General features: G+C 43.7%; 1 non-coding gene across 1 annotated transcript; it reads right to left on the reverse strand.

Moving 5' to 3' along the window:
• Positions 1 to 31472: 31472 nt before the first annotated feature.
• Trnas-cga (transfer RNA serine (anticodon CGA)) lies at positions 31473 to 31547 on the reverse strand. Its single transcript has one exon. It is a non-coding gene; the product is annotated as a tRNA-Ser (tRNA).
• Between the last annotated feature and the right edge of the window lie 256811 nt (positions 31548 to 288358).

Raw genomic sequence — 288358 nt, forward strand, 5'->3', positions numbered from 1 at the left:
TTTTCGTTGTTAGGATTTCGTCACCTAAATCGGTAAAAATGGAACCCTCCTAGTCTGACTTTCTTGACCGTCTATCTGTCTACGCAACCCTTAAGACCCGATTACGTCGAGTACGGGTAGACACAATAAGTGGAAATGTATCGCATTTCCTGCAGTATACGGTCTCTTGGTGGTGTAAAAAAGTGAGCTTCTATGTCAACGCGATCTAAAGATATGCAAGGAAAATTTACGCGAAAGGTCAAAAAATGGCTCTAAGAACTATGCGACCAAACTGCTTCGGTCATCAGTCCCCTAGACCTAGAACTACTTAAATCTACCTAGCCTAAGGACATCACACACACCCAAGCCCGAGGTAGGATTCCACCCTGCTACTGAAGCAGCAGCGCTGTTCGTCCTGAACCGCCTAGAACCGCTCGGCCACCGCACACGGCGAAACCCTTTTCACCTAATGTATAATGATAATATATACTGTCTAGTGAGGATAAACTGTATTCGCCAGCAACTCAAATCGTTTGATCACGGAACTTTTACGAAGCTACTTTCAGTCGTCTGCAACATACACTTATAAACCCCAAACACCTTAGGAACGTCGTATGCGAATCCAATTCTGAGCCCGCAGCTCGTGGTCGTGCGGTAGCGTTCTCGCTTCCCACGCACGGGCTCCCGGGTTCGATTCCCGCCGGGGTCAGGGATTTTCTCTGCCTCGTGATGGCTGGGTGTTGTGTGATGTCCTTAGGTTAGTTAGGTTTAAGTAGTTCCAAGTTCTAGGTGACTCATGACCACAGAAAAGCTACTTTTCAAGTTTTAGTTATCGATTATTGAATTATTGGCCGGTTTGGTGCCTTGGACATGAGAAAAATTACAGATTCTAAGTTGCTCTACTATGTAATGACACGAGTACGGGCTTGCGATCTCTCGTTTATGCCATCGATTTCCGTGTTACACATACTTGGCCATTGCGTTGTGGCTGCAGCCGTGGAGGAGGCAGTCTGTTTCCTACTAGCGCTGTTTTCGCAGCAGATATTAAGTGCGACGAATCATTCAGTCAACGCTAAATGGCCCATCTGACTCAGGCAGACAAGGGCGCTATAGTAGCACTCCATGCAGAGGGATTTTCAAATGGCTATATAGCAAGAACTATGGGTCTTCACAAGTCGACGGTAGCCTGATGGATTAGACGAAAGGAAGGGGGTGGTAACCTGAATGGAAGGCCTCATGGCCGTCGCCGCAAAACAACAGCAGCTCAGGATCGGCAGGTACGCCGTTTCAGTGAGAACCACCCATTTGTCAACGCACGACGAATTCAGCAGACTTTGAGACTTTTGGCCTCAATGTTAGCGGTAAGATCGTCACTCGTCGTCGAAGGGAAGGTGGACTGATAGCAAGAAGCGCTGCTATGAAAGAGACATTGACTGTTTCCCACAGAGAAGCCCGCCTTGCTTTTGCTGCTTAAAATGTAGACAAACCTCTCCAGTTTTGCAGGCGAGTGATTTTCACGGACGAAAAAGTCCTGTACGGCATAAACCAGAGAAGTATTTGTTTACTGGCCTAAAGGTGCAAGGTATAATCCAAAATATATTTACAGCTGCCGAAGGAGTGGCAGGGAGTCGGTAACGGTATGGGCATGGATATCGGCCGAAGGGTGTGGGCTCCTGTGGGAAGTGAAAAGAAGACTCGATGCTCGCAATTAGATATCAGTTTTGGAGAACGTGATGTCGCCTTCTGTGCCAGCAAGATTTGGTGATGATCAGATCATGTTCCAACAAGATCGCTCGTCTCTTCATATGACACGTGTGATTAAGAGGTGGTTCGACGACCATAGTAATATTACTGTAATGGAGTGGCCACCTAAAGGAGCTGACACGAACCCCATTGAGAATATATGGGCAGAAATACTCAGAGTAATACGGGAAAAGGGACAGTCACCGTCGACTCGCCGACAGCTTTCTGATGTGATTCATGACACTGTGAATGAGTTACTTAAATCTTCTAGTTATGTTGTTAGAGTTGTGGGCTCAATGCCCAACAGACTTCGAGCCGTTGTGGAAGCCGTAGGAGACTATACGCGATACTAATCAGCATCAGCAGAGGTGTTTTTTTTTTCAGCCCTTAACCAATCAGCTGCAACAGATGTTTCAAGTTATTCATTTTTACAGAGGTATATTTTATATAATTTTACGGAAAGGCAGTAAGTGGAATCTGGACAAACGCATTAATTCACAACAAGATATGTAATATTTAATTTGCTATGAGAGGAAATACTCACGTTATATACTAAGGCAGTCTCTAAAAAATACATGACACACGTGTATATGCAAGAAGGGTAAACAGCAATTCAGCACAAATGAATTATATTGAGGAGAAGCTCGCCGATGAAGGCGTAATTGGAGAGCGAAGGTTGGGCTAGAAGGGGAGGTAAGAAGGCCCGAAAAAGAAGAGAAAAATCAAATACCCAGTAGACTTCGAGTCGTTGACGCAGCAGAGGGTGGCTGGTATATCCTATTTGAAGCAACAGTAGAAGAATAGTTTTATTTACTGATTTTTGGGGCTTTATTTTGTGACGGGTAAACATTGCTTCTTCATGAGACCCACTACTTGTCCAAATGTGGATGAACATCAGAGGTGTAAAAAATTTTGAGAGGTGCCGAAGTTCTCCGGAACAGTAAAGTGTTTTAGACAAGAAGATGATTTTTAGTTCATTTCATTTTGACCATTCACACTATGCTTTGAGATTCTAATCTACGATTTCATTTTATTCTTATGTATGTGAAAGTAAGTTTCAATATATGAAGAATAACTGGAAGTTTTTAATTTGTGGAATAGCGTATTTAACAGTTCATATTTTCAACAAATCTGTAGTTATAGGACATATTAAGAAGCAAGCCAAAAATGACATTGTGGATAGTTCAGGTTTGTCTCTAAAGGGTGACGACGGTCAAATAGCAAATACAAAACTATGGGTAACAACTATTGTTGATGGTGATGAGCCATAATCTATATGCCACTAGTCTGTAATTGTATTTCTGAAGTTTATCGTCGATCCTAGGACTGAAACCGATACTCTGTTTTATATAAAGAATATATAACCTTTAAAATATATGTAGCAGCGCAAAATATTAATATACAGTTTATAGATCAGGAACCTATTGCCACGGCCTTTAATTTTATTCTCACCGATGACTTAGAGACAGTAAATAACAAGAGAAATAACAAAACTCTCAGAATCAATATAGAGAATTCAAGTGTCCAGTGGATTCAAAAGTTTGCTATAATAGCGAATAATTGCTTTCAGTGACTCCTTCATGCATGCGTTTTCTCAGTCAGACAATGTTTTAAACCAGGACTAACAAGTTAAAACATTTTTCCACAAATTGTCAAATTGGAAGTCGAAGAGCAAGTTACATAAATTACGATGACAACAAACGTTTTTCAAGTACACCCACCACTGTAGGCATCCAACGCTTTTATTGTGTGTTACATGCGTAGTATCTAAACTGGCAACGCCACAAACACACATTATCACTAAGCTATGAAACAACAGTTGCAAAACAGAGCGTCCTTGTTGTCCACGTGATGGATAAGACGACTAATTCGCAACATAAATGTAAATGTAAGCACCAATTTCTGTTGGAATGTGATTCTTGGACCAAATAATATACATTTCCTACGTCTTCAGTGCGAATCATGTAGAAAATGTAATTTAAGGGACATAAAATATCGACCCCCCCCCCCCCCCCCATAAACCACAGACCTTGCCGTTGGTGGGGAGGCTGATTAAATGATGATGACGTCCTCTTGGGTAAAATATTCCGGAGGTAAAATAGTCCCCCATTCGGGTCTCCGGGCGGGGTCTACTCAAGAGGACGTCGTTATCAGGAGAAACAAAACTGGCGTTCTACGGATCGGAGCGTGGAATGTCAGATCCCTTAATCGGGCAGGTAGGTTAGAAAATTTAAAAAGGGAAATGGATAGGTTGAAGTTAGATATAGTGGGAATTAGTGAAGTTCGGTGGCAGGAGGAACAAGACTTCTGGTCACTTGAATACAGGGTTATAAATACAAATTCAAATAGGGGTAATGCAGGAGTAGGTTTAATAATGAATAAAAAAAATGAGTGCGGGTAAGCTACTACAAACAGCATAGTGAACGCATTATTGTGGCCAAGATAGACACGAAGCCCACGCCTACTACAGTAGTACAAGTTTATATGCCACCCAGCTCTGCAGGTGACGAAGAAATTGAAGAAATGTATGATGAAATAAAAGAAATTATTCAGATAGTGAAGGGAGACGAAAATTTAATAGTCATGGGTGACTGGAATTCGATAGTAGGAAAAGGAAGAGAAGGAAACGTAGTAGGTGAATATGGATTGGGGGGAAGGAATGAAAGAGGAAGCCGCCTGGTAGAATTTTGCACAGAGCATAACTTAATCATAGCTAACACTTGGTTCAAGAATCATAAAAGAAGGCTGTATACCTGGAAGAATCCTGGAGATACTGTCAGGTTTCAGATAGATAATATAATGGTAAGACAGAGATTTAGGAACCAGGTTTTAAACTGTAAGACATTTCCAGGGGCAGATGTGGACTCTGACCGCAATCTATTGGTTATGAACTGTTGATTAAAACTGAAGAAACTGCAGAAAGGTGGGAATTTAAGGAGATGGGACCTGGATAAACTGAAAGAACCAGAGGTTGTACAGAGTTTCAGGGAGAGCATAAGGGAAAAATTGACAAGTATGGGGGACAGAAATACAGTAGAAGAAGAATGGGTAGCTTTGAGGGATGAAGTAGTGGAGGCAGCAGAGGATCAAGTAGGTAAAAAGACGAGGGCTACTAGAAATCCTTGGGTGACAGAAGAAATATTGAATTTAATTGATGAAAGGAGAAAATATAAAAATGCAGTACATGAAGCAGGCAAAAGGGAATACAAACGTCTCAAAAATGAGATCGACAGGAAGTACAAAATGGCTGAGCATGGATGGTTAGAGGACAAATGTAAGGATGTAGAGGCTCATCTCACGAGGGGTAAGATAGATACTGCTTGCAGGAATATTAAAGAGACCTTTGGAGAAAAGTGAACCACTTGGATGAATATCAAGAGCTCAGACGGAAACCCAGTTCTAAGCAAAGAAGGGAAAGCAGAAAGGTGGAAGGAGTATATAGAGGGTCTATACAAGGGCGATGTACTTGAGGGCAATATTATGTAAACGGAAGAGGATGTAGATGAAGATGAAATGGGAGATATGATACTGCGTGAAGAGTTTGACAGAGCACTGAAAGACCTGAGTCGAAACAAGGCCCCCGGAGTAGACAACATTCCATTAGAGCCCTTGGGAGAGCCAGTCCTGACAAAACTCTACCATCTGGTGAGCAAGATGTATGAGACAGGCCAAATACAGACTTCAAGAAGAATATAATAATTCAAATCCCAAAGAAAGCAGGTGTTGACAGATGTGAAAATTACCGAACTATCAGTTTAGTAAGCCACAGCTGCAAAATACTATCACGAATTCTCTACAGGCGAATGAAAAAACTGGTAGAAGCCGACCTCGGGGAAAATCAGTTTGGATTCTGTAGAAATCTTGGAACACGTGACACAATACTGACCTTACGACTTATCTTAGAAGAAAGATTAAGGAACGGCAAACCTACGTTTCTAGCATTTGTAGATTTAGAGACAGCTTTTGACAATGCTGACTGGAATACGCTCTTTCAAATTCTAAAGGTGGCAGGGGTAAAATACAGGGAGCGAAAGGCTATTTACAATTTGCACAGAAACCAGATGGCAGTTATAAGAGTCGAGGGGCACGAAAGGGAAGCTGTGGTTGGGAAGGGATTGAGACAGGGTTGTAGCCTCTCCCCGATGTTGTTCAATCTGTATATTGAGCAAGCAGTAAAGGAAACAAAAGAAAAATTCAGAGTAGGTATTAAAACCATGGAGAAGAAATAAAAACTCTGAGGTTCGCCGGTGACATTGTAATTCTATCAGAGAAAGAAAAGGACTTGGAAGAGCAGTTGAACGGAAACGACAGTGATTGAAAGGAGGATATAAGATGAACATCAACAAAAACAAAACGAGGATAATGGAATGTAGTCGAATTAAGTCGGGTGATGCTGAGGAATTCCCTCAGGTCAAAAAATGGCTCTAAGAACTATGCGACCAAACTGCTTCGGTCATCAGTCCCCTGGACTTAGAACTACTTAAACCTACCTAACCTAACACACATCCATGCCCGGGGGAGGATTCGAACTGACAGCGCAAGGAGCCGCGCGATCCACGATATGACGCCGTTGAACGCACGGCTAACCTGCGCAGGCGAGCTGTTAATATCATCTGGTGTTGCTAAAAAGTTATTTACTTCTGCTGAATGATTTTCTGCGCAGTTCATTTAAGACAGAATAATTAAAATATATTTGATGTTGCGGAAGAGGAAGGATGCCTAATTCATTTCCCCTAGTCTTTATTTATGATGTTAGATTCGCAAACTGAGGATACGTACTATCCATAACCACACTAGCGCCAAGTCATCGTCACAGATATGCGAATACAACACATTGGCTCATACTTAAGGTATTTCGTTACCACGAAGTGGTGGCAGACGATGCTGTGGCGTCTTCGAAGCGCGAGGTTCGCCAGTGCTAGCTATCTCAGCACATCAGCTGAGGGAACGTTTTCTTCCTGCTGCTAATCTAATGGACAATGGCAGCACCGCAGTATACGTTTGACAAATATATGACCATCGACTTACGTTCTTGAGTGGTTCATAATTATGTTAGTAAATCCACTAGATATTTTGTTGTTGTTGATGTGGTCTTCAGTCCTGAGACTGGTTTGATGCAGGTCTCCATGCTACTCTGTCCTGTGCAAGCTGCTTCATCTCCCAGTACATACTGCAGCCCACATCCTTCTGAATCTGCTTAGTGTATTCCTCTCTTGGTCTCCCTCTACGATTTTTACCCTCCACGCTGCCCTCCAATACTAAATTGGTGATCCCTTGTTGCCTCAGAACAAGTCCTACCATTCGATCCCTTCTTCTAGTCAAGTTGTGCCACAAACTCCTCCACAATTCTATTCAATACCTCCTCATTAGTTATGTGATCTACCCATCTAATCTTCAACATTCTTCTGTAGCACCACATTTCGAAAGCTTCTATTCTCTTCTTGTCCAAACAATTTACCGCCCATTTTTCACTTCCATACATGGCTACACTCTATACAAATTTCTTTTCTTCAGAAACGTTTTCCTTGCCATTGCCAGTCTACATTTTATATCCTCTCTACTTCGACCATCTTCAGGTATTTTGCTCCACAAATAGCAAAAATACTTTACTACTTTAAGTGTCTCATCTCCTAACATATCTTCTTTAGATTGCGTTGACATAGAAGCTCACTTTTTTACACCACCGAGAGACCGTATACTGCAGGAAATGCGATACATTTCCACTTATTGTGTCTACCCGTACTCGACGTAAACGGATCTTAAGGGTTGGGTAGACGGATAGACGGTCAAGAAAGTCAGACTAGGAGGGTTCCATTTTTATCGATTTAGGTGACGAAATCCTAACAACGAAAACAGCTACGACAGTTACTGAAGATGAGGGCTCCATAAATAATTCCCCTGCTCTTTATTCGAATGTTCTAGTTGCAGTCGATACATCAGCATATTAATCGTAGATACGCTTTCGATCCAAATCACGTTTACAGGAATGCAAATAAAATCCATTTGCCTATACACGAGGTAATTCGTATCCCAGTATTAATGCCACCGCGTTTTAGAAGTGCGAGCATTCCCTGTGCTAGCTAGCTGAAGAAACACTTCTGTTAATGAACGTTTTCTGGCTGTGGCGAGTGTAATGGAAAATTCGAAACACTGTAGAATACGTTAAGCACCTATGTCGCCGTTTATTTCCTGGAGTTGTGAAGAATTATCCTACTAAATGTACTCGCTAATAACAGCATTTTGTTATTTCGATGAACATCCCGAATGATTGTCACATAAGCGGTGACATAAAGATAGGAAAATTCATGTTTGTGACTCTAGAAAGCTCTATGCAACATAAACTGCAGTTCATTTTGCCATTTTCATTGCATATTCATGTAATAATAGAGGGCTGTTTGCGTGGGTTGTGTGCTAGCGTAGTGAAAGGTGTTTGCTACTGCAAGGGAGGCCTAGTTTGTTTTAGGTTCTAAAACAATTTAAAGAAATTCTCCCGCCCCCAATACGTTTTATTGCTAGCTTTATTCTGTACCGGCGCCCTGTGGGTGTCAATATGAAACTCTTGTAGAATTTCATACTTATTATTGCCTACTTTTTCCGCTTCTGTCAATAACTGAATTGACTTTAATGTGGCACTGAATGATTTTTAACTAACTGAATTTCGTTATGAATCATCACGCATTCCTAAATTTGCACACTTTCATGGTAGGTCAGCAACAGTAATCCAGTATGACTGGTCTGAACGTTGACACAGACCGTTTCGCGGCCGAATGTGCGTAATATGTTGCTAATTCGTAACAATCTGGTGTACTTTGTCTTACTACACTGGACTCTCATTCGGCAGGACGACGGTTCAATCCCGCGTTTGGCCATCCTGATTTCGGTTTTTCGTGTTTCCTTAAATCACTCCAGGCAAATGCCGGGATGGTTCCTTTGAAAGGGCACGGCCGACTTCCTTCCCTAATTCGATGAGACTGAGGACCTCGCTGTCTGGTCTCCTCCCCCCAAACACAACCAATCAACCAACTTCGTCTTGCTAAAACAATTATGTTATTTCGATAAGCTAAAATTCATTTGTTTAGTACAGTTCGTACTAATTAGCGTGTCTTCCTTCATTTATATCTTATATTCACATGCTGTGTTTAACACACTAATCAACATTACTATAGTCTTACACATGACTGAAAACTGTCTGACAAAGTTCGGATAGTTTTAAAATTTCACGCCTGTGCATAGTATGTTGGTAGCACTTCATCGCCTTGCCTGTTATGCTGTGTAGCAGTCTTTAAGGCTGTTCGGGTCAGCATAACAAAAAGGCGAGGGGTCTCGCTCGTTTTATCCACAACTGTACATAAATGAGCTCAGAATTAAGTATGAAAGGCAAATAAAAGAAAACAACTTATACGAAACTTGATGAAGGGCTGGAAAAAATAGTAGCCTGGATAATATGTGATGGGAGTCTGTTTATCACGAAAAATCCATAGACACAACATTATAACTTCCTATAAGAAACGACGTTTCATGTATGGAGTACCATGATTGATTGTTTGATTTTTTTTTATTTTCTCTCTGACGCGACCACAAAATTTTCGCATACAGCCTGTATCGGCGAACGTCGTCCATCTCCACAAAAAATATAAAAAACATATAATTTAAAAATGGTATCTCTTCTACTTGTCAAAAGCATACTTTAAAATAAACATAAAATAAAGTATGGCTCCTAACTACGGATGGTATGTAAAGTACATAACATGCGCTGTTGTATGTGTGCGAAAATGAAGACGCCCTGTACAAGGGCTGCGCGTATTTAGCGCTAGGTGTGACGTGAGAAGCCGTGTACAACTAATTTCACCTATATTCGTGCTTAACCCTGGTCTTTTAGTTAGTATGACACCGCGTCTTAAATACATTAGATGTACCATATGCTGATCCACAGCTGTGGACCACATTTTGCTTTATGTTTATTTTAAAGTATTCTTTGTGAACTAGAAGTGGTTATATCTTTACATTCTGTGTTTGTAAATTGGTTTTTCTGTTTTCGATTGTAGTCTCTGTAGATATAGTACTAAGTAAAAATCCTCTAACATAAAAATGATGACTTCTCGTAATAAGTAATGTGGCATTACGAATCTTATTCGATCATGACTAGTCCCCTTCACCTGTACACCACTTAAAAGTATGTTTATGTGGACTGTAAAAATTGGCTGGTGCTAATAATATAGGCCGGCAGTGTTGTCTGGCAATATCACGGCCACACATATTACAGCAAAATGTACGGCAACATTGACGGCCACTATTGCCCGGCAATGTTTGCGGCAAAACATTTCCGGGCCAAATGTGTTTACATGAGCCACGCTATGGCGGCGTAATGAACAAAAGCAAGATAGTGGATGCGAGTGGAGCTCTCCTGCATTTGCATTCTATAAAGAAAAAATTAGCAAGAACAAAAGAAACAAGGCCTCATGAATGCGTTCTTTTTTAAAGCAGGCGAACTGTTTCCGAAACTTTAGCTTGTTAACTGATACTGGGGACATTCCTTTTCCAGAATGCTGAATTCCGATTTCATCATTTAAAAGTACTTCGTCCGAGAATTGGTAAAACCAATACCACTATTATCTACTATATACGAGTTGCTACCGTCCAGTTTTCGGCTAGTGATACGGGTAGTTGATAACAGAGGTATGATATTCCTCTTTCAAGGGCTGAAAAAATACGTTTTTAAAAGTTTACACTAGAGCTTCAAGTTATTTAGTGTTGGCTGACAAGTTTCGGATGCCAACTGTTACAGAGAATAAAATTTGTAATGAGTCGATGCGTTGAATGTGGATAACAAATGTAGCCTATCATTAATAGTACGGTTCATATGGCAACTACTTACGTATTTTGTATTTAGGATGTGGTTGGTGTGGACAGTTCTATTTATGTAATAACCCTTACATGTATCTCAGATCTGCGTTAAAATAAGTCACAATTTTAGTTACACCTTATTGAATTATGTTAACGTATCTGTATAATATATATTTTCCTTAATCGTTGTGCCTTCATTGCCCAGTATGATGTGATTCACGTGACAACGGTATTTTACATACAATGGAGAAGTTCCTCAATGAACTACACTGTGCGTCACGCTGGCTTATTTATCGTAAATATCATCGCAATTTTGACAGATGTTGATGTAACGAATTTTATTATGTCTTATATAATCTTTGATGTATTCAATTTACTTAGCGATTGTATTAAGATCAATGACTATATACAGTGTAAGACAGTGTTCCATCACATCACAGTTGTCCAATAAATATTTTATTTTCTTTCGCCACCATTTGAAAGCAACATATTGTTTAATCTGTATTTCAATGAAATCTACATACAAAAGAATTCTGCTGTTATAATTCTCACTATGTAGATTGCAATTCACATGCTGATTAAGTTTCTCTTGAAGGTTTCTATGAATCTTTTGTAGTTGCGTATTGGATGATTAATGCATGGTGGAGTGACTTTCATTTGCTGATTAAGATGCTATGGAAATATCCTATGATTTTTCTGTTGCGCGATTCCCTTTGTTGATTTAATATTTGTTCTGGGAGCTTAGTCGTGTGAATGTAGATTTGTACAGGTATTTCTTCTAGCATGTCCATTAATTGGTCTTTGAAAACATCTGTAAAGTAGTGAAATTTCTCTCTAAATTTTCAATGGAGTGTGTATTATTCTCTGAGATGTTTGCTGAAAATTGAAACATTATTTTCGCTTTTGTTTATGTAGCCTATATATCCCGTTTTAAGGGGAGTTGGAGCTCAACGGGCTGCATATCTACGCCTAGCTTTTATCGCTTGTTACTCTTGATCTACAATTCGAAGGAAGTTGCAGTTCTGTATCAACACTGAATGACATTAACAAAAGCTGTACAAGGAAAGATTTTTATTACCTGCCATAATTTAAGAAATACGACATTCTGTATAATAGACGGTTCACTTTGGAGGAATTTGGTGAACGCAATTCAAATCATTGTGAAGATATATGTGCCTAATGTTCTGAAATTGGAGTTTCGAGAAAAAAAGAAAAGACTATTCTCAGAATGAGATTTTCACTCTGCAGCGGAGTGTGCGCTGATATGAAACTTCCTGGCAGATTAAAACTGTGTGCCGGACCGAGACTCGAACCCGAGACCTTTGCCTTTCGCGGGCAAGTGCTCTACCAACTGAGCTTCCCAAGCACGACTCACGCCCCGTCCTCACAGCTTTACTTCTGCCAGTACCTCGTCTCCTACCTTCCAAATTTTACAGCTCTCCTGCGAACCTTGCAGAACTAGCACTCCTGAAAGAAAGGATATTGCGGAGACATGGCTTAGCCACAGCCTGGGGGATGTTTCCAGAATGAGATTTTCACTTTGCAGCGGAGTGTGCGCTGATATGAAACTTCCTGGCAGATTAAAACTGTGTGCCGGACCGAGACTCGTACTCGGGACCTTTGCCTTTCGAGGGCAAGTGCTCTACCAAAGGTTCACAGGAGAGCTTCTGTAAGTTTGGAAGATAGGAGACGAGGTACTGGCAGAAGTAAAGCTGTGAGGACGGGGCGTGAGTCGTGCTTGGGTAGCTCGGTTGGTAGAGCACTTGCCCGCGAAAGGCAAAGGTCCCGAGTTCGGGTCTCGGTCCGGCACACAGTTTTAATCTGCCAGGAAGTTCCATTAATCTCAGTGTTTTTGACTCACCGCATGCCTCTTTCAGAACATTCCAGCAGCATTATTCTTGCTCACCAGCTGCTTCTTCATCATCTGTAGACTTCTTCAGGAATCCTTTCCTTACTTTGGAGCGTTAGCGCTGAATTTCGCAACCCTTACAGCCTCAACTGCTTGCTGACAATCTTTGGCATTCAACACAGCTATCATATCATTTCATGGTTGGATGCCTAATTTGTTCATTAGTTCCTAATTTGTCCATTAGTTTTGTCTTGCTAATTACACCATCACTGAAACAGATGACATCATCCATTACACCTGAGTACTGTCAATCGAACAAACACTGTTTTTGGTACTCTTTGCCACACGCAGCTGTTTCAACTCTCATTAGGGATTGGTGTATGGCCATGTAGAAATTTGCTAAGTAATTTTGTATCCGCAAGGTCCCTATGTATTGGCTGTATTGTTTCCATGACTGTAACAGGCAAGAAATGTTTATGGTGATATCCCTTGCCTTTCGCATTAGCGTGGCTGCTTGGCAGACATTTGTTCAAACAGCGTTTAAGACCAAATCTTCAATTAAAATGTTGATAAAAAATACATTTTTTAAAACGGGAGAAATTTGTCTTTCATATGGTGACAAAAATATGTTTTCTAAAATTTCTGTCATTTCACGTCCAGGTCCCCTTAATCGTCCGTATATCCAACGTAGGCTTAATCACATTCGTTGCATTCGTTTTTTTAACTGCCAGTGATAGTTATATCGTCATGTTTTGGCTACTTTATAAATGATGTTGGTGTCGTGTTTTTGTCAAAACTGCGATAATGCTTGCAATAAGCGAGCGTAATCCAATAAGAACAAATTCTCCACTGTATATAAATTATCGTTGTCACGTGGATCACATCGTGCTGGGTAATGAAGGTACCACAATTAAATGTATACATGGTGTATCAGAAGTGATGGACAATATTCAAGAATATGACAGGAATAATCATTCGAAACAAAAAAGGTCCAGTAAACATGTGCCCTAAAACGCATAACTTAAGAGCTATGGGCACTTGTTCATCTTCGCTACTTTGGAACACAAGTCTTCTAATGAACAATAATGGAATATTAATTTCATATTAGCGTTTGAGGTCCCTTACTAAATTTCGGTGACGCGTTTCGGAAGGAAGTGGCAACAATCCAAGAATGTCTGTATCCTTTGGGCAGCTAAAATTTTAAGAGCACGCTGTCCAGAAGAAACTCGTTATCATACCGCATTTCCTTCTTGTTTTTAAACTGGAATTTTCTTAACACAGTGTTTCTTTCTGAGCATCTGGAAGCTAGAACGAAACATATGGGCATTTTTTGTTCTCCTTCTTTAAACAGAGTGACTCTCAACAGCACTTTATCAACGCAGCCTTAAATTTTTCAACGTTCACTCAAACTCGCAAAATAAGCATGGACAGTAGCAGCATAAAGCAAAATCACGTAAATTTGAGCCTCAAGCGACAGTGCTGCTCGGAGTTCGCGTGCATGTCATCTGTCCTGTGTCACCTGCTTTAACGTGCGGGGAGGGCACTTACTCCTCTAGTCGCTTTGGCTAAAACGAGAAGTATACGTTAACGGCAGAATTATACCTCTTCCATTTAGGGCCAGAGGCTATTTACCGTACTAGATCTTTGACTAGATACAGTACACGTCATATTAATTTTGGCATGTTTAGCTGTTTTGTATTATAACCTACAGTATGAAGTTTCAAGGCAATGGCTAGAAAGACGTCACCCTTATCACTAAATTACAGGTAAAAATACATCAAAAAATGGTTCAAATGGCTCTGAGCACTATGGGACTCAACATCTGAGGTCATCAGTCCCCTAGAACTTAGAGCCCGCATCTCGTGGTCGTGCGGTAGCGCTCTCGCTTCCCACGCCCGGGTTCCCGGGTTCGATTCCCGGCGGGGTCAGGAATTTTCTCTGCCTCGTGATGGCTGGGTGTTGTGTGACGTCCTTACGTTAGTTCGGTTTAAGTAGTTCTAAGTTCTAGGGGACTGATGACCTCAGATGTTAAGTCCCATAGTGCTCAGAGCCATTTGAACCCTAGACTTAGAACTACTTAAACCTAACTAACCTAAGGACATCACACACATCCATGCCCGAGGCAGGATTCGAACCTGCGACCGTAGCGGTCGCGCGGTTCCGGACTGAAGCGCCTAGAACCGCTCGGCCAAAAAATACATCACCAAGACAGGCCATCATGAGATACCACGACACATTAGACTAAAACTGCAGGATACATTAAATGAATTCGCAATTGCGAATAAGGGCAACCATCAGCTGCAGAATGGATTGATGACAGCGAAAATTTGTGTCGGACGGGCACTAGATCCCAGTTTCCCGCTTATCGCAAGAGGTTTCCTTACTATTAGGCTATCCGTGCACGACTTACAGCACCACCCACACTTCCATATGTCGTCAACCATGCGTCTACGACCTGTACCTTCCATTATGTATATTCCCTTACAGGTCAGACGTTGTAATTGAAAGCCTCTTGCCCGGTGTCGGAAGATAAATACGATATTGCAGTGCCTATGTTGTTCTGATTACGATGCAAAGTAAAATTGTCGGAGTTCGGTGTAGTCTCACCAATTACAGAGTCTAAGGAAGCAGGTTAGCTTTATGCTATATGCAAATTTCTTGTTATTGTTTCAGCGTTGGGGACTTTCTTATGAATGTGATACAAGTATGTTCTGCAGTATTCGATGTTTACATTTCTCTGTGGTTACAAAACGAAGGTAGAAATAAACATTTGCCTATTTATTTCCGAATATGTGGCGACTTCTGGGTGTGTGGTTAGGCAGGAACCTGAGGACAGCTTTAACTGCTGTGAGTGAAATCCGACTACGAATATTCTCGGTTGGTCAAGCCATCCCCATTCGACTGATTCATCGCATTGATGGGCGGCTGACTTGTGTAATACACCGCTATAAAAAGGAATTCGTGGGAATTAAAATCCACGTTGACATATAAGTTAAGTGACCGTTTTCTAAAAAGTCTGAATATTAATGGAATGCCACTTGTTAAGTCAATAATATAAACTGAAAGCAGTAACCTTTGATTATTATTATTACTGTGTTAAATAGCTATAAATGAAGCCGGCTGAGTACGACACGATGAAAACGTTTATTCTACGGAGTATCACTTAAATTAGCGGTTTCTTTTAAGATAATTTTTTGACAAAACTACATAAATTACCAGTGAGCCGACGTAGCTAGCCGGCCGGAGTGGCCGAGCGGTTCTAGGCGCTACAGTCAGGAACCGCGCGTCCGCTACGGTCCCAGGTTCGAATCCTACCTCGGCATGTATGTGAGTGATGTCCTTAGGTTAGTTAGGTTTAAGTAGTTCTAAGTTCTAGGGGACTGATGACCACAGAAGTTAAGTCCCATAGTGCTCAGAGCCATTTGAACCATTTGAACCGACGTAGCTGCTGCGATGAGTGCCCCATTCCTTCTAGCTAAAACACTCAGTAAATGGACTGTACTTACAACAACTTGGCGAAGTTCTTTGTGCTTTCATTGGCAGCTCTGCAACAATTACGAAACGCAGCACCCAGCGAGAGATTTTTTTCCTTGAGAAATCGTAGTGGATGTAGTGAAACTTATACTGAACTTGAATTTCTTGACTCCAACAATTGAACGAACAACGAAATAGTCAGAAGTCAGAATGAGTAGATCGCTAGTCTGTGTCACATGTGCTTGGAATTATGTTATGTCTTCATGCGTTGCGTGTCAGAATCTTTAAAATGGATAAGTATATATTGAAATACAAAAGGAATTCGATTGTGATGGTGACGGCGATATCGTATTGACAGCGTGTAGCAGTAAATAAATACACTACTGGCCATTAAATTTGCTACACCAAGAATAAATGCAGATGATAAACGGGTATTCATTGGACAGATATATTATACTAGAACTGAAATGTGATTACATTTTCACGCAATTTGGGTGCATAGATCCTGAGAAATCAGTACCCAGAACAACCACCTCCCGCCGTAATAAAGGCCTTGATACGTCTGGGCATTGAGTCAAACAGAGCTTGAATGGCGTGTACAGGTACAGCTGCCCATGCAGCTTCAACACGATACCACAGTTCATCAAGAGTAGTGACTGGCGTATTGTGACGAGCCAGTTGCTCGGCCACCATTGACCAGACGTTTTCAATTAGTGAGAGATCTGGAGAATGTGCTGGCCAGGGAAACAGTCGAACATTTTGTGTATCCAGAAAGGCTCGTACAGGACCTGCAACATGCGGTCGTGCATTATCCTGCTGAAATGTAGGGTTTCGCAGGGATCGAATGAAGGGTAGAGCCACAGGTCGTAACACATGTGAAATGTAACGTCCACTGTTCAAAGTGCCGTCAATGCGAACAAGAGGTGACCGAGACGTGGAACCAATAGCACCCCATACCATCACGGCGGGTGATAGGCCAGTATGGCGATGACTAATACACGCTTCCAATGTGCGTTCACCGCGATGTCGCCAAACACGGATGCGACCACCGTGATGCTGTAAACAGTACCTGGATCCATCCGAAAAATGACGTTTTGCCATTCGTGCACCCAGGTTCGTCGTCGAGTACATCATCGCAGGCGCTTCTGTCTGTGATGCAGCATCAAGGGTAACTGCAGCCATGGACTACAAGCTGATTGTCCATGCTGCTACAAACGTCGTCGAACTGTCCGTGCAGATGGTTGTTGTCTTGCAAACGTCCTCATTTGTTGACTCAGGGATCGAGACGTGGCTGCACAATCCGTTACAGTCATGCGGATAAGATGCCTGTCATCTCCACTGCTAGTGATACGATGCCGTTGGGATCCAGCACGGCGTTCCGTATTACCCTCCTGAAACCACCGATTCCATATTCTGCTAACAGTCATTAGATCTTGACGAACGCGAGCAGCAATGTCGTGATACCATAAACCGCAATCGCGATAGGCTACAATCCGACCTTTATGAAAGTCGGAAACGTGATGGTACGCATTTCTCCTCCTTACACGAGGCTTCGCAACAACGTTTCACCAGGCAACGCCGGTCAACTGCTGTGTGTGTATGAGAAATTGGGTGGAAACTTTCCTCATGTCAGCACGTTGTAGGTGTCGCCAACCTTGTGTGAATGCTCTGAAAAGCTAATCATTTGCATATCGCAGCATCTTCTTCTTGTCGGTTAAGTTTTGCGTCTGTAGCACGTCATCTTCGTGGTGTAGCAATTTTAATGGCCAGTAGTGTAAAGGCCTCCCGTCGTGTAGACCGTTTCCCTGGTGCAGGTCTTTCGTGTTGACGCCACTTCGGCGACCTGTGCGTCGATGGGGATGAAATGATGATGGTTAGGACAACACAACACCCAGTCCCTGAGCGGAGAAAATCTCCGACCCAGCCGGGAATCGAACCCGACCCCTTAGGATTGACATTCTGTCGCGCTGACCACTCAGCTACCGGGGGCGGACAGCGTGTAGCAGCAAAAGTGCTCCACCATCGGTAGTTTGTGACAGTGAAATCGCTGTCACTAAGGATTCCTATAATGCATTCGTTAAGTACGGCTATAAGAATGGGTCCGTTACTCTAAAACTACTCAGATCTAATGAAAAAAGTAATCTGCATATGTGTTCAGTTAGTACAAATAGTTCTATGAAAAACTGAGCAAATATTCTGTCGTCATTTAGTCGTTCTAAAACCAAAGAAATGTAGGCTGCTGTTGTCTGTTTAAGAAAATTTTTTACTTCAGTATTGTTCTTGGTTTGCCAAGAATTGGCCTTACGTGGTCATGTTGATGAGTCTTCTAATTTTGTCAGCCTTCTGAAAGTGCATTCCGAGCATGTACCCGAACTGAAACTATGGCTTAAACAGACTACTTACACGTGGGTGTCTCGTGACTTATTAATCAAATTGTAACATTGATAAGCATGGCTCTTCAGAGAATTTTGATTCAACAAATAAAATAATACGATTTATACGAGGGCGAGTCAAATGAAAACCTTAAATATTTTTAAAAAATATTATTTATTGTGCAGAAGTGGTACAAAGCTGTACCACTTTTCAACATAATATCCCCCACGCTCAATACAAGTCCTCCAGCGCTTACAAAGTGCATAAATTCCTTAAGAAAAAAATTCTTTTGGTAGTCCGCGCAACCACATGCAAGGCGTGGCGTACCTCTTCATCAGAACGGAACTTCTTTCCTCCCATTGCGTCATTCAGTGTCACTCGGCGGTTTTCCTTCACTATGGCTTCAACTGCTGCAATGTTCTGTGGAGTACAACTCGTTGTGCCTGACCTTGACAAGGAGCATCTTCCACTGAAGTCATACCATTTTCGAACTTCCTACTCCATTCTTAGACTTGCTGCTGTGACAAACATGCATCACCATACTGAACCTTCATTCGTCGATGAATTTCAATAGGCTTCACACCTTCACTACGCAAAAACCGAATAACAGAACGCTGTTCTTCCCTGGTGCAAGTCGCAAGTGGGGCGGCCATCTTTATACTGATACTGCGACGGTATGTGTGCATCTGCACTATGCTGCCACCTACAGGCCATTCTGCACGCTGTTTGTAGCACGCTTGCCAACTTACAGGATAACGGCGCGAAATTTCGATTTGTTATTACAAATTTAAGGTTTACATTGGACTCACCCTCGTATGAATTAATGTTGGACGAGACATCCAATATAACAATTAAGGTGCGTTGTCCAAGACGCGACAGCGGTTTGCGGCAGCGAGAGACCCCACGGCGAAATGGGCTGCCTGGTAATCATATACGGCGACGCGAGAGTTTCGTCCGCAGCCGCCACTTTTTCCCAAGGAACAGCCCAAGCGCAGCTGCGACACCAGCGCCAACGGGATGGAGAGGTGCGAGGTCGAATTGAATCTGACATGGAACTACTTAGATATTTTACTACAAGAAGAAAATAACACTTTAATATTATCGTGGTTCCTCAACTGGAACAAGAAGAAGAAGAAAAAGAAGAAGAAGATTAATAATATTTTTGCGGCTCATGACAGTGAAAGTTTTCATAACGTTTTGATTAACAGGCACCATGTAAACGACACTAAATTCAGACTTTATTTTGGGTTAGTTTGCGTATATTTTGTACGAGGGCAGTTCAATAAGTAATGCAACACTTTTTTTTCTGAAACAGGGGTTGTTTTATTCAGCATTGAAATACACCAGGTTATTCCCCAATCTTCTAGCTACACAACACTATTTTTCAACGTAATCTCCATTCAATGCTACGGCCTTACGCCACCTTGAAATGAGGGCCTGTATGCCTGCACGGTACCATTCCACTGGTCGATGTCGGAGCCAACGTCGTACTGCATCAATAACTTCTTCATCATCCGCGTGGTGCCTCCCACGGTTTGCGTCCTTCATTGGGCCAAACATATGGAAATCCGACGGTGCGAGATCGGGGCTGTAGGGTGCATGAGGAAGAACAGTCCACTGAAGTTTTGTGAGCTCCTCTCGGGTGCGAAGACTTGTGTGAGGTCTTGCGTTGTCATGAAGAAGGAGAAGTTCGTTCAGATTTTTGTGCCTACGAACACGCTGAAGTCGTTTCTTCAATTTCTGAAGAGTAGCACAATACACTTCAGAGTTGATCGTTTGACCATGGGGAAGGACATCGAACAGAATAACCCCTTCAGAGTCCCAGAAGACTGTAACCATGACTTCACCAGCTGAGGGTATGGCTTCAAACTTTTTCTTGGTAGGGGAGTGGGTGTGGCGCCACTTCATTGATTGCCGTTTTGTTTCAGGTTCGACGTGATGAACCCATGTTTCTTCGCCTGTAACAATCTTTGACAAGAAATTGTCACCCTCAGCCACATGACGAGCAAGCAATTCCGCACAGATGGTTCTCCTTTGGTCTTTATGGTGTTCAGTTAGACAACGAGGGACCCAGCGGGAACAAACCTTTGAATATCCCAACTGGTGAACAATTGTGACAGCACTACCAACAGAGATGTCAAGTTGAGCACTGAGTTGTTTGATGGTGATCCGTCGATCATCTCGAACGAGTGTGTTCGCATGCTCCGCCATTGCAAGAGTCACAGCTGTGCACGGCCGGCCCGCACGCGGGAGATCAGACAGTCTTGCTTGACCTTGCGGCGATGATGACACACGCTTTGCCCAACGACTCACCGTGCTTTTGTCCACTGCCAGATCACCGTAGACATTCTGCAAGCGCCTATGAATATCTGAGATGCCCTGGTTTTCCGCCAAAAGAAACTCGATCACTGCCCGTTGTTTGCAACGCACATCCGTTACAGACGCCATTTTAACAGCTCCGTACAGCGCTGCCACCTGTCGGAAGTCAATGAAACTATACGAGACGAAGCGGGAATGTTTTAAAATATTCCACAAGAAATTTCCGGTTTTTTCAACCAAAATTGGCCGAGAAAAAAAATGTGTTGCATTACTTATTGAACTGCCCTCGTACATTCCAGAGTAAAGGTGCAACCTGTTCAAGAAACCCACCAGTGCGGCTGAAAAACTCGCAGTGACGCTTATTTTCTTCTGTACTACACAAATTTTTGGGTAAAATTATTAAAACAACTTCTCTCTTTGTCACAGTTCTAATAGTTTAAAAACTCGTAACGTTTTAACACATAATTCCTTATTTATTATTAAGAACGAATGTTTTCCGATGAGAATTGAGCCCCTTCCTGCTACATGCTATCACACTTTTCCTTTAAGGTGAAAACAGTGAAACGTTTGGAAAAAAGCTATTAATTAACACTCTTCCGTATCATTTAGGTAATAACTTCTGCATTGTACTGAATCACTATGATAAAAGCCCTTATTTCTCTCCCACCGTCGACAGGTTTACAGCAACGAAGGGAGAGAGAACGTAATATAAACGGTATTCATTAAAATAGCAAGCTGCTGTTAAGAAAGTTACAAAATGTAGCAAAAAATTAAACAACACTTTAATTTTATTTTAAAAAGAAATACATCACGTACCTAAGAACATCATTCTCAAACAATATCAGCTTGTTCTGACATTTTTAAACTTCTCATTTTTAAATTCCATATGTTTTTTTGATTCAATCAAAATAGTGAATCGGGTATTCTCAGTGGAAATAAATTTATACGACGGTTGGAACTTAAATAGTGGCAACTATTCATTCACAAACGGTATAAAAGAGGTACATGTTTGCACCTGCTACTGTCCTTCAAAGTAGTCACCAGCGTTGTGTAGAACCCGTTGCCAGCGATGTGGAAGGCGTAGTATACCTTTAGCAGAATCTGTTCTGTTGATGGTGTGAATGGAGCGGTCTACTGCCTGCAGAATCTCTGGAACAGTTCTGAAGCGAATGCCACGAAGTGGTTCCTTCATCTTCGGAATCAAACCGAAGTCACAAGGACTTAAGTCCAGGGAATATCGTGGATGGTACAGTACTTCTCCCCATTCCCATCTACCGAACAGAGCAGCCACAGCTTGCGCTTATGTGCCCGCCCACTGTCGTGCAAAATGATGGCTGGGTTGCGCAGAAAGTGTCGCCGCTACTTTCGCAAAGCTGGTCGCAGGTCATGCTGCAAAAACGAACACTAATACTGTTCCCTGACGGTCTGCCGTGGAGGAACGTAATGCCTTAGGATAAAACCATCACAGTCGTACACGGGATTCGCCACAACTTTAGATCGCTCCATTCGCACCATCAACTGAACTGGCTCTGCTAACGGTATACTACGCCTTCCACATCGCTGGCAACGGGTTCTCCACAATGCTGGTGACCACTGTGAAGGACGTAACAGGTGCAAACATGTAACTCTTTTGTATCGGTTGTGAATAAACAGTTGCCACTATTTAAGTTCCAACCCTCGTATATTCCTTCGTAGGCGCCTCTAGGTATTTTATTTTCAATTCTGCGGTTGCTTTCTCCTTTTCAGTCTGTCTCTTTTTTTTTTTTTTTTGAACAGAAGATGCGTCTTGTGCTCAATACTCATTTTCTTCCTCTTCCTCTTACGTAAATTTGCGTCACTGGGATCAAGACCTTTGTTTATCTGCACGGAAGTTGACTATCCATCTGAAACAGTTAATGAAGCTTGTGTCTCTCTCTGATGTCAGGCTCTCCCAGGTTAAATGATAGGGATACAACTTCTGAATAGTCTCTGGAATCAGTCACAATGTTTGAAACAATACTGTCGGTCTTTTCTTCCGACTAGAAGAGTCAAATATTGGAGACAGATCTGCAACATAATATTTCTTGTTTTCGTTGGTCAAATGTATCAATACAGTGCTTGCAGAAAGTTTAGGGACACATCTAAATTTCGTTGAATCCACATGTGTCACCTAAGTAACAACATTTCAGTCCAGTGTTGTACATGATGGTATTAGAGATCTGAATTACGAGTTTACAGAAAAATTTCAGTGCTCTAGTTCTAGTACTTGTGGAGATTTAACGTTTTTCCGTTTTGTAAACAGAGCTAAAAAAATCCTATTTTCCTTCTAAACTTTTTTCCTTCTCTAAAATTGCTAGTTATACTGCTATTAAATTTTAAATGCCGCTTCATTACGTCAAAGTAATCACAAGAATAATAATACAACATGGAAAAAAATCCTACTAATGTGGTTACCTCTCAGACAAGATTATTTTTAAACTACGCTGTAAGAAATACTGCCACCAGCTCCAAGCTTTCTTGAAATGATTTTATGGTACCCATACTGGTTTCAGGCCTGACCCGATTGTCATGTGGTAACGTTGACTTCTTTTACAATTGCGTCATCCTGAAAAGCCCTCCTATAACATGTAAAGGAGGACTTTTCAGGATGACACAAATGTAGAAGAAGTCAACGCTACCATCTGACGATGGACTCAGGCCCGAAACTGGTAATGGTATAATAAAATCATTTCAAGAAAACTTGTGGCTGTTGGCAGTATTTCCTACAGCGTAATTTACGAAAACAGCTGCGGTGTTCTCCAATCAAAATGGATAAAATATTAAAATAATTTTCCCCCGGCGAATTCGGTGGCGAAAGTGGTCAGTTTCGTTCCGCGATGACTACCGACTGGCAACACTTAGACGAATGCATTGACCACGCATTTGTTTTCTCCGTGTCTTCTTTATAATGAATAAGCAATCAAAATGCGTCTAATTGTTGCCAATCTGGAGTTATCGTGGAACGAAATTGACTGATTCTGCCACCGAACTTAACGGGGAAAAATTTGTTTGAGAGACGACAAAATGAGTAGCTAATATTTGTATGATTTCTATGCTATAATGAAACAGCAGTAAAATTTTCGTAGGTGTAGAAGTAGCGGCTTTCGAGAAGAGTAGCACTTTATTCAGAAAAATAGGATTTTTTAGTGTTCGTATTTGTATGATTTCTACGCTGTAATAAAACAGCAGTAAAAATTTCATAGCTGCAGGAGTTGCAGTTTTCAAGAAAGAAAACATTTTAGTCAGAAAACAGGACTTATTAGATCGTTACGAAACGGTAAAACATTCCATTATTAGAGCGACAACAGTGAAAATTAACTGAGAACCCGTAATTAACATGTCTAATAACACCATGTAAAGCATTGACTGAAATGCCGTTACTTTAGAGATTCAACGAAATATAGTCCTGTTCTCAAATTTCCTGCAAGCGCTTTAACAGCCCAAATTTACTTTTCTCAAAGCCAAAGAAGCGGAAAGTATTGGCAGAGGGAAGTTCTATGATTAAAACCAAGAAATTTACTTATTGTCTTCCGTGTTGAACTGTACCCAGGAAAACCTAGTGATCATACAGAACCCATTTCTTTGGTTTCACTGAGACATTTGATCCTATTCCAAGCGTTATATCTCTTCTATTTCCACGATATGAGTCCCTAACGTTTCTCCACATGTTCTTGAAAATATCACTTAAATGCCACGAAACATAGACTTATTAAAAATAAGGGCGTACTAGCTTAATTACCATTTTTTCAGGTTTTCAGCTACAGGAGAAACTTTCCCATCTTTAATACACTACTGGCCATTAAAATTGCCACACCAAGAAGAAATGCACATGATAAACGGGTATTTATTGGACAAATATATTATACTAGAACTGACATGTGACTACATTTTCACGCAATTTGGGTGCACTGATCCTGAGAAATCAGTACCCAGAACAACCACCTCTGGGCGTAATAAAGGCCTTGATACGCCTGGGCATTGAGTCAAACAGAGCTTCGATGGCGTGTACAGGTACAGCTGCCCATGCAGCTTCAACACGACACCACAGTTCTTCAAGAGTAGTGACTGGCGTATTGTGACGAGCCAGTTGCTCGGCCACGATTGACCAGACGTTTCCAGTTGGTGAGAGATCTGGAGAATGTGCTGGCCAGGGCAGCAGTCGAACATCTTCTGTATCCAGAAAGGCCCATACAGGATCTGCAACATGCGGTCGTGCACTATCCTGCTGAAATGTAGGGTTTCGCAGGGATCGAATGAAGGGTAGAGCCACGCGTCGTAACACATGTGAAATGTAACGTCCACTGTTCAAAGTGCCGTCAATGTGAACAAGAGGTGACGAAGACGTGTAACCAATGGCACCCCGTACCATCATGCCGGGTGGTACGCCAGTATGACGTTGTCGCCAAACACGGATGCGACCATCATGATGCTGTAAACAGAACCTGGATTCATCCGAAAAAATGACGTTTTGCCATTCGTGCACCCAGGTTCGTCGTTGAGTACACCATCGCAGGCGCTCCTGTCTGTGATGCAGCATCAAGGGTAACCGCAGCCATGGTCTCCGAGCTGATAGTCCATGCTGCTGCAAACGTCGTCGAACTGTTCGTGCAGATGGTTGTAGTCTTGCAAACGTCCCCATCTGTTGACTCAGGGATCGAGGCGTGGCTCCACGATCTGTTACAGCCATGCGGATAAGATGCCTGTCATCTCGACTGCTAGTGATACGAGGCCGTTGGGATCGAGCACGGCGTTCCGTATTACCCTCCTGAAACCACTGATTCCACATTCTGCTAACAGTCATTGGATCTCGACCAACGCGAGCAGCAATGTCGCGATACGATAAACCCCACTCGCGATAGGCTACAATCCGACCTTTATCACAGTCGGAAACGTGATGGTACGCATTTCTCCTCCTTACACAAGGCATCACAACAACGTTTAAACTGCTGTGTGAGTATGAGAAATCGATTGGAAACTGTCCCTTTGCCAGCACGTTGTAGGTGTCACCACCGGCGCCAACCTTGTGTGAATGCTATGAAAAGCTAGTCATTTGCATATCACAGCATCTTCTTCCTGTCGGTTAAATTTCGCGTCTGTGGCACGTCATCTTTGTGGTGTAGCAATTTTAATGGCCAGTATTGTGTTTTGTTTACGAATCTCTACAGAGTACATCAGCAGAAGTATGGAAGAAGTACCGTCCGCATTTGTGTACAAACTTCCTACTACCTATTTCCACTCCCTTGAACAGAAAAACTTTTGGAGCAAGTAAGGGAATTTTCGACCAAAAGGCAGTTTTCCAACTTTGACGGTACTGGAACAAAGCGCCCTTGTGCTTGTGAAGCTTTAAATCTAAAGACACTGATACTGTGAGACTAACTCACAGAACATTACTTTCTGTGAATGTCTCGTTGGAGTTTTCTTTGCGTAGGCATCATACGACAACACTGGGTAGAACACTTCCGTCGCCGCACTGGTCACTGGTGCGGCGCTACGACGGCATCCACACCAGCCGCGCGTTGCAGCCCAAACTCTAACTGCGCATGCACGAACAGTTTGCCCCTTTCGTCGCACCTTGGACATGCACGTTTAGAGAACTAATGTCTGTTTTTTTTCGTACTGTTGACAAAAATTTTGCTGTTCGTGAGTTGTTTTGTGGTTTTTATGAGATACCATTGACGGACTCAGATTCCCTGTTTCAATCTGTGAATGATATATTATTAGGATACTCAATTTCTGTGAAAATTTGTCGCGGTCAATGCTATGGCGGCGCAACAGACGTTAGCGGTTGTCTGCAGGGATTACAGTCACGAGTAAAATAAATTGAACCCAGGACTATTTACGTTCACTGCTTTTCTCATTCCTAAATTTAGTTGTTCAGGACTCATTTAACAGAATTCTAGTATTAAGAGATATTCTGTCAATTCTCAAATATTTGGTTTCATTCGTGGTACCCCCAAGAGGCTAGGAAAATTCGGACATCTTAAACAATTGCTTTCAAATTCTCATGAAAATGAAGCAGGTCAAGTTTTAAGACCGTTCTGTCCAATGAGATGGTGCATTCGTCTTGTGTCTCTGTTGTGAAGTTCTTTTGCCACTTATTAATGATACGAAAGATGAAAGAAATGATGCTGGTGCAAAAGGTAAAGACTGCAAAAATTTGAAACCCTGTTTCACATCAAAATGCTAATTTTTGTAATCGAAAGTATAGAAAAACTTAATGCAGTACTTCAAAAAGTTTCATTGAATTTCCGCCTTGTTCGTAATTCTGTAGATGCTGTTTGTCTTCAATAGCAGGAGCCAGAAATGCAGATACATTTTAATCACTTTTGGAACATGCTAAAGAAAAGTGTGATGCATTGCAGTTAAGAGTGCTCACTGTTTCACGCCCTAGAAAATTGCCATTAAAATTAGGAGGTGGTGACAAGCATATTTCATCAGATTTTCAAGAAAAGTTGTGAATTTTATTTTTTGAGGTGGAAGATCAAAAAGTAAGCAGCTTTAAAAGCAGATATCTGCTGAAACAATGTCACATCTTGTCAAAATATAATAGTTTTAATTAGGCAAAGAAGATAGTAATTACCTTACTTCTTTCTCTCCGTCCGAACATGCAATGGAAGGCCCAACGGTACCGGCCGGCCGCCGTGTCATCCTCATCCACAGGCGTCACTGGATGCGGATATGGAGGGGCATGTGGTCAGTACACTTCTCTCCCGGCCGTATGTCAGTTTACGAGACCGGGGCCGCTACTTTTCATTCAAGTGGCTCCTCAGTTGCCCTCACAAGGGCTGAGTGCACCCCGCTCGGCAGACCGGATGGTCACCCATTCAAGTGCTAGCCCAGCCCGACAGCGCTTAACTTCGGTGATCTGACGGGAACCGGTGTTACCACTGCGGTATGGCCGTTGGCTTACTTATTTCTACGGCGACGATTTCGACTGTGTAATACTGACTCTTCATAGATATAGTTTGTTGGATGTAGTAAAACAGCATAATGTTCACTAGATAACTTAGAAAGTGTAGCGCAATACTTGAGTAGGACAGAGGATGACAAGGGTATAGCTCTGAAGAACAAGATACCAGAATATGTAAAATCATTGCGACTTCTTTTAAAGACAGCTGTACCCACGAGTACTGCAGAACGTTCGTTTACTGCACTTCGAAGACTGAAAATTTACACCAGAGCCACCGTGAACCAAGACCGGTTAAATCATGTAGCATAATTGAACTTCCATTCCGATCTCTCGCTAGGGAACTGAAACTGGAACCTCTAATCAACGAATTCATCAGCAAAACAACTGTCAGAAGCAGCACTTTCCAGTCTCCCTCTGTTCAGATGAGTGATCATGTTTTCTAAATTACTTTTGTAGCATTTACATTTACTATAATTATACGGGGGATAATTATGAGTTTCAGAGTGTAACATAGTGAACATACTCCAAGATTTTCAAAAGTCGACACCTACGCGGGTGGTTATAATTAAAGTTCAGCTACTCACGAAGGTCCATTGTGGGTTGTAATCATTGTATGGCAGTGAAACCTGTTAGATATGCCAATGCGATAATGCAGAACCGGTTTACGCCGGAAAAAAAATAGTCCCAATTTTGGCCAGCAGGTGCAAATCTGGCGTTTTACAGCATTTCGTCAACGTCTCCGGTGCTCAAATTGAACCAACTGTGTAAAATTAGGAGGTTCAAAAATGGTTCAAATGGCTCTGAGCACTATGGGACTCAACATCTGAGGTCCTCAGTCGCCTAGACTTAGAACTACTTAAACATAACTAACCCAAGGACATCACACACATCCATGCCCGAGGCAGGATTCGAACCTGCGACCGTAGCAGTCACGCGGTTCCGTACTGAAGTGCGTAGAACCGCACGGCCACCGTGTCCGGCAAAATTAGGAGGTGGTGACAAGCATAATTCATCAGATATTCAAGAAAAGATGCGAATTTTACTTTTTGAGGCAGAGGATAAAAAAGTAAGTGGCTTTAAAAGCAGATATCTGCCGAAACAATTCACATCTTGTAATAATATAACAGTTTTAATTAGGCAATGAATATAGTAATTACCTCACTTCTTTCTACAGTGACGATTTCAAAAAATGGTACAAATGGCTCTAAGCACTATGGGACGTAACACCTGAGATCATCAGTCCCCTAGATTTAGAACTACTTAAACCTAACAAACCTAAGGACATCTTACACATCCATGCCCGAGGCAGGATTCGAACCTGTGACTGCAGCAGCAGTGCGGTTCCGGACTGAAGCGCCTGGAACCGCTCGGTCACAGTGGCAGGCGGTGACGATTTCGACTGCGGCAATTAATAATAAAACCAGCATTATGCCTTTTTCACTTGTTCAATGTTTTCTGCCCACGTTCCGTTCTTAATTCGTTATATATGGAAACAGTTCAATACGTCATTCTTCAATTCACAGCGCCAGATTTACACTACTGGCCATTAAAATTGTTACACCACGAAGATGACGTGCCACAGACGCGAAATTTAACCGACGGGAAGAAGATGCTGTGATATGCAAATGATTAGCTTTTCAGATCATTCACACAAGGTTGGCGCCGGTGGCGACACCTACAACGTGCTGACTTGAGGAAAGTTTCCAACCGATTTCTCATACACAAGCAGCAGTTGAGCGGCGTTGCCAGGTGAAACGTTGTTGTGATGCCTCGTGTAAGGAGGAGAAATGCGTACCATCACGTTTCCGACTTTGATAAAGGTCGGACTGTAGCCTATCGCGAGTGGGGTTTATCGTATCGCGACATTGCTGCTCGCGTTGGTCGAGATACACTGACTGTGAGCAGAATATGGACTCGGTGGTTTCAGGAGGGTAATACGGAACGCCGTGCTAGATCCCAACAGTCACGTATCACTAGTAGTCGAGATGACAGGCATCTTATCCGCATGGCTGTAACAGATCGTGGAGCCACGCCACGATCCCTGAGTCAACAGATGGGGACGTTTGCAAGACAAGAACCATCTGCATGAACAGTTCGACGACGTTTCAGGAGCATGGACTATCAGCTCGGAGATCATGGCTGCGGTTACCCCTGACGCTGCATCACAGACGGGAGCGCCTACGATGGTGTTCTCAACGACGAAGCTGGGTGCACGAATGGCAAAACGTCATTGTTTCGGATGAATCCAGGTACTGTTGACAGCATCACGGTGGTCGCATCCGTGTTTGGCGACATCGCGGTGAACGCACATTGGAAGCGTGTATTCGTCATCGCCATACTGGCTTATCACCCGGCGTTATGGTATGGGGTGCCATTGGCTACACGTCTCGGTCACCTCTTGTTCGCATTGACGGCACTTTGAACAGTGGACGTTACATTTCAGCTGTGTTACGACCCGTGGCTCTACCCTTCATTCGATCCCTGCGAAACCCTACATTTCAGCAGGATAATGCACGACCGCATGTTGCAGATCCTGTACGGGCCTTTGTGGATACAGAAAATGTTCGGCTGCTGCCCTGGCCAGCACATTCCCCAGATCTCTCACCAACTGAAAACGTCTGGTTAATGGTGGCCGAGCAATTGGCTCGTCACAATACGCTAGTCACTACTCTTGAAGAACTGTGGTATCGTGTTGAAGCTGCATGGGCAGCTGTACCTGTACACGCCATCCAAGCTCTGTTTGACTCAATTCCCAGGCATATCAAGGCCGTTATTAGGGCCAGAGGTGGTAGTTCTGAGTACTGATTTCTCAGGATCTATGCACCAAACTGCGTGACAAAGGTAACCACATGTCAATTCTAGTGTAATATATTTGTCCAATGAATACCCGTTTATCATCTGCATTTCTTCTTGGTCTAGCAGTTTTAATGGCCAGTGGTGTATACATGATATCCAAAACTGGAACTATCTTTTTTCTGCTTAAATCGGTTCCATATTAACGCATTAGAATATCTACTGAGTTACGCTGCCAATAAATAAGTACAGACCTCACTGGACCCCTTTAAGTAGCTGTACTTTAATCATATCCACTCGTATACTGGTATATGGCAGTTTATTTCCTTCCATATGCAAAGATCAGAAAGAGACAGATACTTCACTTGTTACAACGAATGGCACTTGCGGTTTTTATATTTCTGGTACTAACGACATGTAAAGGGAGAAGTCGGGAAACCTGTTACCTCGGTCTCGAGGAGAATAACTCTGAATAACGGTTTCCGGGGAGAGAGAGGGTGGCTTGCCGCACGCTCGGGAGAGGGCCCTGGGAGCGCTGGACACAACAAATTTAACGATATCTCAGAAATGTTTGCCACGGCGTCTTTGCAACCCCTGGAACTATTATTTAACCACAGCAGTCCTGGAAACTCTGAGGCTATTTTGCAAACGCGGAACGGAGGTGTGTCTGCAGCTAACAAACGCCGCACACAGCAAAGTTAAACCGATGTCAGAAACTTTTGTCACGACGCCTACGCGACCCCGGGATTTGTTATGGAACTATAGCGGCTTTTGGAGGTCCGGGGCTATTCTGAAAACACAGATAGAAGTATTTTGGCAGCTGCTGAGTGTTACTTACGAATTAACTGTAAAAGCTGCGGTTGTCAGGCCTCAGTTGTAACAAGGAATACATCTGCGTGGAGCAAGAAGGGGGGGGGGGGCTGGTTAGCACGGAATTGAGTCTCCAATGAGAGCTCGTCGCTGTGGTTGTTTATGAGACAGCCAGTCAAAAGAGAACAGAGCCCAAGATACGTGTAACGGGTACAGGAGCTGCGAAAGCAGCAAAGGCATTCGGTATTGGTCCAGAGTCGGGGCTGCGAATGAAAGTGTGAAATGCTGAATGCTGACTGCAGCATAAGGAGTTTGATGAAGCCGAAATATCCTCGAAACTTCCTGGCAGATTAAAACTGTGTGCTGGACCGAGACTCGAACTCGGGACCTTTGCCTTTCGCGGGCAAGCGCTCTACCAACTGAGCTACCCAAGCAGAACTCACACCCCGTCCTCACAGCTTTACTTCTGCCAGTACCTCGTCTCCTACCTCCCAAACTTCACAGAAGCTCTCTTGCGTACAACAAAATTACGTTTAAATATAAAATGATGTGTTAAAGTGACAACAAAATTCACATTAACATCATTTACTGGCAGATGACAAGCTACCTGTGCCCGATAAAGTACGCAGCGTCCTGCATAACTCTATAATGTAACGCCGGCCGAAGTGGCCGTGCGGTTAAAGGCGCTGCAGTCTGGAACCGCAAGACCGCTACGGTCGCAGGTTCGAATCCTGCCTCGGGCATGGATGTTTGTGATGTCCTTAGGTTAGTTAGGTTTAACTAGTTCTAAGTTCTAGGGGACTGATGACCTCAGCAGTTGAGTCCCATAGTGCTCAGAGCCATTTGAACCATTTCTATAATGTAACATTGTGATAACGTCAACAACAAACAAAAACTGTTTTTTGGGCTAATTTTCGTAGATTAATTATTGCTTAATTTCACATTTTACAGATTTGAGTAAAGAAAACCCAGAAACTGTGGCACGAAGGTGCTGAAACATTTTTGGGTCTACACGAAAAAGCAGTGGTTTTGCATAACAGGGATACCATATATCCAGTAATTTTATCTGCAAACACGGTTAATGCAAGAGCAGCAAAAGCAAATTATGAAAATGGTTTTAGTTTTATCTGTAACAGCAAAAATTACATTTCATATGCGGACACTGTCACGAAACAGCCGTATTTCACCTCCAGAATACGCACTATTCAGTGTAACAACAGAGGAGTAGGATGCCTATTCGCTACCACTTCCACACTTTTTAGGTAACGTTTCTTGAATTCTAACGTATATTTTCTCTTTTGAAGTTTTCTCTTGGCGTAATGTTTGTCGCGTTAACTGCACCTCTTGATCGATACCACATCACTCCTCTTTTCCGAAGTATGCAAAATACCCTCAGCATATTATGAGAGACTAGTGTATGTAGTGTTAGCTCGCTTTGAATTTAATCAGCGACAGAAACTTCCAACTCAATCCTGTCAAGCGTTGCTCACTGATTCGAACGGCGATAGTCGCGACGCTGAAACTGTTCGCTTGAATCCAAAGTTCAAGGGGTCTTATGCTAACTGTAGACTAGAAAGGTCATTATCCTCTACCAGAGAAGGAAGTCAGTTCTGCGACGTTTAACTCTTTAACACGAAACCTGTCAAATGACGAATCTCATGAGACGAAAATAAATTTTTAAGCTACTCGGTATTTCCGACGTAGAGTTATAAAATGTGACCCTGCCAATCGAAGTTCCAGTTCCCTCCTTCTTTTATTTCTTCGTTTTCTGACGCTGTGTTCTGAGTGAAGTAATACCCATGGGCTTCAGAAAGTAAGTTACACGTTGAAATTGATGGAGCACAGCAATCAGTCGTCCTTTTCTTTCGGGTTTTATTAAGCAAATCTAGTTTTAAGCTAGCGCCTAGCCATTATCAATGCTAGAAAATACAAGAACTACATAATCAGTCGATGGTATAAAAAGATACAACTTGTGGCATAACCTACATCACTTATACATAGATTACATACCACTGCATCTCCTAGTACGTCAGTCCACTCTTGTTCGGGCTTCTGTCACAATTCGTTGAAAACTACTCTATATAATGAAGGTAGGCTTTGCGGAGAACACATCGCTTGACTTTTTTGTGGTAGATTGAGGTACAGCGTCACCAGTGTATCACAGTCTTACTGTCTTGGTGTAAGGGTAAATTTGTTCTATCCTGCAATGATGCCATTCCAATGACATAATTGGAGTGCACGTTGAAGGTGTGACGTGGCACTTGAAGTCCATTCGCGCGGAGTGGCCGCTTGTTCTAAGGTATGATGTCACGGATTGTGCGGCCCCTCCCGCTGGAGGTTCGAGTCCTCCCTCGGGCATGGGTGTGTGTGTTGTTCTTACAAGGGAACCTCCCCATCGCACCCCCCTCAGATTTAGTTATAAGTTGGCACAGTGGATAGGCCTTGAAAAACTGAACACAGATCAATCGAGAAAACCGGAAGAAGTTGTGTGGAACTATGAAAAAAATTAGTAAAATATACAAACTGAGTAGTTCAAGCGAAGACAGGCAACATCAAGGACGGTGGGTGTTACGGAGCGCCGTGGTCCCGTGGTTAGCGAGAGCAGCTACCAGACGAGAGGTCCTAGGTTCGAGTCTTCCCTCGAGTGAAAAGTTTAAATTTTTATTTTCAGTTTATGTGACAAACTCTTATGTTTTCATCATTTTTTTCGGAGTGATTATCACATCCACAAGAAAACCTAAATCGGGCAAGGTAGAAGAATCTTTTTACCCATTCCCTAAGTGTACAAGTTAGGTGGGTCGACAACACATTCCTGTCATGTGACGCACATGCCGTCACCAGTGTCGTATAGAATATATCAGATGTTTTCCTGTGGAGGAATCGGTTGAACTATGACCTTGCGATCAAATGTTTTCGGTTCCCATTGGAGAGGCACGTCCTTTCGTCTACTAATCGCACGGTTTTGCGGTGCGGTCGCAAAACACAGATACTAAACTTCTTACAGTGAACAGAGACATCAATGAACGAACGGACAGATCATAACTTTGCGAGAGTTAAGAAAGTAAAATTTTCACTCGAGGCAAGACTTGAACCAAGGACCTTTCGTTCCGCAGCTACTCACGCTAACCACGGGACCACGGCGCTCCTTATGCTGCATACTCCTTGATGTTGCATATGTTGCGCATGGACTACTCAGTTTGTATATTTTACTAATTTTTTTCATAGTTCCACACAACTTCTTCCTGTTTTCTCGATTGATCTGTGTTCAGTTTTTCAAGGCCTATCCATTGTGCCAACTTATAACTAAATCTGAGGGGGGTGCGATGGGGAGGTTCCCTTGTTAGTGTAAGTTAGTTTAAGTAATGTGTAAGTCTAGGGACCGATGAACTCAGCAGTTTGGTCCCTTAGGAATTCACAGACACACTTGAAGTCCCATAACACCCTCCGGCGGTGGAAGTTCAAGGTAGCAGGCAACAGGTATCAAAACTACATAGGTAATGACAGTGGTGGTCGTATGATGGTCAACACATATCGAGTGATCGTATCAAGACTGACATTTCATTAGTGGCCGTAACAGAGCTATCGTTTGCCATGTTCTGAATCTGATTCCTCAAGGACGGTGAAAGGAACAGGATGCTGGTGCCAGAGCCAGGGACTCGTGGTGCCAAAGTTTTGTAAGCCAGTGACCATGTCGCACAGGGCATCCACTTTGTCATAGAGACGCCATGTCTTCTCTCGAATGGACGCCTTCAGAGTTACCATATTTGTTTCCTCGCGGAGGGTAGCTACCCTTGGCAGGGGAGGGGCATGAAGGCTCCACCGAAGCACTTTATTTTGCAGGCGCTAGAGGGTCTGCATCCAGGAAGCACTTATAATGGCCCACGCAGTGGAGCCATATGTGAGGGAAGGATGGACAACCATGCGGTACAGTCGGAGCTTGGTTACTAGGTTCGGTTCCCTGCCGTTGAACATTGATACAACGCTTTTATCAGCTTTGTCGTTTTTGGGTGATGTATTCTACATGTCGATGGAAGAGCAGTTTTTCATCCATCTGAACACCTCGATATTTGGTATCAGGGGACCATGGGACCCAGACGCCTGCAATAGTGATGTTGTGGTGGAGGATTGGTCGCCGTTTGGTGAAGTACACTGCCATAGTTTTGGTGGCATTGAGAGCAATCATGTTTGAACGACACCAGGTCACTGACGTGTCCACCCACTACTGGAGGCAAGCAGTGAGCTGGTCCGTGTTGCAGCCGCTCGTATAGTGCGCTGTATCATCGGCGTAGTGAGCCAGGTGGTGGTGTGGGATGACTGGCATATCATTAACATAAATGTTAAATCGGTTGATTGTATGGTGCCCTCCATATGAACTACATAATATGTAACACTCAAAGAAAAGCAGTTATATTCTCTACTAAAAAGCTTCAAATTTGCATAGGAATAACACAAAATAAAATACAAGTAAATTACTTACGTTGCTGTCTGATTTATCGCTACATTGAACAGTAAACATAGAAGATGTAAAAAATTCCAGATTCACGCCTTGTGAGCTTTTTTTCCCTTTATTGTTAGTTTCAAACCCGTACAAACAGGCAGGCTGTCAGCAGCACGTTACGCCGCTCTTCAGCCATAGAGTAGATAAATAAACAACAGAAAGAATACACAGATGTGACATAACGGTGGGTAATAAAACAGTAGACACATAAAGACAAACACGGAGCCGTTCACACTCGACGATAATCCACACTACAAACTGTTGTCACGATGCACTAACATTGAAGATGACGATGGCACAGGTGAACGATGGAGTGTGACGGTGAACACTGAACACTAAACACGACGGCACACACGAGACACTGATGGCGATGATCTCCGGCGCGCGAATGTCCACTGAGCGTGTGCGAGTCCGGGGACCTGCCAAGAGGGGAAGAAGGGTGAGGTGGGGGAGAGGGGTGAAACAAAGATGCCTTGTGAGCCAATTGTTTTGCTATTCTTTAAAACACATAGGTAACGACAGACTGGTAAAATCTTCTTTAAAAATATTTACAAAACACAAGGAGGCACATGCTGTATGCTGAGAATAATAGTATTTATTTCATTTAAATGTTTTTATCTTTTGTACTATTTTTCTCTTTATTTTATCATTGCGACGAGGTATGTGGTTCCTCTTATCTGCTAGATAGTTCATAGACGCCGCCAAATGTCAGCAAGATGGATAGTTGGTGTGACTTGCCGTTCAGTTACGGATGTAGAGGGTACTAATCCCTGTGCGACTTCAGACAGATCTAAATTGTAAATATAGTAAAAACAATATGCTGAATTGCTGTTATTAACAATGTACATGCATCAAAATTAACGTACCATGGAAAAAGTTCTGTACATTCAATGTTATAACCATTGTACTCGTACAGTATTATGTTACTGGCTGCTTCATATTGGCAAGAGAGGATGAGCTGTTTTGTCACCCTCGACCGTCACCTCACCTGGACCCCACACCTCCTGTCCATCGAGCAGAAAGCCCATTCCCACCTCCTGAAACTCCTGTCTGGCCGGACATGGGGATTACATCCTTCCACCATCCTCCACACCTACAAATCCTCCATCTGTACAATCCTCTGTTGTGCCAGCGTTGCCTGGATCTCCGCCCCCATTCGATTTTACAAGGCCCTCCAAATCCTTGAACGCCATGTGCCTTGCCTTCCATATTCGCCTTCCGTCCCCCACATGGCTCCTGTACGACCTCATCCCCTTCCCCAACCTCCTCCTTTTCCACCAACATCTCCACATCCTTTACACTGTCCACAGGCTTGATCCACCCCACCCCCTGATTTCCTCCTTCCTCTCCACCCCCCCCCCCACCCATTGCCGCGCCTTTATCGCTGTATCCCTCCCTCTCTCCACCTCCACACCCTTCATATCCTTCATCAGGGCAATTTCCAGTACCTCCCCCTCCCGGATGTTGAACTTCGCCATGACATCTACCCTTCCTTCCAGCTGTAACCTGGCATTGTTGCCTCCCCTCCCCTTTTCCTCTCCCCTCCTTCTCCAAGAGCGGATTTTCCTCCTTTCCCCCCTGAGTCCCTGCACCCCCTTCTCAACTGTGTCCCTCCCATGTCCTTCCCTCCCCAGCCCTCTTCGTTGCGCCCCCATCCATCTCCCCCCTCTACCTCCCTCCCTCCCTTCTTCCCTTCTCCCTCATCTCCATACCCCTAGCAGATCCTGTGTTTTGCTCATCGTCATCAGTGTGCTACATCAGTGTTGTGTTTGGTGCTGTTCTCCTGTGTGTCGAGAGCTGTGATTTTAATTGTGTGCTGGACTTGTATACAGTGTTACTGTCAGTGAACATCATGTGCTACGACATCCATCGATAATTTTATGCTGCAGCCATACTTGTGTTCTTTTACTTGTCCCAGCATGTGGTTTTTTGTGCTCAATACTTTTTAAGGTTTTTTCCCCATTTTACAGTCGCCCCCTTTTGGCCTGTTCTTGTCCATTAATTTCCCCCTTTTTTATATTTTTGTCTGCCATATTTTCTCCTTTGTAATTTTAACTGTCTTCTGTTGTATCATTATTGTCTTTTGGCTGAAGAACAGCGCATATGCTGCTGCCAGCCTTCCCCGGATGGGGAACTGAAATTCAATAAAGAAAAAAAAGGAGCTATTTTGTATCCCTTGGGTGAAACCCTTCGCCGCTTACCAGCAAACAATTTGGTATCGTCCTAGAGCTTGGAAATAGATGCAGAACGTTGTCAATAATGGGATATTGTGCGTTTAGAAGGAGGTTTTAATAGGAGATCTGGCGGAGAGTAGGTTATCGCTTCGTGTCAGGTATAGTACATTTGCTGACGTCCCACTAAAGGTATCTTTGAGAAGGAGATTATGACTAGATGTTGCAAGTAGGTTAGCTGCTATTACAAAGAGGATAACCTGTGACTGACAAAATATTAGCCACCTTCTTAAAAAAGTACAGTAGTCGCTTTGGAGCGCTGTAGATGGCGTAAAACTTGTATCAGACGATCATGTTACCCTCCACCATTGACATAAGACATGCAGGAAGTGTTATATTTATGCCAGTTGGCTTAATGGAATCAGCGCTGTAAGATAGGTAGGAGGGAGACTTGGAAGGATGACAGAAAGGAGCTATCGTGTTTGGAGTGCCCCGTGCATGAAGCTGCCTGATTTGTGAGTGAATCAATGCAGACTGTCCAACGCATTGCTCTCGCTACGTTGCGACACACACTTTATTGCAGAAAAAATATGGATACACTGTAATCACTTGATAGTTCATAATTCTAGTCCGTGCTGGGTCGTCGTGAATTGTAGAACACTCCAAGATCGTCCGGGGCCAAGCAAATTCGTCGATAATCCGAAGCATAGCAATCCACAACGTAGACCAGTGGAAATCTTGTAAACAGCCAGGTTATGAAAGTGAAGTGTAAATGCTGTAAAGATTTTAGCGCAGCCCGGTTCGATGTGTCTTTCACCCACCCAGCAGCTGGGTTTTATCTCCAGCTTGACTTCAGCTACCAGGCCCACGCGACAGCCCACTGGCACCTCCTACCGGCTACCGGAGGTGTCTTTGATAATGGACACCGCAGGGTATCGACCTCGATATCAGATGATAGAGAGGTAGCAAAATCCCCACTTTAATCGGCGTGTAGGGACGGAAGCGTTCCTATCGGTTTCGTGATCGCCGTACTGGTAGGGGGCGAAATAGGTGGCCAGGCCAGTTGAAGGTTTGCTGTCCATCTCGATGCTGGTGTCGCTGTGTCGTCTGCTTGCAGCGGAGTTGTGGTGCTGTTTGCTGTTGCTGGAGTCACCTTCAGGGGTGGTAATGACTGCCTCGAGAAGGAAGGCACTAAGTGTGGGTGCAGCTGGTTGGTGTCTCATATCGGCGTGGCGCCATTGGCGTCCACTAGGAACTTTTATCGTCTCCAGGCACATCTGATAACACCAGATATCCACCCTGCAATGTGTCCACCTCGAAGCACAGTGTTTACCAAGAGTCGAATGTGGGATTTGGTCCCATAAGTGGCCTGGGTGGGACATTGGCGTTAGCATGTTGTGCTGTTAGCCAATAGTGAACTGAGTAATTGTAATTCTTGAGGAAGAGGGAACAATGTTGGAGACATTGTTCCGTTTTTTTTCTGGAAGGCGATTCTTAGGACAGGATAAGGAAATAAATGGTGTACGGTCCCTTACGAGGTTAAATTTTGTGTAATAAAGAAATATATCGAATTTTTGGATACCATAGATGATAGCCAGTACTTGTTTTTCGATTTTTACGTAATTGTAATGCGCTGAAGTGAACATTTTTGATGCGTATGTAATGGGTTGTTTGTGCCCATAGTCGCTTTTGTGAGAAAGAACTGCCCGAATGTGCAGATCAGACATGCCAGTTGGCAGAATAAGGCGTTTTGGTGGGTCGTCGGAATTGGAGCTGACTTCAGATAATGTTTTAACTCGTGAAAAGCCTCCTGGCACTATTGTGATCGTTTATATTTTGCATCTTTCTTAGGTTGATTATGAAGGCATCTGGACACGCGGGCGGCATTTGGCGTAAATTTTGTATAATAATTTATGACACAAGATCTTCTAAGCGCATGGATTTTTTTCTATGGCTTCCATGTGTTACTGGATGGGTTGAACTCCTTTATGAATCAATGTGTTCCTTAAGCACTCCAATCTCTTGAAAGAATTCACCCTTTTGTAGGTTGCTCTTTAGACAATTTTGCTGTAGTGTTTTGTTTCTCTATCGTAGCGCCAATTACTAATATATCGTCCATAGAATTGATTGTGTTCGGAATATTTTGAATCAGCTGCTCCAAAGTTATTTTAAATTGCTGGTGCATTAGCTATTTCGAAAGGCAGCCTATTGTATCACTACACTCCAAATCGAGTGGTGGTCACCATGAATTGGCGGGAGTGTTCGTCTAGCGGCAAAAGTAAATAGATTTCGGATAGTCCAGTTTCAGAAAAGTGTGATCCACCTGATAGCCTTGACATGAGTCCATCTGGCCTTGGAATGGGATAGATGTCAATTTCTAATTGTGTGTTTACAGTCGATTCAGGGTCACCACAAACGCCCAGGGATCCATTTGGCTTCCGTAACACAACCAGTGGTGTTGCCCGTTGACTGGATGTAACAACTGTGAGGATGTCTTGTTGTATCAGACAATGTGTTTCGGGCTTGAGGTCATGTCGCAATACTTATGGTGGTGGTCTAGCTGTAAAGTAGTGAGATGCTGAAGAAAACTTGAGCTGAATGTGAGCTACATAATTAGTTGCACACCCTAAGGATGCTGAAAAAAGGTCTGAAAATTCGCTGCATAGTGAATCAAGTCCGTCGAAGAGTACAAGTGTTGACACAATATTAATATTGTCTACAGTTTTAAAACCAAAAGATGAAAAAGCATCTATCCTAAAAAGTTTAATATCTGACGTGATGGCACGATCGAGAAAGTAATCGGACGAGCGACTTTTTGTACTACATCGTTACTGCGCAAAGATATGTGGTGCTTGCTGTAGGCTTGTAACGTTTGTGATATAGGCTGAAGAGACGGAGAACAAATATGATCATAGGTTTCTCACTTTTATTAGCAACTACTGAATCTGCATCAACAATGAATTTGATTAATTGGTTGTTGATAGTCTGCAGGAGCGAAAACGTTTGCGGTTGCACTGTGAAAGGGCTCGGCTGTGGCTGAAACGTGTTTACGCTGCTGCGGTGTTGTCGGTGCAACACGGTACCGCTTTTGCAAACTTCCACCACGTCTCTTTGTTTACAGCACTGAGCACAGCGCGTTAGCCTATATTAGTCGGCCGCGATATTATTGCACCTGGGATTCAGGGCGCTTCGGTCGGCTTAGCGTGAGTTTTTATCGTAATATTTCACGAGAACTCGCTGAACCACTCGGTGGTATGCGTACAATTGTCTTGAAATCATTCACACTGTAATGTGTTTTTCTTCATCTCCAATGTAATGGTTTACTGTAACGTCACCGCGTGTTTCCGATAACGGCCAGAGGAGGCCAAGTGCAATAATATCGTCGTAGGATAGTAAGTGCACTGAATGCGCACATGTTTGGCAAAAGAAGTTGAGCACCGTGGATACCGCTTCCTGCTGTAGAGGAACTACGTAAAGACAGTGAGTCAAATATACGCCGCTGCTAATTTGTTGTTTGTGTTTTGTCCCTTAATGGGCGTCGGGGGTTTGATTCTGAGTCGGGTGGTGAAAACAAACTAGATGTGTTCTGATTCCGATCACGCTTACTTTGGCATAAATGGGAACGCCGTTACTATATAGTATATCGCTTCCATAAAAATTTGCTGTTCTGTTTTTGATATTTTGAGCGGTTTTATAGAAGAAATGCTGTTTCCGTCAACCTAGTGCTGTTGTGAATCTGACATTTCAAAAGGTTTTTAACACTTCTTCGAGAGTGGGATTAGCCTGCCACTGTGACCGAGCGGTTCTAGGCGCTTCAGTTCGGAACCGCGCAGCTGCTACGGTAGCAGGTTCCAATCCTGCCTCGGGCATGGATGTGTGTGACGTCCCGTCCTAAGTTTAGTTAGGTTTAAGTAGTTCTAAGTCTAGGGAACTGATGACCTCAGATGTTAAGTCCCATAGTGCTTAGAGCCATTTGAACCATTTGAGAGTGGGATTTGTTAATTTCAGTACTATGCACAAACTTTTTTATCGAGAGCATATGCAATTATTAGATCACTTACGAACGATGCAGCATAGGATTGTGTACAGTTTTGATTTTAACGCAATAATCGACACTTACTCGCCAGTCTTTTCAGATCAGCTGCTCATGTAGCCTGTGACTGATGCGACTTTTACCGACAAAGAAAAGAAAATGTGTGAGTCTAGTTGCTACAACAAGTGGTTGCTCCTCATAATGCTTACAGAGGAAACTGTGGACTTCAGGCAAATCCAAATACTCAGGTTTATCGGTAAGAAGTAATATTTGTAAAAGACACAGTGTTAAGGGTTTAGTAGACAGAGATATAGAGTCAAACGTCGAAAAAAGGTTTTTAATCGCCAGTTTCGATCAAATTCAACTTGCAGGATGCTTAATGGATATGGAGGTAGTGAATGATTGTGTATATCTCTGATTTGTGATCAGGAACACATCAATGTGTGATAAAGAAATGAAAGACTAATCGTCCGAACTCACTAAAACCTGGCAGAACTGGGAAATATCCAAAACAACGTAGATGCGCTTGGTAGAATCATTGGTGTTCACCTGTGTTCTTGTACGGCTGCGAGACTAGGACCATAAAAGCTAGTGACAAGATCCGGATTGATGCCTTCGAGATGTGTTGGTGGCAGAATATGTTACACTTACAGAGAGAAGAACCATTGCTTCCATTATAGAAGAACTCAGCATCACAAAAAGTTTATTTTCGCATGTCAGCCATAGATACGTACTTCCAATTCATTGGTCACATTTTGAGAAGAGAAGAGGATAATTTAGAAAACACCATCTTGCAAGACAAAATCGAAGACAGAAGACCACGAGGAAGAGCAGTCAATGGATCAAACAAAGAAGATTACCGACTTACCTCTTCACACTATGTTAAGAAGTGCAGAAGATCCCTTTGGATGGAAACGCCTAGTTGAATATTTAATAACTAAGAAATAACTGAAGAAATGAGGTCACGGCAGTCAGTTCAAAATGGCTCTGAGCACTATGGGACTTAATATCTGTGGTCATCAGTCCCCTAGAACTTAGAACTACTTAAACCTAACTAACCTAAGGACATTACACACATCCATGCCCGAGGCAGGATTCGAACCTGCGACCGTAGCAGTCGCGCGGTTTCGGACTGAGCGCCTAGAACCGCTAGACCACCGCGGCCGGCCAACGGCAGTCAGTAATGAGTAAATCGTCTTATGATGATGAGATAGCAGGAAAGCACTCTGTTTAGCAACGTCACTTATACTACGGGCCTGGAAGTGGGGCTGCAGACGTGTGTAATACGCCTCGATCGTCGTCTTCTGGGTGAAAGCGAGCGAATGGTTGTGGTGGACGCTATTCGGGCTTCATGAGCTGATGTAGTACAAGCTGTTGCTTCTGCAGTTGTTCCAGAGTTTCCATTTGAAGTTGCAGCTGTTACTCCCACAGTTTCATGAATTCTGGGTATATGACCCGTGAACTTAGTCTGTTGTCCTTACACAAGCACGAAGTTCGAGTCCTTGTCGCCAATATTACACCTGCTATGGTGCAACACCCTCTTTCTTACACAGAAAACACGAATACACTGTATTCACTTGACAGTTCACAGTTATTCTAGTCCACGTCGCGTCATTGTAAATTGCAGAACGCACCAAGAGAATTATTCATATCGTCCAGAGTCAAGTAAATCCGTCAGTAACCCGAAGCTCAGCGTCCGAAATGTGGTCCAATGGAAAACCATTAAATAGTCAGATCATGAAAGTACACTGTTAATGAGGTACAGACTTTAGCACATCACGAGTCAAAATTTGTTGCAGCCATTCAAATGGCTCTGAGCGCTATGGGTCTTAACTTCTGAGGTCATCAGTCCCCTAGAACTTAAAACTACTTAAACCTAACTAACCTAAGGACATCACAGACATCCATGCCCGAACCTGTGATCGTAGCGGTCGCGCGGTTCCAGACGGTAGCGCTTGCAGCCGTTCAGAGGCCGGGTTTTATCTCCGGCTTGACATAAGCGGCCAGGTCCATGCGACGATCAACTGGCGTCTCTTACTGGCCGCTGGAGGAGTCGCTGATAGTGGCCATCGTAGGATATCAAACTCGTTGTCGGATGATAAAACATAACGTGTTTACAAGGAACGGTATACAACTCACAATCATGTATCATAGCGAAAGAACATTGGTTGTCCTTGAGGCATTCGAAAATGATTGGCACTGCAATTTATTTGGGTTCACAGGAACCATTTCGTGAACAAACAAATACAGATTATATTACAGGTATTCCCCACCAATGTCTATGCACTTTTCCCATCGTTCTGGCAGCAACCGTATTTGCGTAGCAAATCATTCTTTGGGCGGCATCCCGAGGCCACTGGTGGATAACTGTATGATGTTCGTCATTGGTGGTGAACGCCTTGCTCGACATGACCTGTTTCATTGCTTCGAACTGGGGACAGGCGCTAGGAGCCAGATCCGCCGAATATGGAGGGTGTGGGAGCACAGTAAATTCTAGCATCGACAGAGCTGCTGTACCGATCTCTGTTAAGGGTCGTATTGGAGGGGGTCAATCCACCAGCAGTATCCCTTCTACATTTGCTTCTGCACGAATAGTCCCAGCAGTGACTTCTTGGGACGAAGGCTCCCTGCATGCTTCCATTCCACAGACTGGCGTTCCTTTCTGGAGTTTCGTGGAAGAACCATCGCTCATTAACTGAAAAATGGTTCAAATGGCTCTGAGCATTATGGGACTTAACATCTGAGGTCGTCAGTTCCCTAGAACTTAGAACTACTTAAACCTAACTAACCTGAGGACATCACACACATACATGCCAGAGGCAGGATTCGAACCTGCGACCGTAGTGGTCGCGCGGTTCCAGACTGCAGCGCCTAGAGCCGCTCGGCCACACCGGCCGGCTTTTGTGTGGCAAGCATGTATAATGTATCCGGTCACAGCGACTATATTCGATTATCTGTTCACTTTAGGGCCCAAGGTAACATTCAAATTCAGTTTTAGGCTAGGAGATAGCTTTCATCTGTTTGTAAAACATGAATTTGACATCTGATGTATGTATGTACAAATGATTGTAGGTTAAGAGGAATAAGAAGCTGTAATTTTGCTGCGAAGGTTGGCCGTGGTATTAAGACCATATTGTATTTTTTGTTAGAAAGGAAGTTCTGCAGAACGTGTTAAAAACCGTGGAATCTTTCATGTTGCAGTGGCCGGCCGCTGTAGCCGTGCGGTTCTAGGCGCTTCAGTCTGGAACCGCGTGAGCGCTACGGTCGCAGGTTCGAATCTTGCCTTGGGCACGGATGTGTGTGATGTCCTTAGGTTAGTTAAATTTAAGTAGTTCTAAGTTCTAAGGGACTGATGACCTCAGATGTTAAGTCCCATAGTGCTCAGAGCCATTTGAACCATTTTAACCACGTTGCAATAAGTCGACCATCATTTTGGAAAGTTGATGTGTAGTGTACGATTTCCAGAATGAGGTTTTCACTCTGCAGTGGAGTGTGCGCGGAGATGGGACTTCCACCAGATTAAAACTGTGTGCCGGACCCAGACTCGAACTCGTGGCGTTTGCCTTTCGAGGGCAAGCGCTTTACCGTGAGCTCCACAAGCACGACTGATGACCCCTCCATACAGCTGTACTCCATCCAGTATCTCGTCTTCTGCCTTTCAAACTTTTACAGAAGCTCTTCTGCGAAACTTGCAGAACTGGCACTCCTGGAAGAAAGGATAGTTGCGGAGACATGGCTTAGCCACAGCCTAACACTTGCCCGCGAAAAGCAAAGGCCCCGAGTTCGAGTCTCGGTCTGGCACACAGTTTTAATCTGCCACGAAGTTTCTGTGTGTTATTTCTTCGACAATATGAGATGGCCAGAGGCATATGTTAGGGTAGGATATGCCATCAATTTTAAGGCTGTGAGCGCGGCTTCTCAGATACAGGCATTGCTTTCCATTTTCGTGAGTACCACTAAACTCCAGATTTTTTTAAAAAGAAGCGAACTCCCAAGTATAAAAGAGCTTCGTGTGAAACCCAGATCGCTCTGTTCATACTCGAGAGCCAGAAAGCAGTAGATACAGGCGCCCAGGTGGATCCCGTGTTCGTTGATTTCCGGAAGGCATTCGACAGATACAATTCCGCACTGCCACCTAATGAGCAAAATAATGGTGTACGGAATAACAGATCAACTGTAAGACTGGACTGAAGAGTTTCTCGCAGACAAAACACAGCATGTCATTTTCAACAGAGATAAGTATTCAGACGTTAAAGTAACTTCGGAATATCCCAAGGGAGTGTTATATGTCCATGGCATAATGAATAACGTGGAAAGTTCCATGAGACTTTTCGTGGATGATGCTGTTATATTCAGAGAGATCCCGACACTAGAAAATTGTTACGAAATGCAGGAAGATCTGCTGATGATCGAGGCTTGCTGCAAGGAGTGGCAACTGATCCTCAACACAAATAAATGTAACGTACTGCGAATACATAGACAAAAGATCCTTTATTGTATGATTACAAAATTTCGGAACAATCATTGAAAGAAGTTACTGCCATAAAATATCTGGGAGTATGTGTACGGAATGAATTAAAGTGGAACGACCACGTAAAACAAATGGTAGGAAAGGCAGATGACAAACTGAGATTCATTGGAAGAATCCTCGGGAAATGTAGTCCGTCAACAAAGAAGTTAGCTTACAGAACCCTCGTTCGACCATTACTTGAATATTGGTCGTCAGTATCGGATCCATCCCAGATAAGACTGATAAAGGAAATAGAGAAGATCCAAAGAAGAACAGCGAGTTTCGTACAGCTTTATTTAGTAAGCGTCACAGAGATGCCGAGCCAAATACAGTGGCAGACCCTGCGAGAGAGGTGTTCCGCATCACGGTGTGGTTTATTATTAAAGTTCTGAGTGTGTACGTTCAGAGAAGAGTCAACAAATATATTGCTTCCTCCTGCGTATATCTCGTGAAAAGACTGTGAAGATAAAATTAGAGAGATTCGAGTTTACACAAAGGCTCATCCGCAATCGTTATTCCAGCTAACTATTTGCGACGGGAACAAGAAAAGGGGGAAGTGACAGTGGTAAAAAAAGTACCGGAATGTAGAAGTAAACGTAGAAACGTCTGATAACTCACAAATGGGTTAATGTGTAAAATATTTGACATTAAGCATGTGAGCGAGAGAAAGATTAGAAAAGGTTTAAAATTATGTTTGGCAACGGCCTTGCCGCAATGGATACACCGCTTCCCGTGAGATCACCGCAGTTAAGCGCTGTTGGGCGTGGCCGGCTCTTGGATGGGTGACCATCCAGCCGCCATGCGCTGTTGCCATTTTTCGGGGTGCCCTCAGCCTCGTGATGCCAATTGAGGAGCTACTCGACCGAATAGTAGCGGCTTCGGTCAAGAATGAGAGTGGTGTGCTGACCCCACGCCCCTCTTATCCGCATCCTCCTTGAGGATGACACGGCGGTCGGATGGTCCAGGTAGGTCACTCGTGGCCTGAAGACGGAGTGCTTTGAAACTATGTTTAAAGTTTGCTGGAAGTCACTAAGTGCTCTCATTATCAAAATCTGGGTGAGTATAGTTTGGGTAATTTGCGCTCCGTTTTTAGAAAAAGCTAGTTTTTCACGCATCTCAGTATTTATTACGTCTTATCTCCTCAACTGTGTGTCGGGTAATCATATCATTTTGCAGGTATATTCAGTGATGTACCGGGTGATCAAAAAGTCAGCATAAATTTGAAAACTGAATAAATCACGGAATAATGTAGATAGAGAGGTAGAAATTGACACACATGCTTGGAATGACATGGGGTTTTATTAGAACCAAAAAAATACAAACGTTCAAAAAATGTCCGACAGATGGCGCTTCATCTGATCAGAATAGCAATAATTAGCATAACAAAGTAAGACAAATCAAAGATGATGTTCTATGCAGGAAATGCTTAATATGTCCACCATCATTCCTCAACAATAGCTGTAGTCGAGGAATAATGTTGTGAACAGCACTGTAAAACATGTCCGGAGTTATGGTGAGGCACTGGCGTCGGATGTTGTCTTTCAGCATCCCTAGAGATGTCGGTCGATCACGATACATTTGCGACTTCAGGTAACCCCAAAGCCAATAATCGCGCGGACTGAGGTCTGGGAACCTGGGAGGCCAAGCATGACGAAAGTGGTGGCTGAGCACACGATCATCATCAAACGACTCGCGCAAGAGATCTTTCACGCGTCTACCAATACTCTGTTTTTTTTTTTTTGGTTCTAATAAAACCCCATGTCATTCCAAGCATGTGTGTCAATTTTTATCTCTCTATCTACATTGTTCCGTGGTTTATTAAGTTTTCAAATTTATACTGACTTTTTGATCACCCTGTATGTGGATACTGAAACTAAAATGTTTTGCGAATAGAGTTAGTAGTAAAAACGTAATAAATTAAAACATAATGCCTGAAGCTGAAGTTCTGCTGCATTAAGAGCAAATGTAGTAAGCGATAAACGGTTCTCCTTTCATGAGTTTGTGGGGGTGCCGGCGAGAAAAAATTTCGTGAAGGTTTGAAATTATGTGTAAAGTTTGTTGGAAGTCGATAAGTGCTCGTTCTCAAATACTCGATGAACGCATTCTGGGCAAATTGCGCGCGTCAAGGCATACACACAGTTTCTAACTGTAATACTTGTCATACTGTGTTAAACCTTTAAAATAACATTACTCCTTTTACTGCATAGACTGTGACAGCATTTTAAATGTTTAAATACTGTCAATAACCGTATGAAACATTGAAAAACAAATTTTTGTTGCCCCTGGAAACACTTAGATAGGCTACCTGCAACTGCACCGAGCACTGTGTACCGGGTTGGCCGTTTGTAGTAAATATAACTGGGTCGACATTCATCGCTGATATTACGTTTGACAGGATATCTTAAGGGGCTCCGGAAAGGCTCAAAATCTTGAAAAGTTCAATTTTTACTTTTTTGCGTTTTCTGAATCTGCAGACTATTACCTTTTAATAGATATATAATTTATTCAATTCCGAAGACTACAACTATTTTTAAATTTTTTTTGAAATGTGTTCTACATGGGCGTGACCCACTGTGGCGCTGTCAAATGGTGTTATTATTGACGTCCGTGTTCATCAGGTACATTTTAGTGATGTGAGATAAAGTATGTGTTGTGGCTAACCTGTGATGGTTAAATATATATCGCTGGTGTGATTGTCGATTGTTTCATGTTTATTTACTCTGTCGTTATCTCGAAAATATTCGTAATTAATTCTGTTTCTTGAGTCTCTGTTTTGTTGAAGTATAATAATGAGTAAAAGTAAAGTTATTAGAAATCCTCTGAAGGCTTTTAAGAAAAGGAGAAATGTTGGAAAGCCAAAGGTATGTGTTATTACTGTAAACAATAAAGACGATAACCAAGTGAGTGAACCTAACCTCTCAAGTACACCTGCCCATTGCAGTCAAAGTGGGAAAGAAAATACTTCACAGAAGAAGCTTGGTTCAATGAGTGAAAACTATGAATGCTTTATGGGCGAATCGGATGTGAATGAAATATTTGATATGTCGGTTCTCAAAGGAATTTTTTCAAACTGTGTAAGATGTATTCATTGTAGTGAAGTTGGTCTGGAACTCTCCATAATAAAGCACGTAGGACTTGCTAGTGAAATACAACTGAAATGTGATGTGTTCATACATGACCACCTTTTGGAACAGTGTTGCAGTAACTGCAACTGAAGAAAATGGTAGCAAAATCTACGAACACAACAACGAGCGATGCTTGCTTTAGACAAGGAACGCCTTCGGGCTGCAGACAGGGCTGTAAAGAGTCTAGAAATACAAGCAAGAGTAAACAGGAGGAGGAACAAGAGGAAGCTGGAGGAGGAGTTTGCAGAGGATGAAGATAATCCATCCTATGGATCTGGAATGCACTAAAAAGTTAATCCAATCTTTGTCGCTCGATTCCCAAAACTTTTATTTTCTCATACTAATTACATGTTTTCTAAGGATCTTCCAAACATATTTGTTTCAAACTTTCAGTAAATGTTACACAGTACCTTCTGCATAATTTAACACAGCCTTTTTCCAAAAAACTGTATATTTTTGAATATATAAATAAAAAATTGCAAAAAAATGTTGTGAATTTTCATTACAATTGAAAAAAAATCATCTTTAATAACTGAACTAAAATTTTGTAAAATCCCTGTGTTAAGTTTTAGCCCATATTCCAATAAATAATCTGTAAAAAGTTCAACTTCCTACCTCAAATACTTTGTGAGGAAAGATGTAATTTATAAGCCTTATTTTAACATTGCAAGTATAGGGCGTTCCGGAGCCCCTTAATCGAGCTGAAGTGTTTCCGAATCAACTGTTTTGTCAGTAGTTTGCTGACTAGAAACGTGAGATCTAAACTGCGCTCCGCCAGTTTCGATCAAATTCAACTTGCAGGATGCTTAATGGATATGGAGGTAGTGAATGATTGTGTATATCTCTGATTTGTGATCAGGAACACATCAATGTGTGATAAAGAAATGAAAGACTAATCGTCCGAACTCACTAAAACCTGGCAGAACTGGGAAATATCCAAAACAACGTAGATGCGCTTGGTAGAATCATTGGTGTTCACCTGTGTTCTTGTACGGCTGCGAGACTAGGACCATAAAAGCTAGTGACAAGATCCGGATTGATGCCTTCGAGATGTGATGGTGGCAGAATATGTTACACTTACAGAGAGAAGAACCATTGCTTCCATTATAGAAGAACTCAGCATCACAAAAAGTTTATTTTCGCATGTCAGCCATAGATACGTACTTCCAATTCATTGGTCACATTTTGAGAAGAGAAGAGGATAATTTAGAAAACACCATCTTGCAAGACAAAATCGAAGACAGAAGACCACGAGGAAGAGCAGTCAATGGATCAAACAAAGAAGATTACCGACTTACCTCTTCACACTATGTTAAGAAGTGCAGAAGATCCCTTTGGATGGAAACGCCTAGTTGAATAGTTAATAACTAAGAAATAACTGAAGAAATGAGGTCACGGCAGTCAGTTCAAAATGGCTCTGAGCACTATGGGACTTAATATCTGTGGTCATCAGTCCCCTAGAACTTAGAACTACTTAAACCTAACTAACCTAAGGACATTACACACATCCATGCCCGAGGCAGGATTCGAACCTGCGACCGTAGCAGTCGCGCGGTTTCGGACTGAGCGCCTAGAACCGCTAGACCACCGCGGCCGGCCAACGGCAGTCAGTAATGAGTAAATCGTCTTATGATGATGAGATAGCAGGAAAGCACTCTGTTTAGCAACGTCACTTATACTACGGGCCTGGAAGTGGGGCTGCAGACGTGTGTAATACGCCTCGATCGTCGTCTTCTGGGTGAAAGCGAGCGAATGGTTGTGGTGGACGCTATTCGGGCTTCATGAGCTGATGTAGTACAAGCTGTTGCTTCTGCAGTTGTTCCAGAGTTTCCATTTGAAGTTGCAGCTGTTACTCCCACAGTTTCATGAATTCTGGGTATATGACCCGTGAACTTAGTCTGTTGTCCTTACACAAGCACGAAGTTCGAGTCCTTGTCGCCAATATTACACCTGCTATGGTGCAACACCCTCTTTCTTACACAGAAAACACGAATACACTGTATTCACTTGACAGTTCACAGTTATTCTAGTCCACGTCGGGTCATTGTAAATTGCAGAACGCACCAAGAGAATTATTCATATCGTCCAGAGTCAAGTAAATCCGTCAGTAACCCGAAGCTCAGCGTCCGAAATGTGGTCCAATGGAAAACCATTAAATAGTCAGATCATGAAAGTACACTGTTAATGAGGTACAGACTTTAGCACATCACGAGTCAAAATTTGTTGCAGCCATTCAAATGGCTCTGAGCGCTATGGGTCTTAACTTCTGAGGTCATCAGTCCCCTAGAACTTAAAACTACTTCTACATCTACATCTACATTGATACTCCGCAAGCCACCCAACGGTGTGTGGCGGAGGGCACTTTACGTGCCACTGTCATTACCTCCCTTTCCTGTTCCAGTCGCGTATGGTTCGCGGGAAGAACGACTGTCTGAAAGCCTCCGTGCGCGCTCTAATCTCTCTAATTTTACATTCGTGATCTCCTCTGGAGGTATAAGTAGGGGGAAGCAATATATTCGATACCTCATCCAGAAACGCACCCTCTCGAAACCTGGCGAGCAAGCTACACCGCGATGCAGAGCGCCTCTCTTGCAGAGTCTGCCACTTGAGTTTATTAAACATCTCCGTAACGCTATCACGGTTACCAAATAACCCGGTGACAAAACGCGCCGCTCTTCTTTGGATCTTCTCTATCTCCTCCGTCAGCCCGACCTGGTACGGATCCCACACTGATGAGCAATACTCAAGTATAGGTCGAACGAGTGTTTTGTAAGCCACCTCCTTTGTTGATGGACTACATTTTCTAAGCACTCTCCCAATGAATCTCAACCTGGTACCCGCCTTACCAACAATTAATTTTATATGATCATTCCACTTCAAATCGTTCCGTACGCACACTCCCAGATATTTTACAGAAGTAACTGCTACCAGTGTTTGTCCCGCTATCATATAATCATACAATAAAGGATCCTTCTTTCTATGTATTCGCAATACATTACATTTGTCTATGTTAAGGGTCAGTTGCCACTCCCTGCACCAAGTGCCTATCCGCTGCAGATCTTCCTGTATTTCGCTACAATTTTCTAATGCAGCAACTTCTCTGTATACTACAGCATCATCCGCGAAAAGCCGCATGGAACTTCCAACACTATCTACTAGGTCATTTATATATATTGTGAAAAGCAATGGTCCCATAACACTCCCCTGTGGCACTCCAGAGGTTACTTTAACGTCTGTAGACGTCTCTCCATTGATAACAACATGCTGTGTTCTGTTTGCTAAAAACTCTTCAATCCAGCCACACAGCTGGTCTGATATTCCGTAGGCTCTTACTTTGTTTATCAGGCGACAGTGCGGAACTGTATCGAACGCCTTCCGGAAGTCAAGAAAAATAGCATCTACCTGGGAGCCTGTATCTAATATTTTCTGGGTCTCATGAACAAATAAGGCGAGTTGGGTCTCACACGATCGCTGTTTCCGGAATCCATGTTGATTCCTACATAGTAGATTCTGGGTTTCCAGAAATGACATGATACGCGAGCAAAAAACATGTTCTAAAATTCTACAAGAGATCGACGTAAGAGATATAGGTCTATAGTTTTGCGCATCTGCTCGACGACCCTTCTTGAAGACTGGGACTATCTGTGCTCTTTTCCAATCATTTGGAACCCTCCGTTCCTCTAGAGACTTGCGGTACACGGCTGTTAGAAGGGGGGCAAGTTCTTTCGCGTACTCTGTGTAGAATCGAATTGGTATCCCGTCAGGTCCAGTGGACTTTCCTCTATTGAGTGATTCCAGTTGCTTTTCTATTCCTTGGACACTTATTTCGATGTCAGCCATTTTTTCGTTTGTGCGAGGATTTAGAGAAGGAACTGCAGTGCGGTCTTCCTCTGTGAAACAGCTTTGGAAAAAGGTGTTTAGTATTTCAGCTTTACGCGTGTCATCCTCTGTTTCAATGCCATCATCATCCCGTAGTGTCTGGATATGCTGTTTCGAGCCACTTACTGATTTAACGTAAGACCAGAACTTCCTAGGATTTTCTGTCAAGTCGGTACATAGAATTTTACTTTCGAATTCAATGAACACTTCACGCATAGCCCTCCTTACGCTAACTTTGACATCGTTTAGCTTCTGTTTGTCTGAGAGGTTTTGGCTGCGTTTAAACTTGGAGTGGAGCTCTCTTTGCTTTCGCAGTAGTTTCCTAACTTTGTTGTTGTACCACGGTGGATTTTTCCCGTCCCTCACAGTTTTACTCGGCACGTACCTGTCTAAAACGCATTTTACGATTGCCTTGAACTTTTTCCATAAACACTCAACATTGTCAGTGTCGGAACAGAAATTTTCGTTTTGATCTGTTAGGTAGTCTGAAATCTGCCTTCTATTACTCTTGCTAAACAGATAAACCTTCCTCCCTTTTTTTATATTCCTATTAACTTCCATATTCAGGGATGCTGCAACGGCCTTATGATCACTGATTCCCTGTTCTGTACATACAGAGTCGAAAAGTTCGGGTCTGTTTGTTATCAGTAGGTCCAAGATGTTATCTCCACGAGTCGGTTCTCTGTTTAATTGCTCGAGGTAATTTTCGGATAGTGCACTCAGAATAATGTCACTCGATGCTCTGTCCCTACCACCCATCCTAAACATCTGAGTGTCCCAGTCTATATCTGGTAAATTGAAATCTCCACCTAAGACTATAACATGCTGAGAAAATTTATGTGAAATGTATTCCAAATTTTCTCTCAGTTGTTCTGCCACTAATGCTGCTGAGTCGGGAGGTCGGTAAAAGGAGCCAATTATTAACCTAGTTCGGTTGTTTAGTGTAACCTCCACCCATAATAACCTAAGGACATCACAGACATCCATGCCCGAACCTGTGATCGTAGCGGTCGCGCGGTTCCAGACGGTAGCGCTTGCAGCCGTTCAGAGGCCGGGTTTTATCTCCGGCTTGACATAAGCGGCCAGGTCCATGCGACGATCAACTGGCGTCTCTTACTGGCCGCTGGAGGAGTCGCTGATAGTGGCCATCGTAGGATATCAAACTCGTTGTCGGATGATAAAACATAACGTGTTTACAAGGAACGGTATACAACTCACAATCATGTATCATAGCGAAAGAACATTGGTTGTCCTTGAGGCATTCGAAAATGATTGGCACTGCAATTTATTTGGGTTCACAGGAACCATTTCGTGAACAAACAAATACAGATTATATTACAGGTATTCCCCACCAATGTCTATGCACTTTTCCCATCGTTCTGGCAGCAACCATATTTGCGTAGCAAATCATTCTTTGGGCGGCATCCCGAGGCCACTGGTGGATAACTGTATGATGTTCGTCATTGGTGGTGAACGCCTTGCTCGACATGACCTGTTTCATTGCTTCGAACTGGGGACAGGCGCTAGGAGCCAGATCCGCCGAATATGGAGGGTGTGGGAGCACAGTAAATTCTAGCATCGACAGAGCTGCTGTACCGATCTCTGTTAAGGGTCGTATTGGAGGGGGTCAATCCACCAGCAGTATCCCTTCTACATTTGCTTCTGCACGAATAGTCCCAGCAGTGACTTCTTGGGACGAAGGCTCCCTGCATGCTTCCATTCCACAGACTGGCGTTCCTTTCTGGAGTTTCGTGGAAGAACCATCTCTCATTAACTGAAAAATGGTTCAAATGGCTCTGAGCATTATGGGACTTAACATCTGAGGTCGTCAGTTCCCTAGAACTTAGAACTACTTAAACCTAACTAACCTGAGGACATCACACACATACATGCCAGAGGCAGGATTCGAACCTGCGACCGTAGTGGTCGCGCGGTTCCAGACTGCAGCGCCTAGAGCCGCTCGGCCACACCGGCCGGCTTTTGTGTGGCAAGCATGTATAATGTATCCGGTCACAGCGACTATATTCGATTATCTGTTCACTTTAGGGCCCAAGGTAACATTCAAATTCAGTTTTAGGCTAGGAGATAGCTTTCATCTGTTTGTAAAACATGAATTTGACATCTGATGTATGTATGTACAAATGATTGTAGGTTAAGAGGAATAAGAAGCTGTAATTTTGCTGCGAAGGTTGGCCGTGGTATTAAGACCATATTGTATTTTTTGTTAGAAAGGAAGTTCTGCAGAACGTGTTAAAAACCGTGGAATCTTTCATGTTGCAGTGGCCGGCCGCTGTAGCCGTGCGGTTCTAGGCGCTTCAGTCTGGAACCGCGTGAGCGCTACGGTCGCAGGTTCGAATCTTGCCTTGGGCACGGATGTGTGTGATGTCCTTAGGTTAGTTAAATTTAAGTAGTTCTAAGTTCTAAGGGACTGATGACCTCAGATGTTAAGTCCCATAGTGCTCAGAGCCATTTGAACCATTTTAACCACGTTGCAATAAGTCGACCATCATTTTGGAAAGTTGATGTGTAGTGTACGATTTCCAGAATGAGGTTTTCACTCTGCAGTGGAGTGTGCGCGGAGATGGGACTTCCACCAGATTAAAACTGTGTGCCGGACCCAGACTCGAACTCGTGGCGTTTGCCTTTCGAGGGCAAGCGCTTTACCGTGAGCTCCACAAGCACGACTGATGACCCCTCCATACAGCTGTACTCCATCCAGTATCTCGTCTTCTGCCTTTCAAACTTTTACAGAAGCTCTTCTGCGAAACTTGCAGAACTGGCACTCCTGGAAGAAAGGATAGTTGCGGAGACATGGCTTAGCCACAGCCTAACACTTGCCCGCGAAAAGCAAAGGCCCCGAGTTCGAGTCTCGGTCTGGCACACAGTTTTAATCTGCCACGAAGTTTCTGTGTGTTATTTCTTCGACAATATGAGATGGCCAGAGGCATATGTTAGGGTAGGATATGCCATCAATTTTATGGCTGTGAGCGCGGCTTCTCAGATACAGGCATTGCTTTCCATTTTCGTGAGTACCACTAAACTCCAGATTTTTTTAAAAAGAAGCGAACTCCCAAGTATAAAAGAGCTTCGTGTGAAACCCAGATCGCTCTGTTCATACTCGAGAGCCAGAAAGCAGTAGATACAGGCGCCCAGGTGGATCCCGTGTTCGTTGATTTCCGGAAGGCATTCGACAGATACAATTCCGCACTGCCACCTAATGAGCAAAATAATGGTGTACGGAATAACAGATCAACTGTAAGACTGGACTGAAGAGTTTCTCGCAGACAAAACACAGCATGTCATTTTCAACAGAGATAAGTATTCAGACGTTAAAGTAACTTCGGAATATCCCAAGGGAGTGTTATATGTCCATGGCATAATGAATAACGTGGAAAGTTCCATGAGACTTTTCGTGGATGATGCTGTTATATTCAGAGAGATCCCGACACTAGAAAATTGTTACGAAATGCAGGAAGATCTGCTGATGATCGAGGCTTGCTGCAAGGAGTGGCAACTGATCCTCAACACAAATAAATGTAACGTACTGCGAATACATAGACAAAAGATCCTTTATTGTATGATTACAAAATTTCGGAACAATCATTGAAAGAAGTTACTGCCATAAAATATCTGGGAGTATGTGTACGGAATGAATTAAAGTGGAACGACCACGTAAAACAAATGGTAGGAAAGGCAGATGACAAACTGAGATTCATTGGAAGAATCCTCGGGAAATGTAGTCCGTCAACAAAGAAGTTAGCTTACAGAACCCTCGTTCGACCATTACTTGAATATTGGTCGTCAGTATCGGATCCATCCCAGATAAGACTGATAAAGGAAATAGAGAAGATCCAAAGAAGAACAGCGAGTTTCGTACAGCTTTATTTAGTAAGCGTCACAGAGATGCCGAGCCAAATACAGTGGCAGACCCTGCGAGAGAGGTGTTCCGCATCACGGTGTGGTTTATTATTAAAGTTCTGAGTGTGTACGTTCAGAGAAGAGTCAACAAATATATTGCTTCCTCCTGCGTATATCTCGTGAAAAGACTGTGAAGATAAAATTAGAGAGATTCGAGTTTACACAAAGGCTCATCCGCAATCGTTATTCCAGCTAACTATTCGCGACGGGAACAAGAAAAGGGGGAAGTGACAGTGGTAAAAAAAGTACCGGAATGTAGAAGTAGACGTAGAAACGTCTGATAACTCACAAATGGGTTAATGTGTAAAATATTTGACATTAAGCATGTGAGCGAGAGAAAGATTAGAAAAGGTTTAAAATTATGTTTGGCAACGGCCTTGCCGCAATGGATACACCGCTTCCCGTGAGATCACCGCAGTTAAGCGCTGTTGGGCGTGGCCGGCTCTTGGATGGGTGACCATCCAGCCGCCATGCGCTGTTGCCATTTTACGGGGTGCCCTCAGCCTCGTGATGCCAATTGAGGAGCTACTCGACCGAATAGTAGCGGCTTCGGTCAAGAATGAGAGTGGTGTGCTGACCCCACGCCCCTCTTATCCGCATCCTCCTTGAGGATGACACGGCGGTCGGATGGTCCAGGTAGGTCACTCGTGGCCTGAAGACGGAGTGCTTTGAAACTATGTTTAAAGTTTGCTGGAAGTCACTAAGTGCTCTCATTATCAAAATCTGGGTGAGTATAGTTTGGGTAATTTGCGCTCCGTTTTTAGAAAAAGCTAGTTTTTCACGCATCTCAGTATTTATTACGTCTTATCTCCTCAACTGTGTGTCGGGTAATCATATCATTTTGCAGGTATATTCAGTGATGTACCGGGTGATCAAAAAGTCAGCATAAATTTGAAAACTGAATAAATCACGGAATAATGTAGATAGAGAGGTAGAAATTGACACATATGCTTGGAATGACATGGGGTTTTATTAGAACCAAAAAAATACAAACGTTCAAAAAATGTCCGACAGATGGCGCTTCATCTGATCAGAATAGCAATAATTTGCATAACAAAGTAAGACAAATCAAAGATGATGTTCTATGCAGGAAATGCTTAATATGTCCACCATCATTCCTCAACAATAGCTGTAGTCGAGGAATAATGTTGTGAACAGCACTGTAAAACATGTCCGGAGTTATGGTGAGGCACTGGCGTCGGATGTTGTCTTTCAGCATCCCTAGAGATGTCGGTCGATCACGATACATTTGCGACTTCAGGTAACCCCAAAGCCAATAATCGCGCGGACTGAGGTCTGGGAACCTGGGAGGCCAAGCATGACGAAAGTGGTGGCTGAGCACACGATCATCATCAAACGACTCGCGCAAGAGATCTTTCACGCGTCTACCAATACTCTGTTTTTTTTTTTTGGTTCTAATAAAACCCCATGTCATTCCAAGCATGTGTGTCAATTTTTATCTCTCTATCTACATTATTCCGTGGTTTATTAAGTTTTCAAATTTATACTGACTTTTTGATCACCCTGTATGTGGATACTGAAACTAAAATGTTTTGCGAATAGAGTTAGTAGTAAAAACGTAATAAATTAAAACATAATGCCTGAAGCTGAAGTTCTGCTGCATTAAGAGCAAATGTAGTAAGCGATAAACGGTTCTCCTTTCATGAGTTTGTGGGGGTGCCGGCGAGAAAAAATTTCGTGAAGGTTTGAAATTATGTGTAAAGTTTGTTGGAAGTCGATAAGTGCTCGTTCTCAAATACTCGATGAACGCATTCTGGGCAAATTGCGCGCGTCAAGGCATACACACAGTTTCTAACTGTAATACTTGTCATACTGTGTTAAACCTTTAAAATAACATTACTCCTTTTACTGCATAGACTGTGACAGCATTTTAAATGTTTAAATACTGTCAATAACCGTATGAAACATTGAAAAACAAATTTTTGTTGCCCCTGGAAACACTTAGATAGGCTACCTGCAACTGCACCGAGCACTGTGTACCGGGTTGGCCGTTTGTAGTAAATATAACTGGGTCGACATTCATCGCTGATATTACGTTTGACAGGATATCTTAAGGGGCTCCGGAAAGGCTCAAAATCTTGAAAAGTTCAATTTTTACTTTTTTGCGTTTTCTGAATCTGCAGACTATTACCTTTTAATAGATATATAATTTATTCAATTCCGAAGACTACAACTATTTTTAAATTTTTTTTGAAATGTGTTCTACATGGGCGTGACCCACTGTGGCGCTGTCAAATGGTGTTATTATTGACGTCCGTGTTCATCAGGTACATTTTAGTGATGTGAGATAAAGTATGTGTTGTGGCTAACCTGTGATGGTTAAATATATATCGCTGGTGTGATTGTCGATTGTTTCATGTTTATTTACTCTGTCGTTATCTCGAAAATATTCGTAATTAATTCTGTTTCTTGAGTCTCTGTTTTGTTGAAGTATAATAATGAGTAAAAGTAAAGTTATTAGAAATCCTCTGAAGGCTTTTAAGAAAAGGAGAAATGTTGGAAAGCCAAAGGTATGTGTTATTACTGTAAACAATAAAGACGATAACCAAGTGAGTGAACCTAACCTCTCAAGTACACCTGCCCATTGCAGTCAAAGTGGGAAAGAAAATACTTCACAGAAGAAGCTTGGTTCAATGAGTGAAAACTATGAATGCTTTATGGGCGAATCGGATGTGAATGAAATATTTGATATGTCGGTTCTCAAAGGAATTTTTTCAAACTGTGTAAGATGTATTCATTGTAGTGAAGTTGGTCTGGAACTCTCCATAATAAAGCACGTAGGACTTGCTAGTGAAATACAACTGAAATGTGATGTGTTCATACATGACCACCTTTTGGAACAGTGTTGCAGTAACTGCAACTGAAGAAAATGGTAGCAAAATCTACGAACACAACAACGAGCGATGCTTGCTTTAGACAAGGAACGCCTTCGGGCTGCAGACAGGGCTGTAAAGAGTCTAGAAATACAAGCAAGAGTAAACAGGAGGAGGAACAAGAGGAAGCTGGAGGAGGAGTTTGCAGAGGATGAAGATAATCCATCCTATGGATCTGGAATGCACTAAAAAGTTAATCCAATCTTTGTCGCTCGATTCCCAAAACTTTTATTTTCTCATACTAATTACATGTTTTCTAAGGATCTTCCAAACATATTTGTTTCAAACTTTCAGTAAATGTTACACAGTACCTTCTGCATAATTTAACACAGCCTTTTTCCAAAAAACTGTATATTTTTGAATATATAAATAAAAAATTGCAAAAAAATGTTGTGAATTTTCATTACAATTGAAAAAAAATCATCTTTAATAACTGAACTAAAATTTTGTAAAATCCCTGTGTTAAGTTGTAGCCCATATTCCAATAAATAATCTGTAAAAAGTTCAACTTCCTACCTCAAATACTTTGTGAGGAAAGATGTAATTTATAAGCGTTATTTTAACATTGCAAGTATAGGGCGTTCCGGAGCCCCTTAATCGAGCTGAAGTGTTTCCGAATCAACTGTTTTGTCAGTAGTTTGCTGACTAGAAACGTGAGATCTAAACTGCGCTCCGTGGGGCGCGGCGTTTGTAGGTAACGCGTGGAGGCGGTTTTTTGCGGGCCACGCCACGGTTCCGCGCAGCGCGCACGCGCGGACCGCAGCTTCCGGCGGCGCGTGTAGCGAGCGCCGACGACCACGTACCTGCGCCCTCTAAACAGCTGATTTGTATACATCCTTTGTGTTCTTCAAATGAGTACAGAATTAACATCGGCTCGCTGCCATGGCCCCTGTTGCCTCGTCGTACGCTTAGACGAAACGCGTCCCTGTTGTCTTATTACATGAAGCAGAAAATTACTGTTATTAACGTGGCGCTGCTTGTTTTAGCGGCAGTATCAACAAACCGTGATGGGGCGTTGTGGCTTCCTTTGTGCGTGCCCCTCTCGCTGTGTTTCTCAGTTTTACTTCACACGCTGTTATTGCTCCCACACTCAACGAACGTAACGCGAGCATGAAGCGGTAGACGCCGTCTGGTTGATGACTTGAAACAAATAAGAGTTTCACATCAGTTCTTTTACGAATTTAGATTAGAGTCGATACTTTTACTTCCATATACCTATAATAAGAAGACCGAGGATGTAGAATATGTCACAAACGAAAAATACTTATCACATATTTACAATCAAGAGAGAGAAATGTTGATGTCTCTTCTCCAGATCGTAATTGAAATGGTCCTGATAGATGCGGAAAAAGTAAAAAAAATCTTAAGGGGACCACACCGTGGTTCATGTCGAAAAAAATCGATTTTCGTTTTTCATCATATTTCGATATATTATAGTTTTATTTAAGCACTCTGAAAATGATTTTGCTGCAAAAAAATTTTTCGAGCATTTAAATAGCATTTTCCTACCACGTGTGTTTATGTGCCACACCCACTTTTCTGTCACCCATTGTCAACCCACCCACTGTCGACTCTAAGCCATATGGAGATACCATTATTAGAAAAATAGAATGTGTAGGCTATGTTCAAAAACGTTTGGGAAAAGGCTGAGAAATCTAGCTGTTGATATGAGAGGAAAAAAATTAAAAGATGGAAAATTGTTGACCGGACAGGGTCGGTTAACTAAAACTGAAATAGAAAACTTGCAGGTATACTGTGGGCAGGCAATTAGGAGAAATAAAGAAAATCTGGAGGCAATGAAGAGAGTTGTTTGGGCTGTATTCTTCCATAAGTCCTCTGCTGATGGTAATCCATGTCATAGATTGTGTCCATCAGGAGAAAATTCGTGGTGCAAATACAATAGGGCTCAGGCACCTGGAGAATCTTATTCTCAACAGCATTCTCTTCCTGCTGCTGTTATTACAGTAATTAAACCGATTTTCAGAGACTTGGCTTATCTTGACCTTCTAAGGAAATGTCTGCATGAGCAGACACAGAACCCAAATGAATATTTCAACAGCATAATTTGGAACCGCCTTTCTAAAATTGAATTTGTAGGAATACATACAATGAAACTAGGAGTTCATGATGCTGTTATGACATTAAATTGGAACGTGTTGGGTACTGAAAAAGCTTAGTATTAATCCTGGTGAAAATATGATCACTGGGCTGCAACATTGCGATAAAATGAGGATAGCCGATGCAGACAGGTCTGCATCTTAATATGGCCAAGAAAGGAAGACAAACATCCAGAAAGGTGAAAAAGAAGCTGGAAGACCTGCCAGATGCCAAAGAAGGGCCATCATATGCAGCAGGACAGTTTTAATTAACGGTAAGTAACAAATTTCAAAAAGTTGTTTCTTTAAAGTCAATTTCCTGCAAAATAAAATTTTCAGTACATGTGCCCCATTATATCAGAAACTATCATAGATAAATGAATGAAATTTTCAGAGACTCTGCATAACATAAAAAGCCACCGCTGCTACTACATTCATTAATATTCCCCCATTAGGAAGTACACAAAAAATATTCTCTACAGAAAAAACTTAATATTTTTGTTAATAAATTTAAAAAAGTATTTCTTAAAAACTATAAAATGGATAAAGTAGATTTTAGTACAGTTGACTTTATTAGCATCATGTAAAATACAGTAAAAATATTAAGGTCCTGCATCAAGTAGTTTTTTCAGAAATGGATCAAATACTTGCCTAAATTAACATGGGTAAGATAGGTGGGGTGTGGTCCCCTTAAACATACACTGACGGAAAAAGTTGCGAACAAAAGATTAAAGTAGAGTAATGAAATTTCGGGAATACATTTGTCTAGGTAACATATTTAAGTGATTAACACTGCAGGATCACAGGTTAATGTAAGTGCAAGTTAAGCCATGCTGACACATTAATAACCATTGCAACCGCCAGAATGTTGTACAGGTGCCGGATGTCAGGTTGTGCGACGGAGTTCTGTGCCTGTTGCCCTTGGCCAGTCGATACAGGGACGGTTAAAGCTAGTTATGGATAACGTTGGAGTTTTCGTACAGTCATGTTCCATACGTGCTCGATTGGCGACAGATCTGCTGATCGCGCACGTCAAGGCAACATGTTGACACAATGTAGAGCATCTTGGTTTATAACAGCGGTATGTGGGTGAGCGTTATCCTGTTGGTAAACACCCCCTAGAATGCTGTTCATGAATGGCTGTATAACAGGTCGAATCACCAAATCGACGTACAAATTTCCAGTCAGGGTGCGTAGGATAATCACGAGAGTGCTCCTACTGTCATACGGAATCGCAACCCAGACTGTAACTCCAGGTGAAGGCCCAGTGTGTCCAGCACGGAGGCAGGTTGAGTGCAGGCCCTCAACTGGCCACCTTCTAACCAACACACGGCCATAACTGGCCCTGAGGCAGAACCATCTTTCATCGGAAACCACAACAGACCTCCACTGCCGGCCGCTGTGGCCGAGCGGTTCTAGGCGCTACAGTCTGGAACCGCGTGACCGCTACGGTCGCAGGTTCGAATCCTTCCTCGGGCATGGATGTGTGTGATGTCCTTAGGATAGTTCGGTTTAAGTAGTTCTAAGTTCTAGGGGACTGATGACCTCAGAAGTTAAGTCCCATAGTGCTCAGAGCCATTTGAACCATTTTTGAGCTCCACTCCCAAGTCTTCTTCAGCAGTAACGCTGTTTCTGTGTTTATTTTTAATGTACAACTACTCAGAAAACACTATTTCACACATGTAAGTCGTAACAAACGGCTCCAAAATCCGGATTACTTGTTTCAAAAGAGAGGGGTAGAGTATTAGGTTTTTGTTCCCATCCAAAACGAAAGCAGAGGGTATTTTTTTGAAAGTAACTTACATTGAACTGCCACTAGTCATGTCGACGAAAGTTTCTTTCGTAATTACTTCTTCTGGCACATTTCCTGAAAACGGATCTCTTATCCAGTCATATTTTTGGTAATTTTCGGAAAAGTACTTTTCGTAACTTTTTAAAGGACCTGTAAATCTTCCATGCGAGCTAGTTCATTGTCTTCAAAAAATGATGTAAAAGTGGGTAATGCAAAGAAGTTGTTGTTCAGCACTTCTGAAATACAAAGAGTCAACTATCTTTTGAAAGGCGATATTTTGTTATCTGCTATGAAAGCTGTCGGGTCTCCTCCTTATAGGCTCATATTCAAATTATGAAACCTGCCAAAATTATCAGCGAAACAGGCTGGTACTGTCTAGTTGACCACTGATCATCAGCGAAAAAATTCCTCGTGTAACATATCTGTTTTTGTCGTTGAGAAACATAAAATCCTCAGACCTCAGTTCTAATGTTCTGTTTAATGTATTTCCACGAGAGGGCCATGCTACTTCAACATCTAGGAGCCTACTTATAAATTTACCTCCCATATCTTCACACAACAGCTTGAATAGCCGTGACTTTAGATCCCTTGACTTGACGAAGTTTACAATCTTTACAGCGTCTGTCAAAACAGTGTGAAGAGTTTTGGGGCTTCGAGCATATATACTGACGGAAAAAAATCACAACACCAAAAAATAATTAATGTACAGTAATGAAATTTCGGGACTACATTAGTCTAGGTAGGATATATAAGTGATTAACATTGCAAGATCACGCTAGATAAGCCATTACAAATGTGAAATGCTGGTACGGTAATAACCGGTGTAACCACTAGAATGTCGAATGCGAGCATGCAAACGTGCATGCATCGAGTTATACAGGTGCCGGATATCAGTTTTTGGGTTCCACGCCTGTTGCACTTGATTGGTCAATACAGGGACAGTTAATGCTCTTTGTGGATGACGCTGGAGGTGTCGCCAGAAGGTGTCCCATATGCCCTCGATTGCAGACAGATCTGGTGATCGAGCAGACGAAGGTGATAAATCGACACTCCGTAGAGCATGTTGTGTTACAACAGCGGTATGTGGGCGAGCGTTATCCTGTTGGAGAACACCCTCCGGAATGATGTTCATGAATGACAGCATAACAGGTCGAATCACCAAACTGACGTATAAATTTGCAGTCAGGATGTGGGGGATAACCACGAGAGTGCCCCTGCTGTCTCATGAAATCGCGCCCCAGATCGTAACACCAGGTGTAGGTCCAATGTGCCTAGCACGCAGATAGGTTGCTTGTGCACCCTCAACTAACCTCCTTCTATTCAACACACGGCTATCATTGACACTCAGGTAGAGCCAGCTTTCATCAGAAAACACAACAAAGCTCCACCCTGTGTTCCAGTGAGCTCTCGCTTGACACCACCAAATGACGGTGGTTTCCGGTCAGTGAAATACACACTACAGGGCGTCTGGCTCGGAGCTGTCCTTGACATAACCGATCTGTAACAGTTCATTTGTCACTGTGGTGCCAACTGCTGCTGAGATTGCTGCTGCAGATGCAGTACGATGCGCCAGAGTCTTACACCGAACACGATGGTCCTCCCTCTTGGTAGTACTACGTGACCGACGGACCCCGGTCTTCTTGCGACCGTACATTCCCGTGATCACGACTCCCACGAATCATGTACAGTGGCTAAGTTCGTGCCAAGCTTTCTGCAATATCGCAGAAGGAACATATTGCTTGTCATAGCACTACTGTAGGACCCCATTCAATCTCAGTGTGGTGTTGATAACGGCATCTTTATCGCTTTGAAGGAATTCTTGACTAACATCAACTCACCACGTCAAATCTCGAAGGTAACTAACGCTCACGACCGTTACAACGTGTAGCCGACCGTGGTGGCCGTGCGGTTCTAGGCGCTTCAGTCTGGAACCGCGCTTCTGCTACCGTCGCAGGTTCGAATCCTGCCTCGGGCATGGGTGTGTGATGTCCTTAGGTTAGTTAGGTTTAAGTAGTTCTAAGTTCTAGGGGACTGATGACCTCAGTTGTTGAGTCCCATAGTGCTCAGAGCCATTTCGTTACAGCGTGTATTTAAAGCAAACCTGATTTTCTCCCTCATTGTGGCGCAGCTAGCGCCACTCTTATGCGAATGGCGCAAAATATGAATAGACATTATCTTTCAGATGTAGAGACGCGTCTACCAATTTTTGTTGCAAGATCCGGGCAATCGCAGAGGGTGGGATTATTGGTAGTTGGGAGCTCCAACGTTGGGCGCCTTATGGGGGCGCTTAGGGACTTGGCTGACAAAAAGGGTAAGAAATCTAGTGTGCACTCCGTGTGCATACCGGGTGGAGTCATTCCAGATGTGGATAGGGTCGTACCGGATGCCATGAAGAGCACAGGGTGCAGCCAACTGCAGGTGGTGGCTCACGTCGGTACCAATGATGTGTGTCACTTTGGATCAGAAGAGATTCTCCCTGGTTTCGAACAGCTAACAGAAGTGGTAAAGGTTGCCAGTTTTGCTTGCAAGATGAAAGCAGAGCTGACCATTTGTAGCATAGTCGACAGGACCGATTGCGGACCTCTGGTACAGAGCCGAGTGGAGGGTCTGCTTGGTGTGGGACCCTTACCAGATAGGACTGACGGGGTACGTCGAAAAAGTTCAAAGAAAGGCAGCACATTTTGTATTATCGCGAAATATGGGAAAGAGTGTCACAGAAATGATACAGGATTTGGGACGGACATCATTAAAAGAAAGGCGTTTTTCGTTGCGACGGATCTTATCACGAAATTCCAATCACCAACTTTCTCTTCCGAATGCGAAACTATTTTGTTGACACCGACTTACATAGGGAGGAACGATCACCAAGATAAAATAAGGGAAATCAGAGCTCGTACGGAAGGTATAGGTGTTCATTCTTTCCGCGCGCTATACGAGATTGGAATAATAGAGAATTGTGAAGGTGGTTCGATGAACCCTCTGCCAGGCGCTTAAATGTGATTTGCAGAGTATCCATGTAGGTGCAGATGTAGATGTAAATGTTTATGTCCCATAACTCCTTGGTGTTGCGATTTTTTTCCGCCAGTGTATTTTCGTTCCACACATCGTCAAAGAGAAAATCAGTTTATATTGATTACATTACTATACCGAAGATGAACAGAAGTCATATTTTAAGTAACACGCACGTTATTTGATGTTATTAATAACGCATATATAATATATAGCGCTACTAGCGCCGCTCTTATGTGAATGGCGCAGAATCTGAATAGACATCATCTTTCAGATGTAGAAACGCGCCTACCAACTTTTCTTTACGTCGCATGACTCCTTGGTGTTCCGATTTTTTTCCGTCATGTATTTTCATTCCACACACCGTCAAAGAGAAAATAAGTTTGCAACTCTTATTTACATTGATTACATTACTACACGGAAGATGTGCAGAGGTCATGTTTTATGTAACACTCACGTTATTTGAAGTTATTAATAACACATATTCTGGGTGATTCTAAAGTCACTATACAAGTTGTACTTAAACAAATTTTATTAACCAATATGTAATGGCACTGCAACTTGTGTTACAATAGGACATAATTTCAGTACATTTCAATGTGACCACCTTGCATGTCTAGGCACACCCCCCAGCGCTCCACTGTAGACCGAAAAACCTGGCCAAGCATATCTGGTCTAATCTCAGCGGCTGCGGCTAGAATCCGCTGTGTCAAGTATTCAGTGCTGCAGATCTTCACCTGGTATACCTTAGACTTGATAAACCCCCATGCAAAAAAGTCTAAAGGTGTCGATTCAGGAGAGCGGGGTGCCCACATCCGTGGAGAGGCACGATCAATCCATCTGCCGGGAAATGCTTGATTCAGATAATCCCGAACAACGAGGGAAAAATGGGGTGGTGCACCATCCTGTTGAAAAACAACAGTATCCATAATCCCTTCAGATATCAACTGGGGTTCGAAAAACTGTTCCAACATATCTAGGTATGTGGTTCCAGTAACGGTTTGTTCTGCGAAGAAGGGCCCGTACACTGTTGACCTCGTTACCCCTGACAACACATTCACTTCTGCTGTGTCCCGTTGCCACTCCTGCAGCACACTTTGTTGTTCGTCTGCCCAAATCCTGCAGTTGTGTCTGTTCACATGTCCACAGGTATGAAATGTAGCTTCATCTCTGAACAAGACATTTTGCATCAAATTATCATTTTCCACAGCTTGTAGCACGTCATGACACATAGCTTGTCTAGCTGCGTAGTCCTCCGCTTGCTTCAAGCTTATGTACGACCTGGATATGGCACACACGTTTGTGCAGCTTGTAACGAAGAACTCTCCATACAGTGGTTTGAGGAATACCGAGCTCCCTACTTAGTCTCCTGGTAGATGCGGAAGGGCTACGTGTGATCGTATCCTGCACATTTTGCAGGGTGTCTGGCGTTATGGCCGGCCTCCCTGGACGTTCTTCATCTGCAACACTACCAGTACGCTGGCATTTATTGACATGGGTCTTGATAGCAAGCTTGGTGGGGCCTATTTTCCGGAATCGATGGGGCAAGTCTGTCCGCACCTGTTCATTCGTCATTCCACGAAGACGAGCAGAAACAACAGCGATTCGTTCTTCTTCGGTTGGCATTCTGTCGTAGTATCTGCAAGAAACAAATATTCCGGTACTATATCACTGAAATGTATAGTGACTTACTATATCACTGAATGTATAGTGACTTACTTTATCGCTGAAATGTATAGTGACTTACTATATCACTGAAATCTATAGTGACTTTAGACTCACCCTGTATAACGGTCGGTTCTTCTAAGAAATCCATCAGTGGAGTAGAAGTACTTGACTACCAAGAAATCCTTTAGGTTCCTCTTAAACTGAATTTTATTTGTAGTTAAATTTTTATGGCTGCTGGCAAGATATTGAAAATGTGTTCCTGAATATTGGACATTTTCACAACCAAAGTAACTGATTTTAGTTCTCTATAAAGATTTTTCTCATTTCTGGCATGGATTTCATGAACTGCGCTGTTGATTTGAAAAAGAGATAATTACGAGTATTTACAGAAAGTTTCAACGGCGAATGAATGTATCTGGAAGTAGTAGTTAGCACCACAAGTTCTTTGAACAGACACTTGCCTGGCATTCGGATTTCACACATAAAATAATTCCTATTTCACGCGTTTGGACTGGGAAAAAATTTAGCTCGGCTTGATGAGTTACCCCAAATAACGGGTCTGTATGACATTATCGAATGAAAGTAGATGAGGTGTGCTAGCTTTTTTATTTTATACAATCTGTGTTTGGCTACATACGAATTGCAAATAAATATTTGTTTAAGCTGTTCAGCAGTTCAGTGGTATGTAATCCCAAGAATTTAACACAGTCAACCTCTTCTGTCTGCTTGTAGTCATATTGTAGACATAGACCGAGACGAAACCTCTTAAAAGTTCAGAGCTGCATATGGTATGTATCTTCTCAAAGTTTAGTGACAAAGGACTGACTATAAACCGTTTACTAATATCCATGAAAATTTCATTAATCAATCTTTGTAGAACTTTGCTTGATTTGCCATTTATTGAAATGTTTGTGTCATCTGCAAATAAAACAAACTCGTCATCTGGTAATGTTACCAATGAAACATCATTAATATACATGAGAAAAAGTAATGGTCCTAAGATGGAATCTTGTGAGACTCTACATGCAGTTAGATTTAATTCGCAATAATTGCACCTTTGAATAATAAGTATGATAAATGCATATATCAGAACTGGGAGCATCTACTGGCTGCTTGTAAGCAACTGGTGCAGGTGCTGATTCGATTCTGCGACCGACAGCATTCACCGCTGTGTAGGCGTGGCGGATCATGTATCAAACGCTTGAGACAGGGAAACGGATTGCCTTATGTGATTTATAACTGGTTTCTCGTACTTCGACGGCCGAATGCCGTGGTCGTTCGCTGTTTTCATCCGAAACACGTGTCTGACCCAGACGAAATAACAAAACTAGTGCGATGAGCACGAGTTATACGCTATTATTTTGAGCGATCGCGACTATACCTTCATGTTTGTGCTTGTATTGTGCGTGTCTAGTCATTAGTTTCAGTTGTAGCTTTGTAATAGATTTTTATGACCGTTTTTGGGACATAATTATATGCGAGTTGTTTCTTCATTATTGTGCCACGTAATTTACTGCGACAAGTACTTGTCCACCGTAGTGTGGTGTTTCTGTTTTTACGGATAATTTTGAAAATTAAAGAAACGTAGAAGCTTCAACCCGGTGTCAGTACATAGCTTATTCCTCTCGAACACCAGAAAGTGAGCCGTAGAGTTCAATGCTCCATCTCGATTGGTGGATCGCCGTCAACGGTCTCACATCCTACCCAGGCTGATTTACTGCACAAACCCACAAACAGAAAGCACTGAGGAATAATAATAAGACTAAGAGCCATTATATGCACGATTATATCCTAGAAAACTGTTGTACAATACGCCGGCCGAAGTGGCCTAGCGGTTCTAGGCGCTACAGTCTGGAACCGCGCGACACTACGGTCGCAGGTTCGAATCCTGCCTCGGGCATGGATGTGTGTGATGTCCGTAGATTAGTTAGGTTTAAGTAGTTCTAAGTCCTAGGGGACCGATGACTTCAGAAGTTAAGTCCCATAGTGCTCAGAGCCATTTGAACGATTTTTTGTTGTTGTACAATATAGTTTCCTAATAGCTACACGATCCATAAATATCTGTGGAGTGAGCATTCGCATGCCCAGTACAAGAATTCTGTCCGCAACAACTCCTGCAACTCAAGTCAAGTGATTTTCGGACGACGCATTTTAGCCCGTAAAACACTTAGCGTATTTTGAGTGTTATTACTTCGCTGCTACAGGTAGATCACCTTCAGAAGTACCTTGGAAACTTTGTATATGCGTTTTACAGACATCCTGACGATTCGATACCAGAAATTGAGGTTAGCTTAAAGACGTGAAGAGCAACGGTTCAAATGGCTCTAAGCACTATGGGACTTAACATCTGAGGTCATCAGTCCGTCCCCTAGACGTAGAACTACTTAAACCTAACTAACCTAAGGACATCACACACATCCATGCCCGAGGCTGGATTCGAACCTGCGACCGCAGCTGCAGCGCCAGCTGTTCCGGACTGAAGCGCCTAGAACCGCTCGGGCACAGCGGCCGGCGAAGAGCAATGGTATTACATCTTTTCATCACAGTATCTTAGCTCAGATTCCACTTTATTTACGTTTTTTTCAGTAATAGGATAAGAAGTGACAGTCAACAATATTTTTTTTTTGCATTTGCTATTGCACTTATTCGTATTGTCGAATCTCTGTTCTAATTACTTACTCTACAATGACACTGTAGACGGCGCCGAAGTGTCACGAAAAAACAACGCATTTGGAACTATGAAACTGTTACAGTAAATACGGTAAGCAATGTGCACCAACTGCTTGTTCATTATTATTTTCTGTTTTTCCTTATTTACCCTTGTGTTCTTTGTAGGCAAGTAAAATTTCTCTAACTTTTTTCGCCGTCTCATCAGAAAAGGAAAACCATACAATAAATGAAAAAAATAAAAATGCGACATCAGTGCTAGAATTTTGGAGTAATAAAATAAGTGGCAGCCAACAATACTTTTTTACGTTTTTTATTATACTGTTTCATACTGTCGAGTTTGTTCTAATTAATTTCTTTACAATGACATTGTATAGGAAACTGTCTCATGTAGAAATACTTAGATACATACTAGAGTTTGAGAACCTGCATGAACTGGAGGAAATTAATCGGACTGCCATGTATAAATTTTATCTGCATATAAACATGCCACCAATATGTATTTACTGACTGGTAGTTTACTCGGACGCCTTGCAGATTTATCCAACACTTGTCTCCTAAACACATGGCCATAAAACTGCAGAAATTGTCTCTACAGTACAAGACTTCAAAATACCGTGTCTCGATATTTTTCAGCGTATACTATGCCTGACATCAATATATAGTTCTACAGGTATACAACAAAAAACATACCATAAAAAGACCCCATAAATCATAAAATAATACTACTGATAGAAATGCATTAAAAAAAGACCATCTACATACTAATAAGCAACATGGGAAAACTATCCAATAAAATAAACGCCCTACAAAAAATGCAAATCAGCGTTCAGAACGACAAATAATATTAACATGAAACTACGTTCAGGGAAAGCCATACTTTCGGGAACCTGCAAAATTAACTGAAATAACTACACAAAATTATAAGGACAGTCGGGAAGAATTTTATTTTCGTAAATGCAGAAAACACACGTGAGATGCAAATAACAACGAATGCACCTACTTTACATACCTCAAAAATGAATAGCACGAAGTTGACGACATTGCAAACGCACTACAAATCCTGCAAAAAATCCCAAAATGTCCAATCATGAATATTTTGGAGTAATTTGAAGTAAGCATACACGCCAAGGATTATCCCAATGATATACTAAACGAACAAATCAATTTCAAGCACACACAGTTTTTAAATTGTAGCGATAACGGATAACCAAAACATCAGCGATTACAAACACATCAATAACAGTTCCATGGACACACGGCCCACAACAACATTAGTATCTTTGAGTAAACAAGAAGCTGTAAAATTTGAATTTCTACGACTGTCAAATAATAAAAAAACGTATTACAATATACTTACAACAGGAACTTATCGAACAACTTTAAAACGTTACTGAAAAAAAAAAAATATTACGTCCAACAACTACAGACAAAAAATCCCAAAATGTACAATCATGAATATTTTGGAGTAATTGGAAGTAAGCATACACGCCAAGGATTATCCCAATGATATACTAAACGAACAAATCAATTTCTAGAACACACAGTTTTTAAATTGTAGCGATAACGGGTAACCAAAACATAAGCGATTACAAACACATCAATAACAGTTCCATGGACACGCGGCCCACAACAACATTAGTATCTTTGAGTAAAGCTGTATTACAATCTACTTACAACAGGAACTTATCGAACAACTTTAAAACGTTACTGATAAAAAATATTACGTCCAACAACTACAGACAGTAATAAAATTTTCTCGAAGTTGACATATATCCATCTACAACGCCAGGGCGTGAGTACAACATCAAATGTAAAAAAAAAATATAAATTATATATTATATAAATTATAAATAAATGCAGTTGTTTGCAGATGTACTGATGAAGGCAATAAAGCCGAAATAAACTTATGTACCAAAATAAAATATCAAGCAGCACACTATCTACCAATTCTCTGCATAGTTATACATTTGTTATAGATATCTACGAAAAGTAACTGATTCTCCTTTCACATACTTATCTTTACATCCGTAGCAACGACAGTACTGCACCGTAGCTGTTACTAAAACTCAAACAAGCAGAAACGTATAAAAATCAAAGCGAATACTCGTAATATTCAAGTTTCGCTATTACCGCAAAATATAGACAAGCAGCGTCGCCACAAAATCACGTGACTAGCCCGGTTTCGTGTTGAGGACATGCGCACTTAACTACGCTCACTCCATAGATACACATGTTCTATGATATGAGTCTATGATTGTAACGTTATATATTGTACAAGTGGTATAAGAGATGTATGTAAGATGAGTTTTACACATGTGTAATGATCAGTTAATGCTGTAAAAATTTTCATAGTCACAAGTGAATTCAGCACCGACACTAGAGACCAAACGCGGATTTTTCTCTCTCCCCCCTTGTTCTTTTTTTTTTTTTTTTTTCAGAATCCTACAAAGTTCGCACGCTATCATATCCAGTCTAGTGATGAGTGATGGTTAAAAATGGAACGACAATTTCTGCCCAAATCATGTAGTCTAAGATAGCCTTTAGAATCAAATGAGGTCTTGAACTACCTAAAAAAATCCGAAGGGAAATCAAAATACCTGTGTTGTGTGCAGAGCATCCGACAAGTACCGCAACCAGAATAAGAAAGTTAAATAAACAGCAGGCATTAAATGAAAACCCTTTATTCGTGGAAAATTATTTAGTTGCTCTAAAGCTTCCACCTGAACACATGCCAGTTGTCCACTTCTAGAAGAAAAGTTAGTTAAACAAAGGCTGTTAATTTCTGCGTCCGGTAATTGAATTTATACAGTAAAACTGAAAGTACATTTACAATTTTTAACTTTCTGTTTCTTCGATTTGCACTGCTTAAGAATGCGACAGTTACCTGTTGTATATCAAACACTAATTTAACTTCGTTTCGGAGTTGTTTGATGTCTTTATTTCACTGGAGGTTATATTATACTACACGTGAAGCCAGCATCTTAGACTGCGCTCCTCTGGTGCGGAACTAGGAAATTTTGAATACATGCACGCCACTCGAAGCGATATCTATTACTATTCTAGGCTGATTCTCGAACCTGATCACCCAGGACGGCACGAAAAACAGGCTCCGCGCGTTGCGTGTTTTGAGCATATATACGATGACAGGTAATGTGTTAAGTCATAAAGGAACAACTTCTATTGTACTTGAGGGAGCTGTAGAGGATGAACACTATAGGGGAAGACTGAGACTCATATATTCAACAAATAACTGAGGACGTTGGGTGGAAGTGCTGCTCTGAGTTGGAGAGGTTGGCACAAGAGAGGAAATCTGGCGCTCTACTTCAAACTTCTCAGACGAATGATGACTCGTATATACAGGGTATCCCTTCTAAGAGTCGTCAGGCACATTTTCTATGGTTTATCGGAAAAAATTAGCAGCTGTCCTGACCCGTGCTGATTGCTACCGCCATGCACGAACCCTACCCAATCGCTGCTGGGGTACTAGTTATTCTTGGTGTTTTACTGTCCAAGTTGATACATATCGATAGAACAGATGTCGACTAGACTAATTTGGCTCCGTTATATCGAATGCGGAAATAGAATGCGGACATAGAATTCCGCTAGGCGCTTCAGTCTGGAACCGCGCGACTGCTACGGTCGCAGGTTCGAATCCTGCCTCGGGCATGGATGTGTGTGATGTCCTTAGGTTAGTTCGGTTTAAGCAATTCTAAGTCCTAGGGGACTGATGACCTCAGATGTTAAGTCCCATAGTGCTCAGAGCCATTTTGAACAAAGGGCAGATTATTGTTACGCAGAGTCTGTGTACGAGTAACTCAGAAACGGCGAAGCAGGTCCAGTGTTCACGTGCTACCGTCGTGAGCCTCTACGGAAAGAGGTAGCATGGCAATGAAACTACCACTAGGCGCTAAATGGTTCGATCTACACGAGAAAAATGGTTCAGATGGCTCTGAGCACTATGGGACTCAACATCTGAGGTCATAAGTCCCCTAGAACTTAGAACTACTTAAACCTAACTAACCTAAGGACATCACACACATCCATGCCCGAGGCAGGATTCGAACCTGCGACCGTAGCAGTCACGCGGTTCCGGACTGAAGTGCCTAGAACCGCACGGCCACCGCGGCCTGCCGACCTACACGACTCTTCAAAGAAAGTGGGGTGCGAAGGCTTCTCTACTCTGTAAAGTAGGATAGATCTTGACCTGTAGCATTTCTGCCAAAGGAGCACCATGCTGGTGCACACCCAAGTGTTTCGCAGCACACCGGTCAACGTATATTGCTGAACATGGAGCTGTGCAGCAGACAACCCCTACTTGTTCACATGTTAATCCAACGACATCGTCAGTTACGATTGCAGTGGGCAGGGGACTATCGGTATTCGACCGTCGATCAATGGAAAAGTGTCGGCTCTTCGGGTGAAACACATTTTTGTTACACTAGGTCGATGGTCATCTCCACAAACGCAGTTATCGGGGTGAACGACGGCTCGAAACGTGCAGCGCACCACGGACACAGGCTGGTGGGGGACGTATTATGCTACAGGAGACATTTTCCAGCACTTGCATGGGACCTGTGGTAGTAATTGAAGAAACGCTGACAGCTGATGCCTTCCTTGACGGTGATGTCATCATTCAGAAGTATAATTGTCCTTGTCTCGGAGCCAGGACCGTAGTACAGTTGTTTGAGGAGCAATACAGTGACCTCATGTTGATGTCTCGGTGATCAAATTCACCTGGTGTAAATCCTATGGAACCCATTTGGGGCGCTCTCGGGAGCCATCACCATGTACGCAAATCAGCCGCCCGTTATTTCATCTACATCTACATCTCCATCTATATCTACGTGATTACTCTGATATTCACAATAAAGTGCCTGGCAGAGGGTTTAATGAACCACCTTCAAGCTGTCTGTGTACCATTCTACTCTCGAACAGCGCGTGGGAAAAATGAGCACTTAAATTTTTCTGTGCGAGCCCTGATTTCTCTTATTTTATCGTAATGATCATTTCTCTCTATGTAGGTGGGTGCTAGCAGAATGTTATCGCAATCGGAGGAGAAAACTGGTGATTGAAATTTCCCCGTCGCAACGAAAAACGCCTTTGTTTTAATGATTGCCACTCCAATTCACGTATCATGTGTGTATCTCCCCTACTTCTCGATAATACAAAACGAGCTGCCCTTTTTTGTACTTTTTCGATGTCATCCGTCAGTCCCATCTGATGCTAATCCCACGCCGCACAGCAATACTCCAGAATAGGGCGGACAAGCGTGGTGTAAGCAATTTCTTTACTAGACCTGTTGCACCGTCTAAGTGTTCTGCCAATGAATTGCAGTCTTTGGTTGGCTCTATCCGCAACATTATCTATGTGATGGTTCCAATTTAGGGTATTTATAATTGTAATCCTTAAGTATTTAGTTGAATTTTCAGCCTTCAGATTTGTGTGACTTACGGCGTAATCGGAATTTAGCGGATTTCTTTTAGTACGAGGTGCATTCAAGTTCTAAGGCCTCCGATTTTTTTTCTAATTAACTACTCACCCGAAATCGATGAAACTGGCGTTACTTCTCGACGTAATCGCCCTGCAGACGTATACATTTTTCACAACGCTGACGCCATGATTCCATGGCAGCGGCGAAGGCTTCTTTAGGAGTCTGTTTTGACCACTAGAAAATCGCTGAGGCAATAGCAGCACGGCTGGTGAATGTGCGGCCACGGAGAGTGTCTTTCACTGTTGGAAAAAGCGAAAAGTCACTAGGAGCCAGGTCAGGTGAGTAGGGAGCATGAGGAATCACTTCAAAGTTATCACGAAGAAACTGTTGCGTAACGTTAACTCGATGTGCTGGTGCATTGTCTTGGTGAAACAGCACACGCGCAGCCCTTCCCGGACGTTTTTGTTGCAGTGCAGGAAGGAATTTGTTCTTCAAAACATTTTCGTAGGATGCACCTGTTACCGTAGTGCCCTTTGGAACGCAATGGGTAAGGATTACGCCCTTGCTGTCCCAGAACATGGACACCATCATTTTTTCGGCACTGGCGGTTACCCGAAATTTTTTTGGTGGCGGTGAATCTGTGTGCTTCCATTGAGCTGACTGGCGCTTTGTTTCTGGATTGAAAAATGGCATCCACGTTTCATCCATTGTCACAACCGACGAAAAGACAGTCCCATTCATGCTGTCGTTGCGCGTCAACATTGCTTGGCAGCATGCCACAGGGGCAACCATGTGGTCGTCCGTCAGCATTCGTGGCACCCACCTGGATGACACTTTTCGCATTTTCAGGTCGTCATGCAGGATTGTGTGCACAGAACCCACAGAAATGCCAACTCTGGAGGCGATCTGTTCAACAGTCATTCGGCGATCCCTCAAAACAATTCTCTCCACTTTCTCGATCATGTCATCAGACTGGCTTGTGCGAGCCCGAGGTTGTTTTGGTTTGTTGTCACACGATGTTCTGCCTTCATTAAACTGTCGCACCCACGAACGCACTTTCGACACATCCATAACTCCATCACCACATGTCTCCTTCAACTGTTGATGAATTTCAATTGGTTTCACACCACGCAAATTCAGAAAACGAATGATTGCACGCTGTTCAAGTAAGGAAAACGTCGCCGTTTTAAGTATTTAAAACTGTTCTCATTCTCGTCGCTGGCGGTAAAATTCCATCTGCCGTACGGTGCTGCCATCTCTGGGACGTATTGACAATGAACGCGGCCTCATTTTAAAACAATGCGCATGTTTCTATCTCTTTCCAGTCCGGAGAAAAAAAATCGGAGGCCTTAGAACTTGAATGCACCTCGTACTGCACACTTGTCTTTATTCGGGGTCAATTGCCACTTTTCGCACCATACAGATATTTTATCTAAATCATTTTGCAATTCGTTTTGGTCATCTGATGTGTTTACAAGACGGTAAATGACAGCATTATCTGCAAACAATCTAAGACGGCTACTGAGATTGTCTCCTATGTCGTTAATATAGATCAAGAATAATAGAGGGTCTGCAACACTTCCTTGGGGAACACCGGATATTATTTCTGTTTTACTCGACGACTTTCCGTCTATTATTACGAAGTGTGACCTTTCTGACAGGAAATCACGAATCCAGACGCACAACGGAGCGATATTCCATAGGCACGCAGTTTGGTTAGAAGACGCTTGGGAGGAACGGTGTCGAAAGCCTTCTGGAAATCAAAAAATATGGAATCAATTTGACATCCCCTGTCGATAGCACTCATTACTTCATGAGTATAAAGAGCTAGTTGTGTTTCGCAAGAACGATATTTTCTGAATCCGTGCTGACTACGTGTCAATAAATCGTTTTCTTCGAGGTACTTCATAATGTCCGAATATAGTATCTGTTCCAAAACCCTACTGCAAATCGACGTTAGTGATATTTACGCGAATGACATGAAATGAAATGTCGTGTGGCTAGGGCCTACCGTCGGGTAGACCGTTCGCCTGGTGCAGTTCTTTCGAGTTGACGCCACTTCGGCGACCTGCGCGTCGATGGGGATGAAATGATGATGATTAGGACAATACAACACCCAGTCTCTGAGCGGAGAAAATCTCCGACCCAGCCGGGAATCGAACCCGGGCCCTTAGGATTGAAATTATATCACGCTGACCACTCAGCTACCGGGGTCGGACACGCGAATGACATGAGCTGTGCATAGACATCTAAATGCCACATACACTATGTGATCAAAAGTATTCGGACACCCCCCAAAACATTCCTTTTTCATATTAGGTGCATTGCGTTGCCATCTACTACTAGGTACTCCATATCAGTGACCTCAGTAGTCATTAGACATCGCGAGAAAGCAAAATAGGGCGCTACGCGGAACTCACGGATTTCGAACGTGGTCACGTGATTGGGTGTCACTTGTGTCACAAGTCTGTACGCGAGATTTCCACATTCCTAGACATCCCTAGATCCACTGTTTCCAATGTGATAGTGAAATGGAAACGTTAAAGGACACGTACAGCACAAAAGCGTACAGGCCGACCTCGTCTGTTAACTGACAGTGACCGCAGACAGTTGAGGAGGGTCGTAATGTGTAATAGGCAGACATTTATCCAGACCGTCACACAGGAATTCCAAACTGCATCAGGATCCACTGCAAGTACTATGACAGTTAGGCGGGAGGTGAGAAAATTTGGATTTCGTAGTCGAGCGGCTGCTCATAAGCCACACATCACGCCAGTAAATGCCAAACGACGCCTCGCTTGGTGTAAGGAGCGTAAACGTTGGACGATTGAACAGTGGAAAAACGTTGTGTAGAATGACGAATCACGGTACACAATGTGGCGATCCGATGGCAGGGTGTGGGTAGGGTGAATGTCCGGTGAACGTCATCTGTCAACGTGTGTAGTGCAAACAATAAAATTCGGAGGCGGTGGTGTTATGGTGTGGTCGTGTTTTTCATGGACGGGGCTTGCACGCGTTGTTGTTTTGCGTGGCACTATCACAGCAAAGGCCTATATTGATGTTTTGAGCACCTTCTTGCTTCCCACTGTTGAAGAGCAATTCGGGGATTGCGATTGCATCTTTCAACACGATCGAGCAACTGTTCATAATGCACGGCCGGTGGCGGAGTGGTTACACGACAGTAACATCAATAACATCCCTGTAATGGTCTGGCCTGCACAGAGTTCTGACCTGAATCCTATAGAACAACTTTGGGATGTTTTGGAACGCCGACTTCGTGCCAGGCCCCACCGATCGACATCGATACCTCTCCTTAGTGCAGCACTCCGTGAAGAATGGACTGCTATTCCCCAAGAAACCATCCAGCACCTGATTGAAAGTATGGTTAAGGGTCAGCCAACACCATACTGAATTCCAGCATTGCCGATGGAGGGCACCACGAACTCGTAAGCCATTTTCAGCCAGATGTCCGGAGACTTTTGATCACATACTGTACCTCGATAAACCTATCAACAAACTGTCAAATCGCTGAGAAGCAGAATCAGTCATGTATTTCGTTCCTAAGACGGGAACAAGCAAGCTATTTAACAGGCGGTCATAATGTTTTGCCTCATCAATATATATGTGTGTGTGTGTGTGTTTTGTGAACACGGGTTGTTTGAATTGGAAATTTGTGGTAAGGGCTATGGGACCAAGCTGCTGAGGTCAACGGTCTCTAGACTTAAGCACTACTTAATCAAACTTAAACTAACTGATGCTACGGACAACACACACACCCACGCCCGAGGGAGGACTCGAACCTCCGACGGAGGGAGCCGCGCGACCCGTGACAAGACGCCATGGACCACACAGCTACACCGCGCGGCACGGGTGGTTTGGTAAGTCTGGTAAATTTCCATGAAGGAATGAAACATTTTTGTTGCGCCTTCATGGTTGGTGAGCTACATTATTGGAAGGATTGTATAAAGAATTTCAACAATTTACAGCCAACAGTTCACTGTTGACAGCCACTTGAATTGGTCAACATGTCAACTGCGACTATTATTAAACATGTTCATTTGAATGGTTGGACTGCAGCACAAATAAAAACAGAATTAGATGAAGTTCACACGAAATCTGCATAAGCATTGAAAACTACACTCCTGGAAATTGAAATAAGAACACTGTGAATTCATTGTCCCAGGAAGGGGAAACTTTATTGACACATTCCTGGGGTCAGATACATCACATGATCACACTGACAGAACCACAGGCACATAGGCACTGGCAACATAGCATGCACAATGTCGGCACTAGTACAGTGTATATCCACCTTTCGCAGCAATGCAGGCTGCTATTCTCCCATGGAGACGATCGTAGAGATGCTGGATGTAGTCCTGTGGAACGGCTTGCCATGCCATTTCCACCTGGCGCCTCAGTTGGACCAGCGTTCGTGCTGGACGTGCAGACCGCGTGAGACGATGCTTCATCCAGTCCCAAACATGCTCAATGGGGGACAGATCCGGAGATCTTGCTGGCCAGGGTAGTTGACTTACACCTTCTAGAGCACGTTGGGTGGCACGGGATACATGCGGACGTGCATTGTCCTGTTGGAACAGCAAGTTCCCTTGCCGGTCTAGGAATGGTAGAACGATGGGTTCGATGACGGTTTGGATGTATCGTGCACTATTCAGTGTCCCCTCGACGATCACCAGTGGTGTACGGCCAGTGTAGGAGATCGCTCCCCACACCATGATGCCGGGTGTTGGCCCTGTGTGCCTCGGTCGTATGCAGTCCTGATTGTGGCGCTCACCTGCACGGCGCCAAACACGCATACGACCATCATTGGCACCAAGGCAGAAGCGACTCTCATCGCTGAAGACGACACGTCTCCATTCGTCCCTCCATTCACGCCTGTCGCGACACCACTGGAGGCGGGCTGCACGATGTTGGGGCGTGAGCGGAAGACGGCCTAACGGTGTGCGGGACCGTAGCCCAGCTTCATGGAGACGGTTGCGAATGGTCCTCGCCGATACCCCAGGAGCAACAGTGTCCCTAATTTGCTGGAAAGTGGCGGTGCGGTCCCCTACGGCACTGCGTAGGATCCTACGATCTTGGCGTGCATCCGTGCGTCGCTGCGGTCCGGTCCCAGGTCGACGGGCACGTGCACCTTCCGCCGACTACTGGCGACAACATCGATGTACTGTGGAGACCTCACGCCCCACGTGTTGAGCAATTCGGCGGTACGTCCACCCGGCCTCCCGCATGCCCACTATACGCCCTCGCTCAAAGTCCGTCAACTGCACATACGGTTCACGTCCACGCTGTCGCGGCATGCTACCAGTGTTAAAGACTGCGATGGAGCTCCGTATGCCACGGCAAACTGGCTGACACTGACGGCGGCGGTGCACAAATGCTGCGCAGCTAGCGCCATTCGACGGCCAACACCGCGGTTCCTGGTGTGTCCGCTGTGCCGTGCGTGTGATCATTGCTTGTACAGCCCTCTCGCAGTGTCCGGAGCAAGTATGGTGGGTCTGACACACCGGTGTCAATGTGTTCTTTTTTCCATTTCCAGGAGTGTATTAACTTTTGGGTTAATGAATTTAAACGTGGTCGGACAAGCACCGAAGACGAAGCGCGCTCTGGAAGTCCAACTGATGTCGCCACAAAGGAAATCATTGACAAAATCCATAATATGGTAACGCAAGACCGCCGAATACAAATTCGTGAGACTGTGGGACTGTCCACATCTCAGCTGAGTGGGTGCATAATATCCTGCTCGAAAGATTGGCTATGAAGAAACTGTGTGTGATGTAGGTGCCGTGATTGCTTACATTCGACTAAAAGAGCATCCGGCACAACATTTTAACATACGTTTAACAGCAATCCGCAATACTTTTTGCACCGATATGTGACTATTGATGAAACCTGGATCCATCATTACATACCAGAGTCGAAACAGCAATCAAAACAATGGACAAAGGCTGGTGAAAGTGCACTGAAGAAGGGAAAGGCCATTTTGTCAAATGGTGAGATGATGGCCACTGTTTTTGGGATGCCCAAGGAATAATTTTCATAGAGCGCTTGCAAAAAGGTAGAACTATAACGAGACCCTATTATGCTTCATTAATGGATCGTTTGAAACATGTGTTGGCTGAAAAAAGACCAAGGCTGGCACGCAAAAAAAAGGTGTTCTTTCACCAGGATAATGCACCATTCCACACATCAGCGATAGCAATAGCGAAAGTGCATAAACTGGGCATTGAATTGGTTCCTCATACACGCTATTCCACAGACCTAGTCCCAAGTGACTTTTTACTGTTCCTTAACTTGAAACTTAAGTTTGCTGGGAAGAAATTTTCGTCAAATGAGGAAATAGTGGGAGCAGTCTACGAGTATTTTGCAGAGTTTCACAGGAGCTATTTTTCTGATGAGATAAAAAAGCCGAACGATCGCTGGACCAAATGGATATCCCTCATAGGAGACTGTGTCGAGAAGTGAGGTGAGTTGTTAATGAGACAAAAATTTTTTTCTTGATTTTTACCAGACTTATAAAACCACGTGTCCTTCCTAAGAGCGTGAATCTCTCTAGTGTTTCAGCAGATATTTGCAAATCCGTTTTTGCAACGTGTAACTCCAATCAGCCGAAACAAATACTATTCATCATTTCTTTCATGTTATGCCCTCTGTAGACTGAAAGCAGTGGTACATTTCACCATGAAAATTTCATTTCAGTCAGTGGCAGTGTTGAGAATCGATGGACAAAGTTCAAGAGAACTGTACAAGACACCTTCGACAGGTATGCGCCGAGCAAAGCTGTGAAGGATGGGAAAAGCCCACCGTGTTTCGACAGCAGCGTTAGAAAGCTGCTACAAGCGCAATGACAGCTTCATCGCAAATGTAAACGCAGCCAAAGCCACACAGACGAACGAAAACTGATTTAAGTCAAAATTAGATATATGCGTGAAGCGTTCAAGAAATTCGAAAATAAAGTTCTTTATACTGACTTGATAGAAAGCGTAAGAAGTTTTGGTTTCACCTTAACTCAGTAAACGGATCGAAGCCATCTGTCCAGGCATTCTGTGACCGTAATGGCGTCGAAACGGAGGATGACAGAGAGAAGGTCTAAATACTAAACGTCTTTTCCAAAACTGTTTCACTGAGGAATAAAGTACAGTGGTCGTGGTCGCTCCTTTAAATGGATGCAAGAACATTTAAATACCACATATCGAAATATGTGACTGTGGGATAAAAACAACTGTAATTGCTCAACGGAGGAAAAGCCACTGGACCTAATGGGACACCAGTACGATTATACATAGAGCAAGTGAAAGAACCAGCTCCTCTTATAACATCAGCGTACCATAGAAGCAGCGGCGTTTTCTTAGTGACTGGCAAAAAGCGCAGGTCATTCGTCTTTTCAAGAAGGGTTGTTGAACAGACGCACAAAGCTATAGGCCTATATTTAGACGTCGGTTTTTATTTTATTTATTTACACGACAAGTTCCGTAGGACCAAATTGAGGAGCAAATCTCCAAGGTCATGGAACGTGTCAGTACATGACATTACAATGTAAAAGTGGTAACAGATAAAAATAAAATGCTTATGAACCTAAAAAAAATCAAGCCGTAAGTTTAAGTAAACGCAATCAGCAATACAACATAAGAATCAGCTTAATTTTTCAAGGAACTCCTCGACAGAATAGAGGGAGTGACCGATGAGGAAACCCTTCAGTTTAGATTTGAAAGCGCGTGGATTACTACTAAGACTTTTGACTTCTTGTGGTAGCTTATTGAAAATAGATGCAGCAGCATACTGCACACCTTTCTGCACAAGAGTTAAAGAAGTCCGATAAAAATACAGGTTTGACTTCTGCCGAGTATTAACTGATTGAAAGCTGCTTATTCTTGGGAATAAGCTGATATTGTTAATAAGAAATGACAGTAAAGAATATATATATATATATATATATATATATATATATATATATATATATATATATATTGAGAGGCTAACGTCAAAATACCCAGACTAGTGAACAGTGAACAGGGGTCGACAGAAGATTCACGAACTTACGCCACTTATTACCCGAACCGCCCGTTTCTGAACCAAAAATATCCCTTGAGAATGGGAAGAGTTGCCCCAAAATATAATACCATACGACATAAGCTAGTGAAAATAAGCAAAGTAGAGTAATTTTCGTGTCAAACGATCACTTACTTCAGATACTGTTCGAATAGAAAAAATGGCAGCATTAAGTCTTTGAACAAGGTCCAGAACGTGGGCTTTCTACGACAATTTACTATCTATCTGAGCACCTAGAAATTTGAACTATTCAGTTTCACTAATCATAAGCCCATTCTCTGAAATTAAAACGTCGAGTTTTGTTGAATTGTGTGTTAGAAACTGTAAAAAGAGAGTCTTACTGCGATTTAGTGTTAGTTTATTTTCCACAAGCCATAAACTTATGGAATTTTGAAACATGTTATATCCTTGCGTATTATGCCATTTCTGGATACCGGAAATCTCCTTTACAGGAATCAACAACGATTCTAAAAAAAAATGATAGTGTGCAACCCAACTCCGTCCACAAGACCAAGAAAGCAGTAAATGCTGGTGGCGCCAGGTTAATGGTGTGTTCCCTGACTTCCGGAAGACGTTCGATACAGTTCCGTACTGCCGCCTAAAGAACAATATACGGGCGTACTGAATATGAGATCAGCTTTATGACTAGACTGAAGAATTTCCATCAAACTGCACACAGCATGTCACTCTCAATGGAGAGAAATCGTCAGACGTAAAAGTAACTTCTGGGGTAACCCAATGGAGTGTTCTAGGACCATTATTTCTGAATATACAGGGTGCTCAAAGAAGTATCGTATACTTTGAAAGATGTTCACCAAACAAGGAAAATAAGGCCAATAAACATGGGTCCGGAAATTCATACTTTCTGCGATAAACACGTGTTTACAGGAAGTGTTCAACGTGGCGTCCATTCATGACAATGCACCTCTCTGCCCTCCGGCTTAAGGAATGACGCACCTTTTGAAATAAAATCAGTTGTTGTTGTACCTGCTGGCACACATTAAAGACGTGACCCTGTAGTGTCTGCGCATCGCTGATTGGCGTGGCGTAGACCAATTCTTTCAAGTGTCCCCATAACCAAAAGTCTAGGGTATTGAAGCCAAGCAAGGTGTCGCCCCCCCCCCCCCCCCCCCCAAGCCGTGAAATGTCTGTCAGATGCTCGCGCTCATTGCGACGAAAGTGTGCTGGTGGGCCATCATGCATGAACCACATTTGTATTCGTTGCTGCAATGGCACAGCCTCCAGAAAGATATGCAAGACATTAATGAGAAAGTCCAGGTAATGCGCTCCAGTTAACCTTTAGGTCAGAATGTATGGCCCTATTAATCTGTCGCGAAGTACGCCTACCCGTAGGTTGATTGAGAACTGGTGATGATGCCCTCCTTCCTGAATTGCTTGGGGATTTAGATCTGCTAGCTATAGAAATTCACAACACCAACTTTTGTGAACCCTGCCTCATTGGTACATAAAATCTTAAATGTGAACAGAGGACCTGCAGCACACTTCTGCAATAGCCATTGACAGAACCGCCGTCTGCTATAATGATCATGTGGCTTTCGGGCCTGAACACGCTGTAGCTGACATGCGTACACCAAATGTTCACGAAGACCCCCCCCCCCCCCCCCTCCGTCCCCTAGATAACAGAGCGAGAGAGGCCTTCTGCTGCCGCAGTGGTTAGACACTGGACTCGCATTCGGAAGGACGACGGTTCAATCCCGCGTCCGGCCATCCTGATTTAGGTTTTCCGTGATTTCCCTAAATCACTCCAGGCAAATGCCGGGATGGTTCCTCTGAAAGGGCACGGCCGACTTCCTTCCCCATCCTTCCCAAATCCGATGAGACCGATGACCAAGCTGTCTGGTCTTCCCCAAACCAACCAACCAACCAACCTTCTGCTGCTGCTAATCGTCGCACGCTGGTCTCAGGAGTTTCTTCCACCAAACATAGCACACGCTCCTCCATGTGAGGCACGAAGTCTGTGTGGGGCCTTCCACTGTCAGTCTTCCGAGGTGCAAGGCTACCTGTGTCCTTCAGACCCTGGAAAAGTCTGCCGAACAGGTTTTTGGAGGGCACTGTCCGCTGTGGATATGTTTCAGCGTAGAGGACACCGGCTCACAGGCTACGTCAATTTGCTGAATCATAGCAGAATATCATATCCATCATTTCACTTGTCGAATAGTAAGCTTCTATTGCTAACAAGTAGTGAAAGAGAGAAGATGTAAATATGCTACACAATTTGTACGTAAAAACAGCCCAGTAACAGTAAACAAATAAATCCGCGTTCGGAAGAAGGTAAGACACCATGATATGTACCTAGGGTTGACAGTAATGTACAATAAGGCACAAACAGTACGAAAACTAACGTAACCTACAACACGACTCGAACCACACAACTGACTGCTGGCCACCTAATGGAAGGTAGAGTACTGTAAGACATCATAATACCCTGCCGACGCATTTCACGGAGCGGCAGTGCAACGACTGTGCTAATGTGCGCGACCAAGCGGGGCGCAGTTCTTCCTACAAACATGTTAACTGGACTTACTTTTCTAGAAAACAGTGGAAGTTCCATGAGGCTTTCCACGGGTGACGTTGTTATACGAGGTGCAACAATAAAGTAATGAGACTGATGTGAAAAAAATGTTGCTTACCGTTTTAGTCAAGGTTAGTATTGTCTCCTTCAAAGTAATTCCCTTCTGATTGCACACACGTTTTCCAGCGCTTCTGCCATTGATGGTAATATCCTCCAAGACCCTCGTCACAGCTTTTTGGACATCTTGTGTTGTTTCAAAATGGTGTTCCTTGACCGCCGTTTTGAGTCTTGGAAATAGAAAAAAGTCGTACGGAGCGATATCTGGTGAATAAGGTGGCTGTGGTAGTACTGAAATTTGTGTTGAGGTTAAAAATTACTCTACTGACAGAGCAGTATGGGATGGCGCATTATCGCGATGCAGAATCCAATTATCAGCAATGTTGGCACAGACACGAAGAACTCTTTTATGAAGTCTTTATAAAATTTCTTTGTAATAATATTGGTTAACCATTTGTCCAGGAGGCACCCACTCTTTATGAACAATTTCCTTGGAATCAAAGAAGCACACAAGCATGCATTTCACTTCTGACTTTGACATGCGAGCTTTTTTTGGTCTGGGTGATCCCTTTGAGCACCACTGCGAACTTTGGAGTTTTGTCTCTGGATCGTACTGAAAAACCAACTTTCATCACAAGAGATAACATGGCTCAACAATTCTGGGTTGATTTCCGTTGGCTCTAACAGATCGGCTGCCACATTTTTCCGTGTTTTTCGCTGTTGTGGTGTGAGATTTTTGGGGACCATTTTTGCACAAATCTTTCTCATACCAAGATCTTCAGTTATTATTAGACGAACCATTTCTCCATTGATGTTCAGTTCTTCTGCAATAATTTTCATGGATAATCTTCGATTAGATCGTACGAGTTCACGCACCCTGGGCAAGTTGACATCCGTACGTGAGGTTGATGGTCGTCCACTGCGGTCTTCATCTTCGACATTCGTTCTGCCTTCACTAAACGTTTTATGCCGACGAAAAACTTGAGCTCTTGACATAACCTCCTCTCCAAAAGCCTTCTGAAGGTTGCCGTAAGTTGCTGTCACGTTTTCACCCAATTTAACACAAAAAGAAATGGCGTACCGTTGCGCAAAATTATGCGGTTCCATTTCCATGACGAGAGACACAAACATGTGTTAACTTATTACAGCAAAACTCACGACTGAGCAAGTGTATCGTTGTGCCGCTTGGACTAGAAGCAGCTTCTAGATCAAGGTCAAAGATATTGTGCCTACGCAAGCCTGCAGGGTTGCCACATCTTGCAAAGAAAATCAGTCTCATTACTTTATTGTCGCACCTCCATACAGAGAAGTCGCAACGCTACAAAATTGTACTGAAATGCAGGAAGACGTGCAGAAAATCGACGCTTGGCGCAGGGATTGGCAGTTGACACTCAGTATAAACCAATGTACCGCATTGCTCATCTCATAAAGAGGCAGAAAGTTTCATTACTGTATGACTGTGGGATTCCGTAGCTGTGCGGTCTAGGGCGCCTTACCAAGTTTCGTGCGGCTCCCCCCCACCCCCGTGGGATGTTCCGGATGTTCGAGTCATCCCTCCGACATTCCGACATGGATGTGTGTTGTCCTTAGCGTACGTTAGATTAACTAGTGTGTAATTCTAGGGACCGATGACCTCAGCAGTTTGGTCCCATAGGAACTTACCACAAATTTCCCAATTTTTGCGATTGTGTAACAGTTACTGGAAGCAGTCACTCGATCAAATATAAAGGAGTATGCGTATGAAACGATTTAAAGTGGAACGTCCACATAAAACAAGTTACAGATAAGGCAGGCGCGGGACTGAGATTCATTGGCAGAATCCTCTGGGAGTTTATTCCACCTGAGCTTACAAAACCCTCATTCAACCAAAACTTGTATGTTGCTCGTCAGTCTGGGACCCATACTATGTAGGACAGATGTAGGAAATAGAGGAGATCCAAAGAAGAGTTGTGCGTTTCGTTTCAGGTTCATTTAATAAGCCGGAAAGAGACTTGTCCAGACACTCTGTGACCAAAATGATACTGAAACAGAGGATGACAGACTAAAGGCCGAAATACTAAATGTCTTTTTCCAAAGCTGTTTCAAAGAGGAAGACTGCACTGTAGTTCCTTCTCTAGATTGTCGTACAGATGACAAAATGGTAGCTATCGAAATAGACGACAGAGGGATAGAGAAACAATTAAAATCGCTCAAAAGAGGAAATGCCGCTGGACCTGATGGGATACCAGTTCGATTTTACACAGAGTACGCGAAGGAACTTCCCCCCTTCTTGCAGCGGTCTACCGTAGGTCTCTAGAAGAGCGTAGCGTTCCAAAGGATTGGAAAAGGGCACAGGTCATCCCCGTTTTCAAGAAGGGACGTCGAACAGATGTGCAGAACTATAGACCTATATCTCTAACGTCGATCAGTTGTAAAATTTTGGAACACGTATTATGTTCGAGTATAATGACTTTTCTGGAGACTAGAAATCTACTCTGTAGGAATCAGCATGGGTTTCGAAAAAGACGGTCGTGTGAAACCCAGCTCGCGCTATTCGTCCACGAGACTCAAGGGCCATAGACACGGGTTCCCAGGTAGATGCCGTGTTTCTTGACTTCCGCAAGGCGTTCGATACAGTTCCATACAGTCGTTTAATGAACAAAGTAAGAGCATATGGACTACCAGACCAATTGTGTTATTGGATTGAAGAGTTCCTGGATAACAGAGCGCAGCATGTCATTCTCAATGGAGAGAAGTCTTCCGAAGTAAGAGTGATTTCAGGTGTGCCGCAGGGGAGTGTCATGGGACCGTTGCTATTCACAATATACATAAATGACCTTGTGGATGACATCGGAAGTTCACTGAGGCTTTTTGCAGATTATGCTGTGGTGTATCGAGAGGTTGTAACAATGGAAAATTGTACTGAAATGCAGGAGGATCTGCAGCGAATTGACGCATGGTGCAGGGAATGGCAATTGAATCTCAATGTAGACAAGTGTAATGTGCTGCGAATACATAGAAAGATAGATACCTTATCATTTAGCTACAAAATAGCAGGTCAGCAACCATAAATTATCTGGGAGTGCGCATTAGAAGTGATTTAAAATGGAATGATCATATAAAGTTGATCGTCGGTAAAGCAGATGCCAGACTGAGATTCATTGGAAGAATCCTAAGGAAGTGCAATCCGAAAACAACGGAAGTAGGTTACAGTACGCTTGTTCGCCCACTGCTTGAATACTGCTCAGCAGTGGGGGGTTGATAGAAGAGATAGAGAAGATCCAACGGAGAGCAGCGCGCTTCGTTACAGGATCATTTAGTAATCGCGAAAGCGTTACGGAGATGATAATAAACTCCAGTGGAAGACTCTGCAGGAGAGACGCTCAGTAGCTCGGTACGGGCTTTTGTTAAAGTTTCGAGAACATACCTTCACCGAAGAGTCAAGCAGTATATTGCTCCCTCCTACGTATATCTCGCGAAGAGACCATGAGGATAAAATCAGAGAGATTAGAGCCCACACAGAAGCATACCGACAATCCTTCTTTCCACGATCAATACGAGACTGGAATAGAAGGGAGAACCGATAGAGGTACTCAGGGTACCCTCCGCCACACACCGTCAGGTTGCTTGCGGAGTATGGATGTAGATGTAGATGTAGGAAAGCGTGAAGGAAATGTTCAGGTAACTCCAGTCCAGTGGCAGACGCTGCAAGAGAGGCGTTCTGCAACACGATGTAGTTTATTGCTAAAATTCTGAGAGTGTACGTTCCCAGAAGTCAGCTAATTTATTACGCGAAAAGAGTATGGAAATAAAATTAGAGAGATTCACATGGAGGCTTGCCAACTGTCGTTATTCTCGCGAACCGTTCGCGACGGGAAAAGGACAGGGGGAAAGTGATAGTGGTACAAGGAGTGCCCTCCACGGCGCACCGTAAGGTGGCTTGCAGAATATAGATGAGCGGTATTCGAGCATTTAACTGCATTTTAGGGTTCTGCGCCAAGGGACAGACCAAATTAATTGGACGATGTAGCAGATCACAACTATTAACAAGAAGGAAGCCATAAGAACGATAAAATTATGTTTCCACATTGCGTCTATTGAGGGTAGCAATAGTACTTCACTAAATTTGAGTTTTAAAACAAGAGCTTCTAACCCAAGCAACCAGCATAAAAATATTCACTCTGAAAGACAAGGACTTCGGAACCATCGCTCATCTGAAATTCACACGGCTCGTTCGCTTCCCACGGGACGTTCGGCAAGCTGATGATGGATATGCGCAGAGGGAATGTAGGGTACATGGTGAGAAGCCAGCAGTGGCTGTCTTGGCTGCAGGAATAGGCTCGCACACCGTAACACGCAGCACACAGGTTTGCCTGATAAGGTGGTAAGACACAACAGGGTCTAATCCGCCCACCATATTAACTACCGTCGGTCTGGTACTCCGTCGGTATGAGTATAGTTTTCAGATTCCACACCTGACTAAGCGAATGCTGGGTTTCTATGAGGGTGAAAATCAGGTTTGCTTTAAATACAGGGCTACTACAAATGATTGAAGCGATTTCATAAATTCACTGTAGCTCCATTCATTGACATATGGTCACGACACACTACAGATACGTAGAAAAATTCATAAAGTTTTGTTCGGCTGAAGCCGCACATCAGGTTTCTGCCGCCAGAGCGCTCGAGAGCACAGTGAGACAAAATGGCGACAGGAGCCGAGAAAGCGTATGTCGTGCTTGAAATGCACTCACATCAGTCAGTCATAACAGTGCAACGACACTTCAGGACGAAGTTCAACAAAGATCCACCAACTGCTAACTCCATTCGGCGATGGTATGCACAGTTTAAAGCTTCTGGATGCCTCTGTAAGGGGAAATCAACGGGTCGGCCTGCAGTGAGCGAAGAAACGGTTGAACGCGTGCGGGCAAGTTTCACGCGTAGCCCGCGGAAGTCGACGAATAAAGCAAGCAGGGAGCTAAACGTACCACAGCCGACGGTTTGGAAAATCTTACGGAAAAGGCTAAAGCAGAAGCCTTACCGTTTACAATTGCTACAAGCCCTGACACCCGATGACGAAGTCAAACGCTTTGAATTTTCGGCGCGGTTGCAACAGCTCATGGAAGAGGATGCGTTCAGTGCGAAACTTGTTTTCAGTGATGAAGCAACATTTTTTCTTAATGGTGAAGTGAACAGACACAATGTGCGAATCTGGGCGGTAGAGAATCCTCACGCATTCGTGCAGCAAATTCGCAATTCACCAAAAGTTAACGTGTTTTGTGCAATCTCACGGTTTAAAGTTTACGGCCCCTTTTTCTTCTGCGAAAAAAACGTTACAGGACACGTGTATCTGGACATGCTGGAAAATTGGCTCATGCCACAACTGGAGACCGACAGCGCCGACTTCATCTTTCAACAGGATGGTGCTCCACCGCACTTCCATCATGATGTTCGGCATTTCTTAAACAGGAGATTGGAAAACCGATGGATCGGTCGTGGTGGAGATCATGATCAGCAATTCATGTCATGGCCTCCACGCTCTCCCGACTTAACCCCATGCGATTTATTTCTGTGGGGTTATGTGAAAGATTCAGTGTTTAAACCTCCTCTACCAAGAAACGTACCAGAACTGCGAACTCGCATCAACGATGCTTTCGAACTCATTGATGGGCACATGCTGCGCCGAGTGTGGGAGGAACTTGATTATCGGCTTGATGTCTGCTGAATCACTAAAGGGGCACATATCGAACATTTCTGAATGCCTAAAAAAACTTTTTGAGTTTTTGTATGTGTGATATTGTGAAAATATCTCAAATAATAAAGTTATTGTAGAGCTGTGAAATCGCTTCAATCATTTGTAATAACCCTGTACACGCTGTAACGGTCGTGAGCGTTAGTTACCTTAGAGATTCTACGTGGTGAGTTGACGTTAGTCAAAAATGCCTTTAAGGGGACAAAGACGCCATTAGGTCGTACGCATAAAAATGAGAACATTCCCCGGAGAGGATTCTCAGAGCAAAACAACACTCTCAGAGTATGTTCTCAATTTCGTATGAATAAAGAGTTCAAACCATATTCTATGACCAGACAGTACTTCCTCCCTACCACCCCTCCTTCTTGGGTTAACTTCTCAGCAAGGACGTTAAAATCTAACCTCTTTTGTGCTCGTGTTGTTTACATTTGTCCACAGAACAGCCGAAGTGTCCAGCGGTTACGATTGTGAAATCAAAGAGTGTGTGTGCTGTGTTCACAAGATGGAAGAGTCGGAATTTGCGTATGTTAATCTAATGAAAGATTATCCAGCTTCTATCAGCAAATCTCAAACGCCTATCGGCGGAAAAGAGAAAGCTGACGGTTTAAAACAAATTCAGCAACGATACGTGTCTAGTTTTGGAGACGACATTACATGCATTCGGACATTAAAAAAGTGCATAACATGAAGGCAAGATTAAAGTATAAAACGGTTTTAAAGAAGACAAGGAACGTGAAGATAATATTAAAAAGTGGGAGGAACTTCTTTTGAAGTTTGTAGATGGGGATGAGCGCAGCCCTACCGTACATATGCTGTGCCCACTCTCTCCGATTTTTATGTGCTTAATGCTTTTTAGTTATGAATTAGCAAACTATTTGTTTTTATTTTATTCTACGAAAATGAATCTATGTTTGATAAAAGTGGTCTAATATTTCTCAGTAAATCTAATACAGTGGAGCGTGCGTGAAACTGGACAGACCCCTCCCACGTTTCTGAATAACTCTGTTTGCTACATAAGCTATCTTCAAAAAATTGAGTCGTGACACACGCTAGTTTTGTTGTTCTTTCAATTTGGTTTAGGAACTTTGGCAGTAGGGGCTCCAACTTCGACCACTATGCTTTCTTCAGAGAGTTCTGGAATCAACGATTACGACGTTACATACTTAAATCGAGAATCATTTTCGCAAATAACGCCAAATGCAGCTGAAGACTCACCAGATACACTATGTGATCAAAAGTATCCGGACATCTGGCTGAAAATGACTTACATGTTCGTTAATGCTCGAATTCAATATGGTTTTGGCCCACCATTAGCTTTGATGACAACTTCCACTCTCGCAGACATTCTTTCAACCAGGTGCTGGAACGTTTCTTGGGGAATGGAAGCCCATTCTTCACGGAGTGTTGCACTGAGGAGAGGTATCGATGTCGGTCGGTGAGGCCTGGCACGAAGTCGGCGATACAAAACATCCCAAAGGTATTCTGTAGGATTCGGGTTAGGACTCTGTGCAGGCCATTCCATTACAGGGATGTTATTGATGTTATTGTTGTGAAATCACTCCACTACAGGCCGTGCATTATGAACAGGTGCCCTATCGTGTTGAAAGATGCTCTTCAACAGTGGAAAGCAAGAAGGTGCTTAAAACATCAATGTAGTAGGCCTGTGCTGTGACAGTGTCACGCAAAACAATAAGGGGTGCAGGCCCCTCCATAAAAAACACGACCACACCATAACATCACCGCCTTCGAATTTTACTGTTTGCACTACACACGCTGGTAGATGACGTTCACCGAGCAAGAGCCATACTCACACCCTGCCATCGGATCGCCACATTGTGTACCGTGATTCGCCACTCCACACAACGTTTTCCCACTGTTCAATCGTGCAATGTTTACGCTCCTTACACCAAGCGAGGCGTCGTTTGGCATTTACCTGCGTGATGTGTGGCTTATGAGCAGCCGCTCGACCATGTAATCCAAGTTTTCTCACCTCCCGCCTAGTACTTGCAATGGATCCTGATGCAGTTTGGAATTCCTGTGTGATGGTCTGGATAGATGTCTGCCTATTACACATTACGACCCTCCTCAACTGTCGGCGGTCACTGTCAGTCAACAGACGAGGTCGACCTGTACGCTTTTGTGCTGTACGTTTCCCTTCGCGTTTCCAATTCACTATCACATCGGAAACAGTGGACCAAGGAATGTTTAGGAGTGTGGAAATCTCGCGTACAGACGTATGAGACAAGTGACATCCAATCACCTGACCACGTTCGAAGTCCGTGAGTTCCGCGTAGCGTCCCATTCTACTCTCTCACGATGTGTAGTGACTACTGAGAACGGTGATATGGAGTACCTGGCAGTAGGTGGCAGCACAATGCACCTAATATGAAAAACGAATGTTTTTGACGGTGTCCGGATACTTTTGGTTACATAGTGTATAACGCATCCAGAAGTGAAGATAGCTGCATCGTCTCCACTGTCTGCTACAAAATGACTACGATTAACCATGGAGACGGAGGAAACAAAAACTTTAACAAATGCAGAACTGCAGAGACCTGGTTTGCTCTGTCAGCTGGATACTCTAAACCGAAAATGGTAAAAAGTGATGCAAAAGGAAGAGAAATAGTGCTTTACATTTCCCTACATAACGAAGAACCGTTTTATTTTCTTTATTCTTTATTTGTTATGTAATGTTTGTAAAACAAAAATAATTTAAAATTAAGTATTTATTTACATTTTACATCAACACAACTTCATGTCCTCTTAAAACATTTCTTTTTAGTGAAACAATAAGAGTAACATGTTGTTTTGAAATGCTGCTCGTTAAACAATTTGCGCATTTATTTACTGTAGCACCTGGCAAATACTTTGGCATTTTGAAATGTTACAGGTTTAACAATTCGTGCACTTATTTAATGAATTATACGGGAAACGCCTTCACCACATCTTTGAAACACCACAATTCCAACATAAAGAGTAACTTGTTCCAGTTTTAAATGTATAGGTTAAACAGTTTGCACAGTTATTTTCTGTAATATCTGGCAAACACCTTCACCACACCTTCGAAACTTTTTTGGTAAAGTGGAACAATAGAGTAATTTGTATAAGTTTTAAGTGTTTCGGGTTAAATAGTTTGTGTACTCATCTACTGCAAATGCTGTTCCAGCTGCAAATGTTACTGGTTAAAAAATTTTTGATAAAAATAAAATTGATTAGGAAGGAGGAAGGACAACAATAAACAGCATTTTTAATGTGACAACAGAGCAATATTTTTTATTTTTATTAAAATGGTATTTTGTTATATCTGAAGAAGTAAATATTATTTTTGATATAAAAAATACACGAATTAAGTTTGTTTGTACAATGTTTGGAGCAAACGCCCACACACTGCAGTTAACGAATTACATTAACAATTTCCCATCTTCTGTTTGTACCACGTACATGTACGTTTACTGCTTCCTCTTCTCCCAGTACTGCAAGATTTTTGTCATCGTCACTAGGTGCCTGAAAATCCTAGTCCCCTATTTGTTTTGCTACGTTGTGAAAAAAAAGCTATTATCACACGGAGGATTTTTTTTTGGGCAAGCTTTATTTTGTTTTGCAGCACTGGGAAACGCCATTTCAGCTCCCAAAGCACCGTTCGATTATCATCCTTCCCTTAAAGTGAAGTCTGTTGTACACCTGCCGACCGGTGTGGCCGTGCGGTTCTAAGTGCTTCAGTTTGGAACCGCGTTACCCCTACGGTCGCAGGTTCGAATCCTGCCTCGGTCATGGATGTGTGTGATGTCCTTAGGTTAGTTAGGTTTAAGTAGTTCTAAGTTCTAGGGGACTGATGACCTCAGAAGTTAAGTCCCATAGTGCTCAGAGCCATTTGAACCATTTTTTTGTTGTACACCCACTCACCAGGTGTTCCAGGATGTTGGAGCGGTGTCATTAACCACGATGCAATGTCATATCCTTCTTCTCCTAAAGTTAAAGCATTACACTGGTTCTCTCATAATACACGGTATAGATCTGAGTTTCTCCATATCCTAGCATCATGTACAGACCCAGGCCAAGAAGCATCAACGCTGTTAAACAGTTCAGTGTAATCACATGTCCTCTGCACATATATAGAAGTAAAGCCCTTTCGATTAATATATTCGTCTCGATGTGCAGATGGTTTCATTATCAGAATGTGCGTGCAACTGAGGGGCCTCAACGCACATGGAAACTGATATCTAGAGTGCCACTTACCTTTTGCTGTTCCTAGTTCGTTTACGTTTCTCGGAAATCGGATCCACAACGGTGCTTTTCTGTTAACCTGCTGCAGAACATATGAAAATGACAGTGACACAGTTGTCTAGCATATTCTTAAGTCTTCTTCTACACCAGTCTGAAAGACTGTATCCGCTAAGTAGCGCAAAAATGTTCTGTTTCACATTCGTTGGAAAGAGCATCTCAGCTTCTTTCGTGACCTTCAGGAAGAAAGTGATTCGCCAGCCAGGTAGTGTTTTCACTGTTAAATCTATATACACTTCTACATTTTTTTTCTTCTGTCTTCCTTCTTGCTATCTTTTTCTGCCTTTCAAGAATCATAAATTCTACCATTTGCACTAAAATCAGTCGGTAACACTTAACCACAACACAACTTACTCATCTCGAAGTATGCTACAGAGCTCACTTCAAAAAACAGAGAATGTTCATTGTTTGTGAGAAACTTTTCTGTTTTTATTCATACGAAACCGGAGAATATTCTTTGTTTTGAGCAACTACCCCCACTCACTCTGAGAACTTTCGCGGGTGAAGTATAATCTGCGATTCACTTTACTCATACGAACCTGAGAATGTTCTCCGAAATTCCGAGTATAAAGTATATTTGCCGTTTTATTCATACGACCCATTATCAGCACCTCACTGGGTTTGAACGAGGTCGTATAATAGGGCTAAGAGAAGTTGGATGTTCCTGCTGTAATACTGCAGGAAGACTTGTCATGAATGTAGCCACTGTACATAATTGCTCGCCTGCCACGTTTCACGTGGCTACCCCCGTCAGAGGTTCGAGTCCTCCCTGGGGCATGGGTGGGTGTGTTGTCCTTAGCCTAAGCTAGTTTAAGTTAGATTAAGTAGTGTGTAAGTCTAGGGACCGATGACCTTAGCAGTTTGGTCCCATAGGAACTTACCAGAAATTTCCAATTAATTGCTCGCAGCTGTGGTCACGAGAATGTACTGTCGCAAGAAAAAGTGGCTTCGGGCGGCCACGTGTCACTAGAGAGAAGACCATGTGTTGGCGTATGCCTCTGACACATTGTATTGCATCTGCAGCAACAATCTGAGTAGCAGTTGGCACCACAGTGACACAAACAACTGTTACAAATCGGTCATTTCAAGGACAGCTCCAAGTCGGAAGCGCTGACTTCATTGGTGTCAAGCGAGAGAACATTGGGGGGCAGGGTGGGACTCCGTTGTGTTTTCTGAAGAAAGCTGGTTCTGCCTTGGTGCCAGTAATATCCATGTGTCGGTTAGAAGATCCCCAGTTGAGGGCTTGCAGCCAATCTGTCTGGACCTACACCTGGAGTAACAGTTTTCGTATGGCAGCAGGATACCTCTCATGGTTATCCCAGGCTCCCTGACTGCAAATTTGTGTCTGAGTCTGTTGTGCTGCCATTCATTAACAGCATTATAGGGGGTGTTTTCCAACAGGATAACGCTCGCCCATATATCGCTGTCGTAACCCAATACGCTATACAGCGTGTCGACATTTACCTTGGCCTGCGCGATCACCAGATCTGTCAGCAATCGAGCACATATGGGACATCATCGGAAGACAACTCCAGCGTTATCTACACTCATGCTCATAAATTAAGGATAATTGCAGAATGTGTTGCCACACAACGTGGCACTACACAAAACTGGCGCTAATAGTATAGGCACATAGGGAACACACACGGCACAGATCTGTAAGTCCACGGTATGGTGATAAGTTGAGAAAACCGTCACGAAACACATGTCCTACAAAACGCCACTGTTTCCTGCGCATGTACCCCGACATCAATATAGGATATGATCACCATGCACACGTACACAGGCCGCACAACAGGTTGGCATACTCTGGATCAGGTGGTCGAGAAGCTGCTGTGGTATAGCCTCCCATTCTTGCACCAGTGCCTGTCGGAGCTCCTGAAGTGTCGTAGGAGTTTGAAGACGTGCAGCGATACGTCGACCGAGAGCATCCCAGGCGCGCTCGAAGGGGTTTAGGTCTGGAGAACAGGCAGCCCACTCCATTCGCCTGATATCTTCTGTTTCGAGGTACTCCTCCACGATGGCAGCTCGGTGGGGCCGTGCGTTATCATCCACCAGTAGGAAGGTGGGACCCACTGCACCCCTGAAAAGGCGGACATACTGATGCAAAATGACGTCCCGATACACCTGACCTGTAACAGTTACTCTGTCAAAGATATGCGAGGGTGTACGTGCACCAATCATAATCCCACCCCACACCGACAAACCACGACCTCCATAAAGGTCCCTTTCAAGGACATTAAGGGGTTGGTATCTGGTTCCTGGTTCACGCCAGATGAAAACCCGACGAGAATCACTGTTCAGGCTATAACTGGACTCGTCAGTGAATGTAACCTGCGACCACTGTTCCAATGCCAATGTACTGTGTTCTTGACGCCAGGCTTTACGGGATCTCCTGTGACCAAGGGTCAGTGGAATGCACCTTGCATGCCTCCGGGCAAATAAACCAATTTTGTTCATTCATCTGTAGACTGTGTCTCTGGAGACGACTGTTCCAGTGGCTGCGGTAAGATCCCGAGCAAGGCTACCTGCAGTACTCCGTGGCCGTCTGCGGGCACTGATGATGAGATATCGGTCTTCTTGTGGTGCTGTACACTGTGAACGTCCCGTACTGTAGCGCCTGGACACGTTTCCTGTCTGCTGGAATCGTTGCCATAATGTTGAGATCACACTTTGTAGCACAAGGAAGGCCCGTGCTACGACCTGCTGTGTTTGACCAGCCTCCAGTCGCCCTAGTGTTCTACCCCTCATAACGTCATCAATATGTGTTCTTTGAGCCATTTTCAACACACAGTCATCATTAGCACGTCTGACAACGTCTGCACACTTACTCGCTGCATCCTACTCTGACGTACACCAACACATCTCTGCGTATGTGGACTGCTGCCAGCGCCAGCGTGCGACGACCGCAGGTCAAATGCACCGCATGGTCATACCCCGAGGTGATTTAAACCCGAAAACCGTCCACCAGAACGTTATTTCATCATGTATCAGCATTATCCTTAATTTATGAGCATGAGTGTACAAACATCATTAATCGTACCTGTATTGACCGGCTAAGTGCAACAGGCATGGAACTCCATACTACAAACTGACATCCGGCACCTGTACAATACAATTCATGTACGTTTGCATGCTTGCATTCGACATTCTGACGGTTGCACCGTTTATTAATGTACGAGCTTTTCGCATTTGTAATGGCTTATCTCTCGCTTACATTAATCTGTGAGACTGCAATGTTAATCACTTGGATGTGTTACCAAGACAAAAGAATTCCCCAAATTTGATTACTCTACGTTCATTATTTTTTAGCGTTGCGATGTTTTTCCGTGAGTGTAGCTACAATACGAACACAGAAAACAAAGTTCACGCGATTCGCAGACAGATGGTGGAGATGGCCTTCTCTCTCATCGTAACAATCGTTTGTGGCTACCTGGTTTGGCTGTCGATCATCACTTGAAGACCTACTGCAGACTCGACGAGTGACAGAAAAGAAGTATTCGGCGTTGGTAGTGAGTAAATACAAAATAGTACGACAGGTAGAATGAAATATCTACGTTGTAGTTTTCTTCACAAATCCAATAAACGTCGTAAGAGCAAGAAATTTAGCACCGGACAGGGAGATTATTAGGGTATACAGTCCGAGGTTGGGCTTTGGAAGAAAGAAGAAAGGAAGATCTGTTTTTAATATGCCATCGGCAACGAGGTCATTAGAGACGGCGCAAGTTCGGATTACGGAAGGATGGGGGAGGCAATCGGCCATTCCCTGTCAAACGTACCACTCCCGGTATTTGCCTTAAACGATTTAGGGAAATCACGGTAAACGTAAATCAGGATGGTCGGATGCGAATTTGAATAGTCGTCCTCCCGTATGCGAATCCAGCGTGCTAACGACTTTGCTACCGCGCTCGTTAAGGAAAGTAGGTTCGTCTGCTCAGGACATATGTAAAACGGAACACTTCTTTTCCGCAGGAGTGGAGCCCCTCCACGCCTGCACTGGCGCGGTGAACATCTCAATAAGCTCTACAGTCACCTATGTGTAGGAGTTATTATTGCTATCGGGAGTCACAGGTTGCGTGACTGTAATACTATTCGTATGTCTGGCAGCGATCACCCACTGATAACTCCCATCTTGGAGACTGTAGAGAGAAAGCGGTTGAAGAACGGTTTTAAGGCAGAGGAGGCGGGCGGGGGTGGGTGTGGGAGGGGGTGCCATGGCGAGTGTCATGGGAAAGAACTACTCAGACGGCTATTGACGGAGTTATACTGCCAGCAGTGGTAGTTCATGCATGGATGTAAAAATATGTAAGCAGTGGATAAGTCATCGTTGTTGCTGAGTATGAACAATGTCTCCTGGGCCAGCTTCAGAGTCTGCGTACCTGTAACATGCCAATGTCGTCACCAGAGAGGTCAATTCTATCAAAAAATCAGCCGCTCAGTAGAGAATGTCGTGTTGGTTTTGTTTGCGTTAATGTGTGTACCGCTTCCCTGTAGTTGCTGGATTGTTGGCTCTATGAGCGCAGCTGGCAGTAACGCTGGCAGAGCCTCACCAATGCTGTGTTGTCTGTGTGCTTAGTTTAAGACTGCCGGACTGCCATGGGTGGTTAAGTATCCCTGACGAAAAGTGTTTTTGGGCCGTTATGCTTCCACCTGCAGTTACGATTTTTTTTTTGTTTATTGTAATTTCATTCTCCTGCACCATATGGCCACGGGAGGGCTGGCAGTGGTACAGCCCACCACTCTTCAGCCAAATGGCTTTAATAAAAATGCAAGGGGAAATCTTACATAAAATGGGGGTAAAAAGGGGGACATAAAAATACAGTAAATGGAGATGATGGGAATTAAAATAGACAGTAATATGTGGACATTGGGGGACAATTAAAAAGTCGACATAAAGTTAAAAGAACACAGCCGGCAATTCGTTGCATACTTAAAGTCAGTGGAGTCTAACAAGGTAAAAGTTGGTCACAGTATAAAATTCACACAGAGTGAGACACTTAAAAAACAAAATCACTGAAAACGACGAAACACTCACAAAGAATAAAAAACCACTGGTAGGGACCCGCCAAGGGACTGGAGGTCGGGGACAGGAAGGAAAAAGAGGGGAGGGGATGGGGTGGGCGGGAGGAAGAGGAAAAAGGGGGGCAGGGGGTGCACCATGAGGCAGGAGACGGGCAGGATGGGGGATGAAGAGGGAAGGCAAGGCAGGAAAGAGTGCAGAGACACTGAAAGGGAGCACGGGAGAGGGAGGGGATGTATGAGGGCGAAAGCCACTTAGGAGAAGGGAGTGGGAGGAGAGGGAGCCCTGAGGAGGAGGCAGGAGGAAGGTGGGGTTAGGGTTGGTAGGAGCGGTAGATGTCAGGGCGAAGTTCATCATCCGGGAGGCGTAGATGCTGGAAGTTGCATTGGGAAAGGAGGTGGAGGGTGCAGAGGTGGAGAGAGGGTGGCACACTACGGCAAAGACACAGCAACGGGCTGGGGCTGGAGAGGAAGCAGGACACCAGGGGGTGGGAGGGATCGAGTTGGTGGGCAATATACAGGGTGCAGATGTGTTCAAGGAAAAGGAAAAGGTGGGGGACTGGGATGAGGTCATAGAGGATGCACGTGGGGGAAATAGACCACAACGTTGTGGCTATTTTACACCATATTTTAGATCTATATAACGATGTTACGCTGAGTGTATTTATATGTTTTGAAGATGCCATTACAGCTCTGTCGCATTAGGACATGGTGTAGAAGAGATCTGAAGATGGTCATTACTGACTGAAGCAGGTCATTGTCAAAGAAATTTATTTTGTGATCAAAGACTGGAATAAAAAGACATTTGACTTGCCATAGAGGCTCATGCGTTTCTGAAGAAGAGAAATTTGTTAACATCAAGTATAGATTTAAGTGTCAGCAAGTCGTTTCTGAAAGTATTTGTATGAAGTGTAGCTATGTATGGGTGAAACATGGACGATAAATAGTTTGTACAAGAAGAGAATAGAAGCATTCGAAATGTGGTGCTACAGAAGAATGCTGAAGACTAGTTGGGTAGATCACATAACTGATGAGGAGGTATTGAATAGAATTGGGGAGAAGAGAAATTTGTGGCACAACTCGACTAGAAGAAGGGATCAGTTGGTAGGACATGTTCTGAAGTATCAAGGGATCACCAATTTAGTATTGGATGGCGGCGTGGAGAGTAAAAATCGTAGAGGGAGACCAGAGATAAATACACTAAGCAGATTCAGAAGGATGTTGGTTGCAGTAGGTACTGGGAGATGAAGCAGCTTGCACAGGATAGAGTAGCATGGAGAGTTGCATCAAACCAGTCTCTGGACTGAAGACCACAACAACACGAAACAGCATATCCAGACACTGTGGGATGATGATGACATTAAAACAGAGGATGACAAGCGTAAAGCTGAAATACTAAACACCTTTTTTCAAAGCTGTTTCACAGAGGAAGACCGCACTGAAGTTCCTTCTCTAAATCACCGCACGAACGAAAAAATGGCTGACATCGAAATAAGTGTCCAAGGAATAGAAAAGCAACTGAAATCACTCAACAGAGGAAAGTCCACTGGACCTGACGGGATACCAATTCGATTCTACACAGAGTACGCGAAAGAACTTGCCCCCCTTGTAACACCCGTGTACCGCAAGTCTCTAGAGAAACGGAAGGTTCCAAATGATTGGAAAAGAGCACAGGTAGTTCCAGTTTTCAAGAAGGATCGTCGAGCAGATGCGCAAAACTATAGGCCTATATCTCTGACATCGATCTGTTGTAGAATTTTAGAACATGTTTTTTGCTCGCGTATCATGTCATTTCTGGAAACCCAGAATCTACTCTGTAGGAATCAAAATGGATTCCGGAAACAGCGATCTTGTGAGACCCAACTCGCTTTATTTGTTCATGAGACCCAGAAAATATTAGATACAAGCTCCCAGGTAGATGCCATTTTCCTTGACCTCTGGAAGGCGTTCGATACAGTTCCGCATTGCCGCCTGATAAACAAAGTAAGAGCCTACGGAATATCAGACCAGCTGTGTGGCTGGATTGAAGAGTTTTTAGCAAACAGAACACAGCATGTTGTTCTCAATTGAGAGACGTCTACAAACGTTAAAGTAACCTCTGGCGTGGAACAGGTGAGTGTTATGGGACCATTGCTTTTTAAAATATATATAAATAACCTAGTAGATAGTGTCGGAAGTTCCATGCGGCTTTTCGCGGATGATACTGTAGTATACAGAGAAGTTGCAGCATTAGAAAATTGCAGCGAGAAGCAGGAAGATCTGCAGCGGATAGGCACATGGTGCAGGGAGTGGCAACTGACCCTTAACATAGACAAATGTAATGTATTGCGAATACATAGAAAGAAGGATCCTTTATTGTATGATTATATGATAGCGGAACAAACACTGGTAGCAGTTGCTTCTGTAAAATATCTGGGAGTATGCGTACGGAACGATTTGAAGTGGAATGATCATATAAAATTAATTGTTGGTAAGGCGGGTGCCAGGTTGAGATTCATTGGGAGAGTCCTTAGAAAATATAGCCCATCAACAAAGGAGGTGGCTTACAAAACACTCGTTTGACCTATACTTGAGTATTGCTCATCAGTGTGGGATCCGTACCAGGTCGGGTTGACAGAGGAGATAGAGAAGATCCAAAGAAGAGCGGCACGTTTCGTCACAGGGTTATTTGGTAAGCGTGATAGCGTTACGGAGATGTTTAGCAAACTCAAGTGGCAGACTCTGCAAGAGAGGTGCTGTGCATCGCGGTGTAGCTTGCTGTCCAGGTTTCGAGAGGGTGCGTTTCTGAATGAGGTATCGAATATATTGCTTCCCCATACTTATACCTCCCGAGGGGATCACGAATGTAAAATTAGAGAGATTCGAGCGGGCACGGAGGCTTTCTGGCAATCGTTCTTCCCGAGAACCACACGCGACTGGAACAGGAAAGGGAGGTAATGATAGTGGCACGTAAAGTGCCCTCCGCCACACACCGTTGGATGGCTTGTGGAGTATATATGTAGATGTAGATGTAGAACAACAGATGCTCGCGACAGTAGTAGCACTGGAACGGCCTACAAACTTCGTCGGACTGTAACAATGTGGCATTTGTCAAAGTCGCATATGTCAGTGGATTTCCCCATTTACGGCCCGTGTCATAGCTAACATGATTCATAATTCATTTCTCCTCGGCTTGTATGGATTTCCTTATCACGCCACGTGCCGATAACGCCACCAGGTGGCATTCAGTCTCTTGGCGGGCAGTGGTCATAATGCCTTTTCTCATCAGAATAGGTGGACCGCAGTTACTTCCGAGATTAGTAGACCGAGTTCAAGCTTCCATTTTAGGAAGTTATCACCCATGTTCTAGGGATCTTTGCCTGTCCTCTGCGTTACTGAAACCCCTTCTTCGTATGGTAAAGTTGATGTCATCACCATAGATCAATTTGCGAGGTTCGGTTTCTGGAAAGTAGTGAATGTAAAAGTTGAAGAGAAATGGAGCTATCACAGGACACAATGACAATTTGCGATCATAGAAAATAGTAAATGGTCAGTTGTGCTCCAGTCGTGGAGTAGAGAGCAAGTCTCGAGCAACAGCAGTGCTTCGCTCGTACACATGATTTAGTTGAGTAGTTTTCTTATGTTCATTATTCTGTTTTTAGTAACGTTACTTATTTTTGTTGCAACAGTTTGCATATTTTGCTAACGTTAGTGTCACGTGTGCCGACTTTGTAACATAGGATCAGTGTAGCTCAACACTGTATCTACCGCCTGCTTGGGTTCGTAGTGGTTCAAATGACTCTGAGCAGTATGGGACTTAACATCGGAGGTCATCAGTCCCCTAGAACTTAGAACTACTTAAACCTAACCAACCTAAGGACATCACACACATCCATGCCCGAGGCAGGATTCGAACCTGCGACCGTAGCGGTCGCGCGGTTCCAGACAGAAGCGCCTAGAACCGCTCGGCCACTCCGGCCAGCGGGTTCATAGTACATTTCTTGTTGGATATAGCTAAAGATCGATAGGGATTGCACCTGTTGTGTGCGGATGCATTTTGAAATGTCCGCTGTGCGGAAACAGTTGAGGGGAATTTTCTTGGCCACAGGGGGCAGATTTCAGACTGCTGCCTTGGGCTGCGGTGGCCATGAGGTGCTTGCGGCGGAAGCTATCACACTTCCGTTGTCTCTAGTGTTACTTGGGATCCCAGATGTCGCAGAGCCTAGAGATATGTCTGACCTGACATGGCCAGCACACATATACGTGAGTGAATGGCCCACAAGGGGGAGGGAATTGAGGAATTCGGAATGGAGAGGGGGAGGGGGTGCGTAACTCTGTCTAGAAGGCGGAAGTGGGTACACAGCTGTTCCATTATGCCTTAAAATGAGATTAGATGTCTTAGCCATTGCTGTAAGTACATCTGAGTCAGAGCAAGACGCCTCGTCTGTTGCGACTGGAGCCTGTCTCTCTGAAAGATCTGGCAAGCACAGAGAGTGGGTTTGTCGGTCGTTAAGAGCCCCACCGTTAAGAGTGATGGAATCATTTACGGTTTTAGCAAGGAGGTTTGGAAGGGACACTAGACTTCACTCGGTGTGTTTGCTAGGTGGTCTGAGATGTTATGGGTATTTTGCCGGCGACTATTGAGCACATTGGGTACAGTCGAATGATAATCGTGACTTATGTTGGAGCGAAAGACGCCTGCCGCCTGGGTTCAGGGGGCATCCTGGGTTCCTGAAAGTGACTTGTTGAATTAGTGAATATGGCAGGTCTCGTACACTGGGTGTAAGCTGAGGTAATTCCCACAGCTGACCGTAGTCTTCTAGTTTGGTGCCGAGTCGAAGGTTGTCGCCTTTCCGTACGTTTTGTACTGTGTGGTGTGAGTCGACCAGGATTCAGCAGTCATTCCTCAACTGAAAAATGAACAAACAAGCAATTCTATGTAAATTGAGACGCGAATCACTGTCCAAAGTCTGGGAAACTCACAAAAGGCGAATATACTGGATATTAACGACTTTTGATCCCATTATGATAGAGAACTATCAATCAAAAGCAATCACACGGTGCAAAAATGACTCACAAATCGTGAGCTATGCGGTGCAAAGACAATGCAAACGCTACGCTTGACACTTACTCCAAAACAGCTAAAAAAATCCTGAAAGTGAAGCCGGGAACCGAACAGCGACTCTCTAACACGGACCGAGACACGGACGGCCACCGTGTACTCGCACCAAAGCGACTTCTGACTTACGGCCGACTCTGACACACTCCTCAAAATTACCGTAGGAGGGGAGGAAATTGCAGGGTTTGCCACAGTGACAACTGAAAATTGCTCTCTCTCTCTTCCTGCATGCATGGAAAGCCTGCAGAATTTAGTCATCCAGCGCCTGTTCTGTTCTCTTTGAACGAACTAAAGGTTGGCAATTTAGTTGCCTTCACCTTATGATTGACGTAAAGATGTCTGAGGTGAAAATGGAGCTCGCTTCCCATACTGTTTACGGAAACATAGCGGTGGCTCTTTCTCTGCATCCTCTTTTAGGAAAATCTGGGGTGTTTTGTGTAGTTCTCACAGGAACTCACGTGGCTCTCACTGCTTTGAAAGGTGTATTTGAAGGACCTGGCTTCGAAGATGCCCAAAGTGGCAGACTCGCGTGCTCAGTGCCCGTGGGACTTGCGGGTGGGAAACCTCCCAGATTTACGCTATTGTCTGCCAAAGGTTAAAACCCGCAGGTGGCGCTTCTCGCCACATTCCAATAAGTGTGAAAGATACAAGATAAAACACCAGAATTCACAGGTTCTGCAAGCTACGTGGCGATGCAGAGCACCTCTCTCTCAGAAAGTTTACGAGAATACATCATATAATGGTTATGTATGTTACCGCTTAGCGACACATGACAGACTATTGTAATCAAAAGGTTTAAACCAAAGGCTCAGACAGTTCTACGACAATCTTGAATGTAACTATTCTCCTATCGCTGTTGAGTGGAGAATTGTAGTACTCCCCTCCTTAACAGGTCAGGCATGCAATGTATGCAGGATGCGATTTCGGTAGTAGCAAAGTACGAGTGGCAGTGCACATGTGGGATTTTCACGTTGTGCTGGCCCGGGAATAGTCTCATTTATGAACAATAATAATGCCCACGTAGTAGAAGTAGTAGAAAACTGGCTGGAACGAGAACTGAATAGGAACCAAAATTTTAGTTCCGACTGGATTGTGCATAGCGATGATAGACTGAACGCCCGTGGTGGAAACGTGCTTATTCCCGTAAATAGTACAATAATACAGTACAAAGTAATTAGAGTGAAGATAAGGACAAAGAGTCGAGGAAAAGTGGTAACTGGATGCTTCTATAAAACACAGCATGACCTTCTTAACGGAGAGAAATCTTCTGATCGGAAACTATCTTCGGGCGTACCCTAAGGGACTGTTAAAGCACCATTACTGTTCGAAATATACATAAATGAGCTATTAGACACTGTCAGAAGCGCTATGAGGCTGTTCGCGAATGATGCTGCCGCATACAGAGACGTTTAAACCCAAAAAAACAAACAAATTGCAGCGAACCACAGGAAGCGACAATTCTCAGAGAAAACTGCTTGAAAGTTGCACACAAATTCTCTAATCACGTTATATCGTAGAAGGGGATACTTCAACATATCATCTATGGCCTGAGAGAATCTAGGTATTGGGGTTGTAGGTAATGACAGGGATCTGTGGGACATTGTGTTGCCGGCCGCTGTGGCCAAGCCGTTCTAGGCACTTTAGTCCGGAACCGAGCTGCCGCTACGGTCGCAGTGCCGAATCCTGCCTTTGGCATGGATGTGTTTGATGTCCTTAGTTAGGTTCAAGTAGTTCTAAGTCTAGGGGACTGACGACTTCAGATGATAAGCCCCATAGTGCCTAGAGCCATTTCAATCATTTGGCATTGTGTAAATACCTTATCCAAAAATTTCCTTGAACATCTAATCGGAGAAACGACTTGCGAGGCTTACGGCCTAGATCTGATGATTGAAAATAGACCCGAACTTCTCGATTCGGTTAACACAGAGCAGGAAATCAATGGCCATATCGCCGTTATATACACATCAAAAAAGTTTTGCATCATCCCGGTTCCCAGAACTCCTGAAGATTGACGTTGACTGTGGATATTGTATCACAGACAAAGTCCCTTTGACTGTTCAGAGATGTCACTAAACCCGCACAAAGATGTAAACAACCATGCATGAGCAGCTCATATTAGACGGAGGGGGTCCGACAGCTGATCTATTCCAGTAATTCCACCAGGAAGGAGGTACACGGCTCGTGGTGTCTGTAGTTCAACCGTGCCTAGACGGTCAATACCGCTTTCCATCGCGTCCGCATTGTTACTTTTTGCCAGGAAGGGCTCTCATCAAGAGAAGTGTCCAGGCGTCTCGGAGTGAACCAAAGCGATGTTGTTTGGACATGGAGGAGATACAGAGAGACAGGATCTGTTGATGACATGTCTCGCTCAAGCCGCCCAAGGGCTACTACTGCAAGGGATGCCCGCTACCTACGGATTATGGCTCGGAGGAACCCTGACAGCAACGTCACCATGTTGAATAATGGTTTTCGTGCAGCCATTACGATTCAAATTGTGCGCAATAGGCTCCATGATGCACAACTTCACTTCTGACATCCGTGGCGAGGTCCATCTTTGCTATCATGACACCATGCAACGCGGTACAGATGGGCTCAACAACATGCCGAATGGACCGCTCAGGATTGGCATAACGTTCTCTTCACCGATGAGTGTCGCGCATGCCTTCAACCAGACAATCGTCGGAGGCGTGTTTGGAGGCAGCCCGGTCAGGCTGAACGACTTAGACACACTGTCCAGCGAGTGAATCAAGGTGGAGGTTCCTTGCTGTTTTGGGGTGGCATTATGTGGGGTCGACGTACGCCGCTGGTGGACATGTAAGGCGCCGTAACGGCTGTACGATATGTGAATGCCATCCTCCGACCGATAGTGCAACCATATCGGCAACATATTGGCGAGGCATTCGTCTTCATGGACGACAATTCGCGCCCCCATCGTGCACATATTGTGCTGACTTCAGGATAACGACATCGCTCGATTAGAGTGGCCATCATGTTCTCCAGACATGAACCCTATCGAACATGCCTGGGATAGGTTGAAAAGGGCTGTTTCTGGACGACGTGACCCACCAACCACTTTGAGGGATCTACGCCGAATCGTCGTAGAGGAGAGGAACAATCTGGACCAACAGTGCCTTGCTGAATTTGTGGATAGCATGCCACGACGAATACAGGCATGCATTAATGCAAGAGGACGTGCTACTTGGTATTAGAGGTATCGGTATGTACAGCAATCTGGACCACCACCTTTGAAAATCTCACTGTATGGTGGTACAACATGCAATGTGTGGTTTTCATGAGCAATAAAAAGGGCGGAAATGATGTTTATGTTGATTTCTATTCCAATTTTCTGTTGAGGTTCCGTAACTCTAGGAACCGAGGTGATGCAAAACTTTTTTTGTTGTGCGTAGTATCGCTGACTACGGGCGCCAGTAGGAGTATTAACACAGGTAGGGAGATATTTCTTCTTATTGCGTGAGTCAAGATACAAATTTCATATTACCTAAGCAACCAGCATGAAACATATACCTCTGAGATTGAAAACGTTTAGTATAAATGGACGAAATTCAACAGTGTTTTACAATAGGCTTAACAGTTACGTGAAGAACAAGGTTGAGAAGAATGAGGAATGTCCAGCAATCTGGACTACCACCTCTGAAGGTCTCACTGTATGGTGGTACAACATGCAATGTGTGGTTTTCATGAGCAATTGTGCAACCATATCGGCAGCATATTGACGAGGCATTCGTCTTCATGAACGACAATTCGCGCCCCCATGTGTCAATGGCAATGTTACAAAAATTCCCTATGAGCAAACAGAACTTCTCCACACATTTAAAGATAGCCGACGCCTTGTTGACAAAGGAAAACTGAACGAAGCCAAAGTGAGTGTCAGGAAAGCCATGCATGAAACTTTCAAAGAACGTGAAATTAAAATTCTGTCTGTCGATATGACAAAAAAAATTATCTTATGTTAAGTCAATAAACAACCAAACTCCTCAGTCCCGTCACCCTACTGGCATCGAAATGGTGGACGACAAAGAGAGGGCCGAAATACTAAGTTCTGTTTTCCGAAATTGTTTCAGTGAGAAAGATCATGCAAAAATTCCTCCTTTCAATCGTCTCAAGAACATAAAAATGAGACGCCGATATAACTGAGTGCGTGATAGAAAATCCATTAAATTTCCTCAATAGAGGAAAGTCTGCTACACCTGACAGTATACTTATACGGTTCTACGTTGAGTATGTGAATGAAGTGGCTTCTTTTCTGGGAGCCGTGTATCGCAGGTCACTGGAGTAACAAAGCGTTCCAAGTTCGTGGCAAAATGAACAGATCATTCCCATTTTCAAGATGGGTCGTCGAACATATGCAGACAACTACAGATGTTGGATTTTAAAACGCGTCTGATCTTTGCGTATTATGACCTTCCATGAGAATTAATATCTCCACAAATCCGGCAAATCCCAGCTTAGTCTGTTAATCATCGGGACCCTGGAGGCAATAGGTCCAGGCGTCGAGGTTGATGTGTGCCTCGTCTCCAAGAAGGCGTTTGACACAGTCCCGCACACTCACGTAATGTGTAAAATACATGTGTGCGTAATATTAGAACAGATCTGTGGCTGGAGTGAAAAGTATCTCGCAAATAGAACAGAGCATGTCGTTGATAACGGAGATAAATCTTCTGATCAGAAACTATTTTCGGCCGTGCTCTAAGGGACTGTTAATGCATCATTACTGTTCGAAAAATACATAAATGAGCTATCAGATAGTGTCAGAAGCGCTATGAGGCTATTCGCGATTGATACTGCCGCATACAGAGAAGTCGAAACACAAAAAACAAATCTCAGCGAACCACAGGAAGACCTGCGAAGGATCCACGTTTGGTGCATCGAGGGGCAATTGACACTCCACATAGAGAAATATAACGTATTGCACATTAATAGCTGGAAAGACTCGTTAGTGTTTGAGTATACGGTTGACGAACAAATACAGGAAAGAGAAATAACCGAAAAATATGTAAGAGCAATACTCTGGAGCATTTAAAGTGAATGACCATATGTAACGGGTGATCAAAAATTTTCCATTCGAAGGCCGTACTGTGCAGAATCAGTATGCCAATCAGGGAAAATCGCTTTGAGCAGTGAGGCAATCATCCCATCGACGTACCAGGTTGAAGATGCCCGTTTGGTAAAATTCTGTGTGCTGCTACATCAAGAAAGCCGTAATTGCCTGCCTCACATCCTCGTCCGAAAGGAATTGTCTAGGCCATTTTCAAGGGACCGAAGGCGTGGTAATCGCATGGGGAAAGATTAGGACTATAGGACGGCTGCTAGAGTGTCTCCTCCTTGAGTTGGTATAACTTCTGATCTCTCCCAGATCGACTAGCATCCTGTGTCGGATAGCAACTCGCACGGAAACCTGGCGTACAAGTCCACAACGGTGGTTTTCGACAGAGATGCTGCCGCATATATATTCCTCATTCTCCGATGGGTGTCTACCGGCGTTTGTCCTTCGGCAGCCAAGAAAAGAATAACAACACGTTAGTTTTGTTTGAATGCATTTGGTAATGACGTCGCCATAGATCACGTTTCCGCATTTACCGCAAGCACGTTGGGAAGACACGAATCCACCATAATCCCTTGGCTACAAGTCGGCTCTTATGTGCCTGCATCGGAGTACTGCTACGTTGTACATACGCTGCAGCAAAACAACGCACTCAAACGGAAGCTTTTTGATAGCCCCTTACAAAACTAATCGTGGGAAACACAGAGGCCTGATATTCATTGGGAGAACGTCCAGGAAATCTAGTCCGCCAACGAAGGAGAGAGATTAGAAAGCTTCGTTCGATCGCTACTTCAGTATTGTTCCTCAGTCTGATAACCTTACGTGTAGGGTTAACAGAGGAAATTGACGGGACACGAGAAGCGCAGCGCGTTTTGTCGAGCGCTAGTTTAGTAAGTGCGAAAGTGTCGCGCAGATAGCCATTCGGCCCCAGTGGGAGACGCTGCAAAAGAAGCATTGTGCATCATTTTGTGCTTTACAGTTAAAATTCATTGAGCATACGTTCATAGAAGAGTAAACCAACACTTTGCTTCGTGCCACTTATATCTCGCGAAAACTTTTTGGAGGTATGATTAGAGAATCTAACTTATAATGAGGCTTACCAGCAGTCTTACTTCCTTGGCACCATTCACGACTGGAGTAGGAAAGTGGGTAAGCGGAGTTTTAGATGAAGTCCCCTTCGCCACATATCCTAAGACAGTTTGTGGAGTATAGATATAGATGTTGAAGTCTGTTGCATCTACAGCTTCAGGGTGAGTTTGGAAAAAAACTACGAGTACACGCCATGTTTCTTAACACCGTCTCTGGCAGACTGCTCGAACTACCTGATGGGCTAACTTCAACGCTAATTAAATTGAAAATTGGCCAACGTATCGATTTTTTTTCTTAACAAATAATTCTCAACACAACTTACGCCACTCATATTTCTAAACATTTTTTTATCAGTGAGAAGATCTTGTGACATGGTATGATCTTGATGAGTTTCGAGAGACGAGACGTTAAACACAACTCTTTCTTCCTTCTTTCCTTCCGTAGTAAGCTGTCACGTCTAAAGATAAGGGCGCCCGAGTTCCCGTGTTCGATTCCCGGCGGGGTCAGGGATTTTCTCTGCCTCGTGATGACTGGGTGTTGGGTGATGTCCTTAGGTTAGTTACGTTTAAGTAGTTCTACGTTCTAGGGGACTGATGACCATAGATGTTAAGTCCCATAGTGCTCAGAGCCATCTAATGATAAGGGTTTCGTGTAAAGTTATTCATGAATTTTTTTACAGAACAATGACGAAAGCTTTTTCATCGTGAAAAGTCTGTTCTCTCTAACGGCCACATTAACAACTACCACCAATTTCTCTGTCGCGTTTAACGGTCGCCCATTTTGGTCCTTACAGTGAACATTGTCACATACCGAATTGAACGTCCAAATCAACCTAGCACACCCGACTCTCTCTTCGTCTTGGACTAGTAAACATGTGAGATTGGGCGGCGATTTCCCGCTACTATTACGTTTCACTCATACAAGAAATGAACCTTTACATAACGTAGAGTGGCGCATCTCAAGAATGATAGTGCAACCTCAGTGTAATTAGAGGTACTTACCCTCCCAATAATGGTTGCCTAATGTGGTGTAACTCTGTCTGTTTCACGATATCTACACAAACACACGACAAGGAAAAATGTAAAACACTAGGGGCACAGAAAACGAAAACCATGTAACAAAAACATATCAATATTATGAAAACGAAAGTTGCCACTCACCGTATAGCAGAGATGCTGAGTCGCAGATAGGCGCAACAAAAAGACTGTCACAAATAAAACTTTCGGCCCGTAAGACCTCCGTCAAAAATATACGACGGACAGACAGACACACATACATACACACACACACACACACACACACACACACACATACACGCTCAAGCAAACGCAACTCACACACACCTGACTGCAGTCTGATGCAACTGTAGCCACAGTGTGGCAGTTGCCTGAATCTGCAGTCGTGTGTGTGTGAGTTGCGTTTGCGTGTGTGTGTGTGTGTGTGTGTGGTCTATTTTTGACGAAGGTCTTACGGGCCAAAAGCTTTATTTGTGACAGTCTTTTTGTTATGCCTGTCTGCGACTCTGCGTCTCCGCTATATGGTGAGTGACAACTTTCCTTTTCATAATATTGTTACATTCCATCCTAGATTTTCCATTGTTTGATCTTAACAAAAACATATTTCATTTATATTTTCCCTCTTGTGTAGGTTGCGACGAAATCTTCGGTGATTCGGCACTTTGAATATATGCTTCACGTGTGCCCACATAATTTTTGCTCTGTATGCTGCTATCCCGAAATCAGACTTCTACATCTACATCTACGTCCATACTTCGCAAGCCACCTGACGGTGTGTGGTGGAGGGTACTTTGAGTACCTCTATCGGTTCTCCCTTCTGTTCCAGTCTCGTATTGCTCGTGGAAGGAAAGATTGTCGGTATACCTCTGTGTGGGCTCTAATCTCTCTGATTTTATCCTCATGCAGAACTCAGGGCGGACAGTAAAATATCGTAGGCAGGAAGACTTCTAAGGCCACGTGTAGCTGATGTATAAATCAAAGTAACAATCCGTCGCACCTCGGCTCTCAGGTGAAAGTTTAATTCTGTGGCTAAAGAAGGATATGCTAATGATAAAAAAGCAAGGAAGTAGGACATCTTCGTTTATTATTGTCCTTATTTCAGAATGGTGATAACTGCCTCTGCTTCTTCTCAATTTTGTTCTTTCTTAGCAGCATGTTAAGTTCCAATTAACCTCTGCGTAATACGAGGACAGTTCAATAAGTAATGCAACACGTTTTTTTTCTGAAACAGGGGTTGTTTTATTCAGCATTGAAATACACCAGGTTATTCCCCAATATTTTAGCTACACAACACTATTTTTCAACGTAATCTCCATTCAGTGCTACGGCCTTATGCCACCTTGAAATGAGGGCCTGTATGCCTGCACGGTACCATTCCAATGGTCGATGTCGGAGCCTACGTCGTACTGCATCAATAACTTCTTCATCATCCGCGTAGTGCCTCCCACGGATTGCGTCCTTCATTGGGCCAAACATATGGAAATCCGACGGTGCGAGATCGGGGCTGTAGGGTGCATGAGGAAGAACAGTCCACTGAAGTTTTGTGAGCTCCTCTCGGGTGCGAAGACTTGTGTGAGGTCTTGCGTTGTCATGAAGAAGGAGAAGTTCGTTCAGATTTTTGTGCCTACGAACACGCTGAAGTCGTTTCTTCAATTTCTGAAGAGTAGCACAATACACTTCAGAGTTGATCGTTTGACCATGGGGAAGGACATCGAACAGAATAACCCCTTCAGCGTCCCAGAATACTGTAACCATGACTTTACCGGCTGAGGGTATGGCTTTAAACTTTTTCTTGGTAGGGGAGTGGGTGTGGCGCCACTCCATTGATTGCCGTTTTGTTTCAGGTTCGACGTGATGAACCCATGTTTCATCGCCTGTAACAATCTTTGACAAGAAATTGTCACCCTCAGCCACATGACGAGCAAGCAATTCTGCACAGATGGTTCTCCTTTGCTCTTTATGGTGTTCGGTTAGACAACGAGGGACCCAGCGGGAACAAACCTTTGAATATCCCAACTGGTGAACAATTGTGACAGCACTACCAACCGAGATGTCAAGTTGAGCACTGAGTTGTTTGATGGTGATCCGTCGATCATCTCGAACGAGTGTGTTCGCACGCTCCGCCATTGCAGGAGTCACAGCTGTGCACGGCCGGCCCGCACGCGGGAGATCAGACAGTCTTGCTTGACCTTGCGGCGATGATGACACACGCTTTGCCCAACGACTCACCGTGCTTTTGTCCACTGCCAGATCACCGTAGACATTCTGCAAGCGCCTATGAATATCTGAGATGCCCTGGTTTTCCGCCAAAAGAAACTCGATCACTGCCCGTTGTTTGCAACGCACATCCGTTACAGACGCCATTTTAACAGCTCCGTACAGCGCTGCCACCTGTCGGAAGTCAATGTTTGAAAATATTCCACAAGAAATTTCCGGTTTTTTCAACCAAAATTGGCCGAGAAAAAAAATGTGTTGCATTACTTATTGAACTGCCCTCGTAACAGCATTCAGTGACGGCGAAATTAATGTGTACCTGTCCAACAGAGTCGCTTGTCTTGTATTCGAATCGAAATCGTTGCAGTTTAACCGTGCTAGAACTGTCAGTGAAATCGATGGCCATAAACGCCTGTCCTTAACGAGCGATGGCATTAATGAAGAGAGATTGGTGCATGATTAGAGAAATGAATGACAAGTGGTGCTCGACGCGCCGCGCGCAGCGCGCCCCACGCCACCATTACGGAAGCCTCATTTCATTTCAGGCCTCCACTCACTCTCCTCTCCTCACTTTCTCTCCCCTTCATATTCGTAGCGAAATAAAGCTTCTATCCACGAGTAACGGGTATTCAGCTGCCAGTTTTTTGTTGTTAGTCTGTACGAGATGAAAAATTATTCATAACCGTGGGATTCAGGCAGATGTACGAGGGATGGTGCGAGGGGCGTTCAGTAAGAAATGCAACACATTTTTTTTTCTTGGCCAGTTTCGGTTGAAGAAGTGCGGAATTCGCTGTGGAACATCTTTGAGTGTACGATACGATGTTGCAGTGCCTACAGCAATATCGTATTTATCCGTTGACAACGGCCGGCCGCGGTGGTCTAGCGGTTCTAGGCGCTCAGTCCGGAGCCGCGCGACTGCTACGGTCGCAGGTTCGAATCCTGCCTCAGGCATGGATGTGTGTGATGTCCTTAGGTTAGTTAGGTTTAATTAGTTCTAAGTTCTAGGGGACTGATGACCATAGATGTTAAGTCCTATAGTGCTCAGAGCCATTTGAACCTCGTTGACAACGGGCAAGCGACTTTCACGTAAAATGTCTCCTCTGTACGGAAATATATATCATGGAATGTAAGAGTGCTGGCCGTACGTCGTGCTCGAATAGCCTAATGGTAAGCCGACCGCTCGTGATAAGCGGGAAATCCGGTTTCAAGTCTCGGTGAGGAGCAAATTTTCATCATAAAGTTGATGGTTGTCCATATTCACAACTGCGAATACATTTCATGTATTTCATGCTTCGCGGAATATTATAACTTCAGCCCTTATAGTTTCATGAGGTTCCGACAGGTTGTGGCGCTATACGTAGCCTTCAAAATGGCGTCTATAACGAAGGTGCGTTTCAAGCAGATCACTGTCATTGAGCTTCTTTTGGGCGGAAACCAGAGCATCGTAGTTACTCATAGGCGCTTGCAGAATATCTACGGAGACGTGGCAGTGAACAAAAGCGCAACGAGTCTTTGGGCGAGGTGTCTGTCATCATCGCAACAAGGTTGCGCAAACCTCTCCGATCTCCCGAGCGACGGCCGGCCGCACACAGCTTTGACCCCTGAACTGTTGAAACGTGTGGACACTATCATTCGAGGTGACCGACGGATCAGAATCAGACACCTCGCTGCTCAACTGGACGCCTTTGTTGGTAGTGCTAACACACTCGTCCACCAGTTGGGATACTGAAAGGTGTGTGACCGGTGGACTCCTCGCCCCCTAACAGAAGAAAATCTGTGCGGATTTGCTTGCGCGTTACGAGACTGATCGTGACAATTTTTTGTCGAATGTAATATGGGTCCATCACTTCCAATCGGAAACAAAACGGAATCCAAGGAGTGATGCCACACTATCTCTCCTCCGAAGAAAGAGCTCAAAGAGCCATCCGCATCCGGTAAAGTGATGGCGATGGCCTCCTGGGACTCCGAATGGGTGAATCTGTTTGATGGCCTCCCTCATGGTACAACGATCAACTCTCAAGTGTACCGTGCTACACTCATGAAACTGAGGAAGCGACTCCACAAGAACGCACAAGTCTGCGAACGCGAGAGGAGTTCACAAAACTTTACTTGACTGTTCTTCACCGTCCACCCTAATCCCGGATCTCGCACCTTCCGACTTCCATCTGTTTGGCCCAATGAAGGATGCACTCCACGGTAAGCAGTACGTGGATGAAGGAAAGGTTATTGATACAGCAAGACGTTGGCTCTGACGTAGAGTGGTACTACTGTATACGGACATAAAGGCCCTTCCAGTAAGGTGACGTAAAGCAGTCACATTGAACGGAGGCCATGTTGAAAAATATGGTTCTGTAGCGAAAAGAGTGGGGAACAGTATAGTGTATTGGATTCCTGAATAAAATCAACCTGTTTTCAGAAAAAAAATGTTCCATTACTTATTGAAAGCCAATCTTAATAAAGTTTGAGTTATCTTCTCACAAAATTCAAGCTATGACCAGAATACTTGTTATTGTTGTTGTTGTTGTTGTTAGTTCTTTTCTACAAATATCTCCTCGAATGCGATTCATTTTTCCCAGCGATGGATGACTTGGTAGAGATCCTGGTTGTAAAATCCATCATTTTGGCAGCTCAGGAAACGTTCCATGACCTTGTCGTCATTCTGGAAATGCCTGCTACGCAATGGTTTTTTCATCCAGGGAAAGACGAACAAAAAAATCTACCTTGGGCAGTTTTCCGCAACACTTCGTCTTGCCAGACTCCTATAACCTCGTAAGGAGATTTCAGATGTCGGTAGTATGCTCCTTACCCCTTACGCGCATAATCTGTTAGCATCACGTCATGGTAGTCCCAAAAAATCAGTATCACCTTGCCCGATGATGGGTGGCCTTCAGACATTTTAGACAGTGCTAATTCCACACGTTGCCGTACATTTCCAGAATCTCAGCATGGTTTGTTTCCGCCTTGTTATCTTCCAACTACAGAACGCGAATTACGGCACTATATTCCACTATATACTGAGGCGGGATCATTTGCAACCACTAGTGGATTTCATGTTCCCAAACAACGATGGAATTTTTATGGATGACAATACGGCATGTCTCTAGGTCACCATTGTTCGCGATTGGTTTAAAGAACATTCTGGACAGCACGAACGAATGATTTGGCCACCCTGATAGTCGGACATGAATCTCATCGAACCTTTATGGGACCTAATCGAGAGGTCAGTGAGTTCTCAAAATCCTGAACCGGCAACACTTTAGGAATTGTGGACGGCTATAGAGGCAACATGGCTCAATATTTCTGCAGGAGAGTTTCAACGACCAGTTGAGTCATTGCCACGACGAGTTGACGCACTACGCCGGGCGAAAGGGGACCCGTCACCATATAAGGAGGAATGCCATGACTTTTGTCATTTCAATGTATTAATTAGCTGTGCCATTTTGTTTTGACTCCTCGAGCGACGCGCAACGGTACTATTGCGTGGGAACTGTAGTGTGTAGTATGGCTGCAGACATATACATGCAGGCAACAAAAAAGTAATTACGTAATTTTATTTTTTCGACTTGCACATTAAGACTTTATATGAATCTGTTGTATCTTCGAATGTGACAAGGCTGTGTTACATTATTGTTTTCTTTTAAGTACAATAAAAATGGGCAACTTTGTGACTGAGGTATTACTTTGTGACAACTGTGCGCTGCAGCGTTCCATTCTTAAATACTGTACCTCGGGTCAACATTCAACATATAGCTCAACTGCAGTGTGTTCTTCCACAGTGCTGCTATTGGTGATGGAAGTTAAAACTACGAGTGTTTCACATGAAATGGTCACAAAGCCGTTTTGTTAGCAGATGAAAAAACGTGTTTGTAAATTTCTTAGAAACTTTTTGCTACTGTCGGTAACTTTGAAGGACTCAGTAACTGAAGGTAAGTTGATACAAATATATTATATGTGCAGATCATTCTGCTTAAGAGTTACATTTCAGAAACATTTGCTTCATCCAGTAGAAAGCGAAAAAAGTTATTTCCTGAGATTATAGGCGTAACACTGAGACAGCACACATACCTGCAAAAGCAAGTGTAACAACTTAAATTCTACAAAAAAAGTCTCATTAATGAAATTGGGGACATCTGTGAATGGTTCTGTAAAAAAAGACAGAGTTTTGTTTTGCATTATAACATTGTTTCTAGATATAGCACACAGTTACAATATTGTATAAAATGTTTAATGATTTGGTTTTTTATCATACCACAGAACTTGTGTCTTAACAGTTCGACCTAATTACTTTGCTTAGAGGTTCGTGTGTTAAATGTAAGTTTTGTGATGTGTTTGTTTTTTCATACTGCCCCACTGAACAGATGGATAAATACAGGATAGGGGCAAATACAAGTGACCTGGAGAACAGAGTTGCAGGGTACAAAGAAACACAGTAGATGAAAGAAAATGCAGTACTAACCTGATTATAGCAGATGCTGAAAGTGACCACCATTCATCTCGTGACACTTTTGGGCTCTGGTCAGCAAGTTGCTGAAAGCGGATCGAAGCTGGACTGCTGGAATTGCTGCAATCTCACCCAAAATGTTCTGCGGCAGTTCTTGAGTTCTTGAAGACTATGAGGGCTGTTGCGATACATTTTAGCTCAGGGCTTCCCACAGAAAGTAATCGCACACTGACAGATCAGGTGACCTGGGAGGCCAGCTAGGGCTCTGCTAACAGTTCTGTAAGGCGTGAAGATTGTGTAAATGTGCTCCAAGGTTCGGCCAGCTGTATGGACAATTGCTCAATTCTGTTGGAAGTAATTGTAGGTCTTTTCCTCCTTCGTTAATGCTGCCACAAATTCATACATTCACGTCCACTCGTATCCACTCTGTCTGGGCCACTTTTATTTGCCCCACTTGTACTGTGTACAAGCTTTGTTTGATTACCTTGCTTCATGCGGTTTAGCTGCTTCCATTCTTATTTGCTTTCAATGAGAATATAACTACAGTTATTTGAATTTTATGAAAATTAGAAAAATGTATCTCACCAAATTGACAAACTTCATGACAAAAGTTTTCTTTATATGGATAAAACAAAACTCATAAAACTCGACAAATTTTTAACAAAACTACAACTGTATGTCATAAAGAAACACTAACTCAGCCCATTTTTTCTGTCGGACGAAGTGAATTCTATTTTCTTTGTTTTAAACTTCATTCCACAATGTTGTCCTTAACTGCGAGGTACCTTTGTGACAATTAACATCCAGTATTCAATACGTTGCTGCATATAAAAATTTTATTTCTGTCAAAATTAATTGGTAAAGGTTATAAATTCCATATGCAGTATGAAGAATTTGTATAAGGTTATGGTACTTTGCAACTATTCCTAATAAGCATGTTTTGATAACTTGCACTATTTTTGCAGCAAATTTTTATGCTGGGTCAAGTTATTAGCAATTTACTCAGTGTATTGAGTAACGCGCCGTTTACAATTCTGTGAAACTACGATTTTACAGGTGAATTATCGATTGCTATTTCACCTCGTGCGCAATAGTGAGATTATTTGTGACAATTTTAAACCCAGAATTCATGGGCAGAGCTCTTACGAGTACATTGAGGTGACGAAAGTCATGGAATAGAGCATGTACATATATAGATGGCGGTAGTATTGCGTACATAACGTAGCATTTGCGGAGCTGTCATTCGCTATCAGTCCGCAGCTCGTGGTCGTGCGGTAGCGTTCTCGCTTCCCGCGTCCGGATTCCCGGGTTCGATTCCCGGCGGGGTCAGGGATTTTCTCTGCCTCGTGATGACTGGGTGTTGTGTGATGTCCTTAGGTTAGTTAGGTTTAAGTAGTTCTAAGTTCTAGGGGACTGATGACCATAGATGTTAAGTCCCATAGTGCTCAAAATGGTTCAAATGGCTCTGAGCACTATGGGACTCAACTGCTGAGGTTATTAGTCCCCTAGAACTTAGAACCAGTTAAACCTAACTAACCTAAGGACATCACAAACATCCATGCCCGAGGCAGGATTCGAACCTGCGACCGTAGCGGTCTTGCGGTTCCGGACTGCAGCGCCTTTAACCGCACGGCCACTTCGGCCGGCCATAGTGCTCAGAGCCATTTGAACCATTTGCTATCAGGTGAGTCATGTGGAAAGATTTCCGACGTGACTGTTGTCGCACGGCAGGAATTAACAGACTTTAAACGCGCAATGGTAGTTGGAACTAAACGCATTTCGGGAATCGTTAGGGAATTCAGTATTCCGCGATCCACAGTGTCAAGAGTGTGCTGAGACTTACGTCTGGCCACTGACAATGCAGTGGCCAACGGCCTTCACTTAACGACCGAGAGCAGCGGCGTCTGCGTAGTGTTGTCAGAGGTAACAGACAAGCTACGCTGCTTGAAATGACTGCAGAAATCTCGGTGGGACGTACGGCGAACTTACCCGTTCGGACAGTGCTTGGCGTTAATAGGCTATGCAACAGACGATCGACGCGAGTGCCTTTGCTAACACTACACTGCCTCTAGCGCGTCTCCTGAGCTTGTGACCATATCGATTGGACCCTTGACGACTGGAAAACTGTGGCCTCGTCAGATGAGTCCAGCTTTCATTTGTTAAGAGCTGATGGCAGGATTCGAGTGTGGCGTAGACGTCACGAAGCCATGGACCCAAGTCGTCAACAAGACACTGTGCAAACTGGTGGTGGTTCCGTATTGGTGTGGGCTGTGTTTACGTGGAATAGACTGGATCCTCTGCTCCAACTGAACCTATCATTGTCTGGAGACAGTTATGTTCGGCTACTTGGAGACCATTTACAGCCATTCATGGACGTCAGGTTCCCAAACAACTATGGAATGTTTATGGATGGCAACGCGCTGTGTCACTGGACCACAAGTGTTCGAAATTGGCTTGAAGAGCATTATGGGCAATGCGAATCCCATCGAACATTTATGAAGCATAACCGAGAGGTCAGTTCGTGCACAACATCCTGCACTAGCACCACAGCCACAATTTTGTACGGCAATAGACGCAAAATGGCTCATTATTTCTGCAGGGGACTTCCAACGACTTGTTGAGTCCATGCCACGTCGAATTGCTGCACTACGAAGGACAAGAGGAGGTCCGACACGATATTAGGAGATATCGCACGACTTTTGTCGCCTCGATGTACGTCAAACTGAGAGATGAAGACAATATATTGATGTATCAGTAATAGAGATTTTTTGTCGTGTTAATGTAGATTACCTGTCGATGTATCAACAATATCGATAAATTTCTCCGATGTTTCCATAGTTCTATTGTTGCATATATGTTCTATTAGGTGTTGAATGTGTCTTCGTTTTCTCATATCCTGTCAAATTAATTAAGAAGCGAAGGTTCTTTAAGCAATTCTAATAACAATGATATGATATTTCATCTCGTTAACAGTACGTAGTTAATTATTTTTCAATGAATTCGTTTCGAATTTTTGACAGTACAGGTGTTTCATATACAGAAAATACACATATACATGTCTTTTACTGTATAGAGGGAGGATGTTCTCAAACCTTTTGGGTCAGATTGAAACAGTTAATAGTGGGTCCACTATCGATTGTGTTGAAATAGAGAACCAGTGATCGGAAATGCATATTCATTGTATTATGGACATACGCAACGTACACTGCATAACAAAAACGTAGCTCATAGTAACTGTCCTAAGCGACGACCGCTAGTCTCAGTGCATTTATTGCAACGGTGCATGCAGCTTTACTGCGCTCGCAAAGATTCCGTGTGTCTATTCTACGCTGGAACAGGGAGTAGGTCATAAACGGCGTACACCCCGGACCACCATACAGACATACTGTACACAACTTAGCCCATAGCACGTATATCATGTGACGACTGCTTGCATCACACTGGCTCATTAACCTGTGCCTCACGCACACCATCGTCCCTGGTGTCAGCTGTCCACTGCATAAGAAAGTTTGTGATATGTTCATGGTGAGGTGTGTTACTATGTGCACCGCATGACGCTTACTCAAAGATTGAAAGTTAGTCGTCACTAGAGTTCTCAGATACGCATTTAATGAATGGCCATTCGGAGAAGTGGTCAATATGGAGGTCTCTCAATAGATTACTATCAAACACAACGAGATGCAAGACCAATCTGCGGACTTGGGGTTTCTCTTTGGACTCAGTTCTTCGCCAGTGTGGCGTTGAGCAGACTAACAGCCATTTCCTTCAGTGTTCCTCATCACCAACCACCTGCACCATGCAAGACCTTATGAGAGCTACACCAAATGCACTTGAAGTGTCCAATTTTTGGTCTTCTTTTGTGTAAAATTATGTCAACACTTTATATATATATATATATATATATATATATATATATATATATATATATATATATGATGTTTCTGTACTACTTTTGACACGATAAATAATAATGAACGGCGCGGCAGGATGTAATGCCCGTAAAGCCGTCATTACAAACACAGCTACCGTATACCAAGGTCTAAATATTGAGACTGATGACCTAAGAAGTTAAGTCGCATAGTGCTCAGAGCTCTAAATATTGAAGGTCTCGACACCAACGTTCCTCATGCAGGCGCCATAATGGAGCTAGAACAGACGACACAGTTTTATGTCGCGAGGGAAGAGAGCGGTTGCTTTCAGAAATTATTATTGTTCCGAAAACAGTTTGCCTGTCTTTTGTCGGAAATTATATATTTAAGTTTAAAAATAAAATACTGACTATGTGTAAGACCAATATTGCTCATTTAGTTTGAATAAAACTGTATGCCTTCATAAATGTTTGTACCTGCTCAATGTAAACATTTGACAAGGAAATCTGATGCAGCATTATCACAATCAAGCCGTGACAGTCACGTCCGCTACAGAAGTCGCTGGATGAATAGTTACATATGTTATGCATTATTACTGGTGCTATCTTTATGCAGAGAAAGATGTGTAGGCATGTGAATATGAAAACAGCACCATTTGCAAACGATTAGTTTTGAGAATATTAAAAATATAAGAATTTAATTTAGCGTTTATGACTTTATATCTGTTCTGTATTTTGAGTGAAAAAGCGAGTCAGAGAAACTGTGTAATGTATCACGGGAAAATCACCAGTAACTCGCCGGCCGGAGTGGCTGAGCGGTTCTAGGCGCTACAGTCTGGAACCGCGAGACCCCCTATGGTCGCAGGTTCGAACCCTGCCTCGGGCATGGATGTGTTTGTTACTCTTAGGTTAGTTAGGTTTAAGTAATTCTAAGTTCTAGGGGACTGATGACCTCAGAAGTTAAGTCCCATAGTGCTCAGAGCCATTTGAACCATTTTTGAACCAGTAACTCATTACGTGCAAAGTTGACCCGTTTCAGATTAAAAGCAATGCTAGCAGGCGAAACAAATCTGGCCAGAAAAGCTCAGTAGGCATTCCATTCCACCGACAACACCCCTCAGACATTTTTTATTAATAATATTGTGCTTTAGTGATTGGAAGGCAGGGAAAAATTACTGACTATTTAAAGCATATCACACCGATTTATGTTCCCCAGATACCGGTACCTTTGGAGAAAGCAGAATTTTGTTAATGAAAAGGCCTTTTTCCTTCCAATTCAATACAGTTTGCTAATTGTGTCTTTAGCCAAAAGTCATACATACCAGTATTGCAGTGAGAATGAATATGGTCACATTCTGTATAACCAGCATGCTTCATAAAAATTTTGGTTTCACTGCTTCAAACCAAACCAGTATTGCAGCTGGCTGAGGGATCACGATTAAGAAAAGGTTAACAATGAAGAAAATTTCAATAATTTACAAATATTTATTTTGATAAATAGGGGTAATGAGAATGATGTACTTGCTAAAGCTGCAAGATTTTTTTTTGTAAACTCAGATTCACACAGAAGGTTTATTTACACACAATCCCAAATAACACTATGGTATCATATTTACATTTACTGGAAATCAGTAATGTAACTGCTGCTGTGTGACACTTTTAGTTTTAACAGGTGATCAGATAAAAATCCATTAGTTATGGCAAACTAATATGTTGTCTGACAGTGCACATCATTCAAAGTTCACAATAGCCCAAGACTTTCAATTACTAATTACCTGAGCAGTAGTTTCAACAGTGAATAGTTTACCAAGTTCACACAATAGATGAGGAATATAGTTATGTATTGAAAATAATTTTTACATCACTGTGAACACAGTTCCCTTTTACAACAAGTCAGAGACAATTTCAGTGGAAGGACAGAGAAAAGGTAGCAAACATCTAGGATCAAAGTATCTCGTGCCAGGATACTTTGGAACAAAATGTGACAAAAATGGACCATCAAAAGCAGACCCAGTGGATTTTTTTTTTTTTTTTGACAGGCATTATCTAATCCAGCAATAGACATCAGTTTTGTCAACACAACTGTTATAGATTTTGCAAAAATCGTCAGGTCACTGAAAAGCTGTAACTTTTCTGCCTATGTTTCAGCCAGAGCAAGCGTACTAGAAACATACTGACTTCATAGCAGTCTCCTTTAACTTTATGTACCAACGAGCCATGTTTCAAATCTGGAAATAGCCGATCCTCAACGTACTATAATATTCTGTACTGTGACATTGGATTGGACTGGATGGAACTGGGGACATAGAAACGACGGAAAGGCTTCGTCTCCGCCGTAGCCCTCAGCGGTTCATAACCCCACAACAGGCTACGGCAGTCCACTCACCCCACCGCCGCCCCACACCGAACCCAGGGTTATTGTGCGATTCGGCCCCCAGTGGACCTCCTCGGGAATGTCTTACACCAGACGAGGGTATCCCCAATGTTTGCGTGGTAAAGTAATTATGGTGTACGCGTGCGTGGAGACAGTGTTTGTGCAGCAATCGCTGATATAGTGTAACGGAGGCGAAATAAGGGGAACCAGCCCGCTTTCGCCGAGGCAGGTGGAAACTTAAAAACTTTGTGTTCTGCCTTACGGCAGGTCTTGTCGGGGCGGGAGGAGTCAGAGAGGTCCACCGCAAGAGCGTCTAGGGAAGTGATTCCAGTGGCGGTATCCCGTTGCCTTACACTGATGATGATGAAATGATAATGAGGACAGCACAACACCCAGTCCCTGAGCGGAGAAAATCTCCGACCGAGCCGGAAATCGAACCCGGGCCCATTGGTGTGACAGACCGCCGCGCTGACCACTCATCTGGCAGATGGAAAACCGCCTTAAAAACCATCCACTGGCCGGCGGGCGGATTCGTGCCGGGGACCGGAAAGCAGTGCGTTAGACCGCACGGCTAGCCGGGCCGGCACTTTGACATTATTGCCGTATCAGTTACTCAAAAATTATATTTATAACCAAAAGTGTCAACCACAAGAAGAAGAAACAGACAAAACAAATCAACTTTCTGACGGCAACTGCTACAAGAAAAAAAAGTGCAATTGTAAAATAAAAATGAAAGTATCAGATCTGTTGATGGTTTGCTTAGCACAAGAAGGGAAATGATCAGGTAAAACGCAATGCTCTACTTACAGCAGCAAAATATTATTTCTGAACATCAGGACTCGTTTGCACAAACGAACTTTTACTGGGATAGACTTTTGATTGATTAGTGAAACGCAAGTTTAAGTCTTTGGCAAAAATGTGCAGTCTCACAGAGAAAAAGTGTTTAAAAGCAGTTCCACTACATCATGCTCAGGACAAAAAGAACCACTGACACATTCAATACAACTGAGACACATTGTAAGCAAATGGTAAGGCACATTCTCATACTTCAACAGTTCGTAACTACATTTTTGGAAGATCTCACCATGGCGTATAACATTAAATGCAGCCTCTATTGGATGCATCAGTGCCCCTTGATTCACTGTTGATGTCCACTCACAGGGAAGGTTCTCTGATGGTTGTGGAGAATATATTGAGTTAATGCATGTGTCACATGTAACTGACTTTGATGTTCTGCTGAGTTTATGCACCACTCAGATAAGTAATACAGTCCTGCTAGCTGAACAGTGTTAATACTTACAGGGTCTGAGGCTTGAGGCCCTCACTCATTCTCAGCCTCTGGCTCTTTTGATATGGAAAAAAAGTCGAGGTAATACTCATCATCATCCTTTTCATATGATGATGACCGTGGTACATGTGAATACTGTGCAATGTTTATCATCCTGATTACATATCTTAGTTTTACTGGTGTAGGATGAATATCACCAGTTTCACGGACTTTATAAAAGAAATTTTCTACAGAGTTTGTGGACAGCCTACTAGTTAGTAGATAGTCAATTAACTGCTTGTAAAATAGTTCCTCAAACAATTCCAGAGCAGTTGTAGTAGACAGCCGAATTCCAGCTTGTATTGGTTTCCACTGCTTCTTGCTGCTGAAACTCAATGTTGTAAACCACTTCAGCGTCATCCTATCTGCATTGTTCTTACAGAGTGATTATGCTTTATTTCTGCTTACCATTATTTCATACCATACAGTAGCCGGACGACCTCAGACGATGTCTCCCGCAGACGGAAACGAAACGTCAGGTGGAAATTTTATGCATCGACCACGGCCTCTTAGCCCGGAAGTTACAACTGAAGACAACGCCGGCCGTGAAAGCCTACATTGTATGACTTATTAACATTACTAAAAAACCAGCTTGTTGTTAGAGCCTCTTTTGAAAGAAGCCCTGCTAATACAGCAAACTGTAAAGCTGAAGCCACATTATGATTCAACAAGTTTCTAGCCACTGGACCTTTCATGTTTTCAAACGTACTCGGATTAACCACTGTAGCTTGCAAACTTGGAACAAGTGCAGGCCCACCCTCACCTTGAAGTATGACTAAAGATGCTTCAGTGAAACTGTGTTGTGACTAAGAGTTTTTTCTTTTACTGTGGCCACAGACAATATTATGTTTTGTGACAACGAACAATTTCTAATGTGCTTTAAAATGTGGGGCACATCTGTTGCAAAATATAAGTTCTCATCAGGCAAGCACGGGTGCTTAATTTTACAGTTTACGTGGCTACGAATTGAATGAATTCCTAGAATTCCCTCGTGCCAACATTGCTAGCGCCCATGTCACTTGAAATACACTTCACTATTACACCTTGAGTATACAAACATTCAATTGCCTTCTTCAGGGTGTTCCAAAGTTTGTTTGGGTTTGTAGATTTCCTAGTTAAAAAATATGCCACAATCTGCTTCCAGTGCACTGTTAAACCTTGCACCACAAAAACTCAGGCATCGCTGGCAAGCTGCAGCTCTGATGAACTGCTTAACTCTTCACTAACAAACGCTATAAATCTTTTTAAACATTTGTCATATTCAACAAATGGCCTTATGGACATTTCATCCGATGAAAGCACACACAGTTTTCCTTTCACATCTTCAGACTGCAGCTTCACACCTAATCACTGAATAATATCATGCTGAATGCCAGGTGCAAATTTGCAAGCTTCAGTCCGCCTCCTCCTCAGGATCCTTGCTGACGGCAGTGGGTAGTTGGTGCTCCTCAGATATTCAAAACCCTTTGAGCCAACAGCACATTTCACTTTTAGAGCAAATATCATAGTTTTGCTTGACCATTTGTAAGGGTTTGACTCCAAGTACTTTATCTGATCTGGGTGTAAAAATATGTTAAGCTTGCTCTCCATTGCAGCCATATTCTCTTTGCTTGTCTTCATCTGTGAAGAGAGGAGGATATTTTATATGGGCTTACCATCAAAACATACGTAAATGGTAATTATTGTAGCTCATTTCTCGCTAGTGGCTTTTGTTAATGATAAAAGTGACATCACTATAAAAACTCACATCTGCTTTCAGTCTCTTGTTTTGCAAGTGCAAGTTTGCAACAGTATCTTCATCTGTACTACGTGCTTCCTGTTTCTGTCCTAGTGTTTCTTCCTCAAACTTTTCAGTGGCTGGAAATATAATTACGATACTCCATTATTCCATAGTTAAAAATGTTCAAATAAAGACAAAAGTAGAAACTGCATTTCAGTAACCATCTTACCAGCATTGCGCCTTTAAATAAACACTGGCATGCACTCACCTGTGAAAGCAAGTTCCCTAATCCCAACATTGCATTTGCAGCTACAAAAAATGGTTCAAATGGCTCTGAGCACTATGGGACTCAAATTCTGAGGCCATCAGTCCCCTAGAACTTAGAACTACTTAAACCTAACTAACCTAAGGACATCACACACATCCATGCCCGAGGCAGGATTCGAACCTGCTACCGTAGCAGTCACGCGGTTCCGGACTGAAGTGCCTAGAACCGCTCGGCCACAGCGGCCGGCATTTGCAGCTACAGAACTGGCATAACACAATTAGTGTGTCAGGTGCAACAATTGCAGTTTTACGATTTATTCTTAATATGAAAGATTTCACTGACGACATTACACAGTAACAAACTGTAAAAACCCATGTTGTGGACAAAATGCATGCCAGTACAGTACTGAGAATCAACAGAAACTGCAGTAAGCACAAAGCAGATTTTTAAACAGAAATGCTTCATATAAATTTATGTGCGCCTGCAATTTAATTCTGGACACAATTTTCTCACCAATAATTTTGTACCCTCATAAACTAGCATCTTTTTAGGTTACAAAAGTGATTGTAATTGATCATAGATTGGAAGGTTACGTTCACAAATCTAAAATAAAGTAAACAACTGGGTTCTGTTGGAAACATGATTACATACGAAAACTGAAAAACGTTGATGAATATATCACCTTAACTGACATCTGCTTTTGGATGTTTCTGTTTAGAAGAAGCTAGTTTGAGTGAATTTGGGACGTCAAATTTCGTTGGAATGGCATTCCATTTTAGCTGTCTTCTTCCATCAGCTCTCCTTAACTCGAACAGTGAATCGTCAGAGTGAAGCTTAAAAAAATCGTAAACATACACTGTGTGATCAAAAGTATTCTGCAAATGTCTGAAAATGACTTACAATTTCGTGGCGCCCTGCATCGGTAATACTGGAATTCAATCTGGTGTTGGCCAACCCTTAGCCTTGATGACAGCTTCCACTCTCAAAGGCATACGTTCAATCAGGTGCTGGAAGGTTTCTTGGGGCAATGGCAGCCCATTCTTCACGGAGTGCTGCACTGAGTAGATGTATCGATGTCGGTCGGTGGGGCCTGGCAGGGCTTTCCAAAACATCCCAGAGGTGTTCTATACGATTCAGGTTAGGACTCTGTGCATGCCAGTCCATTACAGGGATGTTATTGTCGTGTATCCACTACACCACAGGTCATGCATTATGAACAGGTGCTCGATCGTGTTGAAAGATGCAATCACCCTCCCCGAACTATTCTTCAACAGTGGTAAGCAAGAAGGTGCTTAAAACATCAGTGTAGGCCTGTGTTGTAATAGTGCCACGCAAAACAACACTGAGTGCAAGCACCATCCATGAAAAATACGACCACACCATTACACCACTGCCTCCGAATTTTGCTGTTGGCACTACACATGCTGGCAGATGACGTTCACCGAGAATTCGCCATACGTGCACCCTGCCATCGGATCGCTACATGTTGCACCGTGATTCGTCACTCCACAATGTTTTTCCACTGTTCAATCGTCCCATGTTTACGCTCCTTACACCAAGCAAGGCGTCATGATGTGTGGGCTATGAGCAGCTGCTCGACCATGAAATCCAAGTTTTCTCACCTCCCGCCGAACTGTCAAAGTACTTGCAGAGGATCCTGATGCAGTTTGGAATTCCAGTGTGATGCTCTGGACAGATGTCTGCCTATTGCACATTAGGACCCTCTTCAACTGTCGGCGGTCTCTGTCATCCCTTCACGTTTCCACTTCACTATCACATCTGCAACAGTGGACCTGGGTATGTTTAGGAGTGTGGAAATCTCGCGTACAGACTTATGGCACAAGTGACACCCAATCACCTGACCACGTTCGAAGTCCGTGAGTTCCACGGAGTGCCCCATTCTGCTCTCTCACGATGTCTAATGACTACTGACAACGCTGATATGGAGTACCTGACAGTTGGTGGCAGCACAATGCACCTAATATGAAAAACGTATGGTTTTGGGGTGTCCGGATACTTTTGATTACATAGTGTATAAATTGTATAGAAAACATAAGATATATCATCTGTAATTCTTTTAACCGATAATTTACTTATCTCATACAACTTGGAATGTGTTGTTGGCTTACATTTGTCCGTCCGACAGTTCTGTAATCATTTAGCTTTCCGTTCTTTGTCTGTGGGAAATTTGAATTATCTGATCCCTTAAGAAGAATTGCTACAATTCGTTGCAGCACAGCAACCCATTTCTAAATACACACGCTTTCTAGCGACAAGCACTAATCCCAGTACAGTTGCGTAATAGGCTAGACCCAAAATGCCGCAATCACAAATGATCATGGTAGCGTGACCAGACCTGTCCTATAAAGGGTGTTACAAAAAGATACGGCCAAACTTTCAGGAAACATTCCTCACACACAAATAAAGAAAAGATGTTATGTGGACATGTGTCCGGAGACGTTTAATTTCCATGTTAGAGCTCATTTTAGTTTCGTCAGTATGTACTGTACTTCCTCGATTCACCGCCAGTTGGCCCAATTGAAGGAAGGTGATGTTGACTTCGATGTTTGTGTTGACATGCGACTCATTGCTCTACAGTACTAGCATCAAGCACATCAGTACGTAGTATCAACAGGTTAGTGTTCATCACGAACGTGGTTTTGCAGTCAGTGCAATGTTTACAAATGCGGAGTTGGCAGATGCTCATTTGATGTATGGATTAGCACGGGACAATAGCCGTGGCGCGGTACGTTTGTATCGAGACAGATTTCCAGAATGCAGGTGTCCCGATAGGAAGACGTTCGAAGCAATTGATCGGCGTCTTAGAGATCACGGAACATTCCAGCCTATGACTCGCGACTGGGGAAAACCTAGAACGACGAGGACACCTGCAATGGACGAGGCAATTCTTCGTGCAGTTGACGATAAACCTAATGTCAGCGTCAGAGAAGTTGCTGCTGTACAAGGTAACGTTGACCACGTCACTGTATGGAGAGTGCTACGGGAGAACCAGTTGTTTCCGTACCATGTACAGCGTGTGCAGGCACTATCAGCAGCTGATTGGCCTCCACGGGTACACTTCTGCGAATAGTTCATCCAACAATGTGTCAATCCTCATTTCAATGCAAATGTTCTCTTTACGGATGAGGCTTCATTCCAACGTGATCAAATTGTAAATTTTCACAATCAATATGTGTGGGCTGACGAGAATCCACACGCAATTGTGCAATCACGTGATCAACACAGATTTTCTGTGAGCGTTTGGGCAGGCATTGTTGGTGATGTCTGGACTGGGCCCCATGTTCTTCCACCTACGCTCAATGGAGCACGTTATCATGATTTCATACGGGATACTCTACCTGTGCTGCTAGAACATGTGCCTTTACAAGTACGACACAACATGTGGTTCATGCACGATGGAGCTCCTGCACATTTCAGTCGAAGTGTTCGTACGCTTCTCAACAACAGATTCGGTGACCGATGGATTGGTAAAGGCGGACCAATTCCATGGCCTCCACGCTCTCCTGACTTCAACCCTCTAGACTTTCATTTATGGGGGCATTTGAAAGCTCTTGTCTACGCAGCCCCGGTACCAAATGTAGAGACTCTTCGTGCTCGTATTGTGGACGGCTGTGATAGAATACGCCATTCTCCAGGGCTGCATCAGCGCATCAGGGATTCCATGCGACGGAGGGTGGATGCATGTATCCTCGCTAACGGAGGACATTTTTAACATTTCCTGTAACAAAGTGTTTGAATTAACGCTGGTACGTGCTGTTGCTGTGTGTTTCCATTCCATGATTAACGTGATTTGAAGAGAAATAATAAAATGAGCTCTAACATTGAAAGTAAGCGTTTCCGGACACATGTCCTCATAACATATTTTATTTCTTTGTGTGTGAGGTATGTTTCCTGAATGTTTGGCCGTGCCTTTTTGTAACACCCTGTATAAACCTTGTCGTATTAAAGTCTGCACCAGCGCCCCAAGCGTACAAGTCTGGAAGTGCCAACGATTTTGTTTGACGTGTTACACGATACACCTAACGTGTAGGCATGCACCAACGCCCAGGGGTATATATTCTGAACCGCAGGCTTGTTCATATCGTTGAGTGTGGAAGATGATAGTTTTGTAAGGTTCTTTTTACTTATATTGAAACTTCTGATAGGTCTAGGGTCGAATTTATTTACCAGTTGTTTTTACCTTTCGCAGCTAGAATGAACTTACGTTATGATTATACAGAATTATGGACGAATGAACTCGTTTTGTGTCACGCTGATAAAATCAAATGATTAAGTTTACGTTTCACAGTGTTTTGGACATGGAGGACGCAATTATGTACGCAGCTACCGCCTTAGTCGCTAGAGGGCCAGAACGATGACGTAATGCCAGGAGTAGGAATTAGATTCGACCCTGGCTGGAAAGAAGGGGTGACGGCAGGGACATTTACCCCCAGTTAATGAAGAATTGACGCCCGAAGATACACAGGAACTTAGGAACTTCGTCAGAGTGGATGTGTTTTGTTTTCACAAGCTGCTGTCGACTGTACATGACGGGATTCGCGCAAATGACACAGTAATGAGGGAGCCACTACACACTCGGTTTACGCATTTTCATCAGCCCTGTGCCGCACCTCCCAATTTCTCTTTTTCAGCTCGGCATAATAATGCGACCGCAAAGATGCAAAACGGCACAATGCTCTGGCCCTTGTGGGTAATCACCCAATGCTTTCTTTCTTGGCATGCTGAAACAATACAAAAGATACAATCAAACCGAACACGCGCATTACTTTCACCAATTACGGTGATATGTACAACCATTGGAAGTAAAATAATTATACTCACATTCACATAAAACGTGTAACTCAGAATTAAACATTTTTGGAGATACCTTATTATGGTACGTCGTATCTATGGGATCATGTAGACACCTTTTGCCAGCCGGAGTGGCCGTGCGGTTCTAGGCGCTACAGTCTGGAGCCGAGCGACCGCTACGGTCGCAGGTTCGAATCCTACCTCAGGCATGGATGTGTGTGATGTCCTTAGGTTAGTTAGGTTTAATTAGTTCTAAGTTCTAGGCGACTGATGACCTCCGAAGTTAAGTCGCATAGTGCTCAGAGCCATTTTTTAGACACCTTTTCTTGCTGTGTGCCTCAAGAGACACGCTTATACTTTCTTTGTTCCTTTTTTTTCTACAACAATAAATTTTCGCAACGGCAGTACAAAACCGAGAATTGTCATTTGTTTTATTACTGTGTTTATAAAAACTTATCTCTGAAAAATATGTAGAATATCTCGCAAAACAATAACAAGCAGAAACCCGTTCGAAATGCTACTTTCTGTGCATGTGCGCATACACCATTTCTACTGATAATGCGCAGATCCACGATAGGATAGAACGGTTCCTGTTTCTCCCTGACAGATAAACCGTCTGCTGGAATCGCAGCTTCACCCGTTCCGCCTCTGTGGCAGACCATCTGCATCTGACTTGTTCACATTAGGTGTGTCGTCTAATATCGGCTTAAGGCCCGGTTCCAATTAAGGGGTCCCGCGCGTCAAAAGCCCGCCGCAGCATTACGTTGCTATGGAAACGCCCTCAGCGGCACGGCATAGCAGGCTCAGCCGTCAGCATCGCGGTTTGTAGTTGTCGAGCCTTTACTGCTGCCACGCACCGCGTCACAGGTCCACTCCACCAATCACAGAACTTGCTGAGCTTGACGTCAGGTACAGAACCCAGGGGCCAATTCTCGTAGGCCTCGTAAAAATCGCGGCCATTCTTTCGCTGAAGCGCTGGCGCGGTTCGAGCGGACACTATGAAATACTTATCGTCCGATTTCAAGGAAAGTATTAATCGAAAATATTTCATTCTTCCGCGTCTTAGAGCGTGATATCTTTGCTCGACAAAGGACTGAACTTCTTTTCATTATTCGTCGTCGTTATTTGCTGTATCCCTTTAAGTAAACCACTACACGAAATTTTATTGAGTATGCAGAGGTAAAAACCCATTGTGTAGACTTCGCGAATAGTTCTTATTACGTAATACATTATTGCACATGAAATGTAGCTAATATATTGAAATTGTTTTTAAAGTTGAGAGCAGAACGATAGCTATGACCGTTCTCGAGATCAAGAATGATATGTCAGCGGACCGGCCGCGAGCAGGTCGTGCGTGATGCGGGAAGTACTCCGCCGTCCTTGTCATAAATCGTATGGTTGTAACAGCCACAAATTTCGTAAACGATTCAAAATATCAAACGTGTTTATTAGCAAATGATAGCTGTCAAAGAGTCATGTACTTTCCCGGATGATAAATACGCTAAACCTTCTTATCTATCGAGGTATGGAAGTAGCTACAGTTTTTTACTTTCTCGAACGGCCTTAAATAGTATGTGAAATGAGAAGAACAGTGACATGGGACTCACTAATATTTACAACATTCTATGTAGACCTACAGAGTTTAAACCGAAACTAATTTACTGGTGTGTCATAAAATATAATTGCTAAGGATCTACAAGTATTAATTATTTCGTTTTGCCTCAAGACATTTTGTTTATTTGCAACGTTTAGAATACTTTGTAACTACATGTAACAACACCAGCTTGCCAGTTATTCTTTCCAGCGTTGCTAAAATAGTCTTTACAGACAGGATACATCAGCCTCTGATAACTCAGTTTCATTTACCGAAAGATTTTACGTTCCTGATCGCATCCTTGTGCCAAAAACCTTGGAATAAAGTACCGAATATAAAACCATGTGCATTGTCTTCAATATCCATAAGCTCTAGAGGACAATATATCATACTAGATGAGCATTACCATTGAGCCCAGTCTAGTAAAAAGGTAATAGGCGCCAGTCATAACAATTAGCTTCACTGTTACCGCTTCAGCTTTTATGGTACATTGGTCGATTCGATATTTGTTTGCCAAAATCCCGTATTTATTGTTTGATTAACCTACTTCCCCGACACAAACGGCAATTAAAAATAGTTTCATACGACGTAAATGCATTCTTTGATAAGCCTGAGAATGGTTACATGATATTTGAAGTCTTCGGAAAGCCATCCATGCATAAAAGACGTATGGCATCATGTGCAGAAGAACTGCATTACAATATATTTGCCATCGATGACTTCTACACAGTTTTCCAAGTGCCAATGCATTCGAAAGTGCAGCGCGGGGTTAGCCGCGGGTCAAATGCGTCTTGTCACGGGCCGCGTGGCTCCCCCCGTCGGAGATTCAAGTCCTCCCTCGGGCATGGGTGTGTGTCGTCCTTAGCGTAAGTTAGTGTAAGCTTAAGGACCGATGACCTCAGCAGTTTGGTCCCATAATACCTTATCAACTTACCATTCGAAAGTCATGGATGAAATTTGACCAGTCATTGGCTGTTGGTTCATTAAGGAATTCATGTCTCACGGAAAATGCCAAAAAATTGCAGAGTGGCCACAAGAGTAATTGAACCTTATCATTTGTTGATAGTCGACATAATTAAACTGCATTCAAGTTGTAACTTTTTCCTAATACACTGCTCGAAACAATGATAGGGACAAGAATTTGGTCAAGTGGACCATGATTAAGATATATACTCCAGAATGAGATTTTCACTTTGCAGCGTGTGCGCTGATATGAAACTTCCTGGCAGATTAAAACTGTGTGCTGGACCGAGACTCGAACTCGGGACCTTTGCCTTTCGCGGGTAAGTGCTCTACCAACTGAGCTACCCAAGCACGACTCACGCCCTGTTCTCACAGCTTTACTTCTTCCAGTAAAGGTCCCGAGTTCGAGTCTCGGTCCGGCACACAGTTTTAATCTGCCAGGAAGTTTCAAGATATATACTGTTCCTCTTAGTCTTCTGAAGTGTTCTAGTATTGAGAACAATCCTCCACAATATGTTTGAATGCCTTGGCTTAGTGGCAGTGTTCACACTTACCGTGCTGTGCCTAAGAGTGAAACGGATGAGCAGTGTCTCATCCTGTCATCTAGTGAGTCTAAGCAACGAGTGCGTCTCTATACTTTTTGTATTCGTTTCATCAGTCAGCATGAGGCATCTGATAGGCAGAATATGTTCGGGCAGTGACATTACTGCAGGAAGGTTGGACTATTCGTACAGGGTCTGTAGAGCATAATGTGGCTTCATTTGTTGCTGGGAGGGTCTTGAAACGATTTCGTGAATCCGGTACATACACAAGAAAGTCAGGGCAAGGGGGACGTATATGTGGTTATTGTTCTCAGGGCAAGGGGGACCTATATGTGGTTATTGTTCTCGCAGCCGGCACACTGCGATTGCCCGGGACCCAGAAAATGATTTAAGAGCAACTGGTTGCAGTGTCAGTGACCAAAAAATACGCAACATATTCCGAGATGCCGGTTTAAGACCAAGAAGACCTCATCTTGTACCTCAGTTTACAGCTCGGCACATGAGAGATCGACTTCGATTTGCTGAGGAACATATGAACCGGCAGCTGTGTCACTGGCGCGTTTTATTGTTTACAGAAGAGTCCCGCTTTCGTCTGATACGGGGTGATGGACGTATAAGAGTTTCTCATCGTCGTGGTGAACGCTATAATAAAGCTGCAGTCCAGGAAATGTACAGATTTGGCTGGTGTTGTGGCGAAACAAGCGCTGTATCATTTGAGAGATACAGAGGCGGACGAGTGTGCCGGGATTTTCCCCAGTTCACTACTACTAGCGCCACATCATCAAAACGCGCTTGTCCGTGGCGTACAAAGTATTGCGCCATAATCTAAGGATGAAATTAAAAATGAAAGTAACTTTTCAAAACTTTGTCAATATCTGGTTCAGTATATTACTGTTGAAATTGTTAAATCTCACAGTGATCAGATGAATATGTTTCCCTAAATATATCGTATAAAGAAAAAATAATAAGTGGCGATAAATAATAAAACTAGAAAGACAAAAATTGTTCAGAATGTGCATATGTATACTGAAATCAACTGTGATAGGAGTCAACTAGATAGGAGAAATAATTTGTTCAAAATCGGTGTTTTTACGAAAAATTGAAGGCGCCAAATCTTAGAAAGATGAAAATTGGTATGAAGCGTCAGTTTGATATAAAAACCCTAACTATGTGTCCCCCATTAAGCTACCTCTAATAGTTTTCGAGTAATTTACTGAAAACGAAATTTAGAACAAAAACATCCTCATTTATGATAGATATGCGTCTGCCTTGTAGCAAGCTGCGAAGTGTTCAGTGTCTGTTCGCCAGTGGTGCGGCTGAAAATTGTATTCTGTAACTAACCCTCCCAGTCTTAACACCGAGTTCACTCAATGAGTCTACTCAACCCCACCTGATTCCAGGTACAATCATCGTGGAGCATTTTGATAATCACAATACTACCCCAGGTGGTCAATCCACCGCCAGTATTACTGGCGCAAGCGGTCTTTCGGATCCTGGGACGGCCAGGTTAAAATGCAATGTGATTCAACAAGAGGAAGTCGGAGCCCTGTAGCCAACTTAAAATCAAAACAAATACATGTTTTCCAACACTCAAAATGCAAAAACTCTTGCAACCAGGTAAACTTCATAAACTGGGAGATACATAAAAAGAACAGAAGATTCAAAATCTGGCACTTCAAGAAACACGAATGACGGTTAATAATTCCATGGATTTCGGTAATTATCGTCTTTTTTAAAGTAAAATTGATAAAAAAATACTTAGTAGTAAACCACATCTGGGAGTTGCTTTTTCAGTCGCCAAAAATATTTCAAATTAAGTAACGTAGGTAAAGCCCATTAATAATAGACTAATGACAATTTCTCTTAAATGCGCAAATAAGGCATACACCTTAATTAATGCCCATACGCCAGTCAATGTGGATAACCCTAAAAAACCGGAAGAAGTTGAGGAAGCTTGAGAAACGTTAGAAAGCATAATCTCGAAAACTCAAACAATATTAAAATTTTAATGGGTGGTTTTAATGCTCAAAAAGGTAAAGTGAAAAAAATATAAGAAAACGGTGGGTGAATTTCCTGCGCATAAATGGACAAACCAAAATGGCCAAAGACTTGTTGAAGCGTGCAAAAATTTTAACCTTAAAATCATGTCAACACATTTTAAAAAGAACCATTCTAAACAAAAAACTTGGCGGCCACCCAGTACATTTATTGGGGAATTTGAAATCGATCGTGTAGCAATTTCATACCCTGAGTACAAAGAAATTTTAGATGTCCAAGTTAGGAAAGGGGGTAATATAAATTCTGACCGTTATTTAACGTGAATAAAAGTAAAGTTTCAACCTCAAAAACTCTTCAAACCAAAAAATCTTATTCCAAAATTTGACACTGCTAAAATAACCCCAACTTTAACAAGCGAACTTAACAAAAAGCAATCCAACAATTAACAACGCCTAAAAGAAAAGTTCATCACAACTGCACAAAATTTAATTCTCCTTCGAAAGACCAAAAAAACCCTTGGTGGAAAGTGAATTGTGAAACTGCAGTTAAGTCTAAGCATGAGGCACTCAAAAATTGGAATAGTAAAAAAACTGAAAATACGTACAACACCTTTATAACTGTAAGAAAAGAAACATCTAAACTAATCGGACAGACTAAAAGAAACTACGAAAATGCCCAACTTTTAGAAATCGAAAAAGTCTTCCGAAACAACAATACAAAAACCTTTTCTAAAACGTTCAGAAGAAAACTATCTGGTTACCAACCTCAAAGTCTTGGCTTCAACAATGAAAATGGCTGTTTGGCTCTTAATAATCAGGAAAATTGTAAGGTACTTGCTAATTATTTTGAAAAAATTTAAACTCTCCAAAACGAGCGAATAAATTCCAACCACAGCAAACTAATAACACCAACCCTCACTCTAAAGAACCTGGCGAAACCAAAATAATTAAATTATTAAAATTAAACAAATTAAGAGACTTAAAAACAATAAAGGATTCGGAGAAGACGGTACAACTGCAGAAATACCAAAATCAGCTGGCGCTAACACTATAAAAGAGATCACTCATCTAATAGGACATATCTGGCAAACTGAGAAAATACCTGAGAACTGGAAAACTACCCTACTTCACCCATTCCATAAAAAAGTGGACAGAACCCATGTTAATAATTACCGAGGAATCTCTCTTCTCCCTGCGATATACAAAATTCTCTTACATTGTTTACTTGGTCGAGCTCAAGAACAGTTAGAAACTAAAATTGATGAATACCAAGCAGGCTTTAGACCGAACTGATCCTGTCTGGAAGAAATTCTTAATTTAAAACTAATCCTTAGGCACCAAAGGATTTCTGGTAACAATACTGTATGCACAGTTGTGGATTTTAAAAAGGCCTACGACTCAGTTGATCGTGAATCTCTTTTCCAAATTTTAAAGGAGCAAGGGCTGGATAATAAAACCCTAACACTGATTAATGAACCGTTAACTGACACTAGCTCTAAAGTTAAACTCATGGGAGAAATTTCTGAACCATTTGATATAAAGACTGGTGTTAGACAGGGAGATGGACTCTCTCCATTACTGTTTTACTGTGTTTTGGAAAAGGTGGTTACAGAATGGCGAGAGCAAAAGTGGAGTCAAAATATAGATCAATCAATCAAGTTAGGCAGAAGTAATATTACAGTAGACTGCCTCGCCTTTGCAGGTGATCTGGAAATTTTAACTAGGGATATTACCACAGCTCAAAAATAAATTGAAATTCTTAAAGAAGTTGCGGAAAAAGTGGGACTACAAATATCATTCGAAAAAACGGAATATATGACACACACCGTCAGTTGGCTTGCGGAGTATGGATGTAGATAGATGTAGATGTAGACAACAAACAAGCACCAAAGTTTTTGAACACAAAATATGGAAAAATAAAAAGAGTTTCTCAGTTTAAACACTTGGGGGGAGAATCTTCAAACGGTCTGTTCAGATTAACACAAAATATTTATAATAAAGAATCACTTTCTAAATTCAGTAAACTTAGGCATTACAGTACTGTAATCAAACATGGATGTCTTTATGGGGCAGAAACTTTAATTTTAAATAGAAAGAGGGATATTGAAGAAATTCAAAAGAAAGAAAGAAAGATTATTAGGAAAATATTAGGACCCAAAATTACTGTCAGAGAAACTGACAAGTAAAAAGTAAATAGAAGAATACGCACACATACATAGTGACATGGAAGACGAAGACTTAAATTTTACGGGCACATTAAAAGAATGGCACCCACTAGGATGACAAAACAAATAGTAGAATTCTACGAAAACAGAAGTAAGGCCAAAACGGAGCCAATTAAATGGATCGCTGCGATTAAGGAGGATCTTAAAGTAGCCGGTATAACTCAGGCAGACGTTACAGCTAGAAAAACATTCAGACAAAAGATATTTGCTTGGAAAGCTGGTCAGATGGAAATTAGAAAACGTACTAGAACATCGTAGTCTGGTGAAAGAGAGAGACTTCTTTCTGAAAGGATGAAAGAAATTTGGACACAGAGGAAGGCCAACCATCAAAAGTGGCATTGATGGATTGTACCTCGCATGGTCCTGTTGAGCCGATAGATGAATAATAATAACAATAGATTAAGCATCATTTACGAGTATATTAATGATAAAAAGTTCTAGTTACAGCACCTGCTGACACCCATTAAATAATAAAGCTATAACAAATTTTAATGACTTTGATGTAAATAACAATAAATAAAAGGTCCCTTAAAGTTGTAGTTCAGAGGTCATGTTCTACTGTCGATTCCATTCTAAAAATTCTAGTCGGCAAAGTTTAAATGCAGTCGAGCTAAAACTTTTTGTTATTAAAGTCGACTTATCTCCATTCGTAAAAAATTACGAAGATCGTAAATTGATTCATGACCGAGTTATTAAATAATATGTGTCCGAGAAAGCAACCATGTAGATGCTGCTGCCTGGACATACAGCAGATCACGGCAGATGTTCCCTTCTACCGTCTGCTCCCAGCCAAACGACGGCTTACGCGCTGCCTCGGATGACGTCACAGCCAGGCAGCAACTAAACGAATCTTTCGGGTACAAATAGAAAGTGAACTCGCGAGGACTGTACACCGTCTTGGATTGCTTGGATTTCGAGGAAGCAACTGTTTCTGTGCCACCCGTAATGTTAAACAAAACCGCGTGGCAAGTGATGATATTATTTTGCACTTTTGTGGCTAGCAATTAACTTTGATTATTAAAAGCCAGGGAAAAAGTGCATTTAATGGGAACTTACCGTAGAGGTCGCCTCTGAACTGCTACTGGTGCTGTTTATGATAGGAACATTGTTATTATCAGGAATATTATTATGCTTTGCATATGAACTTTTTCTATTTATAGTCATAGTTCCTGATCTCGCTGAGTAAATAGAGAGTAGAAACATTTAGCTCAGTGGGAACAAGAAGAATGTGGGCTTGCAGACTGGAAACTATGGTCAGTATGTTCTCCATCGCTTTCTGGCTGACCGCAAATATAGTTTTCAGGCTCTCGTAACAGACGGCTCTGCCGCCCCACTGTGTGGTGTGGTATGACAATTATTGGCCTATCGGATCATTAGATACTCAGAAGCCGACTTAATGCTCAGAAGTACATCAACGAGATAACACTGGGTCATGTTATGCCCGTTGCAGTTGTAATGGGTCCCTGGTTTATCCTGCACAAAGACAATGAGGTAATGCGTTCAACAGCAGCCACCACGGGAACGTTAGAGGACCTCGCTATTCACACATTAAAATAGCCTGCTCTGAGTCCTGGCTTCAGTTCTACTGACCATTTATGGGATATGCTGGAGGCCCTTATTGAGCACTGGGAAAAAATTCCACAAGGAAATGTTCACATACTTGTCAGGAGCATGTCACGAAGATGTGAGGCAGTAATAAGGGCACATGGGGGGAGGGGAGGGGGGGCAACTAGATATTGAAGCGTTTCTTTTAGTGCCTTATGTGACATAAATGAAGGAGTTTCCACTTGGATTTATGACGCTGCATTGAATTTCTGGTCACAGAAGCAACATGTGAATGAGAAGAGAATAGGATATGTACATAACTGTTAAATAAAGGTTATGTGTGCATTTCCGGTAAATAAATGTTTTAATTTCCAGAACAAAAACGTGTGTCACTCCGGACGTTCCAGTAGAAACAATGCAGATATTAAAAATTTTGTTCCTCCAATGTTTTCGAGCAGTGTATAAGTCTGTTTTCAATGAATAATAGAGAAGTACATCACAAGTGATATGTACTAGAAGATATATTAATCAAATATTCTGGCCATAAATACGCAATTCAACCAGCTAATTTACTGCTGGGCTGCGTGAACAAAAAAAAAAAAAAAAATGGTTCAAATGGCTCTGAGCACTATGGGACTTAACATCTATGGTCATCAGTCCCCTAGAACTTAGAAGTACTTAAACCTAACTAACCTAAGGACGTCACACAACACGCAGTCATCACGAGGCAGAGAAAATCCCTGACCCCGCCGGGAATCGAACCCGGGAACCCGGGCGCGGGAAGCGAGAACGCTACCGCACGACCACGAGCTGCGGACTGCGTTAAGAAGAAGTACTATTCAGCTCACTATTCATTTCTTGTGGTCTTCAGCGTGAAGACTGTGTTGATACAGCGCTCCACAATAAGCTATCCTTTGTAAGCCTCTTCATCTTAACATAACTACCTCAACCTTCAGGTATTCGAATCTGCTTACCGTTGTTAAGCCTTGGTTTCCCTCTACAATTTTGCCTCCATTACGAAACCGACGATTCCTTGATGCCTCACTGTATGCCCTGTCAAGTAATTCCTTCTTTTGAACAGGTTGTGCCTTCTCTAAATCTACAAATGTTGTAAACAAAGATTTGCCTTTCTTCAGTCTACGCTACATATTCCTTCCGTCTTCCACATCTCTCTTCTTTGCTTAGTTCTGGCTTGCCATTTGAGCTCTTAATATTCGTCCAGTTGCTTCTCTTTGCTCCAAAGTTTTTGAAATTCAAATTTCCTATATCCGGCATCTATCTTTTCCAACTGCAAAATCGCAAAGCAAGAATGCCTAGGGGGCATACTTTCCTCTGCTGTTAATGAAATTCATTATAACGTGTGTTATCCGAGGATTTCTACTGTATCTTTTTCCCATTTTCATCCTTTGTTGCCTTCACTACTTCTTCTCTCAAAGGTACTCGTTCGTCTTGTAGTGTATTTCTTGGCTGTTTCAGTCAGTCTTTGCCTAATAATACTTTCAAGATTATCGACAACCCCTGAGTCTTAACTTAATTTGATATCTTTCACTGTCTCTTGAGTTATAATCTGCAGTTCATTACCAATAAATTATCGTCAGTCCGCATTTGTACCTGAAAACGTATTACAATTTAAAATCTGGTTTTGAAAACTCTATTCCACGTATGCATCCTTTACGATTAAATTACGCTGTGTCAAAATTCTTCCATGTGGCTTCCCCTTTCATCCCTTCCCCCAAGTCCATGCTTCCTACTATTTACTTTCTTGACACTGCCACCTAATTCCAGTCTCTCAGCACAATTTAAATTTTTGTCTTGCTTAAATATATGAATAATTTATTTTATATTATCGTACATTGTTCAATTTGTTCATCATCTGTGGTATAGGTAGGCATGTAAACTTGTGTCACTGTGGTGTGGGTGTTAGCTTTATGTATATCTTGGATATGACAATGTTAATGGCAGTTTCGAGATGGAGCTGAGTATTGTGGTACTACTTCGTTGATTGTTTCAATAACTAACACTCACGGAGTGGTAAAAACATGTGACCTTAATGTGGCAGATACGAAGGACGAACTGATTTTGAATTATAAATAAATATCTACCGCATAATAGATAATGTACTATCATTATAGGAAACTGCATTTAGATACTGCAATTTTAAATACTAAAAGCTGTCATGAGAGTCACAGTAAGTTTTTGTTCTGAGGCGATTGGTTTTCTAAATGCAGCCCACTAAATAATGAGATAGGAATAATCATGAACGGTAATCATCAATTCTGTGCAAGGTGAAATAAGGAAACACGAATAATGAAATATGTGAAAGAATATATCGTAAAGAAAATAAAAAAAGCTGATACGTCTTCACCCAACTTCGTCTTTCTTTCGTGTAGGCTCATGATGTAGTTAATCAAGTGCACCCCACTTTTCAGTGGGTCCCGCCCTATACCTAAGTGGTGGTCCATTATTGGCAACCACTAGCATCTGCTGCATGCAGATGGGATCGTCAATTTCGCAAGCCATAGAGTCACCATGGAAAAAGCTTGACACTGCCGTTGCTGTGCACCGCGCTCTGTTCGCAAATGGCCTTAAAGCAGCACGAATAAACAGAGAACGCTTTCCTAACAGGCGTCATCCTAACTAGAAGCAGTTTATGTTCGTGAATTCCAACTTACGAGAGAGGGGATCGTTCACGTCAAAGGGAGCCAGCCAATGTTCCCGCCAAAGGCATGTTCGAGCATCAGACTTTTAGATGATGTTGGATCGTGTAACCGATCATCCAGTAATAAGGACCCACCAACATGTCTCTGAAATGCCCACCTACAAGAATACAATGTGGAGAGTACTGGTGGATCAGGTATTACACTCTGTTATAAAGAGTATGTGCAAGCACTGGGACCAAAGATGTTTGAGCTTCGCGTTCACGTTTGTTAATGGATTATCCACCGTAGTGCTGTAGTGCCGAACCTCGTACAGTTTATATTGTTCGCGGTTGAGGCCTCATTCACCTATGATGGTGTTTTCAACAGCCGCAAAAGTCATGTGTGGAGTGAGGACAATCACGGCGTCACCCACATCGGTGGCCACCAACAACAATTCTCTGTGAGCGTAAATGCATTGTCCAAGTTCACATATTTGCTCCCTCTCCGTTTGACAGGTCCACGACAGAGAGATGAGCTACCACAGTTCTTGGAGACTTTACCCCTGGTTGTTCGCAAAGGGATGTGGTTTCAAAACGCCGGTGCACCAGGCGACTCCGATGTTAATATCTGTGAGCCCATGGACAACACGTACTCTTCTCACTTGGAAGGGGGCTCCTGTCCCACGGCCAGCCGCGATGGCAGGGCCAGGAACTTCAAAGCGGTCAGACACACCAATATCACCATACTCCTGTGCCTGTGTTGTTAAGAAGAACGATGCAACCTTCCTTCCAGTATGACAGGCAGTTGCATGATACACTACTGGCCATTAAAAATGCTACACCACGGAGATGACATGCTACAGACGCGAAATTTAACCGACAGGAAGAAGATGCTGTGATATGCAAATGTTTAGCTTTTCAGAGCATTCACACAAGGTTGACGCCAGATGCGACACCTACAACGTGCTGACATGAGGAAAGTTTCCAACCGATTTCTCATACACAAACAGCAGTTGACCGGCGTTGACTGGTGAAACGTTGTTGTGATGCCTCGTGTAAGGAGGAGAAATGCGTACGAACACGTTTCCGACTTTGATAAAGGTCGGACTGTACCGTATCGCGATTGTGGTTTATCTTATCGCGACATTGCTGCTCGCGTTGGTCGAGATCCAATGACTGTTAGCAGAATATGGAATCGGTGGGTTCACGAGGGTAATACGGAACGCCGTGCTGGGGCCTCGTATCACTAGCAGTCGAGATGACAGGCATCTTATCCGCATGGCTGTAACGGATCGTGCAGCCACGTCTTGTTCCCTGAGTCACCAGATGGGGACGTTTGGAAGACAACAGCCATCTGCACGAACAGTTCCAAAGACGTTTGCAGCAGCATGGACTATCAGCTTTGAGACCATGGCTCCGGTTACCCTTGACACTGCATCTCAGACGGGAGCGCCTGCGATGGTATACTCAACGACGAACCTGGGTGCACGAATGGAAAAACGTCATTTTTTCGGATGAATCCAGGTTCTGTTCACAGCATTATGATGGTCGCATCTGTGTTTGGCGTCATCGCGGTGAACGCACATTGGAAGCGTGTATTCGTCGTCACCATACTGGCATATCACCCGGCGTGATGGTATGGGGTGCCATTGGTTACACGTCTCGGTCACCTCTTGTTCGCATTGATGGCACTTTGAACAGCGGACATTACATTTCAGATTTGTTACGACCCGTGGCTCTGCCCTTCATTTGATACCTGCGAAACCCTACATTTCAGCAGGATAATGCACGACCGCATGTTGCAGGTCCTGAACGGGCCTATGTGGATACAGAAAATGTTCGACTGCTGCCCTGGCCAGCACATTCTCCAGATCTCTCACCAACTGAAAACGTCTGGTCAATGGTGGCCGAGCAACTGGCTCGTCACAATACGCCAGTCACTACTCTTGATGAACTGTGGTATCGTGTTGAAGCTGCATGTGGCAGCTGTACCTGTACACGCAGAAGTTTGTAGGTTCAAACGCTGAAATAATCGTAACCGAAAACTTGTGAAGTCTTGAAAATTTATATTGACGAAAATTTTTATACGTGTCTGCAAATGTCAAATACACTACTGCCCATTAAAATTGCTACACCAAGAAGAAATGTAGATGATAAACGGGTATTCATTGGACAAATATATTATACTAGAACTGACATGTGATTACATTGGCACGCAATTTGGGTGCATAGATCCTAAGAAATCAGTACCCAGAACGCCTGGGCATTGAGTCAAACAGAGCTTGGATGGCGTGTACAGGTACAGGAGCCCATGCAGCTTCAACACGATACCACAGTTCATCAAGAGTAGTGACTGGCGTATTGTGACGAGCCAGTTGCTCGGCCACCATTGACCAGACGTTTTCAATTGGTGAGAGATCTTAGAATTTGCTGGCCTGGGCAGCAGTTGAACATTTTCTGTATCCAGAAAGGCCTGTACAGGACCTGCAACATGCAGTCGTGCATTATCCTGCTGAAATGTAGGGTTTCCCAGGGAACGATGAAGGGTAGAACCACGAGTCGTAAAACATCTGAAATGTAACGTCCACTGTTCAAAGTGCCGTCAATGCGAACAAGAGGTGACCGAGACGTGTAACCAATGGCACCATCACGCCGGGTGATACGCCGGTATGGCGATGACGAATACACGCTTCCAATGTGCGTTCACCGCGATGTCGCCAAACACGGATGCGACCGTCATGACGCTGTAAACAGAACCTGGATTCATCCGAAAACAAAGACGTTTTGCCATTCGTGCACCCAGGTTCGACGTTGAATACACCATCACAGGCGCCCCTGTCTGTGACGCAGCGTCAAGGGTAACTGCAGCCATGGTCTCCGAGCTGATAGTCCATGTTGCTGCAAACGTCGTCGACTGTTCGTGCAGATGGTTGTTGTCTTGCAAACGTCCCCATCCGTTGACTCAGGGATCGAGACGTGGCTACACGATCCGTTACAGACATGCGGATAAGATGCCTGTCATCTCGACTGCTAGTGATACGAGGCCGTTGGGATCCATCACGGTGTTCTGTATTACCCTCCTCAACCCACCGATCCCATATTCTGCTAACAGTCATTGGACCTCGACCAACGCGAGCAGCAGTGTCGCGATACGATAAACCGCAATCGCGATAGCCTACAATCCGACCTTTATCAAAGTTGAAACGTGATGGTACGTATTTCTCCTCCTTACACGAGGCATCACAACAACGTTTCACCAGTCAACGCCGGTCAACTGCTGTTAGTGTATGAGAAATTGGTTGGAAACTTTCGTCATGTCAGCACGTTGTAGGTGTCGCTACCGGCGCCAACCTTGTATGAATGCTCTGAAAAGCAAAACATTTGCATATCACAGCATCTTCTTCCTGTCGGTTAAATTTCGCGTCTGTAGCACGTCATCTTCGTGGTCTAGCAATTTAAATTGCCAGTAGTATATATATATACTCGCGGAGAAAAAATTACAGCACCAAGAAGGAATTGTGCGACATAAACGAAAGTTGTCAGGCACGTTTCTACATCTGAAAAATTATGTCTATTCATATTTCGCGCCAGTCACATAAGAGTGGCGGTAGTAGCGCTAGCATGAAGATGTAAATCAGGTTTGCTTCAAATACACGCATTAGTTGCCTTTGAGATCGGATGTGGTGAATTGATTTTAGTCAAGAATGTCTTTAAGACGACAAAGACGCTTTTATCAACACCTCACTGAATTTGATCGAGATCGTATAGAAGGGCCACGAGAAGCTGGATATTACAGAAATACATGGCAGGAATTCAGACACTGCACACGATTGCTGGCAGCGGTGATCACGAGAATGTACGGTCCCAAGATGACCGAGCTCCGGACGGCCACGTGGCACTATCGAGAGGGAAGACCACCGTGTTCAGCGTACGGTTCTGTCGCATCGTACTGCATCTGCAGCAGCATTTCAAACAGTAGTTGGCACCACAGTGACACGGCGAACTGTTACAAATTGGTTACGTCAAGGACAGCTCGAACCAGGATCCCCGTACCGTGTATTCCACTGATTCTAAACTACAGCCATTTGAAACTTCAGTGGTGTCAAGCGAGAACACATTTGAGATCAGAGTGGAGACCTGTTGTGTTTTATGTTGAAAGTTGGTTCTGCCTCGTTGCCGGTGATGACCGTGTGTTGGTTAGGAGGAGGCCAGTCGCGGGCCTGAAACCAAAGTGGCTGCGTGCTTGACACACTGGACCTACAACTGGAGCTACAATCTGGGATGCTATTTCGTATGGCAGCAGGATACCTGTCGTGGTTATCCCACGCACTCTGACTGCAAATTTGTATCTCAGTCTGGTGATTCGACTTGTGCTGCCATTCATGCATTGTAGGGGGTGTTTTCAGACAGGATAACGCTCGCCCACATACCGCTGTTGTAATCCAACATGCTCTACAGAATATCGACTTGTCCCTTGATCTGCTCGATCACCAGATCTGTCTCCAATCGGACGACAATTCTAGTATCATCCACAAACAGCATTAACTGTCCCCGTAGTGACCGACAAAGTGTAACAGGCATGGAACACCATCCCACAAACTGGCATTAGACCTCTGTACAACGCAATGCATGTACGTTTACATGCGTGGATTTAACATTCTGGCGGTTACACCGGTTATTAATGTACCAGAATTTCACATTTTCAGTGGCTTATCTCTCGCTTAATTAACCTGTGATCTTACAATCTTAATCACTTAAATATGTTACCTACACAAATGCACTCGCGAAATTTTGTTTACTCTACGTTAATACATTAATTATTTTTTTGGCGTTGCGACTTTTCTCCGTCAAACTCGCTCAGTCGTTGAATTCGTTAACCCATAGCTACACGATACAGCCAATCCTATCTGCAAGTGATGTCTTACAATCCCCGTTGCTCATAGTCCTGCGGGAAACCGGTGGCCAGTTTGGACCCATCGCTCAACAATCTATGTACAAAGCTGCTAATATTGTTGCATTTGCTTCAACATCTAGTAATTTAACATCAGATCCCGCTATTAAATGGATTGCGGATGTTTACTTACCTACTGCTAGTGAACGATATGTGCTGTGTCTGAATTCCTGGACAGGAAAAACGGAAAATAAATTTAACAACATTGTCTGTTGATGCTTGTGAGATGCTTCTTTCCTGTCTTGTTGGGATTTTACGTATTTTTGATAATTGTTGTTCGCCGTTTTCGATGTGTATGTGTGGTTTAAATGATCTGCTATGTTTTTTATTCATGACAACAGATGGCTTCGATTTACTACAACATTTTGTTCGTTTTCGCTAGTATGTATCCTAGTCTTTAATTTACGCGAGATTCTCGCGCATAACACTAGTGCCCTCTCTCGTTGGATATGTTCCTTATTGCAAGCTTCACCTGCTTGACACTAGGACATAGGCAAATTAGTGTTCATATTTTCTATTGTACGTAGGTGTTTTAATTGGTTCTAATATGTTTTATTTATTAAGACAGAGGGGTTTCAATTAGCACAATCTTTAAAAATTTTGATGCGCATGAGTATGTATCCCGGGTTTTAATGTGCGCGAGTGACTCGCGCATACCACAAGTGTCCTCTCTCGGTGAAACTGTCTGCCCTAGTGCTTCTACACCTCTTCACACTAGTTCACAGGATAAGTACTGATAGTATGCCGTGTTTGCATCGACCATGTCTTCATAATTATGCTGTACAGATGCATGTGACATTTTAATTTTAACTACTGACGACGCCTATCTCACGATTGTTTTATGCATCTCCGCTGCAGGATGTGATTTTAGTAAGTGACTAAAAGTTTTTGTGCTTGTAATACTTCGGTAATTTTCATGGTTACTTAAAGCTATAAGGTTTTTTCCCCAGTTATGTTGCAGAGTTTTTTTGCTAATGAAGGTGTCTTCCTGTTCAGGAGTATTTTTGCTTCTGATGAAAGTTTATTTAGATATACCAAAACCGTGGTCAAGGATTGCAATAAATCTTTATCCTACAACTGTTCGGCTGTTATCATTTACCTTGATAGAGAAAGGCAGTACGGACGTAAAAATTATGACGATTCCTGCTGGAATAACCGGCATAATCCAGCCACTTGATTTTTACAAATTCAGACCTTGGAATAATTTTCGAAAACTGTTCTCTGATGTAATCCAACTATACGGCTACTATGTAAATTTGCACCTGACAAATAATATCCAGAAAACTCAATCTTTGATTCATAATCAGTTTTCATCCACTCGATTTGTGTACATGTTTAGGTGTGCGTGGTTCATGAGCGGATACATCACAGAAAACGTGATAAATGTGAACCTTCTGTTAATTATTGAAATAATCAAATGTGCGTGGTACACAGTGTATACGTGTATGCAGCACTCCTTTGCAATGGATAATATAGCGTCCCTTCATTATTGCACTGAATATCAATGTTAATGCAACACAACCTAAATACTGAAAAATAACAAAGTACACTCCTATAAATTGAAATAAGAACACCGTGAATTCATTGTCCCAGGAAAGGGAAACTTTATTGACACATTCCTGGGGTCAGATACATCACATGATCACACTGACAGAACCACAGGCACATAGACACAGGCAACAGAGCATGCACAATGTCGGCACTAGTACAGTGTATACCCACCTTTCGCAGCAATGCAGGCTGCTATTCTCCCATGGAGACGATCGTAGAGATGCTGGATGTAGTCCTGTGGAACGGCTTGCCATGCCATTTCCACCTGGCGCCTCAGTTGGACCAGCGTTCGTGCTGGACGTGCAGACCGCGTGAGACAACGCTTCATCCAGTCCCAAACATGCTCAATGGGGGACAGATCCGGAGATCTTGCTGGCCAGGGTAGTTGACTTACACCTTCTAGAGCACGTTGGGTGGCACGGGATACATGCGGACGTGCATTGTCCTGTTGGAACAGCAAGTTCCCTTGCCGGTCTAGGAATGGTAGAACGATGGGTTCGATGACGGTTTGGATGTACCGTGCACTATTCAGTGTCCCCTCGACGATCACCAGTGGTGTACGGCCAGTGTAGGAGATCGCTCCCCACACCATGATGCCGGGTGTTGGCCCTGTGTGCCTCGGTGGTATGCAGTCCTGATTGTGGCGCTCACCTGCACGGCACCAAACACGCATACGACCATCATTGGCACCAAGGCAGAAGCGACTCTCATCGCTGAAGACGACACGTCTCCATTCGTCCCTCCATTCACGCCTGTCGCGACACCACTGGAGGCGGGCTGCACGATGTTGGGGCGTGAGCGGAAGACGGCCTAACGGTGTGCGGGACTGTAGCCCAGCTTCATGGAGACGGTTGCGAATGGTCCTCGCCTATACCCCAGGAGCAACAGTGTCCCTAATTTGCTGGGAAGTGGCGGTGCGGTCCCCTACGGCACTGCGTAGGATCCTACGGTCTTGGCGTGCATCCGTGCGGCGCTGCGGTCCGGTCCCAGGTCGACGGGCACGTGCACCTTCCGCCGACCACTGGCGACAACATCGATGTACTGTGGAGACCTCACGCCCCACGTGTTGAGCAATTCGGCGGTACGTCCACCCGGCCTCCCGCAGGCCCACTATACGCCCTCGCTCAAAGTCCGTCAACTGCACATACGGTTCACGTCCACGCTGTCGCGGCATGCTACCAGTGTTAAAGACTGCGATGGAGCTCCGTATGCCACGGCAAACTGGCTGACACTGACGGCGGCGGTGCACAAATGCTGCGCAGCTAGCGCCATTCGACGGCCAACACCGCGGTTCCTGGTGTGTCCGCTGTGCCGTGCGTGTGATCATTGCTTGTACAGCCCTCTCGCAGTGTCCGGAGCAAGTATGGTGGGTCTGACACACCGGTGTCAATGTGTTCTTTTTTCCATTTCCAGGAGTGTAGATGTCAAACGTAATATCCAAAACCAAACAATCAAAGAAACGAAACAAAACAAACAACAAGCAAATAATACAAAGACCACGAAAAAACAAAACGGAAGTAGCCTGTGTCCACCACCAAGTTATTCCCGGACTTGAAAGAGAGGGAGTCCGTCTTTCATGGTTGCTCTGTGAAATTCCAGACAATACTATCGCCATGTATGACAAGCGTTATACGGCGGACAGAGCCCGCTTATAGCGGTATACAGGGTGAAAAGTATTTAAACTGACAAAACCGGTGGAGGCCGTATTACGCTCATCAGTTGTTAGAGGGCGTATTACGATCTTCATTTGTTAGAGGGTGTATTACGCTGTTCAGTTGTAGGCAACTGCTGTCTATCAGTGTAGTAGTGCATTGTCTCTGTTTAATAATGGAGCGATACACCTGGAGTGAGTACACTGATATGGTTGGTGCGTACTACGTAGCCTACCACAACGGACGAGTTGCACCGCGGGTTTATCAACAACAATATCCTAATCGTCGTAGCCCGTATCATACGACCTTTGCTGCTGTGTACCAACGTCTGCGTGATACTGGATCATTTTGCAAATTACCTGGACAGGGACGCCGTCGCACGGTAAGAACTCTGCAATCTGAGGAAGCTGTCTTGCAGCATGTGGAGCGGGATCCTTCAATCAGCACTCGTGCAATTGCACGTAACATGGGGACGAATCAGACGAATGTAAGTACAGTCCTTCGAGAGCAGTTGTTACGTCCATTTCACTTACAGCGTGTGCACGACCTGGAACCATTTGCTTATCCACACAGAGCACAGTTTTCGCTGTGGTACCTGGAATAGTGTGAAATGCACCCTAAATTTCCATCCTCTGTGTTGTTTACCGATGAAGCAACTTTCGGGCCTGATGGAGTCTTCAACATGCACAATTCGCATGTTTGGAGTAAGGATAACCCACATGCCACAGTTACTAGCGCTCATCAAGTGCGGTTCTTCGTTAATGTGTGAGTCGGTGTTGTTAGGGGCTGTGTAACTGGGCCGTATCTGCTACCTAGGCCATTAAATGGCAGACACTATTATAATTTTCTCGCCAGAGCGTTGACATAATTGCTGGAAGACGTCCCGCTCCCTACAAGACAACTCATGTGGTTCCAACATGACGGGGCGCCGGCACATTTCAGTCGTCGTGTGCGTCGATTCCTCGACCGACGGTTCCCAGAAACGTGGATTGGCAGAGGTGGTCCTGTACCATGGCCTGCTCGATCCCCAGATAAGTGTCCTCTAGACTTTTTTGTGTGGGGAGAGATGCGCAACCTTGTTACACAACTCCTGTTGCATCAGAAGAGGATCTGGTTGCCCGGATAGTAGTAGCAGCAGGAGCAATTCAGGATACTCCTGGGGTTTTACCCGTGCCAGGCAGAACATGATACGACGGTGTAACCTTTGTTTACGTGTCAATGGAGGCATTTTTGAAAATCTACTGTAATTGGAATTGGTTTGTGTTGTCTCTTGGTCATAAAAAAATTAGAAAAGTGTTTGTTGATTTAATTAATTTGTCGCCAGAGAAATCTTCCTATATCGGTTTAAATACTCCTCACAGGAAAAAATGACATTAGGGAAAAATATTTGTTTTGATATCCCCTACAACCTCCCCGAGTTTGTCGGTTTAAATACTTTTCACCCTGTATAGGGGTACTTACAACTTATGTCTGACTACTGCGACTTCAGGATGTGACTTTATCATATATGGTTGAATTTGTTGCTAAATATACTATTCAATTTGCTACACATAAGCTTTTTACCGTATCAAAAATTGTGAGGTGAGGGGGGGGGGGGATCTAAAGTATATCAAAACGTTTAAAGATCTAATTGTGTGGGGTCCTGCCCACTCGTCTCGTACAGGGTGCATAAGGGATGCTGCGTTCTCGGAATGCTTTGCAACAATTCACGCAAATAACATTATTAGTTTTATTTCAATAAAGCAGAATGACAATACCTAACTTTGAAATAAGAATGGTGTCGCAAGCGTTGTGCGTCATGCAACGTAAATCCGAGTCCTTTGCTATGTATAACGTTCATGCAGGTTTGACACACAGTTTGTGGATCACTAGTTATTAGTGATCATAGCGTTCTCTGCGTGGCCTGTCCGTATACTGAGCGGCGAGGCTGGCAGGAGCGGTGGTTACGTTCTCCTCTTGCAGAGGCCACTCCTGTTGCAGTGCGGTCCTAATCAGCGCACCATTGGCCGACGCCGTATCACCGCTTTCTCTTCTCTTGCGTTCTCCATCTTCGTTCCGGCGGTTGTGGTTACGCCAGAACAGATTGCACAGTTGTAAAATACAGTAGCCACTATGAAAATTATGTGTCAACATTTTTGTTATATCTCCTACTGTTTCGATGATATGTGCTCAGAAAAATAACAAGCGCGTTTTCTTCGGGAGGGTCTTCACCACTTTAACGGCCGCCGTCGGTAGATACCGCTGAGCCTTATGAGGCCTGTTTCGACCGAGTTTAAATCCCTCCAGGTGTTTCAGCGTGAGGGAGTAACAAACATGACAACACACACCCTCTCAAACTTTTATCTGTATAATATATATAGGACAACTAAGAATAGCCGGCCGCGGTGGTCTCGCGGTTCTAGGCGCGCAGTCCGGAACCGCGCGACTGCTACGGTCGCAGGTTCGAATCCTGCCTCGGGCATGGATGTGTGTGATGTCCTTAGGTTAGTTAGGTTTAAGTAGTTCTAAGTTCTAGGGGACTGATGACCACAGCTGTTAAGTCCCATAGTGCTCAGAGCCATTTGAACCATTTTGAGCCAACTAAGAATAACCAAACATCTTATCAGTTTTTCCACAAGGACTGGCATTGCGTGTCTTGAAAATTACAACGCGTTAAGCATTGTACACGACAGTTCCTTAAAACACACTGATTAGGCAGCCACAGTTTGAGGTGCGAGTGTTTAGAGTCTCACCGTATTAAAGGCTTGTACTATTCTTTTGGTGGTGCTACCACCAGAAGTATGAACTTAACCTAAGTAATTATTATCTTACGCCGTTCGTCTTTTTGTCCCTATCTTCCTCTCATACAAATTTATAATGCAAATGTAAACTAAAATTTCTATTTCGTATTAAGTGGTACAGTACTGCCTATGTAAGTATTGTGAAGATATCGCACGTGTCACTGGTCGGGGGAACCATTGCGGACGCCAGCATTCCCTTTATTTGGGACAGTCGCAAATATTTCGGCTGACAGTGAACAGTCTGAATCACACAATGTCTTCTTTCTTTCTCACTGGTCATACCGGACTCGAGAGTTCATTACCGCAGCAACGTATTTTCGCCATCTGTCCCTGTCTGGGGCTATTTCCTTCCATTCACCTTCAATACCTAGGCTCCTCAAATCAGCCTTCACATTGTCCTCCCATTTACGCCTCGATCTCCCCACAGGACGTTTTCCCTCTAAGTGGCCTACCAGTACTCTGCGCGCTGCCCTGCCCTCATCCATTCGAGCTACGTGACCCGGCCATCGCAGCCTACGTGATTCAATAATACTGATTATGTCAGGGCTTGAATAGAGTTCGTGAACCTCTTAGTTATGCAGTTTTCGCCACTCTCCGCTAATGTCATCCCTTTTTGCTCCGAAAATTTTCCTCAAAATTTTGTTTTCAAATACTCGAAACGGCTTTTCATTTTGCACGGTGAGAGACCAAGTCTCACACCCATACAGCATAACTGGTAGAATAATAGTTTTGTATATTCTAATCTTTAAATTCCTAGACAATATCCGTGATGAAAGTAATCTATTCAGTGAGAAGTAGCACGCATTTCCCGCCCGTAATCTCTTCTTCAGTTCGGATTCAATCTCATTTCTCGAAGTGATGTCAACGCCTAGATACTTAAACGTGTTCACTTTTTCAAACTGCATGTCTCCAACTGTTAACATTTCCTGCTCTACTGCTGTTGGCATTCTAGTAGTAACCAAGTATTTAGTTTTGTCTCCTCTTATCCTTAGACCTACGTCTTCATTAGCCTTGATTAACGCATTCGCATTTGCTGTTACAGATTCTTTCCTATCGCTAATGATGTTTAGATCATCTGCATACCCTAATACGAGGCCTGTTCAGATAGTAAGGTCCGATTGATTGCCAAATTGAAACCACAGTGAACATCAGAAATGTTTTACTTGTAACAATTAGCTACACCTTTCAGCTACTTCTCTACGTAGTCGCCGTTCTGACTTAGACTTTTGTCATAGCGTTGTACCAACTTTTCAATAGCCTCATCATAGAAGGCAGCCGCCAGTGCTTTCCGCCAATTCTCCACGCTGGCCTGCACCTCGTTGTCTGTGTCAAAATGTTGTCTTCAAAGACAGCGGTTCGTGTGATCAGAGATGAAACTCAGGGGGAGACAACTGCGGACTGTATTGTGGGTAATCTAACATTTCCATTTGAAAACGATGCAGGAGCAACTTCATTGCCCCTGCAGAATGCGGCTGAGAATTGTCGTGAAGACGAAACAGCACGACAGTTATGTAATGTTAGCTGCATAGCTTCAGGCGAAATTTCTCACCAGGCCCTCATACTTGGCGGCAGACACTATTTTCTAGACATCTTTACGCACTCACTGCGAGCTCAGAAATGAGAAGAGCGACGTGATGCTAACTGGGGTTATACTAGAGACACTACCCAACACATCTGTGCAAAGCTTTATCGGATTTTCATAGTCGTTTCCATTTCGCGTCCGATCGGAGCTTACTTTCTGAACGGCCCTCGTATCTTTATATTTCCATTTAACTCCACACCCTGCTGCCATTCGTACAATATATTCTAGGACTAAATTAAAAAGTAGCGGAGAAAAGGCATCTCCCTGCTTAAGCCCATTCCTTATTACAAATTCTTCTGACTCCAATTTCCCCACGCGTACTCTACCTTTTGTGTTTTTCAAACTCGCTTCTACAAGTCTAACATACTACTTTGGTATTCCAATTCCCAAAAGAATTCTGTACAGTTTTGATTGCAATACTGAATCAGAATCCCACAATTTACATGTTTTTAATTACAACCTGTCCAGAAGCCATTGTACCCACCACAACTATACGCTTAAATTGTTCACTTTTACTCATATACATCAGAACAGTACTGTTTCAATACTGGTAACATCGGATGTAGCACTCGTTGCAATTATCCTGCGAATATGTAGATGATTTGCCCCTGGAATTAACTATGGCCAACACTCGATTGCATTTCATTCGGCTGTAATTAAGTTGTTATGTTTTTTAACATTACATCCCTACATTTCGGGTCAAATGACATTAATAAATTTCACGATATATATCATATATCCCCTAACAAAGTGTTCCAACTAATAATCACCGTACAGATTAAGAGAGCGCAATATCCCACAACATAATTTTTCCAAAGATAGAACTACTAAAATAGAAAGAGACATTTACATACTCATTCCCCATTCAGCGCAATCATCTGACACGTAAAATAATGACAAAATTGTGGTGTTCAATTTATTCACTACTATAATTAAACTGGTTCTGTCAGTGATTTAACTTTACATGCTGGCTGCATTGAAACAGTTGTGATGGAATCAATTACTGCCATCATAAATGCGTATGGTGGTGTGCGGGTGACCTCTCAGCAGCAGTTTCGTAACGAGTGTGTCTTCCACTCCACGCCCTGTGCGAATATGTCTACGGCAGCTATGCTTTATCAGCAATGCCTACTCTTTGCCGCTCCCTTGTCCTATTTATAGAATTTTTTATGTTCTAGACGTTTGGCGTTTCCTTCACTACATAACAACAAAAAATGTAAACGTGCACAATATAAAAATATATACCCAGAATGAGATTTTCACTCTGCAGTGGAGTGTGCGCTGATATGAAACTCCTGGCAGATTAAAACTGTGTGCCCGACCGATATATAAATATATAGGTTGGTTTACGAAATCTACCTAGTTATTTGCAGATAAGTTGGCAACAAGTTGCTTATACACTGCTGGCCATTAAAATTGCTACACGAAGAAGAAATGCAGATGATAAACGGGTATTCATTGGACAAATATATTATACTAGAACTCACATGTGATTACATTTTCACGCAAAATGGATGCATAGATCCTGAGAGATCAGTACCCAGAAAAACCACCTCTGGCCGGAATAACGGCCTTGATACGCCTGGGCATTGAGTCAAACAGAGCTTGGATGACGTGTACAGGTACAACTGCACATGCAGCTCCGACACAATACCACAGTTCATCAAGAGTAGTGACTGGCGTATTGTGACGAGCCAGTTGCTCGGCCACCATTAACCAGGCGTTTTCAGTTGGTGAGAGATCTGGAGAATGTGCTGGCCAGGGCAGCAGTCGAACATTTTCTGTATCCACAAAGGCCCGTACAGGACCTGCAACATGGGATCGTGCATTATCCTGCTGAAATGTAGTGTTTCACAGGGATCGAATGAAGGGTAGAGCAACGGGTCGTCACACATCTGAAATGTAACGTCCACTATTCAAAGTGCCGTCAGTGCGAACAAGAGGTGACCGAGACGTGTAACCAATGGCACCCCATACCATCACGCCGGGTGATACGCCACTATGACGCTGACGAATACACGCTTCCAATATGCGTTCACCTCGATGTCGCTAAACACGGATTCGACCATCATGATGCTGTAAACAGAACCTGGATTCATACGAAAAAATTACGTTTTGCCATTCGTGCACCCAGGTTCGTCGTTGAGTACGCCATCGCAGGTGCTCCTGTCTGTGATGCAGCGTCAAGGGTAATTGCATCCATGGTCTCCGAGCTGATAGTCCATGCTGCTGCAAACGTCGTCGAACTGTTCATGCAGATGGTTGTTGTCTTGCAAACGTCCCCATCTGTTGACTCAGGGATCCAGACGTGGCTGCACGATCCGTTACAGCCATGCGGATAAGATGCCTGTCATCTGGAGTGCTAGTGATACGAGGCCGTTGGGACCCAGCACGGCGTTCCGTATTACCCCCCTGAACCCACCGATTCCATATTCTGCTAACAGTCATTGGATCTCGACCAACGTGAGCAGCAATGTCGCGATAAGATAAACCGCAATCGCGATAGGCTACAATCCGACCTTTATCAGAGTCGGAAACGTGATGGTACACATTTCTCCTCCTTACACGAGGCATTACACCAACGTTTCACCAGGCAACGCCGGTCAACTGCTGTTTGTGTATGAGAAATCAGTTGGAATCTTTCCTCATGTCGGCATGTTGTAGGTGTCGCCACCGACGCCAACCTTGTGTGAATGCTCTGAAAAGGTAATCATTTGCATATCACAGCATCTTCTTCCTGTTGGTTAAATTTCGCGTCTGTAGCACGTCATCTTCACGGTGTAGCAATTTTAATGGCCAGTAGTGTATCTGCGACAGGGGACTAAAGTGCAGACCCCTCCACAGTCCTCCACACTTACAAATCCCTCATCCACTCCATCCTCTGCTATGCCCATCCCGCCTGGATCTCCACCTCTCCTACCTTCTAGATGTCCCTTCAAATCCTGGAACGCTATGCGCTCCGCCTCGCCTATCACATCCACTTCCCATCCCCCACACGGATCCACTACGACTTAATTCCTTTCCCCCACCTCCTCCTCTTCCTTCAACGGATACAGATCCTTTACTCCTCCTATAAACTTGATCCCCCCACCAACTTGCCTCTCCCATCCTTTCCCACCCCCGTCCGCTGCCGCGCCTGTACTACTGCATCCCACCCGCTCTCCATCTTACCACACTCCATACCCTTGCCCGAGGTGGCTTCCGCCAACTCCCCCTCCCTTATGATATCCTCGTCTCCCCCATCTACTCCTCCTACCAGCATTGATCCTCCCCTTCCTCCTCCTGTGCTTTTTTCTCCCAGGGCTCCCTCTTTTTCCCTCTCTCTCTCCTCAGTTCCTCTCCTCTCCTCTCTTCCTCTCCTCCCCCCCCCCTTTCCGGGTTTCCACCCCCCCCCCATACCCTCTCCCCTCCCCTTCCTTCTTCCCTCCCACTGGCATCCTCTCCCCCTCCCTCCTATCCTCCCCTCTTCCCCATGGCAAGCCCCCAACTGTTTCGTGCAAACAGTATGTTTTAGAGCGACGAAGTTCGTCGCCACTGTGCTAGTGTTTCTCTTCCCATCAGTTAATCAGGTCTCTCCTTCAGTGCTCTTACGTTCACGTGTGCAACTCTGTCTCTCCGTTTGTGTATAGTGCTGAACTTTTTTATACAACCAGTGCGTCCGTGAACGCCTTCCTTTATTTTTATATGTTTGTCTCCTGTTTTTATCCTCCATGTATGTTTGTTTTTGTGTCTTCCTGTTTAATGTATGATTTTCTATGGCCTAAGAGCGGCATATATAGGCCGCTGCTGGCCTACCTTTATGTAAAGGTTTGAAAATAACAATAAAGGAAAAAAACTAAACTGCACTCACGCCACACAGCGGTGGAATCTCGAAACATTCACGCTACCGATCGTAAGCGAAGCGTCAGAACAAAAAAACAAGAAAAAATATTACCTTTGATATCGTTACAGACCATCGATCAGTCTTATCAGAGTTGGTGGCGATCATATCTTAAACATGACGCCATCAAGGACCAAACATTGCAGCTCTAATGCAGCTGGTTGTAGGAATGTCACATCGCAGAAACTTAACGTTCATTGAGATTTATTTAGGAAAATGCAGAAATAGAAACGTCGCAGACGAATTGACCTTATCTTAAATATGACGTTATTGAAATCCGCATATTTATCCTCTTAATTGGGGATTTACAGGAATTTCACGTGGCAGAGATTTCTCAATAATTAAAAATTACGCGATCGCAGCCTTCCGCGACCGTCATCTTCAAGAAAACATTTCCGATTGCTATGCTGATAATTATTACTTCGGATCCGTCTAATTAAAACTGAATAACACAAATATTTTCTGCCATACGAATTTCGCCTTTATTAGCTGCAAGGTATTTTCAGTGACAAATTTCGTAGATACTGGTCAAAAGTGTTCTTTTTCCCATTTTACAGTGGTTCTCCTCCTGTTTACTGTCATACGAAACTTCTTTTGCACAACTGCAGGAATTGAACACTTATTTACTTGCAAATAATAAAGGCGAAAATTTGTTTATTTGGTTATAATTAGACGGATCCAAAGTAATAATAATTATCAACATAATATTACACGTAACTGAAGAAGGCGGGACAACAAAACTAAAAGATAGAACTTTTCCGGATTTGCGAGCATGTCGTCATGTTGTTATACAGGGCGTTACAAAAAGGTACGGCCAAACTTTCAGGAAACATTCCTCACACACAAAGAAAGAAAATATGTTATGTGGACATGTGTCTGGAAACGCTTACTTTCCATGTTAGAGCTCATTTTATTACTTCTCTTCAATTCACATTAATCATGGAATGGAAACACACAGCAACAGCACATACCAGCGTTACTTCAAACACTTTGTTACAGGAAATGTTCAAAATGTCCTCCGTTAGCGAGGATACATGCATCCACCCTCCGTCGCACGGAATCCCTGATGCGCTGATTTAGCCCTGGAGAGTGGCGTATTGTATCACAGCCGTCCACAATACGAGCACGAAGAGTGTCTACATTTGGTACCGGGGTTGCGTAGACAAGAGCTTTCAAATGCGCCCATAAATGAAAGTCAAGAGGGTTGAGGTCAGGAGAGCGTGGAGGCCATGGAATTGGTCCGCCTCTACCAATCCATCGGTCACCGAATCTGTTGTTGAGAAGCGTACGAACACTTGGACCGAAATGTGCAGGAGCTCCATCGTGCCTGAAACACATGTTGTGTCGTACTTGTAAAGGCACATATTCTAGCAGCACAGGTAGAGTATCCCGTATGAAATCATGATAACGTGCTCCATTGAGCGTAGGTGGAAGAACATGGGGCCCAATCAAGACATCACCAACAATGCCTTCCCAAACGTTCAAAGAAAATCTGTGTTGATCACGTGATTGCACAATTGCGTGCGGATTCTCGTCAGCCCACACATGTTGATTGTGAAAATTTACAATTTGACCACGTTGGAATGAAGCCTCATCCGTAAAGAGAACGTTTGCACTGAAATGAGGATTGATGCATGGTTGGATGAACCATTCGCAGAAGTGTACGCGTGGAGGCCAATCAGCTGCTGATAGTGCCTGCACACGCTGTACATGGTACGGAAACAACTGGTTCTCTCGTAGCACCCTCCATAAAGTGACGTGGTCAACGTTACATTGTACAGCAGCAACTACTCTGACGCAGACATTAGGGTTATCGTCAACTGCACGAAGAACTGCCTCGTCCATTGCAGGTTTCCTCGTCGTTCTAGGTCTTCCCCAGTCGCGAGTCATAGGCTGGAATGTTCCGTGCTCCCTAAGACGCCGATCAATTGCTTCGAACGTCTTCCTGTCGGGACACCTTCGTTCTGGAAATCTGTCTCGATACAAACGTACCGCGCCACGGCTATTGCCCCGTTCTAATCCATACATCAAATGGGCATCTGCCAACTCCGCATTTGTAAACATTGCACTGACTACAAAACCACGTTCGTGATGAACACTAACCTGTCGATGCTACGTACTGATGTGCTTGATGCTAGTACTGTAGATCAATGAGTCGCATGTCAACACAAGCTCCGAAGTCAACATTACCTTCCTTCAATTGGGCCAACTGGCGGTGAATCGAGGAAGTACAGTACATACTGACGAAACTAAAATGAGCTCTAGCATGGAAATTAAGCGTTTCCGGACACATGTCCACATAACATCTTTTCTTTATTTGTGTGTGAGGAATGTTTCCTGAAAGTTTGGCCGTACCTTTTTGTAACACCCTGTATAAAAACATTTCAGCCACTTTGGAAGTGGCCTACATCAAGATGGTGTATTTAGAAATTGGTGCTAATGGCTCTGATCGCTATGGGACTTAACATCTCAGGTCATCAGTCCCCTAGAGCTTAGAACTACTTAAACCTAACTAACCTAAGGACATCAGACACATCCATGCCCGAGGCAAAATTCGAACCTGCGTCCGTAGCGGTCGCGCGGTTCAAGACTGAAGCGCCTAGAACCACTCGGCCATAACGACCGGTATATTTAGATATGCTTAGAAAATTCAGAAGCAATCGTATAACACAACCGGTATCAAAACACATGCTTACACTTTTAGAAACTAATTTACAAATGATTTCTCGGAGAGGAAACTGGTGAACTTCCGTGTTACGTGTTTTAAGATAATAATAATAGAAGAATACACAGATGTCGCAACCGAAACACGATTTGCCGCCTAGCGGTGCGGTTGTTCACATGACCGCGGGCAGTGTTGCAAGCGGGGTGCCCTGGCCATCTGCGGTTTTGCGGCGGGAATGCCGCATCTTCCACTTCCGCGACGCGCCGTCAGCCAGGAAGCTGGCGATAAACGGCTGGCGGATAGATAAGCGCCAGCTCAAATATTCGCTTGAGAAGTTTCTCACTTGGTTACCCTTCACAGTTCTCGATACAAGCACACCGGCCAAAAATTCGTCGTCCCCAAAGACATCACGCTAATATCGTGTACATAGTGGTCTCATTTCGATGAGGAATAGAGTTCACAAGTTTCTTCAGGTATGCCATACCCAGCGGAAGCCAATCATTGATGATTAGGACCAGTAGAGATACCAAACTAAGGGCATAATGATTGCTATATTTTTCATCTGACGTTACAAATAGTCCTAGACATTTTCTATGGGGATAACGCTGGGTGATTTAGCGGACCATTAGAGGTGCGAAAAGATAGCCTGAGTGTTTGTCAAAGTACGAACGTACGCCTGCAGCCAAGTGAACATTGTTACTTGCACCTTTGAAGACGAGAGTGTCTGCAGCATATTCATCATGAAGGTACACTGAAGCGCCAAAGAAGCTGGTATAGGCATGCGTTTATAAAAACAGAGATATATAAACAGGAAGAATATGGCGCTGCGGTCGGCACCGCCTTATGACAACAAGTGTCTGGCGCTTACTGCTGCTACAACGATTTAAGCGAGTTTGAACTTGGTGTTATAGTCGGCGTACGAGCCACGGGGACAGACACTGCATCTCCGAAGTAGCGATGAAGTGGGGATTTTCCCGTACGACCATTTCACGAGTGTACCATGATTACCAGGAATCCGGTAAAACATAAAATCTCCGACATCGATGTTGACGAAAAAAAGAACCTCCATGAACGGGACCAACGACGTCTGAAGAGAATCGTTCAAAGTGACAGAAGTGGAACCCTTCCCCACATTAATGTAGATTGCAATGCTGAGCCATCAACAAGTGTCAGCGTGCGAACCATTCAACGAAACATCATCGATATGGGCTTTCGCAGCCGAAGGCCCACTCGTGTGCCCTTGATGACTGTACGACGCAAAGCTTTATGTCTCGCCTGGACTTGTCAACACCGACATTGCAGTGTTGATGAGTGGAAACTTGTTGCCTGGTCGGACGAGTCTAACTCCAAATTGTATCTAGCGGATGGACGTGCACTGACATAGAGACAACCTCATGAATCCATGGACCATGCATGTCGGCAGGGAACTGTTCAAGCTGGTGGAGGATCTGTAACGGCAGTCCACTCTTTCCGATGTGATAGTGAAGTGGAAACGTGAACGGACACGTAGAGCACAAAAGCGTACAGGCCGACCTCGTCTGTTGACTGACAGAGACAATTGAAGAGGGTCGTAATGTGTAATAGGCAGACATCGATCCAGACCATCACACAGGAATTCCAAACAGCATCAGGATCCACTGCAAGTACTATGACAGTTAGGCGGAGGTGAGTAAACTTGGATTTCATGGTCGAGCGGCTGCTCATAAGCCACACACCACGCTGGTAAATGCCAAACAACGCCTCGCTTGGTGTAAGGAGCGTAAGCATTGGAAGATTGAACAGTGGAAAAACGTTGTGTGGAGTGACGAATCACGGTACACAATGTGGCGATCCGATGTCAGGGTATGGGTATGGCGGTGAATGTCATCTGCCAGCGTGTGAAGTGCCAACAGCAAAAGTCGGAGACAGTGGTGTCGTGATGTCGTCATGTTTTTCATGGAGGGGGCTTGCACTCATCGTTGTTTTGCGTAGCACTATCACAGCACAGGCCTACATTGATGTTTTAAGCACATTCTTGCTTTCCACTGTTGAAGAACAATTCTGGGAGGGTGATTGCATCTTTCAACACAATCTAACACCTTTTCATAACGCACGGCCGTGTACTGGAATGGCCTGCACAGAGTCCTGACTTGAATCCTATAGGACACCTTTGGGACGTTTTGGAACGCCGACATCGTACCAGGCCTCACCGACTGAGATCGATACATCTCAGTTCATCACTCTGTGAAGAATAGGCTGCCATTCCCCTAGAAGCCCTATAGCACCTGATTGAACATATGTCTTCGAGAGTGGAAGCTGTCACCAAGGCTAAGGGTGGGCCAACACCATACTGAATTCCAGCATTACCGATGCAGGGCGCCACGACCTTGCAAGTCATTTTCAGCCAGTTGTCAGGATACATTTGATCACATAGTGTATCCGTGATGTCTTGCAACATGATGCTCAGAAGAGATCTCCACCCTGTCGTGCTCTTACGGATTTACGGACATCTCTGCAGGATTCCAGGTGTCAATTCTCTCCAGTACTATCTCAGATATTATTCGAGTCCATGCCACGTCGTGTTGGGGCACTGCTGCGTCCTCGCGGGGGCCCTACACCATATTATGCAGGTGTACCAGTTTCTTTGGCTCTTCAGTGGATATAAGAAAGGGTTACACATGGTCACCGAGAATGTTAAAATAAATAATACTGGTTCATGTTCATGCAACCTGAATGAGTGAGCCCAAGCCATGGTACGAGAAGTACCCTCAAAACATCACGGAACCGCCTCCACCCTGCACTACAGCCTCCACACAGTACAGATTAGACGGCTCAGAAGACCGTCGTTACACTCGACGCCTTCTATCATATGAGAAAGATGCAAAATCGCGACTGGTCGGAGCACGCTACACGCCTCCATTCAACTACCGTCCAGTTTCTGCGTTGTGTGGCCCAGTGAAAACGTGGAGTCTGAAACGGGTCTGCTTCTTCACCTCGCTTTATTACAACATTAAGGTGACTCTACTCTGCCACTTCAGAAGAGGAAGGGAGTTTCTCCTAAGAGACATCTACATATACATCTACATCTACATGATTACTCTGCAATTCACATTTAAGTGCTTGGCAGAGGGTTCATCGAACCACAATCATACTATCTCTCTACCATTCCACTCCCGAACAGCGCGCGGGAAAAACAAACACCTAAACCTTTCTGTTCGAGCTCTGATTTCTCTTATTTTATTTTGATGATCATTCCTACCTATGTAGGTTGGGCTCAACAAAATGTTTTCGCATTCGGAAGAGAAAGTTTGTGACTGAAGTTTCGTAAATAGATCTCGCCGCGACGAAAAACGTCTTTGCTTTAATGACTTCCATCCCAACTCGCGTATCATATCTGCCACACTCTCTCCCCTATTACGTGATAATACAAAACGAGCTGCCCTTTTTTGCACCCTTTCGATGTCCTCCGTCAATCTCACCTGGTAAGGATCCCACACCGCGCAGCAATATTCTAACAGAGGACGAACGAGTGTAGTGTAAGCTGTCTCTTTAGTGGACTTGTTGCATCTTCTAAGTGTCCTGCCAATGAAACGCAACCTTTGGCTCGCCTTCCCCACAATATTATCCATGTGGCCTTTCCAACTGAAGTTATTCGTAATTTTAACACCCAGGTACTTAGTTGAATTGACAGCCTTGAGAATTGTTCTACTTATCGGGTAATCGAATTCCAACGGATTTCTTTTGGAACTCGTGTGGATCACCTCACACTTTTCGTTATTTAGCGTCAACTGCCACCTGCCACACCATACAGAAATCTTTTCTAAATCGCTTTGCAACTGATACTGGTCTTCGGATGACCTTACTAGACGGTAAATTACAGCATCATCTGCGAACAACCTAAGAGAACTGCTCAGATTGTCACCTAGGTCATTTATATACTCGTAGATCAGGAACAGCAGAGGTCCCAGGACGCTTCCCTGGGAACACCTGATATCACTTCAGTTTTACTCGATGATTTGCCGTCTATTACTACGAACTGCGACCTTCCTGACAGGAAATCACGAATCCAGTCGCACAACTGAGACGATACCCCATAGGCCCGCAGCTTGATTAGAAGTCGCTTGTGAGGAACGGTGTGAAAAGCTTTCCGGAAATCTAGAAATACGGAATCAACTTGAGATCCCCTGTCGATAGCGGCCATTACTTCGTGCGAATAAAGAACTAGCTGCGTTGCACAAGAACGATGTTTTCTGAAACCATGCTGATTACGAATCAATAGATCGTTCCCTTCGAGGTGATTCATAATGTTTGAATACAGTATATGCTCCAAAACCCTACTGCAAACCGACGTCAGGCTCTTTTTCTCTGGTGTTTCAGGAGATATTCGTAATTTATTTTTTACATTGTGTAGTTGGAGTCAGCTCAAACAAATTCTGCTTCTCACGTCTTTCACGTGTCACCCATTGTTAACGGAAAACGTCGGATTGCTTCTCGTTGGCAGCAATATGATTTCTAAAGATGTATTTTACATGTCCATTTGATAGAGCGGTCCAGGACGAGTCTAGTGTGTTATTCGTTTAATCGCGTGCATTAACAGGGACAGTGAAACACTCTGAATAACCAGTAATCCATCAGCGACAGCACAGCCATACCCGCGCCAGTTGTTACAGCCAAGTATGCAGCGCTGCTGGATTACTGTTTATTTTCGTTAAACAGCACAATGGTCCGGCATTCATGAAGAGGACAAGCGAGATGGTGTTTGTGTACGGCCAAGCAGATGGAAGGGGTCGAGAGGCAGAACCCGGTTCTCCAAATCTGGCGTACGCACAGTCCGCCACCTCCCTGCACATTCGTCTATCTGAAAGGACTCATAACCACACAAACGCTCAAAAACGGCTTGAAATGTTGTGTGGTGTTGTTGGTTTCTGTGAGGGTATTTGTTCTGATGTAGCAGTGCTGCTTGGCAACCATTTGCATCTGCTTGGTCATACACAAACACCATCTCGCTTGTCCCGGACATGATAACCGAACCATTCTGCTGCTTACAGTACACTGCGTCAATCACACAGCCTGCAACACAGAAGGAACACGTGGTACGTGGTCAGAGGAACTCTCATTCGCCAGCGTCATGTACCATGACAACGATGCATTTCCATACACATGTTCATACGAGTAGACGACCAAACAATATGGTTTCTATTTCATAGTGGGCGAGCCACTACAGATTTTGCCTTTATAACATACAATACCTGTTAGCTTCGATACCTGTACTGCCTCATCTCAGACAAAGTTAAATAACCATTTATGTACTCATATTTTTGCCTATAGGAAAAATCCTCGAACGCCATGTGCTCCGCCTTGCCTTCCGTATCCGCCTTCCTTCCCCCACATGGCTCCTGTATGAACTCATCCCCTTCCCCCACCTCCTCTTGTTCCTCCAACATCTCTGCATCCTTTACATTGTCCACAGGCTTGATCCCCCCACCCTCTGGTTTCCTCCTTCCTCACCACCCCCCTCCCATTGCCGCACCTCTATCGCTGTATCCCTCCCTGTCACTACCTCCATACCCTCCAACCCCTTCATCAGGGCAATTTCCAGCGCCTCCCCCTCCTGGATGATGTACTTCGCCATGACATATACCCTTCCTTCCAACTATAACCTGGCCTTGTTCCCCACCTCCCCAGGGCCCCCTTTTTACTCTCCCCTCCTTCGCCCAGAGCGGATTTTCCTCCTTCCCCCCCACCCCCCCAACCAGCCGGCCGGAGTGGCCGTGCAGTTCTGGGCACTACAGTCTGGAGCCGAGCGACTGCTACGGTCACAGGTTCGAATCCTGCCTCGGGCATGGATGTGTGTGATGTCCTTAGGTTAGTTAGGTTTAATTAGTTCTACGTTCTAGGCGACTGATGACCTCCGAAGTTAAGTCGCTTAGTGCTCAGAGCCATTTGAACCCCCCCCCCCACCCCCCAAGAACCTGCACCCCATCCCTGCCTCTTTCCCTCCCACATCCCTCCCTATCTGACCCTCTTCGTCGCGCCCCCCACCTATCTCCCCCCTCTCTTCCCCTCCCTCCCTTCTTCTGTTCACCCTCATCTCCTTGCGCCTGGCAGATCCTCCATTTTGATCATCGTCAGTGTGCCACGTCAGTGCTGTGTTTAGTGCTGTTTCTCCTGTGTGTCGAGAGGTGTGATTTTAATTCTGTGCTGGCCTTGTACCTAGTAGTACTGTCGGTGTTTGTTATGTGTTACACCATCCGTCGATACTTTTATGCTCCGGTCATACTGTGCCTTGTGTTATTTAATTGTCCCAGTGTGTGGTTTTTTGTGTGCGCTACTTTTTTACGGTTTTTATCTCCATTTTACAGTCGCCCCTTTTTTGTCTATTGTCTTCCATGATGTTCCCCCTTTTTTATATCTATGTTCACCATGTTTTCTCCTTTGTTATTTTTAAATGTCTTCTATTGTTTGTTCTATGTCTTTCAGCCGAAGAGGAGCGCATATGCTGCTGCCAGCCAGCCCCGATGAGAAATTGAAGTACAATAAAGGAAAAAAAAGGCCTATAGTAAACTTGTAAAATCTACAGGCAGTACCGAAGTACTTCATCTTTTCCTGCTCCTACTCGCGTCCTTCACTCTCGGCCTATTTTGCAGAAGCAGTTCAAAGGAGCAGATCCACACGCTGCCTATCCAGGTGGGATACAAAACGTGATACATAGAATCGGTGATGTACTGCATTCAAGAGATAGTGCAAAAAGCTATTAGGCAGGTGGTCATAAAGTTTTGGCTTGTGTGTGTGTGTGTGTGTGTGTGTGTGTGTGTTGGACAGTCGTAACTGCGCCACGAAGTGGACTATGTGTTTTAATATAGACTGTCCGTTTTGCATCCAAGCATCCACACTTCAATACCAGACATGCTATTCAGGGCAATATAGCCCATTAACGGCTTACTTGTGCCACACGTACTTGGAGGTGCTAACCAACCTCAACACATACTACTTGTAATAGCTATAATTATTAGTATTGCTAAGAAAGTAAATAATGACGTAACTTTGTTCAGTATAGTGTCCTCAGTCATCAACAGAAATATCTGTCCCTCCTAAGAGTCATCAGTGGCGTTCTCTCCGCTGTTTTGGCAGATCGACAATTTAATTTTTGCAATGTGTACCTGGAGTCACATCAAATGAATATTTCTCATCCCGTCTTTCATGCAACAGCCAGTATCGACGTGTAGCGTAGGTTCGTTTCCCGTTACGAGCATTGCTATGGTCGCAGGTTCGAATCCTGCCTCGGGCATGGATGTGTGTGATGTCCTTAGGTTACTTAGGTTTAAGCAGTTCTGAGTCTAGGGGACTGATGATCTAAGATGTCAAGTCCCATAGTGCTAAGAGCCATTTGAACCATTTGAACCCGTTGTGAGCAAAATGATCAAATCGGAAATTTTCGTGCTCATTCGATAGAGCGGTTCTAAGTTAGTCTATACAATATTCGTTTTACCGATATGTATTAATAGGGACATTAAAACACGAAGAACTACGCTATTCCATCAACGACCTAGCAGCGCTGCTGTATAGCTGTAGTAGGCTGTGCGGGTCAGAGTGGTGCTGGAGCAGTGGCTATTCTTCGTGTTTTTTTGTCCATGTTAATACATACTTTCGACCGCTGTATCGACTGGGCACGTAAAATCCCGCTTTAAAATCATTATGTTCATAACGGGAAGCAAACCGACGCTTTTTGGCAACACTGAACGTCGCGTGAAAGACTTGATAGGCGCTACTTACTTCAGCTACAGGTTGCAGAAATGAAATTGCAGATATCTGCCAAAACACCAGAGTAAATGCGACTTACGACTCATAGAAGAGGCTCTATACGTTGATATTGAAACCTGTAACCAATTTCTTTGGACGAACACAAATACAGATAATAGAAATATCTTGCGCATCTTTTTGGATTAGCAGATAGTCAGGCGAAAGACATGTTCCTTCGGTGCTCTTTGCATACATTCAGCCAATCAGTCATTTTGCTGAGAGCGTTCGATTTATGGTGGTTAAAATACTGGAGTCGATGTTACACAGTCTGACGTAATCGATCTTTCGTTGTCCCCTCCTTCAGTCGGCATTCTGGCCGCATTCAAGTTGCGGCTACTGTTAGTGAGATCGCTGCATGATTCTGGCCGAGGGAACCCATAGCAATTACAACCTGCTGCACTCACTGCAACACTTCATTCCTGATATGACCGTCACGCACTGTAAGTTCTTCCATTTCTCACTTTTTGACTGAAATCGGAACTTTGATTTTGTGAATGCGTTTGCATCTTTTGCCAACATGGGGCGGGGTATTCTCTCAGTCCATTGCATTTGTGCCCATACTATACGTACATGCCCTCTGTCAACTGGTAACAAGTCAATTAGATACGTGGAAATCGTTACTTGCGATCTTATGCTTCAGTTTCACCTAATTTTTACTTATTTTTTGTTCATTTCTTATGTAAATTTAATACCATATGTGCAGATACTGGACAAGGTATCACGGCTCATATTATTATTTTCCGACAGCATGTCAATACATCAGATAAAATATACTTTCCGAAGACTGAGGTAACTTCTTTACCTGTAACATGTTCATATTCAGTTTATACGTTCACATGATACTGAGTGATGACCATTAGTATGTACTTGTTGTCCTGCAGAAGGTACTGCTTGAATACAGTTAAATTCTAACAAATCTTGTCTCCATATAACTGCTTTCTTCAGATATTTCTGTGTGTTTTTTTTTTTTTCACGTGTTAAAGTATGCAAACGGCCTACAGCAGGCGATGTCATTCTTCCATTTTCCGATTATCTGCGCCAGTCTCTATAAACAACTTTCCGCAGCGTATCTGGTTTCCAATATTGCGTGATTGTGATTTTCAGCAGTAAAAGGTAAGTCGCCGAGCAGTAAAGCAGGTGGCAAGAGGCAGCAGCATAATCACTTTCTTCGGATTGTCTCTCGTCAAATATTCAGTTAATATCCTTCTATTTGAATTCGGGGAAATTATTCTATGTGCGTGCTTAAGAGATGCTCATAGGATTTTTTCATTTTATACAAACAGCACCCAATGTGAACCCCACGGACGATTCCTATAACTAATTTTTGCGCTTAACAATTATTGGCTCTGAGCACTATGGGACTTAACATCTATGGTCATCAGTCCCCTAGAACTTAGAACTACTTAAACCTAACTAACCTAAAGACAGCACACAACACCCAGTCATCACGAGGCAGAGAAAATCCCTGACCCCGCCGGAATCGAACCCGGGAACCCGGGCGTGGGAAGCGAGAACGCTACCGCACGACCACGAGCTGCGGACGCTTAACAGTTATTCTTGGCCTTAATCATTTCAGGTGATGCGTGGTAAACTATATTCAATTGCGACGTATATTGTGAAGATTAACTGTTGTCACCACAAATAATATCGTCAGACCCGTAATTATATGACAGTATGAACAAAAAAAGGAGAATCTCTTGTTGAATGAACATCACATTTCATCACTTAAGATGGTATATTAGATAAAAACGGAGGGAACATTCTACGAAGATTAGGATATTTCTTTAAAGATCCACATAATTTAAGAGATAAGTCAAAAACACACTTAATACCGAAAACAATAACGTTCTAGGAGTAGTGTCAAAAAAGATATGTAAAAGCATTCGGGAAAGGTAAATTACCTAAAAGTGGTGATGAGAGGGAAATTAATACGAAAGAATCTTGCAAAATTATTTACAAATGTCTGCGGAGGAAGACAATTCTCCAAATGTGGAACAAGTGATGTAAAATAAAAAATAACTATAGACTTATTACTATCCTCACCAGGTTGTACAAGATGTTCACTAAAAATGGAGCATGGAACAAACAGGATTTAGAAATGAGTTTAGAGCAACGGACAGTCTGCAGTGGTAAATAAAAATATAGCTGGAGGAATGAGTACGAATTATCTCTTTCTGGGCTTCATCGATTTTTAGGAAACTTTTATCTTAGTTTCAACAAACGATGTAATGACAGCCCTTGCGAAAGAAGACATTAATTAAGCATATGCTAGTAAACTGATAGAGATATAGGTCAATGCTTCTGATTCATCACGATAGTGAAAAATCCTAAATTCGGAGATCCTGCAACTATTTTCAGCAGCAATAGAGGATATTTCCAGGTCCTTAAGCTGGGAAAACGAAGAGGGAAGATGGGTTAATGAGGTGCATCTGCAACATCTTCGTTTTTCTGAACACATTATAATGTCTGCCTCCAGTGCAGATATACAATAATGAATAACAGTACTTAATACAGATGTCTGGAAGTCGACCTGGAAATTGTAACAGGAATAGAAGTACCTATAATCAACACATCAAAAAGAACATTGTACAAATTAAGAATGAAGTCTCACAAACACTTGATGAGCATTAATACTTATGGCAGTTGAGGACAGTAACTGGATGGACTGGGAAAGAAATAAACGGAAGGGTAAAAGTGGCCATAGTTTTTTGGTAAACTAGACAGTGTTTTCAAAATTAAGCTTCCGATGTGTCTGAGACAGAAAGTTTGCAATCAGTGTGTGTTACCAATTTTGACTGACTGTAGTGAGTCACGGACTTCTAATGCGAACACCGTTCATAGCTTGAAGGTTGCTCAACTAGCAGGAAAGAGATACATACAAGAAGTAACTAATAGAGACAGGAAAACAAACAAATGGACTAGAGAACAGAACGGAATGGACGAAATGATTGTGACAGTAGTGGGAATGAAGTGGACGTGGATGGAGCGAATGTATGATAAATTCAAGAACGTGCAGGAGCAACGTGGATGCTTACAGCTGTACTTCTTTTCCTTTTTGCCTTACCGTCACTTTGGGATCGGCAGCATTATACATCGGCTTTGGCAGCGTTAATGGCATTTGTTGCCCGGATGTCCTTTCTGATGCCATCACTTTTCCCAGGAAGGAATCTGAGTAACCCGTTTGTCTGCGTCTAGTGTAGAACTCATGTTCAAGTGTGGTAACATGTTTTACGTGTTTGCATAGCGTGTATCTGACGCGGGACGTGAGTACTAGCCCGCGTTTAGCTGACTGGATGCGGTAAACCGCCTAAAAGTCAGATCCAGGCTGTGCGGCTCACCAGCCCACGTCGTTAACCCGCGAGGCGGATTCCATTCAGGGGACGGCTTCGATCCGGGAAAAGTGGGGGGGTGGGGGGGGTGGGGGGGGGGGGTGCGGGCGGACGTCGCCTCTCCGAGTCCCGGAAGCGAGCGCGCCAGCTCTGTCGACTATCCGGGCATGTTACTGTTGACAGCCAATGAGATTCCTGCTAATGTAGAACCTTTTCTCCTCGCGGATCACACTCGCGCAGTGATACCTGAACGCGCGAGGTATTATAACGAGTGTACAGACCTCCGATGAGTCAGTCTGCATTAGTCTGCATTTGTCTGTACCAGTCTGCATTAGTCTGTACCAGTCTATAGTCAAGTTTCAGTCTGCGCCTAATAGGATTATCATATTCCTGTACGTAGCCATGAGGAGAAATGTATAGACAGTTTGTCAAGTATCAGAGATATGTGAGAATAAGATTAACGTACGAACACACACACGTACGACAGAACACAGCATGTTGTTATCAATGGAGAGACGTCTACAGACGTTAAAGTAACCTCTGGCGTGCCACAGGGGAGTGTTATGGGACCATTGCTTTTCACAATATATATAAATGACCTAGTAGATAGTGTCGGAAGTTCCATGCGGCTTTTCGCGGATGATGCTGTAGTATACAGAGAAGTTGCTGCTTTAGAAAATTGTAGCGAAATACAGGAAGATCTGCAGCGGATAGGCACTTGGTGCAGGGAGTGGCAACTGACCCTTAACATAGACAAATGTAATGTATTGCGAATACATAGAAAGAAGGATCCTTTATTGTATGATTATATGATAGCGGGACAAACACTGGTAGCAGTTACTTCTGTAAAATATCTGGGAGTGTGCGTACGGAACGATTTGAAGTGGAATGATCATATAAAATTAATTGTTGGTAAGGCGGGTACCAGGTTGAGATTCATTGGGAGAGTGCTTAGAAAATGTAGTCCATCAACAAAGGAGGTGGCTTACAAAACACTCGTTCGACCTATACTTGAGTATTGCTCATCAGTGTGGGATCCGTACCAGGTCGGGTTGACGGAGGAGATAGAGAAGATCCAAAGAAGAGCGGCGCGTTTTGTCACCGGGTTATTTGGTAACCGAGATAGCGTTACGGAGATGTTTAATAAACTCAAGTGGCAGACTCTGCAAGAGAGGCGCTCTGCATCGCGGTGTAGCTTGCTCGCCAGGTTTCGAGAGGGTGCGTTTCTGGATGAGGTATCGAATATATTGCTTCCCCCTACTTATACCTCCCGAGGAGATCACGAATGTAAAATTAGAGAGATTAGAGCGCGCACGGAGGCTTTCAGACAGTCGTTCTTCCCGCGAACCATACGCGACTGGAACAGGAAAGGGAGGTAATGACAGTGGCACGTAAAGTGCCCTCCGCCACACACCGTTGGGTGGCTTGCGGAGTATCAATGTAGATGTAGATGTAGATGTAGAAGATCAAAGGAACTTCAGATTGCCAGTTGTAAACACCATCCAGAATCAAGTTACTTAATATCTGTGTTTTTTATTATTTTAATAAATATGCGTGAAAATTAATCAAGTTCTGTTTAAAGTTGGTCACCGTCAATCTGCTACTCTAAGCGTGCAAGTGGCATTTCTATCGTCTTACCTAACGGCAGAAGATAAACACGCCACGATAAGACCACGAGACATATTGCTGGCACTCGCCTACTTCGTTAGAGCGACAAGTCAAATAATCTGATGGTGTGTGCACCGAAGGTCTTACAGTACGCACACCACAGTTCCTTTTAGAGTATGCTTATGCAATAGCTCCATACTTAACAATCGTATACAACCGCTTGCTCGACCAAAGATCCGTATCCAAAGACTGGAATGCTGCACATTTTCGAGAAAGGTAGTAGGAGTAATGTAAATTACACGCCCATATTATTAACATCAACATGCAGCAGGATTTTGGAACATCCGTCTTAGGTTGTTTGCAGATGATGCTGTCGTTTATCGTCTAGTACAGTCATCAGAAGATCAAAACAAATTGCAAAACGATTTAGAAATGATGTCTGAATGATGCAAAATTTGGTAATTGACCCCAAATAATGAAAAGTGTGAGATCATCCACATGAGTCCTAAAAGGAATCCCTTAAAATTCGGTTACGCGATAAATCAGTTTAATCGAAAGGCCGTAAATTCAACTAAATACCTAGGAATTACAATTATGAACAGATTAAAATGGAAAGAACACACAGAAAATGTTGTGGGGAAGGCAAACTAAAAACTGTGTTTTATTGGCAGATCACTTAGAAAATGTAACAAAGCTACTAAAGAGACTACCTACACTACGCTTGTCCGTCCTCTTTTGGAATACTGGTGCGCGATCTGGTATTCTTACCAGACAGGATTAGCGGAGTACATCGAGAAAGGTCAAAGAAGAGCAGCACGTTTTTTTATTATTGGGAAATAGGGGAGAGTGTGTCACGGACGTGATACAGGATTTGGGATGGACACCCTTAAAAACAAAGGGGTTTTTCGTTGTGGCGGAATCTTCTTACGATATTTCAATCACCAACTTTGTTCTCCGAATGCGAAAATATTTTGTTGACGCCGACCTACATAGGTAGAAACGATCATCATAATTAAGTAAGGGCCGCTCGGGACCAGCCGAGCGGTCTGAGGCGCTGCAGTCATGGACTGTGCGGCTGGTCCCGGCGGAGGTTCGAGTCCTCCCTCGGGCATGGGTGTGTGTGTTTGTCCTTAGGATAATTTAGGTTAAGTAGAGTGTAAACGTAGGGACTGATGACCTTAGCAGTTAAGTCCCATAAGATTTCACACACAATTAAATAAGGGAAATCAGAGCACGCACGGAAAGATATAGGTGTTCGTTTTTTCCGCGTGCCCTCCGAGAGTGAAATAATAGAGAATTATTGTGAAGGTGGTTCGATGAAACCTCTGCCAGGCCCTTAAGTGTGATTTGCAAAGTATCCATGTAGATGTAGATCTAGGTGTCCATATATGTGAGCTTGTGATTAATGATATTAGGAACATACAACGATAATTAACAGAACAAAGTGTCACAATAAAAACAGCGTAAATATTCAGAAACGTTACTTATCAAGAGCTGAAGAGCGTAGATCGGCCTGGTCATGACAGACTCCAGTTTGTGAGCACATCTATTCCAGTTTCATAAAGCTAACAGTGTCGAAAACAAAATCCGATAACGGTCTCATTAGCACACAATTTACGTCTGAGGACGAAGACACAAGAACTCAGTTATGTTGTTAACAGCGAGTAGCAAGAGTCAGTGGAAACGTTTGCCTTACAAACACAACAAATATCTGGTATTCCATGCATTTGAACTATCCCTTTCGTATCACTTATCCTGATGTATGGGATCCTCTGTTATGATGATTTAGCAAATATATTTTATTTTAATGTTGTGCCGGATACTTTTCCTGTCATTACAGTCGTCAGTTTACCTAAGAAAGGGAAATCGTGTGCGATATCAGCCAGGGAGTCAAGTAAATAACCCACTACAGTTCAAAAGGAATAATGATACACGTAATTACAATACCAGAAGAAAAAATGATATTCATTATTCCACATTACGGTTACCTTTAGATCAAAGAAGGGTGCACAATCCTGCCACCAAAAGTTTTGGTCCTTATGCAATGATATAAAATGCCTGACACACAGCAGAGTTAAATTTGAAAACAAACTGAGAAAGCTTCACCCTGACAACTCCTTCTGGTCCGTAGAGGAATTTCTATTTTTGTAACGTTTATTTAAAACTAAAATTTAAATGTAAAGAAACTACTTGCAAATGGTCAGCAGGTAGCGATATTTACATACTAACTAGCGACCCGCCCTGGCTTGGCAAGAGTAGCACTAAGTATACGAGGTGTGATCAAAAAGTAACAGGTAGCTTTGTTGTTCTTATAGAATCTTTATTTATTCATCAACATCAACTTCGTCCCCTTCAAAGTAAAACCCCACAGATATAATACACCGGTGCGAGTACTTTTTCCAATCTTGGAAGTACTTCTGGAACTCACTTTTCGTTATGATGTCCAGCTCCTTCAGCAACTATTTTTAGCTCATAAACGATGGGAAAACGACGTCCTTTAATGGTTCTCTTCAGCCTCGGAAATAAGAAGAAAGTCGCAGGGGGCTATGTTCGGTGAATACGGTGGATGAGGCAGCGCCACGATCAAGCACTGAGGTGTTGAGCGAGAGCATCATCGAGATGCAGTTTCCACGAGTGGTTTTGCCACAATTATCTTTTTCTTCGGACCGCTTCATGCGAACGACGCATAACTTACAGGTAGCATTCCTTATTGACAGTACGACCATAAGGCAGGAAGTCATGACGAGCTATGCTATTGTAATCGAAGAAAACAGTGAGAAGAGCCTTCACATGTGATCGAAAGCGTCGAACTTCTTTCGGTCTTCGCTTTTCAGGCAGTTTTCACTCGGACGATTGCGCCTCAGTGACGATGTCATACCCAGATACCCATGTTTCGTCACCTGTTATAACCTTCTTTAGAAGTTCTGGATCGTTGTCGACTTCATTCAGCAGTTCCTGAGCGATATCTACGCGTCGTCGTTTATGGTCGAAATTCAGCAATTTCGGAACAAACTTTGTTGCTACACGTTTCATCCCCAAAACCTCGGAAAAAACTGTTTGGCATGATCCAAAGGTTACGCCGACGTCATCAGCAACCACCCTGATGGTGATTCGGCGATTTTCCAGAACCATTTTCTTTATTTCTTCCACACTGTCGTCAGTAATTGATGTGCTAGGGCGCCCTGGGCGGTCGCCATCTTCGTCTTCTCGACCCTCTGTGAAACGAATATACCACTCGTAAACTTTTGACTTATAGTAGATTCGCGAAAAGCAAAATTTAATCCAGATTCTTTGATCCATCTTTTTCGAAAGTAAAAATACGCTGAGCGCTCGATATAGGTATAATCTTTTCGACTGTCAACAATAAACTAAATATTCAAAACACCTGAAAATGCAAACATACATCAGGAACACCTGTACCAGCAAGATAAAAAGAATTTTAGAAAATCGGATGCATAAAGCCCGCGAAATTTAAAAAATCCCGTCACTTTTATTGATTTAGCGCTAATAAATCATATACACAAACCTTCCTCGCGAATCAGTGTATCTATTAGTGAAATCCCTAAAGTGTTCCTAAGACTAACATTCACATTCAGAGAGAAAAACGTGGTTGAAGACTTTAATTTATAATGTTAAGAGACATGTATAGATTCTGGTCAAGCTTCACTACTGTTTCGTGTTGCGGCGGCAATTTATTGCTTTTCCTGCTAGATACCGCCTTCTCTGTAGATGACCAGCTTGTGGCTTCCCTCATTGCCACGAGATGTCACTCGAAACGCCAATGGAACGGATACCAGCACACACATCACGCACTCGTTACCACTATGATCATGAATTACATACAAAAACCTTCCTCGTGAATCAGTCTACCTATTCATGGAAACCGTATCAAAAATCCCAACAGTAGTTACTGAGATTAGCCTTCACACACAGACATAAAAACGTGGTGAAAATTTTAGTTACGTCGGGGTGCGTGAGCCCATTAACATAGAACCATATAGCTTATGGTAGACAGAAATATTTTGAAAGACAACACTCCTCCCCCCCCCTTTTCTTCCCCCTCCTCTGTCCAGGTCCCCTCTCCCAACCGCCCTTGCCTGTGGAGTGTCATCTTCGTGCCGATCTGTTAGTGCAGTGTTCCTAGTGATTGTTAAGTGTTGTGCGTCTTTTTCGAAGTGTTGCGAACGGACATCATGCTGTAGCAGGGAGTGATTTTTTATATATATATATCTTGCGAACAGAATCCAGACTGTCGCCGTGTTTTTTTAATTGTCTGTCTACTTTTTCCCTGTCTGCTTCCTGTGTATTTTATTATCATCACCCACCATTAGTTTTATGTTTTAACTTTCCACAATTTTCCGCCGTTTTACCAAAAAATAAAAAAATAAAATGTTCAAATGTGTGTGAAATCTTATGGGACTTAACTGCTAAGGTCATCAGTCCCTAACCTTACACACTACTTAACCTAAATTATCCTAAGGACAAACACACACACCCATGCCCGAGGGAGGACTCGAACCTCCGCCGGGACCAGCCGCCCAGTCCATGACTGTAGCGCCTGAGACCGCTCGGCTAATCCCGCGCGGCTGCCGTTTTACATTTTACGTCACCGTTTTATCGCCTGTTTTTATTGTTTCTTAACTTCTTATGTTTTAAAAAATTCTGTAGGCTGAAGAGCGGCGTACTAAGCTGCTGCCAGCCCGCCCCCTGAAGGGGGAATCGAAATCCCATAAAGGAAAAAAAAAAGAAAGGCAGCAGTTTAGACCTGAAGGAAAAAAGTCGCAGGCAAGCTGTAAGAAAAAAAAATCGGAGACAGTATGAACGGATATTAGGGCTACCAGTGAACTACGCTGCCAGCAGCGACAGTTAATGCATGTGCGAAAGGATGTGTTCGCGACGGGGAAGTTACGGTTGCTGCTGGGCACCTGCGATGTCTCCTGAACCAATCGCAGAGTACTCGCGCCTGTAACACGCTAAAATCATCCGCGCTGAGGTCAATCCGATTATAAAATAGACCACTCCCTGTAGATTATTGTGTGTGGTTTACGTGTCATCAACTTCCATGCTACAGCTGCATAAGAATACCTGGTCAGATTTTCTGATACGCATGGTCTTACCAACATAATTTTCTCTTCGTTTTTGGGTTTCAGCTTACCATTGGTGGTTACTTTTTCCTACGAAAAAGTGTTCTTGGCTGGTTATGTTTGCCCCTACGGTTGAGATCATAATTCCCAAGATTCAGAAGAAGTGGTTATTCGAATGTCTAGAGTTCCAGTACCGTTATCTAGCAAGTTTCTCGAACACATGCACAAGGGTCTCGAGGTGGAGTTCATTGTACTTGTCCATTGTGTATGGTGGAACGTTGCCTATGATTCGTGGACCATTGTTCTGTATAACCTGCAGGTGGCACGGATGTGTTGGAGTTGCATATCTCCAGACTTTAACTGCGTATGTCATCAACGTTCTAATGAGAGTGGTATACATGAACGTCGACACCCTCGTATTTAAAGTACCTTGCCCGTATAGCGTCGGTTAGAGGGGGTTGCGACACTTGTGAGGAGCGACAGTTGTGAGGAGCGACATTTGTGAGGAGGCCCGGCCGAACATGTAGCGGCCGGTCTACAGGGACACCAAACAGGTAGCACACCGCAGTTCAGTACTGCATCATCACATCACTGCCGTCACACAGGAGTGCAAAACGATCGCTGCAACGCATCAGGCAAAAAGCGTGGGATCTACACAAGATCCGACCGATGCTGCAGGAATATTTCTGCAAGAACATCATTTGCTAATGAATGATGGGAGCAAATTTTCACTTTCAGATGACGACAAAGGACCAAATGATAGGATATTGGTGTTCGCCAGCGAAAGGGGAAAATCCTGTTTAACAGACTGCAATTCGTTCTTTGTCGATGGAACATTCAAAACCTCCAGCAAGCAGTTTGGACAGTTATTTATTGTTCATGCCGATATTTCTAGTTCTGAGGACGAAACAAACACAGTACAAACCGTGTACGCCTTGCTACCCAACAAAAAGCGAGAAACGTACAATCGCTTTTTCACAGCTGTTGAGAGCAACGTACCTGGATGGGATCCTACAGCTATCATGATGGATTTCGAAGCTGCAATCATCCAATCAGTAACACATTTGTTTCCTGATGCAAAGATTAATGGCTGCAACTACCATTTCAATCAGTGCTCGTGGAAGCTAGTGTAGAACTGCGGCCTTGTTGCTGCCTACAAGCAAAACGAAGAAATTCGTTTTCACATAAGATTGTGTTCCGCTTTGGCTCATATTCCCCTAGTTATGTTAGATGATGGGTGGCTATGCATTCAGGAGAGCACGCCAGATAATGAAAAACTGCAGGATTTTTACGACTATTTTGTTGAACAATGGCTGGATAATGAAGACATGTCAAGATATACATGGAACTGCGCAGGAAGGCGTCACTGCACCCACAATGTTTCAGAAGGATGGAATCGGAGGATAAATACATTAATTTCGAAGGTTCATCGAAATTTTTACTCCTTAGTAAAAATTCTCAGAGAAGACGCGAATATCATGGGAACCGACTAGTTTTAAATCTAGGTGATAAAAGAAGAAAGAAGTCCGAAATTAAGACAGATGAGGTAGTTTCCAAGACCCTTACAAGACTCCAAGTTGACGGCAATATAAAATCATTTCTTACTTGCGTGGCTTATGCACAGAAATTACAATGAAAAGGAAGTGGCTGAAGCTACAGCAATACTTGTAAATATTGAAAAGGGGTTCAGTTCACGTCGATATCTCTACTGTAAAAATTGTAAATAAATAATCATCCTGTAAATATTGTAAATAAATATAATGTGGGACGAAGAGAGACTACCTCCTCGTGGTGTTCCCTGGAAACGACACAAAGTCGGCTAAATGTCTCTTGCAAATTGTAAAAGATTCAGTAATGAAGTCTGAAAAGTCTAACAATCACAATCAGCATTTTTGTGTAGAGAATTTTAGAAACAATGTCTGTTTGAGTGGACGATGAATACATCTTGTTTCAATACATAAATTGCATTCCTTAACGCTAATTGCTAGCAGGACTCACACAAGACCTCAGTACACTTCCCTGGGTACTATGGAAATATTGAGGTTTACTTCGAAATAATTAAAGAAAAAGTTTCTACCGAGAACCAAATTCTTTAGTTGGCTCCTCTTAATATATGGTAAAAAGTTGCCACTCCTATCATATCAAATTTTGGGTGAGGCATTGAAAGATGGAAAAAATTTTCGGTTTCTATAGTTTCTGTAAAATACAGCGTTAAGTATGAGGTTGAGCGAAAATTATGCCCTATTTAAGATTAATCAGAACAAAAATTCCAATGAACAAGGTCTTACGCATAACTGTGCTGCAACTAACGGTTAACATGATATCGTGGGGGCAAAATCAGCTCCGATTTCTAATTTGACTAAGGCCACTCTTCCTTGCGCAAAAAAATTCTGAAATAATGTAACCTGGCTGCACTGGAGGAGTGTGAATGTCCCTCGGCAGCTGCCTGGGCCGGCACGAGCCGAGCGCTCAGTCACACTAAGCGGCAGCAAAAATGGTTCAAATGGCTCTGAGCACTATGGGACCTAACATCTATGGACATCAGTCCCCTAGAACTACTTAAACCTAACTAACCTAAGGACAGCACACAACGCCCAGCGATCACGAGGCAGAGAAAATCCCTGACCCCGCCGGGAATCGAACCCGGGAACCCGGGCGTGGGAAGCGAGAACGCTACCGCACGACCACGAGATGCGGTCTAAGCGGCAGCAGGTAGTGGCCGAGGTGGTAGTGGCGCAGCATTTGCGACACACCCTGTGGCAGTCCCTTAGCATCCCGGAATTCTCACAAGTGTCGCCACATTCCAATTTCTCATAAGTGTCGCTTCTCACAAGTGCCTACAACTCGGGTAGAGTTGATTGACCCTGGCATGCCCTCAGTTCGCGACTTATTTTATGTGTTTCCACCAAGGCAGTTCCTGGCCAGTCCCGACACTGACGCACCTACTTGTCTCACAGAATCTTGTTGATCGTGTCTGTAGTCAGATTGTCTACAGTGTTGCGTGTAGTTGCTTCAGAGTGCGTGTGAATAGAAATGCCATACACCTGTCGACATTTATTCTAACAGACCGTTTCCCCAACCAAGGCTCGGAAGCTCTGAGGGTAGTCGTGAATTAATGTCTGCTGGCTTCCAATCCTGTGCCATGATAGCCGTGTCGTCAGTGTCACACGTCGCTAGGATATTGTTAATATAGCGGCTTAATATTGGAGGTGTCAAGAGGCTACCTTCGGGCACTCTGACCTGAATACCGCGTTGTAATGTTTGCTGGCCCTCAGTGTAGGTGTTGGAAGTTCTGTTAGTGAGATATGAGTGTATGAGACATGCGATCCCGCCGGGGAAACCAGCGGATGAGACCATTGTGCCTGAGTCGGTAGAATACCTTTTCAATCTTAACGAACGCTTCCACAGTTGCCTTGTTTGTATTGTAGCCGTTTGTTACAATGACAGAAAAAAAACGCAACACCAAGAAAGAGTTGTGCGACATAAATGGAAGCTGGTAGGCGTGTTTCTACATTTGAAAGATAATGTCTATCCATATTTCGCACCAACTACATAGCCGGCCGTTGTGGCTGAGCGGTTCTAGGCGCTTCAGTCCGGAACCGCGCTGCTGCTACGGTCGCAGGTTCGAATTGTGCCTCGGGCATGGATGTGTGTGACGTTCTTAGGTTAGTTAGGTTTAAGAATTTCTAAGTTTAGGGGACTGATGACCTCAGATGTTAACTCCCATAGGGTTCAGAGCCATTTGAACCATTTTGAAACAAGTACAGAAAAGTGACTAGTCGGGCCACTATGAAGATGCAAATCTGGTTTTCTTAAATACACTCTCTAACCGTCGTGAGCATTAGTTAGATTTGAGACTGGACATGGTGAGTTGATGTTAGTCAAGAATGCATTTAAGGTGATAAAGATACTATTATCAACACCTCACTGAGTTTGAAGTGGTCGTTTAACAGGGCTACGAGAAGCTGGAGATTCCTTCTGCGCTATTGCAGAAAGGCTTGGAGGACTGTAGAAACTGTACATGACTACTGGTAACGGTGGTCACGAGAATGTACGCTCGCAAGAAGACTGGACTCCGGACTGCCACCATGGCACTACCGAGAGGGAAAACCATCGTGTTCGGAGTAAGGCTCTGGCGCATGGTACCGCGTCTGCAGCAGTAATCTGAGCATCATTTGGCACCACAGTGACACAAGGAACTGTTACGAATCGGTTACAGCTCCGAGCCACACACTCTGTAGCATGCATTACACTGACCCCAAACCACCGCCATGTGCGACTTCAGTGGTGTCAAGTGAGTGCTCATTGGAAAAAAAAAAAATGGTTCAAATGGCTCTGAGCACTATGGGACTCAACTGCTGAGGTCATCAGTCCCCTAGAACTTAGAACTACTTAAACCTAACTAACCTAAGGACATCACACACAACCATGCCCGAGGCAGGATTCGAACCTGCGACCGTAGCGGTCGCGCGGTTCCAGACTGCAGCGCCTAGAACCGCTCGGCCACTCCGGCCGGCGAGTGCTGTTGTGTTTCCTGATGAAAGCTGGTTCTACCTCGCTGCCAGTGATGGCCGTGGGTGGCTTAGGAGATCAGTTGAGGGCCTACAACCAAGCAAGCTAGACACTCTGGACGTACACCTCGAGTTATGGTCTGGAATCGATTTCGTATGACAGTAGGAGCACTATTGTGGTTATCACATGTTTCTTGACTGCAAATCTTTACGTCAGTCTGGTGATTCGACCTGTTGTGCTGTCATTTATGAACATCATTCCAGGGGGTGCTTTCCAAAAGGATAACGCTCGCCCACATACTGTTGTTGTAACCTACATGGTTTACAGTGTGTCGGCATGTTGCCTTGGCCTACTCGATCACCAGATCGGTCTCCAATCGAGTACATATGGATTATTATCGGACGACAACTCCAGCGTCATCCACAAACAGCATTAACCGTCCCTGTGTTGACTGACCTAATGCAACAGGCATGGAACTCCAGCCCGCAAACTGACATCCAGCAGCTGCACATTTGCATGCTTGCATGCAACATTATGGTGGTTGCACCGCTTATTAATATACCAGCATTGCACATTTCCAAAGGCTTATCTCGCGCTTACATTAACCTGCGACCTTGCAACGTTAATCGCTTACGTAAGTTACCCAGATAAATGTAGTCCCAAAATTTCATTACTCTACATTAATTTTTGGTGTTGCTATTTCCTTCCGTCAGTATATATGTTGTAACACTCCAAGGAGTTATGATTCCTAAGATCAATTTGCTCCAGCCCAGGGTGTCGTTGTGTGTAGTGCCTACTGAGACGTTTTAAAATAAACTTCTTCACAATGTTGCTGTGTGAGGTTAACAGGGTGATGGGTTGGTAACTTTATGACAGCGAATGGTCTTTCTCTGGCTTCCTGTTCGTCAAGACCTTGATCACATTCCAAATGGCAGTGAGGTGTTGGTGTTGGAGGATGACATTCGTGATGTGGTTTCACAGTTGCTAGCAAGTCGAAAGATCCTTACGTATAGACTGGAACGTTGCAGAGGTCATAGCAATACGCAAGAAGGAAAAGAGGAGTAATCTACTGAATTACAGGCCCATATCACTGATGTAAATTTTCAGTAGGATTTTCGAACATATACCGAGTTCAAACAATATGAATTACCTCGAAGAATGGTTCAAATGGCTCTGAGCACTATGGGACTTAACATCTGAGGTCATCAGTCCCCTAGAACTTAGAACTACTTAAACCTAACTAACCTAAGGATATCACACACACAATGCCAGAGGCAGGATTCGAACCTGCGACAATAGCGGTTGCGCGATTCCAAACTGAAGCGCCTAGAACCGCTCGGTCACAGCGGCTAGCTTACCTCAAAGAAAACGATCTATTGACACACAGTCCGAACGAACTGGGAAAATTTCGTTCTTAAGCAACACAAATAGCTCTTCATTCTCATGAAGTTATGAGTACGTACTATTGATAAGGAATCTCAAATTATTTCCATGTTTCTAGATTTCCAGAAGGCTTTTTATACCGCTCCTCACAAACGGTTTTTAGTCAAATTGCTTGACTATGGAGTATCGTGCCACTTGTGTGACTGGATTCGTGATTTCATGTCATAAAGGGCGTTTTTCGTAGTAACTGACGGAAAATCATCGAATAAAAATGGAGTGATATCCGGCGTTCCCCCAGGATGTATTATACACCCTCTGCTGTTCCTAATCTATATATATGATTTAAGAGACAATTTAAGTAGCCCTCTTAGAGTTTTTGAAGATGATTCTGTCATTTACCGCCTAGTAAAGTCATCAAAACCAACTGAAAAATGATTTAGACAAGATATCTGCATGGTGGAGATAGTGGAAATTGATTCTAAATAATGAAAAGTGTGAGATCATGCACATGAGTACCAAACGGAGTACACGATAAATCACAAAAATCTAAAGGCTGTCAGTTCAGTTAAATACCTAGGAATAACAATTACGAACAACTTAAACTAGAACGATCACACAGGTAATGTTGTGGGGAAGGTGATATCAAGATTGCGTTTTACTGGCAGAACACTTAGAAGTTGCAACAAATCCACTAAAGAGACTGCGTACACTATGCTTGTCCGTCCTCTGCCAGAGTTTTGCTGGGTGATATGGTATCCTTACCACATAGGATTGATGGAGGGCATCGAAAAAGTACAAAGAAGTGCAGCTCGCTTTGCACTATCGCGGAGATAGTGTCACGGGTATGATACGGGTGTTGGAGTGACGATAATTAAAACAAAGACGTTTGTCGATGTGGGTGGGCTTTTCACGAAATTTCAATCTCCAACTTTCTCCTCCGAATGCGAAAATATTTTGTTGACGCCTACCTACATTGAGGGAAATAAACGTCGCAATAAAATAAGAGCAATCAGAGCTCGCAAGGAAAAATTTAAATGGTCGTTTTTCCTGCGCGCGATGTGAGAGTGTAATTGTAGAGAAACAATGTGAAAGTGTTTCGATGAACCCTCAGCCAGACACTTAAGAGTGAATTGCAGAGCAGTCATGTAGCTACAGATATTCCACAGCTTCATCTACCAACTCCTTGAGGACACAATTTTGAATTTACTCTGGACCAGAAGCGTTCCTAGGAGCGGTGAGCTTAACATCAGGTATGATTTCATATGTGCTAGTTCGTCTGATTTCGCTTCGTGCTGGTTGAGCTAAAAGTCAAATACTTCATGGCCTGTTTCAAAACTGGTAATGCTGGATCTGCTCTGTCCAGATCAGGCATGAAAGATGATTCTAGTGATTTGGTCATTAGTTCCGTGTTCTTCTTAGTGGATGAGGCAGGTCTGTGAGGTCCTAATAGTGTGATACCGCTTACTGGTATAGTGACGAGTGAGATTCTGCGCGCTACAGTCCGGAACCGCGCTGCTGCTACGGTCGCAGGTTCGAATCCTGCCTCGAGCATGGATGAGTGTGATGTCCTTGGTTTAGTTAGGTTTAAGTAGTTCTAGGTCTAGGGGACTGATGACCTCAGATGTTAAGCCCACTAGTGCTTAGAGCCATTTGAACCAGATTCTGCGCGTCTGGGCTCTAGACTCAACGAATTTGTAATCCCAAATTCTCTCGGAGATAAGGACCAAGTCCTCCTGGTCCAGGACTTTCGACTCCTGTTGTAGTGTTATATTTGGAAAGGTGCCGGCCATCCATCCTGGGCTGCAGTAGTTAAGGCATTAACATTTTCATCCATTTGGGCTTTGCAACAAGTAATGGTGTGAGTTTCTGGAATACGTCAGGCAATATCTCACTGGTACTTACAGGTTCGTGACCTCCTCTCTACAATTTTTTGTCTTTTCCATGAAGTCCAAAAATAAATGATAACTATAGACATATAGCTTGTACAGATGTGTGTTATGACACTGATCCTTTTCACGCCGCACTTGATAGTCTATTTTCAACAGTATTTAAATTACTGGAGAAAAAATGAATTCACATGAACTTAAAAAACTACGTTAAAATTTTCAAACAAAAAACAGGCAGTGCTTTATCCGTCCTTTCCTGTGGTGCTTTCAGCTGTGTTATTGCGATCACCAGTCCTGGATTACAATCAGGTTTATTGATCGTATTGTGCATTCACATTTATTCATATTACAGCCAAAGCATATTACCGGTCAGTACACGGAGCTGAGATGTAGTTGTGCGTAATAACACATTTAAACTGATGTACAGCATGGCCCTATGATGCGTTCCAGAAGAATAATAAATGATCATATATTATAAACATTCACATCATCAGAAGCCGTTGAGGTTTGGTGCGTAATTGATGACATTATATATTTTATTACCCCGGCGAGACGCTAATTTTGGTGTGCTTGGAATTCTTGTATCTCAGTTTGTTCAAAATAGCTGCAAAATTGTCCTCTTTTAATAAAAGTTGCATGTTTTCATTTTATCCTACGACTATAGCGCGTTATAGTACTGTGGCATTATCTGTGCCCTCAGTAATAAAAAAAAAATACCTGTCTTTCACGATGTAAGGTGCATCTCAGGTCTTACTTAATGTAAGCCTCGATTAGTTGTCGACGGTTGATTAGCAGTTTTAAATTGACTCCACTTTTAACGTGTTCTTTTAACGCTATTGCTGCTAGCTATTAATAGGCATATTACTTTCTGACAGTATAGACTGTAAGGTTTCGCTACTTTCCTTGTTGATAAGTAATGAGAGATTGTAAATAGAAGTGGCACATGTTCATGTTCTTTTAACTGATGACTGTGGCGCGTTGCTTACATATCCCCACTAAATTTAAAACTTGTTTGCCACTCATGTAAAGGGAAAGTTTCATTGCTCTTTACCCTTTATATAATAATTTTATAACGCACCTTCCACTCAGTTTTATCATATTTCTGGACCGACCTGTTCAATACGCTCCTTTACTACGCATAATGCACTTTTAACTTATATCGTGTATTTTTATGTAATTTTTTGTTTTTTCTTCATTTTAAATGTAAACCAATAAATTCAAATTGTGAACCGCCGGGCTAGTGGTCCCGTGTTCTTCTCTCCGTCAATAGATGGCAGCACTTTTGCCACTCTGGTTTACTAATTTGCCTCCTCGTTCGCATCCGCTACTCGCTGTTCTGTTCTCATAGGCAGCACATCGCGCCTGGTACACGCGGCGCTCGAGGACCACAGCACAGCGTAAGCGTCGTGATATTATTTGTATATATTCCCTACCCAGACAGTCGTCCGTAGTACTGTCTGATGCCATCTGCGCAATGAAATAGGTTTCATATCACCTAGCCCGACCGGCGGTTTCGAAATGTTTTTTAAAAGTTTTTAAAACTTTTTAGAAAAAATTTGTTTTTTATGTGGGCTGCGGCGTGTGAAAATTATCTCCCGTATTTTGCTATTTCCAGTGCGACACTTGAGGATGGGCTTATAACAGTCCGAAACCTGTCGTGTGAAAATAACGTAATTCACAACTGCAGCAGTATTTTCAACCTCTGCTGTTCAAAATTTATTATTCCTTCACGTGATATTATATGTCGCTTGGTTCACAAGGACGGCTAGAGACGTTCGCGTCATTTACCTTGCGGGCACATCTAGTGTAGTTACATTTGCGACCTTACTGGTGCTCCTGTCACATATCTCCGCCTCCTCTTTTTATGTGGCTGCTGTCTCTGCTGTAGCCATGCCCGCAGGCTGCTTCTCTGTGCCGTCACTCGCGACTCGTTCTATCTGTTAGCAGTGGCTACTCACCCGGGTCTTGACAGGAGACGCGTCATGATTTAAAATGAAACGCTTTTTAAGAGTACTGCAAAAGTTTTTACATTCAGCACTACGGATACACTGCTTGACAAAAAAGAGAGTGAAGCTCCCAGAAGGAGAAGAGGAAACCGAAACCAAATAAAACTTCACGGACGGAGAGAGTATGTGATGTTACGGCAGTGATTACAAAATCGAGTCATATTTATAAAGACTTTGGCAGCACGGGCCTATTTGTCAGTATGATGTTGTACATCCTCTGGTCTGGATGCATGCAGTGTTTCGGCTGGGAAGGATGTCATAAACTCATTGTATCCTCCCCTGAGTCAAGACAGTCCGCAGCTGTTGTAACTGGCCCTTGATATCCTGGATATCAGCAATGGGATGGAGTTGACGTCTGAGCTTGTCTCACACATGTTCTATCAGGGACAGATCTGAGGAAATTGTTGGTCACAGGAGTACCTCAAAAGCACGCAGACTTTTCATAGAGAGACGTGCCATGTGTAAACGAACGTTATCCTGTTCCAAAACTGCATCATGAAGACGCAGGGAACCTGTGACATACTACTGTGCCGTCAGTGTCACTACCGGCCATGACCCGAAGTTATACCCGAGGCCTCCCCACACCACGACGCTAGAAATATTACTTTCGTGCCCCTCTGAAACACTGGAAGAAAAGGATACTGGGGAACTGCGATTCATCGCTGAACGCAGTGTGACGCCATTCATCAGCAGCTCACTACACCACTGGCATAGCACTACACCAGATGCTCCCGTTTGCATTTTGGCGTCAACCGCAGCCTACGCTTGGGACGCTATTTCCCTTGTCCGGCTGCTGCTTGCCTCCAAACAATGGTGTGGGATGACAGATTGTTGCAGGGAGCCCATTACTTGTTCTGGGATGGCAGTCGGAGATGTGAAGGGGTCACGGTGTGCTTGGAGCACAGTATGATGATCCTCCCTTGTAGTAGTCATACGCGGTCGATCGGATACTTTATGACGATTATGGTTGCCTTCACGTTTCCACGAAACATCCAACATCAGGATGTTGTTACATCCGAATGCTCCAAAAATGTGGATATTGCACGATGCGACCAGCTAGCCAATGGAGACCTACAATGAGGCCCCTTCCAAACTTAGCCTTGTGCTGATAACGCTGTCTCAAACGAGTATACAGCCTCTTCTTGTTCTTCATAGTCATCAACTTAATATCTTATTTGACCTGCCAGGACTAGTAACAACACCAAGCACAAACAACACTACTGCACTCTGGTGGCCGATCTATCTGTCACAGAGAATTAAAACTAATTATTTATACACCCGCCAATGGTGTGTACATGTACGGAGGTACGTTGTCATCCGACCATTCACTTTTTTTCTCTGGCGTTGTAGTTACATGGCACTCACTATAGTTTTCACACTCTACATAAACTTGCAATTTCCTCATTCAAACTATAAAATTTTTGCCCATAAATTCTTCCACTGTGTTACACAATTTTTCCACTAGAAGAGTAAAAAGCCATCTTCTTTCTGAACCAAACTCCATGTTAAACGTATTACGGCCTTTTAGTTTATTTTTAACCTCATAATTCTGATGTTTCAGCGTTGAGTTTTAAATGGTGGGCAGGGCATTTTTAATTGTCTCTGTCACCTTACAAGCCGTCTTGTCACTGCGCCTCTTCTAAAACATCGCTACTACTCAATGATCTCATGGGTTTACATCTCAGAGTAGATTTACAAATCTCTGTTGAGTAGCGATATTGATCTGCGAAAAGTACAAACACTCGATTCTGACAACAAGGGTTCACGGCCCAGGGGCCACATCGAGGGAGTGTGCAGGTGAAGAGGAGTTACGGATGGTATAGCACGCTCGCTGGCCTGGCGCGGAGCTCTCTCTTTATTTGCTTTCCGGGAGGCGACTTCCTGCGCGCCCTGCGTCCTGCGCCTGGGGCCCTGTGCTGTATCTTTCCGCCATTCTGCCGATCGGTTCGGTACGCGAGCGCACTGAACAGTCTTGTTTTCGAAACAGAGCCCCAACATTATTCAGTACGCATTTCGAAAGTGGCCCTAGCGCGCCGAAACGCTGTTGTCAGTTCTCCTGGTGCCAACTAATGAAAAGCAATCTGCCTCAGATCCGCGCATACTCACTGCAGCACCACAGCGGCACGAACTCGGAAGAGGCTAGCAGCCGACACAGGCAAGCCATTCTTCACAGTAACGAAAAGTGTGGTTAAAGTACGTAATCCTGTTCAAATTTCGCTGACCACGGACTTCCATGAATGCATGATAACGACAGAATATTGACTGTGTTCCGGAAACTGTCGTAAATGTCATATTATATCATTTTATTCTCATTCACATCGATGTCTTGTTTTGGATTTTACGCTTCGGTATATGAGTTAGGAATGGTGTGTAGTACCACATTGTACAAATACATCTATAGAAACACCTGAAAATTTCGTCATTTTTTCTGTTTTCCGTCGTTCCTTAGTTGCTTTAAAATTCATGGTAGTTTGTTTATCGCCATACGCGTTTCGCTTCCTTTATTCGTGATGATGCTCCACAAATAAAAGAAGCGAAACCCATATGGGAATAAACTGTATTCAATTAATTGTATAGACGGAACACATCTCCAAAAGCCCGAAAATTTGTTTAAGAGAGTGTCAAAGAACAAGAAGATGCATAAAATGCGGTTGTAGCTCGCTCCTAGAGAGCCAAATGATGAAGTAGCCTACTTCCCTATATGATACATCAACGATTTCGTTCATAAAAACGAAATTTTAAAAAATCACCTTTTGGAAAGCGTGTGGCGAGTGCAGCTACAGAATTTCGTTGTACTTTATAACATGCATCTGATGAATCAAAATGATTCATATACGGTGGTATAGTCTGAAAATATTGTGGCGGGAACCTTTCACCTCTGTCTACTGTAGTTAACGATTCGATCGCAGATAAATACTTGTGACAAGCTAAAGTATAAAGACGATTGCTGCTATTCTCATTCTCAGTAATTTAAGTTGTGATCTTAGATTCCAGTCTGACCACAGTATCGGAAATCCCGACCATGTTACAGTTTTGGGTGGAAATTTTAATTTACCAGATATAGACTGGGAGACTCAAACGTTTATAACGGGTGGCTGGGACAAAGAATCCAGTGAAATTTTTTAAAGTGCATTATCTGAAAACTACCTGGAGCAGTTAAACAGAGAACCTTCTCGTGCGATAACATATTAGACCTTCTGGTGACAAACACACCCTAAATATTTGTAACAGTTAACACAGAACAGGGAATCAGCGATCATAAGCGGTTACAGCATCGGTGATTTCAGCCGTAAATTTAAATATTAAAAAAGGTAGGAAGATTTTTCTGTTTAGCAAAAGTGACAAAAAGCAGATTTCAGAGTTCTGACGGCTCAACAAAAAAGTTTTATCTCAAGTACAGACAGTGTTGAGTATCAGCAGACTAAGTTCAAAACCATCGTACAATATGCATTAGATAAGCATGTGCCAAGCAAGATCGTAAGAGATGGAAAGGAGCCACCGTGGTACGACAACCGAATTAGAAAACTGCTACGGAAGCAAAGGGGACTTCACAGCAAACATAAGCATAGCCAAAGCCTTGCACACAAACAAAAATTACACGAAGCGAAATGTAGTGTGAGGAGGGCTATGCGAGAGGAGTTCAACGAATTCGAAAGTAAAGTTGTATGTACTGACTTGGCAGAAAATCCTAAGAAATTTTGGTCTTATATCAAAGCGGTAGGTAGATCAAAACAAAATGTCCAGACACTCTGTGACCAAAATGGTACTGAAACAGAGGATGACGAACTAAAGGCCGAAATACTAAATGTCTTTTTGCAAAGCTGTTTCACAGAGGAAGACTGCACTATAGTTCCTTCTCTAGATTGTCGCACAGATGACAAAATGGTAGATATCGAAATAGATGACAGAGGGATAGAAAAACAATTAAAATCGCTCAAAAGAGGAAAGGCCGCTGGACCTGATGTGATACCAGTTCGATTTTACCCAGAGTACGCGAAGGAACTTGCCCCCCTTCTTGCAGCGGTGTACCGTAGGTGTCTAGAAGAGCGTAGCGTTCCAAAGGATTGGAAAAGGGCACAAGTCATCCCCGTTTTCAAGAAGGAACGTCGAACAGATCTGCAGAACCATAGACCTATGTCTCTAACGTCGATCAGTTGTAGAATTTTGGAACACGTATTATGTTCGAGTATGACTTTTCTGGAAACTAGAAATCTACCCTGTAGGAATCAGCATGGGTTTCGAAAAAGACGATCTTGTGAAACCCAACTCGCGCTATTCGTCCACGAGACTCAGAGGGCTATAGACACGGGTTCCCAGGTAGATGCCGTGTTTCTTGACTTCCGCAAGGCGTTCGATACAGTTCCCCACAGTCGTTTAATGAACAAAGTAAGAGCATATGAACTATCAGACCAATTGTGTGATTGGATTGAAGAGTTCCTAGATAACAGAACGCAGCATGTCATTCTCAATGGAAAGAAGTCCTCCGAAGTAAGAGTGATTTCAGGTGTGCCACAGGGGAGTGTCGTAGGACCGTTGCTATTCACAATATATATAAATGACCTTGTGGATAACATCGGAAGTTCACTGAAGCTTTTTGCGGATGATGCAGTAGTATATAGAGAGGTTGTAACAATGGAAAATTGTACTGAAATGCAGAAGGATCTGCAAGGAATTGACGCATGGTGCAGGGAATGGCAATTGAATCTCAATGTAGACAAGTGTAATGTGCTGCGATTACACAGAAAGAAAGATCCTTTATCATTTAGCTACAATATAGCAGGTCAGCAATTGGATGCAGTTAATTCCTTAAATTATCTGGGAGTAGGCATTAGGAGTGATTTAAAATGGAATAACCATATAAAAATAATCGTCTGTAAAGTAGATGCCAGACTGAGATTCATTGGAAGAATTCTAAGGCAATGCAGTCCGAAAACAATGGAAGTAGATCACAGTACACTTGTCCGTCCACTGCTTGAATACTGCTCACCGGTGTGGGATCCGTACCAGATAGGGTTGATAGAAGAGTTAGAGAAGATCCAACGGAGAGCAGCGCGCTTCGTTACAGGATCATTTAGTTATCGCGAAAGCGTTATGGAGATGATAGATAAACTCCAGTGGAAGACTTTGCAAGAGAGACGCTCAGTAGCTCGGTACGGGCTTTTGTTGAAGTTTCGAGAACATACCTTCACCGAGGAGTCAAGCAGTATATTGCTCCCTCCTACGTATATCTCGCGAAGAGACCATGAGGATAAAATCAGAGAGATTAGAGCCCACACAAAGGCATACCGATAATCTTTCTTTCCCCGAACAATACGAGACTGGAATAGAAGAGAGAACCGACAGAGGTACTCAAGGCACCCTCCGCCACACACCATCAGGTGGATTGCGGAGTATGGCTGTAGATGTAGATGTATCCGAAAAAAATGGCGAATTATTTGTGACGAGAAGAAGTATAAATGTCACTGCCAGTTGTTTCACGCGCAGTAATTTCATCTTTCATTTCTTGAACATATAAATCGGAGATACTCGTTACTGAGAAAGTGCGCTCTTATGTGTAAATTACAAGGGATATTTCAGAAAAATGCTTAACTCTGACGGTTAACGAAGTTTCAGAAGGCGTTGCAAACACGAAGAGGGAAAGAAAAGAAAAACTTTCGTGTCCAGCAGTAAAGGAACCTACGTCTTTTGCGACAGCAGTTCGGCCCCTTCCGAACTTCGCTTCTATAGCTTGTGTGCTAGTGGCGCTTTATTTTATATAATTCCCAGCGAGAGAGACTCAGGCTGACTTCGTTGCCGAATGATGCGGGCGTAAGCCGTAAGTGCATGAAATTTTGGACGGATTCCTCTATCATGCTCCACAAAATTCCTTTGCATTGTTACTTAAAAGTTGTAAACGCGTTTCGATAGTTAATAAGTAAACCATTTGCGGGAAAGAGTACTCGAAGTCACTAATAATTTCAGCTAACACTCATGTAATATAAACTACTGGCCACTAAAATTGCTGCACCAAGAAGAAATTCAGATGATAAACGGGTATTCATTGGACAAATATATTATACTAGAACTGACATGTGATTACATTTTCACGCAATTTGGGTGCATAGATCATGAGAAATCAGTACCCAGAACAACCACCTCTGGCCGTAGTGACGGCCTTGAAACGCCTTGGCATTGAGTCAAACAAAGTTTGGATGGCGTGTACAGGTACAGCTACCCATACAGCTTCAACACGATACCACAATTCATCAAGAGTAGTGACTGGCGTATTGTGACGAGCCAGTTGCTCGGCCACCATTGACCAGACTTTTCAGTTGGTGAGAGATCTGGAGAATGTGTTGGCCAGGGCAGCAGTCGAACATTTTCTGTATCCAGAAAGGCCCGTACAGGACCTGCAACATGCGGTAGTGCATTATCCTGCTGAAATATAGGGTTTCGCAGGGATCGAATAAAGGGTAGAGCCACGCGTCGTAACACATCTGAAATGTAACGTCCACTGTTCAAAGTGCCGTCAATGCGAACGAGAGGTGACCGAGACGTGTAACCAATGGCACCCCATACCATCACGCCGGATGATACGCCAGTATGGCGATGACGAATAGACGCTTCCAATGTGCGTTCACCGCGATGTCGCCAAACACGGATGCGACCATCGTGATGCTGTAAACAGAACCTGGATTCATCCGAAAAAATGACGTTTTGCCATTCGTGCACCGAGGTTCGTCGTTGAGTACACCATCGCAGGCGCTCCTATCTGTGATGTACCGTCAAGGGTAACCGCAACCATAGTCTACCAGCTGATAGTCCACGCTGCTCCAAACGTCGTCGAACTGTTGGTGCAGATGGTTGTTGTCGTGCAAACGTCCCCATCTGTTGACTCAGGGATCGAGACGTGGCTGCACGATCCGTTACAGCCATGCGGATAAGATGCCTTTCATCACGACTGCTAGCGGTACGAGGCCGTTGGGATCCAGCACGGCGTTCCGTATTACCCTCCTGAACCCACCGATTCCATATTCTGCTAACAGTCATCGGATCTCGACCAACGCGAGCAGCAATTTCGCGATACGATAAACCGCAATCGCGATAGGCTACAATCCGACCTTTATCAAAGTAATGGTACGCCTTTCTCCTTCTTACACGAGGCATTACAACAACGTTTTACCAGGCAAAACCGGTCAACTGCTGTTTGTATATGCGAAAGCGGTTGGAAACTTTCCTCATGTCAGCACGTTGTAGGTGTCGCCACCGGCGCCAACCTTGTGTGAATGCTCCGGAAAGCTAATCATTTGCATATCACAGCATCTTCTTCCTGTCGGTTAAATTTCACACCTGTAGCACATCTTCGTGGTGTAGCAATTTTAATGGCCAGTGGTGAATGTAAGCAGAGCCGATGCCTTGATATTTAATGATCTTTAAACTCTAAATTGCACAAAATAACAGGCATTTTGAGAGAATATTGACCGGAAACGTGTCTTTTTTATATTGTAATCATTGAGAGCAACAACTTAACATAACCATATTTCTAATAAATACAAATAGTCTATTATGAACTCATTTTCCAACCGGACGCGTCCTGTGGTGATTCTTTAGTAACACTATCGCTAAATCCAAAACTAAATCAGCTCAATATGTTAAAAATAACAAATTATAGGTGTGACTGGAATTCGGTACTAGGAAAAGGGAGAGAAGGAAACGTAGTAGGTGAATATGGATTGGGGTTAAGAAATGAAAGAGTAAGCCGCCTGGTAGAATTTTGCACAGAGTACAACTTAATCATAGCTAACACTTGGTTCAAGAATCATGAAAGAAGGTTGTATACATGGAAGAAGCCTGGAGATACTAGAAGGTATCAGATAGATTATTTAATGGTAAGACAGAGATTTAGGAACCAGGTTTTAATTTGTAAGACATTTCCAGGGGCAGATGTGGACTCTGACCACAATCTATTGGTTATGAACTGTAGATTAAAACTGAAGAAACTGCAATAAGGTGGGAATTTGAGGAGATGGGACCTAGATAAACTGACTAAACCAGAGGTTGTACAGAGCTTCAGGGAGAGCATAAGCGAACAATTGACAGGAATGGGGGAAAGAAATACAGTAGAAGAAGAATGGGTAGCTTTGAGGGATGAAGTAGTGAAGGCAGCAGAGGATCAAGTAGGTAAAAAGACGAGGGCTAGTAGAAATCCTTGGGTAACAGAAGATATATTTAATTTAATTGATGAAAAGAGAAAATATAAAAATACAGTAAATGAAGCAGGCAAAAAGGAATACAAATGTCTCAAAAATGAGATCGATAGGAAGTGCAAAATGGCTAAGCAGGGATGGCTAGAGGACAAATGTAAGGATGCAGAGGCTTATCTCACCAGGGGTAAGATAGATACTGTCTACAGGAAAATTAAAGAGACCTTTCTATGAATAGCAAGAGCTCAGATGGAAACCCAGTTCTAAGCAAAGAAGGAAAAGCAGAAAGGTGAAGGGAGTATATACAGGGTCTATACAAAGGCGATGTTGTTGAGGACAATATTATGGAAATGGAAGAGGATGTAGATGAAGGTGAAATGGGAGATATGATACTGCGTGAAGAGTTTGACAGAGCACTGGAAGACCTGAGTCGAAACAAGGCCCCGGGGGTAGACAACATTCCATTAGAACTACTGACAGCCTTGGGAGAGCCAGTCCTGACAAAACTCTACCATCTGGTGAGCAAGATGTATGAGACAGGTGAAATACCCTCAGACTTCAAGAAGAATATAATAATTCAAATCCCAAAGAAAGCAGGTGTTGACAGATGTGAAAATTACCGAACTATCATTTTAATAAGACACGGCTGCAAAATACTAACGCGAGTTCTTTACAGACGAATGGAAAAACTGGTAGAAGCCGACCTCGGTGAAGATCAGTTTGGATTCCGTAGAAACACTGGAACACGTGAGGCAATACTGACCTTACGACTTATCTTAGAAGAAAGATTAAGGAAAGGCAAACCTACGTTTCTAGCATTTGTAGACTTAGAGAAAGCTTTTGACAATGTTGACTGGAATATCCCTTTTTCAAATTCTGAAGGTGGCAGGGGTAAAATACAGGGAGCGAAAAGCTATTTACTATTTGTACAGAAAGCAGATGGCAGTTATAAGAGTCGAGGGACATGAAAGGGAAGGAATGGTTGGGAAGGGAGTGAGACAGGGTTGTAGCCTCTCCCCGATGTTATTCAATGTGTATATTGAGCAAGCAGTGAAGGTAACAAAAAAGAAAAATTCGGAGTAGGTATTAACATCCATGGAGAAGAAATAAAAACTTTGAGGTTCGCCGATGACATTGTAATTCTGTCAGAGACAGCAAAGGACTTGGAAGAGCAGTTGAGCGGAATGAATAGTGTCTTGAAAGGAGGATATAAGATGAACATCAACAAAAGCAAAACGAGGATAATGTAATGTAGTCGAATTAAGTCGGGTGATGCTGAGGGAATTACTCACACACAAAGAAAGAACGTACCAGCGTGACTTCAAACACTTTGCTACAGGAAATGTTAAAAATGTCCTCCGTTAGCGAGGATACATGCATCCACCCTCCGTCGCATGGAATCCCTGATGCGCTGATGCAGCCCTGGAGAATGGCGTATTGTATCACAGCCGTCCACAATACGAGCACGAAGAGCCTCTACATTTGGTACCGGGGTGGCTTAGACAAGAGCTTTCAAATGCCCCCATAAATGAAAGTAAAGAGGGTTGAGGTCAGAAGAGCGTGGAGTTAATGGAATTGGTCCGCCTCTACCAATCCATCGGTCACCGAATCTGTTGTTAAGAAGCGTGCGAACAAAAAAAAATGGTTCAAATGGCTCTGAGCACTATGGGACTTAACTTCTGTGGTCATCAGTCCCCTAGAACTTAAAACTACTTAAACCTAAGTAACCTAAGGACATCACACACATCAATGCCCGAGGCAGGATTCGAACCTGCGACCGTAGCAGTCCCGCGGTTCCGGACTGCGCGCCTAGAACCACTAGACCACCGCGGCCGGCAAGCGTGCGAACACTTCGACTGAAATGTGCAGCAGCTTCATCGTGCATGAACCACATGTTGTGTCGTACTTGTAAAGGCACACGTTCTAGCAGCACAGGTAGAGTATCCCGTATGAAATCATGGTAACGTGCTCCATTGAGCGTAGGTGGAAGAACATGGGGCCCAACCAAGACATCACCAACAATGCCTGCCCAAACGTTCACAGAAAATCTGTGTTGATCACGTGATTGCACAATTGCGTGTGGATTCTCGTCAGCCCACACATGTTGATTGTGAAAATTTACAATTTGATCACGTTGGAATGAAGCCTCATCCGTAAAGAGAACATTTGCACTGAAATGAGGATTGACACATTGTTGGATGAACCATTCGCAGAAGTGTACCCGTGGAGGCCAATCAGCTGCTGATAGTGCCTGCACACGCTGTACATGGTACGGAAACAACTGGTTCTCCCGTAGCACTCTCCATACAGCGACGTGGTCAACGTTACCTTGTACAGCAGCAACTTCTCTGACGCTGACATTAGGGTTATCGTCAACTGCACGAAGAATTGCCTCGTCCATTGCAGGTGTCCTCGTCGTTCTAGGTCTTCCCAGTCGCGAGTCATAGGCTGGAAAGTTCCGTGCTCCCTAAGACGTCGATCAATTGCTTCGAACGTCTTCCTGTCGGGACACCTTCGTTCTGGAAATCTGTCTCGGTACAAACGTACCGCGCCACGGCTATTGCCCCGTGCTAATCCATACATCAAATGGGCATCTGCCAACTCCGCATTTGTAAACATTGCACTGACTGCAAAACCACGTTCGTGATGAACACTAACCTGTTGATGCTACGTACTGATGTGCTTGATGCTAGTACTGTAGAGCAATGAGTCGCATGTCAACACAAGCACCGAAGTCAACATGACCTTCCTTCAATTGGGCCAACTGGCGGGGAATCGAGGAAGCACAGTACATACTGACGAAACTAAAATGAGCTCTAACATGGAAATTAAGCGTTTCCGGACGCATGTCCACATAACATCTTTTCTTTATTTGTGTGTAAGGAATGTTTCCTGAAAGTTTGGCCGTACCTTTTTGTAACACCCTGTATAAGTGATTAACATTGAAAGATCACGCGAGATAAGCCATTAAAAATGTGAAATGCTGGTACGGTAATAACCGGTGTAAACCACCAGAATGTCGAATTCGAGCATGCAAACGTGCATGCATTGAGTTACACAGGTGCCGGATGTCAGTTTTTGGGGCTGAGTTCCACGCCTTGATCGGTGAGTACAGGGACAGTTAATGCTGTTTGTGGATGACGCTGGAGTTGTCACCAGATGGTGTCCCATATGCCTTCGATTGCAGACAGATCTGGCGATCGAGCAGACAAAGGTGACATATCGACACTCTGCAGAGCATGTTGGATACAACAGCGGTATGTGGGCGAGCGTTATACTGTTGAAAAACACCCCCTGGAATGATGTTCCTGAATGACAGCATAACAGGCCGAATCACCAAACAGACGTACAAATTTGTAGTCGGGATGTGGGGGATAACCACGAGAGTGCCCCTGCTGTCTTACGAAATCGCGCCCCAGACCGTAACACCAGGTGCCTAGCACGCTGATAGGTTGCTTGTGGGCCCTCAACTAACCTCCTTCTATTGAACACACGGCTATCATTGGCACCGAGGTAGAACCAGCTTTCATCAGAAAACACAACAGAGCTCCACCCTGTCCTCCGATGAGCTCTCGCTTGACACCGCTAAGGTCGCAAATGACGGTCGTTTGGGGTCACTGGAATGCACACTATGGGGCGTCTGACTCGGAGCTGTCCTAGAAGTAACCGATTTGTAACAGTTCCTTGTGTCACTGTGGTGCCAACTGCTGATCAGATTGCTGCTGCAGGTGCATACACTGCGTCAGAGGCATACGCCGAACTCGATGGTCTTCCCTCTCGGTAGTGCCACGTGGCCGTCAGGAGCCGTCTTGGGACCGTACATTCTCGTGACCACCACTGCGAGCGATCATGTCCAGTGGCTACGTTCCCGCCAAGTCTTTCTGCATTAGTGCAGAAGGAACGTTTAGCACCTCGTAGCCCTATTACACGACCTCGTTCAAACTCAGTGAGTCGTTGATACAGGCGTCTTTGTCGCCTTAAAGGTATTCTTGACTAGTATCAGCTTACCAGTACAATCTCAAAGGTCACTAACGTTCACGACCGTTACAGCATGAATTTAAAGCAAACCTGTTTCACCCTCATAGTGGCGCTACTAGCGCGACTCTTATGCGACTGGTGCGGAATCTGAATAAACATCACATTTCAGATGTAAAAACACACTCTCCAAGTTTCGTTTATGTCGCACGACACCTTCTTAGTGTTGCGTTTTTTTTCTCGTGATTGTACTTAGACGCAGATGCTTCTCGGCATATTAGACAGTGTTTGCTTCGACCATCAGGTGCAACTTTCTTTACTTTTGTTGCTAGGCCTGGTAAGTGACCATACATTGCCTTACCCTCGTCTGTACAAATACCAACACATTTTTGCCATGGAATACCTTCTTCAAACAAATAAAGGTCAATCATACTTTAAAAAAAAATTCTACTATAGCATATAACTTAAGGGGGTTGAAACTAAAAACTCTTCACTTATATCTTCACGATGGGCACAACGTATGAAAACGAATAACTGCGCCATATATGTGACGTTTGTACTATAGCAAATTTGAAGCGCGAAATTGGTGCACTCTTTCAGTTGTAATGACAACGTTTATTCAGTATTGCCTTCAGTTCACCTTATTGTTGTGTAATGGAGCTTTTTGTATTCCTTTGGCAGCTTCTTTGGCCAGAACTGTTTGGGCCGTGTCTCTAGCCACCAACAGTAACAGAGACTCACCAGTTGCGTGACTTTTCCTTCCTTTGCAATTCTAAAAGTAGCCACGTATGAGGTTTTCGTCAACTTAGTTCTTAGTATCAGTGTTTATGAAATTTGCCCTGCATTTGGAGTCTTTTTTTACATACACCAGATTTCCTGTAAAAAAGATCGCTAGGTTTACCAACCAATTCAGAGCGTTTAGAACTTTGATGACGTTTTAATAAAGAAAGCTTCATATTTTGATTTGAGAGCGTCTCTAAGCATACATCACATTGGGAAATTGGATTGTGCTGGTTTCTGTACCTGCCTTTATTGTAATGTCAAATTGTAAGTAGCTTTCATCATACATGCGGTTAGCTTCCTGGCTTAAAACACGCTTCATAGTTAACTTAAAAGCAGTGACGCATAAATTACGCATTCAAGTTACTCTTCACATCACAATTGTAGTAACCAAGGATCAGCTCGTTGTAACACGCACACTTCGGTTCCAGACGAAAACTTCCTTTATATCACGATTCTATTCAACGTAATGCCCAACAAAGCGACAAAAACAACAATACTTTCACTGCGTAGCTACTACTGCAGCGCCACACATTGGTACACCGCAGAAATTGGCATCAGTTGTAAAGCGGCACGAAAAACTTTCTTATAACCACCGACAAGATTCGATCAAAATATCGCCAACGTCAAAACAAGATGAATTGTTCCTGGCCAAGGCAGCGACGACTAATAAAGGGAGGTGGTGGAGGGCATAATCCGACCTTCCTGCGTTGTGCGTACAGCCCGAAACAATCATTCTGCGGTAGATCCATTTTCTTTAACATTATACAGATGCTATTCTTATCAGACAATTTCATGCTATCAAGTAAAGTAACATAAGCGAATAATTTTACCAATAGCAGTACATGTTTTGTTTACTTGTACGAGAAACGAGAACCACCTGAAATGTCCTTGCGTACCACCGTCTGGGGACCCCTACTCCAGAAGATGACCCATTCAAAAGAAGCACGTCACTACAATATTTTACTCATTACAATAAGGTAACTATTGACGTTAAGGTATTACTATGACATTCAGTATGCTGTTTTTTTCATTGACCGATTAGTTGCCGCGACTAAACTGAAGAGCATGAATGGGCTGTAGCGAGCTACGTTCCTATGACTTACAATTCTGTTTTGAAGTTTTTTGGCTTTAAATGATAACTTGTGATTGCTGTGCCTCAGAAAGCAGTGGACATATAACATACCATTCCCATTTCTTTCACACTCATGTAGTGGCAATTCAAGCCATTAATCCGCATCATACTTAAGTGTTTGTGTCAATAACCTTGTAGCTTCTTACTTTCTACTCCAAGGGCGACTGCATTCGCATAATGTGACTATACCATACAGCTTGTCCAACTTTTCTTGAGGCTCTGCCCCATAGCACAGCTAAGAATTCGTCGGTAGAATTCGGAAGTTTTCTTGAGGCTTGTCACCGCGCTTGCCAGTCTAAACGAGCTGACATAAATTATAAGTGGCACTGCACTAGCAATTACGCAGTGAATTGTATGACCTTGAGCTGTTTCATCAATTTAATTTCATTTCATATTCATAGCTACAAATAAGTACCAGATTTGAACATGAACATAGCCCCAACGCGCTTTCACGAAACCCTGTTACTTCTTTGTGTCATTTCCGTTACCGAAAGTGGTCAAATCGCAAAGCGACCTGCAAATGTCAACACTGTGGAGGATTTCTCCCCATAACGCTCCACCGAACAAGCTATATTTTGCTATTGACTTATGGCGTAGAAACAGGTCCTCCATGTCGAATTTACGTGATTCCGCCATATTAAACCGTTTTTAGTTTCCTTCACCATGTTATCAATATTGACTGTTTTCCAGATGAACACAGTTTCAAAATATTCTCAAAATTGCGTATTTTAGGAGATAATTTGTAGGTGTGGCATATCAGGGAACGATCTGCAGCATTTTAGAACTATTACCGAAATGAAATATGAATCAAAAACAGAATTATATATTTAGGTATGCCAAACTATAGGATGGCTTCTCTGTGGCTTCTCCCTTCCACCATACAGCAGGCCTTGTAGACATGGTAATTACATCCCTATAATTGAGTAATGAATCGTTTTCCGTTCGTTCACAAAAATTATTCTATACATTACAGTACACATAAAGTCACATTTCCACTTAAAGTGTTTCCCAGTGGGTCTTCTGGAGCATTACACTTATTATTAATGCATTTGAAAGGTCGCTAGAGACAGACTATTTATGGTTTATTTAAGTCGTAACCCTCTACCGTTAATGTTGAATTGATAATGCAAAAATTGCATTTATTGCCATGTAAGGTTAGCAGAATTAAATTAACACAATTATTTAATAAGACTTCACTTTTCCAAAATTAAAAACTTACCATTTAATATAACTTCAGGTGAACTGGCCAGACAACACAATCTGTCACGCTAAGTTCTGCAACTCCCTTTGTCAATGTGATGAAATACACTCCTGGAAATTGAAATAAGAACACCGTGAATTCATTGTCCCAGGAAGGGGAAACTTTATTGACACATTCCTGGGGTCAGATACATCACACGATCACACTGACAGAACCACAGGCACATAGACACAGGCAACAGAGCATGCACAATGTCGGCACTAGTACAGTGTATATCCACCTTTCGCAGCAATGCAGGCTGCTATTCTCCCATGGAGACGATCGTAGAGATGCTGGATGTAGTCCTGTGGAATGGCTTGCCATGCCATTTCCACCTGGCGCCTCAGTTGGACCAGCGTTCGTGCTGGACGTGCAGACCGCGTGAGACGACGCTTCATCCAGTCCCAAACATGCACAACGGGGGACAGATCCGGAGATCTTGCTGGCCAGGGTAGTTGACTTACACCTTCTAGAGCACGTTGGGTGGCACGGGATACATGCGGACGTACATTGTCCTGTTGGAACAGCAAGTTCCCTTGCCGGTCTAGGAATGGTAGAACGATGGGTTCGATGACGGTTTGGATGTACCGTGCACTATTCAGTGTCCCCTCGACGATCACCAGTGGTGTACGGCCAGTGTAGGAGATCGCTTCCCACACCATGATGCCGGGTGTTGGCCCTGTGTGCCTCGGTCGTATGCAGTCCTGATTGTGGCGCTCACCTGCACGGCGCCAAACACGCATACGACCATCATTGGCACCAAGGCAGAAGCGACTCTCATCGCTGAAGACGACACGTCTCCATTCGTCCCTCCATTCACGCCTGTCGCGACACCACTGGAGGCGGGGTGCACGATGTTGGGGCGTGAGCGGAAGACGGCCTAACGGTGTGCGGGACCGTAGCCCAGCTTCATGGAGACGGTTGCGAATGGTCTTCGCCGATACCCCAGGAGCAACAGTGTCCCTAATTTGCTGGGAAGTGGCGGTGCGGTCCCCTACGGCACTGCGTAGGATCCTAGGGTCTTGGCGTGCATCCGTGCGTCGCTGCGGTCCGGTCCCTGGTCGACGGGCACGTGCACCTTCCGCCGACCACTGGCGACAACATCGATTTACTGTGGAGACCTCACGCCCCACGTCTTGAGCAATTCGGCGGTACGTCCACCCGGCCTCCCGCATGCCCACTATACGCCCTCGCTCAAAGTCCGTCAACTGCACATACGGTTCACGTCTACGCTGTCGCGGCATGCTACCAGTGTTAAAGACTGCGATGGAGCTCCGTATGCCACGGCAAACTGGCTGACACTGACGGCAGCGGTGCACAAATGCTGCTCAGCTAGCGCCATTCGACGGCCAACACCGCGGTTCCTGGTGTGTCCGCTGTGCCGTGCGTGTGATCATTGCTTGTACAGCCCTCTCGCAGTGTCCGGAGCAAGTATGGTGGGTCTGACACACCGGTGTCAATGTGTTCTTTTTTCCATTTCCAGGAGTGTATTTGTAAAGTTCAACAGACTATACTCATATTTGTCGTTTAACCCTCAAGTAAACAATCACACGCTCTGTGATTGTTTAGTGACCTTAGGACACAGCCATCATGTACCTTTATGCCATCTGAAATAGGTCCAACTTACATATTAGGTATATTCATGGGCGTTCACAGAAGTTTTTCCAGGAGGGAGGATGGGGGGGGGGGGGCGCAAGATTTCAGAATTCCCGCTTTTTATATAAATGATTTGGACAGCTTCGAGACATGCCATGCAATAATAACTAAACTGAGAATGTGGCACAAAAAACGTATCATAGAGAACTGACGGTTATCCACTCAGTATATGAATAACTATTTTGTACCTCACTTTCCAGCGGAGAGTGGGGAGCAAGTGCCCCTATTGTCTGCCCTAGCGGACGCCTACGGGTATACTGTTCTTACATCAGTAAAAATTAAACTCTGGGATGCTTTCAAGTTACTGGTAATCACTATTGTGTTTAAACCACTTTTTTTTTATTTCAAGTTTTAGTGATTTCAGACGCCATAGTTCCGCTCTGTAGATATCGACAGAAGTCTGTATAAGTTGTCGGTGCTAAGTTAAGCGTCGACCTCAGTGGAGAGTGAGATACGGAGAAAGAAGGAATGAGAATTTTGTCTCCACGTTTAGGAGGGACTTAAATGTTGTCTGTCTGCCATACAATGATGCTGCTGTAGGTATCCATGCAGTCAGATAATCAACCGCTACAGTTTAAATTACGCACAGAAGTAACAAGGGTATGTGAAAGCGTATCATAGAGTCGTTCGTGTTCAAACACACTCGTTACTCTGTTTGTCCTTCAGATGACACACTCAACACGAGTTCGTCACGCAACTATAGGGCTACCGCTGTTAGATAATTAGGGTTGGCAGCAGTCACCATGGAGTGTACCAACAAGCAGAAAGCCGAAGCTCAACATAGCATTCCAACTTCGTAGGCATTGTGGCCCATCTCACTGCTGCCAAACTATGTAATCTAATACTCATTGCAGTCTCTGTAAGTGTCCAATAGGCAAAATTTAATCTCATATTCATTATAACTAATAATTTCCATATTTTAACGTGAGCAACTTAAACACAGGCAAAAACGCCTTTTTGGCTCTGCGGGTGGTTTGGACCCCCCTCTTCTGAAGAGAGAAATACGGGGAGCGAAAGGTTGTACACAAATTGTACAGAAACCATGCGCTGGTCATAAGAGTCGAAGGGCATGAAAGGGGAGCAGTGGTTCAGAAGGGGGTGAGATAGCGTTGCAGCCTATCTATAAAAGTTAATGGAGAAGAAATACAAAACTCTGAGGTTTGCCGATGATAGTGTAATTCTGTGTGACAACAAAGGACTTGTAATAGCAGTTAAACGGAATGAACAGTATCTTGAAAGGAAAACATAAGATAAATATTAATAAAAGCAAAACAAATATAATGCAGTCTAGTCAAATTAAATCAGGCGATGATAAAGAAATTAAGTTAGGAAATGAGTATTAAATCAGTTTTGCTATTTGGGCAGTAAAATAATTGATGATGGTGGAGTAAAGGTTATAAATGTAGACTGGAAATGGAAAGAAACGCGGTTTTGAAGAAGAGAAATTTGCTAACAGCGAATTGGGAGGACACATCCTGAGTCATCAAGTAACTGTCCATTTAGTATTGCATGGAAGTGTGTGTGTGGGGGGGGGGGGGAGGGGGGGGGGGAAATTCAGAGGGGGACCAAGAGACGAGTGCAGTAAGCAAGTTCCAACGGATGTGGATAGGAGTAATTATTCGGAGATGAAGGTGCTTGCACAGGATAGAGTAACGTGGAGAGTAGCATCAAATCATTCTTCCGACTGAAGACAATAACAACAACCACTGAAGAGAGATGTGTTAAGACACTTGCCGTTCATGTAGGATATGAATCTACATCTTAATCTACTCTATACTCCGAGAAACTGGCAGGCAATATGAATAGTAACCTCAGACTTCTTGCAGACGATTTTATCTATAATGAAGTAATATCCGAAAAAAGCTGCATACGTAAAATCCAGTCAGGTCTTGATAAGATTCCATAGTGTCCCAAACATTGGTAAACGTTTTAAACGTCCACAAACGTAAAATTTTGCGCTTCAAAAAACGCAAGAACATAGTGTTCTATGGCTAAAATATGACTGTGTCACAATTGGAGTTGGTCAACTCACACAAATAACGGGCTGTAACAATTTGTGGGGATACGAAACAGAACAATCAGTTAGTCTCAGTTGTAGGTAAAGCCGGTGGCAGATTCAGTCATAGCACACTGGGGAAATGCAGTCAGTCTACGAAGAACATTATTTACAAAACAGTCGTGCAACCAGTAGTAGAATACGGCTCCAGATTAAGAAGATTGACATCAACTATCCCCCAAAATCCTGCTTAAAAAGTTTCGAGAACCAATATCGTTGTATTGCTGGCTGAGGTGGCCAACAAATACAATCAGACATTTACGAAAACATAACACGTTAGTAAGTTTATCTACACAAGGTACACTTAATAAATGAGTTATACATAATGTCGTGTAGTTATAGGTTCTTCTGTGGTGGCGAGTCACATACGATTAGAGTAATGTTCTTAATAAAACCAAATACGAGGACTATTCGGAATGTAAGGGCCGATCGGTCACGAAATTGACACTACAGTGCAAATCAAAAATGTTTTATTTGCAAAAGTTTACTGCACCTTCCAGTTATTTCTCTGCATAGTCGCCGCTCCGACTTAGACGTATGTCGTAGCGTTGTACCACCTATCCAATACCCTTGTCATATAAAAAGCAGACGCCTGTGTTTTTCCGTCACTTCTCTACGCTGTCTGTAGTTAGTTGTTTGTGCCAAAATGTTCAAATGGTTCAAACGGCTCTGAGTACTATGGGACTTCACATCTGAGGTCATCACTCCCCTAGAACTTAGAACTACTTAAACCTAACTAACCTAAGGACAGCACACACATCCATGGCGGAGGCAGGATTCGAACCTACGACCGTAGCGGTCCCGCGGTTCCAAATTGAAATGCCTAGAACCGCTCGCCCACTGCAGCCGGCGCCAAAATGTTGTCTTCATAGGTAGCGGTTCATGTGAGCAGAGATGAACATCCGAGGGAGGGAAGTCCGGGCTGTATGGTGGGTGACCAAACACTTCCCATCGAAAACGCTGCAGGGGCGTCCTAATTGTCCCTGCAGTGTGGTCTGCATCTACATCTACATTTACACTCCCCAAGCCACCCAACGGTGTGTGGCGGAGGGCACTATACGTGCCACTGTCATTACCTCCCTTTTCTGTTCCAGTCGCGTATGGTTCGCGGGAAGAACGACTGTCTGAAAGCCTCTGTGCGCGCTCGAATCTCTCTAATTTTACATTCATGATCTCCTCGAGAGGTATAAGTAGAGGGAAGCAACATATTCGATACCTCATCCAGAAACGCACCCCCTCGAAACCTGGCGAGCAAGCTACACCGCGATGCAGAGCGCCTCTCTTGCAGAGTCTGCCACTTGAGTTTGCTAAACATCTCCGTAACGCTATCACGGTTACCAAATAACCCTGTGACGAAACGCGCCGCACTTCTTTGGATCTTCTCTATCTCCTCCGTCAACCCGATCTGGTACGGATCCCACACTGATGAGCAATACTCAAGTATAGGTCGAACGAGTGTTTTCTATGCCACCTCCTTTGTTGATGGGGTACATTTTCTAAGGACGCTCCCAATGAATCTCAACCTGGTACCCGCCTTACCAATAATTAATTTGATATGATCATTCCACTTCAAATCGTTTCGTACGCATACTCCCAGATATTTTACAGAAGTAACTGCTGCCGGCCGCGGTGGTCTCGCGGTTCTAGGCGCTCAGTCCGGAATCGCGCTACTGCTATGGTCGCAGGTTCGAATCCTGCCTCGGGCATGGAAGTGTGTGATGTCCTTGGGTTAGTTAGGTTTAAGTAGTTCTAAGTTCTAGGGGACTAATGACCTCAGAAGTTGAGTCCCATAGTGCTCAGAGCCATTTGAACCATTTGAAGTAACTGCTACCAGTGTTTGTTCCGCTATCATGTAATCATACAACAAAGGATCCTTCTTTCTATGTATTCGCAATACGTTACATTTGTCTATGTTAAGGGTCAGTTGCCACTCCCTGCACCAAATGCCTATCCGCTGCAGATCTTCCTGCATTTCGCTACAATTTTCTAATGATGCAGCTTCTCTGTATACTACAGCATCATCCGCGAAAAGCCGCATGGAACTTCCGACACTATCTACTAGGTCATTTATATATATTGTGAAAAGCAATGGTCCCATAACACTATCCTGTGGCACGCCAGAGGTTACTTTAACGTCTGCAGACGCCTCTCCATTGATAACAACATGCTGTGTTCTGATGCTAAAAATTCTTCAATCCAGCCACACAGCTGGTCTGATATTCCGTAGGCTCTTACTTTGTTTATCAGGCGACAGAGCGGAACTGTATCGAACGCCTTCCGGAAGTCAAGGAAAATAGGATCTACCTGGGAGCCTGTATCTAATATTTTCTGGGTCTCATGAACAAATAAAGCCAGTTGGGTCTCACACGATCGCTGTTTCCGGAATCCATGTTGATTCCTACAGAGTAGATTTTGGGTTTCCAAAAACGACATGATACTCGAGCAAAAAACATGTTCTAAAATTCTACAACAGATCGATGTCAGAGATATAGGTCTATAGTTTTGCGCATCTGCTTGACGACCCTTCTTGAAGACTGGGACTACCTGTGCTCTTTTCCAATCATTTGAAACCTTCCGTCCCTCTAGAGACTTGCGGTACACGGCTGTTGGATGGGGGGCAAGTTCTTTCGCGTACTCTGTGTAGAAAATAATTGGTATACCGTCAGGTCCAGTGGACTTTCGTCTGTTGAGTGATTCCAGTTGCTTTTGTATTCCTTGGACACTTATTTCGATGTCGGCCATTTTTTCGTTTGTGCGAGGATTTAGAGAAGGAACTGCAGTGCGGTCTTCCTCTGTGAAACAGCTTTGGAAAATGGTGTTTAGTATTTCAGCTTTACGCGTGTCATCCTCTGTTTCAATGCCATCATCATCCCGGAGTGTCTGGATATGCTGTTTCGAGCCACTTACTGATTTAACGTTAGACCAGAACTTCCTAGGATTTTCTGTCAAGTCGGTACATAGAATTTTACTTTCGAATTCACTGAACGCTTCACGCATAGCCCTCCTTACGCTAACTTTGACATCGTTTAGCTTCTGTTTGTCTGAGAGGTTTTGGCTGCGTTTAAACTTGGAGTGAAGCTCTCTTTGCTTTCGCAGTAGTTTCCTAACTTTGTTGTTGTACCACGGTGGGTTTTTCCCGTCCCTCACAGTTTTACTCGGCGCGTACCTGTCCAAAACGCATTTTATAATTGCCTTGAACTTTTTCCATAAACACTCAACATTGTCAGTGTCGGAACAGAAATTTTCGTTTTGATCTGTTAGGTAGTCTGAAATCTGCCTTCTATTACTCTTGCTAAACAGATAAACCTTCCTCCCTTTTTTTATATTCCTATTAACTTCCATATTCAGGGATGCTGTAACGGCCTTATGATCACTGATTCCCTGTTCTGCACTTACAGAGTCGAAACGTTCGGATCTGTTCGTTATCAGTAGGTCCAAGATGTTTTCTCCACGAGTCGGTTCTCTGGTTAATTGCTCGAGGTAATTTTCGGATAGTGCACTCAGTATAATGTCACTCGATGCTCTGTCCCTACCACCCGTCCTAAACATCTGAGTGTCCCAGTCTATATCTGGTAAACTGAAATCTCCACCTAAGGCTATAACATGCTCAGAAAATTTATGTGAAATGTATTCCAAATTTTCTCTCAGCTGTTCTGCCACTAATGCTGCTGAGTCGGGAGGTCGGTAAAAGGAGCCAATTATTAACCTAGCTCGGTTGTTGAGTGTAACCTCCACCCATAATAATTCACAGGAACTATCCACTTCTACTTCACTACAGGATAAACTACTACTAACAGCGACGAACACTCCACCACCGGTTGCATGCAATCTATCCTTTCTAAACACCGAATGTGCCTTTGTAAAAATTTCGGCAGAATTTATCTCTGGCTTAAGCCAGCTTTCTGTACCTATAACGATTTCAGCTTCGGTGCTTTCTATCAGCGCTTGAAGTTCTGGTACTTTACCAACGCAGCTTCGACAGTTGACAATTACAGTACCGATTGCTGCTTGGTCCCCGCATGTCCTGACTTTGCCCCGCACCCTTTGAGGCTGTTGCCCTTTCTGTACTTGCCCGAGGCCATCTAACCTAAAAAAACCACCTAGTCCACGCCACACAATCCCTTCTATCCGTGTAGCCGCTTGCTGCGTGTAGTGGACTCCTGACCTATCCAGCGGAACCCGAAACCCCACCACCCTATGGTGCAAGTCGAGGAATCTGCAGCCCACACGGTCGCAGAACCGTCTCAGCCTCTGATTCAGACCCTCCACTCGGCTCTGTACCAAAGGTCCGCAGTCAGTCCTGTCGACGATGCTGCAGATGGTGAGCTCTGCTTTCATCCCGCTAGCGAGACTGGCAGTCTTCACCAAATCAGATAGCCGCCGGAAGCCAGAGAAGATTTCCTCCGATCCATAGCGACACACATCATTGGTGCCGACATGAGCGACCACCTGCAGATGGGTGTACCCTGTACCCTTCATGGCATCGGGAAGGACCCTTTCCACATCTGGAATGACTCCCCCCGGTATGCACAAGGAGTGCACATTGGTTTTCTTCCCATCTCTTGCTGCCATATCCCTAAGGGGCCCCATTAAGCGCCTGACGTTGGAGCTCCCAGCTACCAGTAAGCCCACCCTCTGCGACCGCCCGGATCTTGCAGACTGAGGGGCAACCTCTGGAACAGGACAAGCAGCCATGGCCGGCCGAAGATCAGTATCAGCCTGAGACAGAGCCTGAAACCGGTTCGTCAGACAAACTGGAGAGGCCTTCCGTTCAGCCCTACGGAATGCCTTTCGCCCCCTGCCACACCTCGAGACGACCTCCCACTCTACCACAGGTGAGGGATCAGCATCAATGTGGGTAGTATCCCGGGCAGCCAAAGTCGTAGTCCGATCGGGGGATGCGTGGGACGAGCTGGCCGTCCCCGACAAACCCCCATCCGGACCCCACAGTGATGCCCATTGGCAACAGCCTCAAGCTGTGTGACCGAAGCCAACACTGCCTGAAGCTGGGAGCGAAGGGATGCCAACTAATCCTGCATCTGAACACAGCAGTTGCAGTCCCTATCCATGCCATAAACTGTTGTGCAAAGAACGTCTGAACTAATCTACAGAGAGCCGAGAATTGTCATGAAGAAGGCAAACCATGACATGTTCGTTATGTGTGGTTGCTTGAAATCAGGCGCAACCTCTCACCGGGCACTCATACACTACTGCTAGTTGCTACACCACGAAGATGACGTGCTACAGATGCGAAATTTAACCGATAAGAAGATGTTGTGATATGCAAATGATTAGCTTTTCAGAGCATTCACACAAGGTTTTCGCTGGTGGCGACACCTACAACGTGCTGACACGAGGAAAGTTTCCAACCGATTTCTCATACACAAACAGCAGTCGACCGGCGTTGCGTGATGAAACGTTTTTGTGATGCCTCGTTTTAGGAGGAGAAATGCGTACCATCACGTTTCCAACTTTGATAAAGGTCGGATTGTAGCCTATCGCGATTGCGGTTTATCGTCACAATACGCCAGTCACTACTCTTGATGAACTGTGGTATCGTGTTGAAGCTGCATGGGCAGCTGTACCTGTACACGCCATCCAAGCTCTGTTAATGCCCAGGCGTATCAAGGCCATTGTTACGGCCAGAGGTGGTTGTTCTGGGTACTGATTTCTCAGGGTCTATGCACCCAAATTGCGTGAAAATGTAATCACATGTCAGTTCTAGTATAATATATTTGTCCAATGATTACCCGTTTATCATCTGCATTTCTTCTTGGTGCAGCAATTTTAATGGCCAGTAGTGTACTTGGCGGGAGGCACTATTGTTCTAGACCTTTCGTGCTAACTGTGTGCTCAAAACTGAAAAGAGTGACGTGACGTGATCGACAGGCATGCTAGAGACACTGCCAAAAATATCTGTGCAAACCATTGTCAAATTTTCGCTGTTGTTTCCATTTCGCGACCTATCGGACGTTACTTTCCGATTAGCCCTCGTAGATTCACGGTATCTATCAGAGTCGCATGCAGTGATGTCATGTCAATCGTCACAGTCAAATTGTGCACTTTTGTCGCACTGTGTGGGTGCAGGTGATGACGAGGGGACGTCTGTGCTGTGGTGCTACTGATATTATGGCCGTGGTGCGATGGCAATTAGCGCCATCTAACCCACGTCCCGACAGTCGTTTTGCGAACTAACGGGAACTTTTGCCGAGTAACGGGAGGTAGGACATTCTTCCAATGGCACAGATGGGTGCTGTATTGGCAGTAATGAGGACACGGAACTGTGTACAGCTGGTGCAGGCTTAATGCCGCCGCTGCGAACTGCTACGGGCGCGGTGGCTGCGGCAGCGGATGAGGATGCGGAGCCGGCAGCTGCTGAGTGGGAGGGCAGGGGTCGATGTCCATGGCAGAGTCGTCGCAAGACCCATGCGCCCAGACCTCAGGCACTGGCAAGGGCTGCTCGGGGGCAGCCGAATCGTTTACAGGCAGAGTGTACGAAAAAGGAAAATTTACAGCAAGATCACGATAATCACTGAAACGAAGTTGGTTTTGGTGCCGTCGATGGGAGTCCAATGCACCTCAAATGGAATAAAGAGCACGGCCAGACGACTGAGTATCGACACTGGACTCCCAGTTGTGAAGCTCGTTATAGGAACAGTGGAAAACTGTCTTCTTAACGCTGAACATCGTTGCGAAGTTAGCGTCGCTAATAGTGTAGCGAGGGTGTAAGAGGTGCAGCAGAGTGCGGTGGCGACGAGCGTGTAAGAGTTCTGGTGATGAAGCGCCCTGGGCAAGCATAGTGCGACAGGGGCTCAGAAAAAACAACAGAGCATATTCCCTTGAGTATGAAGAATGGCGCGAAGTTTGGATATCTGAGCCTTGAAAGTGCAAATGAATCTTTCGTCTTCACCGTTCGATTGAGGAGAGAACTATGCTTCGGATATGTTGAATTCCATTTTGTTGGCAAAATTGTTGAAAATCCGACGAAGAATGTCGCAGACCATTGTCCGAAACACTTCTTTGCCTCAAACCCTCTAAGCAAAAGACAGAAGCAGATGCTTTTATAGTGCTAGCGCTAGTAGTCGTATGCACTGGAATGGCAAAAGTATATATTCTGTGTGCATCGACGTTAATGAGCCATTGTGTGCTCAAGGAAGGACCAGCAAATTGAATATGGATACGTTGCTAAGCACCGTCAGATCGAGATTGATTGAAAAATTCTTGGCGTGGTGCTGCCTCGTTATCTGCGCGTGCGCGGCAACGAGCAGTCACGTGTTTTTTATCATGATCGAATGATGTACAATGCTGTTGCACTGCTGCTTATTTCTATCGATGCCACAATGTCCTGAGTGCCTAAACCAAATAAAAACATCCACGCCAAAAATATTGGGACTAGAACGTGAATGAACTACTGTGAGAGGCACTGATGTAGTCATATTCTATATTTTGCTTACAATGTACACGTTCCAGGAACAGAGATACATTCACTGTCGTAGGTTTCGAGGTGCAGGTTTTCTTTTTGTAATTGAGGATGTGCCAGTTGCTCATAAGTATTTAGATTAATCAGCGTGGCTGAAGCACCGGTATCTAACTGAAATGGTATAGATTGATTGCAAGCCTGCAGCTAGATGAACGGTTTGCAGTTCGTCCTCTGAATGTGACTATCTGTTCTGACTTGTAGAAGGCCGTCTTTGTCAGAAATGTGATTGATTAACCTTTTATCAGTACGTCTATTAGAGGAGTACTGGTTAGAACGAGACAAGGTTTTTACTGTGTGTTTCGCTGTGCGATTATGTGGCTTTCGTCCACGGTCCTCTTGTGAATTGCCAGTAGAAGTGGGTACAGACTCAATTTGAGAGATCATATTTGATTTCAATTTTCCCAAGTTAATATTTGTATGGAAGAAAATTTATTTTGCTTTTTTTCCATCTAAACTTAGTGTGAGTGTGTCCTGATTTATGGAAATGTCGACATTCTTGAAATGAGGCACCACAAGAACAGTGAAATTTGTTCCTAGGCATACCCTTGAGTTGTCCGATCCGTTCCTTGTAAGAATGAGTATTATGACAAAACATACGAATAAATTTGGAATGCGCAGCAGCTACACGAATCTGTGTTTCGAAGAACTCTTTGGGCTTGCTAACATGTGTTCTAACTTAGGCAAAACTTGCGACACAATCGGAAAATATGCACTCCTACCCACGAAAAACGAAAGGGGGTCGTGATTCACCTGACATATTGTATGCAGCGAAGTGTTGCTGTAGCTGCAGGGGGTACTCCGTCCATTCCTCATGTTGTGCATTAGAAGAGCGGAAAGGTGGAGGACACGGCACCTGGCCGCTGTTGTTCTGTGCTTCAGTCGTTGTAGTTTGCTGGAATTGCTGCACATCCATCAATTTGCCAATAGTTTTCAGCAAAGAGAAGATCCGTCGGCTCTGAAACTGAATAAGTGTAGTGAGGGATTGCTCTTTTGAAGTAGCCGTAGCATAGACAAATGAAAGGCACCTGAAACAAATGATAGGTCCGCACACAAAAAATTCTGAAAACATTTCATGAAATTACAATGAAATAAATACCCCTAGCTGTATACAGGCGTTGATGTAAGTCAACGGTGGCCATATCCATATAAGTACACTACAGGCCATTAAAATCGCTACACCAATAAGAAATGCAGATGATAAAAGGGTATTCATTGGACAAATGTATTATATTAGAACTGACATGTGATTGCATTTTCACGTAATTTGGGATCATAGATACTGAGAAATCAGTACCCAGAACAGCCACCTCTGGCCGTAATAATGGCCTTGATACGCCTGAGCATTGAGTCAAACAGAGCTTGGATGGCGTGTACAGGTACAGCTGCCCATGCAGCTTCAACACGATACCACAGTTCATCAAGAATAGTGACTGGTGTATTGAGACGAGCCAGTTGCTCAGCCACCTTTGACCAGACGCTTTCAATTGCTGAGACATCTGGAGAATGTGTTGGGCAGGGCAGCAGTCGAACATTTTCTGTATCCAGAAAGGCCCGTACAGTACCTGCAACATGCGGTCCTGCATTATCCTGCTGAAATATAGGGTTTCGCAGGGATCGAATGAAGGGTAGAGTCACGGGTCGTAACACATCTGAAATGTAACGTCCTCTGTTACAAAGCGCCGTCAGTGCGAACAAGAGGTGACCGAGACGAGTAACCAATGGCACCCCATACCATCACGCCGGGTGATACGCCAGTATGGCGATGACGAATATGGCTATGAGCACTATGGGACTTAACATCTATGGCCATCAGTCCCCTAGAACTTAGAACTACTGAAACCTGACTGACCTAAGGAAATCACACACATCCATGCCCGAGGCAGGATTCGAAACTGCGACCGTAGCGATCGCGCGGTTCCAGACTGAAGCGCCTAGAACCGCTTTGCCACATCTGCCGGCGATGACGAATACTCGCTTCCAGTGTGCGTTCACCGCGATATCGCCAAACACGGATGCGACCATCATGATGCTGTAAACAGAACCTAGATTCATCCGAAAAAATGACATTTTGCCATTCGTGCACCCAGGTTCGTCGTTGAGTACACCATCGCTGGCGCTCCTGTCTGTGATGCAGCGTCAAGGGTAACCGCAGCCATGGTCTCCGAGCTGATAGTCCATGCTGCTGCAAACGTCGTCGAACTGTTCGTGCAGATGGTTGTTGTCTTGCAAACGTCCCTATCTGTTGACTCAGGGATCGAGACGTGGCTGCACGATCCGTTACAGCCATGCGGATAAGATGCCTGTCATCTCGACTGCTAGTGATACGAGGCCCCAGCACGGCGTTCCGTATTACCCTCGTGAACCCACCGATTCCATATTCTGCTAACAGTCATTGGATCTCGACCAACGCGAGCAGCAATGTCGCGATACGATAAGCCGCTATCGCTATAGGCTACAATCCGACCTTTATGAAAGTCGGAAACGTGATGCTACGCATTTCTCCTCCTCACACGAGGCATCACAACAACGTTTCACCAGGCAACGCCGGTCAACTGCTGTGTGTGTATGAGAAATCGGTTGGAAACTTTCCTCATGTCAGCACGTTGTAGGTGTCGCCACCGGCGCCAACCTTGTATGAATGCTCTGAAAAGCTAATCATTTGCATATCACAGCATCTTCTTCCTGTCGGTTAAATTTCGCGTCTGTAGTACGTCATCTTCGTGGTGTAACAATTTTAATGGCCAGTAGTGTATATAGTTCTGGCAATACCGGTCATGCGGCCGCGGTGGCCGTGGGGTTGTAGGCGCTTCAGTCTGAAACCGCGTCACTGCCACGGTCGCAGGTTCGAATCCTGCCTCGGGCATGGATGTGTGTGATGTCCTTAGGTTAGTTAGGTTTAAGTAGTTCTAAGTTCTAGGTGACTGACGACCTCAGATGTTAAGTCCCATAGAGCTCAGAGCCAGCCAATACCGGTCATGACCTTCCTCTTCTGCGCGGATGTACACATATTACCCGAACTCTTACGGGACTTGGTAAGAATGTCTTCCACGAGTAATGAGTGTGTTGGGTAAGGACAGTACAAATGTAGTGTGTGGGCATATAAGATGAGAATGTGGGTCACGCGGGAGGCGTGCGTTAGGTAGTCCCTGCAGTTACACTCTTCTCTGTGCCTTCGGTGGCTCAGCTGGATAGAGCGTCTGTCAAGTAAGTAGGAGATCGCAGGTTCGCGTCCCGGTCGGGGCACACATTTTCACCTGTCCCCGTTGATATACACCAACACCCGTCAGCAGCTGAAGGTATTAATATATAATTCTAAATAAATTGGTTTCCCTCACACTAAACAATGTGGAGAGCATCATCCAAATGGTGGCAAGATATGTTAGAGCACTGAAAGAAGATATATTTATTGTGGGCGACATTTTAGCTGGAAAAACCGTTATTGTTGACTAGGAAGAAAAACAGTATCTAGTTTTTTTAACAATGAAATATCGTGCAAAGACAAGGATACAGGCGGTGGTATATGTAACACTGTAGAAGATGCCAAGGCAAGTTGAGCCATGAAGATTTTAGAAAGATTCGACAGAGGAAAAATAAAATGCTCTGAGTTATGAGCAAACAGATATGTAGAGTTGGGAAACTTATAAAAAGTGTCTGAGGCAAGACAAAAGGAAATTAACATTTATGCGTCATGGCAGCTAGAGCAGAAATTGTTAAGGATAGGAAATGAGGAGAGACATATGGTCATGCATTGTGTTACGCTAACAATAAGAACAGGTTATTGAATCAGGAGAGCAAGAAGGCGGTTGAAGTTGTTCTTTGGAGAAATGCTTTAACATTTGAAGGTTTTGAGCACTGTTTCCAAGTGAAAGACAACACGAACCCTCTTATTTTGGACCCATCCTCTCAGCCAGGAGTACAGAAACGTGTCACAGATCTCCTTATCAAAAAGTTGCTTTCAGATATGTGTATCCACGGAAGAATGACATTATTCAGTGCCGTCTTGATGCAAGTAAACTAAATGTAAAGGTAGAGGCAAAGATATATTTGTGAATTTTCTTTTGTGTATATTTTATAAGTTGTATACACTGATCAGTCAGAGCATTATGACCACCTACCTAACTGCCAGTTTGTCCTGAAGCGTCGTGGCATGGAAGCAATGAGGCCTTGGCAAGTCGCTGAATGGAGTTTGCACCACACTTGCACACGCAAGTCGTCTAAATCCCGTAAATTCCGGGGTGGGAGGCGATGAGCTCTGACGCCATATTCAATTACATCCCAGATGTGTTCGATTGGATTCAGATTTGGCGAGTTCGAGGGCCAGCACATTAACTGGAACTCACTGCTATGTTACTTCGAACCACCCGATCAGACTCTTGGCCTTGTCACATGGCGCATTATCTGTTGAAAAATACTACTGCCGTCGGGAAACATCATCGTCATGAATATACGCACGTGGTTTGCAACCTTTGGCCGCCATGATGCCGTGCACGAGTTCCACTGGACTCATGGATGTCCACGTGAATGTTCCCCAGTGCATAATGGAGCCGCCGCCAGCTTGTCTCCGTCCCACAGCATAGGAGTCAAGAAGCTGTTTCCCTGGAAGACTACGTATTCGCCCCCTCCCATTGGTATGATGAAGAAGGTATCGGGATTCATCAGACCATGCAACGTTCGACCACTGCGCCAACGTCCAGTGCCGATGCTAAAGTGCCCATTTCAGTCGTAATTGCCGATATCGTGGTGGTAACATTAGCACATGCATGGGTCGTCGTCTGTGGAGGCCCATCGTTAGGAATGTTCGGTGCTCTGTGTATTCAGATAAACTTGTCCTCTGGTCAGCATTGAAGTCTGATGTTAATTCCGCCTGTCCTGTCTTACCAGTCTGCCCAACCTACGACGTACAACATCTGTAATGAGGGGTGGTCGCCCAACCCCACGGCGTCTGGACGTGGTTTCACCTTGATTCCGTCACGTGTTGAAGACACTCACCGCAGAGCTTCTCGAACACCCAACAAATCGTGCAGTTTCTGAAATGCTCGTGTTGAGTCTTTGGGCCATCGCAATCTGCCCTCGGTCAGACTCAGATAGATCGCTCTCTTTCCCCATTCTACACACGGAAAGCGCGCTCACTGATGACACATGCACCATACGTGTGTCTAATTAGCAGTCATTCCTCGCCAGGTGACAGTGCTATCGCCTAGACAGGTTTATATCGATGGTAGCCGCTGGTCATAATGTTCTTGCTGATCCGTGTATATCTTGCTGTTCCGTGCGACGTCATCGGGAATAGGTGGTCAAGAGTGAATACAGTGGATGTGGGGGTCTGTGCTCCCACATGGAAATAGAAATTCCTTATGTTGTGTGAAGGTGTAGTCGTGGCACTAACAGGGAACAGAGGTCTCGTCATAGACTGCATCGGGTCTTCAGTCATCAGCCTTCAACATCTGCAATATCGTAATATTTTATAGGAGTCCAATCCCAGGCTCCTACAGTCATCAGGAGAGAGCCAGGCGGATTGCCGTGATGTGCACCTAGTTACGTTCTAGAGCGCCAAGAAAATGTCATTGACAATAACACATTTTTAGGCAGTAACAGAGGATTGTATTCCAAAGCGCTGCACCACAACCAAACTGCGTAGCAGTGCCTCGTCAACAGTGGAAAGTTGGCATGTCCTCCACTTACAGTACTGCCAGCGCAGCAAAGGGTCAGTTGGCGGCTGTTACGTCACAGGGCGGCTGTCGATCACGAACTCTGACAAAGTGCAGCTATACCAATCTATATCCAAAGTGCGCTCATTGACATCGAAGAGTTGCACTCATGAGTCTCGCCCCACGCCCACCTGAAGAACTCGCTGGCTTGGAGGGGTCATCTCTCAGTCCCCATTTAGGAGACAGAGTCAGCAGCATCGGTGTCTGCCATAGGTAAGGGATGGACAGCAGCATTGCCTCCCCTCTCGAAGGCAGATGGCGGACAGAGTCCAGGTAACGCAGGTCAAGCCTCCAGTAAAATCTGCATGGTGATGACGGTCTCCGCGCCCTGTCAGTGTTGCCTCAGACGATGGCAGTGCAGGTGGCAGCAGCAGTGTTTACCAACTGGACTCATGGTTCCATAGGCGATCTAAGACCTTCATAGCCTCCCCTCCCACTGGATAGCTGCAGCTGACGCAATGGCTGAGACTACACGCTGGGCAGTTGCCAACCAACAATCAGCAATGAGACATGTGTTAAAAAGGATGGGGTATTAATGTTGGAACTTCCAGTGCACTCTGAGGTGGTGGGGATAGCTATGATATAATGTGTCTTGGTTTTTCCTCTCTGTTAGCTCTCCTAGTAATTTTAGACTTTCAAAATTTCAGCTTTGAGAGGTTCTTTTCTGCTGGTTCGACACCTAAATGCTTATTGTGACATTATACCTAGCCTTCCTTACGAAACCCTGCTTTGTCACTAGTATGACGGTATCTCTCGGCTTCCATGATGTCATTACGCTTCGCTTGCAGACGTGGGCGCTCGGTCTTTCCACTGTTCTCTGATAGCTTCCGTGTTTGCCGCAACTCGCTCAGCATTTCATCCTGCCTGGCAGCCTACTGGTCATTGACAGAGACGGTTCGGCTTCCGCGAGCTGCCAAGGTAGAACTTTTGACGAATTTTTAGTGTCCGCTGGAGATACTATACGGGGGCATAACAATTTCTTTAAATGCTGACTGGGTCCTGGCAGCATACTAGGGTTTGGTCACTGCTTGTTGTAAGCCAGACCAGGGCAACAGCAGGAAATGAGTCATCCTGAGCAACGCCACAGTCGATGGTCAGAGTTGACATCAGTCGCCGCTATAGTCAGCACAGAACGACAAGGTAAGAAATTTGTACACAGGGATTGCATTGTTCCAATGTGAAAACATTGTGCATCAGCAGTGCCAAACGGTCAAACCACCCAAACCTCTCTGAGTGATGAATCTCTCGCTGGTGCAAAATTTGCCTTCCATATGATTTTGTTGCGAGGACTGCCCCAATTAGTTCACGTCTATAAGAAATGTAAAGTGCAGTTTTCTTTCAGGATGTACTTGATTACAGCTAAAACCCTCCATTCGCGTGTACGACCTTTCTATTTACAGCACAGTCAATTTATCATCGGCCATTATGCGGCACTGTGCAATGCCTGCCGTCCAGTTCTTATCCATGATAAGTTAAGTGAAATCCACTGTTCAGCTCAGTCAAATACATTAACGGAAAAAAATTGCAACATCAAAAGTTATTAATGTAGAGTAATGAAATTTCGGGAATATATTTGTCTAGATAACTTATTCAGATAATTAACATTGCGAGATCACAGGTTAATGTAATAGCGAGATAAGCCATTTCAAATGAGAAATGCTGGTACATTAATAACCAGTTTAACTGCCATAATGTTGCATGCAAGCATGCAAACGTGCATGCATCATGTTGTACAGGTCAGGGATGTTAGTTTGTGGGATGGAGTTCCATGCCTCTGGCACGTGGTCGGGAAATACAGGGACAGTTCATGCTGGTTTTGGATGACACTAGCGTTGTCGTCCGATGACGTCCCAACGTGCTCGATTGGAGATGGATCTGGTGATCGAGCAGGTCAAGCGACAAGTCGATACTCTGCAGAGCATGTAGGGCTGTAAAATACCCTCTAGATTGCTGTTCATGAGTTGCAGTACAACAGGTCGAATCACCAGACTGACGTACAAATTTTGCAGCCAGGGTGCGTGGAATAACCACGAGAGTGCTCCTGCTGTCATATGAAATCGCACCCCAGTCCATAACTCGAGGTCCACCTTGCACATAGATGGATTGGTTGCAAGCCCTCAACTGGCTTCGTTCTAAGCAAAACACGGCCATCACTGGCACCGAGACAGAACCAGCTATCGTCAGAAAACACAACAGACCTCCACCCTGCCTTCCAATGAGCTCTCGCTTGACTCCACTAAAGTCGCAGATGGTGGTGGTTTGGGGTCAACGGAATGCACGCTACGGGGCATCTGGCGCGAAGCTGTCCTTGAAGTAACCGGTTCATAATAATTCGTTGTGTCACTGTGGTGCCAACTGCTGCTCAGTTGCTGCTGCAGGTGCAGTATGGTGCACCAGAGCCATATGCCAAAGAGGATAGTCTTCCCACTCAGAAATGCCACGTGGATGTCTGGAGCCCGGCCTTATCGTGACCGTACATTCTCGTGACTACCGCTGTTGGCAATCATGTTCAGTGGCTGCATTACAGTTAAGCCTTTCTGCAGTATCGCAGAAGGAACATGCAAAATCTCGTAGCCCTATTACACGACCTAGTTCAAACACAATGAGGGGTTGATAATGACGTCTTTGTCACCTTAAATTCATTCGTGACTAACATCAGGTCACCACGTCTGGTCTCAAAGTAACTAACGCTCATGACTGATACAGCGTATATTTAAAGCAAACCTGATCTGCAGCCTCATAGTGGCGCTACCAGCGCCACTCTTATGCGAGTGGCGCGAAATCTGAATATATATCATCTTTCATATGTAGAAACACGCATACCAAGTCTCGTTTACGTCGCACAACCCCTCCTTGATGTTGTGATTTTTTCCCGTCAGTGTCGATACAGAAGGCCGAGCAGAGGCACCTCTGCGTGAAGTGAGGATAGCTGTAGGAACCAGTGAAGCATCTTTGACTCTAGTAAAACATTATTAGTGTTCAGCCATTTATTCAAACCGTTTACAAGTCGTTGTTCTTCCGCACCAGCGTCGGCTGTTGCTCATTCAGTTGTGTGTTGTATTCTATCTGATGTCCGTCGAGTCATCTCAGCAGTTGTGCACTCAGTGGAGGTTTAGTGATCTCGGCGCCATGTCGAGTTGCCGGCGAGAAGGCGTCGTCATTTCCGAGCCTGAAGTAATCTTCGACTAGCTGCTGGAATGTCATCAGTCCCACTCTGAATGCTACGATGACTCTTGATGACCCATCCACGATGTACCTGGTGTCGGAGTCATGTGGTCAATTGATCACCTCCCTACCATCTGGTAGTGTTCAGCAAGTGGGGCACCTGAGTGTTGAACATGAACATAGACCCTAAGAGGCCCTGTTGCTAGCTTCCCTGCTGAAGTTCAGTGCTGACAGCACTATGCAATGTGATGTTAGAAGGCAGTCACTTTCTCTATCAGTAGATGGTAGACAGCCATCAACATGAAGCTCATCAGGTGTAGGCCATCATCTTGAGTACATCTTCCGCTAGTTCATAAACTGTGCTGGAGCATCTAGGACATAGATTCACTACAGTATTGTAATCGTGGACTTGAGTGCTATTACTGTGAATGCCATCAATCCCAATGATATATCGAGAGCTGGGGAGCTGGGGTATTTAAAGGGAGCTAGCATGAGGCTATGATGCAGGGCTTGGTTTATAATGAGCGCATGTGGTCTCCATAATCTCCTTTATTCCCTTAACAGACAGTTAACTGCTGTGTCAGTTCTTTGCTACGTCCTCTTGTGAATGAGATAGAGTTTCTTGCAGCATGTCTTACGATGTAACGAATATGCTTGTCTCACTGCCGTTGGTTTTCTCTCTCAGTCTCCTTTCTGCTGAATGCATATCCTCACTCAGCAGACAGTGTCATAATGTGTCGATGATGTGTCGATAATCTGACCCACTTACGAGATACTGGCTCACTTCGTGCTTCCTTCTCTGTCTTTGGCATTCCTTTATTTTCCCTGCGCCGTAACAATTTGCATATCGAAACTGAAGTTCTATCACAGTCAATAACCATCTGTTATTTTCATATGACCATAGTCTTTAAGATATGGCATGATCACACCCTACCACTCTCGAATCCGAACCTCCTCTTCCACCTCCACTCTCTCCAACCATTTCATGAGCTGTGCTCCTACTGCTCCCCTCTTCACCTCTCGCACTGTCCGCCCCGATAGCTGAATGGTGAGCGTGACGGACTGCGTGCTAAGGGGCTCCGGTTCGATTCCCGGCTAGCTCGGGGATTTTCTACGCTCAGGGAGTGGGTGTTGTGTTGTCTTCATCATCATTTCATACCCATCCGGCGCGCAGGTCGCCCAATGTGACGTCGAATGTAATAAGACCTGCACCAAGGCGGCCGGACCTGCCCCATAAGGGACCTCCCGGCCAGTGGCGCCAAACGCTCATTTCCATTTACCTCTCACACTTTCCTCTTCTAAGTCAAGCCTTACCCCACTCGTACTTCTCCCCTCCCCTCACCTCTCCAACAATCACAGCCCATCAGCCAATCATAAAAACGAAATAGGCAGTGGGTATGTAGGGCAGCGCTGCCATCTTATTCTATATATCCCACTTGGCACCATTCTTTAACTCCTTCTTAAGCCATGTCATTTTCATGGTTATAGGTCAGTCAGAGAGCTTCTAGGCCACAATACACATCTTTTGCTCTCCAGTCACTGTAATCATTTTACACACAATTAAAACGAAACAGTTATTATGTATGCCAGAGTCGCCATTTTGTCAGCTTTGTCAGCAGAACACACATAGCCTCTTCTTCTTAGCAGATACCATAGCAATGGATTTATTAAAGGAAAGTGCCATTTTCTACTTTTGTTGTATTAACTTTAATTAACTAACGCAACAAAAGTGGAATGTCACTTTGTTTTAAAACACAGCTTTGTGTCTTGTATGAGACATTGCTGACTTTGCAGAAACCAAACACAGCTTTTTCAGCATTTTCAGCAACTTGATGCAGCTTACAAACACACACACACACACACACACACACACACACACACACACACACACACACCTCCATCACAGCACAGTATTTTAGTAGCCACTGAAATGAAACAGCAGATCACTGCCCAAAGCATTACCAGCCATTAAAATCAAACAGTTAATCAGAATGTATTCCTTAGAGTCAAACAACTTGTTTTTTGTTCTCCACTTGGCAATGATTAAAGCTTGGTGTTTGTACCCCACTTGGTACAGGTTACAACGAACCTTCTAATTAAATATCATAAAGTTATTCCCGTGGCTAAATTCTTACTAACACTGTTCTATAACAATACAAAATATGCATGTCTCTATTGATCTAACTTATGGATTACGGTAAACAATACGCTTAAAACACCACTATGTGCCCTCAAATTAAGTTCCACAGTCTTATATCCACATCTAAATTGCATGCATTACTATTCTATAACATTAAAACACAAATGTGGTTAATTTCATATGCTAAGCAGGCAAAGCTGCGGAACTGTTGTGCCTAGGTTCTCCAAACACGTTTACAGACTGTATGTCCTTCCCTTTCCATAATAAACTACTAAATATTACTAGTATCTATAGAATGTTTATCCACTGACGTCACATTTTCCGAGACTTTAGCACAACAATGCATACTAACAATTATGCGTCTTAGAGCGATCTTTAATGGATTGTTTCACTTAAATCGCACATTTTAGTAACAAGCAAATATAACCATGAATAGCATCAACTACCACATATAAGCTTCACAGACACTTAGATATACGTGGCGGCTGTCTGCTTGCTTCTGTAAAAGACAACTACGGACAACGTTCCACACGAAGGAAATTCGATCTCTGATTCTGAACGAAAATTCAATCTTTGCATCAAAATAAAATAGCACTTTAAAGAAACCTAAATTTATTTGTATTAACTTTAATAACAGTACAAGACACAAGTGGTTTGCCTATTCGCACTAGTGATCTAACTTAAAGGTTAAGGTGCGCTTGGCGACGACAAGATTCGATCTTTGTACTAAAGTAAAATATCACTTTAAATGAAACGAAAAATTATCTTTATTACCTATGAAAATACGTATATATTTGCTATATAACGTAACTCGGTTATTGGGACTACTGATCTAATTTACAGGTTGAGATACACTTGCTGATGACTGCTTTACTTATACTGTCACACAGTGGAAACAATGTGACGCTTTGATGATATAACGCGTTGAACGACAGTTTTATCATCTGAATTTAATACGCATTGACATATTTAAGAAACGGTTGCTATGCTTTTGAAGCGCCACGAGATAAAAGGCTTTACGTAGTTGAACAAAAATTTCTAGCCAACGCAAGAGGCGAGCAAAGCGGGTCAGTACGCAACTCTTAAATGGCCAGTGGAATGCCAACAAGGATGGAACACTGTGGCCGAGCGGTTCTAGACGCTACAGTCTGGAGCCGTGCGACCGCTACGGCCGCAGGTTCGAATCCTGCCTCGGGCATGGCTGTGTGTGATGTCCTTAGGTTAGTTAGGTTTAAGTAGTTCTAAGTTCTAGGGGACTGATGACCTTAGAAGTTAAGTCCCATAGTGCTCAGAGCCATTTGAACCATTTGATGGACCACTTATGTTGCCTGCAACACAGCTGTAAGACTGACAAGGGGACCCTCCATACTGTAAATCACGGATTTTGATGCACTTCAAATATGTTGTAGAGGCGCCAGAGTACCTGGCTATCCGGTTTTCTAGCGACGGGCCTTGGTTTCTGAGAAAATCGATTTTGAAGTTCATTGCAAGCTTTGTATATCCGTAACATTACAAGTATTCCGAGGAAGTCACCGTAGCGCAGCGGTAAAGTTTCACGTCTACCGCGCTCAAGGTGCCGCGTTCGAATCCTGCCTGTGTACCAATTGACCGAATTATTCAATTTTATTTCAAAGAATATCAACAAACAGTGTAAGGTGTGCGAAATTATAAAGATATATTCAGTCACACCAAATAGCACACCTTATTGTCGGTCCTGCGATGTTTATTTTTACCGACAGGTGAAAATCTTCACGAAAATTATTCAGAATGCTCACGACTTGATGAAAAACAATAGAGAGATCGCCTCTAGGAAAGATTGGATAAAATTACATTCGCTAATCCTACATCAATTCAGTGCACCTAATTTTGAAAGCACGATTAGATACGCATGGTTCGCATCGAAATTAGCGGATGAAAGAGAAATCTTTTTGAAAACAAAAGAATTGTGTTTCCCGATATCTCTCATGAAGAAACGGAGCACCTGCAAGACTGCTGCTGAACATTTCAAGATTCGAAACGTGGAGTCTGTGGTTCTGTTGGTGCGTCGTACTGTTTGTTACGTTATTTGATTTACTTGGTTTCGTTTCATCTCTTATTAGATATGTAGACGTGTAGGTATTATCGTTCAATGTGTCGTCGGTGCAGGACGTTTCCGTGTGAACGTGAGATTCCATCGTAACGGAATACTTACACATGAACGTGCTGCATCCGTCGCAGCGCCACATTTCCTCGATGCTGGACTGCAAGAGCAGACGTTCCCAGGTCAGCCGAGTTCAATTTCCTCCATTGTTTCATACACAAGCACCTAAAATCAAAGTTTATAAGGCCCCCATAGTCATACCGGCAACGAGTTAGCTGTCTATATTGTAGTCATCTGTGTTGAGATATTAAATACAGTCGGTGTTATGTATGTTCTGAGGTTGGGTGCCATAATTTTGCGCAAATGGTGTTCGGTACGAAATCTTATATCGTTAGTTCAGGTTTGTGATAGATGTGTCAGTATATACATAATTCAAGTAATTCATCCAGATCAGTGTAAGTAACAAAATACTGATCAAACTAAACTAAATATTATAACGAACCTCCTGCAATCCTGGTACACTTGTTGAAGTCCGCATTCTCTTAAGAACGCTTTGCTGATATTGTGTTCCCCACCTGTCAGTATAATCTTGATTGTGAAAAGTCAGAAAAGGTATCCAGAAGTAGTCATAAATTAATAACACCGTGTGAATAAAACACTTTTTCCTTTCCAGATCGTCAGTATAGAAGAAATTCAAAATGATCCCCAAGACGGATTTCCACATGATACAAATTATCTACACCTCTACTCATCAGTTACGACAGCAGCCAAAGCTTCTAACAAGCTGTAAGGCACTCATGGCTACGTACAAGAACTATGGAAAGCTTAAAGAAATACACATAAATTTTTAGATATCGCTAAAACACGTTTTCTTTCAAAAACTGGTTGGACATCAGCAATAGTATATTAGGTGTATCTACATCGAGCACTGCCAAGGCATTATTACTTCACACCGGTAATCTGTACAGGAAGGCAGCTATTAATGACGAAACAGCTGAACATTTAATAAACAATATGTCAATGCCTCTTCAAGCAGTGCAATAGTTGGTTACCACGACAGAACGGCCATGAGCAACAGCAAAAACAAGAACACTACTATAAACGGTTTTCGCTCGTAGTACCTGAGATAGTTGCAGGTCTGACAAACACAGCAATCAGATGAAATTTTAATAGCAGTTTGGTTGATCCTGTGTGAACTAAGAGAGACACCAACATAAACAACCAAGTATGCAACTCGGTAATAAAAATTGTATTCATGGTTGTGGACCATCATTGAAATATATCTAGATCAAGGTAAAATGAAGCTAAATACATAAGCTATATTTTGCTCAAGGTGTTGACCTCAAAGCACACTCCAAGGGAAAAAAGAGACACACCGTGAATGAATTATCCGAAGGTGACGGAAATTGTTAGGTGTGATGTACATGTACAGATAAACAAATGATTACGATTTCAGAAAAATTTGATGATTTATTCAAGAGATACAGCTTCACAAATTCAGCAAGTCAGTAAAGCGTTGGTCCACCTCCGGCCCTTACGCAAGCAGTTGTTCAGCTTGGCATTGATTGACAGAGTTGCTGGATGTCCACCTTAGGGATATCGCGTCGAATTCTGTCCAGTTGGCGCGTTAGATGGTCAAAATCCTGAGCTGGATGGAGGGCCCTACCCCTAATACTCCAAACGTTCTCAAGTGAGGAAAGGCCCGGTGATCTCGCTGGCCAACGTAGGGTTTGTCAAGCACAAAGATAAGCAGAAGAAGCTCTCGTTGTGTGCGGGCGTGCATTAACTTGCTGAAATGTAAGCCCAGGGTGGCTTGTCATGAAGAACAACAAAACAGGGTATAGAATATAGTCGACGTACCGCTGTGGTGTAAGGGTGTTGCGTATAACAATCAAAGTGGTCCTGTTAAGAAAAGAAATGGTTCTCCAGACCATCGCTCCTGGTTGTTGGGCTGTATGGTGGGCGACAGTGAGGTTGGTTGGTTTATTTTGGGGGAGGGGACCAAACAGCGAGGTCATCGGTCCCATCGGGTTAGGGAAGGATGGGGAAGGAAGTCGGCTGTGTCCATTCAAAGGAATCATCCCCGCATTTGCCTGAAGCGATTTAGGGAAATTATGGAAAACCTAAATCAGGATAGCCAGTCGCGGGCTGGAACCCTTGTCTTCCCGAATGCGAGTCCAGTGTGCTAACCACTGCGCCACATCGCTCGGTAGTGAGGTAGGTATCCCACCGTTGTCCAGAGCGTCTCCAGACACGCCTTCGCTAGTCATCGGGGCTAAGTTCGAAGCTGGTCTCATTACTGAAGACAATTCTACTCCAGTAAATAAGATTCCAGGCCGAAGACCTTCCTGTAGCCACATTCCGGCTGGCCGGCATATCGGCCCTCGTGCTAACCCACCGATCGGACTCGATCTGGGGCCGGTGCGTCTCTCCGACTTCCGGAAGCGTCGTGCTAACGCTTGTGGCTATCTGGGTGGGTCTTATTGAAGCACAATAAATTAAGTAAATCTGAAATACTCGAGATTGTTCGACGTCTTACACGAGTATTTTAATTTTAACACTGTAATTGACATGTTTAAAAAGAACATGGGAAAGCATTTCCTTTGCAGCTGCCAGTAGCAAAAGAAGGAACGAAGATTAAAGAAGGATCAGAAGAGAACCAAGGGTGTCCTCTTCAAGGGAACTATACGGTCATTTCCTATCAGAGATTTATAGAAAACAAGGAAAATACAAATCCGAATGGTCGGACGGGGATCTGAAATCCGGTTCTCCCGAGTACAAGTCCGGGTAACAGTAACAAAACACCGTCATTAGTCCAGCGTTCGAATGACCTCAAGAGGAAACTAGCGGTGTTAAGAGTCGCCGGAATTCAGTATGGGTATATCTCGAGCGAAGCGGCCATTGATGACCCAAATTCCTCTGCACGAGACTGGGTGACTGCTGGCACGTTGCGAGAAAATGACGCGTTAAGGAAACAAAAAAATGTTCGTACTTCGTTTTCCATCTCAAACTAAAGATCGGAAGCAGAGATGTTATTTGGTAAACTAACAGTATGGGTTTTCCTTACTAACCTCTACATATACGCTGAAGCGCCAAACAAACTGGTATACGCATGCGTATTCTAATACAGAGATATGTAAACAGGTAGCGGTCGGCAACGCCTATATAAGACAAGTTTCTGGCGCAGTTGTCAGATCTGTTACCGCTGCTACAATGCCATGTTATCAAGATTTAAGTGAGTTTGAACATGGTGTTACAGTCGGCGCACGAGAATTGGAACAAAGCTCTCCGAAGTAGTGATACCTTGAATATCAGGAATCCGGTAAAATATCAAAACTCCGACATGGCTGCGGCCGGAGAAAGACCCTGCAAGGACAGGACCAACGATGACTGAAGAGAATCGTTCAACGAGACAGAAGTGCAACTCTTCCGCAGATTTCTGCAGATTTCAATGCTGGGCCATCGACAAGTGTCAGCATCCGAACCATTCAACGAAACATCATCCATACGGGCTTTCGGAACCAGAGGCCCACTCGTGGACCCTTGATGACTGCACCACACAAAGCTTTACGCCTCGTCTGGGCCTGTCAACACTGACATTGGGCTGTTGATGACTGGAAACATGTTGACTGGTCGGACGAGTCTCGTTTCAAATTGTATCGAGTGGATGGACGTGTACGAGTATGGAGACAGCTTCATGAATCCATGGACCCTGCATGGCAGCAGGGGACTGTTCAAGCTGGTGGAGGCTCCGTAATGGTGTGGGGCGTGTGCAGTTGGAGTGATATGAGATCCCTGATACTTCTAAATACGACTCTGACAGGTGACATGTACGTAAGCATCCTGTCTGATCACCTGCATCCATTCATGTCTATTGCAACGTGCTGTTCAGAAGAGATTTCCACCCCCTCGTACTCTTACGGATTTATGGACAATCCTGCAGAATTCATGGTGTCAGTTCCCTCCAGCACTACTTCATACATTAGTCGAGTCCACGCCACATCGTGTTGCAGCACTTCTGCGTGCTCGCGGGGGTCCTACACGATATTAGGCATTTGTACCAGTTTATTTGGCTCTTCAGTGTATAACGATTAACTAAATTAACCTTCTGCACCAGCTGACTTGACACAGAAGGGGAAAAAGTAGTGATACATTACTAAAAATGTTAACTTAGAAAGAACTAACGAACCGCTTGCAGGAAGGAAAGGCTTCAGTGCCAAGCTGCGTCTCGTGCTATTGGTTCTGATCGCGGTGAATGCTGAGCAACAACAAAACGTGTCGCAAAGGAAAGGAAAGAACTGTAGACGAAAAGCAAATGGTTATCTACCACTATGAAAGAGGAACATAATTCTCAGAAGTAGCTGATATTATTGCAAGAAGCAAGGCAACTGTACAGTCCATAATAATGCGATTTAGAGAAAGAAAGAGATTCATTAATAGCGAAAGAAGAGGTCGACCACAGAAGCTAACGCAAAGAGAGCGAAACACGCTAATAAGGACGGTAAAAAGCCCTACATTGACAGCTTGTGCACGTTTGCACATGTTAATGATCTGTACGGGAAGGCAATCACACCAAAGGCTGTTCGCTATATTTTAAGTGTGCAGGTCATGGAGCCTGGGTACTTAGAAGGAAACCATACATTATCAAGAAGAACAAGAAATTGAAACCTGAATTTGCTCGAGAGCATATGAGCCAGAACAGAAGTTTCTGGGACAAGGTATATTTCACAAATGAAAGTAAACTTTAAGGGGCTTCGGAACGCCCTATACTTGCAATGTTAAAATAACGCTTATAAATTACATCTTTCCTCACAAAGTATTTGAGGTAGGAAGTTGAACTTTTTACAGATTATTTATTGGAATATGGGCTACAACTTAACACAGGGATTTTACAAAATTTTAGTTCAGTTATTAAAGATGTTTTTTTTCAATTGTAATGAAAATTCACAACATTTTTATTTATATATTTATATATTTTATATTTTATTTATATATTCAAAAATATACAGTTTTTTGGAAAAAAGGCTGTGTTAAATTATGCAGAAGGTACTGTGTAACATTTACTGAAAGTTTGAAACAAATATGTTTGGAAGATCCTTAGAAAACATGTAATTAGTATGAGAAAATAAAAGTTTTGGGAATCGAGCGACAAAGATTGGATTAACTTTTTAGTGCATTCCAGGTCCATAGGATGGATTATCTTCATCCTCTGCAAACTCCTCCTCCAGCTTCCTCTTGTTCCTCCTCCTGTTTACTCTTGCTTGTATTTCTAGACTCTTTACAGCCCTGTCTGCAGCCCGAAGGCGTTCCTTGTCTAAAGCAAGCATCGCTCGTTGTTGTGTTCGTAGATTTTGCTACCATTTTCTTCAGTTGCAGTTACTGTAACACTGTTCCAAAAGGTGGTCATGTATGAACACTTATCACATTTCAGTTGTATTTCACTAGCAAGTCCTACGTGCTTTATTATGGAGAATTCCAGACCAACTTCACTACAATGAATACATCTTACACAGTTTGAAAAAATTCCTTTGAGAACCGACATATCAAATATTTCGTTCACATCCGATTCGCCCATAAAACATTCATAGTTTTCACTCATTGAACCAAGCTTCTTCTGTGAAATATTTTCTTTCCCACTTTGACTGCTATGGGCAGGTGTACTTGAGAGGTTAGGTTCACTCACTTGGTTATCATCTTTATTGTTTACAGTAATAACACATACCTTTGGCTTTCCAACATTTCTCCTTTTCTTAAAAGCCTTCAGAGAATTTCTAATAACTTTACTTTTACTCATTATTATACTTCAACAAAACAGAGACTCAAGAAACAGAATTAATTACGAATATTTTCGAGTTAACGACAGAGTAAATAAACATGAAACAATCGAAAATCACACCAGCGATATATATTGAACCATCACAGGTTAGCCACAACACATACTTTATCTCACATCACTAAAATGTACCTGATGAACACGGACGTTAATAATAACACCATTTGACAGCAGTTTAACAGCGCCACAGTGGGTCACGCCCATGTAGAACACATTTCAAAAAAAATTTAAAAATAGTTGTAGTCTTCGGAATTGAATAAATTATATATCTATTAAAAGGTAATAGTCTGCAGATTCAGAAAACGCAAAAAAGTAAAAATTGAACTTTTCATGATTTTGAGTCTTTCCGGAGCCCCTTAACATATTGGTAAAAGCTTGAATAATTTTGGTGTGGAGACTGAGCTGGAGCTGGATCCCAAACACATTTAAACCGCAGTAAAACACGGTGGTGGAGGAATTATGGTGTGGGGATGTATGGCTACATCTGGTGCTGGGCAGCTCGTTTTTGTTGAAGGTAACATGGATAAATTTCAGTATTTAAATATCCTAAAGGAAAATCAGCAAAAAAGTGTTGATAGCTTGTGTTTAGGCACAGACTACTACTTTCAACAAGACAATGACATGCAACATACAGCGGAAATTGTTCGTCTGTAGTTGTTGTACAATACTCCACGTGTTCTCAGGTTTCCAGCAGAGAGCGCGGACCTTAATTCAATCGAACATATTTGGAGTACGATTTAAAGATTGATCAGAAAACATGAAATACGAAGTAAGACTGCTTGAAACAACGTATACAACAAGAATGGCTAAATATTACCTCAGAGGCTACCAAAAACTTGGTTCATTCCGTGCCAAAGAGGTTAATAGAAATGATAAATAGAAGAGGAAGTACTGATATTATCATTATATTTCTGTACATTGTAATTTTCTTTGTATGAATGAACACTTTCTCCCGATTGTAAGAAACCAGCTGATACAGAATTTTTATTTACTTTGTGCAGAAGGCTAGTTTAGTTAATCCTTTTATATGTACAGATTAGGAAGGAAACCCCATGCAGTTTGTTTATCAAATAACATTTGTCGTTGTGGTTTTTAGTTCTAATAAATACAGTTATTCTACACGAACGGCGTATGAATACTTTTTTCGTGACTGTATATAAACGGAGCAGAGAAGGATGGGGAATCATTGCAGTAACAATGCGATCCGCAAATGGGGAAGTTGACTGAGAGAAAGGACTGTGACAAAGGGCGGAGTGTTATGGGCCGATATCTAGGAAATGGCGGAGATGGTCGGCTATTCAAGTCCAACTGTCGTCGGTGCCAATGGAAAGTTGTTAATGCACGGTGAAACCACGAGTACGAGATAAGGTGTTGGACGTCCACATCTCATCACAGAACGCGGAGATCGGAAGAGTGGCTGGTCTGTAAATCAGGATAGGCGACGATCTACGAGGGTTATTCGGAAAGTAAGGAACGATAGGTCGCGAAATGGAAACCACAGTGAAAATCAAAACTGTTTTATTTGCTACAGTTAGCCACAACTTCCAGATACTTATCTCCATAGTCGCCGATCCGACTTAGACGTTTGTCGTAGCGTTGTACCAACTTATCAATACCCTCGTTATAGAAGGCAGCCGCTAGTGCTTTCCGCCAATTCTCTACGCTGGCCTAAAGGTCGTTGTCTGTGCCAAAATGTTGTCTTCATAGCGAGCGGTTCATGTGACCAGAGATGAAACTCAGAGGGAGACAATTACGGGCTGCATTGTGGGTAATCAAACATTTCCAATTGAAAACGATGCAGGAGCATCTTTATTGACGTGCAGAATGCGGCTGAGAATTGTCTTGAAGAAGAAAACGCACGACAGTAATGTAATGTTGGGTGCATAGCTTCAGGCGAAATTTCTCACTAGGCCCTCGTACTTGGCGGGAGACACTATTGTTCTAGGTATCTTTATGTGCTCCCTGTGTGCTCATAACTAAAAAGAACGATGTAACGCAATCGACGGGAATACTAGAGACACTGCCCAACACACCTGTGCAAAACTTCATTGGATCTTCACTATGATTTCCATTTGGCGACTGATCGTTCCTTACTTTCCGAATAACCCTAGTATGAAGGATTTGACAACACAGTGGAAAGGTTCTGCAAGCACAAGCGTTTCTGAGCACACCATTCACTGCACGCAACTGAACATGGGGTTCTGAAGTATACGATCAATTAGGATTGCAGGAAGCACACGATCATCGAAATTGGACCGTGGATCAATGGAAATGTGTCACCTTTCTAGTTATACCAGATCGATGTTCGTATCCAAATATGCCCTTGTCCAGGCGAGGGTTTGCTCGAAACATGCACCACGCCACACACTGACACCAGCAGGGGCAATATTGTGCTATGGGCGACGGTTACCTGGGCTTGCATGAGACCTGTGGCAGTTATCGAGGGCAGAATGACAGCTGTAGACTACGTGAACATTATTAAAGGCCACTTGTATCTCTTTGTGTTGATGGTCTTCTCTGACAGCAATGTCATCTTCCAGCAAGATAACAGCCAGTGTCACAAGACAAGAATCGTGCTACAGTGATTTGAGGCGCATGATATCGTGGCCACCAAATTCACCTTATCCGAACCTGGTGAAACACGTCTGGGATACTATCTGGCGCCAACTTCTCGACCATAAACTGTTGGCCCGTAATTTATGGAAAAATAGGCTGTGCATAGACATCTGATGCCCCATGCGTCAGCAAGCCTACCAAGAACTTGTCGAATCCAAGTCATGCAGAATCGCTGGCGTATTGGTCCCAAAAGGCGAAACAACAAGCTGTTAAGCATGAGGTCACTATGTTCTGGCTCATGAGTGTACTTAGATATAGCTTTGGCAAACCCATATTCGTAGCACAAATCCATTGTCTGAGTTCTAAGCCTTTGCGTCGAAATCTTCATTCAAATGTGAATCACCATATATTTATACGCTCTCCGTTTGCTTTTTATTCAAATAAACGCTCTGTCCTAGATAAAAGGAATCAGGTATATTGGACACGTACCCAATAATGCCTGTCTCAATAATGCCTGTCTATGTATCGGTATCTGCAGAAAGCGGGCTTTTACCTCCTACTTCTTCCTTCCTTCTTTTATGTGTTCTCGAAAACTGTCGACGCTGTCGAATTTCTCTACCAACTGCAACCGCAAAAAGGAAAGAACGTTACCGCTAGGCGAGCGAGTGAGCTAATCCAAGTACGGCACTGCAGAGTCAATGATGGCGTGTTAACTTAAGTTTCCTCTCGAGACCGTCTCACGCTAACTTCTTACTGCAGCGGCTAACTGTAAATTGTGCTCGAACTGCAGCGAAGCGGGGGAGTTGGCCTCCAATTATCGCAGCGCGAGGTCGTAACTGGCCAGCACTTCCACAAACAGTCCTCCGGACTGGACGCGCTGCGCTGCTCCCAGCCGCTCCGTGTACGCGGGCCCTACTCTGCCCTTACCTACACTGCTTCACAACTTCCAAGGGATAATAATACAACGCGTTCGAGTTCCTGTTGACAGGAGAACTGCTACTAAACCAAAGCGTTCTACATCTGGAGAATATATACAGGATGTCTGTCTATTATAGGTACAAACGAAAAGGGCAAGTTGACGACAATGAAACAAGCAAATAATTCTAATAAATATAAACGGGGTGGATAAAAATATGGACACACCAAAAAAATAACACATTACTGTGCCTAATACGGTATAGGGAAACCGTCGTCATTCAAAACAGCTTCCAGTGCTCTTGGAAGGGATAAATACGGGTAATGTATGGTTTTCAAATTATATTGACACTTCGTGACTCTGGTGGTCAGGGGACAATTCATCCTAGTGCACAAAATACCAGTCCTAGACTATGCAAGCTGTGTGAACGGGGGCTCCGTCGTCTTGGAACACAACAGCACCATTGAAGAACAAACGTTGTACCATGGGATGGACCTGATACGCCAAAATAGTCACGTAAGTAGTAGGGTACTGGCAGCATGGGTGCAATTTTGATATCAAATTGACATACAAATTAATTTAATTGATCAATTACTCATCCCCCCTCCTGACCATGCCCAACTCCACCACCAGGTCATGTTATCTGTTTATGTTAGCCTGCATGTGGGTCCCGGAACAGTAACCATGTACGTGACGGCAAAAAGAGAAAACAATGCTCTTCGAAACTGAAGACCCCGTCACTGTGGAAGATGAGATTAACTGTATAGGTCATCACCTTCGGATAGCTGTTGGAAACGTTCTAAAATGCCACAGTCTGTTCCAGTTTCCATATGTTGTGATGTCTTCCACATTTTTGTCAATGAGAAACATCGCCTCTGTATTTTATTTCCACCGACCTGAGTGTTGTGGGAGCTGTATAGTTTACACCATGCGATGGTCAGCTTCCTGTGAGAGCCAAAGGATCAAAACGTGTTAACATCGCTTTAGCACGTGACACAGACCTCAACGCCATGGTAGAAAAACAAAGAGTATGGCAGTCTACAAAACTGTATTCGTACCCTGCTTGGTTGTGTTACAGCCGAAAAAACAATGTATTAAACTGCTTATGAAGGACCAATACGGGAAGCCCCTTTTGTGATTGATAGTCTACTGGATATGGTCCTCCTCCAGTACAGATGACAAAACTTTATGCACTGGCCATGTGCTCTAGTGGGGTGATACGTGTATATGTAGTATGCTAGATGTCAACACGCGGATGGTATTTGTTTTTTCGATATATTGGAAGAGAGAGACATGGTAAAATCTTGTAGGAGGTTCTATTATAAGGGGAGGTAAAACCGGTTAAAGTTTGGATGCAGACAGTTCTCTCAAAACTACAATGATTTTGCTCATAAAACTAATAGAAATCGTATGTATCTATTCTCGTGGAATCATGACTGTTTTTATTATTATCGTCACGATTGCATGATTAAAAAATAGCTGTTACCTCAAGTCCTGTGTTACTTCATACTTCATAACCTGTAATTATAATGTAGACACCATTTGAATTATACCGAGCGAGGCGGCGCAGTGGTTAGACACTGGACTCGTATTCGGGAGGACGACGGTTCAATCCCGCGTCCGGCCATCCTGTTTTAGGTTTTCCGTGATTTCACTCCAGGAAAATGCTGGGATGGTTCCTCCGAAAGGGCACGGCTGACTTCCTTCCCCATCTTTCCCTAATCCGATGAGACCGATGACCTCGCTGTCTGGTCTCCTTCCCCAAAACAACCCAACCCAACCATTTGAATTATAGCTCGCTGTGGACCTAGAAATGATAGTGTTTTTTTTTCACTTGAGAGTAGACTGTGTGAAACATAACTAGAACACAATAATCTACTGTATAATAGAAAGTTTACTGACATGTCGGTAGAGGGGAGCTATGGAGCAAAAATATCGGATGTAAGCATGCAGATGGTAACTGGTTTCGATCTAATGGAAGAGAGAGAGAGAGAGAGCGAGAGAGAGAGAGAGAGGCGTGGTAAATTATAGCATGTTGTCGAATCTAAAATGACTTTTTTTCCAACATGTCAGCCACTAGCGTGAAAGACTGTATTCTATAATGATATTTCCCATGTCTGAAATATTTGTAACACACACATGCATGACAGTTTATTTACCGACACCGATTAGAATGCGAGAAACGCTCTCAGGTCGTGTAATTTGTCCATCAATTTGAAAGAAATTTCTTAACACAGATTTTTTTCAGAGTTTAAATTCTTGCTTTTTCTTTACTCAGATGACTGTTTCGAAATAACGATGACATTCTGTGATAATCAGTAGCTTTCACAGCAAAATAGTGGAAATTTTTTTCCTGGTTTTACATAGACGTGTATAGGCCTCCGATCATTTGTAATCAGATGTGGTGCACTTCATTGGATGCAGCAAAGTAATGAGATGCGAATTGTATCCTGCAGTCGAATGTAAAAGCTATACCGATTATGCTCATGAAACTAATTGTGTTCTCCTTTTTAATAGATGATCGATTATAAGAGATGCATTGACGTTAAATACAATTTTTCTCCATCACACAACGGTGGTGTGGGGGATAGTCCAGCATGTGTGTGTGTGGGGGGGGGGGGGGAGGGAGTTGTGTGGGTGGGTGGTCGTGCTAGGCAGATGTGTCCCAACCTGAGCGTGGCCTTTGGGGAATGGCTGTGTCGCTATATTTTAGACAAATAAGTTCCACTTGGGGCAGCCACCATTTATTTCCTATTGTTTAGTTGACTATACATGCTTTTGTGTAAGCAAAGGACCGTAGCCTCAAGGTGGTCAGCGTCCGCAGGGGTGTGGAGGAAGGCCTGGTGTGGGCAGCGACCACGAAGGGATGGCTGTTGGCCGTTTGAAAAAGTGATTTGGAGCGTTCTCCACAATTTTGTTGTTGTTCCAGAGGGGTGCAGTCTTTCCGAGAAATATGTTTAACAGATTTCAAGAAGCATTCTCTTCTTGTCTTTTGTATATCTGTGACTGATTCCCACAGACTGGGGACAGTATATCAATGCACCAGAAGGCTCTCCTTGTGGACCACCACCAGCAAGATAGAACAGGCCTCTATCCCTACTTACACTGAGGAGAGGGAGGGGGGAGAAAGGGATGAGGGGTGGAAGGGGGGTAAGACTGCCTCCATCCAGGAGGACCAGTTTTCAGATCCTGGAAAGGTCTCAGCCATTTTTAATGTCCAACCGATTGCCTGGTGGGGGGTGGGGCGTCAGCGCAGCCCTGGGACAAAGAAGTTCCCACCAAAATTCGACATTCCTACCAAAATTCGAAATTCCCACCAATAGGGTAGGTGGGGAGGGGGAGAGGGAGGGGGTGGGGTGAGGTCTGGGACCCATGTGCAGACTGACGAAAACAGATGACGTTATCCAGATCTGGGTGTGGCTGTGGTCAGGGGGTAATTAATTAATCAACTTAATTAATTTGCATATCAATTTGATATCAAAATTGCACCCAAACTGCAAGTACCCTACTACTCATGTAACCATTGATAGTAATGTTACACTGCAGAGTAACCATGGGGCCAATGGAATATCGCAATATGGCTGCCCAATTCATCAGCGGATCCCGTGTCTCACTCTTTGGACTTAATCTCGACCAGAAGTTGGAAACAGTGTGAAACAAGATTCATCCGATAAAATGTCATACTTTCGTTGCTCCATAGTCCACATTTTATGGCTTGCACACCATGTTTTCCTGTTATGGGCATTTGCATCACTGATGAGTGGGTATGCAATTCCAGCTTGCCCTGTAATTCCCAGCTTATGGAGGTCCCTGCGTGTTGTTTTGGTGCTGACAGGGTTCGCGAGTGCGACATTCGGTTCTGCAAGTGACTTTTGGAACTGTTATCCTCTTTATTTTTCGTCATAACCCTCTTAAATGACCGTCCGTCAAGACCAATCGAAACACACTTCTGTCTGCGTTGTGACTTAGCGGACATTTTCCGCTTTTCCTGCATGCGGTATATACTTCGACATTGTGCCCCTTGGAACACTAAACACTTCGGCTACCTTGGTTATGGCTTCCGTAACCCACCATACGAACACCAACAATTTGCCCACGTACGAATACAGTGTGCTCCCACATAATACACTCACAACTATGCACAACACTGCTCTGACCACGACTGACACTTGTTACATACTGAGGGCATTGGATAGGTGGCGTCCATTGTAAAACACAGCAGTGCAACCTGCAGGCTTGACTAGCATCTGCATTTCTATTCAGCCATGATTTTCTCTCGGTGTTTCCGTATTTTTGCCCACTCCCTGTAGGTCCGAAAACCAGTGGTTTCCGCTGGCCGTGGTGGTCGAGCGGTTCTAGGCGCTCAGTCCGGAACCGCGCGACTGATACGGTTGCAGGTTCGAATCCTGCCTCGGGCATGGATGTGTGTGATGTCCTTAGGTTAGTTAGGTTTAAGTAGTTCTAAGTTCTAGGGGACTGATGACCTCAGAAGTGTAGTCCCTTAGTGCTGAGAGCCATTTGAACCATTTAGCCTATAACAAACACACTGTATACACCGTAAAGCAAGAATTCCCCATAACAAAATAACGAAAACATCACCCTCCGAACAGCAGAGTGCTATGACCAGGTTGTCATTACGCCATGATTGACAATAGATCAATAATGTGCTGTGTGGATTACTGACGCTAAATCACGACCTGCGATTCTTAGGTGCATTTGACGAGGCTGTACCCAAACTCCATACATACTATCATGTACTTTCTTGCTATGTTTTCGTATGTTTCCGCAAGATGCGTGTGTATCGAATCTGGGACCTAGAAACGACGGAGAGGCTTCGTCCCGCCCTAGCCCTCAGTGGTTCACAACACAGGGTTTCTGTGCTTGGCCCTCAGTGGTTTCCCTCCACCCCCTCTCCCCCCCCCCCCCCCCGGAACGTCTCATACCAGACGAGTGTAACCCCAAATGTTTACGTGGTAGAGAGTAATTATTGTGTACGCGTACGTGGAGACAGTGTTCGCGCAACAACCGCCGACATAATGTAACTGAGGCGGAATAAGGGGAACCAGCCCGCATTCGCCGAGGCAGATGGAAAACCGCCTTAAAAACCATCCCCAGGCCGGCCGGCACTCCGGACCTCGACACTAGTCTGCCGGGCAGATTCGTGCAGGTGACCGGCATGCCTTCCCGCGTTAGACCGCGCGGCTAGCTGGACAGGCTTCCGCAAGGTAATAATTAAGTGACGAACTCTTCTTACATTACGGCGCTCTTCCAATAGATACACGGTATCTCAAGCTGACGGAGTGGATTGAGGGAACACTAATAAAGATATATTTCTGAAATTTGGCTGAATTACTCCTCGAGAATGTCCGCAAGAAGTAATAAACTACTTTTTATTTCAATTTATTCCTTAGTTATTTGCAAAAAACGTGACCAAAACACACGACAGAACTACATCTTTGTTTCAGACGTTCGCCATTTTATTATTTTTCCAAATTTCAAGAAGCTGCGCTATTACTCTGTGCACAATATCGTATAGCTTAAGAAAACTGCTTGTGTCTTGATTTTAGATAAGATCTGCAGACTGCACGACTTCGGAAATGGACATACCTCAATACCATTTCACTGTGGCGATATGCAGTGAAGTTCAAGCGTTGATCAAGACGCATGACAGACCGTGACTCTATCCAAAAAATGGTTCAAATGGCTCTGAGCTGTATGGGACTTAACTGCTGTGGTCATCAGTCCCCTAGAACTTATAACTACTTAAACCTAACTAACCTAAGGACATCACACACATCCATGCCCGAGGCAGGATTCGAACCTGCGACCGCAGCGGTTGCTCGGTTCCAGACTGTAGCGCCTAGAACCGCTCGGCCTAACTCTATCCGGAGCCTAATTACAACGTTACAAATGTTTTGGTTCTCAACTTACAGTGCTACAGGGTGTTTCAAAATGATTCATCTAATTTCTATACGAATTAATATAGAAACGTATGGTAATTTTTGACTTACACACAGGACTAAAAATTTTTTATTTTCGAAACAACCATTCGACTTTACAACGGTATGTGTTTTAGACGCATACAAATATCCTTGGGGTACTTTTTACAATTACACTCTCTGGCAAAAAGTATCCGGAAACTCCGATGTAATGCGGATCGACCACTGATGTCACGAGAGGCGGACCAGCCAGTGCAAAAGGAGGCGGGGCGTATTGTGTTGTCAGTAGAGGAGCGGTAACAGCAGAATGGATCGCTCAGGAGAGCTCACTGATTTCGATCGTGGACTAGATATTGGATGTCATCCGAGTAACAGATCCATCAGGGACATCTCAACCTTTCAAAGCTGTCCAAGTCGACTGTTGGTAATGTGATTGTGAAGTGGAAACGCGAAGGACCAACCACAGCCAGACCAAGACGAGGCAAAACTAATGTACTGCTGAGGGTAGTTGAATGTGCGTAGGATGTTAAAAAGAAAGGAGTACAATGGTCGGGCACCTCCTAATAAGTCACACATTTCTGTAGTCAGTGCTAAGCGATGCTTGAGGTGATGAAAAGAGTGACGCCACTGGACAGTGGATGATTGGAAACGAGTGACTTGCAGTGATGGATCACTGTGGCAATCTGATAGAATGGTTTTGATTTGACTGGAAAACGTTACCTGTCATCATGTGTAGTACCAAGAGTGATGTATAGAGGAGGTTGTGTTACGCTATGGGAGTGTTGTTCGTAGTTGGGGCGTGTTTTCCTATAGCGATTAAGAAAACGTCAAACATTGAAGAGTATGAACACATCTTACGGCATTGTTTTCGCACGCAGTAGAGAAAAAAGTCGGAGACGATGACAGTTTGTATCAGCATGACAATGCAACCTGTCATAAAGCAGCATCTATGAGGCAATATTTTCTGGACAATAAAACTCCTGAAATGGTCATGCCTGCCCAGACTACTCCTTTGGGATGACTTAGAAGGTCGACTTCGCCACAGACACCATTTTCCAACATCACTAAATTCTCTGGTTTCGGCTCTTGATGAGGAATGGGCTGTAACAATTCTGTATACAACAGACCCCACATTAAAAATGTCCCCAGCAGAAAAATAGTCGTCATAAAGGCGAATGTTGAACACACTCCATATTAATGTCCACTAATGGGTTTCCGTATATTTTTGGTCAGATAGCGTACGTTTCGGTTAAAAGACTACATTTATCTTTCACAAATGTTCACTGTATCCTATAAAATCACGTGCCCTTGGAAACGAATAATACGAGGGGCATTTGAAAAGTCCGTGCAGAGTCCGAGAGATGGCACCACCTGCGCGTATCCAGGTCATGTTTAGTTAGTAGCATCTTTGAAAAGAACGCACACCAATTTTCAGCCATATTGGTCTATTTCTATCTGTTTGGCATTCGTGTGAATCAAGGAAGTCGAGTGATTGTCAAAAACTGGACGAAAAAGAATTGTGGGTGGTGATTAAACATTACTTTATGAAAGGCAATACGCCTCAGGAGACTAAAGACAAGCTTGATAAACATTACGGTGACTCTGCACCTTCGATTAGAACAGTTTATAAGTGGTTTCAAAATTTTCGGAGTGGCCATATGGGCACAAGTGATGCTGAACGTTCTGGACGCCCTGTGGAGTTTACGACTCGAGAAAGGATTGATAAAATTCATGATATGGTGATGGATGACAGAAGAGCTAAGGTGCGTGAGATTGCTAGTGCTGTGAGCATCTCGAATGAACGCGTGTATAATATTTTGCATAAACATTTGGACATGAGAAAGCTATCCTCAAGATGGGTTCCGCGATTGCTCACGCTTGACCAAAAACGGAATCGTGTCAAGTGTTTCAGGGATGGTTTGCAGCTGTTCAGGAAGAATCCGCAGGACTTTAAGCGTCGTTTCGTCGCTGTGGATGGATACACTACTACACTCCTGAGACCAAAGAACAATCTAAACAATGGTTTAGCAAGGGAGAATCAGCACCAAAAAGTCGAAGACCATTCCTTCGGCTGGAAAGGTTATGGCGACTGTCTTTTGGGATTAGCAATGGATAATTCCCATCTACTATCTGGAATAGGGTAAAACTATTACAGGTGCATATTATTTATCGTTATTGGACCGTTTGAAAACCGAGCTGCAAGAAAAACGCCGGCCTAAAAAAGTCCTTTTCCATCACGACAATGGACCAGCACACACAGTAGTTGTAGTCGCAAAATTAATGAAAATAGGATTCCAACTCGTTTCACCCCCCCCCCCCCCCCACACCTGTTCTCCAGACTTGTCTCCCTCGGGCTACTATTTGTTACCCAACTTGAAGAAATGGCTGGCGGGACAAATATTTTATTCAAACGAGGAGGTGATTGCAGCAACTAATAGCTATTTTGCAGACTTGGACATTTCCTATTATTCGGAAGGGATCAACAAATTAGAACGCCGTTGGACGAAATGTATAAGTCTAAAAGGAAACTATGTCGAGAAATAAAAAATGTCTAACCCAAACACGTAAGTAGTTTTTATTTTTGTACGGACTTTTCAAACGCCCCTCGTACAACTCGAGATTCGTACTCTCATTATGGCCGACATGTATTTTTGGCGGGTGATTGTTAAAAATGCTCTTACTTATGGGTGCCAGTCCAGAGCTCCTACGCCTCGTTCTGTTGAAAAATGAAATTTTCGGCATGTTCTCGAAATTGCTGATAAAAGTCCAGGTATCCAGGGACGTGATTCCTGCTTACGTCAGTCCCGGAAAAAAAGCGATATGTACAATACTTTCTCGGTAAACGATGCAAAACACTTGAAGCCCGGAGAGGTGTCTCCCGTGCTCGACTGTGGTATGTGGCTGCTGTGTTCCCGATATTTTTACGTTATGACAGTTCTCTTTTCCTCTTAAATAAAACGTAACAGCATCACTGAACACAAAAAATGACAAGAAATTGTTATCTATTAACTGCACGCTGAGAATGAATTAAAGACTAACGTTGCTGTTTATCACAGGCGTGATGGGCTTATAGTAACTGAATCCCGAATGGTTTGAAACACAAACGTCGCTGCAAAACACGCCAGGCAGACAAATGACGGATGGCTAGCTATTGGCTGACTCAACGAGCAGAATTCTATGGACGACATACGTCTTAAACGAATACTGGGAGCGACCTGTGGATTTCCCGATACATAAAAAAACCAGTGTCTTGGAACTGTTGGTGGCATCGTCGAATGCTTTAAGCCTGGACCGGCGAAGGCGTGTCAAACTTCACGCCTGAAGCGTGTGAGGGCCACGGTCGGCCAATCTCTTCAGTTCGGTAGAATCGTGGTGGCAGCACTGTTTAAATTTCGTTATTTGTTCCTGGCGGACGTCGCTAGTCCAGTGGCTGTTTGTACTAAGAAGGCAAGCGATCTATCGTCGGAATCCTTTAAAACGAATGGGAATGATAGAAGAGAAAGATGAGAATTCACAGTTCGCATAAATGACAGGTAGCGCATATTTGCTATGAAATGACATCACAGTACCATGCAGAAAGAATTTAAAGATTTAGTTGACAGTGAAAGATCAAAAAGTTACAAAGATCGACAGAAGTGATAAATCGTCTTGTACATCAAAAAGTACTTTGTGGTAAATTTGCAGGCCTGGAGCACGTGAAAAAGTTGGTGGCACGAATAGTAAAATTTCTGAAGCCACACGCATTATTCCACTGTCTGTTGCAACAGTTTTCAATGGAACTGAACGAAGAGTATGGAGACTTCATATGTTACTGCAGAGAACGTAGGTTAAATCAGGGGCCATGTATGGAACGATTTTTCGATTTAAAATTCGCTACTTTTTAATTCTTTGAAGGAAAAAGAAACTAAGGAACGAAAATTAGAACATCCTGAATGGAGTGCAGACTTTGCATTTTAAGTGGAGTTGAATGCATAGTCCTCTCAGTAAGATTTTGCAAAGTAACTTCTTTCTGATTTGACGGGGATGCGTTTAAAAAGAAAATCGCGTTGTAAAAGGGACACATTCTGACAAAGATAGTCCAGTTCCCTAAGCTCGCTAGAAGACAATGCGAGGATGGAAGAATTCACTGTGGCTTAGAAAGAATGACAAGGATAGTTTAATAAAGATTTTGAGGGTATTGTCAGTCTTACAACTGTTTTCGAGCCGTTTTCGAAACCGTTTGCCGTTTCAGTTAAAAGCGTCTCCTTCATGTGCAGATGTAACTGATTGACCTGCAAGGTAATTCCAGATACGAAAAATCCTTTTAAGTTTAAACTATCCAGGACGCTCACACTGCTTTCCTCAGGTAGTGTATGTCTCCATAACGAGGTTAAAAAAGTGCTACATTATTTCGATCGACAGATTTGTGTGAAAGACCTTTTTTGGATTATGAAACTAAATAGTTCACGATTATGTGATAACTTGAATGCGAAACTCTACGAAATTGTTTGCGTCTTTCCGTATGCAGGCAGTTTGTACCAGATAAAAATTATATTACGCCTTCAGCGTCCCAAAAATAATGAAATAGTGCCCAAAATTTGTTTCGTTTGTGACCTACGTTGTTGAGAAATGTGAAACATAAAGCCAAGTCGCATGCAGTGTGACTGCGCTGCCACTTAAATGCGGCGCGTTCGCAGTTTTCCCCTCTCTCAGACAACGTGGCGTGGCGGTGGGAGAAATGTGAAGCGAATCTGAGCGCTTTGGCACTCGTGTCACGGCACGGCCCGTGAACCGAAATCTTGGTTGCCCGTGCTTAAGCTGTAGGAAGTGCTCTCAGCGAAAACCACGGCGTACAGTTGTAATTGCACCAGATGAAACAGAGAACGCTAAACAGCTTTAATTGCTGTGCTATCGCCATCTCAACATTGGGTAACGCGCGAGCGAGGAACAAGCTATCTGTGCCATGGGGAACACTATCGGCAACCACATGAACCGGCAGCTTGCAAATAGTGCCAAGGTAAACTTCTAGTTTCGGAGCATAAATTAAATTTACCTCCAGTTTCTAACTTCATCCGTGTGACATCGAATTAATCTTTCTGAAACCACCTTGTTGTGTGATAAGACCGCTGCCGTTTATTATTTACACATGAATGACTGTCAGGAAACTTCACACGGAATTCCGTCTCCTCTCGTCCTAGCAGAGGTACTTATAATCAGCTTTCTCAGTTACTTGGTTTCTATTCTCATATGTATTCCACATGGTCCATGTTTCGCACCAACAGTTCAGATACAATAAGTGTGCAGATTTCCCGCTACACTGTAGCACTACGTTCTTATTCCTTTTACAGCAATGAAGACTTTGTAAGTTCTCGAGAAAAAATCATTCCACAACAGTTCACCACTCTTTCCTTCCACTGTGTCGTCTGTGACATCGACCTTGTAAAACGATTTATACAAGATGTCTGTATGGTGCCGAAAGTGGCAGTTTACTCTACACCATAAAAATGTGAGGTTCTCCACATGAGTACTAAAAATTCCGTTAATTTCAGTTACACGATAAATCACACAAATTTTAAGATTGGCAATTCAACTAAACATTTACGCATTACGATTATCAACAATTTAAATTGAAACCATAACTTAGAAAATGTTCTGGTGAAGCCGAACCAAAGACTGCTTTTTATTCACAGAACTCTTCGAAGATGCAACAAATTTACGAAAGATAAAGCCTATAATACGCTTGTCCGTCCTCAGTATTGCTGTGTGGTATGGGATCATTACCATGTAGGGCAGATGGAGGACATGGAAAAAGTTGAAAGAAGAGCAGTTCTAAATTATCTTGAAATGGAGGAGAGAGTGTCACAGATACGACACCCAAACCATGGAACCATTCGAATGAAGTCTTTTTCGTTGAGGCGAGATGTTATCGCGAACTTTGAATCACCACCCTTCTCCTGCGAACACGAAAATACCTTGCTGACACGCACATGCGTAGGGAGATTCAATATCTCCTGTGTTCTCCAAGGATTTCTTATCTTTTTACTTACTTCATCCTCTGCTGTCTTTACTATTTCATATCTTAAAGTTACCCATTTGTCTTGTACTGTATTACTTTCCCCTATTCTGGTCAATCGTTGCCTAATGCTCCCTCTGAAATTATCAATAAACTGCGATTCTCTCGACTTATCCAGGTCCCATCTCCTTAATTTCCCAACTTTTTGCAAACGTTTTAGTTTTATTACACAGTTCATGACCAATAAATTGTGGCCAGGACCCACACCAGCTCCTGGAAATGTCTTACAGTTTAAAATCTGGTTCAGAAATCGCTGTCTACCTATTATATGGAAATAAAATGAGCGTGTGACGTCATTGGGCGGGAGATCCCTTGCGGAGTAGGTCCGGCCGCCTTGGTGCAGGTTTTATTACATCCAACGCCACATTGGGCGACCTGCGCGCCGGATTGGGATGAAGTGATGATGAAGACAGGACAACACCCAGCCCCTGTGCGGAGAAAATCCTCTACCCAGGCGGGAATTGAACCCGGGCCCGTAGGACGGTAATCCGCCACGCTGACCACTCAGCTATCGGGGCGGACACCTATTATATAATCAGTCCGAAACCCTCAAGTGTCTCCAGGTCTGTTCTACGTATACAACATTCTTTCTTGATTCTTAAACCAACTGTTAGCAATGATTACATTATACCCTGTGAAAAATTCTACTAGGCTGCTTCTTCTTTTATTCCTTTCCCCCAGTCCATATTCACCTACTATTTTTCCATCTATTCCTTTTCTACTATCGAATTCCAGTCGCAAATCACAATTAAATGTTCGTCTCCCTTAACAATCTGAATAACTTCTTTTTCTCATCAATTTCTTCAATCTCTTTACCACCTGCGGAGCTAGTTGGCATATAGATTTCTACTACTATGGTGGGTGTTCGCTTTGTGTCTACAATAATGCTTTCACTATGCTGTTCATAGTAGCTTACATACAGTCTTATTTTCTTATTCATTATTGCCAGTCGGAGTGACCGAGCGGTTCTAGGCGCTACAGTATGGAACCGCGAAACTGCTACGGTCGCAGGTTCGAATCCTGCCTCGGGCATGGATGTATGTGATGTCCTTAGGTTAGTTAGGTTTAAGCAGTTCTAAGTTCTAGGGGACTGATGACCTCAGAAGGTAAGTCCCATAGTGCTCAGAGCCATTTGAACCATTTTTTATTCATTATTAAACGTAAGAACTGCATTACCCCTATTTACTTTTGTATTTATAACCCCGTATTCAGCTGACCGGAAGTACCGTTACTTCTGCCACCGTTATATAATTTCAACCTGTCCATTTCTGTTTTTCAATTTTCTAACCTACCGGCGCGATTAAGGGATCTAACATTCCACTCTCCGATCCTTATTACGCCAGTTTTCTTTTCCCTGATGACGGCATCCTCCTTTCAGTCCCCGCCCGGAGTCCGAATGGGGGACTATTTTACCTCCGTAATATTGCACCCAAGAGGATGCCATTATCATTTAACCATACACTAGAGCTGCACCCCCTGGGGAAAAATTAGGGCTGTAGTTTCCCCTTGCTTTCAGCTGTTTGCAGCACCAGCACAGCAAGGCCGTTTTGGTTGACGTTACAAGGCCAGATCAGTCAATCATCCAGACATTTGCCTTTGCAACTATTAAAAAGGCTGTTGCCCCTCTTCGGGAGTCACACGTTCGTCTGGCCTCTCAAAAGATATCCCTGTGTCGTGATTTCACCTACGGTACCGCTATCTGTGAGGTGTTCATTTATTTATTCTTCACAGTTACAGCCTGTTATCTGAGAAGTTATAATAGGAAATACAATTGAGTTTTTCATCGACAATATTAATCATTTACTCCAGATAATTAAAATGCTGGTACTACAACTACTTTCTACCTCTTCAATAAAACCTCTAACCAATTACTGAGCTACAAATAGTAGGATTAGTGCTACAGAATGTGTCATTATTTTATTCATTTGTTATGGTGTATTTAAACTATAGGTGGTTGTTTCTGCTACTGGATCCGCCCTCATATTACCCCAGTCAACAAATATTGTTTTCTGGATTCCTTGGCCGTAGGTCAGCACGTTAGCAGCGTTTCCACTATAACAAGTGTTTCCACGATTCAGTATTTCGTTTTAGAATTGACACTTCCTCGATCACTTGCACCGACATAATGCAAATTCTTCAGAAACCATTTCATTGTGTCGTCGCCGACCTCAATTGCCTTCTCTCCATCTGTAGAGTACGTTTTCTAGCCGGGATGGCAACATGCTGACATGTGGTTGAATATCTCGTGAAGTTTTGCTTGACATTCCTAGATGCTGCGGCTGCAGTTCGTCCAAGATGCACCAGCTTGAATCGCTCCTTAGTGCTGCTTTAGGATCCAACATCCTTAATGCCCTACGGCCGCTATCCTCTGCGTCTTTCAGAGCTCACAGTCGCACAGTGTGTGTTCTGGAGTGCCCACACTGTCGCAGGTGCAGCTACACTCCTGGAAATGGAAAAAAGAACACATTGACACCGGTGTGTCAGACCCACCATACTTGCTCCGGACACTGCGAGAGGGCTGTACAAGCAATGATCACACGCACGGCACAGCGGACACACCAGGAACCGCGGTGTTGGCCGTCGAATGGCGCTAGCTGCGCAGCATTTGTGCACCGCCGCCGTCAGTGTCAGCCAGTTTGCCGTGGCATACGGAGCTCCATCGCAGTCTTTAACACTGGTAGCATGCCGCGACAGCGTGGACGTGAACCGTATGTGCAGTTGACGGACTTTGAGCGAGGGCGTATAGTGGGCATGCGGGAGGCCGGGTGGACGTACCGCCGAATTGCTCAACACGTGGGGCGTGAGGTCTCCACAGTACATCGATGTTGTCGCCAGTGGTCGGCGGAAGGTGCACGTGCCCGTCGACCTGGGACCGGACCGCAGGGACGCACGGATGCACGCCAAGACCGTAGGATCCTACGCAGTGCCGTAGGGGACCGCACCGCCACCTCCCAGCAAATTAGGGACACTGTTGCTCCTGGGGTATCGGCGAGGACCATTCGCAACCGTCTCCATGAAGCTGGGCTACGGTCCCGCACACCGTTAGGCCGTCTTCCGCTCACGCCCCAACATAGTGCAGCCCGCCTCCAGTGGTGTCGCGACAGGCGTGAATGGAGGGACGAATGGAGACGTGTCGTCTTCAGCGATGAGAGTCGCTTCTGCCTTGGTGCCAGTGATGGTCGTATGCGTGTTTGGCGCCGTGCAGGTGAGCGCCATAATCAGGACTGCATACGACCGAGGCACACAGGGCCAACACCCGGCATCATGGTGTGGGGAGCGATCTCCTACACTGGCCGTACACCACTGGTGATCGTCGAGGGGACACTGAATAGTGCACGGTACATCCAAACCGTCATCGAACCCATCGTTCTACCATTCCTAGACCGGCAAGGGAACTTGCTGTTCCAACAGGACAATGCTCGTCCGCATGTATCCCGTGCCACCCAACGTGCTCTAGAAGGTGTAAGTCAACTACCCTGGCCAGCAAGATCTCCGGATCTGTCCCCCATTGAGCATGTTTGGGACTGGATGAAGCGTCGTCTCACGCGATCTGCACGTCCAGCACGAACGCTGGTCCAACTGAGGCGCCAGGTGGAAATGGCATGGCAAGCCGTTCCACAGGACTACATCCAGCATCTCTACGATCGTCTCCATGGGAGAACAGCAGCCTGCATTGCTGCGAAAGGTGGATATACACTGTACTAGTGCCGACATTGTGCATGCTCTGTTGCCTGTGTCTATGTGCCTGTGGTTCTGTCAGTGTGATCATGTGATGTATCTGACCCCAGGAATGTGTCAATAAAGTTTCCCCTTCCTGGGACAATGAATTCACGGTGTTCTTATTTCAATTTCCAGGAGTGTATTATTCATGTATCTTTTGATTTTGCAAAGGTTCATAGATACAGGCCATGACTGGTCAGGTAATGTATCAGTCCACTTGACGGATTAACGAATCTCTTTTTTATTCCTTCCGTGATGTTAGGGACTAAATTCGTATGTTCTCCTCCTGTACCCTAAGTGTCCTTTTCATTTTGCCACAGTTGCAATATGCGAGCTTACATTAACTATTTCGTATTGGCATTTGTTCCTGGTATCCTTGGTACTTTCACTTGCTTGTCTTTCTTTAACCCGTAATGGGCTCTCGTTTTCATGATTTCCAAGATCAAAGGGGCATATTCCTAGAATTACTAGCAGTACGTCATGTGGGGTAGTGCAATAGGCGCCCGTTAACCCCAGAAGCACTTTCGTTCAACTCTTCTCACTTTTGAGGCAAGCTGCAATCTATTAGCCAAAACACTTGTACCATATCCTACAATTCATACTAATATAGATAGCTGTTATACTCTGATTGTTTTCAAGGGAAGCTGAAATTACCTATTTGCCATGGTTATAATTTTGTTCACAACGTTTGTATCTTTTCTGCCAGCTTATTCTATATGATATGCAGAGTTACAACGTTCGCCCAGAAATACTCTTAGATATCTCGTTACTGCACTTCTTATCGTTACATCGTTTAAATTTATTTTAGGATTTCGTTCTAGATTCCCTTTCAGCAGGAGGCAAGTAGCTTTGCAAGGTACAAATAACATATTTGTCACATCGACCCCACCCTTCAAGTTCATGGAGCGGTGCATTACATCTGTCTTCTACATTACGCAAAAAAGTATCACTTTCTCAAAACTCCGCAATTGTCTCCCGTTGCAATGCATAAGTTTGAAATTTGGTTCATAGCTTTCCTTTGTAATCGTCCAAAAGCGTGGAATCCTCCGACACATCCGAGAAAAAGGCCACAGTTCAGAATTTCATGTGAGGTGGAATGTGTGTTAATGTCACACTGGCACCAAATTTCACCTCAATTCTACCTAACGCTACGTGTCGCACGATGTGAAGGTCGTCACTCCCCACCGCTTACGCACATTTTACCCATTCTTTTGACACCTCTGCGACGGAATCAGAACCGCTACACCCGGCGTTGAAATCAAGCTCTTTTCTCATGGGTCGCTGAGGAAAAGATTTCAGACACACCGCCGCTCGGAATGGAAACAGAAAGCCGAAAGTAGGTGGCATAATTGGCGTCAATGAAAGCACCACTTCCCTTGGGGCACTGATTCCCACACATTCCGCCGTCGAGAACGCCAGTTCTAGGAGCGATAAGACACAGGAGTACGTTGTTGACAACATTCGACACTGCTGACATCCCCCAGACGGTTCAACTCTACTCTAAGGACATCGTGGGCTTAGAGACCCATTAGGTGGGGTGTCATGCCTTGCGCTAGAGCAGCCGCGTGTCACCGCTCAGCTGAATCGGTGTCGAGGTCTCCGACAGCTGCGTATTTAATGTACTCAACAAAGGAACGTGGGTGGCACCGAGGGACTTGTCACACTGGAAAGTGTTTGAGGGATCGATTTATGTAAGTACATGTCAATGTAGCACCCTTCCATACTCATGCCACAGGAGGGCACGAAACAGGAGGGCTGGAAAAGCGTAAACACCCTTTGCGGAGTCGGATCACTTTCAGATTTCCTCTAATGATTTTGAATGGTCCCTGGGAGTTCCATCCTGTATACCAGAGGAAAGCTGCGGTCACACAAAATGTCAGCGGTGTCGACCGACATCAAGAACTTCGTCCTGTTGTTCGTCGCACTGGGAACAGTCGTTTTTGACCGAGAAATGTGTGTGAATCAAAGTGCCAAGGGCGGGGGTAGTTTCGTGTTACCAGTCCGCTTGCGTTACCGCTGTCATGTAACTTCCGCTATGTGCTCCAATACTACATTCCAAATCTATGGACCACACACTGTTCCGTGCGACAGACTTTTGTTATGGTATTCGTTATTTCCTTTCCTGTGCAAACCGCTGTAATATTTCTCAGGGAGTTGTACAGGGCCTCTGGACATTACAATTCCCTAAGGCAACCATAGACAGACGACCACCAAATGTTGTCGAAAGTGCCATCAGTATGTCATCATTGTTAGAGCGTACATTGAAAGAGTACCTGTAGCCGGCGAGATCACCTTATTAATTGCGCCTGCAGCTGACTTGCCTTTTCTAAACCCATACTGGTTCAAAAATGGCTCTGAGCACTATGGGACTCAACTGCTGAGGTCATTAGTCCCCTAGAACTTAGAACTAGTTAAACCTAACTAACCTAAGGACATCACACACATCCATGCCCGAGGCAGGATTCGAACCTGCGACCGTAGCGGTCTCGCGGATCCAGACTGCAGTGCCAGAACCGCGCGGCCACTTCGGCCGGCCCCATACTGGTGAGGGCTCATCAAATGTAGCTGTCTACGATCTTGTAATCACTTGCATAATAGCTTTAAAAATACCTTACTGAGAACCTTGAGAAGATAAACTGGTCTGCAGGATTTAGGTATCACAGGACCTTATCTTGCCCTTTACTAACAATCATTGTTTCAGCATTCTTTCAAAGTGCAGGGACCCTTCTTCGCAAGAGACACTCACCACACAGTTCACCGTAAGATAGACAACCAAACTTACATCATTTGCTCCAAGTGCGAAATAAGTAAGCTGGGTTGCCTATCTTAAGATACACGGAATATTTACCAGACCAGTTTTCTTTTGCACCCCCTGTACATCTCGTGTGATGACTATGGGGGGCTGAGGAGAGAAATTTGGGTATATACGGAGGGGTGTCAACAGTCTTTCATTCTGTCTACCATCCACGTCGAATAGGTTGATTCTATTACACCAGGTACCCTCTGCCACGCACTGCATGGTCCCGCCTCCGGCACTCTTACAGCACAGCGGTACGTCGACGATATTCTACGGCTTGTTTGTTGCCATTCATGTCAAGTCATTCTGGGCTTACACTTCAGCAAGATAAAACCCTACCTTGGTCAGCAAGATCTCCGGATTTCTCCGGAATTGAGAACGCTTGAAGCATTATGGGCAGAGCCCTCCAACCATCTCGGGATTTTGACTATCTAACGCACCAATCGGCCAGAAATTGGCACGATATCCCTAGGAAGATATCTAACGACTCCGTCAATGAATGACAAGCCGAATAACTGTTTCCGCAAGGACCAGAGGTGGATTATCTCTTTATTGACTTGCTCAGTTGATGAAGTTCTTTCTCTTGAATAAATCATCCAACTTTTCTGAAATTGTAATCATTTGTGTGTCTGCATGTGTACATCACATCTATCGATTTCCGTCTCGTTCGGATAATTCTTTCACGGTGCGTCGTTTTTATTTTGTCTTAGAATGGAATATAACGCCTCTTCCACTGATTTGCAGAGCGCAGAGGTAGATGCAAAGGCACATACATGTGAAATCTGGTGTAGTGGGTTGGGGTTGTTTGGGGGAGGAGACCAGACAGCGAGCCGGTCAGGGTGGCCGAGCGGTGCTAGCCGCTGCAGTCAGGAACCGCGTAACCGCTACGTTCGCAGGTTCGAATCCTGCCTCGGGCATGGATGTATTTGATGTCCTTAGGTTAGTTAGGTTTAAATAGTTCTAAGTTCTAGGGGACTGATGACCTCAGAAGTTAAGTACCATAGTGCTCAGAGCCATTTGAACCATTTTTTTTTTTTTTAACCAGACAGCGAGGTCATCGATCTCATCGGATTAGGGAAGGAAGTTGGCCGTGCCCTTTCAAAGAAACCATCCCGGCATTTGCCTGGAGGGATTTAGGGAAATCACGGAAAACCTGAATCAGGATGGCCTGACGCGGGATTGAACCGTCGTCCTCCCGAATGCGAGTCCAGTGGTGTAGTGTAGTGTGTAATGGCTGTGTTTCTCAGGGAGAATTAGAGAGAAGAGCGTGTGTGTGTGTGTGTGTGTGTGTGTGTGTGTGTGTGTGTGTGTGTGTGTGGGTGGGTGGGTGGGTGTGTTTGGGTGTACGTGTGTCTGTGAGATAGATAGATAGATAGATAGAGAGAGAGAGAGAGAGAGAGAGAGAGAGAGAGAGAGAGAGAGTGGAATGCAGTATAGGTTGTTATGTGGTAGTTTCTCCCCAGATTGTCGCACAACGTATTTTATAATGCAACTAGCTGAATACCTTCACTTACATATTTATGTATTTACTGCAGTTCTGTTAACCCACCTGTTTCTTCCTCATCTCTTTGTCAATCACCTGTGCCCTCCTCTCTGTCTATCTCCTTCTCCCATTCTTTCTGCCCACCTCCTTCACCCCCCATCTGCTGTCTATCTTCTCCTACGCTTGCTGTGTCCACCTGCTGCTTCTCCTCTCTCTGCCCATCTGCTCCTCCTCCCTCTGTCCATCTGTTCCTTCCCCTCTGTCTATCTTCTCGTGCCCCCTCTGAGTCTGTATCTCATGTCCCTCTTTCTCCTCCCCACTCCATTTTCCCCTACTCCCCCATCCTCTGTCCAGCTCCTACTCCTCCTATCTCTCTCCCTCTCTGTCTATTTCCTGTTTCCTTCCTTTATTTCATTCTCCCCATCTCTCTGTCCATCTCATCGTCCATCCTGTCTCTGTCCATATACTCGTTCCCCCTCTCTCTGTCCATCATCTCCTCATTCCTTCCTTATTCATCGCCTCTTCCTCTTCTCTCTGACCATTTCCTCCTGCCCCCCCCCCCCCCCACTCTGTCCATATCTTCCTCCCCTCTATCTGCGTCCATATCATTCTTCCTCCTCCCTGTCTGTCCATTTCTTTCTCCTACCCTAGCTCTCCATGTTATCACCCCCACCCCAACACAAGGCTGCTGGTTCTTACCTCCACAGTACTTCTTCCAAGGTAGTAAGTCACAGGTGCATCAAGCTTGGTTGGAATCGATACAGAGGTATAGGAGGAGCTTTTTATCCATGGCCTTGCCAGAGTATGTACACCTCACATATATTTCATGTCATTTTAACAAATGTCAGACATATTTCACCTGTATCTGTAGCTAATTTGGTCCTGTAGTTTCGTTTTCACGCAGTTCAATCTCTGTGTCGTTGTGGCGTGCTGTAAGACCTTCGGTACACACACCATCAGATTATTTGACTTGTCACTCTAATGAAGTAGGCGAGTGTCAGCAATATGTCTCGTGGTCTTATCGTGGCGTGTTTATCTTCTGCCGTTAGGTCAGACGATAGAAATGCCACTTGCACGCTTAGAGTAGCAGATTGACGGTGGCCAACTTTAAACAGAACTTAATTAATTTTCACACACATTAATTAAAATAATAAAAAGCATAGCCATTACGTAACTTGATTCTGGATGCTGTTTACAATTGACAATCTGAAGTTCCTTTGGTCTTGCTACGTTAATCTTATTGTCACATATCTCTGACACTTGACAAAGTGTCTATAAATATCTCTTCATGGCTATGTACAGGAATATGATAATCTTATTAGGTGCAGACTGAAACTTGACTATAGACTGGTACAGACTGGTGCAGACAAATGCAGACTGGCTAATCAGAGGTCTGTAGGCTAGTTATAATACCTTGCGCGTTCAGGTATCACTGCACGAGTGTGATTAGCGAGGAGAAAAGGTTCTACGTTAGCAGCAATCTCATTGGCTGCGTTACATATTAATACGCTGATCGGCAGAAGCAGAATTTGGTCCATCTCTAAGGCAGTGCCATCTCGTAGTGTGGAGACGGACGAGTGCTGCGCCTGCGCTGTTGTGCTTAGCGGGACGCGCTCTAGTGGGAAAGTTGTGTACGCGCTGACTTCACAGAACTATGTACACAACAGTCGTCATACCTCCTGAATTATGGGTCGTACAATGACATAATTCGCAGGTACATCCTATTGCATAAGTGGATACTGTTTGCGAAATGTGTTGTGAATAGAGGTAATAGTAAAGAAATAATAAATTAAAGTGTCTCGCATAATGCGACAATTTTTCTCGCATTGCAGAGTGCATGATGTGATATCTCCTGAGCTATGTGTCACACAACGATATATTCTTGTAGGTACATTCTGCTATATATGTGGATACTGTCTGAAAACTTTGTTGCATATAGAATTAGTAGCAGAGAAATAATAAATTTAAACATCCTGCTTGATCCGACCGTTCTTTACGCACATCATGTTTATGACATCATATTTCCTGGACTATTTGCTGTACAATGAAATAAATTTCTAGGTACATTTAACAATATAGGCGGATAATGTCCGGAGAATGCGTCCAGAATAATGTTCTTAGTAAAACAGTAATAAATTAAAACGTCATGCATGATGCGATAGTTTTTCACACTTCTCAGCGTTTACGATGTCACATTAGCTAAACTATGTGTCGTACAATAATATAATTTTGCAGGTACATTCAGCGGCATATGTGAATACTGTCTGAAAATTTGTTTCGACTAGAGTTAGTAGCAGAGAAGTAAGAAATTTAAACATCACACATGATTTGGCAGGTTTACTGTTTGAACGGCCGACCAGTGTTGCTGAGCGGTTCTAGGCGCTTCAGTCTGGAACTGCGCGACCGCTATGGTGGCAGGTTCGAATCCTGCCTCGGGCATGGATGTGTGTGAAGTCCTTACGGTAGTTAGGTTTAAGTAGTTCTAAGTTCTAGGGGACTGATGGCATCAGATGTTAAGTCCCATAGTGCTCAGAGCCATTTGATCCATTTGAACTGTTTAAACATGGAAAATAAGCGATAAACTTTTTTCTTTCCTCATTTTATGGGGGTTGTCAGCGAGAAAATGTTTCGTAAAGACTCGAAATTATGTACAAAGTTTTTTGCTTGAATAAAATCAGCGAATTCGTGCGTCGTGAGCTACACTACTTTTTCACTTCCACCCCTTTCCATTTGATAGGTATGTGGTTATTACCCCATAGTGATTCTTTTCCATTCTTTAAATAATACGTATACCAAGTTTGGTTGAAATCTGTCAAGTGATTTAGGAGGAGATGTGGAACGTACATGAATACACTGAGGAGAGAAAAGTCATGGGATAGCGATATGCACATATACAAGTGACGGTAGTTTCACGTGCACTAGGCATAAAAGGGCACAGCACTGGCGGAGCTGTCATTTGTACTCAGGTGAGTCACGTGAAAGGGTTTCCAAAGTGATTACGGCCGCTCGACGGGAATTAACAGACTGAGCGCGGAATGGTAATTGGAGCTGGACGCATGGGACACTCCATTTCGAAGATCCACAGTGTCAGCAGTGTGCCAAGAATACCAAACTTCAGGCATTACCTCTCACCACAAACAAGGTGGTGGCTGATGGCCATCACTTAACGATCATGAAGTATACTCAGTATTGTAGAACACTCAGTATAATGTCGTTTATTGAAACTGAACTATACTTCTCGAGCAATCACTATATATACACAAAGAAAACAAATAAAATGTAGACAACTATGCATCAAGAGCGTCGGTGAGGTCCGTCAGAGCTGGCCCTAGCTCGGCGAGGAACTGGCTGTACCGCTGCTGCGCTGGCCTTATAAAGCCGGCGGAGGTCGGCGGAGCACTCCAACTTTCCCTGTCTCTGTGAGGCGACCTCCGCAGAAAATGGTTCGCATTAGTCTCTAACAAGTTCTGTTTATTTTGAAGAATTGTTTTCCTCTTGGTTGCGCCGGCAAGTGCTTGTGTATGTTATATGGTACACAGAGGTGTCTTGAGTATAGTCTGCTTGGCAGGGGCTGTCTGTGGCAGATGTAACAGATCGAGAGCAGCGGCATTTGCAAAGAGCTGTCAGTAGTAACAGATAAGCAACACTGCTTGAAATAATGGCAGAAATCAATGTGGGACTTTTGACGAACGTATCAGTTAGACCAATGCGGCGCAATTTGGCTATGGCAGCAAACAGACTGAGATGAGTGCCTTTGCTAACAGCACAACATCGCCTGCAGCGCCTCTCCTGGCTTCGTGACCATGTCGGTTTGACTCTAGAAGACTAGAAAACCGTGGCTTGGTCAGATGAGTCCTGATTTCAGTTGATAAGAGCTGATGGTAGGGTTCGAGAGTGGAGCATCAAAAAATGGCTCTGAGCACTATGCGACTTAACTTCTGAGGTCATTAGTCGCGTAGAACTTAGAACTAATTAAACCTAACTAACCTAATGACATCACACACATCCATGCCCGAGGCAGGATTCGAACCTGCGACCAAGCGGTCGCGCGGTTCCAGACTGTAGCGCCTAGAACCGCTCGGCCACTCTGGCCGGCCGCACAGAAGGATGCCTTCATGTTAGAACTGAGTACATAGGGTGAGCTGGCTTTAGAATTTCCAGTCATTACTGGCGCCGTCTTCCACGTTCACACCGTATAGGACTATTAAGAATGAGCCAGTGATGCAATCACCGAAATGGGTGGGCAGTGGGGGGGTGGCGTGGCGTGGCTAGTTGAGGGTTTTAACTACACAGTCTTAACGTTCACAGCCAGTCAGTTACTTCCAGCATGCACTTTGGAGAGTCTGCTGGTGTTCATACTTCTTGTTCCCGGTTCTTCCTTCAAATACTAACCGTCTTCACAGTAATTGGCCTTGTCCGCAGTATAGATTTATGGTTACGCTTTAATGTGTCCGTCCAGCTATGACAACAATAGATTTCATAATTACATCTACATCTACATCTATACTCCGCGAGCCACCTTACGGTGTGTGGCGGAGGGTACTTATTGTACCACTATCTGATCCCCCCTTCCCTGTTCCATTCACGAATTGTGCGTGGAAAGAACGACTGCTTGTAAGTCTCCGTATTTGCTCTAATTTCTCGGATCTTTTCGTTGTGATCATTACGCGAGATATATGTGGGCGGTAGTAATATGTTGCCCATCTCTTCCCGGAATGTGCTCTCTCGTAATTTCGATAATAAACCTCTCCGTATTGCGTAACGCCTTTCTTGAAGTGTCCGCCACTGGAGCTTGTTCAGCATCTCCGTAACGCTCTCGCGCTGACTAAATGTCCCCATGACGAATCGCGCTGCTTTTCGCTGGATCATGTCTATCTCTTCTATTAATCCAACCTGGTAAGGGTCCCATACTGATGAGCAATACTCAAGAATCGGACGAACAAGCGTTTTGTAAGCTACTTCTTTCGTCGATGAGTCACATTTTCTTAGAATTCTTCCTATGAATCTCAACCTGGCGCCTGCTTTTCCCACTATTTGTTTTATGTGATCATTCCACTTCAGATCACTCCGGATAGTAACTCCTAAGTATTTTACGGTCGTTACCGCTTCCAATGATTTACCACCTATGGCATAATCATACTGGAATGGATTTCTGCCCCTATGTATGCGCATTATATTACATTTATCTACGTTTAGGGAAAGCTGCCAGCTGTCGCACCATGCATTAATCCTCTGCAGGTCCTCCTGGAGTACGTACGAGTCTTCTGATGTTGCTACTTTCTTGTAGACAACCGTGTCATCTGCAAATAGCCTCACGGAGCTACCGATGTTGTCAACTAAGTCATTTATGTATATTGTAAACAATAAAGGTCCTATCACGCTTCCCTGCGGTACTCCCTTGTTCACTTCTTAAACGTTCACATGCTTGTTTCAGTGGGTAATTCATTTGTTAGATGCGTTATTGTAATAAACCAAATTGTTATACTGACCGCTAGTTTCTTTTGTAGTTTAGTTGAGTCCCATCAGTAATATATCCATGTGTGGTGTGGCACCCATACTTTCATGATGGATTGGGCCACCCCTATACACATTTCCGTTGCACGATACTGTTTTTCTTAAACTTGCATGATCTTATGGGGTGATTCCCTTCCCTGGTTGTCACCAAGGATCGGACTTAAAGCTCTTAGGGGTATGATAAATAGCTCAACCGACACCTAACAAGTTGCATCGCCTATGTCGTTCCAGTTGCATCAATTAGGCCACCGAGCTCAGCATCCCCATCCACAGCTTGAATCACTATTTACATCTACATGTACATCTTTATCTGTGCTCTTTAAACAGCTGTGATGTGCTAGGCAGTTAGTTATTAGAGCTTCTTTCCGTTCTATTCACGTTTGTAGAGCATAGGAATGATTACTTAAAAATTTCTGTGCGCGCTGTAACTAGTCTGATTCTGTCTTCGCGACTAATATGGGAGAGATACATTGGAGGTATAGTGTATTAGTCAGCAACTACATTCCCTCATTTCATGAGATTCTGCTAAGAGCCTGGAAAACATTATGTTACAATATGTTAAATTTTTATGTTCTTTAATGTATTTTATTGCACTTAAACGCTTTGCTGAACTGTATGAGAAGCCTATCTTTCTCATGCATTTCTCGAGTTCTTTCGTAAGTCTCGATTTAAAAGCGTTTCTAATAAAATGATATGTTTCTATTTGCTCCAAATGCTGAAAACGATACTTGTTTTAAAGATTCGTTTTTCTGTCATATTTGCTTGCGTCATTTTACATGTCGTCTACGCAGGTTCAAAAAAACATATCACATATTGCACTTTGCAGCATCTCGATTCCTCTCCATCAACGACAATTTTTAATCAACTTATGTAGCAATGAATTTCCAAATCAGAATATTTCCTCATCCAAGATTGAGTTATTTAGATTTCGCCATTTTATATCGTTGCTGCATTTGAATAACACAAATTTCATTTCATGAGAACCACGTATATTAATTTAATTCTCGTCATAAAAGAAAAGAAAGTCCATCAGTATCCGAAAGTATTTTCTTGTAAGAAAAATACTGCTTCTAATGTGCCTCGTGTGTAGCAAACTTTTTTCGGTACTTTTACTAGGAATTTCCTCGTCCTGCAAAGCGTATTGTCCGAACATTAATCATTTTTTCCATCTTTGTTTTGACTGCAGGAGATAATGCCGCTTTTGTGAGGCTGTTTCTTCATTTCATGCACTTTAGAGCGCTCTTTATTCTTGACTCCTTTGCTTCGCATTATTTTACGTTCTCCTCCTCTCAACGAAATTTCTTTTTTATAAGATACCTCGTCAGGGAGAAACACAGGCACAATACCTCTGGTACTTGAAATATTTAGCTCTTGTCTTCAGAATGGACAGTACTAATACTTGAAGAACTAATTGGAGACTACTATTATGGATTTCACAGAAACGGATCTAAAGTAGACCACTTCTTTACCCTAAGAGAAATTGTAGAGAAGACCTATAATTCATGTTCCATTTTTTTATATGACAACATTTGCTAGCAGACACTGGTAAACATTATGAGAGCATTCGAGTTCTCCACTAAATTATCCCAATTGGTATTGACAGGCATAGGAGAAACGTTCTGCAGAATCAAGCCAACCGAAGGGAAGACTTGTAAGAATACGGTAAACTCAGTAGGAAGACAAGGAGATGCTATTTAGATTTTTCTATTTAATACAGTCTTAAATAGGACAGATATAACATATATGAAAATAAATACTACAGAGATTTAGCTTGAGGGAGTTAAAATCGCTGGTCTTGCTCATGCAAATTATATAGCCCGAATAAGCACCTCAAGGGAAGCAATGACGAAAATTATACAGAAGTACACTACTGGCCATTAAAATTGCTGCACCACGAAGATGACGTGCTACAGACGCAAATTTAACCAACAAGAAGAAGATGGTGTGATATGCAAATTATTAGCTTTTCAGAGCATTCACACAAGTTTGGCGCCGGTGGCGACATCTACAACGTGCTGACATGAGGAAAGTTTCCAACCGATTTCTCATACACAAACAGCAGTTGACCGGCGTTACCTTGTGAAAAGTTGTTGTGATGCCTCGTGTAAGGAGGAGAAATGCGTACCATCACGTTTCCGCTATCGCAATTGCGGTTTCCCTTTCGCGACATTGCTGCTCGCGTTGGTCGAGATCCAATGACTGTTAGCAGAATATGGAATCGGTGGGTTCACAAGGGTAATACGGAACGCCGTGCTGGATCCCAACGGCCTCGTATCACTAGCAGTCGAGATGACAGGCATCTTATCCGCATGGCTGTAACGGATCGTGCAGCCACGTCTCGATCCCTGAGTCAACACATGGGGAAGTTTTCAAGACAACAATCATCTGCACGAACAGTTCGACGAGGTTTGCAGCAGCATCGACTATCAGCTCGGAGATCACAGCTGCGGTTACGCTTGACGCTGCATCACAGACAGGAGCACCAGCGATGGTGTACTCAACGACGAATCTGGGTGCACGAATGGCAAAACGTCATTTTTTCGGATGAATCCAGGTTCTGTTTACAGTATCATGATGGTCGCATCCGTGTTTGGCGACATCGCGGTGAACGCACATTGTGTATTCGTCATAGCCATACTGGCGTATCACCTGGTGTGATGGTATGAGGTGTCATTGGTTACACGTCTCGGTCACCTCTTATTCGCATTGACGGAACTTTGAACAGTGGACGTTACATTTCAGATGTGTTACTACCCTTCATTCGATCCCTGCGATACCCTCATTTCAGCAGGATAATGCACGACCGATTGTTGCAGGTCCTGTACGGGCCTTTCTGGATACAGAAAATGTTCGACTGCTGCCCTGGCCAACACATTCTCCAGATCTCTCACGAACTGAAAACGCCTGGTCAATGGTGGCCGAGCAACTGGCTCGTCACAATACTCCAGTCGCTACTGATGAACTGTGGTATCGTGTTGAAGGTGCATGGGTAGCTGTACCTGTGCACGCCATCCAAGCTCTGTTTCACTCAATGCCCAGGCGTATCAAGGTGGTTGTTCTGGATACTGATTTCTCAGGATCTATGCACCCAAATTGCGTGAAACTGTAATCACATGTCGGTTCTAGTAAAATATATTTGTCCAATAAATACCCGTTTATCATCTGCATTTCTTCTTGGTGTAGCAATTTTAATGGCCAGTAGTGTATTATATAACTGCCATGAAAATTGTTCTTTATTTCAATGAAAAAAATCAGAATTACTCGTCATTGGCGAAATAAACTGAACAAATTCTTCCTTGATTGAGAAATTTTCACTTGCAAAAGAACAGTGTGTTTTAAATATCTCGGAATCGCTTTTAGCAAAGAGAACAACAACGAATGCTTGCTTAGCAGCTACAAACAAAACAATCACCAGCTTTTTGGACGCTCTTGGTGGAAGAGCAACCTCGTCAAATACCAATATTTGTCTCTACCAGCCACTCATATGTATATCAGACTCTAACTTTCGTAAAAAAAGATAAGAAACTACTTGTATATGCAAGAAAAATGCAAAGAAAAAAATGTAGGACCTATTGTGGGCTTGGAGAATACGGATAAACTAAGAACAATGGATACCATACAAAGATCGAAATATTGTGGGGGTAATGAATAAGACAGAAAGTCAACATCTGAGACTTGAGTATGAAATCCGCAGCACAAGTCAAGACCCAAGAGAAGTGATGTAATGGACAGGCATATGTCGTTTAGCCACATGTCACACCTAAAGTAAACTAAAACGTAAGTGTAGGTTTAGAGTAGGGATGGCCAAGAATTCGTCTCGCAAGCTATGCTTTTGCACGAGTGCGATAGCACTCAGCCTGGCTGCCCATTTCCCACACCGCCATAGCATGCTATCTAAGCATGAGGAAGGGGAAGAAGAACTGTGAGCGGCTTACAGACAGATGCAGACAATTTCACAGATGTTCGCACTCAGGTTGCCACGTAACTGTGACTTATTTAGTTTCGTAATCGAAAAAAGTCTTTCACACATGTATGTTGATCGAAATATTGTCGCACTTCTGCTGCTTCATTATGGAGACATGGATACTCCACATGAGGAAATCAACGTAGACGTCCTCGACTGTTTTAAGGTAAAAGGATTTATATTTAAAATAAGAATTACCTTGCAGACCAATCAGTTACATCTGTACATGCGCAGAGGCGCTTTCAACGGAAACGACAAACGGTCTCGGAAACAGATGTAAGATCGACAGTGTGCTCAAAACGTTTCGGAAACTTACCTTGTAATTCTTTCAAGGTCACGATGGATTCTTCCGACCTTGTGTTTCCAATTACGACAGTGAGCTTGAGGAATTGGACTGTGTTGGTCAGAATGTGTTCTTCCTACAGCGCGATTTTTGATTATATGCATCCCCATCAAACAAGAAATAAATTGTTTCTCACTCTGCAATGTTTTACTGAGAGCAGTGTACTGTCAAGCTCACTTAAAATGCGAGGTCTGCAATCCATTCCGAGTGTTCTAATTTTCCTTCCTGCACGTTTTTTTCCTTTATAAATTCAATAATAGTGAGTTTTAAGTCAAAAATAGTTCCAGGCACACCCGTTGACGTAGCTAACGTCTACAGACTCTTCGTTCAGTTCCATAAAAAACTATTCAACTGACAGCCGAGTACTGCCTTCGACTTCAGAAATTTCATATCACCAATTTCTTCACGTGCTCCATGCCTGCAAATTTAGCACAAACTGATTCTTGATGGACAGAATAGTATATTTTTGAAACTTCCTGGCAGATTAAAACAATGTGCCCGACCGAGACTCGAACTCGGGACCTTTGCCTTTCGCGGGCAAGTGCTCTACCATCTGAGCTACCGAAGCACGACTCACGCCCCGTCTCACAGCTTCACTTCTGCCAATATCTCGTCTCCTACCTTCCAAACTTTACAGAAACTCTCCTGCGAACCTTGCAGAACTAGCACTCCTGAAAGAAAGGATACTGCGGAGACATGGGTTAGCCACAGGTGGTAGAGCACTTGCCCGCGAATGGCAAAGGTCCCGAGTTTGAGTCTCGGTCGGGCACACAGTTTTAATCTGCCAGGAAGTTTCATATCAGCGCACACTCCGCTGCAGAGTGAAAATCTCATTCTGGGAATATATTTATGGCTCTTTGATTCACAACTACATCTTCAATTTCTTTCTGCATGGCATTGTAACGAATTTGCGGTACCTGTCGAATATGTGACCGTCTAATAGATATTGAGAATTGTGATTCCTCTTATCTGTCATTCCCATTCAGTTTTAAAAGCTTGTGACGATAGATTTCTAGACTGTTTCTTTTGTGCAAACAACCGGTGGACCTAAAAACGGCCTCTGCTAGAGCGCTGCCCGCGCATTCATCTACATCTGCATCTACATTTATACTCCGCAAGCCACCCAACGGTGTGTGGCGGAGGGCACTGTACGTGCCACTGTGTTTACCTCCCTTTCCTGTTCCAGTCGCGTATGGTTCGCGGGAAAGACGACTGCCGGAAAGCCTCCGTGCGCGTTCGAATCTCTCTAATTTTACATTCGTGATCTCCTCGGGAGGTATAAGTAGGGGGAAGCAATGTATTCGGTACCTCATCCAGAAACGCACCCTCTCGAAGCCTGGACAGCAAGTTACACTGCGATGCTGAGCGCCTCTCTTGCAGAGTCTGCCACTTGAGTTTGCTAAACATCTCCGTAACGCTATCACGGTTACCAAATAACCCTGTGACGAAACGCGCCGCTATTCTTTGGATCTTCTCTATCTCCTCTGTCAACCCGACCTGGTACGGATCCCACACTGATGAGCAATACTCAAGTATAGGTCGAACTAGTGTTTTGTAAGCCACCTCCTTTGTTGATGGGCTACATTTTCTAAGGACTCTCCCAATGAATCTCAACCTGGTACCCGCCTTACCAACAATTAATTTTATATGATCATTCCACTTCAAATCGTGCCATACGCATACTCCCAGATATTTTACAGAAGTAACTGCTACCAGCGTTTGTTCCGCTATCATATAATCATACAGTAAAGGATCCTTCTTTCTATGTATTCGAAATACATTACATTTGACTATATTAAGGGTCAGTTGCCACGCCCTGCACCAAGTGCCTATCCGCTGCAGGTCTTCCTGCATTTCGCTACAATTCTCTAATGCTGTAACTTCTCTGTATACTACTGCATCATCAGCGAAAAGCCGCATGGAACTTCCGATACTATCTACCAGGTCATTTATATATATTGTGAAAAGCAATGGTCCCATAACACTCCCCTGTGGCACGCCAGAGGTTACTTTAACGTCTGTAGATAACAACATGCTGTGTTCTGTTTGCTAAAAACTCTTCAATCCAGCCATACAGATGGTCTGATATTCCGTAGGCTCTTACTTTGTTTATCAGGCGACAGTGCGGAACTGTATCGAACGCCTTCCGGAAGTCAAGGAAAATGGAATCTACCTGGGAGCCTGTATCTAATATTTTCTGGGTCTTATGAGCAAATAAAGCGAGTTGGGTCTCACACGATCGCTGTTTCCTGAATCCATGTTGATTCCTACGGAGAAGATTCTGGGTTTCCAGAAATGACATGATATGCGAGCAAAAAACATGTTCTAAAATTCTACAACAGATCGATGTCAGAGATATAGGTCTATAGTTTTGCGCATCTGCTCGACGACTCTTCTTGAAAACTGGAATTACCTGTGCTCTTTTCCCATCATTTGAAACCTTCCGTTCCTCTAGAGACTTGCGGCACACGGGTGTTAGAAGGGGGACAAGTTCTTTCGCGTACTCTGTGTAGAATCGAATTGGTATCTCGTCAGGTCCAGTGGACTTTCCTCTGTTGAGTGATTTCAGTTGCTTTTCTATTCCTTGGACACTTATTTCGATGTCAGCCATTTTTTCGTTCGTGCGAGGATTTAGAGAAGGAACTACAGTGCGGTCTTCATCTGTGAAACAGCTTTGGAAAAAGGTGTTTAGTATTTCAGTTTCACGCCTGTCATCCTCTGTTTCAATGCTATTATCGCCGGCCGCGGTGGCCGTGCGGTTCTAGGCGCTCCAGTCCGGAGCCGCGCTGTTGCTACGGTCGCAGGTTCGAATCCTGCCTCGGGCATGGGTGTATGTGATGTCCTTAGGTTAGTTAGGTTTAAGTAGTTCTAAGTTCTAGGGGACTGATGACCACAGAAGTTGAGTCCCATAGTGCTCAGAGCCATTTGAACCATTTCAATGCCATTATCATCCCAGAGTGTCTGGATATGCTGTTTCGATCCACTTACTGATTTAACGTAAGACCAGAACTTCCTAGGATTTTCTGTCAAGTCGGTACATAGAATTTTACTTTCGAATTCATTAAACGCTTCACGCATAGCCCTTCTTACGCTAACTTTGACATCGTTTAGCTTCTGTTTGTCTGAGAGGTTTTGGCTACGTTTAAATTTGCAGTGAAGCTCTCTTTGCTTTCGCAGTAGTTTCCTAACTTTGTTGTTGAACCACGGTGGGTTTTTCCCGTCCCTCACAGTTTTACTCTGCACGTAACTGTCTAAAACGCATTTTACGATTGCCTTGAACTTTTTCCATAAACACTCAACATTGTCAGTGTCGGAACAGAAATTTTCGTTTTGATATGTTAGGTAGTCTGAAATCTGCCTCCTATTACTCTTGCTAAACAGATAAACCTTCCTCCCTTTTTTTATATTCCTATTTACTTCCATATTCAGGGATGCTGTAACGGCCTTATGATCCCTGATTCCCTGTTCTGCGCTTACAGAGTCGAAAAGTTCGGGTCTGTTTGTTATCAGTAGGTTCAAGATGTTATCTCCACGAGTCGGTTCTCTGTTTAACTGCTCGAGGTAATTTTCGGATAGTGCACTCAGTATAATGTCACTCGATGATCCGTCCCTACCACCCGTCATAAACGTCTGAGTGTCCCAGTCTATATCTGATAAACTGAAACCACCACCTAAGACAATAACATGCTGAGGAAATTTATGTGAAATGTATTCCAGATTTTCTCTCAGTTGTTCTGCCACTAATGCTGCTGAGTCGGGAGGTCGGTAAAAGGAGCCAATTATTAACCTAGCTCGGTTGTTGAGCATAACCTCCACCCATAATAATTCACTGGAACTATCGACTTCTATTTCACTACAGGATAAACTACTACTAACAGCGACAAACACGCCACAACCGGTTGCATGCAATCTATCCTTTCTAAACACCGAATGTGCCTTTGTAAAAATTTCGGCAGAATTTATCTCTGGCTTCAGCCATCTTTTCGTACCTATTACGATTTCAGCTTTGGTGCTTTCAATCAGCGCTTGAAGTTCCGGTACTTTAACAATGCAGCTTCGACAGTTTACAATTACAATACCGATTGTTGCTTGGTCCCTGCATGTCCTGACTCTGCCCCGCACCCTTTGAGGCCTTTGCCCTTTAACCTAAAAAACCGCCAAGTCCACGCCACACAACTCCTGCAACCCTTGTAGCCGCCTGCTGTGTGTCGTGGACTCCTGACCTATCCAGCGGAACCCGAAACCCCACCACCCTATGGCGCAATTCGAGGAATCTGCAGCCCACACGGTCGCAGAACCGTCTCATCCTCTGATTCAGACCCTCCACTCGGCTCTGTACCAAAGGTCCGCAGTCAGTCCTGTCGACGATGCTGCAGATAGTGAGCTCTGCCTTCACCCCGCTAGCTAACTGGCAGTCTTCACCAAATCAGATAGCCGCTGGAAGCCATAGAGGATTTCCTCCGATCCATAGCGACACACATGACTGGTGCCGACATGAACGACGACCTACAGATGGGTGCACCCTGTACCATTCATGGCATCCGGAAGGATCCTTTCCACATCTGGAATGAGTCCCCCTGGTATGCACACGGAGTGCCCATTCGTTTTCTTCCACTCCCTTGCAGCCATATCCCTAAGGGGCCTCATTACGCACCTGATGTTGGCGCTTCCAACTACCAGTAAGCCCACCCTCTGCGACCGCCCAGATCTTGCAGACTGAGGGGCAACCTCTGGAACAGGGCAAGCGGCCATGTCTGGACGAAGATCAGTATCAGCCGGAGACAGAGCCTGAAACCGGTTTGTTAGACTAACTGGAGAGGCCGTCCATTCAGCCCTCTGGAATGTCCTTCGTCCCCTGCCACACCTCGAGATGACCTCCCACTCTACCACAGGTGAGGGGTCAGCCTCAATGTGGGCAGTATCCTGGGCAGCCACTGCTGCAGTCCGATTGGGAGATGCGTGGGACGAGCTGGCCGTCCCCAACAAACCCCTGTCCGGACCCCCACAGTGATGCCCATTGGCAACAGCCTCAAGCTGTGTGACTGAAGTCAACACTGCCTGAAGCTGGAAGCGAAGGGGTGCCAACTCATCCTGCATCCGAACACAGCAGAAAGCTCGTGTGTGGTTTGGCATGCTGTGGCCAGCCCTGGTTTGGTGAGTTTCTAGTTCATCTCATGCACAAACGTTGCTACTTGTTCTACATAATCGATCACTCGCTTCTGTAATCGGCAGTTTGTTGATTCTAAAGTGGCTATTACTTCATCAGAAAGCGTGTGGGGAAACACTTTATTGACTGCTACAGTCGAGTACTTCTTTTCCCGATTTCTAGGTAGACCTAATACTATTACAGACAGTATATATTTAATCATTAACGACCATTAAGGTACTATCACTGGACGAGAATGATAGTTATTCGGGAACTTACGCGCACAAGTAAGGTTTAAAAATATTTTCTTCTCGCCGCTGCATGACAGATTTGTCGCATTGCCTACATTACCATAATGTTAAACGAAGGAACTAAAGCTGTGCAAAGTCAGATTGGAACAATTTTTTGTGCCATCTTTTTGTGTTTCACATCCTAATCTAATTTCCAGCATCACCCAGTTTCTGTTGTTTCTTGATAGTCGACCAATAAGCCGAAAATCGGTTCGAAATAAACAAAAATGCAGTTCATTTGTTTTTGAACCTTATATATGAAATTGTTTTACCAAGGTTCGATTAATGCAATTAATTCTACTACATTCGATTACAGTTTTTCACATATTCTGGTGTTCACTTTCTGGCTTTCTTTCAAAACACTACCCATTTCGGTCAACTGATCTTCCAAGTCCGTTGCCGTGTCTGACAGAATCACAATGTCACTGGCAAAACTTAAAATTTTTAGTGCTCCTGCCTAAAGTCTAATTCATTTTCCTCAGCTTGCTTTACTGTGACTCCGTTTTCGGTTACCTCCTCTCCTTAATATTTTTCTGTTCCTGTGACTGCAGTCTGCACTTTGTACAAGTAATACATCTGCGATTCAAAACGTAAGTTATAGGGGAATCTGGCGTATAATGGGGAACAAAGCTGAAAATATTTTTTTTTATACAAAAGGATTAATTAACTCAGCTGCAAAGTTTTCTGTGAATTCATTTTGATTTAATAATCTCAAAAATACAATAACATCGTTGGAAAACCAAAGATCAATCTTTTTTGTTGCAAAACAGGACAGGATGTCATTTGCCCCATTCTACCCCAAGCATTGGACAGAATGGAGCGGTATGGACAACCAGTCATAAAAACATACAAAACTACCGGAAATGCAGACATTTTTGGCCTACATTTATTTCATATTAAGAGACTATAAAGTTTTAGTTGCAGCATTAATTGTCAGTATCTTCTTTTCTTTTAAAGCCTGTTCACATAATTCATGCACTAGGAGAGCTTCACCATCTTCGTTGTCTAGTTCTGCTCATGAGTTGCGTGCCCACTTTCTGCACATGGAACAAGCGACCGAGCGTTCAACTGACTTTGAATAAAATTACGAGTGTAAACATTCACAGTCAGAACAATCCTCAGAATTACTCTAATTAGTTATGGGTTCTCTCTTTTGTTTTGAATTCATCGTCAGGCTCTTACTTTTGCTTCTTACATTTCTAATTTTATTGTCGTTCTTAAATAGCTTTTTCCTTACTCTTTCTTATTTGGCAAATTAATTTTCCTCTTTTTCCTTCAGAGTAGCCTATAACTCGTTTTTTATGGCGAATCAGTTAAGACCGCTGTCTTCACCCTCTTCCCATTCGTCCGTTTCGTGCTTTCATTAACTTTTGGCAAAAGTTTTCGAATGTACTCGTACATCCAATGTGTATATTTTTGTACAGGGGAGACATTGTAATTCAAAGTCGCTTTCCCGGTGTCGACATATTAATGGACCGTCACTGGGCAATCGACTTTCAATTACACTGTCTCCCCTGCCCGGAAATATACAAAATGTTCAAATGTGTGTGAATTTCTAAGGGACCAAACTGCTGAGGTCATCGGTCCCTAGTCTTACACACTACTTAAACTAACTTATGCTAAGAACAACACGCATACCCATGCTCGAGGGAGGACTCGAACCTCCAGCGGGCGGGGGAAATATACACAACAGATGTACGAGTACAGGTTGTAGACACATGGTTGACGACATATGGAAGGTTGGGTCTGGGCGTGAGTCGTGTTCGGATAGCCTAATGGTCTCGGCACGGTAACTCAGCGTGTTCGGACAGAGGGTTAGCTGCCCTCTGTAACAAAAAGACTGAGTGAATTGATCAAAGACGAATTTCAACGGGCGTCATAGGACATCCGCCCCGAACAAATGCAACGAACAATACTGAACAAAATGAGACAAGAAAAAAAAATGCTGAAGCGACCGCTCGCGATAAGCGGGAAGTACGGGTTTGAGTCCCGGCCGGCACAAATTTTCATTGTCGTCATCCGATTACACAGCTGGTGGTTGTCTATATTCGCAACTGCGAATACATTTCATGTAGTGACAATGTCTATACAATGGTCGGAATGTTCAACCAATCGTTCAATTCCTCGACGACAGAAATCTGCTCCTTGCTCACGGAGCCATCGGAGAACCTCTGTGCAAATGTCCCCATCGTTGGAAAATCTCTTTCGGCCCAGATGTTCTTTCAGCTTGCTGAAAAGACGGAACTCGCTTTGTGCAAGATGTGGACTTCCCGATTAGCACCACCCACATCTGTGCGTCCTTGTTCAAGTGATTGGCACTATTTCGTTACGGCTGGACGCGAAATTGCATTTGCTCCACACACACCAGAATTTCAAGGTGAATCTGTGTTCAATTTAGAGGTTTTGCTCACAAGAATCGTAACGTGCTACGTACTTTAGTGTTGAAGTACGTCTCCCTGTTATCTGTACTGCAGCAGGACTTGGATAGAAGATGACCTAGACAAACTGTCTAGTTGGTGTGTTGAATGGCAGGAAGCTCTAAATGTATAAATATGTAAGTTAATGCGGATAAGTAGGAAAAACAAACTCGTAGTGTTCGGGTAGAGCCTTAGTAGTGTACGGCTTGATACAGTCACGTCGTTTAAGTATCTGGGCGTAACGTTGTAAAGTGACATGAAATGGAACGAGCACGCGCCGACTGTGGTAGGAAAGGCGAATAGTCGACTTCGGCTTATTGGGAGAGTTCTAGGAGGGTGTGGCTCATCTGTAAAGGAGACCGCGTATAGGATGCTAGTGGGACCCATTAGCCCACATATATATGAATTTTTTCTTCTTTGACTAACGCTGACTTGCCATATGAGCTCTTGATGTTGATACAGCTGCTTTTCTCCAAACATTTCTTTAGTACCATGTTTATTTTTTCTGTAGTCGTGCATATTTCTGCAACTTCGTATTTCACCTATAGCCATTCTTGCTTTGTCTTTCATTTTTAGGCATCTATATTCCCTTTCGCCTGTTTCATCTTCCTCATTCTAGTATTTTCTTTTGTCGTCAGTTAAATTAAATATACGAATTGTCTGCCAAGGATTGCTGCTGGACTTCGTACACTGGTGTCCAAAATTAAAGCAAAAAACCGATATTACCTCGTCCCGTGTCTATTTCATGATATAATTATACAAACTGTAAGAAATGTCCGTACGATCGTGTTCTGCACGGAAGATGGCATTCCGATCAACGGACAATCACGCAAACGATGACGTCATGGCACCTATCAAACGGGGTAGTGTTTGCCGGGTAGACCCACACCCACAATCGCTGTGTACACAGTCGTACTGCAGTATGGCATAGAGAAGACGCCTACAACATTCTCTGTGGTGGAGGGCCATGGAATGGAAGCAGGAGGGTCACAAACTCATGTAGACCGATGGATTAATGTGAATCGTTCTGTTGTTTCTAGAATATGGCGACAGTTTGTAGAGACCGAAACTGTATCCCGAAGACGAGGCAGCGGCCGACCACGAGTGACGTCAGAAACACAGGACTGTTATTTGGCTGTATAGGCACGATGATACCGCCTTGGCACTGCACGGCAGCTGGCATCTGACCTCGCAGCATCTACTGGGCGTGTTACATCGAGGCAAACGGCGTACAGAAGGCTTTGCAGAGTGGCTAAATTGTGTTATATGGGATACATTAATTGAACTAAATATTTTATTGGAAGTACTTTATGGAGCATCTGTACATCGCAAAACAAATATATATGAAGACAGTAACTGTTCTCGAAAGAACAGAATACTGTTGATGACCGTGCAGCTTTTCCCGGGAATAAATGATGACTAACTGAAACCCTCAGCATATCAACAACACTTGTAGGCAGCTGAGGGTTTCAGTTAGTCATCATTTATTCCAGGGAAAAGCTGCACGGTCATCAACAATATTCTGTTCTTTCGAGAACAGTTACTGTCTTCATATATATAGTTAAAGGCTACCCAGCCATTGACCCTCGTCTGTGCGAAGGTGTACAGGTTGCCCAAACTCTTACGGGAATCGCCAAAGCGTGCGCGAGTAATGAATGAATGGGCAAATGTCTATAAGGTACATTACATATGTAGAATTGTGGACAGTTGGGAATGTGAGTCTCACGGGAAGCGTGCAAAGGATAAGTCCCTGCAGTCGCGCTATTCATCTGTGTCCTCGGTGGTTCAGATGGATAGAGCGTCTGCCATGTAAGCAGGAGATCCCGGGTTCGAGTCCCGGTCGGGCCACACATTTTCAGCTGTCCACATCGAGGTGTATCAACAACACCTGTCGGCAGCTGAGGGTTTCAGTTAGTCATTATTTATTGCAAAACAAATATTCTTCTTAATGAAACGTCTTTTCATTCTGAACGTAAGAGCGTAATGACAGTGTTACCAGCTACGTGCAATACACGCTGTCGACTTATTTGGCATTTCAGTGCAATTTCGTACACACATAAATTAAATAATCAATTTACTAACAATGATTCGCCGCGCGGGACTAGCCGAGCGGTCTGAGGCGCTGCAGTCATGGACTGTGCGGCTGATCCCGGCGGAGCTTCGAGTCCTCCCTCGGGCTTGTGTGTTTGTGTTTGTCCTTAGGATAATTTAGGTTAAGTAGTGTGTAAGCTTAGGGACTGATGACCTTAGCAGTTAAGTCTCATAAGATTTCACACATATTTGAACATTTTTGAACAATGATTTGGTAAACACTAAAATCAGATAACATAAATTTTTCTTTCCAAAAAAATAATTTTATCCTTTATTTAAGCAAGTGTTCAAACCGTTGACTGTGGACTGAAAGGCACATTTGTAATCGCCGTTCGGAAGAACGATGAACAGATGTAATTACAGTGGATGATTTGGTAGAGCATGCACTAGTGATTCGACGACACATATCGTCTGGCGTAGTTTGGGCTTCGTCATAGACTGCATCTTTGAGTGCTCTCCAAGGAAAGAAATCAAGAGGAATCAAATCGCGGGACCTCGCAGGCCATTTGACAACATAATTTCGTCATATCCAACGTCCAGGAAAGTTTTTATTCAGTATTTGCGTTGAAACACGGGAGGAGTGAGCTGGACGTATACACTGTCGAATATCCAGTGTTATCTCTTCTAGATGAATCGGCTGAATGTTCGTCAGAATGTGTGTGTACAGATGTCTACTTAGAACACCTGAGATGAAGTAAGGTCTCACAACGTAATTTACTACGATGTCGCACCATAGGTTTACGCTCCACGGCTGTTGATGTAACACCTAACGATTCCAGTGTGGATTTTCGGGTGCCCAGTAGTGCATGTTATAAAAATTTACATTAGCTCGGTTAGTAAACGTTGCTTCAGCGGTAAAGAGCACACATTGGGAAAACATATGGTGTCTCTCAGTTGTTGAAGGGAAGGCCGACAAAATTGTGTATGATGTTAGAAATCATGGTTGTGAAGTGTCTGATGTAGTGACAAATGATAGGGGTAAATATTCTGTCGATTCAGGATGCGAATGACACTCGTCTGGCTGATTCCACAATCCTTGACAATATGTCTCGTATCACTGCGCGGATTATTTGGGTCGTAGCCAGAACAGCTTCTTCGTGTCCTCTGTCAGTTTCAGTCTTCTCTCTTGTCCTATTTTTGACGTTCAACGAGTCTACCCGCACAAGCGTCTTAATAATTCGTGCAGTTGCCTGGCGCGTCGGACATTGGCGATCCGGGTAGATAGCCCTTTACCACTGTACTGACTTTACGGCATTTCTTTTACATTCATAATATAAAAGTAGTATATCCAAGCCGGCCGCGGTGGCCGTGCGGTTCTAGGCACTTCAGTCCGGAACCGCGTGACTGCTACGGTTGCAGGTTCGAATCCTGCCTCGGGCATGGATGTGTGTGATGTCCTTAGGTTGGTTAGGTTTAAGTAGTTCTAAGTTCGAGGGGACTGACGACCTCAGATGTTGAGTCCCATAGTGCTCAGAGCCATTTGAGCCGGTATATCCAACTTCTTATTGGTGTACATGTCTGCACGTAACGAATGTTAAGGCAGAAATGAGCGGCCGACAGTGCAGACAAGTGAACAGGCAAATGTGTTGACATTCTGACACAGCATAGCACGAGAGCTCTGCTTGGCGGTGTTTGCATCACTAATGCCGATTCCGACTACCTTGCTCTCAATTTCTAGGACATTTCTCGAATTTTTCTACGACAGGTTTCAACGCATATATCACTGTCATTGTCTTCTCAACAGCTATCGAATACAGTTATAAAAATTATGTGGTTCCTTAAAAAAAAAGTTCTTGCTTCTATATCTCCATTGATGCCAGCGCTGAAAACATAGCCAAACAAAATAATACGTGTCCCTAGACGCTCTAAAATTTCCCGAAAACCACGTTTCGATATGTATAACCGTTTAGGAAATAAAACGTGTTTTGCGTCTTACATGACTCGCCCTGTAGATACTCGCCTTTTGTCATTTTAGGCCAGAAAATTGTGCTCCTTATTTGTTGTTTTTTTTCCTTTTCGGTGGATGTTGGACTTATTTATTCACTTCGATGTGAACGGGTCTCTCTGAAACTTTGCTTTCTTTCGACTAGTACTGGCTATTCTCAATTCAAACCATTATGCTCTAATACATGTTTTTTATAGTAAGCAGAACCATCTCTGCCGGCCGGAGTGGCCGTGCGGTTCTAGGCGCTGCAGTCTGGAGCCGAGCGACCGCTACGGTCGCAGGTTCGAATCCTGCCCCGAGCATGGATGTGTGTGATGTCCTTAGGTTAGTTAGGTTTAATTAGTTCTAAGTTCTAGGCGACTGATGACCTCAGAAGTTAAGTCGCACAGTGCTCAGAGCCATTTGAACCAGAACCATCTCTGAGAGCCGAGATCCTTTGCACCTCAATTAAAGTAAGGTTCTGGAAGTCCACTTTATGTAACCTTAGCGTCTTTCAATCAAACGTGAACACAGTTATAAAAGTTTTAATTAATTTTTCCAGGAGTTATATTGCGAGTTCGCTGAATTCATTTTAAGTGACCAAACGAGTTCAGTCCAAATTTCTAAAATGCTTTTTAGCAGACACGATGATCGTTTTTCTGGTTATGTTAATCTAAAAAGTACATGTCTAAAAGAAAAAGGTTTTCTTCCATACAAAGCTTTCTTCGCACTACGTTGCATACCACTGAGCCATGTATATTTTCCTATTTCAATATCTATTTGCTCTTAATTCAGAAAGCCTATATACTGCTAAATGGCCAAGTCCTTAGCACATTTTTCCACACACTTGTCAGTCACTAACTCTTCGCCCTTTAAAAAAAATTAAGTGAAGAGATTGCTGGTCAAATTTACAAACATATCGTAACATATTAGAGGTTCCCAACTGAGTGTTCAGTAACTTTCTACGCAATTTACATTCCGAGACACCTACCGATTTATTTGAAGCTGCCTTATAAATACATGAAAACTTTTCCCATGCTGGACTTGGGCTCTGTTTCGTGACTGGTGTATAGCCCCACTTCTTAATTTTTCCTTAATTCCCTTTAAGTTACGTTTGTTCATTTTGCTTTTCCAAACCGTTAAGATAGCTGATCTGCAGTGAAACTACTTACGCAGACATATACCTGGCTATTCTGTAGTCACGTTGGATCGACAGCGCAAAAATTTTGTAAAGTTGTGGGAAGTTCCTATGAGACCAAACTGCTGAGGTCATCGTTCCCTCGGCTTACACACTACTTCAAAATAGTTCAAATGGCTCAGAGCACTATGGGACTTAACTTCTGAGGTCATCAGTCCCCTAGAACCTAGAACTACTTAAACCTAACTAACCTAAGGAGATCACAAAAATGGTTCAAATGGCTCTGAGCACTATGGGACTCAACTGCTGAGGTCATTAGTCCCCTAGAACTTAGAACTAGTTAAACCTAACTAACCTAAGGACATCACTAACATCCTTGCCCGAGGCAGGATTCGAACCTGCGACCGTAGTGGTCTTGCGGTTCCAGACTGCAGCGCCTTTAACCGCACGGCCACTTCGGCCGGCTAAGGAGATCACACACATCCATGCCGGAGGCAGGATTCGAACCTGAGACCGTAGAGGTCGCGCGGTTCCAGACTGTAGCGCCTAGAACCGCTCGGCCACCCCGGCCGGCACACACTACTTAATCTAACTTAAACTAACTTACGCTAAGGACAACGCACACACTCAGGCCCGAGGGAGGACTCGAACCTGCGACGGGGGAGCCGCGCGAACCGTGACAAGGCGCCTCAGATCGCGCGGCTACCCCGCGCGGCATTGGCAGCGCAACTTATTGTCAGGTGCAGCGTGCTGAACGGGTTCTGTGAAGCTTGCCAGGCTTTTGGAAACCCAACTTAACCTACTGTAACCACTGTGCTTCAGTACGCATGCACTCTTGTATCTCCGTTCCGGCAGGTGGAGCTGCCTTAATGGTTGCGGCGGCGACAGGGGAGATAGGCTGGAAGAACAATTTGCGCTCCTCCCGGAGCTTGGACGCAATAACAGCCTCAGGCGACGAGTGGGCTGCAGCGGAGACTAGTATGTCTAGTGTACGGGCACACGGAGACGGTGAGTTCGGAGATAACGTCTCAGGACTCGCTGGTGTGATTAAAGCGGGCATACGGAGCTCATATTTGATCTCTACTGCCCACGTGTCGTTTTTTGTCTTCCTCAAAATATTCTGCAGAATGTCTTGCGTACTTGATTTAGAGCCGGCCGTTTTGGCCGAGCGGCTCTAGGCGCTTCAGTCCGGAGCCGCGTTGCTGCTACGGTCGCAGGTTCGAATCCTGCCTCGGACATGGATGTGTGTGATGTCCTTAGGTTTGTTAGGTTTAAGTAGTTCTAAGTCTAGGGGACTGATGACTTAAGATGTTAAGTCCCATAGTGTTCAGAGCCATTTGAACTTGATTAGGAGACGTTCAGTCCGTTCGTCCATCGCGATTTGTTGCATAACAAGTAACAACGCTGACGCATTACGGCCGCACGTCCATTACTTAACGCTGCCTGGTAACAGCTGACTGGTCGAAAACCCATCTGTTGTTTATAGTTGTTAGTTCAAGCTGCCACTGTAGTTACAGCGCTAACGTCCTTTATACGACAGAAATAAAATTAGCATGTTATCGTGTTCCCACTGCAATTTGCAATGCATAACATAGGCAGCTGTAACTCGTATAACTTACAATAAGTCAGGGGAAAACTATAAAGTCGCAATAGTTGAACTACCTTCTGATGTACAGGCACCTTTCTAAAGTAACAATATACATACTTTTCTGCCCTTGTGTAAGTATTTTTTAGTAAACATATATCTTTCACAAATTTAACCAAATATATTCCGATAGTAACTATGGAAAAACATCACTATTTATGAAGCTGTATCAACTCAAACGATAGTAAAGGATATTCTAATAAACGTGACACGTAGTAGAACAGAAAAATGACTGAGCAGTTGTGCTTATTGCCTGCAATCTAGTGCAATAAATTATTGAAAAATCTAAAGAAAAATCATCATTTCGACAACTTTAATAACAACAATTCCCTATTGAGAACGTATATCGGAAAACAATAACTTTATAAAACCACTTTTCATATTTTAATGTATTTTCATATGTATTTGTTCCCTACGCCCTGCCGTGTCTTAAGGCAAGTACAGAAAAAGAGATTTCGTAGGTATTAATCGTAAATTAATTAAAATATAAATCCTTGAGAGACATTGGTAATGTGCGAAAGGAATACTGCATATAAATCAGCTGCTGGTACAACGTAACGCGCATCGCGCTAGTTCGTGAGACAGGAATATGAAACACAGCCTCATCGAAAACGTGCGACGAATTGAAGACTGTTGCCTGTGCAGTATTATTTCTGTGGTTTTTGAGCGGTTTCCCACCCTCATTTAGGCGAATACTAGGCTGGTTCCCAGTTTCCGCCTGAGAAAATGTGATATGTAGACAGAAGAAGCTTGCCCATTACGGATGTTTGAGAACCCGTGACTGTTTAATAAGTATAAATACAGGAAGCTGCAACCAGTAACTTTTTTTGAAATTATTATTTATTCCATAAACTGGCTTTTCGATCTTTTTCAGGCTCATCTTCAAATGGGGTACAGTAGATTACGTAACTGTATCTAAGCGTATTGCTGGGTGCTGGCTCTGTGACAAGAAGATGGAACATGCTTTAATTCATAGCCATGGGTATTGTTCATATGCCGATTTGGATCCAAAATCTAATTTTGTAGTTACTGTGACAGTATGGGTGCTTTTTTTTGTTAACAT

Source organism: Schistocerca serialis, chromosome 3 (genome assembly GCF_023864345.2).
Source record: "Schistocerca serialis cubense isolate TAMUIC-IGC-003099 chromosome 3, iqSchSeri2.2, whole genome shotgun sequence".
In the NCBI taxonomy this organism is placed as follows: Eukaryota; Metazoa; Arthropoda; class Insecta; order Orthoptera; family Acrididae; genus Schistocerca; species Schistocerca serialis.